The following is a 288,358-nucleotide window of genomic DNA, read 5'->3' as shown; positions in this document are numbered from 1 at the left end:
CTTATAAAACTTTGGTCAAAGATAATACTTAGATATAAGTGTTGGTATATAAAATATACCATAGTTAAAAAAACAATAAACTTTGAATAATGTATGACCTTAAAATAATATATTAGAAAAATAAGAAATTTGGGAATAAATGAACTTTTAATTTAAAAAGTTAGAATAGAACAATTCAGTGATTTTTAAAAGCATAAATAATCAATTAATAAAGATAATAGCTAAAAATAATAACATAAAAAGTTAAAACAAAGTTAAACAAAAAAGGCAGAGGTATTTATATTAATATTAATAACATTAATACATAATATTTGTAAAATTTATACCACTGTGTTTGAATTATGAAATCAATTTGAGGTTACTTCTTAGTGTCCTGACACTCAGGAAAGTGACTGGGTTGCATAATCCTTGGCATGAATTGAGTGCCTTACAGCAAATAATTGATCAATCATCTGATTGATCAATCTTACTTTCTATAGGTCCAACACATTGAACTGCCCTCCTCCTTACAGAGAAAAGCAGAGAAAGTGAGGAGCTCCATTCACTTGCTGAAAATGCCAGATGATCAGACACAAAACTAGACTAGTTGGGGTGCAGTGAGCAGGGTGATGAATTGCATTTCATACAACCCAAAATAATCTATGCCCATTTACCAACTTGAAGGGCCCTCGTCAGGTCCAGGGAGCTCTGCCAGGAAGCAGACACTAAAACGGTGACCTTGAATCTTGGCTGGCTGATAATGGACCACAAAGAATTGACAAAATCCAACAGCTCATGGGAAGATACATGGCTTCCCTCAGCAAACGGTGAAACATGAAATAGATTGGCTTGAAAAAAACACCAAAGAGCTTTGGGCTTTATTGATTTTTATAAACAAAACCCTTTGGGTGCCCTATGAATAGAAAGACACTACGACAATTCGTCTTCCTGGAATGAAAGTAGAGATGTATAAATTAAATATGCTTTACCCCTGAAATATATGCTAAGGTAGAAGTAGAGCTAACTCCTACTGGGCCTTTTCCTTCCATTTTTTGTTAAATCAAAAAGAAGCTTGTTTACCTCTTTCTAATGAAGTGGAGGGCAAGGCAGAGAGGTCTCCCCAGATCCTTGGTTTTCAAAGACACCAAGAGTTGGATTGAAGCTGGATCTTTCAGACAAGAGTCCCATCTTCATCCGCCCTCATTCTTCACTGGGCAGACTCTTATACATTCTGTTTTCATTTACATGGACACTTTTGTAGAATCTTGAGTGGTTAAAATGTCCTTCATTTCTGGAATTGTTCATTTCTCCAGTGTATAATTTGCTAGATGCTATTGTCTGTCAACCTACCCCCAACAGCACACAGGCCCCTCCTTGAGGAAGCAAACTAAGTCACTGCGTGCACCAGAGGTTAAAAAAAAAAAATCTTATCTTTTTAAAAGATTTATTTATTTATATGAGAGGGAGAATGAGAGAGAGAGAGGGAGAGAGAGCGCACAAGCAGGGGAGAAGGGCAGAGGGAGAGGGAGAAGCAGCCTTCCTGATGAGCAAGGAGCCCAATGAGGACCCTGGGATCATGACCGGAGCTGAAGGCAGACCCTTAACCAACCAACTGAGCCAGCCACCCAGGTGCCCAAAACCAAATCTTACATCTGTTTCTAAGACCAGGGAAGAAGAGACCAAAGAAAGGAGGGAGTGCAGTCATGAAGCTAAATTCTGTGAGTGATTACTCTGTACAAGACATTATCCAGGTCATTTCACATTATATTACATTTAGTCTGCACACCAACCTTGCTAGATTGACACTGATCTCTTCAGATCACATATAAAGCTTACAAAATTTAAGGGCTTTAGCCCAGGTCACAGAGTTGGTTAACATTATACCTTTCATCTCATCCCAAAGCGTGTGCTCTCTTTGCTACTACATAATTGTGCTGAATTTAAAAGCAAAATAAATTCGCTTCAATATTGTCAATCCCTACAGGAGATGAGTCTAAAATGTACAGTGGACCTTTCAATTGCCAGCGATCATGAGAAAAATCAGAGCAGGTGATATGGCACCTCCTGATGATGATGTTTATTTAAGTGGACCAAGCCTGACTTTAAAACATAGCTGAGAAAAGATAGAGAATGCTTTGTTAGCGATGAATGGAATTGCCAAAGAAAATGCACAATTTAACTGTTTGTCATTCAACAAGACATGGAATACAAATCCATTTAAGGCCTTTTAGATCTGATTTAATATTCAAAGTTACAGCAAGATCATCCTCTTTGATAGGATATTAAATTAATAAAATAAAAAAATATAAAGATTAATCTATAAAATTAATTTGCTAATTCCATAGCCTTCAAATATTGATAAAGCTGAATGCACACATAATTTTTTTCTGGCCACAGAAAGATTTTGACTACTTGATTTTAATTATAAATCTTTTAACCTATTATTAAATATATATACATATTGTACACATACACATATGTAATATATACACATATGTTATATATACATACATACATGCATTTAGTATACTACATGTATAAAAGTGTATATATATGATATATATGTGTATGTATGCATACATATACATATTTATGTACATATATATAGATTATTTTGTTTCAAATGACATGAAGCAATTATAACTAGTGTAAGCATAAATGGGAAATTTGGAATTATACTCTGCTGTCTCATGGAATCAAAGAAAGTAGTGAATCAAACATTATTATGGAGGAAACAAGAGCTTATCTAACCCAATGTATTTGATATCAGAAATACACCACATTTTTGCTTAATTGTTAACATAAATAGATTCAGCTCAAAATTTGATCAACCTATCTTAAGCACAGTCCAATTCTGGACCTGCCAGAACTACCTCCTGATGCAAAATCATTTACTATGGACATGGCTGATGGGGGTGGGAGAGAGTCCCCATTGTTTCAGGGGTGGTTACTGGAGGAAAGGGAATCATAAACTTGAATGTATATCCCGTAATGAGAATTTGGATGAAAGGTTTCTCCAAACTTTGTTTTTATGTTTCCAATATGTCATACATTCTAAGTTAAACATTCAGTAAGCATTTTGACCGAACTAGAATTTTGATTCTTCTTAGTTGGGACCCCTTAGCTTGGCGATTGTTGCAACAATGACACAGTCTGTGAAAAAACCAAAATGATGTATTCAGAACAACTATATCCATAATAACTGTCTAGATTGCAGTCCTTAATCTTTGGTCATTTCTATCTTTTTTTTTTTTTTTCAAGCCATGCCCACCATGCTTGGCTTCTTTACCCTTTGCATTGCAACCTGCTGACTTCCCACTTCTCCTGTTCATGACTAGATAAAGGTGTGACTCTCTGTCCCCTTAAAGTAAGAGCTCTGTCTCTGTGTGGTCTCTGGTGTCATCAGCATTCTGCTGTAGCTTTGGAATAGAAGTAGTGCTTTACGGTCACGTCAGCAGGGAGAAGCTGGTATGAGAACAGATGCCCACTGTGCAGAACACTGATACCGTTTGCATGCCGCCTTGAAACAATCCTCCAGAAGCCACAGCTCAAGGGCATCATTGCTTGTTTTATACCCAGGGTCATGGTCGGTTTCATCTGCAAATATCTTTGCTTTAATCAAAGTGTTCATTCTATTTTCCACCTTTTTTTCCCCAGCTAAAATTAGTGTATGTCAATTTCCTACATGATTTTTGAAAACATAATTTTAACAATCGTACATAGCATTTGATTTACTGGATCAACTGTAGCTTACTCAACCGTTCCACTCTTGTTGAAACAGTAGATTAGGTCCTTTCACCACTGTGAATCCTACATGCATGCAAACCTGTATAACATAAGAGTTCCTTCCCAAATAGTGGACAATTTATTTAATCCTGTCAAAAGCTAAAAATCTATTTATGCTTCCTAACATTTACTGTCATTTTTTATTCCTTGACATTTTCTGTTCTCATTTTCATTGTCAACTTCATTATGCAAGAAAAAAAAATTCTTATTCTTCCTAGGATCACCTATTTACTTTATTTGCATTCTGCCAGTTTCATAAATGAAAAAAAGTACTGGTTGCCTTTTTTTTTATTATTAGCAAAGGTGAACTTTTTTTTCATGTCCTTGTTTAAAATTTTTACTAGTTCCCATTTCTTCTGTGAATTGTCTGATTTTTTTTTTGTTGTTGTTCATTGGCCTTCGCCAAAAGTCAATGGAATGACTTGCCTGCAAATTCCAGATTACAACCCAGGATTGTAAGAACTTGGGTAAGTCATATTATGTCTTTTCTGACCTATGTACCTCAGGGACATATGGCATTTTAATGAGATAATAGACATCAGACTTAAACTTGAAAATAGGGGATATTCAAGAAATAATTCTTGATAATAATATCATTATTTTTGTTGTTTTTAATTACATGAGTGACTTGATTATCCAGAGAGTCATAAAGAGCAGTGATTGCACAGTTGTTATTTGATTGCTCATGTTTATGGAAATTCCTTTATTGCTTCACACTGGCAATTATCATCTTGAATCTTGGCTCTTAGTATATACCACTTATTAGAAAGAATTTAATAATTTAACAAGGCTTTTGGGTTTCTATTGAGATTAATTTTGTTTTGCTTTGTGTTTGATTTGACCGATTGATTTGGTGTTTGTTACAATAAAGTTCTTGATATTTAACCATTTTTGTGTTTGAAAGATTAAACCTTATTTGGTCATGGTGGAATTGTTTTAGTGAGACACTAGCTGCTATTAAGAAAGAACTGAGGGTTTCCAAATCTATATTCATTGATCTGTTTTTGACTTGTATTATTCTGGTATTTTTTTAATATCAGGACCATATTTCCTTTATGAATCAAATTGGTCTGCTTTATTTCTTCTGGGTGTTAGATCATTGTCTGTATTGTGAAAATTTTCTGCTGCTGAATATTTAGAGGATCTAGCTTTTATAACCAAAAAGATCTGAGGTTTTACTTGGATCAATCTTCAACACATTTCTGAGCCACTTTTCATGTTATGTATTTATACTGTTTTTCTACTTCATTTGGTCATCATTTAGGTATTTTGAATTTTTAACATTCTGTGAAAATTATCTGTTACATAAAATTTCAGTTCAATCAGTATACACCATTGTATTTTATTATAAATTAAACATTTCTTCTGAAATCACTGTCCCATCTCCTTTGTTCTTATTTTATTTGAATATTTTCCCTTTTTAAAATGTTGTTTTATTGGCTGTTTATTTTATTTATTTATTTTTAAGATTTATTTATTTATTTATTTGACAGAGAGAGATCACAAGTAGGCAGAGAGGCAGGCAGAGAGAGAGAGAGAGGAGGAAGCAGGCTCCCTGCCGAGCAGAGAGCCCGATGCGGGACTCGATCCCAAGACCCTGAGATCATGACCTGAGCCGAAGGCAGTGGCTTAACCCACTGAGCCACCCAGGCGCCCGTTGGCTGTTTATTTTTCAAAACACAAATTATTGTTGCTGTCACTTCAACCTTTTTAATATTCATTTTTATAAGCTTTTTTATTTTTTAAACATCCAGTGCCTAACATTATTACTGTATATTGTTGTTATTATTATTATATATTATTATTATTTTATCATTATCGTTATTGATAAAAATGTTAATCTGTAAATTCACCTTTTCTTGCACCTTTGTTGTAAGATGTAACTCTAGAGAAGGTGCTTTTATAAATTGCATTTATTACTGACTCTGTACTAGGCCATTACTAGGAATTTATAGTATAATTATGACTATGATGTTTATCTTACCATTTGGAGATTACACAGGAGAAAAAAGAGATTACTAAGTAGGGATGCCTAAAACACCATGGTAAGTATTAAAATAATAATCACATGGTCCCATGGAAACACAGAAAAGGAAGCACATTTGAGCAGAACCATAAAATGCTGAACAAATATTAAATATTGCTTTTGCTTTGCTCATGTCATCCTTAAGGCATTACACAAAATACTTAACTCCGTGTTTCTCCTCTGCCACCCCTCTCTTGCTCCTCATTTGATAGGATGCTAATGAAATATGTCCAAACAGTAGCTCTTAACCATCCATCTACTCTCCCCGCCTCCTCTCTACCTACCTACCTATCATTTATCTGTATATCGAATCTGTCTATTTGCACAGGCGCAGGCTCAGAAAGCTTTCATGCATGGACTGGCCACCGTGAGCTATAACCCAGTGCAGAACAGCAAGATTCTAGTTTGTCCCTGTGGGTGTACTCTTTTTCTTATAGCACAATGTTTTCCAAATTGGCTTCCACAACCGATAGGTATTATATGAAAAAATAAGCTGGGAATCTCTAGGTCAAATAATTATATTTCCTATTAGATTGTTAAGGGCTTGAATGTGTTTGAAACTCCCATAAAAGAATATAATATGTGGAGTTTTTATATTAATTTCATCATGGGTTTCTTTGATTTGGGACCTTCTTGCAAGAATAAGGTTCCTTGTGACAGACTTTGTGAAGAGCTCTTTTACATTACTGTGGGTATATTGGGTTTGGAATTCTGCCAGCCTCAGAAAAGGAGACATAGAAGGGCCACTGAATGTATCTACATGTATTAGGAAATGTTAATTATAGGATAAATCACAAGTAAAACAGAAGACATAAACACAATAAAATATACAATATAAAATGTAAACATGCATACTATTTATAATACAAATCCTATAGTGCCTTGCAGTACCATACAACAAAATTTTTTTTTAATGAGACATAGCATGTGTGTGATGCATTGCCTAGAGAATGTCTATTAGACCATTTAGGAGAAAAAAAAAAGTAGCTATTTCAGGGAAGAGTCAGTAAAATGGCCCAGCCATTGTAAAATGATTTTTATTTTTAAATTGGTGAGACTTATGATTCACGTTTACAGGAACAAAACTACATCCAGCTGGGTAACAGGTGTAACAAATTGAATCTATTCCTACTTGGATGACACCAAAGAGAAATTCATAGTGAGAAGAGAATTTCTATACTCTTAGGAGGTAGAAACCACTAGGATTGTCTAAAGTTTGGTGATAATTCAAAACAGGACAACTAAGCAGAACACCAACTCAGGGGATCTTTATTTCAAGGTGGAATGTTACTAGACTCTGTATCACTTTTTTCTTTAATTTTTTTGAAATTTCTTTTTCTTTAATTTTTTTGATTTTGGACATAGAGAGGAGTTGCAAGATGGTTTCTGTATACCATGCAAACAGCTTCTCCTGATTACACCTTACATAACCATGGTTCAATTACTAAAACTAAGAAATTAACATGACAATAATACTAATAACAAAAAGTACAGACTTTATTTAGATTTCCTCACTTTCCCCAGTATTTTTCCCAGAATTATTATTTTTTTAAATTCTAGGATCCTATCCTGCATTGTACATTGCATTTAGTAGCTAGATAGCCTCAGTCTAATCTATGATAATGCCTCAATTGTTCCTTGTTTAGTGACCCTGACACTTCTGATGTGTATTGTAAAAAATGTTTCCTGATTTATGTTTGTATATTTCTCATGGTTAGATTGAGGTTCTACATTTTGAGAAAGAACATCTGAAAGGTGATGGCCTCTTGCTACGGCATCATTATCAGACCCAGGTGTTACCAATATGACAGGTGATGTTTGCTTGATTACTTAGTTACGGTGTCTGCCAGGTTTCTCTATTGTAAAGTTATTATTTTTTCCTTTCCTTACTCTATTTGTAACTTACTAAATCTAACCTATGTCTAGTGGTGAGGAATTAACCACCACTACTTGGAGGGAGTATCAGAGAGCAGGTGGACATATGTTAAAATCACCATACTAGTTAATAATAAATATTTCAGGAGACATACTTTGCAGATATGAAAATATCCTAATTCTCTTTAACATTGCTTCTGCTAAATTTAGGATAGTGGATTTTGTTTACAGCAATTATTATTGTGGCATTTCAATAGCCATTTTACATGTCTCTCGTTCTTCTATATTTATCAATTAGGATTCTTCTGTATGGACATATGGCCCTTTATACCTGATTTATTTATTCAGTTGTGTACTTATATATTTATTCTTTGCATTGAAACCCAAAACTACCATTTTTCATTTTGTTGTTCACATGATTCCAATTTTGGTCACTGGGAGCTCTTTAAGATTGGTTCCTGAGACCTTGGAACATGTTTTGTGTTCCTTCTTTTTAAATCATTCCCTTAATTCTGGCACCAAAAAATGCTCTGGGTATATCCTGTACTCATCCTTTCCCAGCCCTGGAAATGTCCATTTCCCCATGGAACCTAGAATGGTAGTTAGAAACCAATGTCTCTGTCTGTTGTCCCTCATTTTCATTCTGTTTCCAGAAATATATATACTCTTACTTATGCATCTCCATATTTGTGCATACTTTAAGAGTGTTGTGCTCTACTAACTGAGCTAGGCAGGCAGCCTAAGTACACATATTAATAAAATATAAATTAACACTGATCCTATCCAGCATCATGGGTTCATTCTAACATTACCTCATTACTTATTTGTTACATCTTCCTCTGACACTGAAAAACCTGGCTTTCACTGTCTAAATAGATATTGTTTTGTCCAAATTTGGTGTATATGTAACATAGTTTCAGCATGACTGTGTACCCCTGCAAGAAACAAATTTACCAGTTAGAATACAGTCTTTACATAGAGTTCTGGTGTTTTAAAAGATTTTATTTATTTATTTTAGAGAGAGAGCGAGAGCTCCCACAAGCAGGAGCCATGGGAGGGGCAAAGGGAGAGAGAGAAGGACAGGCTCATAAGCAGATTCTGTGCTGAGCCCAGACTCTGATGTGGGGCTCCATTCCAGGACCCTGAGATCATGACCGGAGCTAAAACCAAGAGTCAAACACTTAACCTGCTGAGCCACTCAGGGGCCCCCAAAAAGAAAAAATTATTTTTGTTTTCAGCCTCATAATATAGCTGGTTGAGCTCATTGTTTCTCAGAGATAATTAGGTCAGATCCTTTCTTCCTACACCCTTCAGTGTGGTTATGTTATACATTTGTAATACAGTTAGAGTCATTTGTTAAAGTCTAGATTGCACTTTGGTTTGCTACGATCTACTGATTTTCTGCCTATTTGTCCTATAAAAAGAGAAGTGTTGAAGCCTCTGATCCCAGGCACGGATTTGTCTATTTCTCGATACAGTTCTACCAATTTCTCCTCAAGTGTTTTGAAGCTTTGTTATTAGATGTACATACTTTTAGAATTAATACGTCTTCTTGGGGGCCCTGGGTGGCTCAGTCAGTTAAGTGTCTGTCTTCAGCTCAGGTCATTAATCTGAGGTCCTGGGATCGAACTCTTGAGTCGGACTCCCTGCTCAGCGGGGAGTCTGCTTTTTCTCTCTCTCTCTTTGCATCTCTCCCTGCTTGTGCTTTCTCTCACTCTCTCTCAAATAAATATATAATGTATTTTTAAAAAATATATGTCCTCTTGGAATAAATAAATAAAATGTCTTTAAAAATATATCTCTTCTTGGACAACTAAACTCTTTTATCATTAATTAATGTCCATCTTTGTTCCTGAAAATATTCCTTATTTTGAAGTCTAGTTTGTGTGAAACTATTAAACCTCTGTAGCTTTCTTTCAGTTAGTCTTTGGATGGTATATTCTTTTGTTTTTTACTTTTAACTCATCTATATTTTAATTTAATGTGACTTCTTATAGCTAGCAATAGCCAGGTCTCACTTTGTATCCACTTTGACAATTTCAATCTTTTAAATAATTTGTTTATAGCATTCATCTTCAATGTGAGTATAAATAGAATTAGATTGATATCTACCACCTTGTTCGTTGTTCTGTCTCTTCTTTTTATCCTCTTTTTCTGACTTCTGTTGGGTTGAGAGTTTTATCTCCTTTATTGATTTATTATTTATGGCATTTAAAACATTTTTGGGGTAGACCAAGGGTTTACAGTGTATATTTTTAATTAATCTGAGTCTACCTTGAAATAACAGTACACTACAGGAATATATTTTAACCCCCATCCTTTGTGATATTGATGTCATATATTTTGTTTTTACATTTGTTTTGAATAATACAATGTTTATATTAAAATTACCTTAGAGAGTTGATTTTCTGTAGAAATTAGAAATTTAAAATGTGACTTTTATTTTACCACTATGTATTTTATTTCCAGTGAAATCTTCATTTCTTTTTCTAGATCCAAATTTCCAAACAATATTTCATTCTTTTTGCTTCAAGATCTTCCATTAATATTTCCTGTTGAATAGATCTACTAGCAATGAATTATCTCCGGGTTTGTTTTTGAAAGAATGTTTTATTTCCTTTCCCTTTAAAAAAAAAAACTACTGTGCAACCAAACTGACCTTCTTTTGGTGTCTATTTCAATGTATAGATTTATGTAACCACTTACACAATAAGGAAACAGAATAATTTTGTTTCCCAACAGTCCTTCATCCCTTTGGGGTGATTCCTTGGGTTTAGGTTGTGGTCTGGTTTTCCAGAGGTGATTTCTCAATGTCTGCTTCCTTCTTGGCTTTGTATCTTCCCTTCTGCTCTTGCTTAAGGAGGAATTTGTCTCCTACAGTTAGCTTGCATTACATTGTTATTTTCTACTCCACACTTATTAGCCTCTTGGAGGGCAGCAAGTGAGGCGCTCTTCTCTAATGTTCTGATTAAGCATCAATCTTAGGTAGGCATTATATCCCTACCTTTCTAGGATGGAGCCTTTCTCGTGATCTTGTACCTCCTCAGTTTTTGTGCTGTGTCTAACATATATTCCTGCCCCGCACACCGAGTTAGTTTCTTTTTTTTTGTTTTTCATTTTTTTTTCTCTGTCTTCTTTACCCAACTGTCATGAATGCCTGTTAATGCCTCCAGGCAACACTGAATGATCGCCTCTCACTGCAGACAAGGTTTTTAATCTGCATAGGCAGTAGGGGAGATGCAAAACCTAGAACTTAAACAATTGAATTTTAAAATTTCCATTTTGGTTGGTCAACAAGTTGGTCTCAAGTGAAGAAAGAATTAGTCAATGAAACATCAGAAGGAGATATTCATGCTGGAAAATGGGAAGGTTAAAGCAAACACAAAAAATAGACTAAAAGGCATATGGAGTACAGTGAAAAGCTGTGACATATGTATAATTCAACTCCCAGGAACAGAAGAGAAAGAGAAAATGTGGACGATTAGTATTTTAGAATATATGGCTTCAAATTTTCCATAAGCTGACAAGTAATAAAAAGCCACATATTCAAGAAGCTGAATCTCAAACAGAAAAAGTACTTTGGAAACCATACAAATGCACATAATAATAAAACTATGATCCAAAGACAAGGAAAAAATATCAAAATCAGCCTGGAGAGGATATTCATTTAAAGCTTCAATGAGACCAGCTGATGATTTTTTAACATAATCAATGGAAAAGGGAAGATAACTGTATTATATATTCAAAGTGCTGAAAGAAAACAAAAATCTGTCAATTTAGAATTCTAGACCCAATACAAATAGCTGTCAGATACAAAGCAAATATAGAGATATTTTCAAATTTAAATAAACATAAAAATCTGAGAAGGTTTATCACCAGCAGGCACACCCTAAACCAGATGCTAATGCCAGTTTTTGAGGAAGAAGGGAAAAGTGATTCCAGAGAGAAGTTTAAGAGAACATAAAGGAATAAAAGGCACTGCAAAAGGGGAATGTAGATAAATTTAAATGAATATTACAGTTATTAAAATAGTAATAATGTATTATGGGAATTCATATGCAGAATCCAAATAATTTTAAAAAGAGCATGTGTGGTAGGAAAAGATCAGATATAGATACGGGGTTATGATCCTCTTGCCTTGTCTAATAAATGCTAGAAGTACATCGGACTTTAATTAGTCAAGGATACATGCTAGATTTTTAGGGTAACAAGATAATAAAAGTGAATGTAGGAAATGGTAAATGATAATAATAATTCCTTAAAAAGGGAAGAAGAGAGAGGGGAAAAAAAACAGTTGGGGAATGGTAGAGTAGCAAATAAGAAAACGCTATGCTTAAACCCAAAATTTAACATTGGATGTAAGAAAACTAAGTAATTCAATTAAATGTCAAAGATTATTGGACTTATTTTTAAATCTTATGAGACAAATGTATATATCAAGTTTGAAAATGAAAAGATGCAGAAAGTATTGAAAAGAAAGATGGAGTATTGAAAAGAAAGTATTGAAAAGAAAAATGGAGTAATAATAATATCAAGGTCAACTTTAAGGTAAAAAGCATGAGTACACAGGAATATATAATCATGATAGAAGTTTCAGTTCACCAGATACAAACCTTGAATTTCTATATATCTAGTAACATACCCCATCCACTGGTTTCCAGGGGCAGCTATTTAACAAAGTGATTGACTTAAAACAACAGAAATTCATGTCTCATGGTTCCGGAGGCTGGCAGTCTGAAATCAAGGAGTCTGCAGGGCCAATGCTGCCTCTGAGATTCTGGGTGGAAGCCTTCCTTGCCTTTTTCTAGCATCTGGTGGTGACAGTCAAGCCTTGGGATTCCTAGGTTGGTAGCCCTGTTACTTCAGTCTCTGCCTGCGCTATCCCATGACACATGCTCTGTGCACCTCTCTGCCTTCACATGCTCTCTCCTCCCTGTGTCTCTGTTTTCTCAGAAGGACCATCATTTTGGGTTAGGGCCTGCTCTAATCCAGCATGACTTCACCTTAATTTATATCTGCAAAGACCCTATTTCCAAATAAGTTCATATGCACAGGGCCCAGGGGTTAGGGCTTCAACAAATCTCTGGGAGGACTCAGTTTAACCCATGATAGCTTCAAAACATGTAAAGCAAATATTGATGGAACTAAAACATATAAACAAAAGAACAAAACCAATGATGAAACCAAGATTAAGTGAGTGATAACTTACTCTTCTATTACTATAAGAATAAGAATCCAACAAATCAGCAAGAATCTTGATTAAGATAATGATTAAAGGCATGCATACAACAGCAATACAATATATATTCATTTTTAGGAGCACATGGGTTATTAACCAAAATTGACCAATTGCTGGTATAAATTAAGATTCTAAATAGTTGAACTTTTCAAAGCCCTTAATGGAAAGGACGTTTAGAAACTAACATTCACTGAAATGCCTTTGGAAACAATGATTTGAAAGATACAAATACAAAATTTTAAAAAAAGAGAGAGAGAGAGACAGAGAGAGAGAATATAAAACATTTTCTCTGGCCAGACGGGAGTTATGACAGAAATCAGTAGCAAAAGGACAATTAAAATTTCCTTTATGTTTGGAAATTAAGTACAGTTCTAAATAATCACTAGATAAAAGAAGACATGAAAATGGAAATTGGAACAAAAACAAACCAGGGGCGCCTGGGTATCTGAGTCAGTTAAGCATCTGACTCTTGATTTCTGCTCAGGTCATAATCTCAGGGTTGTGAGATGGAGCCTCGTGTCAGGCTTGGCATTCCGTGGGGAGTCAGCTTGGGGTTCTCTCCCTCTCCCTCTGCCCCTCCCTTGCTCTAAAAAATAAGAAAGCAAAAACAAAAACAAAAAAACCCAGCCAACCAAACAAAACAAAAATAATGAACTGAAAGATAATATAAATAATAGAAATATGTATTTAAATTTGTGATACATGAGGAGAGCTGTGATTATGGGTACATTTATAAGCTGAAAAGGTAGAATATAGGGTAAGGACTTTACTTCAAGAAGTTCAAAAGAAACCATCACATTAAACTCAAAGAAAGTAAAAGGAGGTTACAGTGAGGACTAGAACAAATGTACTAGAATCAAAAATAAATCCATCATCCAGAGACTAAGCATAGGCAAAGCTATTTGCAAAGACATAATTGGTAAACTTCTAGAAGCAATGAACACAACACACAAGTATGGACAGCATAAATGACTCCACTGTTGGAAAAGAAAACTGTCCCAACAGCATCCAGAGTCCTATTTATTTATTTATTTATTTATTTTAAAGATTTTATTTATTTGGGAGAGACAGAGCATAAGCAGAGGGAGCAGCAGGCAGAGGGAAAAGCAAGTTCCCCACAGAGCAGGGAGCCTGATGTGGGACTTGATCCCAGGACCCTGGGATCATGAGCTGAACCGAGGGCAGATGCTTAACCAAGTGAGCCACCCAGGCATCCCTCATAGCCACTTTTAAAAGATAACAAGAGGGCTCTCTGAAGCATTTTCTGCCTATAATTTTGAAAAATTTGGTGAGATAAGTTCTAGAGAATGCAACTTGACCAAACCTGACACGGAGATCGTAAGTAATCTGCCAAAAATAAATTTAATTAAAGAAATTAAATCTCCAGGAGATACACTTCTCAGCAAACGACACAACCATCACACAGAGGGCTGACAAGCAGTGGCTAGTGAAATCCAGCAGATGTGTATGAAAGCAATGACCCAGATGTTAAACAAGGTTGTCTAGGTCATAGAATAAGAGGGGCTCCTTCCCTACTCATTTATATCTCTTGATATCAAAAGCTAACAAGGGGGTTTGCAAGGAAGGGCAACTTCTTGAGGAACGTAGATGCAAAATTCTTAAACATTCAGTATTAAACCAAATCCAGAGTTACAGAAAAGCAAAGGTACTCTTTCCATGAAGTTAAGATTTTTATTCCAAGAATTAAAGCTTGGTTTAACATTGTAAAATCAATCACTATAATTTATCACATTAATAAAGGACAGAAACCACATGATCACATTAAAAAGATCAGTTAAGGTAGCAAAAAGATTTAATTAGTACATTATAAAATAGGCATGTTCACGAGTGCTCGTGCACACGCACACACATACACATTCGACTCATCAATCCTTTATTTCCTGTGTGAATTTTCAAAGTTTTAGGAAAAAGAAAATCTGGACCCTAAAATTTGTATCCACTTGCCAGAACAGAGTGGATGTTGGTGGCAAGGTATTTAGTTAAACTTTTGGAAAAACTGCCACTTTTGATATGATCAAAAAGAAAATTCCAAGTGAAATGATGCCTGTTTCCTCAGATAAATCTCAGGAAAGTGATCAAATCCAGAACAGAAATGGCAGCAGGCACGTGTGTGCAGGCGGCTGTGAAAGAGTCTCAGAGTTTTTCTACCAAAGGAAACTTCCAGTGAAGGAAAACATCCCTCTGCCCCGGGAGTCACATGACTATGGTCAAAGGCCAGTTTTTCAAAGCTGGTGTGGTGTGGTCACAGGTGCCGTTTCTCCTGTACCATGAAAGGCAGCACAGCCAGCTGAGGGAGAGCTGCACAGTGAGGACAGAAAACCAGAAACGGTAGTCCTCTGTGTGGACTGACAACCAAAAACCAACACAGTTACTAAGTCTGAGCATGGGCACCACAGGATACAATTAACTTGGACAAGTCATTCGCCATCCCCCCCTAAAATCTTTGGAAACCTAGACAGAACTTTGAGCTAGGGTGGTGGGCATCCCTGAATTGACTGTTATCTCTTCAACTCCAAACCTGTTATGTCTCCAACTCCAACCACGCCTCACTAGAGAAAAAAACAATTAAAGGGAAAGCTGTGTATTTCATCTACCTAAGTTGGTGAACTGCTAAGTGAGAATTCTGAGACCAAGAATTTTGATAGGGTAAGGGGCTTGAGTTATGGAAGTCCCTATAGAACTTCAGTCTTCAGTCTTAATTGGACCTCCTACATCAAAGGTTGGTCAAGGTGAGGAACAGGGATACAGCTTGAATACAGAGAAGGGCTAGAGTCTGGGGTCTTGGGACAGAGACTTGCTAGTAGCACCATGTAACAAGGACTGTGAGAAATAGCCAACTTTCATTCATGGGAAAGATAGAGAGGATTTTTTCCTTTTGACTTTTCAAGTGTGTTTCCAGCTAGCCTACCAATAGGAATGGCCCAATGGTCTGGGGAGTCCAAAGTTTGGTTCATACAGAACACTGTTCCCCCTGCTGGGGCCCAGGTGCCATGTCCCCATCACTAGTCTTCAGCAACATCTGTCCTTCAGTCCAGCACTTGCAAGCACTCTTCTATCAACCTGGGAACTTGGTAGGTTTCATCTTAGGGATACGCCAAGTTGTTAAAAGGTGATCCCAGCAAATGAGATTCATCAAGAGAGGTAAGTACCCTGGCCCAGATTCTCATCTGTACTTTGCTTTTAAATAGCTAGGTGACCTTGGGCAAGGCCCCTTGATTTCTTCAAATCTAATCTGAGAAATGGGCACATGGCCTCCACACCACTGATGGCAGGATAGGCCACCGAGACCTTCTAACGTAGCTTGGCTTCTCTTTTTTTATCATTAATTATCATCATATGGAAGTCAGTATTTGTCATCCTAAAATAGGAATGGCCCATATGTTGGGATTTAAACATAGAATAAAGTTTGCCTGTCTCGCTCCCCTCTTCCCTCCAAATCCATCCCCTCTGGGCTGACATATTTTTTGTTTGCTCTGAACTTGGAAATAGAATGTTTGTGACTCTGACACGCCTCTTGTTTCCTTCTTTTACAGGAACAGTGTAACATACACTTCTATTTTGGAGGGAGGCCTTCTGTTTTGAAAGTTTTGGGGAGAGAAAGGCCTGCGGCCCTTTGTCGGTACAGCATATGTCTGTGCGAAGCAGAATTAACTTTCTGAGAAAGAGAACGCGTTTGTCTTCAGCGTCTTAAGGAGCCATAGCCGAAGACCAATGGTGGTTTCAGGAATTATAGGAAAGCTGGTTCTGGGGATGAGTAAGGAAGAGAGAGGCACGGGGGAAATCCAGGTTGAGGTTTTTTTGGAGGGGGTCTGGGTGTGAAGTGGAAATTGGCTGCCTCTGCAGCACACCTGCTAATGAAGGCAGCTACACAGCTGATGGGCTCCCATGTCCAGAATGCGGGACGCTCAAAGATGGGCAGATGGCTTCCACCGCCAAAAACTGTGCCACCATCTTGACAGGTCTACATTACCTAAGAAAAGGAGCTTCTTTGGAAATTATGAGAATGAATCATGTTTTAACTCTTTGGATTCTGGTCTCTGTGATTATCTTTGTGCAGGGGGCACAGTGATAAGTGCATTAGAATCAGGGCCTTAGAATCAGGCGGGGGGCTTTGGGTATGCAACCCATCTTCACTGAGCTCCTTTTCTTGTTCTGTGTAACAGGAATGGTCATTAATAATAAAAGCAACTTGCTTTGCAGATTAGATAGGGGAAGCCTACAGCATACCCTTCGAAAACAGAAGGTACAGAATACACGAAATAGATGTTGGCTGTTATAAGATGGGCATCCTCTGAGAAATACTTTGGCTACCCGGCTGAGAACATCATTGCTGATTGTCATTTCTGATCCATCTAAGTAGGAAAACCATGCTCTTCTCTCCCACTGGTTTTATTAATCAACCAATCACGGGTCAGGAAATACCATCCATCTCTCCGTTCTCTGATGACTGTGGTTAGCTTGCTGAGTGCAGCTGTGTCATGTGGTGTCTGCGCGAAGTGGACTGCAATGTAAGTTTCATTTACGGTCTCTCTCTCTCGCACACACACTCAGATCTATGAAATCTGAAGCACTTGTATAGTCTCGGGAAACAGCAGCACTGAGCGTTCACATACAGAGCTGGCACTCCCCTTAGCTGGAAATGACCCCAAGAGAAGCGGTATCTGCTTGTAGGTTGCAGTCCTTCTATGTCATCCTTGACAAGTCTTCTCCTTCCCTATGCTAAGTCAGTTGCAGAAACAGACTACTCCAGAGGCCGGTCCACTGTCTGAGAGTGCCACTGGCCCAGTCGTTTCCTGTGGGTGTCAAATGAAAGTTGATCCTTGAAGCTCTCACTCTCATCCTAGCTCCAGGTTCCCTGAAGCACGAGGGTGACCCTCTCCCCCATTCTGGTGCCTCAGTGATTTCTTGGTGGCACTGAGCCCTGCTGTGTCTTTCCTTCATCAGGGTCTTTCTCTGTCACCTTCCCCAGGCCCTCAGAACTGGCCCAGTTTGTGAGAAACAGAAGTAAGCAGTGGGGATTTCGCCTCCGACAGAAACCGTGAACTCGGATTTCTGATTTGTGAAACGGCATGAAGAGTTACCACCTCACATGTTGGCATGTTGTGGGAAAATGCAGCAAACTCGTGCCTTTCTTTGCCTCCTCCCTTGTCTGAACCCATAGGATGTAACCAGAAATGTATTATTAACTGAACTATGGAGGAATGACTGGTGGAAATTCAGGAGTTAGCTTTTCTTCCACGCTTAAGGGTAAAGCCCCAAATTAAGAAAATAAGAGAGAAAGAGAGAGATCCTTTGTGTTGCCTTCATTTTTTTCCCAAAACTGTTGTATAATTACATTGCTTCAAAGCTATATAATTAGAGCTTATAATTCTTATCCCATTATAGTAGTTTTGAGCTTTAGTGAATTTTAAATTTAAGCAATATTTATATGGCCTATTATGTTTATAAAAATAAAAAAAATAAAAATACGACAAAGCTGCAATTTAAGTAATGACTGTTTTTATTGATCCCCTCTCTCCCCCCACCCATATAAGATAACTTCTGGATACCCTCCCCCATAAGGCAGAATGTTAGGATTGTAGGTGCTCTCCATAGTTTGGCTGTATGGTTCCTTTTTTTCAGAAAGTCACAAAAAACAAGGCTTTAGCAAATGATATGAAATTTAATTTTTTTTTTTTTTTTTTTTTTTTGTAGAGAGAGAGAATGGCAGGGAGGGCCATAGGGAGAGAGAGAAACGTAAGCAGTCTCCCTGCTGATGCAGGACTCCGTCTCACTACCTTGAGGTCATGGCCCGAGCCAAAATCAAGAATCAGACACCTAATCGACTGAGCCACTCAGGTGACCCTGAAATTTAATTTTTTAATCAAACGTTATTGAGGGTCTATCAAGCTCCAAACACAGTGATGATTGTGCTGAATTCTTTGTCTTTTCTTTTTCTTTCCTTTTCTTTTTTTTTTTATTTCTTTTCCCCCTTCCCTTCCTTTTCCTTCCTCCCTCTTCCTTCCTTCCTTCCTTTCTTTCTCTTTTTCTCTCTTTCTTTTCTTTTCCCTCCCTCCCACCCCTTTTTGTCTTCCCTCCCTGCCTGTCTTCCTTCCTTCTTTCCTTCTTTCTTTCATAACACTAATGTGGTTGTGACATCTGGGAACAAGAGGGGCCTCTGCAGCCACGAGGCAGTATCCAGGACAAAGAGCAGAGAAGCAGGATACATTCTCCTTCTGCCTGAGACCGGAGTCCCGGTCTGGGCCAAAGGCTCCTGCTTCAGCTGGGATAGTCCGGAGCGCAGCACACTGGGAGCTCTAAGCCAGAAGCCGAGCAGGCTGAGGAAAGAATGAGGACTGGGCAGAAGATGTGTCCCCCCCCAGAGGGCAAGGCAACACTCCTGTTGCTTGGGAGGAGAGAGAGCAAAAAACCAGGAAAGGAAGAGGTAGAGCTGAGCAAATGAACATCAACCCAAGAAGTGGGGGGACATTAACAGAGGGAAGGCCCCCAGTGGGGCTCAGCTGATGACTGTTCCTTGCTCCAGCAGGGTACCTCGGGGGTCCTTCTCTCGGGGCCCTCCTGGGCCTCATTCCCTGTGGGAGGAGGAGTTCCAGCTACACAGCCAGCCAGATGGCTGCAGTTCACAGGTCCCACGTCTCACTGCCTCCCAGGTCCCACGTCCCACAGGTCCCATGTCTCACTGCAGTTCCTGGGCCAGCCCAAGTGGGCAGATTCTCCACAGGCTCCCACGTCCTGAAGCCCAGGGACTGGACACAGGAAGCAGCTTCTGCTTCAACGATAAGGAGTGTGGTTTCAGCACCTCACCCACCTGACCCCCTGCCCCTCTCCAACCTCATGGTACTCTCCTTGCTCAGATAAGATGCTCACACAGGGGTGCCAAAGATAAATTATTTAGCGTCAGGAGAGGGTGGTATTTCTGATGATGAAGAGTTTCATGTAACTGCTAAGTATTATTATAATTAGGGAACTAAGCAGATACATTTATCCTGCATCTACTAATTAGGCAGGGAAGTAAATTAATTCTTCCCTATCCATGCTCATTTTGCTTGTTGGTTATTTTTATATCTAGTACAAGAAGAAACCCTTATCTCTTTCAGTATGGATTATATACGCTGTGCTCCTCTGTCCAACCAATTTAGATAAAGTTGGATCCACCCCAGAGAAATTTCATTTGAGGAGGGGTAGGAGGAGGAGATAAGACCTTCTTGTCTGAGTGAGTTATAAATAGCAGACAAATAAATAGAAAGTCCCAGCTGCTGCTAGGAAAAAAAAAGTGTATTTTTTTTCTTCTGTTACTGTATAATTAGCATGAGTCACTGTCCTCTCACTGGGAGTGTGCAAGGGGGAGAGAGAAGAGGTGTGCAGGAAGACAGCCATGCCTGGGACTGGGGACAGCGCTAGTCTTCATTGAGTTTTCTGGAGACGGGAGTCCAGAAGTGACAGGGCTGAGCAACATTCTGGTTCCCAGGAGAGACGCTGGGGATGTATCTACGAGATGTAGGACGTCTGCCTTTCATTTTCTCATTCCCCAGGAGGTTCAGTTGCCACCAATCTGTGGTCTGTCCATCCCCCTTGCCTGTCACACGTACCTCCCAGATGTTTTTCGTCTTGTCCTTGGAGGAGTCCATGCAGGCAAGCTCTGAGAGTGTCTCGTTTCCCGCCTGGCCTGGGATCTTATTCCCAGACAGAAGCAAGGCCTCTTTGTCCAGGTGAAACCTGTTCTACTCTGGGGTATAACTAGAGTAAGGTGTTACTACTTGTGCTCAGGGGGCATTGTTCTGCGGCTTCCTTGATCTTCTTCCTTGTCTGTTACTCTATGTCCTGCTCTGCGTGTGTGTGCTTGCACACACACACACACACACACATGCGTGCACCCCGCACACACATGCAAAAGCTTCCCAGCTTCTGGAAACAACAGGAGCTCTACTGGTCTAGCCTTACTGCCTAGACATCTGGCCACCTGCATATGTCTCCATTTCTGCTTTGCCATGCCGCAGCACTGAAGCAGTCCAGGATTGGACCTGGACTAGGGTGAGGGGAGCAAGGCACACAGTGCATAAAACTTAAGGAGCTGCCCATTTTCAGGAGCTGACTGCTCACTCAGGAGGGCCTGAAAGCAGGAGCCTCCTTAAGCCATGTGCCCTGAGTACCTAGCCCGCCTCACCCTAGTTCAGCTCTGCTCCAGGGCTCTGGGTGCTCTACTCATTGAAGGAGCCCTGGTGGGCTGCCTACTCACTTTGAAAGATGTCCTGGTTCTAATACCCATAATGTGTGAATATGTTACCTTAAATGGAAGAAGCCTCAGTGCCCGTTAACAGATGAATGAATAAAGAAGATATAGCATATACAAGATAGATAGATAGATAGATAGATAGATAGATAGATATGGTGGAATATTACTCAGCCATAAAAAAGAATAAAAATTAAGAAAAGAAAAAAAGAATAAAAAAGAAAAACTTCTTGCCATTGTGATAACAAGGATGAACCTACAAGTTTGAAGTTAAGTGAAATAAGTTAGACAGAAAAAGACAGATACCATGTGATTTTACTTAAATGTTGAATCCAAACACAAAACAAATAAAAAAAAATAACAAAGATAGACCCATAACTACAGAGAACAAGCTGCTGGTTGCTAGAAGGGAGGGGAGTGGGGGAGGGGTGAAATAAAGGATTAAGAGGCACAAAATTCCAGATATTAGGAAAAAAAGTCATAGGGATGAAAGGTACAACATAGGGAATATAGCCAATAAAACAGTAATAACTTTGTATGGTGACAGCTTACCATGGTGAGCACTGAGTAACATATATAATTGTCAAATCACTACGTTGTACACCTAGAAATGAATATAATATTGTATGTCTACTATACTTTGATTAAAAATGAAAAACAAACAAGAAAACAAACGATAAACACAAAGGTCTTTATAGATGTTGATTAACGTAAGGTTCTTGAGATGAGGAAGATTATTTGGACCCACTTGGACCCTAAATGTGATCATGGTGTCCTTATAAGAGGGGAGCAGAGGGACATTTGAGGACTAGACAGAAGGGAGGATACAATGCCATGAACCTGGCCGAGAGAGCGGGACTTGAAGATGCTATTCTGTGGGCTTTGAAGGTGGAGGAGGCACGGGCTAAGGAATGGAGAGAGCTTCCAGAACATGTGCAGGAAACACCATCCCCTAGAGCTCTCAGAGGGAGCACAGCCCCTTTGGTTATGATCTACCAAGAGTTGTAAGAGAATAAACATTTTCTTTTAAGCACTGACTCTGTGGCAATTTATTACAGGAGCCAGAGGAAATGAATCAGGAGCATGGGTCCCTCTACCCTTGACTTCCCCAAAACTACCTAGGAAGCTGATCACCATGTTTCCAGAGCAGGGGACAGGTAGAAGGACACAGCTATCTCAGCCACACTAGAGCCCAACACTGGCCTCCCTTTACACACTGACTCCTGAACTTCAGCCTGTTGCTAGAGATGTGACTTCTGTGCCTCCAAACCTTGGAACTGACGCAGGTGGCGGAGGTGGAAGCCCCGGAAAGGGGACAGCGATGAGGGAATCTGGGTAAATATCACAGCGTGCTTTATCTCCACGAAGGCAGCGAGCAAGGCATTTTATACACTGAGATATTTACCTATCAAGGCAGCTCAGTTCACCCTCAGTATGCAAATAAGTAAACAGAGTATGAGAGAGTTAATTTACTTGTTCTGGTCTCCCAGTTAATAAATAGCAGGGCAGGGATTCTCTTTTCTCTTAACTCTTCTTTCCTCCTTCAGACCAGGAATTTAGAGCCCCCTTCTGGAGCTTGCAGGATTGGGAATTTCACACCCACCACCCATCAGGAGCCCTGGGCCAGGGAAAATACAGATCTGACAGCCACTACCAGCAAGGCTCGTATTGCCTACCCTGTAAGTGAGCAGGAGGGAAAGAGAAGCCCTTAGCACTGCTCACAGTGTTCTTTGCGGTGTGGGCCCAGTCTGTTGCTTCACTGGGCATGATCGGTCCCCCATGATTGTTGTGCTGCTTCCCCATAACCTCCCTGTGGTTTTTGGCATCAGGCTCTGTCAGCACGAGAATCATGCTTTGCCAAGTCCCCTGGTTCCGAAAGACACATTCACTTTTGTACATGCTCCCTCTAATTTATTCTGCAAGTACTAAATCCAAAGTGTGTTCTCTGGCTAAATGTCTTCCAGTAGCCTCTGGGCAGAGGGTGGGTGCCCTCTAGTCTAGGCACTCTGGAGTTTTCACCTGAAGCCCTATCTCACCCCCCTATGATTGTTTACTTTCCTTCTTCCTACAACCGACAGAATCTCTATCTTACAAGTTCTGTATCTTTTCCCTTCAGTGACTTGCACGGTGCCCCATACATAAAGGTCGCTCCATAAATGTTTGCTCAGTGAGTGAATGAATTAAGACACAGATATAATAGAGTAGAATGTTATTATTGATGGAAAATTAATTCTGGCATCTCCAAACAGCACCATCAAAGGCATGCCCCTGGGGTGAGATAAAGCCTAAGAGAATACTTCGTAGGATAAATTCCAGGCTGACCCTTTGAAAATGGGGTGAGAGAGCATGGCAGTGATTTTTCCTTCTTGGTTTTTACATTTCATTTCAGTAACTACATCCCATCTCGCCCACAGTGGAGCTGTACATCTTGTAGAGCACATCGACATAGAATGAGTGTGCCTGGGAGATTATGTGGGCAATTGGAGATGAACATCAATTTACTTGGGCTTGAAAATAAAAGTTTCATGGTAAGAAAAATCAGTAATGTGAATCTTTCCTTGAACTCAGAGGGAGATGAATGGAGGAGTCGAAGAAGTGGTACTTGGGGGAAAAAAAAAACATTCAGCAGAATCTGGGGGAATGGAAGACTCATTTTGACCAATCACAGTGGAAGTCGGGTGGGGTGGGGAGGTCTCCACGCAGAACGACGATCCGAAGGCTCTTGCTTCTTTCCCTTTCTCCTTTACTTCTCTTGCCTTCACCACGAGTGTGCCTTAAAGGCGGACGTATCTCAGGAAACTCATCTGTGGAGAGCCTCGTCCCTTCAGCCTTTCATCTTCATGATTATATATCTTCGTTTCAAAATTCTGCAATTTTAAAAGCTACGAAGTTAGAGGGATAATGACAAGCTGAGTGAGGAATAGGATTCCATCCTTGATCATAGAAAAACAAGCCCTACAAAACATGTTTGGCTTAAGGATAAGACAGAAAAGACCATGTGTACAGAAGCATTTTCTGTTTTCAGATTTAGTGCCAATAGAACACATGTAAGTCAGAGGGAAGAAGGGAAGGTGCATGGCCCCTGGGATGCCTCCAGGCTCATAGTCCCGCTCTATAGCTTGCTAACAGAGAGACTGCTTGCTACCCTGGTAACATTGCTTCAGTTGCTCTCAGAGGGGGAAGAATGCCCGTCCCTATCACAAAGAACTGCTGTGCCTATAATCCATAGAGGACACACGCACCAACATGGACGCACGGAAGGCACACTGAGGAATCATCACCAGTAAGTTCTCGCTTCCCTGTGATCACCTGTCTGCTAATTCAGAGGCAGAAATACAATTGTGCAGCACATGAATGGTTTATTACAGGTTTCATTGTTTTAACAATGTGACATCACCCTCCCTGACTTTTTTTTTCCCCCAGGAAGCTAATTTTAAATTTCTCTGCGTTAAGTTATAGATTGGTAACAGAATTCTTTTACGCTATCCAGAGGTGGGTAATAGATTTGCTTTTCATGTCCTTCTCTCTTTGGGTTTCAGGACCTGGAAGGACAGCATCAAGTCCTACCTGTAGGTAACCAGCATTGGCCTTCAAATCTTTGTTGGGTCTTTCCATCAGAAAACTAGCTATCAGTGTGTATGTATATGTAAATATACATACATATGTATGTATATGTAAATATATATGCACACCTACATGTGCATAGATGCATGTTATAACAACATATGTGTATGTTATAACAAAAATATATAGATGTAGATGCTACGTATATACATAAACACACACATATGTAAGTGTGTGTGTGTTTATACATAGAGACTGAATAAGTTGCTCTCAAGTTGTTGCAAGCCCCCAAAACGTCGTCCTATATCCATTACATTTGGCTTCTCTGGAAGCTCTGGAGAAATTGGAAATAGTTATATATAAAATGCTGTCCCTTTTGGCACTGGCTTGTGCTTTGTCAGGGATTTTCTGTTGCAAGGAGCAGAAACTTAGAGAAGCTTAAGGAAGAGGGGAACATGAGGCCAGACCTCATGGGGAGTGCAAATCCTCCAGGCTGACATGATTTTCTGTCTCGGGCTCTCCTTGCCTCTGGGGCCACATGACCTCTTGTCGGGGTGCAAACCAGCTTCCGCAAGTTTCCTACTTTTCTCCTGTGTTTTCTGTGTCCTCGTCCCCCATGTCTTTGGCTTGCATGTGCTGTGATTCCAGCCAATCCTGGTACCACTACGCCTACTGCAGAGCAGAAGTCTACTGTGTTTTAGGTTTCTTAGAGCAAAATATAATGCAAAAAAAAAAAACAAAAAAAGAGAGAGATTTTTCTTGGGTTGGTTCAAGTGCCATCTGTTGTGGACAGGGGTAAGTTTGAAGTCAGGGTGATGGCATATGTTCCATGAGAGACTCAGGCTTGAGGAATTTATTTGCATTTCTATTACAGGAGGTAAAAGCACATGGTCAAAATTTTTTGAAAAAAGAAAAACTAGAAGTTTGAGAAAGGAGTTTTTAATTTCCTCATCTTTGACCCATACATTCTACTGGTGGGACTAAAGAGTCAGAACATTATCCTGAATTCAGAAACCAATAGTCACAAAAAAGTTCAATGGAACATTAGTGAAAGTGCAAAAGGAAACTAATTTTAAATTCTCAACAATAAGGAAAAGCTCACTTAAATTATAATCTGCTCCTGATGCATTACTTAATCATTAAATGTATAAGGATGAGGACTACATCTTGAGTTAGTCTTTAAAAATTGCAAAATTGTACATGTAGGAACATCTAAAATATGCTAGGAATAAGCATAAATGAAATAAAACAAAATACATCAAGATATTTGTGTATGATGGCTTTGGTATATGGACTTACGTTTCTCCCCCTTTGTCCCTCTACATTTTCATGTTTTACAAATTCTGTGTTATGAGTATGTATATTGTACACTACGAATTTACCCTAAGTTCAGTGACTGTTGAAGAGAGGCTTCTAGCTTCCTCTTTCATTTTAGCTCCTACGTTGGGATTGGAAACATAACCAGACGTGTGAAGAGAGGAGGTAATGAGCAGACTCATTTTGATACGAGGTTCAAGGACTACATCTCTAATTTGTGGTAAGAAAAGTATACTAAACAGGGCTTTCATTTTGCCAAATATCAATTAACCTTAGGCCCTTTTTAGATACGTTAACGCTATTTTTGTCAGCTAAATGATGATTACCCAGTCTGTGTGTCTCCAAATCCTCATTAAGTCTTGTATTGAGGCCCTCACAAATTATAGCATTTGAGAGTCACATTCTGCTACACAGTCACAAGAAACTTAAGAAAATGTCATTGATCACTTGTTTCTCCCCCAGGGAGGAGAAAACTTAATTATAGTTATTGGAGATCTATCAATATTAGTCTAAAATAGCATCTGAACTGACACAATTTTTAAGACAGTCTCTAAAAAAAGTGCGGTGATTAGTTTGCATGACAAAAATGCCTTCCCTCCCCTTCTGCTCCCCCGCCCCCTACACGCATTCCCCTAGAAAGTCAGGCTCCTTCATGAATGAATGAATCCCTCGCACTTGCATACCCCATTGGGAATCTGATGGTCAATAAGATAAATTTTAATACCATTGGGAAGAAAGAAATGTCAACATAGTACTGTTAGAGACCAAATAGAACTTCTGTCTCTCTCCAAAGAACACCTAGTACCAGTGCCACTGTGATTTGCAAAGTTTCACTTTAATTTATGCGTCGATGTATCCACTCATTTACTCAACAAACATTTGTAGAAACACCTAGGAAAGCTACGGCAAACACCTAGAAAACTATTAGAAAGAACTATTTGATGAAGTATCAAGAATATCCTGCACACTTGGGCTAAGCAGTCCTTTAGGTCCTGGGCATGTCCTAATTAACAAGGCAAGATCGCTGCCCTCGGGGAGCTTGCATTCCATGGAGGAGATGCAACCAAGAAGCATATACATATAATACATACAAGGCATATAATATTACACATTCTCTATATAGTAACATATACATATGCAGTTGACGTATCTGTAAGCATGAATGTACTTATGTTGAACCTCACATCATGGAGACTATGTTCTACTAGAATGAATGAGTTTGAGAGTCACAAAGTTATGTTGAAACCCTGGGTCAGTTAAGTACTCAACCCATAGGCTTCTGCATGAGTAATAATGAGCTTGAAGCAGGAAAGGAACAGAGGACACCCAAAGCAGTGTTCTCAGCATCAGAGGACAGGTGAGATCCAAAGTGGCACGCCAGAGTTCTGATAAGGCTGATACAATCCTCACCTGAGCCATCATGCTATCCCTGAACAGTGCCCGCTATTCTTTGAACACTTCATTTAATAACAATCATCTATTATGAAGGTGTTGTGTATTCATGTAAGCCTCATTCTGAGGCTCAGAGGGTTGAATTTCCCAAAGGCCAAGAAGTTGGTTGTAGTAACACATACTTTTGTCCACTTCAAATTCTACACTGAAATATTAATTGCACTTCATTGATTCAAACAGATTCCCAGACACTTGCCCAAGGTACAAAAGAACCAGAGACATCGTTTAAGGATGTTGGAGATTAAGCCACAAAATGAAAGAAACAAGCCAAATGAGCAGAATTCTCAAGTAGTGCAATGTTATTGATGCTGAAGTGTCTGGCCTGTCTTTCTTTTTCTGATACCCCATCTGTTGGTCTAGGTACCTTTGGGCACCTAGTGGGACAGAGCAACCCCAGATTTTCAGTAAGATCCCCAACACTCTCCCTCTCTCCATAGCCTGTGTGGTACATTCTCTCAAATGGAGAAATTAATTGTAATTATTAGTTTTTAAGACTGTGCATCTTGGTAACTCTTTTTACTCATCATGGAAACCAGAGAGCCTCTCTGAAAGATTGACATGTCGATTGAATGGGGGAATGGAAGTGTTTCAGCTTTTAAGCTGTTCTTGAAAAACACTGCAAGCCATCTGCCAAAAGAGGCTTTAGTTTGGAAAACCAGGTGGTCAATATCATCATAAGAGATGTGATAAAGAAGAGGATTTAGTGAAAGGTTAAGGAGGAGAAAGCTTCTTTGGTTTCCATGATAATAACTACCAGGATATTGCACATCATTGAGGAGGACTCACAAGCACTTTGTAGATTTTAACCTGTGTACAAGTCCTTGTAGGTGGGAAGGACTTTTCAAGAACACTCCCAACACTGATACACCGTGTTTCCATCTCTCCATATTTACAGTGCTGAGATTTCTGATACTCACTATTTTTATAATCAGTGTTTCTGGTATTCTGTACTTCCATTTGTGGGAATTCTCCTATTTTCTATAGTAAATGTTTTAATAGTAATATTTTAATAGTAAATGTTTCTCTTATTTGAGATTGATAGTTCTGAGACTAGGAATTTTTTCTTTAGTAATTTTTTTAAGGTCTCTGCATCTTTGTGTAATACTCAGGTCAGATGTATTTTAATTTGGGGGTCCTCTAGGTCACTAGCTTAGATGTGTCACCTTTGTGGGAATATTTCTTTCTCAGAACTCCTAGAAATATCTATAAACTGGCACAAATGTAAGTTTCATTAACATTGTTGGTAGTGGGTACTGAGTACCAAGTATTTGAAGAAAATATCAGTAGACAAAATATTATTTGAAGAAAATTGAATATTTGAAGAAAATATCAATAGACAAAATATAATCAGATTACGTGATAGGTGTAAAATCCTCACTAAATCTCTATTCTTGTCTGACCACCGTTACAGAAGAACGGGTCAATGTCTTGGGTCCCAGCGTCTCTCAGCTTCACGGTGGAGTCTCCCTCTGTCCTCAGGATGGCATACACCTCCGTAAGGAGTCCCTTTATGAGGACGGATCACCAAAGATAAAGCGTGTTTCAGTAGGGTTGCTAAGTTGAGCTGTAGAGTGCAGTATTTTGAATTTATTGTATTTTATTCTTGGTATGGTGCTAGGGGTCTGCACAGATCTGGATATTCCTGCTTGCTCTCTGACCTGGCTTCTAGATCTGTAGGCTGACTTGTAGTTTGTGACTTGTGCTTGAGCTTGTGGTTCACTTAGAAGAGTTTGAGCCCTTCTTAAGCACCAGAGTGGGTAGTTTTATATCCAGCACAGACCATACAGCCATGGAGCAGAATCAAATTGCAGCCCCATTTTCCACTGTCTGGTAACTGTGCAATTATGCTGGAGTGTGTCATATTTCCACTTTTTTAAAATGGAAGTTCAGGACATGATTGTTCCTTATATGGCCTCCATCTTTCTTTATTTTGCATTACTCTTTTAAGGTAATATATTAGGCATGTCATTTAGAAATTCTCTTTCTGGGGAGACCCCTGTTGTCTTTATTCCAAATTATTGATCTTGGACTTCTCAGCCTCCAGAACTATGAAAAATAAATGTTTTTTTCTTTAAGCTTTTTAAACGGACTAAGAGACTAAGTATTCTCATTTCCTTGATACCAATTTATTAGATACTTTAGATATTTTTACTGAAGCCTTGATACAAGACCAATCAGAACTTTTTCTTCATGCATGATAGCAGCGTTCATATCCTTTGGTGTGTTGACTTCTTTGTGGTGTTTTGCTGGTAGTAAACGTACCTTTTGACTTTGCGCTCTTATGAAAGTTATTTATTTTCTCATTAGAAAATGTGGTTGCCAGGGGTGCCTGGGTGGCTCAGTTGGTTAAGTGTCCAACTCTTGATTGCAGCTCAAGTCATGATCTGAGGGTGGTGACATCGAACACCATGTTGGGCTCAGCAACTGCATGTGGAGCCTGCTTACGTTTCCGTCTCTCACTCTCTCTCGCCCTCTGTCCCTACCCCACCAACCTCTCTTTTCCTCTCTTTAAAAAAAACAAAAACAAAAACAAAAAAAGTGTGGTTACCAGAAATCTTCCCTTGCTTCCCATTGTTCCCTTGTGAGAGGGTCTATGGTCAAACTTGTCGGCTAATATTTAATATCCACATCCCTATGAATCATTAGTGCATAGATAAACTTATTCTAGCACTTGATGTTTCAAGCTTATGCCATATTTTTTTCTCTATAATTCTATGGCTGGATTTAGGACCCTCATGAGTTGTGATGTGCAAAGTATGTCTGATCCTTGTTTTGTAAGTTAGCTCCACAGAACTCATCTCATTATTATTGGTGATTATATTTCTGGTAATCAGAGTTTTCATTAACCCTGCTTTAAAAACTCTGTATGAGCATCATAATTAATAGAAAAACTTGAAGCTTTCTCACTAAGATTAGGTACAAAACAAGGATGTCCTTTCTCACCACTCCTTTTCAACATTATACTGCAAGTTCTGGCTAATGCAATAAGTCAAGAAAAGAAAAGAAAATGTATGCAGATTGAAAAAGAAGAAATAAACTGGTTTTGTTCACAGACAACATGATCATCTCTAAAATCTCAAAGAATTGACAAAAACACCTACACCTAATAGATGATTAGGGTATGCTTGTAGGATACAGTGTTAATATACAAAAGTCAATCAATCACCTTTCTGTATACCAGCAGTGGACAAGTGGAATTGGGAATTAAAAATACAATAATATTTACATTAGCGCTCCCCAAAATGAAATACTTAGGTATAAACCTAACAAAATATATACAAGATCTATATGAGGAAACCCAAAAAACTCTGATGAATATAATAAAAGAACCAAATAAGTGCAGAGATAGTTCATGTTCATGATAAGAAGACCCAACATTGTCAGGATGTCTGTTCTTCCCAAACTCATCTATAGATTCAGTGCAATCTCAATCATAATCCTAGGAAGTTATTTTGTAGATATTGACAAAATGTGTCTACAATTTATATGGAGGGACAAATGCCCCAGAATGGCAAACACAATATTGAAAGAGAAGAACAAAGTGGAAACCCAATAGTACCCAACTTGAAATTTACTATATAGCTATAATAATCTGGACAGTTTGATATTGGCAAAAACATAGACATATATCAATAGAGCAGAATAGAGAGCCCAGTGATAGTCTCAAAAAATTTCATTAACTGATCTTTGATAAAGGACCAAAGACAAAACTTTGGAGCAAAGATAGTCCAACAAGCAGTGCTGGAACAACTGGATATCCACATACCAAAAATGAATCTAGACACAGATTTTACACCCTCCATAGAAAGCCAATTAAAATTAGGTCACAGATCTAAACGTAAAACACAAAATGATAAAACTCCCAGAAGGTAACATAAGAGAAAACCTAGATAACTTTGGGTTTGGTGATGACTTTCTGGTACAACACAAAAGCTATGATCTGGGAAATAGATAATTGATAAACTGGACTTCTTTAAAATTAAAAACTCTATATACTGTGAAAGACAATGTCAAGAGAATGAAAGACAAGCCAAAGATTAGGAAAACATATATATATTTTTTTAAGATTTCATTTATTTGAGAAAGAGAGAATGATTGAGTAAGCAGGAGCAGGGGGGTGGGCAGAAGGAGAAGCAGACTTCTGCCTAAGTAGGGAACCCAAGACAGGGGAGACGGGGGGCACAGCTCAATGTCAGGATCCCAGGACCACAACCTGAGCCAAAGGCAGATGCTCAGCCAACTGAACCACCCAGGCGTCACCAAAAAATATGTTTTCAAAAGACACATCTGATAATGAACTGCTATTCAAAATTACTAAACTTTTAAACTCAAGAATAAGTAAACAAACATCGTAATAAATGAGCCAAAGACCTCAACAGACAACCTTACCAAAGATGATATACAGACAGCAAATATGGATATGAAAAGAGGCTCCACATCATCTGTCATCAGGGAAATGCAAATTAAAACAAGATACTACTACATACCTGTTTGAATGGACAAGACTGAAACCACTGACATCAAATGCTGGTGAGGAATGACCCTTTACTGCTGGAGGGAATGCAAAAAAACTAAATACACTCTTGCCATACGATCCAGCCGTTGTGCTCTTTGGTTTCTACCCTAAGGAGATAAAAGTTTATGTCCACACAAAAACACATACATGGTCATTTATAGCAGATTTATTCATAATTGCCAAAACTTAGAAGAAGCCAAGATGTCCTTTGGAACCTAAATGGACAAAAAAACTCTGGTACATCCTGACAAGAGAATACAATTCAGTGCTAAAAGGAAATGAACTATTAGAACGGCCAGGAAAAGTATGTGGGAACCTTAAATGCATATTGCTAAGTGAAATAAGCCAATCTAAAAAGGCCACATACTTTATGATTCTAACTACATGACATCCTGGAAAAGCACAGTTTGGAAGCAGTGAAAACCTCAGGGGTTGCCAGGGGTTTGGGGGGAGAAGAGGATGAAGATACAAAGCACATAGGATGTTTAGGGCAGTGAATTTCTCCTGTGTGATACCATAATGATATATACATATCATTATACTTTTGTCCAAACTAGTATAATATACACCAAGAATGAACTATAGCATAAACTATGAACTTTGGGTGATAATAATGTGTTCATGCAGGTTTGCAAATTGTAATAAATATGTCACTGTGGTCAGAGAGGTTGGTCATAGGGAAGGCTGTGTAACTATGCAGGAGAGTTAGGTAAGAAATCTCTGTACCTTCCCCTCAATTTTTGCTGTGGATCTAAAAGTTCTCTACAAAATTGTTTTGAAGAAGTATGGTGTTGACTGGTCCTTTGGTATAATTTTTGGAGGAGAATATTGCCATCCTCACTCCCCACATTCCTAAGCAAATTTGCACTCAGTGGATATAATCAAACCTTAGAAAAGCATGGTTAAATATAAGCTGTTTGCCTATTTCTCCCCTTTGGCCATACCTACATCATTAGACCCCTATTTCTCTGCAGAAAACTCAATTTAGAAAATAGAACGAATTGCCATACCTTAAAGATAATATAGTTTGTCATTAATTCAGTCATCTGACAATCTTATATGTATACTATATGTCAGGTCCCTTGCTATAATGGGGGGGGTTCTACGTAGAATAAACCATCATCACTTTTCTCAAAGAGGATAAAAAAGAGAAATATTAGAACTAGAATTTGGAAATAAAATACAAAAACAATGGAGAAGATTAAAAAAAGACCAACATTTGTTATTTGAAAAGATTAACAAAACAGACCTCAGGCAAGACTAAACAAGAAAAATTAAAAAATACAAATAAATAACAAATGAAATGGGGCAATAATTTAGAGACATTAGAGATTTAAATACATTAAAACCACAATTAGAGAGAGGAAACCAGATAGCATGTGCATGACAAGCTGCTCCAACTCATTAGTAATATGAAAAATGCAAATGAAAATAACAGCGACCTCTCTTTAAACTTGTAGACTGGCAAGATTAGAAAGTGGGGTGACACCAAGTGTTAGCAGGGATTAAGAACCCTGATTTACTGTGAGTAGGAGAAGCCTAAGTCTACCAATCAGGAGAGTACATTGACAGTACCTGATCAAAATAAGGGTACACACGCTTCATGACTCAGCATGAATACTTCTGGTTTTATGCACTGTGATAGTCAATTTTATGTATCAACTTGACTAGCTTATGGGATGCTCAAATATTCAGTCAAGTGTTATTCTCGATGTATTTATGAAGGTGGTTTTGGAGGAGATTAACATTTGAATTGATAGACTGAGTAAGCAGATTACCCTCCACAATGTGGGTGGATCTCATCCAATCAGTTGAAGGCTTGCATAGAACAAAAAGACTGCTCTTTTCTATCTGATTTTTCCCCATGTGATAGCCTTCAAACTGGGATATCATTTTTTTCTTGCCTTTGGACTAGAATTGAAACATATCAATTCTTCCTGAGTCTTGAGCCTGATGCGTTTCAGTTTAGAGCTACACCATCAGGCCTCCTGAGTCTCCAGCTGGTGACTCACCTTGCAGATCTTGGGACTTACCAGCCTCCCTGATCATGTGAATCAATTCCTTATAGTAAATATCTACACACACATTGATACACAAACACAGAGATGCACACAGATACACACACACACACACACACACACACACACATATCATTGGTTCTGTTTTTCAGAAGAAACTTGACTAATACACATGCCAACATCTTCATTTCCCAGTTCACAGGAGGACACAGGTAAGGCTGTCTTCATTTTATTTGTGTAGGTAGTGAGTACATTGGTCACATTCATACCAGGGAGGGCTATACCATAGTTGGAAGCAATGGACCAAATATAGCAAAATGGATGGATAGTGAAGAAAGAGTACTTAATGAGAAAAGTTGGAATGAGATTATAGTACACAATATCATTAGTGCAAATTGAAAATGCATGCATGTAAAACAACAGTATACATTTTGTAAAATGAATGCCTATTTTGCAAGGATACAGTTTTTTATATAAATAGGAAGATATATATTAAATATATTAAAATTTTGTCTAATGTGGGAGAAGGAAATGGGAATAGATTGTGTAGAAATAAGAGGGAATAACTAAATGATTGAATTAATAAACAAGAGGAGAGTTTTGCATAGACCAGAGAAAATAGTGTACCAAGAACTAAGTAGTATGATCAACTCAACTCCCTGCCCTTTAAAGGGGGACAAGAAAAATCTGATATAAGCTAGTATTTAATTAGATTACTTTAGACAAGGCAACTAAAAAAAGAAAAAAAAATCAAGCACTTCAGGTTGGAAGACTCACTGATTCTGAGTTAGAGAGGTCCCTTGAGGCCACAATTCAATGTGCTACGATTCCAACTTGCCTCTCAAACCTTTCTGGGAGCGGCTGTGCCACCTGCAACGAGCAGTCTGGTGAAGAGATCACAGCCACCCACAGCAGGGGCAGTTTTGTCTTTGGATGTATCTTCTAGAAAGATCTCCTTCAAATGTGATTGAAAATCTATCTCCTTAAGGTTCCTGGCTGGTTCTAGGCTTTGGCCTGTAACTTCTTGGTTTTCTTTTTTTCCTTATAGTCTCAGCATAACACCACAGACGTGAAAAATTGTCTTTGTTCTTAAGTCTTCACTGTCATGATGCTAACTGTCTTAGGAACGCTTGGTTAAAGGATTTTCCCCCAATCTCCCGACCTCACTGTTCAACATGAAAACATATTTCTGTAGCTTACAAAAGCCCTGGGAGGCATAGAATTACTTTTAATTCTTTCCTAATTAGATTAGAAGTGTAATGAAAACAACATAGAAGAATAGAATTGGAGATCAGTACAGAAATAATAATTAAAGGGGCTCTTGGGTGGCTTAGTTCATTAAACATCTGAATCTTGATTTTAGCTCAGGTCATGATCTCAGAGTCATGAGATAGAGCCCCACCTTGGGCTCTGCACTCAGCAGGGAGTCTGCTTCAAGATTCTCTTTCTCCTTCTGTGCCTGTACCTCCGACTCACTCGTGCCCTCTTTCTCTCTCTCTCTCTCAAATAAATAAATAAATCTTAAAATATACAGTAAATTTACCGAAGTCTAATCTCAAATTTATATCTGTGATTTATTAACTATTTTTTATTCTGATGGGTCATGGTATCTAGTCAGGAATGAAACATCAGTTAGAAATGAAGATGGATAAGGAGAGGGTCGTGGGGTTATGGACATTGAGGAGGGTATGTGCTATGGTGAGTGCTGTGAAATGTGTAAACCTGGCGATTCACAGACCTGTATCCCTGGGGCTAATAATACATTAAATTTTTATAAAAAATTAAAAAATTATTTTAAAAAATGAAGATGGGTAAGTATCTGGAACTGGATCAGCAATTATGAGTTGTAATCAATCATGGAGGGAATCAATAATTCCCTATTATTGCTATCCATTCATTTAAGAGTACGAATGGCACAGTTTTGCTCTTAAAAAAAGTTAATTTAGATAAAATAGTATCCAGTAACTATAGTAAAATACCAGGTAACTGAAACACCACTAAAGCATAGCTATGCTGTGTCATACCGTGTGTTTCAAACTAATAGTTTGACAAATAACAAATAAAAAGGGTGGAAATATTCAGTAAATTTTATCTTAACAGCATCAAAGGACAAGCAAGATACTGAAGATTACTGGACCAAGTCCCAGGCTGAAAATAAGAGCACAAAATACAGAGCAAAATGCTCTGCCCACGGGCATCTCAGGAATTCGGAGGGAGACGACCAACAGGTGGCGCTATGGAGCACACAAGAGGCAGGACAATGTTGAGCCAAGGAGGCAACAAGATAGTGATGAGAGAGTCCTCTCTCTGTCTCTCTGTCTCTGTCTCTCTCTCTCTCTCTCTCACACACACACACACACACACACACACACAGTGATCCTGTCTCCTATCTGTGCATCCCTGAAAAACAGCTGAGAGGTGAGTAAGCTCTAAGTTGACACTTGCTGTTGACAGGATAGAAGCTCATATCCACCAAAGGCAGAGGCCAGGGCAGTACCCCACATTGAAGACATTCTTCATCTTTTTTTATTTTGTTTTTCTCATGGACCCCTTTAAAAGTCGATCAAAGCTGATGGATCCCTTCTCAGAATAATTTTTTTTAGATGCAAGTAATAGTTGCAAATACAAAGAAACCAATTATGCTGAAAAAGTTATTGAAGTGTGTTTTACAGTAAAATGTATTCTTGCTAGTGTATAATTCTACGGTTTTTGACAAGTACATATAGTTCACAAACCACCATGACAAACAAGATACAAAACAGGTCTGTCACTTCAAAAAATTCCCCACATGTCTTTTTTCTCAGGACCTCCTCTGAACCCCAATCTTGACAACCACTTTTCTCTTTCTCCCTCTATAATTTTGCTTTTTCCACAATGTCGTATAAATGTCAATGGAATAGGTATATAGTCTTTTCAGCCAGTCTTCCTTCATTCAGGACAATGCATTTGAGATCCATCTAAGTTTATTTCTCTGCAGTACTCCATTGTGTTGAGGTCCCATAATTTATTGATCCATTCACCCTTTGAAGGGCATTTTGTTTTTTTGCCAAACTTTTTGTAATTAGGAAAAGGAGATACTATAAAAACTTGAGATCATAAATTTTCAGTTCTCTTAGGTAATAAGGATTCCTCGGTCTATTTATATGTTTCATTGAAAACCCTAAGTTTTAGAGTATTCTTAAAGAAATGCAGAACTATTTCTTCCAAGTCTTAAATAAGTATTAAAAAGTCAAACTACTTTTTTCCTTGAATTTTCTATGTTTCAATCATTAGACAAGGGGAATGGTTTAGAAATCAGCAAAGTCACTGTCTGCTTACAATAGCTCTATTCATAGTAATTTAATTAGCACTTAAAGTTCCTTGGTCTTCATTATGAAGGATAAACATTTTCCTTGTTTGCCTATTGATTCAACTTGTAAACACTTCTCCATGTCAACAGTGTGATTATTTTGTTGTGGATGAGGTCTTACTGGCTCTTATTGGTCGTCATGTCATGATCAAATTGGGGCTCAAGGTCTTATCCAGGCTCAGGGGCTGACCACTCTGTCTTGAGAGAATTTCCCTGGAGCAGTGCCAAGGGTGAAGGCAATCTGATACAGAAGGCAAGATCCCAGATCTGCGTTAGAGAATCTCTATTAGTTTCAGCTCTCTCACCAACTAGCCACATGAACTAACCAAACACTTCGTATTCCCAGGCATCAGTTTCAAAGCTCAAACTAAGGGGAGGTGATAAGGTGCTTAGGGCACAAAAATTCAGAAGGCAGTCATCGTCAGGACCAGCCCCTTATGTATCTATCCCGTATGTAAGCAAGTGCCTCTCAAATGTTGCTCCCCAGGTGCCTTACTTGCCCAATCCCAGGCCAGGCTGTGCCCATCTTACTCAGCCCAGTAAGAAGTGCTAACATCTCATGTCCCAACAAAAAGCTTAGGCCAACATATAAAACTAGTCAGATTAAGACTTAGGGAATTATTCAGTTGAGTTTGGTCAACAGCCAAGCTCAATAATTCAGACCAAAATACTGTCTCTTCCTGTAACAGGAGGATGGATTTTCTTTCCTCTCCATTTCAGAAAGACTGAATGTATGAAGGTTGCTCAAACACCTTATGACTTAATTATATCCATACTCCTCTGCTTACAGGCTCCAATACTTTTCTTTGATGTTTAGCCCAAGCCATACCTTCTCTCACCCCATGATGATGTATATTTACCTGTGCAGTCTAAAAGAATTCCCCAAATGTGTCTGTGTACATATGTATGGGTGTTGGTGGGAGAAAGAGAGCTTAAGAGGTTATGATAGCTGCCCCCCTCAAGAGTGAGACCTATTTGATTTTGAATTTCAAATAACGGGAAAGAAGGATATCAAAATATTTTAAAAATCTAACTTGTGATATGATAGTTTATTTGCTTTTAATTTAGGTATTCAATGATAAGGTAAAATGCTAAGTCTTGAAACTATAAAAATTTCAAAGCAGTGATAAGATACATGATATTTTAGAAATTTGTAATCACTATATTTATTTTCAGGAGAAATTCTAGAGGATGAATTGCTGGGTCTCAGTGTCAATGTGCATATGTAATATTCCTAGGTATTGTCAAATTCCTCTACAAAGAGATCATACCCTTTTGCATTCCCATCAGCAATATATAAGAGTGCACAGTTTCATTGTGCAGTATATTGCCAGACTTTGAGGGTTTTGTCATTCTGATGGATGAGGAATAATATATCATTTTAATTTCAATTTATATCTCTCTTATTGTATAAACAAGTTTAAACATCTTTTCATTGGTATGCAAGTCATTTTCATTCCTTTTTCTGTAAATTTTCTGTTTATTTCCTTTGTCTCCCTTTCTGTGAAGTTGCTGGCTTTCTTCTTCCCTATGTCTGAAAGCTCTATGGTAAGAAGACCCAAAATTTGTTTATCTCATTAGTACTAGTCTTTTTTCCCCTCAGGATGTAATTTTCCCTTTTATTTTGAATAAGCATTTTTTGTCACAGAAAGTCTTCATATAATCAAAGTTGTTTGTATTTATTCCTATCTGTTGCTTCTGGAATTTGAATAATAGATTTAAAAGATTTCCTGCGGTGCCTGGGTGGCTCAGTCAGTTAAGAGTCCCACTGCTGGTTTCAGTTCAAGTCTGATCTTGGGGTGGTGAGATCAAGCTCAATGTGTGGCTCCACACTCAATGGGGAGTCTGCTTGGGTTTCTCTCTCTCCTTCTTCCTCTGCCCATCCCCCCTACCCATGCTCGCGCTCGCTCTCTCTCTCTCTCACTGAAATAAATAAAGATTTCCCAATTCACAGGTTATAGAAAGATTTACTAATATTTTCTTCTGGTACTTTCATGATTTCATTAAAATTTTCTGATCCATTTCTATTGGTCTGGGATTTTTTTTTTTTAATATCCTACACCAAATTTTTTGAGTTCACATTTTATTTTATTTTTAATTTTATTTTACTATTAAGCTCAATTAGCCCACACATACTACATCATTAGTTTTTGATGTAGTGTTCAATGATTCATTACTTCTGTTTAACACCCTGTGCTCATCAGATCTCATATACCAAATTTCAACATGCAGTAAGTTCTACTTACAGATTTTCTATTAAATTCTAATGGTATAACTGCCAATACATCACTATTTTAACTATAGAAAGTTTGGAGTATGTTTAAATGTCTGATAAGACTGAGCCTACTCATATCCTTCTCTCTCTCTTTCTCTCTCTCTCTCTCTCTCTCTTTTTTAAAGAAAGGAGAGAGAGAAAGGAGAGGAAGGGGCAGAAGGAAAGGGAGCAAGAGAATCTTAAGCAGACTCCATGTCCAGCATGGAGCCCTATGTGGGGCTTCATCTTCCAACCCTGAGAACATGACCTGAGCTGAAATCAAGAGTCTCTTGTTTAACTTACTGAGCCACCCACGTGTCCCTCATTGCTCTTTATGAAAAAGAATAAACTGGGAGGAAATCAGTCCACCTGATTTTAATATTTACTACATACCTACAATAATCCAGGCAGAGGCAGTGTGGAATTAGCAGAGGGAGAGATACAAAGATGAATGAAGGAAACAAAGATCCAAGACATAGTCCCATGCAAGTACGTGTAACTAATTTTTGATGAAGGAACAGCACTTCAATTGAAGAAAGCTACCCTTTCAACAAATGGTACTAGAAAAATTGAACATCTGTGGAGAAAGAAAACGAACCTCAACCTAAACTCATTTGATACACAGATTAACTCAAAATGGATCACATCCTTAAATATAAAATGCACACACACAAAATCCTTTAGGAAAAAACATAGGAGGATTCTTCAGGACACATGGCCAGATGAAGATGTCTTAGACGTGATGTTCAAAGAGTGATCCTAAGAGAAAATATTGATAAAGCAGGCTTCATCAAAATTAAAGCTTTAGCTCTCTGAAAAAGAGACTGTTAAGAGAATGAGAAGACAGGCTACAGACTAGAAGGAAATGTTTGTAAATTATATACATGGCCAAGCACTCGTATTTAGAATATATAAAGGTTTCACAACTGAACAGAAAAAATAATCAGAAAATAGTAAAATACACGAAGAGACATATCACTAGAGAGGATATATGGATGGCAGCTAAGCCCATGAAAAGAGGCTGAACTTCATTAGTCATTAAGGAAATGCGTTAAAATCATGATGAGATATCACTATACATCTATCTCAACAACGGGGAAGAAATTGTGACAGTATCAAATGCTGATAAGGAGGTATAGAAACTAGATCTATCACACACCACTATTGAGGCTATAAAATGGCATAGCCACTCTGGAAAATAAACTGTCTGTGTCGGCAGAATAATGGTCCCCAAACATGTTCCCACCCTGATCCCTAAATCTGTGAATATGTCCCATTACTTAACAAAAGGGACTTTGCCAATGTGATTAAGGTTAAGGACCTTGAGAAGGGATTATTACCCTGGATAATCTGGATGGGCTCAATCTAATCATGGATCCCTTAAAAGCAAAGAACTTCTCCCAGCTTTATTCAGAGGTAAAGTTGGAGGGCAGAATAAGAGTTGGAGGGATGTGACATTTTTGTCTCTGAATCTTGAGGATTAGAGCTATGAGCCAAGGAGTACAGGCAACCTCTAGGAGCCCAAAGAGGCAAGGCAATGGATTCCCTCTTGGCACCTTCAGAAAGAAACACAGTGCTGGCACTTGCTTGACCTGAGTCTAGAAAGACCCACTTTGGACCTCTGGCCTCCAGAACTATAAGATGAGAAATCTGAGGTATTTAAGCCCCTAAACTTGTGGTAATTTGTTAAAGCAGCAACCAAAAAATAACAAACCTAACAGTTTTTTTCAGTGTTTTTTGAACACTAAATATAGTGTTCAATATAAATAAATATAAATTTATATAGTACATGTGCTGCCAAAGTGAGCACAGTATAAATTTATATATTTATACATAATATGTATATACATAAATAAATATAAATTTACTATACAACTCAGCAATCACACTCTTGTGCCTATATATCTCAGAGAAAAGAAAATTTATGTCCACACAACAACCTTTATGTGAAAGGTCATAGCAGCTTTATTTGTAATAGCCAGATATTGACAACAACTTCAATGCTCTTCAGTGGGCGAATCCTTGAACTGTACTACATCCAAACCATGGAATACTATTCAGCAATAAAGCAGGGACAAACTATTGATAGTAACAACTTGGATGGATCCCAATGGCAGTTTGCTGAATGAAAAGGCCAATCTCAAAACATCATATACGGTAGGGTTCAGGTTATATAACATTCTTGAAATGACAATACTGTAGAGTTAGAAAAAATGGACCTGTGGTTATCAGCAGTTAGGGACAAGGTGTCAGGAGAAGGGGATGAGTGTGTCTATAAAGAGGAAGTTTACATAGGATATTTGAGGCGATGAAACAACTTTATATCCTGAATGTGTTGGTGGTGATGAAATTGCATATAATTACACACACACAAATGAATGCATATAAAACTAATGACATCTAAATATGGTGTGGATTGTACTAATGTTAATTTCATTATTTGGATATTGTACTATAATTATGTAAGATGCAGTCATCAGGGGAATCTGGGTGAAGGGCATGTGGGACCTTTTTGATTAATTATGCAATCTTTTTGAGGATCTACAATTATTTCAAAATAAAAATTGAAAATATAATAGAAGAATATTTGGGGGGAGTTTCCTTGTCATTTGGAACTGTGAACAACCTTTCTAACTTTTAATCAAATTCTAGAGGGCCTGAGTGAAGTGATAGATGAACGTAGTACTACAAAAATAAAAACTTCTGCCTGGTCACAAAAAAAAAAGCCAAAGAAAATAAAACAAAATTTGGCAAACTGGAAAAGTATTCGCAACTTAAAGCTCAAAAGCTCAAAATTTTTAATATATAAAGGGCTCATAAAAATAGAGAAAAATGAGAATATCTTTAAGAATGATGAATTAACAAATGAACTTTAAGCTCATAGAAAATTTATATAAGAGAGCCATTTGAAAATATGCTTACATCCTCTCACAATGAGAGAGATGAAAGTTAAAATTGTAATAAGACACCGTTTCTCACCTGATAGATGGGCAGCATAAGATGCGTTTGGCAACACACTCTGCTGTCAGAGCTGTGGGGGAAATCAGTCATCTCAGGTGTCCCTGGTAGAAATGCAGATTAATAAACACCTGTAGGCATAGGTGGTAATTTCTAGGAAAATTACATATCCATTTACCCTTTGACCCAGCAATTACCCTTTTAGGAGTTGATGCTAAAAAACACACAGGTGAAAATATGAAAAGTCATATGCTCTAGGCATTCTTTGCAGGCATATTCGAGATATCAGTAGAATTGAAACAATTCAGATGGCCAGCAGTCTCCAAATAGGAGCTAGAATGAAGAAATCTGCTCTACTCCACAGTGGAGTGCTATCTAGTCACGGAAAGCAGTGAGGGATATCTCTATAGCTTTGTTTGGAGAGTTCTTGAGAGTATCTTATTGTTTTAAAATAATGAGTAGAAAAGGGTATAGCTTGTTACTCCTTATCTAAAGAAAAGTGAGGGGTGTGTGTGTGTGTATGTGTGTGTGTGTGTGAGCTTAACTGTAGTTGAGGGATGAAATAAGAATCTGATAAGAGGGACTGAGTTAGAAAGCTACAAAATTGATTTTGGAATCAGTCCTTGAAAACTTGAAAAGTGACATTGAACAAATAATCCTAAATATTTCCCTGTTTGGTGACTAATCACTCCAAGTGAAACTGATTCTCAAATCTTCTTCCCTGGACTGAACATGTCCTAGTGGGACAACAACACAAAACATATCAAGTAAGCATATTGTTAGTAGTAGTGCTATTATTTATTTGTTATTTGTCTGTTTTTGAGACTGTTGGGTGTGTGTATTTGGGGATTCATCAAATGGCTAAGTATATGGTATTCTATCATTCCTGTGTCCTGGAGTCCTGGGATTCAAACTAAAATGTCCAATCAATTGATCAATCAATCAATGGATAGCCATAGATAGAGGTAAATACATATTCATACACACATGTATATATAAAAATACATACATATATAAATATATGTAAATGTATATGTATGTTTATTTTTAATCAAGTTTCCCCGAAAATGCCTTGAAAACATATCATAATACACCAGTAGTAAGGAACCCCATAGGTCACAGATTGTAGTCTTAAAATACTATTCTCATCAAAGGAAGCAGAACTCCTTTCAGAATGACCGATTCGAAGCAGGGGCAAAAAATGTACAAGGGGATCTTGGAATATATTGTTATATGGGATAATAAGAACCCTATCAAGATGAGTAATGTTTTATCTAAACAAATTTGAAGTCAATTCAAGGAAGTCTTTATTGGCCCAAAATGTTACAATTTCAGAATTACTAAAATTAATTTCTGCTATGAATTTAAGGACATGAAATATGTATAAAACTATAGAAAGCAATATGATACTGAAAGAAAAAATAACCTTGGTTACCATTGGAAACTTGAAGATAAAAGGAAAGAATTCAGCATTTTATCATGTCTTCCCACACTACTAGGTCACCAAAAAGTAGATGAAGCAAAGTTTCTCTTTATAGAAGTATTCTAGCAAATGAATAAAGAAGAAATGAAAGAATTGGAACATCATCATTGTGTAACACATAATGAATTCTTGCGCTAAGCACTGGTCTTTAACTACTGCTAACACTAGAAAAAGTGTCAAGTAAACACTTCATGTACCCCAATGGAAAGCAAACAAACAAACAGTTTAAACCAGTCTTCCAAATCAATCCTGAATCTGATCAAGCCCCCAGATTCAATCTAGGAAAGAAGAGAGGAGGACAATATGTTAAACAATATATTTTATGTTGAACAACTGATGCCAAAAACAACCACAGGTTGTAATTAACAAGATTCAAGTTACGGGAAGCTTTACAGGACAAAATGATTTGGATTCTTCAACAAATAACATTGCAAGGTGGATAGGGAAGATGAAAAGGAACTTAAGGCCTAACAAGAGTCTTAAGAAACACAACAGCAGGGGCACCTGGGTGGCTCAGTGGGTTAAAGCCTCTGCCTTCGGCTCCGGTCATGATCCCAGCGTCCTGGGATCAAGCCCCACATCAGGCTGTCTGCTCAGCAGGGAGCCTGCCCCCGCCCCCTGCCTGCCTCTCTGCCTGCTTGTGATCTCTGTCAAATAAATTAAAAAGAAAGAAAGAAAGAAACACAACAGCAAGCTCCAACATACAGAACTTATCAGTATATCTGAATGCTGATCCAAAGAAACTTTTTAAATGACTCTTATGGAACAATTGGAAATGTGAACACTGCCCATTATATTTTGGCTTGTGATGGTGGTTACATGACTCTATTTGTCAATACTCAAAGAACTCTATACCTAGTAGAGTGAATCTTCCTATATGTAAATTTTTAAAGCTCTAAACTAATGAGAGAAAAACAGATCTAGCAATATGCAAGACAGATAAAACTTAATTAAACTCAAATTAAACTTATAATGTGAAAACAGGGGTTTATTTTTTACCATTAGAAAAACCAAACAATTTAATATAGACATTAATAAATTAATAGAAAAAATAAACACCTCAATAATGTTTCATAGGATTTAACATTTGTGTTAAGACTCTTACTAAAAGATGAATAAGACTTCCTTCACTGGACAAGTAAATCTACGAAAGTCATACAACAAATATCACATTTAGTGGTGAAATTTTGAAAGCTCTTTGAGATCTAGAGCAAGACAAGAATACCCACTGTCACAGATTGGGTCTTCTGAAAAGCAGACACTGAGATAAAATCACAACCAGTATCTAAAACATGAAATAGAGTAAAAAAATAATAAGAACTTGGATGCTTAATGAGGTTAAAAGTATTTCGTGAAAATTTTGTTTCAATTCTATGTATGTCTAGCAGATCCTGATGTAAAACCTGTTTTTTGTTGTGCTTCACATCTCAGAAGTATGAGGAAAACTGCAGAGAATAGAGCCGAAACTACCCATGTAAATTTGGGAAGATTCCCCACCCCCACATTCCCTCCACCCCCCCATTTCTGTACCTCCTTTAGCTTTCTTTCCAACATTATTTAACTACTTGCAGTTCCTTTTAAGTTGTTATTTAGATACCAGTTAGTTAACATACGTGTAATACTAGTTTCAAGTGTACAATGTAGTGATTCACCACTTTCATACAATACCCTGCGGTCATGAGGACAAGTGTGCTCCTTAATCCCCATCACCTATTTCACCCATCCCCCCACCCGCCTCCCCTCTAGTAACCATCGGTGTGTTCTCTAGAGTTAAGAGTCTGTTTGATGACTTGCCTCTCTTTTTTTTACCCCTACGGTCGTTTGTTTTGTTTCTTAAATTCCACATATGAGTGTGATCATATGGTGTTTGTCTTTCTCTCACTGACTTATTTCACTTAGTGTAATACACTCTAGCTCCAACCACATTGTTGCATATGGCAAGATTCCCTTCTTTATTATGGCTGAGTAGTATTCCATTGTATATACCATTCAGCAGTCATTGGACATTGGGGCTCTTTCCATAATTTGGTTATTGTTGATAATGCTGCTATAAACATTAGGATACATGTATCCCCTTGAATTAGTTGTTTTGTATTCTTTGGGTAAATACCTAGTAGTGTGATTGCTGGATTGTGGGGTAGTTCTATTTTTAACTTTTGGGGGGAAACTCCATGTTGTTTTCCAGAGTGGCTGGACTGGTCTGCATTCCCACTAAGAGTATGAGAGTGTCCCCTTTCTCCACATCCTCGCCAACACCTGCTGTTTCTTGTTTGTTAATTCTGGAAATTCTGACCCATGTGAGGGGATATCTCATTGTGGTTTTGCAGTTTTTAGAGAGCACAGTATAACTTCAGGTCCTGCGTGTTTGCAAATGCGAATCCTTCCCCTAGTCACCCACCTAGTGCATTTCTCCAGGTGGTTTAATTCCCAGTGTTAGTGCATTCCCTGCCAAGCCGACTCACTTCTACCTCTGTGTGCCCTTGAATAACCCCCCACTCTACTTGGCTCAGGATGTTTCAATTATTTGCGACAAGCTTCTTTATGTCTGCACCAGGTGCTTTTTGAAGCGTTTTGAAGTATTGTACCTCAACTGTCTTTTTCATTAGGATAATAGATAATTGATGAAAGTGGGAAAGGGAGAGAGGGAGGGAAGAAGGAACTGAGCCCAGAGTAGCAGAAGAACATTTCCAGTAATGTCTTTTTTTAGGCTTGAGCAGAGGGTGTGGGCTTGAAGAGAGCCTGAGAACGGGGATTCCTCCCAACACCGCCTGTCACTCACTGCCTGCCAAGCCCAGCAGCAAACACGCTGAGCTGTACTTTCCCACATGGAACCCTGTCACCTAGACAATGACATGCCCTCACGGGGCTACTTTCTGTAATAAGAAATGAGCCACAGAGGTATTTTGGCAAACAGGCAGGGTAGAACTGTCAAATTATCCTCTGCTCTGGGGTAGCCGGAGAAGCTCAGCTTCTGTAGTCATCGGTGTCTCATTACTTTGTTAACTTTATTAGCTCTGTGAATGCTGTGTCGACCCTGATGGTGACAACCTACAGGGAACTACTTGAACATGAACTCTAGTATTTTCCCCACCAAAGTTCCAGAGGTGTTTCACTAGTGAATTGGAAAAAGAAGCCCTTCATGGGAGATCGTAGAAACCACTCTTTCTCTAATAATTCTGAAAACATTTTCTAAGATGAGAGCTCAGAACTTTTCCTTTGGAAAGGAGCTATGAACCATAATGACCCAAGTTCTAGTGACTTTATGAAATCTTATTTGTAAATAGGAAATGGAGGAAAAAGAATTAAAATCAGTTCTGTTAGTAAAATTATTCTTGAAATCCATTTAGGGAGGTGGTGGTAAAAGGCAAAAGGTAGCTTTTAACCAAGACTGAGTAAATACCAGATTGACCCTCTTTGCATAAACAAATAGAAAAGTGGACAAAATAGGTGAAAGAATTGTTTCATGTGGGCAGGAAAAGACTGTGATCTTTGAGTGAGGAGAAAGAAATGAGGTGAGCTGTACAATCATGCTAGATTTCTGAGCCACTTTCCAGAGAAGGGCTTTCTTGTGGAAGGATAGGAGAGTCCAAGCATGGAACCGTAGTCTCACTGAGTTGAGGACAGATACTAGAGTTCATGGAGGCTGAGACAGCTACAATTTCCAGGGCAGGTATCACAGAGGAAGAAGCCAGAGAGAAAAAGCAACAGACCTTTTTATAGGTTTCCCTTTGAATCTTTGTGCGTATAGAGGGGGATTCCCCACAAAGCCAGGCAAAGAATGACTAAGGACTTGTGAGCTGAGGAATTGTGACTAAGGACTTGTACACTGAGCAAATGTCCACACTCACGCAGGGAGAAGAAACTTCTTAGCTCCCACCAGCCAGAGTAGAGGGGCCTCCCTGCTCGTCAGGGATGTCCAGAAAGCATCCCAGGAGGAAATCTTACTAGTAGGGCTAAACTCTTTAAAAACAAACCTAGAGGGGCACCTGGGTGGCTCAGTCAGTTAAGCCGCTGGCTTCCGCCCAGGTCATGATCCCAAGGGTCTTGGGATTGAGCCTGGAGTCGGGCTCCTTGCTCAGCAGGGAGCCCGCTTCACCCTCTCCTCCCTAACTCATGTTCTCTCTCTCTCTATCTCTGAATGTCTTTCTCTCTCTCTCAAATAAATACATAAAATCTTTGAAAAAAAAAACTAGAGAGAAAAATATTCAACATCTTAAAAGCTTTACTGAGATATAGTTCCTCAATTAAGATTACATAGTTTGGCAGTTCCTTTAAATGCTAAACATAAGGATGCCAGAGTCCCAACAATTCCACTGGTAAGTATCTACCCCAAAGAAAAGAAAAGCACAATTCCACACAAAAACTTGAACATAAATGTTCATAGCAGCATTAGTCATAAATACCTAAAAACTGGAAACAATCCAATGAACATCAGCCGATGAATAACTAGATAGAAGGTGTTCTAGCTATCCAGGGAGATATTATTTGACAATAGAAAGGAACAAATGCTGAGATATCCTCCATTGTGGGCAGCCCTTGGAAACGTGATGCTAAGGGATGGAAGTCAAACACAAAAGCTACATACATTGTATGGTTTCACTTATATGAAATGTCAGTATAGGCAAATGTACAGAGATGGAGAAAAACCTAGGGCTGGGGAGGGGCAGGTGGGGAATTGGAAGTGACTGGTAATTTAGGGAGTGATGAAATATGCTCAAGTTAGATTATAATGGCTGCACAGTTCTATGAATATACCAAAAAACATTGAATTATACACTCTAAACAGGTGATTATATGCTATGTAAATTATGTCTCAGTAAAGCTAAGGGTTTGGGGTTTTTTTGCCCCATGAGTTTTAAAGGGTATAAAAACTAGATACAGTACCTGGTCCTGCATTGGATGTTCTCAAACAAATGATGAATTATTAAGAATGGCTGGGGACATTTGAATATCGGATGGGCATTATTGAAACAAAAAATCCTAAATATTGGCATGGCAACCAGAGAGGTAAATGTTATTCCTCCCAAATAATAAAATAAATGCAGTAACCATAACAGAAAAATCCCAGGTAATTTTCTTAAACACATACTTGAAACAATTGGTTAAATTAAAGACGAAACATAACAATTGTGTGTGTGTGTGTGTGTGTGTGTGTCTGTGTATACGCATGTATGAAAGTTTGGAAGGACACATAGAAATATACATTTAACTGTGGTAAACTCGAGGTAGCAGGAATATCATGTTTCAATTTTCTCATCATTTCTTTCCTTTCTTCTTCAATTCTTTACCCTGTACACATTACTAATGTTATAATACTATGACACTTTATTTTTATGTTTTATATATTTCCAACATATGCACTGTAGAGGACAGAGTGACAAACTTCCACGAACCCCCAGGCTGCTTTGACATTTATCAACACAGCCTACTCTCTTTTATCTGAAACCCACCCACCGTCTCTTCTCATGACTCCTTGTGTTATTTGGAAGCAAATTAAAATGTTATTTTTAATTCAAAGATTATTATCGACTTGATACTTAATTAACTTCACATAAATGCATGGGCGAAGGTCTATTAAGGTACATATCAAACCATGACTGAGAATGGAATAGGAGGACAGTGGAAGGAGCAGGTCTTTACGATGAGAAAGCATTTGGGTAGAATTTTTTAAATCACGAAGCATGGAAAAATAATTTAAAAAAAGAAACATCCCTCCCTTATACACAGGAGGCAGGAGATAAATTAATGGAAGGTGCCCTGAACTAGAACTCAAGGCATGAGCGTTTTACTTCTATCTCGGTCACCGTAGCCATTGTGTCTCTGAGTCATTGCCTGTAATTGCTCCGGAGGTTCAAGTAGATTATTCGTGCATTCCAATAATATCCTTGAGCATCTACTCTATGCCCCACGTTGTCCTCTTCCCAGGAGAGCCAGCGTGACTTCATTTCCATATTAGGCAGGACTCTTTTGGTTGTAAGTAAAAATAATTCAAACCCAAACTAAGCAAAAACCACAGAGGAGATGCAGGGGCTTGCACAAGCACAGAATCCAGGGATGACCTGACTTCACACGCATCTGGACTGAGGCTAACAGCGTTTCATCGCGATCCTGTCCCTGAGCCCTCCACCTTTCTCCGCAGCTCTGCTTTTCCTTGTGTGATCTTCCGTTTTATGCAGGCTCTTTCACTATAAGGACCCCTGCTGGCTCCAGGATTACATCCTCATTGCTTCAAGACCTAGTGCTCTGGGGAATGTCCTTCCTCCTCTAGGTTTATCGTGATCCTGTCTCATCAATATCCTCTTGTATCAAGTCCGATTGGCATGCACCAAACACAGTGTCTGGCACCTTAGCTGCTATGTAAATGTTACCGCCTTCCACCTTCTGTCTCCAAGGATGCATTCCTCATGTTTGCCAGCCACATTGTTTCTTTGTTTGATTTTTCTTTTATTTTTAAAAAATAAATGTTGGTATTTTTATTTTTATCTATGATCTGTTTTCTGAGGCCACCATTTGGGAAAGATCCATGGCCCACTTTCTCATGAAAATATTCCAGGCTAATTTCCAATTGGATGCTTCTGCTTTGAACCATCAGAGATCCCACACGAGGCTACTTTGCAAAACGTCCCATGTTATGCACGCTCAGCACTGACGAGAGAAGCTGAGCCTGTGTTCTCACAGCGATCATTTCAGGCTGTACGTGCCCATGGTTCCCATCCCTCTTTACCAGAATTGCTATAGTTTCCCTATTATCCAATGGAAAGGTATGGCAGTAGAACAGTTTTTTTTTTCCTCCCCTAGGGCCCATATAAACATCTTTTAGAGTCAATGAGGTTTTCCAGAAAGGGTAGAACTTAAGAGGCAGACAATGTAAAATCCCTTTCATCATTTACTAGTTGGGGCTTTTTAGAAAGCCCTATGGTTCTTCTGAGCCTTGAGTTCTTGCAGCGATCAATGGGGACAATAATGGACCTATCCCACAGCATAGTTGGGAGGGTTCCATGAAAAAGAAAGCTTGCAAGCTTCTAGCGTAGTGCCTGGGACAGAGTAGCCACTCAGCACACGGAGGCCTCGGTCCTCTACAGCACTTTCAAATTTCTTTCTATAGATCTCACTTTACTTCTTGTCTAACTATTATTTTTCTGATCTCTGCTGCTCATTCACAAATCCCTAGAGCTTGTGAATCAGGTTTTGTTTCTTTTTCTTGCCCATGGAGCTGAGTACCATGTCTTTTCGTGAAAGGGGCCGCCCTAACAAATGATATGTAGGTATATAAAATATGGTAAGTTTGATACTCTTATTCTTAAACTAAAGGTATGAGGGCATAAGCATCTAATAATCCTACTATTTGTGAGACTGTATTATGTGATTTCTACTTACTTTCTCATTTAATCTAATGTGAACCTAGGTGTGGTTCCCTTCCCATTTTACAAATGAGGAAACTGAGGTTTGAACATACTAAGGACTTGCTCCGAAGCGTCTAGCAGGTGTGTGGAGGGCCTTGTCCTGAAGCTCAGGTCTGGTCACTCTGGACACTCAGCTCCTTTCACCCAGCTGGACTGCAGCACATCACCCATCTTCCAGGTAGGCCTGTGTCTAGGACATCGACATCTTAGCCAGCTACAGTCCTAGCGGGATGAAAAGATAAGACTAAGCCATGAAGAGACTTTTAGACCTTTACTCCATGGTACAGATGTATAACAACGTGGAAGCAAAGATGTGACTTACTCACAAAGGCGGTCTGGGGAAAAACAGAGGCGACAAGAATTCCTCTCCAGCCCAGAAGCCCACTCAAAAATGCACATATAACCTCTTGTTCCAAGGCTCAGGCACAGGATCCATTCCCTGCTTTGTTCCCTCCTCCAAAGAACCTTTCCACATTAGCATCTCAGGCCTAGCCTGGATTCTCCGTGGCTATTTTGAGGCTTAGGTCTGTGCTCCACAATGACACCCCTCCTTGCCCTCCTGCTACAATCTGATGGCTCAGCTCCTTTCCAAATTTTGCCTTCCCTAGTGATCTAGTTACACTCTAGATTGTTGTGTGAACCTGTTTTCCCCACCTCTTTTCCATAAAGTAGCATCATGCCTCATTCCCAAGACCTAAAACTTAACAGCAGGCATATTCCTAACAGCAGGAAAACATTTTAACTCACTTTCCACTGGGTTTTTGCTACTTTAAACCTCCGAGCTTTCTCTTCTTGGTATCAAATTGGGTCACTGCAAGCCCAGCCCGGTGGCAGGGTGGATAGAGTGTGATCTAGGTTTCTTATCTCCTTACAAATACTATTTCTTTTCATCTTGCAAACAGGTCTTTGATATACATTCTGATGAAAAATTTGAGATTCGGGGAAGTTAGGTAATTTGTCCAACATTTTAATAGATTGGTCTGATTCCAGAACTCAGGCTGACATTCTGGAGACATTCAGAGGGCTGCACTTTGGCCTTCTGGAAGCGAAGATGGGTTCCGAATCTGATGAACCGGTGGGGCAGGAATTTACTGCTGTGTCGCCTGGTTAGATCTCTTTGCCATGGTGCTACTCAGATAACTGAGATCACGTATGGCCAGAGGAGACAGGACTGGAACCTGCGGAAGCTCCTACACAGGGATAAAGGGGGAGCACTAGAGGCCTTGACCTGGGCAGAGACATCCCACTTAGGGTCCCTGGTATCTGGCAAATAGCTTCACCCTCCTTATTCCCCCACTCTTTGACATTTCACTCCCCTTGCAAGCTTTCCCTTTCATGCCCCCATAACATGTCTGCAGTGATTTAGGAAGGTTCATGTGCCTTCCCGTGTCCCTCCAAGCTTGTAATTCCACAGGGCATGTTCTAAAAATAAAATGAATCTATTCTGAAGTAGGAACATTCATTTGCTCAGAGCTAAGCTTCTGGGAAGCTCCAGGCAGTCACCGACATATTTGCAGAACCTGGCCCATCTCTTATCAGCACTATACCTACGCCCCTAACCTAGAAACATTGCAGCTGGGACTTGTAGCTCTGCATGATGGGTGCAAACTCTCCCTCCATTTTATGAAAGATAAAATACAGATTTAGTAAGGATCAAAGCAGATACCACTCTAAGCATCTTTAGAGCAGTGGCAGTAACTTGGAAGCCCCCGGTGCATAATTTGGGGAAGGGGAGATTGTAGGGAAGGGAAGCCAAATGGGCCTGCAGAGCCAGGAGCTATGGGCAGATGCCACAAAGAAGCAGACTGTGATCATATGCAGACACTCGAACAGCCAGCTCTGTTCCAATATGAAACCACTTAGGAAGGTGGTGAGTTTCTTGTGGCTGGGAGTGGAGCTGGGGCAGCTGGAGTATAGCTGCTGTTGGGGAAGTGTTCTCCCAGTGAAAACCTGGTCCATAGGCAGGCTGAGTTTTCCATGCTGGGGTTGGCCCAGGGACTTAAGTTGCCAGGCAAATGTGGATGGGTCTAGCAATTAGCCCAATCTTGCCATCTTGAGAGGGCCATTCTGGACTGGTGTAAGGAAAGGACAATAGTTTTCAGCATCAGGAATCTGGCAGGTGATACTGACCTACCTTAGCAGGGAGCAGAAGAATGAATGAAGCAAAGCAGGACATTTGCCAGAATCTGAAAGAGTAGGATCAGCTTCTCATTCTGAGCGGAGTACTAGGTCAAGTCTTAGACCCAGCCAAGGGCAACCAGAATGTTGTGCCCTCCACAAAAATGGTGTGGAGGAAGGTGAAGGAGAATGGAAGGGGGTGTTGGAGGCAGAGATGTCTTCCTTTGCTCAGGCCCTTTGGCAGTGGGCGTGAGGTTCTTCCAGAAGGATGGCGGGCATGACATTGCACCAGGAAGAGCATTTGTGTCTGTGCCGAGTGAGGCGGGAAAGCGGGAGCCAACTCTGCTGGCCGCACTCAGTGACTGCAGCTGACCTTGCCTTCAGCTCTGAGACCACAGCATCTTATGGCCTGAGGAATTTGGGATTTAGCCTAATCTGTGTTAGATTCACTCAGTGGTGGCAGTCCTGGATCTAAAACAGTGATTCTTAAAGCTTAGTGTGTGTCAACCTCACTTGGAGGGCTTTTTAACCCCAGATGGCTGGCTTCACCCCTGCATTTCCAATTCAGCAGGTATGGAAGGGCTTGAGAAACTTCCTAAGAAGTTCCCAGGGATGCTCATCTTGCTGGTCCAGTGAACACTTTTTGAGTAGCTCTGGTCTGAAGGAACGCTAAGCCGAAGAGTACCCAGAAAACTGAAGCTTACTTTCTTCCAAACCTTATTCAACAAATGTAACACTTTCTTGATTTCAGTTACCATGCCAAGAACTAGAGATATTACAGGATGCAGAATCCCTGATGTCAGGTGCCTTAGAGTCTATCAACACATAAATGGGCAGAGACAAAGCAGGTAATTGCCAAGAGGGGTAATTACTGGGGGCAGTAAAACAGTGAGCATTTGTACACATGGGTACAGAGACATACAGTCCTGGGGATGCTAGAGACAATTTCTAGAACATGTGACCTTGAACCTAGGAAATTGCTTTTAGGGACAAGAAACACCACATCAACTCCTGGCTCTGGTTGACCTTAGGCCAGTTAATTTTCTTTCAGTCTCAGATTCCTCATCAACTAAGCAGTCCTGAGTCATTCAACACCATGACCATGGGCATGTTCTAAGCACAGGGCCACAAAGTGAACAGGCCTGACAATCTCTCCCTGCTCGCAAGAAGCTCATGCTCTGCTAGCAACAGCAAGACCTGAGACAGAGCATTACCTGCAGATGCATAAATGAGCTGTGACAAAATGCAGTCAGGATGGGAAGGACAGGGAACAAGAAGGAAGACCAGATGATTTTAGGGGGATTGTCATGGAGGGCCTTTTGAGGAGGGAAGCTCTGAACTGAGACCTGGAGGAGAATGAGGCTGTATTTGCCATGTGAGCTGTGCTATGGGGGTGGACATGCAAGTAGATATGACTTTAAGAACTCTGGCAGTTGGGTTGCCTGGGTAGCACATTTGGTTGGCTATCTGACTCTTGGTTTCAGCTTGGGTCTTGATCTCAGGATCTGGGATTGAACCCCATGTCGGGCTCCACACTTGGTGTGGACTCTGCTTGGGATTTTCTCTCCTTCTCCCACTCTCCCTCTCTCTTCTTTCCATTCTCCCTCTCTTCTCTCTCTCTCTCTCTCTCAAATAAATAAATCTTAAAAAAAAAAAGAACTCTGATGTTCAACTGTCAATAAAATATGCTTATATTCATCACCATCATCCTTATTCTTCATGACCATAACTGTTGCTATTACATCACAATTTTTACAGTTACTGTAAGACCACGATGGCAAGTGCATGAGCAAAGGCCCAGGGGCACGTGGTCTCCCAGGCACATATGGAAAGGTCAAAGTTCAGTAGCACTAAAGCACACAGAATTCATGGGGTGGTAAACAGCAACACTTGAGAGCCCAGTAACACTTCTGTGGACCAGACCAGACCCTAGACTTTCTCTTCAGAAACCACTGGAGAAATCTAGTAGCAAGGTGACATGTTCATATTTGTGTAGGAAAAGTCCCTGTAGGCTCTCTCTGTTCTGCCTGCAGCGTGGGGAGTAGGAGAAGGTGAACAAGACTGTGGGCGATGGGGAGAGGTCAACAGTGTGCATCAGGGTGCAGAGGTGGGGCACAGAGTGACAGATATTTCTGAGGAGTCAAGAGCAGAGTACAGTTGTCCATTGGCTTGGAGAGTGAAGAGGCATGGCCAATGGAGAAATCACCATCTGAACAGGACATGCCTCTCCCCCACCCCACAGCAAGCTACAACCGAAGGAAGACAGACCCTGGAGGCAGGACTTTGGGGACCCTGCTGCGGGATGTCGGGCAGGTGATTTTGCCATGCAGTGCTCCTTTCTGTCAAATAGGATATTCTCCTGCTTCACGGGAAAGGGTATTGTGAGGACTGAGTCAGATGACAGGTATGAAAAGCACTTTGGCAATTGTAAAACACTTTTCAAATGCAAGGTGCTATTTTTATTACCCTCGGTTTCCCTGTATAGAATGTGACCCAATAACTGGAGGACGGTGTCTGTCTGCTCCTGAGGGAGCGACAAAGGAGGAGATGGAAGGCCCCCAGCTGCAGCTGCTGGGGCCTCTGGACCAGGCCTGAGCTAGCCCCCCAGGGGCCCACCCTTTCCCACACGGCCCTTAATGTGTCTCTCGTTTAAAATGATTTGCTAGGCAAAGCTGTGTACATCATCAGAGAAAGGCGGCAGCCTTGGATGATTCAATGGCTGCAAGGAAATAATCCCTATGGTCTCTAATGGGAGCTAAGAAGGCAATGACATGATTACCATGCATCCTGCCCCTATGAAGCCACGCAGGGCAGCTGGCGCCCGGTGCAGACAGGCGCTCTCAGCGGGGGCATTCCCTGCGCAAAGCATTGACGAGAACTTAAGATGAATTCCTCTTTGTTGGGCTTTGGAAATGGAAACCTATTTAGGACTAGGCTGAGCACGTGGAGCTGTGGAAGTCCTTTTGCTCCTCAATGAGTTCCCCCCACCCCTGCCCCTCCTTTCCTTTCCTTTCCTTTGTTCTCCGCCCCCCCCCCCCCCCAAACCAGCTTCTACTTCCCTTTCTGGTCTGTCCATCTCCTACTGGGACAGCGCAAAGTAATCCCACAGGCACGTTCCCTAATGGGTTCGGAGCCCAGCCATTTAGCGACTTGGGCGTCCCCTGGAGCGCCGAGCCCCAGCCTGCCAGGGGTTCGCGGTGCAGGTGCCGCGGATGGGTAAGAAGCGTGGGAGGCCTGTCTTCACACTCACGCCTGCTTCTGTCCCGTGGAATGGGATCGCACATATTGACATGTGGCTCTGCCTGTCCTTGTAGATGTGTTTACGGGTGTGTGCCTTGTGGCTCAGCATGGCCTTCTGTCCCGTCCTTCACCCCAGCCAAGCCTTCTGAGGACTTGTTCCGAGTGCAGCAATGTTTGTACTGTGAGTCTCCTGAGGTTCCACGGGAATCTGCAAACATTGGCAAACTCATTTGCTATGAAGGATTTTACATCAAGACTCCTCCAAGGGCCACAACAAAATAGCTCAATCCCAAATTGCAAAAGGAGCTGTGGGTCTGCTCCAGGTTCTCTCCTTCCCTTCCCAAGGGCTGAGCTGTCTTGCCTAGCCCAGCCCAGCTCCTCAGAGCTCCGCTCCCACTGTCTCTCAAATTGGAAACTTGAACCCTAGAGGAAGTCCTGGATCTGGGCAAGCAGTCCCTGTGCTGGCTCCGCTCCTATGGTTGCCTTGCCTTCTCCCAGGGCCTCAGTTGGAATAGATTATGGCCTTTCCCCCCCAGAGCTCATCCCCTTCCTAAGCTAAGCCATTGTCCATTCAAGGCTGCCCTGTTTCCTGCAGTAGGGACCACTGTCCTTGTTTGAGCCTCTGTACACAGCTGACATTTGCATTAATTCAACAAATATTTACTTCTTAGCAATTACTGGGGATACAAATGAAAATAAGACATAGCTCCTGCCTGTAACAAACCTACAATCTAGAGGAGTGAACAAGCGACTGAGAGATGTAAACAAATAAGGACAGTCTATTATTTTAGGATTGCTTTGTAATTTGAAAATGTTTGCATTTACTGAAATTTATCTTTGAAGAATTGGAATGAAATAGAGCATCTGATTCAGAATTCCCAGGGATCTCCTGTTATTACTGAGAGTTGCAATAATATCACAAGCCTTACCACCATCTCACCATATCTGGAGCTCTAGCTCCATTATATAGTGGGGAAACTGAGGCACAAATCTTTTAAATGACTTGCCAAAGACCAGACATGGAGAAAGCAGCAGAGCTATACATCACATACTTGCTGATTTGATGCTAATAGCCTCCCTCTTTACCCTGCTCTAACCTGTCTTCCTCTGATACTCTCCTTTTCCCAATGGGACTTGTCACCAGCCTGCCAAATGGTGGAGAGTGACCCTTTTTAGGTCATCGACATGCAAGACTTTAAGTTCTGAAGTCAGGCCAGCCTCAGACATGTGACATGACAGGAACATTTTCCCATTCAGAGGATCATTAAAGGAAATGAAAGCCGGCAGATCATTGTTATGCATGAGGAAACAACATAAATGGGAAAATCTATGAACATCATATCCATAAGTCTCTGGGAAATTTGCAGCGGAAACAAATGGGCCACAGTATGAATGGGTAATGCTTCACCGATGGGAATCTGGGAACCTTGGGGGCCAACCTCACAGCAGAATGATCTATTTGTTCAGCATGAAATGAATAGTCTGCCAAAACAGAGGAAAGGCAGTATAACCACCTGCTCCTTGACCATAAGATCTGTGCATCTGGGTTTTGACTTCTGGAAGATGAAGGAATGCTTAAGCATATTCCTCTGGGCATATAGGAGATATATGGTAGATTCTTCCACAGGTGGATGAAAGCCCTTGGACCATGTCCCTGAGATCCTGGCAGAGTTTGGAGATTAGTGTTTGTTCCATGCTCCTCAGGTTCTTCCTAAAGATAGGAATTAGGAGATAAGGCTACTTTAGGAAGTTGGACATGGCATCCAGCACAATGCCTCAGAGGACAGGGATTATTCAGCAAGCCCCAGTCCTTTCTGATAAAAGGACAGTTCCTGGTCAATCGGTGGGATATTTGATTGTCAAGATTTCCATTCTGACCCTACTTAAGCATATTCTGAATTTTCTCCAAATCCTTATCTACTTGGGAATACAGTCCCACTTCTACTAAAAAAGTATCTTCCTCATGCGGATCTGATTGATTCATTATTGGCAAGCCCACAGTCCCTCCCCTTGGGCGTCCTTAGTTCTCCTCTGGGAAGCGTGAATCACACGCAAAACACACTGGAATGAGTTTGTCCTTGCCCAGCATGTACTGCTTCAGGATTTTCCAACAGGAATCCTCTGGACGGTTACATATTCTCTTCTTTGGATTCCATAATTTTACAGAGGAGAGGCTCAGGGAAACTTCTATAATATAGTATAATCTCATCTCTTTTTTTTTAAAAAGAAGAATCATGAGTTAACCTTTAGTGAATGTTTAAGTGCACAAACTATAGGAAGTACTTATCGTATATTATCTCATCTAATCCTCACACATACATTCATACCAGAAACACTACAATTTCCATTTTGTAAGTGCAGAGACTAAGAGTCAAAGAGCTGATAGTACAGAACCAGGCATTTGCACCCAGGTGCCTCTGACTTCAAAGTCTGTACCCTTGGCCACCCGGCTGATTCAGAACTCTTTTTTACAAATTAGAGGATTAAATGCGCTGAGATACACTCAGTAAAAAACCCTATTTAATGTTGCTTGGCATGAAACAACATTGACAGCTTTGCTAAGCTCTGCCAGGGACCATTACTATAGTCAGCAGGTACATCCCTTCCTGACCTATGTGCTCAGAACAGGACAATTGTGTAGACATTGTAATAGTCGTATTGCTGGTGGTAATGGTGATGTTGATGGCAGAATTTACTGAGGGACTAGTAGGTGCTAGGTGCTTTGCATGCTGTAGCTCATCTAATCTTCCCAATTACAATAAAGAATGAGTCCTATTATTATCCTGTTCAGTAGATGGGGACACTGGAACAATCGAGACCTATGTTGCCCAAGGTTATACCACTAGGAAATGGTAGAACAGGGATTTGTACCCAGACTTGTCTGAATTCTCAGCCCCTTGGATGGTGTCTGCTTTTGTCCTTCGCTTGGAGGGTGGCCAGTCCAGCCTAGTGGAGCTCCACCCACCCTGATAGCTCAGACTCTCAAACGACCTGATGAATTTCTTTCAAGGTCTTGAGCACATCAGAAAAGGCAGGCCCCCTTGTCCATCTGTCCATCTGCCTTCTAGAATGCAAAGCATGAGAGCCTGTGTGGGCTCTGCTGTCAGCCAGAGAGCTCTTCTGTGGAGCCTGTGAGGGAAAGAAAGTCCCACAAGCCCCATTGCAGCAGCGTGGGCATTGCTTGTGTGGAGCCCTATAGACCAGGAGTAGATTAAAGCTCCAAGATACACGAATTTCAAAATTGAAGCAATAAAGCACATTTTTTTTTCTCGGCTTGCAATTGCCCCTTAATTGGACCATGAATAGCAATTACACTATAAAGCCTAACAGGAATGTGTGGGTAATTAGAGTATGTCTTGGGCGGTGGGTTTTAATGGAGGAACCCGGGTAATCATTGAGTGACTTTCACCCTCTACCAAGTGATAAAATCATCATGAAACGCCTATCAATCACTCAGAAAAATTGCAAGTGTGATTTTAATTCCTGCTAGAATAGGTCTAAGAAGACTGGAAAGCCACTGTGCCCAGAAGGCTCTGTGTCCTTGAAGAAGTGGGACAAGCAGAAGCAGAGGTGTCCCCACGTTTTGGGAACCTACAATGTCCTGTCTGCAGCTGCTTGCACACATCACTTGTTTCAGTCCTCAGTATGGCTTTGTGGGGAGGATATCTTTATGCCCATTGCCTGGATAGAGACAGTGAGACTCATAGTAATTTAAACTCCTACAGCTAGGGAGGGACTGATCAGAATTTAGATCCAAGTGTTTCACTTAGGTCAAACTTAACATTCATGACCTTTCAACGCGACAGTTGCTCAAGACTTACTGAGCACTTATGATGGGCAGCGCTTTCTATAAATCATGTGATTTTGTACTTTCAACAGCTCAATGAGGTAGGTTTTTCCAAAAAATCACATTTATGAGCAAAAAAGTAGATATTTGATAGGAATGGTAATTCTTATCTTGGACTATCAGCTTCCTCTACCCTTCTCATCACACTCACACAGAAACATACACTCACACACACACCCTATTTCTTCTGTCCCCCATCTCTACTTTCCAGTAACTGAAGCCCCATTTTACAGATAATACAAGAGATAACTTCAAGGATTGGAGAAATGGCATGAGAAATGGAAGGCTCCCCCCAAAAAAATAAGCCAGTGAAGGAGCTACCAATGTCAGAAGCTGAGTCACCTCCCAGGGACTAGAAAACAGGGTAGACTGCACACACCAGCATAATCTCAACCGAGGAGCAACAGAGCGGGTATTTACCTATCAACTATTTATCTGCCAACTTCGCAAGTCATAGTTGGGGTTCCTGGAGGATCCATGCTTCTAGCTCACAGTGAACATAGCAAAATGGGTTCCCTAGGAGAAGCCCCTCAGCAAACCAGGTTAGGCACTTACAGGTGGTAAGTCAGGAGCAGGGCACCAGTCCAACAGCAAAGGAACAAGCTGGTCTTCAATGGACCAAGAGCAATAGAGAGGCAATAGAAAGCAGATTTTGGAACCAGATAGACCTGGCTAGGTAGGTTTGCTATGTTGTCCTCTGTCAGAGATTGACCTAAGCTATGGGTTCGCTATTTTTCATTCAGTTCAGTTCAACTCAACTCACATGGGAGCCAGGGGATGGATGCCCACATCACAGGGTAGAGTAGAAAATTCCAAGGGGTAAAACTTACCAGATCTTGACTCTGCACTTACCTGGCATACAGGTCAAGATAGTAATTCACCCCATGCCTTGGAAACTGCCTTAAGACCTAACAATAAGAGGCAGTTTCTGGTCTAGTCAAAATATCAAATCAATCATTTAGGTTTTCTAAAGTAGGAATGCGTAATTTGCAACTTCTCTATCTAGGGGGTCATAGAGGCCTTAGATAGTTTACTGAAATCTCTTAGCTCCCATCCCAGAAATACACACAGAAGCTACAAAAAGACATCTACAGAAAGCAGATGGGACATTTCCACAATCATCTGGGGGAATCAGTACATAAGTCCAAGGACATTTATTGAATTTGCTGGGTTTTTGCCTGCTGTGTACATTCTCAAGTCCTAATCCTGGTCTTGATGTAAGTCCACCACGTGGGATTCTTGGAAAAAAAGCATCCTGAATGGTGTCTATGAGTGGCTGAGGGCCAAAGAGGACCCTTATTATTTCTTCCAGTTCCCAGCAGCATCAGGACCATATGCTTCAGTAGGGACAAAAGCATTTCGTGAATCATTTGCTCAGTTGGGCTTTGGGCCATTGGTTTCTCTTCATGTCAGCGTCCTCCCAGAAAATGATTTAGGTCAAACTCAAGGATAAATGCTGACTGGTTTATTCCAAGCTTTCAAGTATAAGAAAAGCAGTGATGGAAAATAGAAACCAAGATTGGAGTTACTTAACCTAAGAGATGTCAGTTTTCCATGGGAAAAACAAACAAACAAACAAACAAACACCAATCTGTAAACATCTTGGCTCTAATATTGGCTTGTTCCTTTTGGGAAAGGAAACCTCCACATGGGGGTGATATAATATTTCACTACCTTTTTATAATTGAATTCCTAAATTTTGCTTGCTAAGATTCCTCTTCCTTATGAAGCAGAATAGGTCAGAACTACGCAGCAGCGAGACCCATAACTTGACATTGCCCTGTGTCCTCATTTTCTTCTCCCTTTATTCCCTCCTACAATATTTCAGGATGGAGAGACCCATTCAAAGCTTCAGAGGAGGAGTCCTACTATTTCTACTCTGTCCCAAGGGGCTCTTCAATGTAAGAAAAGACTCTGTCCCACTGGGACTACGGGGGACTGAGGAGGATCACTTAACCCCAGGTTTACTGCAGAGCAACTTCCTCCCCACCCCCACCACCAAGCTCTCTTTCTGTGGAAGAGAAATCTGCTACCATCTGTATGTGACAAGAACAAGTGGCTAGGGGACTGTTTGAGTCACTGGTAAGGATTTATTTCTCCTTTAGAGATTAAAATAGAGGCATATTTTATGTCTTTTTCCCATCTTCCCTGTTTCTCTCTTACCTTCATTTGTCCTCCATAAAGTATATAGTTATCAACAGGACTCTCAAATGTCATACAACCAGGGAACACATTGGAGACCCAAGGGTGACAGAAAAATAACAAGAATATTACCTGTCCTCCTACCCCCAATCTCCGGATAGACATCCCTATAGATCAGCATGTTGTGTAGTTATGGACACAAGGACTTGGGAACCAGGTAATCCTGGTCAGAGAGCTGAGCTTCATGCTACCTGGGTGACCCTGGGCAAGGCTTTCTCTGAGTGTCTGTTTCCTCAGAGCAAACTGGTGACACTCATATCTGTTGGGGTTCTTGAGAGGATCATATGAAATGACATATGTGAAATACTGGATTTTACGTGCCCGATAAATGTGAGGGCTCCTCCCTACTGCTCCGGGTTCCTGGAAATCTCTGTCACCTTTCCGTGCCATGTGTTAAAGTATAACCACATCACAGTGGATCCCACAAAAGTAGAAAAAGGGACACGTTTTTAAAAAGGATGTATAACCAGAGGAAACATACGTGACTTTGGAGATCTTACTGAGATGTCAGATAGGGTTTCCAGGTAAACAGCCAGTTAACCAGGTTTTTAGTTTGAATATGCCCAAACAGTGCAGAGGAATATATTTGCACTAAAAAAAAAAAAAAAAAAAAAAAAAAATCTATTGTTTATTCAAACTTCAAATTTAGCTGGATGTCTTGTATTTTTCCTTCCTAATTCTGGCAACCTCCTTGTGCATGCATTTCACTGCTCTGAGCTGCCCTACCTGCCTGATGAGTGCAAGAGCTCTAGAGCATCATTTAAATTAGGTAGCTTTAATTTGGATCCTGAGCCATGGTGACTGTCCTGCATAATCTTACTCATGTTTTAGGCAACTGCAGAAAGGTATTAACAAGCTTCAGGCAAGTAGAAACAAATATCTTCTTATGATATGTAGATTTGCCAAAAGCAATACAATAGCAAAATGAAAACAGAGCAGCCAGAACCAGATAAACACGTTACCTCTTCATTCAGTGCCATCAATCTATAAAGGGAATTTAAAATTTTTGTCATAGGAGTATGGTGATACACTCTTAGAATATGTAGATTTGCCAGTAGCAATAGACAAGCAAAATGAAAACAGAGTGGCTGGAACCCACAGAATGTTTTTTACTTCTCTATCCAGGAGCATCAGTCTCCAAAGGAGATTTCAATATTTTATTTTGTTTTAAGAGAGTTTCTTTGTCTGTGCTAACACAAGAAGTTGGAGAAGGACAAAGAAGATTTGTCTAGCAGAGAGAAGGTGCAGCGTGGCTATCCAGATGCTGGATTTGTGGTTGCCCCTCCGTAGGGGAAAGTGGTTCTTTGGAGAGTAGAGACAGGTAGACTCTTAGAAGTATGTGCAGTAGGAAAATCTGAGCTCAGAGGGTAAATCCTATAATCTTGCCTTTAGATTGATATTTTTGAGCCATTTCCGTGTTTGCTGTTTTTTTGGTATTCCATCTATCTCTTGCTATGTAACAACTCTCCCTTCCTTTTGTTTAAAAACAATAACCACTGTTTATTATCTCTCAAAATTGTAGAGCCCACCTGGGGTTAGCTGGGGTGCCTTTGCTCCTCATTCAGTTGGCGAGGATTACAATTATTTGCAGGCTTGACTAGGCTGGACTCACTGAAATGATTAACGTTTGGGAGCACTGTTGGCTGGGAACTCAGTGGGGTGGTCAGCGGGAGAGCAGCCTGATCCTCTACCCAGCCTCTTCACACTGCCTGATCTACTCGCAGTGCAGCAACTGTGTTCCTAGGGCACACAAGCTGTATATCTCTTCAGGTCTAGATTTGCAAGTTATGCAGGGTCACTTCCACCACATTCTAACGGTCAAAGCAGATCCAAAGGCCAGCCCATGTTCAAGGGAAGGGGATTTGTCTTCACCTCTAGATGCAGAGAGTGGCAAAATAATAATAATAATAATAATAATTCACCACCATCTTTAATTATTCAGAGTTCATCCTGTGGACACAAATTATTTACATTCCTCTCACATGCAAAATACACTTCTCCACAACCCAGTGACCATAAAAATCTTATTTAATTATAGCATCAGACTTGGGCTTGAAGACCAGGATCTTATCATTTAATCATGTCCAAAAGTGTATGAAAAACACCCTGATGGATATGCCATTCTTTAAGGGTAGGTCTTTTGTGTGGTTCTTCTTGATTGGATGGCCTATGAATTAAAGAGAGCCCAGCATGCAGTGGTAATAGACATAGAACAACAACTATAGAAACTCAACGTTCACAGGGGGAGGAAATGCCAGGCATATAAATATCATCATTTCAGAGCAATTCTGAATTCTGACTTGGCAAATGTCACAACTCCCCCTGCTCTGGGGGTAAGGGAGGTATACTGATCAGGACCTGGGTTTGCCCCCTCAGATCTTAGTTGTGTTAGATCTGTTTCTCCTAAGATCTTAGCTTTGTTGTCTGGGCCATTGGTTTCACCCTGAGTCATCTCTTCTGTATTGACTGTATTTTCTTATTTTCTGTATTCTCGATGCCCTGGCAATTGGAGCCTTTAGACTGGAGAGATTGCCCCTTCTGGGGCTAGCTAACTCTTAGAGATAGGAAACTCCCTCCTCTTCTACTATACCTCTGACATCAACCAATTTAGAGCCGATACACGCAACCATGTATTTTTCCGAACTCTTACACACCCATACCACTTTTGCCCGAAATCACACCAGGGCCAACTAGGGACTACTTGAATACACCAGAGTCCACCTGAAATTATATAAACTACCTAATCCTGGGCTTACTCAGCTTATCTACCCTACCTCACCCATTCCTTCCTCCAAAAATCCTCATAAAGTCTCTCTGGATCATTCTTTCCCTTCTAGCCCTTCTCTGCTTCCTGACCATCTCGGGTCTATCTCCATGGTCCCGCATGGTTTGGCATGCCTCCTCTTGCTTTTTGCTTTAGGGATCTGTGAATATAAGCTATGCCCTTCATGGCAGTTATTTCCATGTCTGCTATCTTACCATACTTAATTTAAAATAAAATGCTGGGTACATTTTATTACATCTCCTTTCACCTAAAAAAATGATCCATGTTTACAGTGGAATAGCTTTCTCAGGCTCTTTGCTATCTAAAAAAGACTGGGTTATAGAGGTGTTCTCATTACGTGTTAGTCAGCATTTGATCATGAAGGAGATCTATGGCAAGTACTGTAGAATGTGGGATTTATTATAGTAACTAACCTCCACAGTTGTGGAGGAATTGTGTCAGTGAAGATCTAACAGGGAAAGTTGGATGAACAGAGGAAAGGCACAGACTGAGTCTCCTGGACATATGAAGCAAGTGGACAAGATGAAGTTGCTGAAAAACTTTACCAAAGTGGACTGTGGAGAGGATATGGGGGAGACTTCCAAGGAAAGCTATCACTTTTATGTGGCTGCTGCCTTTGAGGGACCATAGAGCAGTGTCTGATGGGACCACTGGGACAACTGTTAACTCTCAGAGCCAGGATCCAGAAGATAAGGACACAGAGCAGATGAGACCTAGGATCAGTTGGAAGCCATCTGTGTTTGACCTCCATCTAGTCTTTGGCATACTTGTCTTTACTCCAGACATTCAATTTTGTTCTCCTTTCCAGAGGACAGGCCCTCCTGCACCTGTAACAGAAGAATGTTTCTCCTTCTCAGAGTCTTTGTGGACAGAGTTGGTTTGTAGTGCCTGAGTTACTCTCCCTGTCTCAGCATTATCTAGCCCACCCCTTCACCCTATGGTCCAAGACAGAACAGGCAATTGACAGACTATAATAGAGGACACCCTGCAGCTCATTCCTCCATTTCCTCCTTCCCTTTCTTCTGGCTTTCTGTGCTTTCTTTATGCTGGGCTCATGCACTCAGGACCTGCGATGCACCTAATGCTGGGCTGGGTGCTGGGGCAGATCACACCGGGGGGACTGAGTGAAGATGCAGCTTCATGTATCTGTGGCTGCTTGCCTTATTTATTCACCCAACCGTTGTAATTTGAGATAGTGTTTGTGGGACTTTGTGTGGGGGTGAGAGAGGCACCCCTCTCCTTCTCTAGCAGCGGACAGGAGACACAGACACTTGCAAAGAGGCACAGCAGATATTGCAAAGACCACAGGGGAGTTGAGGACAAAGTGCTGGAAGGCATTAAGGTTGAAAGGATACATTAAAGTTAGATTATGGGAGTCCTTTAATGCTTGTCTAAGGATTTGGACCTGTTTCTGTGCCTAATGGGAAGTCATTAAAGATTTTTGAGATGCAGACGCCTATGGTAAGAGCTGGATTTTAGGGAAGTGCTATGCCATGGAAGGATTCAGAGCTGGAGACAGTGAGTTAGGCTTATCAGCTAGGGGCTGAGGGAGGGGAGCTGTCATTGAGTCATATGAGTGCTGGAGCTGGAGTCCCTGTGGTGTGCATACTCTTGGGCTGATTGCCAGTAACTCTAAGGTCTCACAGTTGAGGGAGTGGGAGGTACTGAGAAAAGGTCGTACCGTCCTGTTGGTGGCGACAGGTCTCAAGCTGGTGGGTTGAGGATGCTGGGATGTAAGGCCTGCTGGAAGACAGGGTGTATGCAGGACTCAAGAGATGGTATCACACAAGACAAATTCACTTGGTCACACAAGGCCAGTAAACTGTTCTTTTGGCCATGTCCACTCTGACAAATGAACCTTTTCTTGCTACCAGATCAATAGTCACTGAACTAAAGAATTGTTGGAGATAATTTTTAACTCAGTGGAGCCTATTTCCTATAAATCATGTTTATTTATACATCCATTCATTCACAAATATTGGTTAAGCATATGCTGTAGCATCATGATAGGTAGTACATTAAAGGTGGGGGTGGGAGTGTGTGCCTGTCCTTTCCCCCATGAAATAATGGTGATGGTAGGTGGCAGTATATTCTTTCCTTTCCTTTTTTTTTTTTTTAAATAAATAATGCCTTTGTTTGGCGAAATAAAATATTGACAACCTTATGTTAATATCCCACATCCCTCCCTAGTCCATGATTCTCTGGATAGAAATCATTGCTTTGAGACAAAGGCTGCACATAGTTTTTATCCTGTTCAAATGTTTATTATGGACTTATAAAGGCAATGATGATATTCCTATCAAGTTTCTGCATGACCAGAATAGGAAAGTGTTCTAATATGCAAGTATCCAATATGCTGGGCCATGGTCCAAAGCTTTCTGGAAAAAATGGCCCATGCCGTCAGGAGATGGATTAGGGAAGCAGCTGCCCACACAGAGGAAGGTTCTGGTGAAAGTAGAGACACCATAGTTCAGAGGACAGCAGGACTAGGGATCTGGAGCTGGCCAGCATGCTCTGAAGAGTAACACTGACAGACCTGGGGAGTATAGGAAAGAGTGGTTGGTATGGGGAAGCCATTCTTTTGTAATAGAAACAAATGAAAGACAGGTGTTTCATTAAAAATAAAAAAAAGTGATGGCTGAGACAAAAGGTGAAAAGTAGCCCAAGAGTACTTATAAAAACAACAACAACAACAACAAAAGCCCACAAAGTCACACTATTGTATTATAGAGACTTCTGGATGGTTTGTGTATCCCACCAGGATGCAGAACTAGGGATAGTGGGAGGAGAAACTCAGAAACTCAGCTGGTCTTACTGTCAGAAGAAAAAAAATATGCCAACTCTTGGCATTTACCCCACATGGAATATACTGCTGTTTCTTCTACTTGCTCGTTCAGTGTATAGCTCCTCAACGAACAGTCCCCATGTTGGAGCATTTGGTGCATCTCCAAACCACTAACATACCTGGCTCCTAGTGGGGGACAGGCAAGCACATTGAATGTAATTGAATGATTTACTGCTCAGGTGTTGATTGGCATCCACCACGGCAAGTTCTTGCACAATTCTTTCTAGGCCCACTCCGTTTTGTTGATCCATAAGTAGGGATCACCCAGCATACTAAAATCTTAACTTGTATTCCCTCCAGTACAGGACTTCTTGAGATTAAAAAAATAGCACTCTGCCTCAGTTTCTCCATATGTACAAAAGAAATTCCTGGGAGTCCATAGCCTAAATGGTGACTAATTGAAGATACACAAAGATATGCCTCTTGTGGCATGACTGACATGACAATGATTGATTGACGATGAGTGAGGCTCAACAGAGTGGGGCAGAAATGGCAGGGAGGAAGGACGCAGCTCCTGTGGGATCAGATAAGATTCCCAGGGGAGATGGTATTTGTGCTGAATTTGCTAGCAGGGAGAGGGGTAGAGGGGTGAGGTAGGAGGTGAGACAGGAGAAGACAGTTACACCCAACCTGAAAGTATAGAAACAAGAAGGCTTGGGGAAGCTAAAGACATGATTTGACATGAGGGGAACACAAGGTTTGAGAGGGAGGGTTGAAGTGACAAAAGACAAAGCTGTACAAATACATAAAGGGTCATGATGATGGTCTTCTGGGGCAGACTAAGGGGCTAGTGACATCCTATAGCCAACTGGGCTTCTTCTCAGGGTGGCCTATTCTGTGGGCCATAAAGCCTTCTAATGATGTGAGTTTCCCATCTTTAACACACATCTACTTAGATAATCCATATACAAAGGTACTGGCTTACAACAACTCAGATTTTTGGTGTGTTGTCTGCCATCAGAGAGATAGGACATTGGTTATCATGTTAGAAAGAGATCTTTATTTTCCCCTTCAAAATAAATGTTTTCTCTCCTCTCTTTTCTGCCTGTTTCTCTCATTTTGTTGGCAGTAAAAATCATGGCTTTGACAAATGATCAGGTGAGCTGCCTTCAGACTAAACAACAAAGGCGGTTTTTAAAAAATTATCATTTTATATTTAAAAATAAGCTTGGCTTCTTCCAGTGTTCCTGTTTTCTAGACTGATGACATTTCAGGTGGGCCTCTGTTGTAAGAGTAAACACTCCAAATTGCTCCTTCTCCTTGTCAGCTTCTTAAATTGAGATTGTTTGCTTGGAGAATCGTATTTTGATAAATATATGTTTTAAAGTGAAGTTCCCTTCACCTCATACGCAACAGCAGGTATTAAAAGTCACCGAAAATTGACATCAGAAAGTAGGAGGATTGTCTTAGGGCCATGGGCATAAAAGGCTGAAGGACTCCAGATAGTTTTAATAAGATAATTAGACGCCATTGCCTGAGTCGAGGATTAGACTTCTCTCTCTCTCTCTCTCTTTTTTTTTTTCCCCAGGAGAAAGCACAGGAGAAATAATGATTCTTAAAACCATCAGAGCAAAAAGAGATGGGAGAGGGGAATGAAAGAGAGGGAGGAGGAGGAGGGATGCCAAGCAGAAAATTTGCAACCATTTGCATGATAAACAAACACAACCAGGAAGCTTGTCCTTATACAAAGGCTGGAGTTGAGGGCTGGCTGGCCTGAAAGGAGGTGGTTTAGAATCTTGATAAAGCAGAAGGGAAGATGAGTCCCTCAGTCAGGTCACCCCCAGCCAGGCCTAAACCCTGCCAAGAGGTGGGCTTCCAACACTTTTCCTGAGAAAACGACCTTGCAGATAAGGTCCTTTACCCATTGCTTCTGTCCCAGGTGGTCTGGATGCTCACCACATCACTCCTGGGATCCTACTGTCTCCTGGAAGAGCAATCTTGGCTGCCAGCAGCCCCCTGGACTAAGGTGGTCCCACACATGGTAATGGGGTCCCACTCACTTTCTCAAGCATCACCCACCGGCTTCCCTGTCCTTAGTCTCCTGTCCCTTTTCTTTCCTTCTCATCTCCAATGCTAAATAATTCCAAATAAATATGATGACTCTGCAAAGCAAAGTGCTCCCAAGTGAAATGACTATGGTTAAAAGTACTAGTTAGTCAACAAGCAGCACTACTGCCAGGACCTCCCAGCACACCACACGTACAGGACTCAATGTGATAAGGCAGTGTCTCCTGTTATCCTCATACAAAACCTGTGAGGGGCAAGTTCTTTATACCCAAGACAGTTCGAGGCTGAGAAACACAAAGACCATACATGTGGTCACACAGCTAGTGACTGGCAGAGCCAGGTGTTGGGGCCCCCTGCACGTGGTCACTCTCTAGAACACTGAAGAGTAAGGGGCTGACCATCCATCCTCCTCATTGTTCACTTACCTGTGTGAGCATGAAACCCAGGATGCCTCTTTGGTATTTTCTGACCTCAGCAATTCTGACAAGTCTGATTTTCTGAATTTAATTTCTGCGACTCTTGATGAAAAGGATCAAAGAGTTGCCTTTCTGACCTTGCCCAAACCAACAGAACTCTCCAGGGCTCAAGCAACAGTGAACATGGAATTTGGAAACAGGCTTCTTCGGGACTGTGCCTACCTCTCCCAGAAGCCATTGACAGGTTCTAGATAAACACTCCGCGCTTCAGTTTCCTCATGGAAATAACGTCTTTCTCGTGGAGCTCTGATGAGGGCTAAATGAAATCTTGTACATAAAAGACCGAAGACAAAACCTGTCATAAAAATGTGCCAGGAAAATACAAGTCACTGCCCTTACTCTCTCACCTCCTCGGTAATCCCAGGCTTGTGCCAGGCGCTGCTGGGAATGGCAGCAGCCTAGTACCACTGATTAGTGTGTAATGTTCCCGGTGGCACCACCAGAGAGAGGCACAGGCTGACTCTCCCTTGCTGAGAGCCCATACTGCAGGCAGCGAGGTGAACTGGGTGATCATTGTTGAGGGGTGACCTTAGAGTACAGGGACCTGGACAGGACCTTTTTCAGTTCGTGCACCTAGTCACCTTCTAGCCCTGGCCTCTGACATGGGAAGTATTTGGTATGATGCCTGACGGAGAGGAAATGGTTAATGCACGTGGGTTCTTCTCTCCCTTTTATTTCCTTCCATGTTCAGATTTCAGGCCTCTACAAGGAATTGCGCTCTGGCCTGAAGGATTGGGAAGATGAACAAAGCGAGCTCTGACCGTCTTCGGATCCTGGGACTCTGTCCAGAGGAAGGATGGCCACCGCCCTGAGGTGAGAGCCTCAGAAGAAGGGGCATGAAGGATGAGCCGTCTCCCTCCTCAGCGCTGGGTCAGGGAGGCAGAAAATCACAATCACCAGGAGCCGTTCTTCATTTTCTACAATGAAATTTGGGAGGATCATCTTCAATCAGTGTCATTGCCGGGAAGGGAAGGAGCCACTTTATATGTTAACTCTGATTTCCCACAAAAAGAAAACCTTGATGAGGCCATCCTTCGGCATCTGCCATCGGCCCTTCATACCTGCCCCACCTGAGTCCCCTCCTCCCCGCCATACATGAAGAGCAGCTCATCCACTGGGCTGTCACTCTCTGTCAACCTCATCTCCACCTTGATTCCTGGGGGTGCTCCTTTCCTGATACCCTCTGTCAGCGGGTGCAGCTCCCTGAGGTTTCTTGTTTTTCTTTCCTCCTACACATATGCCTCTAAGGGGCTCCCGTAACACTCCTCCACACATGGGTCATCACGGTTGGCCTCGTTCCTGAGCCATGATGCCTCTCATATCCTTTATTTCCTTTTTGCCTCATTTAAATTTTTTTTTTTTTTTTATTAACATATAATTTATTAGCCCGAGGGGTACAGGTCTGTGAATTGTCAGGCTTACACACTTCACAGCTCTCACCACAGCACATACCTTCTGCAATGTCCATAACCCAACCACCCTCTCCATAACCCTCCCCCAGGCAACCCTCAGTTTGTTTTGTGAGATTAAGAGTCTCTTATGGCTGGTTTCCCTCCCAATCCCATCTTGTTTCATTATTTCCTTTCCTACCCTCCAAACGCCCCACTTTGCCTCTCAAATTCCTCATATCAGAGAGATCGTATGATAATTGTCTTTCTCTGATTGACTTATTTTGCTAAGCATAATACCCTCCAGTTCCATCCACGTCATCGCAAATTTGCCTCATTTTTAAAGTTTGAGAAATTACACATTTGTCCTTTAGGCTATGGTTCCAACATGGAGCTTTGCTAAACTGCCTTGAGGTGCTCGACCTGAGATCCTGCCAATTTTATTCAAGTCATTAGAACTTCTCTTCCAGAGCTTTTCTAGTGGGATGAACACATGTTTTACCCTAGTCCATAGGTGAAGCCTGAGTACAATCTAAAACATTCTGTAAGGATGAACCATCCCTCACCCTCTCCACAGCTGCCATTCCAGTCGGTGTAAGCCGATTTCATGGGTCATCTGCATTGTTGTAATAACTACTTGCCCAGTCTGTCTGCTCATGTCTTGCTTATCCTCCACATGCACCTCCACAGTCTGTTCTCAGAGCAGCAGCAACAGAGGGCTCATTAAGCCTCTGTGAGAACTGCTCAAAGCCCACTGATGGCTCCCTCCCCTCGGGAGCAGAAAGCTTTTGGCTTTCAACCCCATCCCACTTCACCCCACGCTGCCTGTCCTCTGACCTGGCCTCCTACCCTCCTACTCCACCTCTTGATTCCTTCTGGCTGTTTCCAGCATTTGAGGTAGACCTTTACTTCAGAGAAATGCTCTTCTCCCAGAAATCCACACAGGTTGGTTTTTTTTTTTTTTTTGGTTTTTGTTTGTTTGTTTATTTGTTTTTTTCCTTTTTGTTCACTCCCTTTATTTGTTTCCCCACCAAAAAAAAAAAAAAAAAAAAAAATTCATTGAGGTCTTCAGTAAACACTCTTTTAAATTGCAACCTTTACTTCCTGGACACTGGTATCTATCATTCTTACTCCTCTTCCTGGCTTTATTGTTTTCTTCGCAGAGCTTATCATCTTCTAACACAAGATATATTTTACTTATGTTTTGTCTGTCTCCTCCCAATCTATTTTACACTCTATGAGGATGCAAGTGTTTTCTGAACCCCAGCACCTAGACCCCTTTCTGGTGCAGAGTGAGTCCTCAGTAAATGTGTATGGAATAAATGCAGTCCAGCCAAGACCAGGACCTGGGCCTCTCTCCATCCATCCCCTTACGGTTTGATTCCTCCCAACAACGCACATAGCCCTTGACCGGCCCCCTAAGTTGCCCTTTGCAGGACAACGATAAAGTCATAGTCCCTTCTTTCAGGAAAGAAATCTATTCTAACTTTTTTCAGGTCATTATTTATATCCTAACTCAAACTAGATTTTTCATTACCATGTGTCACTGACTTTAAGCAACTTTTTCGAGTGCTGACAACCTTGGACACACCTGTTCCCCATTTAAGGGCCAGGATGGAGATGAAGGATGGCCCTGTTATTATTACAACTTGTCAAGAAACCTCATTGGTTTGATCAATCCAGACAACCTTCACTCAGAGGGAAGAGACAAATCAGTCATACTATTATTTAACAAGATGTCAAAGGCACAATCGGTTATTTGGCTGAAATAAAATAGCCTATCAGGTGAGTTGGTTTTGTTTAGAAACATGGCTTCCTTCTAAGACTCTACAAAGTCTACATATATACCCAGTTATTCAAATCCTTAGACAATAAGCCCAAGCTTGTCTTGTTTACTTGTCCTAAAATCAAGAACCTCTATTTCTGAGTGGACATGGAGGGGAATTCCTCGCCACTGTCCTATAATAGTATTTGTGAGTTTCAATAGCCAGATCAGCTGCATCTGAGACAGGGTAGGGAGCTAATAGTATTCATGGAGTGGCCATACTGGTTGAGCATTCTGCATGCATACTGTTACTTATTTCTCAGAATAGCCCTCTAAAATATGCTCTATCATCCCATTTTGCTGATGAGAAAACTGAGGTGCAGAGAGGTTCGGTAATTTTCCAGTTATTTGGTATGTGGCATCAGAGCTGAGATTCATATCTAGCACTATCTGATTCTAAGCCCAGTTCCTTTAGTGTTTCAATCCCTATTCTCATTCTTTCTCTTGTAGGCTAGTTCTGTGGCCTGTTGGGTAAGAGTCGTCTCTTGGATATATTCCTTTTCTGACATACTGTGTCATCAATTGGAACTCCCTGAAGTAGCCAAAGAATTCAGAAGGAAGAGTAGATTGAATACCCAATGCATTCTCCTTGCATGATTTTTGGGATGTATCTGCTTTCCAGCTACGTACACGAGCATTGAGGGATCAGCCATTCTTCGCTTAACATCCAAGGTCAGCATTACTTACTTAATTCTATATTAAGATTTAGCCAGTTGCTAGAAAGAGAAATCCACATTAAATGTCTTAAGGAATAAAGCAAATGTATTATATTGACCTCCTAAAAAGTCCCACGGGTAGCACCAATTTCAGCAATGGGGGAATACAGATGCTTAGATGATGGCCCCAGGAATATGTCTCTCTTTTATCATGTTTCCATTTTCTTTCATGTCAGCATTTTGTCATTGAACTCTCCCCATCAGGTAGCAACTTGGTTACAATTAGCTACACGTATCTCACCTGAGCAATGCCAGAAGAAAGAGGCATTTTCTTTTTTATCATTTCCAGGAAAACTCGGGAACTGGGTCTTACTGGTCTGGCTAGGGTCATGTGGCCATCCTGAACTCATAAAATGCCCAGGATAATGGAACAATTTGGTTAACTAGACATAGAACAGAATGGGGTCAGCCCCCCTCAGTCAACATGGATGAAAAGTTGGGAAAAGGCATTTTCAAAGGCAACTCAGAGTGTTATGTCTTCAATAGTGGCAAGTAGATACTGGACATCCAAAGAAAGTAATGCAAAACAGTACAAAACATCCAGTCAAAATGACAAATAGCTGCCAAACCTACTGTGTGATATAGGGTAGCTTGCATACGCTTTGTCCATCAGTTTGCTCTTCTATAAAGCAAACGTATAGTGTATCTATCACAGCATTAGTTAAGGATCCAATGACACCAAATTTGAAATTGGTTAATTTCACAATTACTGATGCTTTGTAAATCCTCCAAATAGCCTTTTATTATTTTGCATTATAATGCCCCAGGCCTCATGAGTCTTCTTACACCTTCCTATAGGCAACTTGATTGCCTTATTTTCCTTATGCCGCTGGCTCCTTATTTGAATGGCCTAGAATTTCGCAGACAATTTTGATGATTTTTTGATGGCTACATGTCCATAGGAAGCTGGAACTTTCAGAAAGGCTGTTACAAAAGCTGTTGGCAGTATCGTTTTTCAGGGAGGGCTGCCTGTGTATGATTTGTGTGGACCCAGTGTGAGGCAGAGGTACACAGCTCATTATCCTGTTAATCCTCTCACATGTTGCTATTTCTCCATAATCTCCTTTCCCCAAAGACAAGGAGGAAGAGGGAGACAACAGTAACATACATAACAGATTGTGCTTTGATATACATGAAAGATCTGGGGTGGGGAAGAGCATCTTCGGTAGAAAATACTCCATAAAATGTGGCCCCGGTAGCAATTATCTGGTCGAGGACTATCTTTTGGGGGAAGTCATGTTAAATTAGCTATGGAGATAAGCTTCTGGGGACAGCTTCTTCTTTCTCTTTCTTCAAATCCGTTCTGTAAATATTTCAGGAAAATTGCTGAAAGCTGCCTCCCTGGTGGGGGATAGCATTGTTTTAGAAAACAGTTTATAAGCAATGCTCTTTGGAATGTTTAAAAAAAAAAAAAGTCAGCCAACTTTCTACTGATGGAACATGAAAATTGCACAGAAAACAAAGGAACTCCAGGGAGCAGGTGACCATGACACAGAGGATTCAGTCTTCTCCTTTTGTTTTTGACACGTTCTTTGTCTGAATGTAAACATTTTCCCATGTCAGAAGAAGGCAAGTGCATGGCAATTAATATTCACTCGTTGAACCAGGATTTGTTCTAGAGTCAGGAGATAAATCCAAAACTGACAAGGTTGTTGCTCTCAAAATCCAATATTCTAGTCAGGGAGACAGAAAATCAACAAATAATGAAGCAAGAAAAATACTGGAGAATAAACGTAAGCCACAGAGTTGAACCAGGTGTAGGTGATGGAGCGTGTATGTGGCAGTGCTGGACCAGGTGGTTGTAGCAGGTGAGCTGATGCACTGCTAGAGCCTATTTACAAGCCTGTACACACATCTTCCAGCTGCAGGAGGGTAATTCTGTGGCCAGTGGCTTAAACCTGCAACCTCTTCCTGAGAATTGTTCTTGGCTGGTAGGAGATGCCTGTGAGGCAGCCAATGACTGACTGATTCTATGGTACAAAAGCTTGGCTCTTTACTTCAAGGCAGGACACTTATGAGCAATGATTTATGCACCAGGTCTTTACCCCGATACAACCCATATATCAGCCCAAGCCTAGACATTACCCAAGACAACATCTGAGATTCTATCCTTGTTCTCTTTTTCTCTTCCCCTCTCTGCTTCCCTCACTCCATCGCAGGCTTATCCTGAGCACACCTTTAAATAAACCATGGGTTCCCAAATCTCTCTCTTAAGCTCTTTTCTAGGAAACTCAACTTAGACGGTGGGCAAGGAAGGTCTCTTTTGAGTTACTATATTCAAATTGGGAAATGAGTAATGAGAAAACACTTAGTGTTTGCCTTCCTGGACACGCTTAAAGAACCAAAAGAGAATCTTGGGTGGAGGGCACTAGAAAGAGGGAAATGGAGAAGAGGAGGTTAGAGAGTCCTAAGAGCTGAGCCTAGATCTTACAGGATAAGAATCCTGGACTTTAATCCAGGTGTAATGTGAAGCTATTTGAAAGTTTTGAGCAGTTCTCTGTTCTGAATTATGTTTTTAAAAATTCCCTCTGGAGAACAGATAATCCTGGGATCAGAATGGAAGCAGGGAGACCAGGTGGGATACTGCAAACTCTGAACTTGGTTTGAACTAGAAACTAATTGTGGACCAGTTACATGCTAGACAATTGACTTACACTTTCTAAATTGTACTAACAACTCCATGAGGTCTTATTCTAGCCATTTTAGAGATAAGGAAACAGATGGCTTAAAGATCTAATGTGAAATCACCCAGCAGTTAAGTAGTCAAAACCAGTCTATTTGGTTCCAAAACCCATGTTTTTTCTTACTGTACTGTCCTCCTCATCTGATTTCCGTTTGTATCATTCTCTCTGAAAATAGCTCAGTCTCTTTGGCTTGCCATGTTTGGGTTATCAGAGGTGTTGGAGCATCTCCGTGCAACAGGGGAGAGAAGTCCTTGCTGAAGCATCAGTGTGTCGGGCCCCCTGAAAGGCCGGTTGCTATTATTCAAACACATCTGTTTATAATTATGAGGTGCCCTTACACTTCCCCTCTTTGTCAACATAATTACTCTCAATTACATGAACACTCTGCCCTGACCAGCCCAGGGATCCACTCCCCTGCCAACTACAATGGTTGATTTCCAAAGCCCCTGACATCCAGCCCAAACATATGCATCCTTTTCTCAGCTCCAAGCACAAGAGGGTTCAGGTCCAAAAACAGTGTGAATAGAAGCTACTTCTTGTTTTGTCTGGATCAGTGGGGCAATGTAAGAGGTGGTTAAATTACCTAGGGCCAGGTTTGCATTTATCATGACTTTGTCAACTAGAGGGAAATGTTTAATGGGTATTTAATTTGAAAGTGGTTCTCTTGCCATGAAAAGCCATGACAATCCCTAAACTCCTCCTCCCAACATGATGCAGATAGAAAAAGGGAAGCCGAAGCTGTTTCCGGGAATCGTTTTAGAATTAGGACAGAGGAGATCTCCCAAAGTTTAAGGAAGGCACAGGTCTGATGAAAAGCAATAGTTAGAGCTTTTTGCCTGGTTGTTGAAGATTCCAGATCGATACCCAAACTTTCAGAAAGGGCAGGTTGAAAAGTTCTCTGTAGCTAGTATGTAACTTTGAAGTACATAGAAGATAAGTCCAATGTGCCCTAGAATATGGAAGGAGTAAAAATGAAAACCTAGGTTTCCTTTTGCCAGCCATGTTTTCAGGTGATTGACCTCTATGAAGACATGTAATCCCTACAGCAATCCTCTGGGGGTGGGGTGGGGTGGGGACTATCATTCTGGTTTTCTAGTGGAGGAAATGGACTCAGAGTTTCACAGGTTTTGCCAAAGGTTATTCACTTAGTAACTTCTGTTGTTTCAAAGGCTACCATAACTTTCCAATCTGCAATGGTGAAAATGGAAAAGTATTCCGGCAAGCGAGAAGTCCAGAAGAGGAAGAAAACATGACTAGGGAAGAGAGGTTGTCTTTGGAGATATCTGACCAACAGGGTCAAGCAGCTTTTTAATTTGATGTTTAGAGAATGGTTAGGACAAATACATAGTCGCAATAATACAGCCTGATGACAGAGAGAGAGAGAGAGAGAGAGAGAGTGTGTGTGTGTGTATGTGTGCATGTGTGTGTGTTCCAGTAAACACACCACAGAAATAACTGTAAATAATTGCCTATCATTCATTTCACAGTGTATGGTTTAGTTCCTCTCAAATATTCCTCTTTGACTTTATTAATACAGAAAAACCATCCAAGTCTTTGTAATCCATGTTCCATGCAGCTTACAGAGTAAATTATCACCTCCCAACACAAAACGGGGCCTAAACAGGGGCGCCTGGATGGCTCAGTCTGTCAAGCATCTGCCTACAGCTTAAGTCATGATCCCTGGATCCTGGGATCGAGCCCTCCATCAGGCTCCCTGCTCAGTGGGGAGTCTGCTTCTACCTCTCCCTCAGCCTATCCTCCACTGTTTGTCCCTGCTACTTCTCTCTTTCTCTCTGTTGCTCTCATAAATAAATAAATAAATAAATAAATAAATAAATAAATAAGAAAGACAGGGCCTAAACAATTCCATGTCCCCTGGAGTAAGGCAGAGCTTAATCCTGTACTACTCAAAGGAAGTCATTAATTGTCCCAGGTCAAATTCCAGACCTGAGTGATCGATTACCTGGAGTTAAATTCACATGCAGAGGTGTTCATGGATCTCTAACTTTCCAAAGAATTTCCAGGAATCTACTTGGCTTCTGTCTGTTCTACCTTATAATTTTTGTCAGAATTTCTTTAAGCAATTCCCCCTCATTCCAGCAGATAGAGAGGCATGAGTCTTCCTGGCAGGTTGATGGTGCAGGCTCTCTGTCTGAGAATAAGGGAATGCTGGCGGGCTCCCAGCCCTTTCTTTGTAATGTCCTATTTGGAGAAAGGTGTTGAGAGAATCTTGACTTTAGCACAGAATCCTCCCTAATTCTAGCCATTAAGGTGGTCCTGCCTCTATTCGGGAACTCAGATACAGTCTCTCCCTGATGGCGAAAAGTATATGTTTCCCTTTAATTCTTTTTTCTTTCTCTTTCTTTCTTTCTTTTTTCCTTTCTTCCTTCCTTCCTTCCTTCCTTCCTTCCTTTCTCTCTTTCTTTCTTTCTTTCCATTTCTTTTTTTCTTTCTTTTTTCTACTTTCTTTGTTCATCTGTTTGGCTCATCCTTTGCAATTTTTTCCTTGTCCACCTAGAACTCAAGCTGGTCTCCTATGAACTCTTTTTTGAGTAATACAGAGCCAACTACAGTGGATAGAATTTTCCTTTATCCTCTGGTGTCCTTTGAGAATTGAGAAATGCAATTGCCAATCTTAGCAGGGTTCAAAGAGCTGTATTCAGAAAGAATAAGTGGGAATATGATCAAGCAAGCATTTTCAAGTCTCAGTAAAATGCATTTTGCTGAATAGACAAGGCTGAGAAGCCAACTTACAAAAGGCAGTCCTCTAACCAAAACAGCATGGTGATGGTCCCCTGGCTTTGAAGGACCTCTTGTCTGGCCAGAGAGAGAGCCATCTAGTTGACTGAACTATATGGAGTTCTAACACAATGTCTGGTTCACGACAAACTCTGGACCAGTTTTCATAATTCCTCTCCCATGAGTTTCTAATTAGGTCCCAGCGATAGAGATAAATATAATAACAGCAAACACTAATTCCAAACCACCACATGTCAGGGGATTGTTCTAAGCACTGTTCCACGTGTGATAAATGACAACTCTGTGAGATAAGTATTATTAATATCCTCACTTAACAGGTGAGAAAGTGAGGCTTAAGTGAGAAAAAGTGTTATCATGGCCACACCACAGGTCAATCTGACATTAAAGTCAACGTTGCTGGTGCCCTGTGTCTCTGTTAAGGTTCACTCCAGATTAGAGCCCCATGCAGTGGGAGGAAAGTATGGGGCGCCACCATGGGCCAGGTACCATGGGAGAAAATTTATAAGTGATGTATGATTTACTTGTTACCCCATCCCTCTGGCAGGCTACTTTCATTATCTTCTTTCTGTACTGCATATATTGAAATATATAGGCTCTGTGCTGTTAGTGTGGTCCCCAAGGGTGTTAACTGACCCAATAGCTATTTGCAGGAATTCTGCGAGGTAGCAAGCCCTGTGCTAGATGCTAGAGTGAATGGAATAAGCGAAGTTATAGCTCAGAGAAGGAGCTGGACCCTAAACGAGTAGTCACACAAAGGAGTATATGATTACAACGGTCACAGGTACGGGCCAGAGTGAGAGCATCTCAGAGTGAGAACATCATCAGTCCATAGAAGAGACATCGCCAAGGAAGTAATGAATGAACTGCAATCTGAAGGATGCCTAGGCATGTGGGGAGGAGAGGGAGGATCCTATCAGGCAGACAGAAGAGCAAGACTAAGACCCTGTGGGAGGAGGGAGTGTGACCCATGTGAAGAGCTGAAAGGGAGTTCGAGGGTGAGGAACTGTTCGGGAGCCATGCAACCAAGAGGGGCCCGAGAGGTACAAGGCTTGGCTGAGCCAAGTAAAACCAGACTACCACACCTAGCCCTTGTTGTTTACTCAGTCATTTTCCATGGGGCTTCAGGCTTTGCAGAACGGTCTACAGTCTACTCCAGAGGTCACAAGGAGGTTAAGGAGCAAGCACAGTGTAGACAGAGGCCAGCTTAGTGGAGGAGGGGGAGAGGGGAGACTGAAACATGCCTGGCAGGAAAGGTGGGCTGTGGCTAAGAAGAACAAAAGAAGTAGAGTTCCTGTAAGGGAGAACAGTGCCAGCTGTGCGACAGAGAGCACTTTCCCAAAGGTGCAGAAAGTGTGTGTGGATAGAAGAGCATGGTGAGGAAGATTCCTGCTTTGATGTCCTTCATTATCAAATATGGCAACATTGGAAAAATAAAAAAAAAATCAGAGAATCCCTTAGGACTGAGGCTTGGATCAACCACCCTCACATCGGCGTTGTCTAGAACTCTGTGCTGTGCTGGGTGGAGTGCCACATGACTTTGAAAAACTGGGCGGGGGTCTCTATGAAAGCCTCTTGGTGTGTAAGGTGTGTGAAGGTGTGTAGTAGCCTTCCATTGGTTTGGGTCCATGCCTCTCTGTGCAGGCAGGGCCTTGGGCAGTGTGGAGAACAGGGGCACAGGGAATTAGAACTTTAAATAATCATATTATCCATCGGATTCAACGCTGTAGCCTGTCTGACCTGCCCACAGGGTTGAGACTTCACAGTCAAGTCTATGTAGCACTTATTTGGGAATCCTTTGTTCACTAACCTGCCATCTGGTCCTTCTCCATCCTTCCCGTTTCAGGATAATCTACTCCACAAAACCCAATCTCCTTAAGACTGGGCCCCTGATACCAGAAATCCTACCCATCCCACTCTATTCCAGACTAGGGTTTGGATAACAGAGAATTTGGATAATGAGACATACATATACTGATTGATAGGCTCCCACAGTGCTATCTGAATGCATGGCCATTCGTGGTGCCATGTCTCTATTCACTGGTGCCTCTGCTGATCTCTGACCTCATCAGTGAGTTTCCTGGGCCCCTTGTAGACCATAGTCACTTGTTGCCAACTGTCTTTTTACCTGTACCTTTGGTAATCAACAGGTACCATCTGGCTGCCCACCTGTAGGTTTTCTGAATACCTGATGTCACCCATCTGCCAATTGTCTGTTCATCCTCTGCTTGAATGCCACTCTGGATACTGGATTCCATCTCAGCCGTTTGCCAGAACCATTTGCCTGACAACTATTTTCCCTTCCCTTGGACAGACAGCTTACCTTCTTGCTTTCCCATGCATACTTGCGTTGGGTTCTGCCCTCAGCAGTCATGCTCTTTCTGTGTCCTTGAGACCAGGAACCTTCACATGGAGGCCATCCAGACCCTGAGCAAAACTGGCTGAATGTCAGCAGGCCAGGCCATTGGCAGACAGTGACTGAATTTGTCTTGCTACCCTAACCTTGGATCATAACTTATTTGTGGTAGATTGTAGGCTTTCATTAAGCCCCACCACATGTTCCCAAGGCAATCTGTCTTTCATTTCTTGTTTTGCTTTATGGCTTTCCACACTTTTCTAGCATCCTAACTTTTTTCTAAAATATCCTAGTTCTCTAACACCTGTCTCTTACAGGGGAAGGTCTTTGTTCCCTGAAATCCAATCTCTAGCAAGGGTCTTCTACCAAACTGAATGGATTGCCTTGAGCCACAAACCACATCCCACCTGACTGAAAGTCATTCATTTCCTGGGAATTCCAGTGTCCACATTCTTCCTCAAGGACAGCCTCCATCTGGTTATGGTATTCAGACTGTGGTTACTGCTATCAGTGTCAGTCCTAGCACAGGGTCTTTGAGCAACTTACTTAATTTTTCTGAGCTTCAGTTTTCTCATCTCTTCATGGGGTTAGTAATTGTGTCTATAACACAGAGGTGCCGTGAGGACTAAAAGGTTAAGCATGAGGTACATTTGAAAGACGGCCTGGGAGACAGTGTGCTCTGGACCAGTCTTGGTTATTATCCCTGCTTCCTGTCTTTCCACACTAGTATTTCTGGGCATGGGAACCTGGCTAGGGTAGGTTGATATACTGTAGACCTACTGTCAGCTCTGGGGTGGTTGGCCATCTTAGCAGGATCCCTTAGAATCCTTGCTTGGTCTCAAATGCATAGAACCTACAGGAATCAGAATGAGTAAAAGGAATAAATTTGCATCTATCCATCCACTCATTCTTTAAATCATCCAAGAAATATATACTAAGCCTCTGCTCTATTCAAGGCATTGGGCTCACTGGTTCGCATGTCTCATCTCCTTGGGTTAGGCATTTCCCAGGAACTGGAATCCCTGTATGTGGAAAATTGAATTCACATATCCTTTCCTAATAAGATCTGATTTGTGACCCAATGAATGCCCTGTCAGATAGTGGGGTCTGTCCAGGCTGAGGGAGCTGAAATGCTCCATACGTGCCACGTGCTCTCCATCCTTCCTGATGTCTCCACATCCAGAGTTGGAGTGGAAGGGACATTTAAACCAAATCCTTTCCAGAGCTCCCTTCCCCTTTGGTTTCTAGCATCCATGAATTTCTGACCCATTTCTACTCTTTCTTCCTGAAAGATTGCTCCCTGAACTATACTGGGCTGTCCTCTGGTCCTGCTTGTCTGAAGCCATGCCTATGTCTCTTTGCACCTGTAGGGCCCTTCTAGGCAGGGTCCCCATCTGTCTGAATTACCCATGTCCTTCACCAGTTCAATGCCCTTGATGGTCATTATGCTAAATAAGCACTCTGGGCAAATGGAAAGTGACATTTTCCCTCCTGGAGTAAAACATAAAGCCACAGTTGAATATATGTTGGATACGCTAATCAAATTTGGAAATATGTCCCTAATTAAAACTGCCAAATTGAACACTAGTTCTAAAAATTGGTTTCATTGGTAAGGGGAAAACTATTTTAATTCATCAGATTATAGATAGTTTTGCTGCTCTTTAAAAAGAAATTAATTTTTAAAAGAAAGAATAGAATAAGAAGCTAGAAAATAACATATCCAGGCAATGAGTTAGAAAGTTCCACTGAAGTTTCTCATGCCTGCCTCTTCATGCTTCTCTTTAAAAAACAGGCACAAATGTTCTGCAGGCATGGAGGTGCTAAAAGAAATGACTGGAAGACAAGGATGTCCTTCAGAAAATTTTGTCTTACTAATTGACAAAGTTGCTTAATTGATTGATGGAAGGGTGGACAGTATTTAGGAAGAGTGAAGAAGTTTTCAGAGTGGTCTTCCAGCGGATCTGGGTTGGTGAACATCCATCTGGTGCTTAAGTGGGTATTAATCTAGACCATATCTAAGAGCAGCTGGAAGGCTCAGGGACATAGTGGCTGTTGTGAGGAACTCTGGTTGGAGAGGGGTGAGTTCTCTTCTAAATGCAGACTCAGTCACAGGCTCACTGGGGATCAAGGTCAAATTGCTTCACCTCACTTGATCTTGTTAACTCAAATGGAAAATTGGGTTAGAAGCAGATCACACACATAGAGGACAGTGGCAACTACCCAGGGCAGCTTTCATAGGGTAGCGTGGTCTCTGAGGAAGGAAGGATAGTTTAGGTGGACGGATAGACAGGAATGAGAAAATGGTGCAACCTCTCTAGGGAGCACGAATCTCCATTACCACCAGGAGCATCATGCTGGAAAATCTTTTACGTTTCCCACTGTGAGTTGTTGCCCAGAGTCTCTGCCTCTTCTTAGACCCAGAGTCTCTGCCTCTTCTTAGACCTACTGCCCAGACTTGGGTTGAGCTCCTGTGGGCTGCAGGAAAGGGAGGACATCTGGGGAAGGAGCAGTGCTCTTGGGAGGAAAGGTACTCGATATATGTCTGGCCAAGGAAAGCAAAAGGAACAGATTTACTTCTCCCTCCCCCGTCTCACAAATTAGCTTCAGTATGAAGTTCTGGTTCCCTGGCTCTTGCTGGGTGGCTCTGAAGTTCTCAGGTGAAATTTTTCACAGCTCTGATTCTGTCCCACAGATCTCAGAGCATGACAGGCGACTGTGTGCTCTGGCTTTATCTTCGCATCCTTTCCTATTCCTACCACACTCATTTCTGCCCAAGGGATCTGGGGCCCACGTCAGAGGGGAATACCATCACGACCTCCCGTGTGAAGCTAATGCACTGCTGGATATTTTCCTAAAGTGGATTTATCGAATCCCTTTCTATGAAGATAGTGATGGCAGAGCCTAAGTTAGGTGTGCTCACTCTCTGCACCTCTTGTCATGCGTAACCTCTGAAAGAAAGATAAATTGGTGTCCTCCACTCACCATAGAAAATGAAAATTTTCTGCCGAGTACCTAGAGCCGGACAGGAAACCATTGATCATCCTGAACAAACATCCTTCAATAAATCTTTACCTCTTCCGAAGATAATTGGGAGGACGGTGGCTTTTGAGTTTACTCTCGGCAATTGCCTCCCTTTCACTCTTCCGGGTATATTTGTTTTCAAAGCCAAAATGTACTACACGGCCCCATCCATCAAGGCGGAGGAACCCCAAATGATTTCCTGTTTCAGCTCCAGTGTGTCAAGCTTGAAAATTCTCTTAATCCACTGGCTTTGTGAGATGCCTGGCATTTTCTATTACAGGTAAGCACGTCATGTTGCCTCATCCCTTGTGAAGGAGGTATCCGCACCACTAACCCCATTTCTCTGTTTGGATTCAGAATTTCCACTCCTTCTCTTCTTTGAATTCACTTACTCCTGTACTCATTTCACATGTAATGCATCCCATGCCCAGCACTGTGCCAGGATACCCAGTTGCTAAAGTGGACCTGGTCACAGATGAGAATGTGCATGATGTCTAGGCAAAGAAATGTCCCTGGGGTCTTGGCTTCCTTGTTAGTACTCCCCAAGGTGTGCAACTAAAGCAAAGAAAATCATTTTGGTGGGCCACATTCTTAACCAAACCTGTACCTTTTCAGTTCTAAAAATCATTCAAAACATTCAACGTCTTAATTTTGGTATTTTTTTTTTAATTTTCCAAGCTATCAATTAGGCACGTAGCTGGCACATCAATATGCTAAGATCCATATTCATGGTTTTTTTTTTTAAATCTAGGTTATTATAATGTATAAGTTTTAATAAAACCATCCTTACTATAGTAATGCAAATCATAGCAGCCCTGAAAGGTCTATGAATCAAAGCCACCTCACACCCAGCGGTGGTAGCTATTTGGTATTCACACAATAACCTTTAAATAGAAGAGTGTGTTCTTAAACATACTGGGTCTCTGCAAGCCCCACTCCCCCCACGATTAAAAGGCCCAGGCTTTGTATCACACTGTATGTGCAAATGTAATGGAAAGTTTTTCATGTGACAGAAACAAATGTTGACTCTTACAGGAAAATTCCACAAGCATCTCTTTAGTTCACGGTCACCAATACAATGCAGCTGGTTCCTTTTTTGTACTTGTATAAAATGCAGGTAATGGTGGCTCCTATGAACGGAGGAAGATGTCAGATTTCAAGACAAAGGCTCTTCCAGTAAATTAGAAAATAATAAATGAAGAATGCTGAAGCAAGTTACCTTTAGAGCGGATAAATCTAGAAAACCCCACAGTTACCAAGCAATCAATGCTAACGTCACCAATCATGGAATAAATTGGCATCATGTGCCTCCTGATGGGATGTGCTGAGTGAGACAAAATATCGCTTTGATAGTAGTTCTACCAAAAATCACAGCGTGAATCTAAGCCCAAAACAAATACAGATTGAGGGACAGGTTACTGAAAAAGCCTACCTTGATTCTTCGAAAATAGTAAAATCATGAAAGGGAGAGAAAAGAAGAGAAGCCATTCTCTGTTAAACAAGATGGAATGAGAACATGACCTTGGGTCAGAGTCTGGATCAGAAAAAGAAAGTGATACAGATCAGATAAAGATCTATCTATCTATCTGTCTACTTCTCCATACATAACATTCTCTCCGTATCTCGTTTACGTGTGTGTGTGTCTCCTTCTCGCTCTCCTACATAACCATCACATAGTTATCAATTTTAGGAAGGTTAGCACTGACAAAACAAAATAAAAATATTATCTGATCCTCTATTCATATTGAAATTTTACTAACTGTCCCAACGCCCTTTAGAGGTAGGATCTGCACGCTGCAGCCCCCCTGCCATCTGTTTCCAGAAGTAAAGTTTTATTGGAATAAAATCCTGCCCATTTGTTTACATGTTGTCGATGGCAGCTTTTGCATGACAACCACAGAGTTGAGTAGTTGCAACAGAGACCATATGGTCCATACAGCCAAAAAGATTTATTATCAGGCTTTTCACAGAAACAGTTTGCCAGCTCTGTTTAGAACTCGTTTACTCCAGCTCCCTCCAGATGAATGCACTGCACTCAGTTCTCAGGTCCTTAACAACTCCTTTAACCAGGATTCGTTCCTCACCCTCTCTTTGTTTCTTAACTTGGACATTTTTAAAGAGTGTGAGCCAGTTATATTGTAGAATTTTGTTTAACTTGGGTTTGTCTGGTGTTTCCTCATAATCAGGTTCAGGTTATGCATTTTTGGCAGGAACACAACTGAAGTGACATTGTATTCTTTACAGTGCATCATATCAAGAGGCTCGTGATATGATTTTGTCCCAGTATGGTGATGTTACCTTTGATCAGTTGGCTAAGGTTTTGTCTACCAGAAGAAAAATAGTATTTTGCTCTAAAGCACATTATTAACATTAGTAACATGCACATACAGGCTATAGAATGGGTGATAACAATCTACTGATACTACATTTTCATTGTTTGCCAATTACACCGTATGCCCCTATTCTTAGGAAATGTGTACTAAGGTATTTAGAGATGTAGGTCATTATAATTACCCTGTATCAAATGATGCGGGACATACACACACATGCACATTCACACTGTAAATGTGGAAGATGTTACCATGTGGCCATTTTAGGTAAAGAGTATGTGGATATCCACTGTACTATTCTTATAGCTTTTGTATAGGTTTAATTTTTTAATTTTAATTTTAAATAATTAAATTAACTAAATTAACTAAATTAAATAACTAATTAATTGATTTAGGAGAGAGAGTGTACAAACTGGTGGGGGCAAAAAGAAAGAGAGAATCTTTTATTTATTTATTTATTTATTTATTTATTTATTTATTTCCAGCATAACAGTATTCATTATTTTTGCACCACACCCCGTGCTCCATGCAATCCGTGCCCTCTATAATACCCACCAACTGGTACCCCAACCTCCCACCCCCCGTCCCTTCAAAACCCTCAGATTGTTTTTCAGAGTCCATAGTCTCTCATGGTTCACCTCCCCTTCCAATTTCCCCCAACTCCCTTCTCCACTCTAAGTCCCCATGTCCTCCATGCTATTTGTTATGCTCCACAAATAAGTGAAACCATATGATAATTGACGAGAGAGAGAATCTTAAGCAGACTCTGTACTGAGAGAAGAGCCTGACATAGGGCTTGAGGTGAGGACTATGAAATTCTGACCTGAGCTGAAATTAAGAGTCCAAGTCTTATTTGACTAAGCCATCAGGCACCCCAGTTTAATATTTTTTAAAATAAGACATTAAAATAATAACAAAGTTATACTACCTGGCACACAGGACAGAATGGAGTGGCAGAAGACCGTTAAGAACTGAGGTTGAACCTGAAGAACACCCCCTTAGTCCTATAAGGAGCACTTGGGGTGACAATGGTGGACGGTAAGGAGAGAGCCCTGGCCATTGTCACATTTCCATCCACGGCATCCACCCACTGCCTGGATAAAGTAGATTTTTATCAAATTGAATAGAATGCTCAGTGCAGTTCTGATGTACCCACAAAACCTACAACTTCAAAAAAAAAAATCAAGAAGGAAAAGAAAAAGAAAAAAGAAAAGTGATAGTAAGGAATTATGACAGTTTAAGCCAAAACATATCTAACATAAAAATGATGCAAATTAGGAAAGAGTGATGCCGCAGGCAGGGTTCAACACAAACAAACTAGAGTATAAAGTATTTGCAAACAGATAAACCTGATACATGAACTACAGGAGGGACAGAGAGTAGTAATGTGGTTGCCAGGGGCTAGGGGGCAGGATGGGGAAGTGGGGAAAGGTTGGTAGGGGGTATGAACTTTCAGCTATAGGATGAATAAGTTCTGAGAATCTAATGTATAACACGGTGACTAAGCATGATAACACTGTTTTGTATAACTAAACTTGCTGAGAGAGTAAAGCTGAAATGTTATTACCCAAAAAAAGGTAAGTATGTCAGACGATGGATGTGTTAATTACTGTGATGGAGGAATCCTTGCACAACGCATATGTATATCAAATCATCATGTTGCACGCATCAAATATTTTACAATTTTATTTGCCAATTACACCTCAATAAAGCTGAGGGAAAATTACAGAAGGGAAGAACAGCAATAGATCAGGCAAGTGCAAATGTAGAAAACGGGTGTAGCAAAATTAATAACAGGCAAAAGAGAATGGAAGAGTCAAAGTATAAAAAGATACCAAGAATGTTATTTTATATTTAAAATAAATAATTCACAACAAAGACATAGTATTCACAGAATGAATAATAAAACACCCCAAAATGTGAAGAAAAAACTGTTAGAAATCTAAGGAAAAATTGACAACACCATAGTTATAGTAAAAGTCAAAAATGCAAATTTTAGTGTTTGACACACTCAGATGACAAATTTTTTTTAAAGATTTATTTGAGAAAGAGAGAATATGCATGTGTGTGGTGGGAGGGACAGAGGAAGAGAATCTTTAAGCAGACTCCCTTTGAGCATGGAGCCCAACATAGGCTGGATTTCATGACCCATGAGATCACGACCTGACCTGAAACCAAGAATTGGCCGCTTAACCCAACTGAGCCAACCTGGCACCCTGACAAAATTTTTAAAAGTTAGATAGAACTTCTTTAATCACTATTTCATTATATATCAAGTGTGTATATATCAAATATGTAACTACAGGAAACATCTACAAAAAATCCATTTTTTGATGTCCCTATAGTATATACATAGGAAGATCAGACCAATACTAAAAAGAAAGAGAACCTCACTGAGTCCAAGAGCAGAAATTCTACAAATCATAATTGACTTACTATAGTGCAAACAAAACACTTAGCATTAAATAACAATCTTTGACAAAATACCCACTTAATAATTATAATTATAAAAACAATCAATACATTTCAAACTAAACAACAGAGGAATAAGCAAACATCTCCATTTAATTTTTAATTTTGATTGAAGAATTAAAGATTCTGTCAAAATCAGTGTGAAGTTATCATTATAGTTCAGATTATCTCAAACAAAGCTAGCTCAAGAAAATTCATATGCTTATTCAGTGTACTAAGTATGAAAAAAACCTGTAAAATAAACTTTCATTCAATTCTAGAGGCAAAGAAAAATGAAATTTCTACAAAAGTCATAAAAACCATTTAATAAAACCAAACATAAATAAACTAGACTATGATCCAATAAAATTGAGAAATCAAAGACCTGTTTCTTATAAAAGAAAAATAATATGGGTGTATCTCTGGCAATACAAAAAATAGCAAAATAAAACACAAAAATGTATAACATCATGCATTCAAAGTAGGATATACACATGAAAATGAACAAAATAATTACAATAGTGTGCAATATGTTATTACAAGTTTAGTAATATACAGCTCATTGATAAATGCATGACTTTCATCTTGAAATATGTAAATTACCAAAATTTATTCAAGAAGAGTTAGAAGAGGGAAATAGGCTGTTAACTGTGGTAGAAAATAAAAGTTATCAATGAACTTTCTTCAAAATGAATGTTCAAGCCAAATCATTCTTTGAAAGAACTTTAATTCAATGTCATTTAAAGCGTCATAGTATAAGAAACTAATGCAAAACTTCTCAATTAGCTATACAAAACTAGCCTGAAACTGGTGCAAAACTTTACAAGAAGATAGCACCAAAAGAAAACCTGAAATCAGTCTCACTATGAATATACATATGTGTGTATTCATAAATAAAATATTCAAAACTGTAAAAATGACATAGACTTGCAAGCGTAAATCTAAATAAAACATCAAGGCAAAGGAATTTGGAGTTTTGGAAATTCTCCAGTAGGAAAAAAATGTCCAATATGACGATCAGAAAGATAAGTGGAAAGGGAGGTGGGTGGAGGGATGGGGTGATGGAAATTAAGGAGGGCGTGTGATATGATGAGCACTGCGTGCTATATCTAAGAAATGAATCATTGAACATCATAGCAAAAACTAATGATGTACTTACAATACCTTGGTTAATTGAATTTAAAGAAAAAAAAGAAAGATCTGCAGAAAAGGTATTTGATAAAAACTTGCATCTGATATATTATTTTACTATAGACCACCAGAAAGATACGAAAAAGTCTTCAGCTTGAAATCAATAGCCATCATTATGCTTAAGTGATGTACTAGTACCACTGCCACTAGCGCCCCAAAGGGTCTCAGGTGTGCTGCTGTTATCATTGCTACAGCCAGTGCAGAAAGCCAGGAAAAATAAATATGACGTGCATACAGGAAAAATGGAAAGGGAATAGGTAATTTGCTATCTGGCAAATAAAACAGTTCATTCAACAAATTTAGGCATTGTGAAGTTATCTAAGAAAGCTACTTTGCATATAATTACGTATAGAAATGTATCCTTTGATTCAGAAGTAACCATTTGGAAAAGACAACAGAAGTCCCTTTTCTCTATCCAGTATATATGATATCCAGTATGTGGTATATATAGAATATGTATCTGTACATATCTGTACATAAAAATTTGGTAAGTAGCCTTCAGAATTCTTTTGCATGACACTGTAAATTTTTACTGAAGAAAATGAACACATTACATGCATTATATAATGTTATCCTTCTAAGGAGACTGTGAGATAGATACGATTATCTTCATTTCACAAAAAAAATACTGAGATTCAGAGTGATTCAGGAACCTGCTCTAAGTCACAGGATTGAATCATCATATTATAGGTTTACTTGAGATCAGTAAATAATAAAAATAGGTAGTAACCCATATAGGAAAAGACAATAATGAGCAATAAAAGGAAATTCAAAGGCATTCAGCAAAGTATTTAGATAATGTAATTATGATAAAGAGGTTTTGGCTGTTGTTACACAGGAATAGATTGCTTATTGTTAAAATTAAGCGATCGGTACTCCCCTAGAGAAAAGTATCATCTAGATGCTCACTCCATAATATACACCAAAAATTTTCTGTTAGGTTATGGGTTGGGTGATAAATGCAAGCATGAATACAATTAAATAATGGCAAATATATGTTAAATGTCAGACTGAGAAAACCTTCTAGGAATAACATCAAAGGCAGAATCCATGAAGAAAGACATTAATAGATTTTACTAAATAAAAATGGAAAAGTCATACAGGAAGAAACTCACTATCACTCAGTTACAGAATAAGGAGAGAACTGAAATAGCATTGCAAGACAGGCAGAGAGTCTATGTCTTTAATCTTAATTTTTTTTAAATATTGCAAGTTAATTAGCAGGGGGCCAATATAAAAATAATCCAGCTAACCTACTTTTTTTGGTAACTAGGCTAGATAAATATCTTTGCCATTTGCAATCAAACTATAATGTGCCCCACAGCCTTCCCCTCGGCCTCTGGACATGACACTGTGGAAACTATGACAGAGTTCTTATCAAGGTAGACACTCTCCTTGTCCTTGCAGGACTTCCATTTCAGTGGGGATGTAGCCAGCAAGCAACAAACGAAGAAGTTAGTAAGGCAATTAATTACAAATGTGTACAAGACCTATGGAGGTATAGGTAGGAAGTAACCGGGTATTCCTTCAGATAACATAGTCAGGGTGGATATGCTTCTCTGAGGAGGCAATTGCAGAAATGAAGATGAGGTGGAATCTTCATGGAAGATAAGTTTAAATCACCTATAGAGGATGTTCAGGGAAAAGTATGGGGGCCAAGGGAACATTAGGTATCAGGCCTTGGGGAGACAGTGGTTTGATGTGTTGCAAGAAGGGAATAGAGAAAATGGTAGCTGGGTGGTACACAGTGTGGTAGGAGACTACAGCCAGGGCAGAGTTTAGTTTATATTCCAACTTGACAGGAAACCTTTCGGAGTAACATGGAATTTGGCTCACCCTGGAGACTGTGTGGAGAAAACTCAGTGGTAGAGGGACAAGAGTGGCCATGTTGGCTAGGAGGCTATGGCAGTGGTCCCGTGTGAGGTCTGTGGTCAACATGGTGCAGAGGGTCAGGCAGCAATGGAAATAAGATGCAATTATAGGGAATGTGATTCCTGACTTCAGGAAAAAAGAGTAAAGATTATAGCATGAGAGGTGAGTCTTTCTAGAATTCCCTTTTCAACTCTACCTGGTAGCTTTTGATCACCCTAAATGCCAATTTTAAAGGGAATACAGACAAACCAGACATATCCGGGGGGGAAGAAGCTGAGGTGAGCAAAGGGCTGAGAGGGGATGACAGGACTGAGGATGGTCGGCCTGGTCTGAAGGGAAACCACATGAGGGACATCATCATTGACAAGGGACCATGGCTTAGAGGACTTCCATGGCTGGACTTGAATTGGGGCCAGTGGTTAGAAGCTCCAAGAGCCTATCTGAGCTGTAGATAATGAATAAGCTCATAGGTAGAGTAGCCCAAAGAGGGGGCAGTGGTGAGGGAAAGCCTGCAGGTGAAGAATGGATCTGACCACTCAACAGCACTTGAGAAGAGAGCAGAGCTCCCCCCTCACTAGCCCGTGAGTATTCACCATCTCTGGGACTGGCCATTCCATCATTGCTATTATCTGGGCCAAGATTTTGGAACCACCCTTCCTTATTTCCCAAACCCTTCTCTTTCTCTATGCCACTCATTCAATCTATAGGCAAGTCCAGTTAGCCTTACCTTCACAATATACCCCAAATCCAATTACCATCTGTGCAAGGGCCAAGCTCATCTTGAAGTCTCTCATTTCCTCCCTTCTCCCTTCCTAGGCTTTCATATACCAGCCTGCACAGTCCTTGGAAAACCTAAGTCAGGCCCTGTTACTTCTTTGTTTAAAATCCTCCAATAGTATTTTGTCTTATTGAGAATAAATCCAAACTCTTTGTATTTGTCCACATTTCTCCTCTACTCCCCTCTGGAGGACTTTATCATGCCCCCTTCCCTCCACAGTCATCTCCTCAGCCACACCTGTCCCTTACTCTTCCTGGAACCCCACAAGCCTGGCTTCACTTCAGGGAAGGAACTAGATCTCCTCCTGGGGTGCTCTTTCACCAAAGGTTTGGAACAAACCTCACCATTCCTCACCATTACCAGGTATCTGCCCAATGTGGAGGCCTTCCTGGATACCTTACCTGGCATTGCCCTCCCTTAGTTCCTAGGAGAGCTCTGTGAGGGCCATGAGCTCTCTTTGGTTCATGGTTGTATTTTCAGTGCCTAGGACATTAACTGACCTAAAGCAGTTCTCCTCAAGTAATGGTGAGATAGAAGAATTCATGGCAAATATTTCCTAAGTACATATTAGGAGCCAGAAACAGAGAGGGACTGGGAACAGCCATCCACTGGTGGCCGGCTCATGGACCCTTGCCTCACCACGGCATCTCCTTAACCCTCATGGCTCCATAACACGGGCACATGGTCTTCATCCTGAAGAGAAACCTGGGGACCATGCTAGGGTTTCCTTCAGGGGAAGTTTTGTATTTTATTTTTAAAAAACATTTTTTAAGATTTATTTATTTTAGAGCGGGAAGGAGAGAGTAAGAGGAGGGGTACAGGAGAGAGAATCTCAGGCAGACTCCCCCTAAGCACAGAGCCCAAAGCGGGGGTCCATCTCTCTACCCATGAGGTCATGACCTAAGCCAAAATCAAAAGTTGGACACTTAAGCTCCTGAGCCCCCCAGGTGCCCTGGGTCAGTTCTGTAGTTTAGAAAGAGTGTTCTAAGAACACCACGGAGCTGTGAGAGCAGTAGGTGAAGCAGCAGGCAGCTGTGATGGTCCCTATGAGGAAAGCCCCTTGTGTACACTAAAACAACGTGTCAGTGGAGATGGAGAGAAAGAAAAGAAATGACTTTTAGAGACAAGTGGAGGTGGAACTGTGGCATTCAGTCACACAAAACCATAAATCAAGCATAATCCTGGGAGGCAGATACTATTCCCAGAAGCCATCTCACTGTATCTGCTGGAGTTGTTTCTTTTTATCCCTTTCAATAAAAGCAATTAGAAATACTTTTAGAATGTCTTCTTCATCAACACGGAGGCTGTCATTCGGCACACTCTAGAGAAATGAATGTGAATTTAACAACCCAACCTCACATTCCCAGACCAGCTCATCCTGCTTGGCAAGCAGTAAAAATAAATAAATAAATAAATACAGGGAGAACCCTGCATCTCCCAGCCCAAGGCCTGAACCACAGAACAAGAAATACAGACGTTGGGGGAAGGAGATACGTTTGCAGATGTGGTGTGTATTGTATCCCAGCAAAAATCGAAATATGTTGTCAGACTGAATGGAGATGCCCCTTTCTTCTCCTGCAGCACCTGGTGCAGCCAGAGCCCCGCTTGCCACCCATCCTGATCGACTCCAGATCCCAGGCCACTTGCCTTGGCTTCTCTGCCAAAGTGTCTTAAGTCAGAAGGGCTTGGGCTGTCACATGGAATGCTAGTCTGGTCAAATCAGGTGCCAGAGCAGCAGCCAGAGGAAGAACCATTGCAAAGCTGGAGAGGATTTTTCTTTGAACACACGGATGGCAATAAATCCTGGGGAATTTGGTTAAAAACAAAATATAACCAAAAAGATAAGCCTGGGTACAGATGAACTCAGCAGTGAAGAAATAGACAAACAAGCAAATATCAGGGGAGCAGAGAGACACAAAATCGGTGGAGAAGGAGGGAAAGTGCTACATGCTTTGCAGACGTGATCCCACTTTCTTGGCCCCACCTGGGCTCCTGGTGGACAAGTCTGGGCTGAGCTGGGCGGGAGGTCCACGGCCTTGATATCCTTATTGTACATTTCCCCGGAAGGAGGTCTAGACTCTGAAACCAGGTCTTTGGCTAGCTGGGAGAGAGGCAGAACAGAGGAGACCCAAGACTAGACAACTCCCTCGGTAAGGTGGACTCTACGTGACGGAACCCCTGGCAGGTAGGCAACTCACAGTCAGAATCCAGAGTACAAAAGTTGGGGGTATAGCTCCGTGGTAGAGCATTTGACTGCAGAATACAAAAGTTGTCACCAGCATGCATTTATTCATACAACAAAGCCCTCATATGCACTCACTTGTGGGCAAAAAATGTGTCAGAGAATCATCCTGTTCCTGTTTCAGCTTCCCTTCTAGAAGTGGGTGTGACACAGCTATCCAAGCATCCCCCTGGAAGATGCCATCACCTGTACCAAAGGCCATGGGGAGCTCTTTCCTGAGTCCTCCTGGGCCCTGTCTGCAGAAGTGCTTTCTTTGTTTGAGATGTAAGAGACAACACGATCCGTGACAGCAGTACAGGGCTGCACGGATTTGATGGGAGAAGTTCAGCGCACTGCTTATCTACACTTTATTTTCTTGCTTTTGAATTTGCAGGTCATAATAAAGCATCGCATGTCCACAGTCCAGCAAGAAGAATTAATTAAGGGGAGACTTTTAATGTAGAAAGCAGCTTACTGAGATAATGGAAAAGGCTTTGGTAAGACTTGGCTTAATTGGAATTTCAAGCAATTCTTCGCTTGTTGTACCAGGGATTTTTACTGTTATAGACAGGATGAGCAAGCTGTTTAAAGAGCTTATGGGCAAAACTGGACTCCGAGGTTTGGGGAGAGATGGATTTGGCTCAGACAATCGGGGCAGCCTCAGAAAACAGCAAGTAGGGAGCATGGACTTGTTCTCTTGTCACTGAATGGACATGGATTGGTTTAAGCCTCTACTGTCCCAGATAACCCAGAAACCAAGAGATGAGCTAGAGGGTCAAGTTCCAGTGCATCAAACTTGCTGCCCATTTTTAGGTATGAATAGGGGATGAGGCAAAGAGGGACCAAAGGCAGAACTTGGGCTTTGGAGTTTGAAATGCATGGGTTTATGTCCTAATCCTACCTCGTGGATTCTGATTAAATTCCAGGTAGTAATGCCTCCTTTCACAGGAGCAGCATGGATATTAACTGTTAATAAAGTGTGTTAAATGCATAGCACTCTGTTGCAATTTGTGGCACTCTCTGGGTAGGACACAGACACTTCCTTAAAGAAGTTTATAGCGAAATACAGATGGCAGACAAATTATATTAGCTGAGATGAGATCTTTTCCATTTGAATCACTAACTGATCATTACCTTAACTGAATGAGTGGGGGGAAAAAAAAAAGCCTATTGAAATTACTGCCTTTCAAGGACTTGACAGGGCTTCAGGGAAGAAGATAGTGGATCTGTCTTTTTGTGGGCTCACTAAGGTAGGAGGGACACCAGAAGATAACTGAAGATTTCGTATGGCTTCCCAGTTCGCTGCCCCATGGTGCAGGTCTTTGCTTTTAGCCTGGGTCTAAATGCTGTTCATCATAAATACCCGTGCCTGCAGTTCAACGTGACCTTCAAAAGGGCTGTTTGGCTGGAAATCCACATCTGAACTACCAATGATTACCAATGATTAGTTGATTATGTCTTGACTTGAGCTCCAATTGCCATAAAGGGCTTTATGTCACCCCAAAATACATTCCATTAAAGGCTGATTCTATTTCCTCCTTGTTGTCTCACTGGGGCTGAGCTTTTGAAAATTCTCTTAGCACACTCATGGGGCAGCTTTGGGGAACAAGTGTATGTTCACATCTTGTGACATTCAGTCCATTTACTAGGTTAAGGAGTGCAAACAACAATTCCTTAGTTCCAGGAGAGGGATGAGAATTCTTTCAGGGGTGGCAATTTCCCCAGTAAAAATACTATTTCTGTTCTTGTGATAACAAAGAGGATGAAACTGAATCCAGGGCATTGTCCTGAAGCTTTTTACAAGTAGCAGATACTTTTGACTTTGAAAATAAGCAGTCTTAAATAAGTAAGACCCCAAGGCAAGAAAGAATCCAGAAGAATATTCATGTGCTGGAATAATAACCTTCTAAATATAGCAGCAAGAGCTTCCCCAATGCAACAGAAAATTCCAGAACAAGCCTCTTAGAAGGTGCTCGATTGTAGCAGTTTATGTGAAGGAGAAATGGACCCACATCTATCATTCTCCTCGGTGTATATGTACCAGGCCCTGATTTGACCCCATTACTGTAAACAGCTTCCATGCTTGTCCTCTAATTGTATGTGCACAGCAATGTTGAGAAGTACATAATTTTATTCCCATTTACTATCCAGGGCTGAGAAAGGCAAATAATATTCCCAGATTCACACAGTCACCAACAGTGGTGGTCCAGATGTGGAACATGGGCTTTTCCCTCCAATTACTGAGAACTTTTACTCCATGGTTTCCTCAGGACTCTTTTGCTTCCACTCTGTGATTCCCCAGGGCAGTTTCCTGTGGTTTCTATCCTAAAACTCCCAGCAGAACCCCAATCCCAGCAGTAGGCAGCTCTCAAGACCCTCCCAGTCTAGACTGGGGATTTTCAAATGTGAGTGCCCTTCGTAGTTGCCCAGAGAGCTTGTTAACCACATTCTTGGGCTCTACTCCAGTCTTTAACTAAGTAGGTTGGGGAGGCAGGTGGTGCCCAGGGAACTTGCATTTCTTTTTTTCTGTTTTAACAGCTTTATTGCGATAGACTTTACATACATGAAATTCAACCACTGTAAGTGTACAATTCAATGATTTTAAGAACTTGACCTCCTTATACAACCATTACCACAGTCTCACTTTAGAACATCTCCATCACCCCAGGAAGATCCTTTAGGCCAGGTCGCTGTCATTGCCAGATCCTATCCTCTGCCCCCAGCAAACACGAATCTACTTTCTGGCCCTACTGATTTGCCAACTCTGGAATCATTCAGTTTGTGGTCTTTTGCATCTACTTTCTTTATTAGTGCAATATTTTTGAGATCCATCCATGTTGAAGCACACATCAGTACTTTGTTCCATTTTCATTGCTGAGTAATATTTAGTTCATTGGATATACCTCAACTGTTTATCTATTCACTGAAATTTTGCATTGCTAACGAGTCCCCAGATGATGCTGATGCTGCTGTTCTGGTGACACCTTGAGAACCACTGATTTAGGCCAACATTCCCAACCTTAGCTGCCCACTGAAATCTCCGGGACACATCTCACAAAATACCATTCCCAGGCTTCATCCAGATTCTGATTTAAATGGCCTGAGGTGTGGGGTTCAGGAACTTGTACTTTTATAAAACTTTCCAGGTGATTTGACTGCACAACTGAAGCTGAAAATTACATAATGAAATCCTTGCTACTCAAAGTGTTGACTAGACACTGCAGTACTTAACCTGGAAGCTCCCTGGAGTTTCCAAATCTCAGAAACCATTCTAAAACTCCTGAATCAGAGTCAGCATTTTGGCAATATGCTAAGTAGGTCATTCACTTTTATATGTATAATGTCCATTTATTTCTTAAATATTTTTCTTTTTTAGGTTTCCATTTGAATTCAGTTAGTTAATATGCAGTTTAATACTACTGTCAGGTAAACAATATAGTGTTTCAACATATCCATACAATGCCAGGTGCTCATTGCAACACGTGCCCTCCTTAATTCCCATCACCTATTTCAACTAGGCCCCCATCCACCTCCCTTCTGGTAACCATCAGTTAATTTACTATACTTAAGGCTCTGTTTCTCAGTTTGCTTCTCTTTTTTTTCCTTTGCTCATTTGTTTTGTTTTGTTCTGTTTTTTAATTTCACATATGAGTGAAATCATATGGTATCTGTCTTTCTCTGACTTATTTCACTTAGCATGATACTCTCAAGCTCTATTCATGTCATTGCAAATGACAAGATTTCATTCTTTTTTATGGCTGAGTAATATTCCAGTGTATATATACCATATATTTTTCAAATATTTCATTTATTTATTTGAGAGAGAAAGAGAGCATAAATGCAGAGGAGCGGGGGGCAGAGGGAGAGGAAGAAGCAGGTTCCCTGCTGAGCAGGGAGCCCAACACAGGGCTTGAGCCTAGGACTCCAGGATCATGACCTGAGCTGAAGGCAGCTGCTTAACTGACTGAGCCACCCAGGCACCCCTATACTACATCTTTATCCATTCATCAGTTGAGGGACACTTGAGCTGTTTCCATATTTTGGCTATTGTAGGTAATGCTGCTGTAAACAGTGGGGTGCATGTACCCCTTTGAATTAGTGTTTTGTATTCTTTGGGTAAATACCCAGTACTGCAATTGCTGGATCATAGGGAAGATCTATTTTTTGACTTTTTGAGGAACCTCCATATTGTTTCCCAGAGTAGCTGCACCAGTTTCCATTCACACCAACAGTGTAAGAGGGTTCCCCATTCTCGGCATCCTCACCCACCCCTCTTGTTTCTTGTAGATTTTAGCCGTTCTGACAAGTATGAGGCGATAGCTCATTGTGGTTTTTGATTTGCATTTCCCTGACGTTCAGTGATGTTGAGTATCTTCTCACATGTCTGTATGTCTTTGTTGGAAAAAATGTCTATTCACGTCTTCTACCTATTTTAATTGGATTGAATAAGTGATTCTTAGACCTATGGGAGTTTAAGAGATTCTTACTCTACAGCACAACAAAATGTCAAAGAGCAGAAGACACGAACAAGGGGGAGATTTCGCTTTCAGAATGCATGGTAACAAGATGCAAACAAAAGGCCACTAATGAACAGGTGGTTTTTTAAGCATGCCTTGCCAAGATTAGTTCTCACATTGATTAAACTGTGGGACAATTGCTGGCCTTGCTGTTTGATTCATGTGGCTACCAAGGAATCCTTCTTTAGTGAAGGAAGTTGGGTTAAACTGCCTGCCCTAAATAGATCTTATTCTTTTTCAAGAGAGCACATTATCTAAAATATTTATTTATTTATTTTAGATGTGGAAGGGACAGAGTGAAAGGGCGAGAGAATCCTCAAGCAGTCTCCTCACTGAGTGCAGAGCCCCAGGTGGGGCTCGATTTCATAACCCTGAGATCATGACCTGAGGTGAAATTAAGAGTCAGGTGCTTAACCGACTCAGCCACCCAGGTGCCCCTTAAAAGAGCACATGTTGATGAGTTCCATCTGTGTCTATCCTAATGCGTATGGCCAGGATTCCAACAACTTCTTGTCTGAACTGTTGAGGGCATGTTTAAATTCCATGGAATCTCAACATCTTGATCACATTGATTGTGACAACTTTTCCGAAGAACCTGTTTAGTTCTGGGCATGGGTAAGTAGGTATTAGGGCACAGAGACCAAGATACAGTGTCTACATGGAGGTATTTGGTATATGGAGGGGTGCACAGGCTGCAAGAGACAGGTGATGCTCGGCCCCAGAAGGGAAGATGGCTCTCCTATGGAACCAGGTACTGAGGGGAAAGCATAGTAGTCAGGGAAAGCACCCAAGGAGGTAATTATTGGTATAATTATTGAATAACTAAAAATAATTGTGTTAGGATGATGAGAAGGTACAAGGGGCACTAGTGAAGCATAGGGAAGAAGTAGGGCAAAGACCTAGAAACTTGAACACTTTGAAATCCTGCTTCATTTTTAGGACACAGATACAGAATCTCAAATTAATCTTGTTTGTGGAGCATCTCGAGAGGGATTTATGCTAAGTTTTGAGCTTGAAACCAGAAGTGTTTTCAATACAAAGATAGAGATCCTACTATATTTCTAAGGAGCCAGCGTGCTGTAAGATGATACAGGTGTGGGGGATCTTGCACAGCATGGTCTATGCAGGGTCACCTCCCATCTTCTCACCCAGGGTGACAGCCTGACTATTTCTTTTTTGGAGCCTCATGACTTGTGGACACCCAAGAGCATGTTGTGGGCTGGTGGAGCAGAGAGCCGAATGGACAGTCTGTTCTGAGGACATGAACAGCCCCAACAGGCAAAGGGAAGCTGAAGATCCTGACTACCAGGATTCTAAAATCAGAGATTGAGACGCAGGTTCACATTAGAGCCTTGTACTCAGCAACTGTGTGAAAGGGTGTGAGTTAAACATCAGACCATGGGTCGAGTTTGATATAGATAATCAATCGGCAATAATTTCCTTCTCTGTCATGGCTTTTTTCATGACAATATTCTGGAAATCATATGCAGATTCCCAAGGTCACTTGCACTATTCACCCTCCTTGTAGTGTCCTGTACATGTATAGCCTGACCTTTATCCATACAACCAGAGTCTCTTCACGTTGGTGACCATAGACCCAGGCAGCACTCAAGAATTTTAAGTTCGTTTTCCTTCCTTCCCTCCATCCCTCCCTGTCAAGTTAAATTTTCCTGCGGCAGCTGCCTGAGTACCAAGGGCTTAAAAAACATTCCAAATGATTGGAAGGGAATTAACAGTCAAGGGATTATTTCATTTCAATCTTCCAAAATAACTCCATGAAGTATATAATAATATATGATCTCCATTTTGTAAGTTTAGAAACACTGAGGCATATTAGCTTGCCCAAGACCACCCAGATACTAAGTGGTAGAAACAACCAGTCCAAGGTTTTCCCTAGATCTGACCACCCCTCAAAGGGGCTGCTTTATGTGTCAGTGACGCAGCAGACACTAGAGGGACATGTGTCTCAGATGCCCTAATTGCTGTACTGGTTGGGCCACTACCCTCGGAGACAGACTGAGATAGTCTTGGAAACAGTCCTGGGCATGTGAACTGTTGCCATGAGTCTGAGCAAATAGGAGAGTCTCCCCCGTTTGCTAAGACTGTGGCCCTGGGCCAGGCAGCTGTGGTGCTGGCTGGTGAGTGTGCTCACTCCCTTTCATGTTTTCATGTGTTCCATTTAGAATCTCTATTGTGGGGTCAGTGCAGGACTCAGATCCAGGGAAAGGCCCATGAATCACAGCTGCAAAACAATTCCATTTTGTTGGATACTAGCAGGTGAGTTAGCTTGAAAACAAATTATGTATGTGAAGGGGTTGGATGAGTCCATCGTGGAAGGCCTGTAATATAGCAGGTTATTTCTTGTCCTTAATTACACTGTCCTCTGGTGGGGACAGAAAATAAAGTAAATCTATTATGTTCTGTCCTGAGTACCGAGACCCCCCCCCTTGATTATTTCAACTTTTAAAATACTTATTTTGTTCTCATGAATGTGATTGTTGTTTTAAATTTGTAAATTAATATAATTAACGAAGAAATCCTAACTGAAGTGTGGGATTACATTTATTTGGCAACTACTCCATTAATGTCTAGCATCTAAAAAGCATTGTTAATCGTGTGCACACTGTTAATTATCTCAACATGTTTAATTGCTGTTTTCTTAAATAACTAGTAGGCCATATGTAAATGATCTTTCAAGCATTAACATTTCATTTTGTGAAAAACTAAAACACTGATTGTGTGATACATTAGACTGAACATGATCTTGGGGCCATTCATGATGTATTATGAAAACAGGAAACCAAGCGAATGATTCCCCTTACTACCCCAACCAAAGACCCCAATGGCCCAGAGGGACAAACATAACAACATTTAAAAGTACTACAGAATTGTCAAAAGAACAGTATATCTGCAGCATAAATTGTGAAACGTATGTTAGAATTATAGTTTTCCTGTTAACTCTGCAACTTTTTGTCAAGCTATGAAACAAAAGTAATAATTTTTGTTACTTAATTACACTGTAATTAAGTAATAGAGATCTCTAATATTCAGAGATATTATTCAGCATTTGCTATATTCCAAGTCTTGTGCACAAGCTGAGTGCATTTTCTTTTCTTTTTTTTTAATTTATTTTTTATTTTCAGCACAACAGTATTATTTTTGCACCACACCCAGTGCTCCATGCAATCCGTGCCCTCTCTAATACCCACCACCTGGTACCCCCAACCTCCCACCCCCGCCCCTTCAAAACCCTCAGATTGTTTTTCAGAATCCATAGTCTCTCATGGTTCACCTCCCCTTCCAATTTCCCCCAACTCCCTTCTCCTCTCTATCTCCCCATGTCCTGCATTTTCTTTTTAAGATTGATTTATCTAAGAGAGAGGAGAGAGCGAGAGAGCATGAGCAGGGAGAGCAGCAGAGGGACAGAATCTCAGGCAGACTCCCACTGAGACGGAGCCCAACTCGGAGCTCCATCTGGCCACTCTGAGTTCAGGACCTAAGCTGAGACCAAGAGTCAGACACTTAACCAACTGCGCCACCTAGCCACCCCAAGCTTAATGCATTTTCACTTTTCCATTTCATTGTCTCGAGAGACCTATTATGAAGATAATGTGATTATCCCTCCATTTTATAAACCCAGGCAGGGACAGTTAGGTAGCTTGCCCACGGTCACATGCTGGTGTGGTGGCCATTTGGGATGCTTGTCTAATACTTCCTAGTGTCCTCCTTTCACGTGGGATGGCCCAGTAGCCTCTTGGATCCGGCGTAAAGACTCACAAACACAGGTTTTAGGAAGCCAAGAAGGACCCTACCAGGCTCTAGGCTCTAATCCTGCCCTATTAAAAATAAGTCAGTGTTCTCCACCAACTTCTAAGCATAATATGGATCATGCCCTATTTGACTGCTTCACAGGGCGACTGGCTCAGGGGGTGCAGTCGTGCCTTGGGTGAGACTATCTGAAACCCTGTACTGTTTTTCAACCCTCTGATTCTCTCTGTGCACTTCACTCCACCTTGGAGAGAGTTTCTCTGCACACCCTTATCATCCCTGTCAGCCCATTCCGCCCTGCTTGGAAGGCTCCCAACTATTCTTCAAAGCGCGGGTCACAAGTTCCATACTCTGTGAAACTTTTCCTAATTGCCCCAGATTGTGTTACTTGATTCTTGTGCTGAATGTTTCTCCGACAATAAACTTGTTGACCGTACCTACCATACCGTATCTCTCCATGTAAGCCTGCGACCTAGTAAGAGATCCATAAAATGTCTTGAATACATGAGGAAGGACAGTTAGGGAAGGAAAAGGAAAGTAAAGGAGAGGAGGGAGACATGGGAAAGGAGATAGGAGAGAGAAAAGAAGGAAAGAAAAGAAACTTAGGTTCCAGCCATACCCACTTTGTAGTACTGACTGGGGCATGGAGCTGTAGGCCAGACAGCCTCAAGAGGCTGTCCCCGGTGTGCAGAGCTGCTTTCTCTGTGACTGTCCTCTGACTACTGCCCGGAGGCTGGCAGTATCTGGAGAAAGACGTTTCTCTCAAGATCCCTGAAAGACTGTGGCAATCTCTGGAGTTCTCATTGACAACAAAAATGGCTTATGACAGTCATTACTTTGTGCATCAAGAACTCAGAGCAGTCATGAAATCCAACCCTCTCTAATCAGAGCACCCTGCAGTATCTGAGATGGGCTTGCCTTGAAACCTGAAAGCAGCCTCCCGCTGAATATCGGTAGAAGGAAAATCTCGTGGTGTTCCTCAGACAGCTCTGGAACTCCTGGCTTGTGTTCTAGGAGCCAGGGGTGTCAACTCTCCAGAGCACTGAAATCTTTATTCTAGAATCCTGGATTTGCTGTCAAGGTGAGTCCTCCTCTAAGTGATTAAAAGGGCTGAACTATAAATTACAGATGGTCTGACTGACATCTCTTTGTCAGAGAATCTTTGAGAAGGAGAAGTCTTTCAAGCCTAAGACCAGGCTCACTTCCTGGGGCCAAAGCCTTGGAAACTAGCCCTCCCAAGCAGCCAAATGCTGACAGAAATTGGAGGGAGGCAGAATGGAGCTCTTTACTTAGAGGAGATAACATAATGTGGACCTTTCCAGTCTTTACTACACTGACGACATAGCAGGGGTGCTGCTGTGCTAAGTGTTTTTTTGTTTGTTTGTTTGTTTTTAAGATTTATTTATTTGAGAGAGCATGTGGGGGAGGAGGACCAGAGGGAGAGGGAAAGAATCTCAGGCAGTCTCCCAGCTGAGCACAGAGCTAGGTGTGAGGCTTCCTCCCACGACCCCAGGATCACAATCTGAGCCAAAGGCAAAAGTTGGATGCTTAACCAACTGTACTACCCAGGTGCCCTATCCCCTGCTAAAGGTTTTAAACAATTATCTTGTTCATTCCCATAACAACAACAAATTAGTTTTCAAATTAATTATGCCCAATGTACAACTGAGAAAACTGAGGCACAGGACCATGACACTGATAGGGCTCTGGGAAGCAGATGTTGAGATGGAGTTAGGAGTAGACATTAACTGTGGAGTCACACGTGGGAAAGAACCAGGAAGGCAGCAGGGCTGGTTAAGGGGAGTCATTGGGCAACTGTGTGGACTACAGAGACTAGTGTTAGTTCAACAGGGAGCAGAGCCAAGACTGCCCAGCAGAGGAGGCCCCATGTTGAAGGAATGACTAGGCCCCTGCACACCATTGTGCTTGGTCACGGGAAGGGACTGTTTCTGCAGTAGCATGATCTTGGCCTGAAAGGCAAGGTGGATCCCGATAACAGCTAGAGAGTGTCAGCTCTCCACAGTCCTCCCACTTGAGCAGGGGACCCCAGTTGAAGAGGAAGCTGAGAGGCATATCTCCATGTCTGCCACAGGCAGTGAACATTTCCAGTCTAATAAATGGTAGGGAGTGGTGGGGCCAGCACGTGAACCCAGCCAGAGGACTTGAGCCCCAGCCCCCGTAGCCATGGCTTTACTCTTGTCCCTGGTGCAGTTGCCAGTACAGAAACTGTAGGTGCTTCCACCTCACTTCTCGGCTGAGCTCTCTTGCACCCACTCAACCCATGGAGAGGACATTTGGGTCTCTCCGATGAACCAGGACAGCTCTGCTGCTGGCCACCAATGGAAAGTGCTGATGTGGCCTTTTGGCCACTTAAACTTTGTAGCTGCAAAAGATGGGACCTGAGTTCTTTGCAATGGTTCCCTGCTTTGTTGGCAGCTTTCTAGCCTTCCTTCCCTTCTAGGTCTGGATCACCCCACTTTCCAGCCTAAATTTGTCCAGGCAACAGCAAAGAAAAGCTTTATCTTAGCCTTTGTCAGTATCTTGACACAGGGAACTCTGTCTTCATTTTTGCAGCAGTTCTATTGGAATTGCGAGCCTGCTTTTTCATACCATCCCTTCTCTCAAAAAAAACCAAGAACTGGTCTGAAAAGAACACTTGTGCCCACCCCACCTCATTCAAAGTCAACCCTTCTGGCAGCCCTGAGTCCCAGCACATTCCTTCTTCTGCTAAGGGGCCACATTTACATCAGAATCTTACTGATCATGAATTAAACTCTAAATTGCCCAGTGGCTGCTCTTTCGCTCCCAAAATGTCTGTAGAGCCCTTCTTACAAATAAAATCCTGGTAGCCAGCCCCGATCCAGTACAACATGGCAGGGTCTCTATTCGGAAGGAGTCACAGAAGAGAAATACCCCGGGGAACCCTTGCTACATTGTCAATGAACTGACCAAGGAGCCATTAGAGAAAGAGATGGAGAGGCATGTAGGGGAGATTTCCCCCACCCTGACTGGGTATTGACTATTTTCCAGCCAGGGATGACTTTCTACCCAGTGGTTCTCCTACCGAGTCAGCTGTCAGTGTATTAATGTGATCCCTGAGCAGCCCCGAGTGAATAATGATAACCTGGCACAGACAAAATTACGCATTGACAATTTCAGGGCTGTTTCCGCCGGCTCCATCCGCCCCAGCCACTCACAGCTTTCAAGCCTCAGTCCTATGTGGTTTCTCAATCATTCATGACCTAAAGAGGGGACAGCCACCTAACAGGGGTTGTGGATCTAGCTTCTGTAAGGTCAACCTGAGCATGATGAGGCTGTGTCCCTTGAATATCCTATCACCTTCCCCACATGGCAGCAAGGCACCACGGAGCCTGTCCACAGCATGATGTTTTTCCCAATTGTTCTGACATTGAGGCTAGGCCTACAGCAATAACCCAATGGAAAATGTAGCTAAAGAGATGGTAACGTGCCACCCGGGGAATGAAGCAGCATCAAAAAATCTAATTTCCATGAACAAATTTTCAGAGCACTCACTGATGGGACAATCATATTCGCCTAAATCTTTAACTGAGCATTTACAAACTATAATTCCATTAGATTTTAAAAACCAGACAATACTTGCAAATGGGTTTTCATAGAAATCTAATTAAAATAACCTGATACCTTATCATGTGAGAATTAAAAAAAAAAAAGACTATAAGCTACAGAACAAGAATAAGTTGTAGTTCTATTTTTCCTGGTGAATATTGAACCAAAGAGATCTTAAAGCCGTATTGGAAATTAGGATAAAACCTGAAAAAATTTTGTGTGCCAGTTTTCATCTTCTGGTTATAGTCCATATGCTACTCCTTTCACACAAGGGCATTGTCTTCATGGCTTTTGTGAAGGGCACACTCGGGGCCCAGGTCTCCTCAGGGACCTTTGCTTCGATCTCTGAACGGGGCCTCAGGGCCCAGTGGGGAGATCAATCACTCAGGCATCTCCCGAGACACCAGGTCATGTGGCAAAAGTTCACCCTCCAGGATTCCTGGTTCTTAAGACCTCTGTGGCATCGATTGTCAACTTGACAAAGCAGCTGACTTTCTGTGTGCAATCCACAGACAACATAATGCAGAGCAAATCATGAGAGGCCAACACAAAATCTCAGGCTTTCTCAAGAGGAAGAAGAATGGGCCTCATTTGAGGTAGGAAAAACGCCAATATCAGGCACCATTTAATAACCGCATGAACGTGAAGCAGTTGGATAACACTTTGGGCCTCTGTTTGCTCATCTGTGGATGGGGTGGTTGCCCCATCTGGCAGTGGGTGAGCTGCCTCTGCAGAGCTCTAGCCCAGGATCTTGGGGCCCTGCTGTATCGTCCCCAGGGAGCACTGTGAGGGGCTCTGTCATTGGCAGTCCCCTTCACCCCACATCCTCTGATCATTCAGTAACATAGACAAAGATCACATCTTTATATGATAATAATGGAATATGGTGGAAGATCAATTAGACATAGGAGGAGGGTCTTTGAATAACATCCTCAACCCATCATTGCTCTAGGAAGAAAAGTATCCATTGCCAAAATCCAAACATGTCCTATGAAATGATAAATGCAGGAAGGCGATAGTGGAGCATGGTCACTTGGGCAAAGATTCTCAGATTATCAGGCCATCCTGGAAAAGAGCTACTAGGGGACCCCCAAAGAGAGTTCACAATATTTTGACATCTTCCAGAGGTTGGCTGGCCTGAGGCAAAGGAATTGTAATGTCCCAACCTAAGGTTCTGTATCATATTCATACAGGAAGAAATCACACTGAGCGAGAAATGGGGATCAGCAGATATGGACAGCTGGGGTTTTCCTAAGTATTTCTGGTCATATTAATAGCAGTTCGATAAGAGAGAGAGAAAACCAAAGAGAGCTCTGTAGTCAGAATTCTTTAATTCCACACAGTCAACTCCATAATGCTGGATCAAGGAAAATGCTAGACTTTTGACATATATCATTAATTCCTCATCCCAGCATTTCAAAGTCCATGTTATATCATATCTTTTTCTCTACATGGGGAAATAGAAGCATGACTTGTCCAAGGTCATGGTTACTCGGATTTTATCTCAAGTCTGCCTCACTCTCACACTGACAATTTTCTCTAAGATTATATTCCTTAAAGAAAAGAAAGAACAAGGAGGGTTTTTTTTGGGTGGGGGGGAAGTGGTGGTGTTTCAAGAATTAAAAAGAAAACTTGCCCAGAAAAGCTATAGAAATCACAAGGCCTGCATGTGTATGGGCAGTGTTAATCTGATGGTGCTCCCATGCTTCCAAACCTGGGCAAAATTAACATTTCAAGGACCAGTGTAAGTCTAGGACAGAGCCAGAGCAAGTTATATAATCACTCTATATTGCGCACAGAGGCCTCACCCAACTAGGAAGTGTCATTAGAGAATTTTTGCCCTGCCTTGTGGCCAATCCCAGGGTAAGCTCCGTCCCAGCTGAGCACCATGATTAGTCAGGTGGCCACAGAAAGGACCACCCCTTTCCAAACCCAGAGCTAACAAGCCTGTCAGGCCTCAGGGGCTTGCATCTAAAGGATGTAGAGCCTCCCACATTCAGAGGGGCAGCCCAGGCTTATCTCTCCCTCTGGTTCTTTGAAATCTGGAGAAACTTATGCCCTGCCATTCTCCCTTCCTGGGAAACTCACCCTGCTCTTTCTAGCCAAGATTTTGTTTTTCACCATCCTTGCTGAATCTCCAATGGGCATCCCCAGACACAACTTAGCTTTGCATGACTGGACACCCTCCTCTCTTAGAATTACATCCCTCACCCCACTTCCACAACAAATGGGTGTGCCAATAAATGGGCTCAAGCTTTTTGATGCCCAGTGATCTTCTTTTGCTGTGATTGGGGTCTCCCTGGACCTGAAGGGCTACAAGTCTCATCTTTCCTTCTTAGTCTGTACCCCTCCTTTCTGATGGTACACACAGGTGGAGCAATCCTCTCCTGCATGCAGATGCTTCTGGGAATTCAGAGACCACAAATGGTCAGTCCCTTTCCCCTGGACATGAGATCTCATAACTGGCTGAAGTTTTTCAAAGCAAATTTTAGTGTCCACACAGAAGTTTTTTAAGAGTTTGAGCCATGTGGCGGTAAATGTGTTTATGTGAGAAACCCACTATGTCTGAAGCCTCCAGAGGATAGTATTCCTGTCATTCAGGTGATGCATCAGTCATATGGAGGATGTTTGGAAATGCTCCTGTCTGAGGGGGCGGCAAAGACTCCCTGAGTCTGGGGTTCTCAGAGGTGAGAGCAAGAAGGAAGCAGGGCACCTGGCCGGTATTGCTCCTGAGGGATGGGGTAGCTCAGGAGGCTCCACAGTCCACAAGTTACTAGAGGAAACAGGTCTCTGTCTCTGCCTCCACACTGGGGGGAGATAATGGCACAAGCATTAGGTGGCAGGGGGGCAAAGCCATTGGCCAACTGCTCATTATTCAGAAATCAAGTGCAATTTTCTAATATGGAGAAATTGCAGGTTGATGTGATTCCAATGGAAACAAAATATAGTGGCTGATCCCTTCCATCACTCAAAGCCTGGTGTCAGCAGGAAATCCCTTTGCTGTGGGTTAAAATATGATGGTTTGAAAGGGTAGACTTTAAAACATAAATATCAGGTATTTGTGTTTTACTTTATGGAAATTCTTGACCATTTAGCTGTTTGGTAATTGCTATGCACAGCTGAGTAAATATATAGTGAGTTCCAAATCATTCAATACTGAGAAAATGGATATCTCCCTCTTTACCCTTGTTCTCTCTCTGTGTGTGTGTGTGTGTGTGTGTGTGTGTGTGTGTGATTTTTCCTTAGAACAACTTCTTTTGATACTGGTTTTCCATTCTCTCTAGCTATGACTGGAGGTCAGCTAGAATGTTGTGAAATGTCAGAACTGCCAAATAGTCTTCTTAATTTCCAATTCAGAAACACTGACCAAAGTGATGAGAAATAGGAAGAAGACTAGATTTCCTGAGCACTAGTTGATTTTTACCATTACTCCAGCCCTTTCTTCTGAGCACATCGGACATCTCTCCAACTAAATACTTGCATTCTCTTCCTTTCTCCCCTTTGGCGGCTGTCTCCAGGGCCAGGCAGTGATTGGGACGAACCTACTCGGGGGAGGTTTACCCAGGACACATAGAACCAGCTGCCTTGCTATATTGTGACTCAGGATCTTTGCACCGGCCATGCCTTCAGAGTGGGAAACTTTCCCTACCTTGCCACCCTTCTGGCCAAATTCTCTCTCATCCTTCAGATCTCTTGTTAAATGCCACACCGGCTTTATCTGACCCCTACAGATCAGGCCCTATTCCTTGTGATTGGTTCGCACTGTACTCTAGACTTCTCTTTACAACTTACCATGAGGGGCAGCAAAGAAAGTGAATGGCTGGCAAGAGCCAGAGAGCAAGAACATGGGGGTCTTAGAAGGCCAAGGGAAACAACTGGGATCCAAACAACATGCATACAATGGTTCAGCCTCTTCTACAACATCAGGATGAAAGCAAGACATATGGGGGCAATTTCCAAATAAAGATAGCTGGGATAGATCTTTGGGGAAACATTTCTGTCTTTTTGCTCTGTGGAAATTTTTATTCTCCAAGCATCCCATCACTGCCCTAAACCCATTTTTATACTTATGCTGTATTTCAATGGAATTCTGCTGGATATATATATATATTTATTCTGCTGGCTTTAAGATAATTTTCTGGCATGGATGTATTTCAAATTCCTGACTCATCTTCTTTACCTTTGTTCTCAGAACCTACATCCTCTTACAAGTTAACTCAGCTCCTGAGTTAATGTGTACTCCTTGATGTTAAGATGTGCTCCTTGATGGCCCTGCACACACCCTTCATAGCCATAGCTGGGATCTGGCCCACCACCAGCCATTCTCAGCTAGACCTTAGGAAAAAGTGGTCAGGCCTTACTCAGTTTGTGTTCCGGGCTTCAGCGGAGAATAAAAATCTAAGAGAATTAAAAACAAGACAAGGTCTCAGTCTTCGAGAGGACTGATCTTTAGAACAAGTAGTTTTCTTTCTCTACTATGAGGCAGACACTCACTTCTTGAATTAAATAACCAGAGCTCCAAACTACCTAGAGCAAGAATCTTATAGACAGGTTCTGAGGGTAGGAAAGGAACTCCTGAGTCTAGAATTAACCCTGAGTCTGGCTTCCAAAGTCAGACCTCTTCATCTGTGCGTAGGCGTGGATGGTATGGTCTCATGATGCCTCCATCTTTGTATCTTGCCAAGTCGGCTCTCCCTCCAATGTCCAAGTCACCCCTAGGGATTACTGACAACGTCAAAAGACCAGAAGGCTCAGCCGGTGTCATTTCTTTCTAAGGGAAGTTTTGGCAGCTAATACGAGTGATTTTATCGCTACATACCAGGAATTACTGTGCGTGTGGAAATGTGCCTTCCTCACCTGATAAGGAGTGCTACCCAACAGTTCCTTTGGGCTTTCACAGCTCATTATCACCTCGTTAGAGAGGATTGCAGGTTAAACTCTGGCACCAAAAATCCACTGTAGATAGGTCCTTAGTGACATGATTATTTGTGTTCTCCTCTTCAGAATTCAATTTACATGCTAATTACCTTTTGTGCATCTAAGCACATTTAACATATTTATTTACCTGTATATAGTAGTGATTCTCTTCTTCCTCTTGAACTTCAATTTTGTTACGTTACCATCTCACTGAGAGGCAAGCATACTCCTTGGGCCTTTTAAGCACAAAACTGGAAGTACTCCTCTTTCAAAATTCAGGAAGTCCTGTTCATTAATTTGGCTTCCAGAAATGAGGAGCAAGGACAGAACTGTCCATTCGTCAACACGAGGGGGCCTTTCTCCTGTCTGAGTCATTTCACAAGGCAATATGGAAATTGGTTGTCTAACATTCAGTCCTGGAGATCAAGTGACTTCTCTCTATCCAAATGTGGCTCCAAAGTCTTCAAACAGTTACTAAGGGAACCATTTTGGCCTCTTTAGTGTGTTTGTGTGCAAGTGTTCTGAAGCACGAAATGCCAAACTGTGTGCATTAACCAAGGTCTGGTCCATTGCAGATTTTACTCTACAGTTTTAATTCAAATGTAATTGACCATGACAATGCTGAAGGCGCTAAAACTCGTCCTTTATTGGAATTAACTGCAAAACATTTCACCCATTTGTGAGATATGTTGCATAGGAAAAGCTTATGCAAACATCCTGTTGAAAATTCATAGATAGGAAAATTTCCTGGAAGAGCGTATAAATGGAACTCAGAGGATAGTGGCACAAAAGTGAGGCCCGAAGACCATGTGAGTCAGCTCTTACTCCTGTTTGATTTTCATCCTACATTTTTATGGACATTTAATAAGACGGGCTCGCTGTGACAAGAGGAGCCGCTCTTGTGATGCTGATGCCTCCCAATTGCCTTTATGCTGCTTTTCCCTGAATGATTTATAGATTCCGCCTACACCGGGCATTCTACTAGGGACCTCAGTGTGGGAGTGAGAAGAAGGATGACATATTTGGGATTCTATGAAACCACTTTCAGCATTTCTCCTAAATTGGATCCTGCGAGTCTTTCTCGGAAAATGTAATTGAAATTGGAGTCTGTATCTCCGGTTGAATGAGACATTATATGAGAAACCTATCAGGACCCCAAAAGGCCAAATGGTGTCTGGATGTGTGTTTTAGCAGGGTAAGAAAGCCCTGATGTTGAACATGGGGTCTTGGAGACACCTCTTAAAGCATGCAAGTGCAACAAATCACTATTGGTGACCTCAGAGGATGCCCTGACCAGAAGGCATTTCTTGATCACCACCATCCTCACCACCACACTCTGCCCCAAATGATCTCCCTGAACATGCCACTCCTCAGATTTCTATCACAACAGCTACGAACTAACCTGCACTTAGCTTTTTATACAAGGATCTCTCTAGAAATAGAGCTCTTTGATATCCTAATTGTGTTTCTTTTGTCTTTATCTTCCCACAGCTTAGAACTTAGAAGGTGCTCAATCAATGCTTGAGCTGAATAATAAAACACCCTCTATACTTCCTATGATTTATGGAAATAGGCTCTTGTTATAATCCTTGCTTAGGTTTACTTTCCTGCTCCCCCATTTCCCAGGCAGGTTAGAATTGAGGGAAAATCGCTTACAAACTTTATGTGACACTTGGTTCTCTGGCCCTTACACCAGTGAGAACCATCACAGATTCGTGAGTCCAACTGATGGTGATGGTATAGTGTCTGCTATTGTGAAAGGAAGCTGGGGCATTCCACTTAGCAATCCACCCAGTTTCCAGTTCCAGAGTTGTCTGGAAGAGGGTTACACAATCTAAGGCAGGTATCTGTCTGCCATAGAAGGAATGGAAGAACCACAGGTCTGGACAGTTAAGAAAGGAGAAATAATAATTAGCACTAGTTGATGCCCAGGGACCATCAATGCCCAAAATTCTAGGAAAGGAGTCTTTGAGTTTTTGTAAATGGTGTTGAGCAATCCCTTCATCAGATACCTGGATTCCACCTGAATCTGGGAAACCTCACACTCTTATTACCATCTCTCATGTAAAGAGATGAAGCTGGTAAAATCAGAGTAAATGAAGTAGGAGCAGGTGGGAAGTTGGGAGTTGGGTGGAGTAACAGGAAGGGTAGTGGTGTTTTGAGGGTCAGAGACCAGTGTAGAATACCTCTCATCTTATCCTCCACTCTCTGCTGCTGGGAAGTTACTGGGTACTTCACAGATTGGCTTCAGGCAAGTAGGGCTTGATGGCTTGTCAAGCCTGAGACCCCCAGAAAAAACTCTGCCTAGTAGCGAACCTGGGTGGGAGGTGAGCTGTGAGGGAAAAGGGACCTATTATTTCCTGAGCTCCTACTGTTGCTGAGCATTTTACATGCATTATTTCATTTAATAACCACAAAATCTTAGCAGCTAACTATTCTTGTCTCCATTTTACAGAAGAGAAAACTGTGGCTTCTAAACAATCTATGTAATTTAAAATTTATTAAGTAGTAGAACTGACTGTACTGTCTCATTCCGAAGTCTATGGTCCATTCATTTTAAAAAAGTAAAAAAAAAAAAAAAAAAAAAAGAGAGAGAGAGAGACAGAGACAGAGAAAAGACAAGGGACAAGGAGGAGAGAAAATACAGAAAAGAATAAAAGAAGAGGCATCTGGACTAGCGAGCCCCTTCCCCTGAGTATGCGTCAGAAAGAGGTCTCAGGATAAATAACAATGAGCAGATCTACTGGCCTTCTGATTCTTCCTGCCTTAAACTAAGTTTTCATCTACATTTGCTTCTTCGTTTCCTTCAGGAGGTCACCTGAATTTTGGTGAATTTCTGTACAAATATGATTGACAAATTAGGCATAATGACTGCAAAAAAAACCCACATTAATTTTAGGTCATTTGAGTAAATACACTTATAGTTTCATAATTCCTTATGAGAGAATGGTTGTTTCATAACAACCATAACACTTTTGTCTTGAGTCAAGGGTCATGACATAGGGTGACCTCCAGCAGTGTGGACTTGTTCATGGTCAATTCACACTGTCTAATCTATCTCTGGACTTGGAAGTTTGAGTCCTGGTTCTCACACTCATCACTGGTTAAATAAGTTCGTTTAGGAAAGAACATTGAGATCCCATTGTTTGACATATTTACTGAAACATCATTCCCAGATTGATTTTGCCTTTTTAAACTTGAATATATTCTGATTATGTTAATTTTTAATTTTAATTTAGCCACATCTGTCCATTTTTTTGAGAACTCTTTTAATGAACTGAAGATTAGAAAATTCTACTTTATGCATAAACTTTCTAAACATTTATTTCTATTTTAATCAATTTTTGTGCAATTTTTAAACTAAGTCCATAAAATTCATTTTGCAGTATTATATGAAGTGGGAATCTCATTCATTTCAGCAATAGTTGTCAAATAATCAACTTGTCCCTATTGATTTATGATGCTTCTTTTAGGCTGAAGTACTCTTTTTCAGCTCAAATATCTTGTCTATTATAATGTTATTCTCCAACCGTTCTGGTTCATTTTATAGAGGGAGATCTTCTATAGGAATGCCATAATTTATAAGTGGTTTCCATTATTTGCCTCTTCCATCTCTCTCTCCCTTTTTCTTTCTCTCTATTTTTCTTTTTTGTCTGTTCCTCCCCCATCTCAGACACTTCTAGCCCACACTACAAATCTTTGTCTTCCTGCTATCATCTTTGGTCCATTCCCCTGATTTCTGGAATAATTTCTCAAACATTTCCATCAACATTAATTCCATTTGCTACACTGTCAATTGTATTCCTTTTTGAAACCAATGCCAATTTTAAACATGAGTATTAAACAAACAAACAAACAAACAAATTTGACATATAGGTTTAGGGGGGCATGGCTGTGGCAAACTTTAAAATTTTTAGCTTATATTTTATCTTAAAATTTTGCCTTTTTATCTCACTTATTCTTTCCTTATATGTCATTTTCTTGTTTCATGATTCTTCTATCTCACGGAGAATACAAATCAGGTATTTTTTAAAACCTGATCTATTTTCACAGCAACTGTCCAAGATGTGATTTTCCTCTGAGTCCACCACATCTGTTATGCTGCAGAATTTTCTCATAAGGCACAATATTACATACAACAAGGCAGCAAAATAGTTGGCAGAGATCCAAATTTCCTCAGCAGTTTCTCTGTAGCTTGTGGCCTCTGAAAGTTCTCAGAGAAAGAATGCAGAGAACACATTCATATCTAATTTGTCACTAGTCTCTACTTGGCCCATCTAGGTCTAAAGCACTCTCAAGTAAGAGGTCAGCCCAGGTCTCTGGCCCCAAAGATGCTTAAGAAATTTGAAGTTTTATACATGACTCTTCTGCCCTCCTCCCACCCCTAAACAGAAGCCAAAATTTTAACCTGTTTTCTTTCCACAATCAAAGCCCCATCCCCAAATCTATATGTGAGGTTATTATCAGCCTGTGAATAGGAAGCCACCTTCAGTGAGTACTCCTCACCCATGGGTGGGGTATGTGGACACCCCTGGATGGTCACAGACCCATTTGTATCCTAATAGGAAATCCCCCTTTAAGATAGAGCTGGAGGGAGGGTACCCATCCCCTGGCCCACATTCCATTGCAGGTGATTCCACTAGCCTGAAATGCAACTGAACTGTGCTGTCAACACCTAATTCTCCCAGGAGAGAATGAAAATTAGGCCATGGAGAATATGCGGTGATATGGAATCATTTTTCTGTTTCCCTTTTTAAAATAATTGTGCACCCAAAAGACTATCTCTGTGCTCCTCCTTATAGATCTCACCATCCCCACCCAGTCTAATATACTGACCATGGGAGGACTCTATCCCATAATGGCCCATCCCACCTTCTCTTGTGGTAGAGATGCTGAGTATGGAGGGCTACTTCCATGGGGATTTAGAAGGCCAGAAACAGTTGAGCAGCAGGGATTAAACATGGTAGGTAGATCTAAGGCTTCTGCTCAGTATGCCACTAACCTGCTCTACTCCACACTCCAGTATAGTGTGGGGCAAATTCAATGTATATAACCATCATAAGGAATCTAGTTAAAATGAAGATTCAGATTCATAGATCTGGGTGAAGCACGAGATCTGGGTGTTTCTGAGAAGTCCCCAGCTGATCTTGGTGCTGTTGGTTCATGAAGCATACTCTGAGTTATAAGACTGTGAGTTCCTTCCCGGCAGGAACCGTATTATGTGAGTTCAGCTCAGTGCCAAGATTACGATAGACACTTTTTAAGTTTCTTCCACTGAACTGAAATAGTGTTCTGGATATGAAAGAACACATGGAAAACACAAAATGTGTTTTTTATTCTGGCCATGCTGTTATCACACTTACATCTCTTAAAAGCCGACCTTCAGGCACTTTCAGATCTTAATGGCTGTGAGTAATGGATTTAGGGGAGAATTTATGTGGATATGCTAAATTGATTTGATCTCAAGACCAATTTTTCTTTCTAGTGTATTGAGTCCTCAGTCACTCTCTGGCCCATGTGGCCCTAGACTGGTGATCACTCTACTGAGCACAGGCATGTTCATAAACACATGTAACCAATCGGCATGTTCACACAGATACACACTGACCAGTCACAACACATCACCAACCTCACGGTCCTACTGACAAAGGGTGCTGTCCATCGTGGCTTTCACACAACACTAGTCCTGGGAGAACTTGAATCAATTTTGATCCAGTAAGGAGATTGAAATCATACTGGTAACTTTAATAGACAATATTTAATATACAGAATCACATGCCAGGTATAAAGAAATCAACTAGATATCACAGAGGCAGCAAATGCAAGAAGCAGCTCCTACCCTGGAGTTGGGCATCAGAAGGAAGAGGTTGAAGCTATTCAAGCTTAGAAGCTTCAGAGGGGACCTGGAAACCGAAACTCTGACACCCAGCTCTGGTGTCTGAGCACCGAGGAGATCATCCATGAACTTGGGCCCGCCTGTCTAAGGAGATAGTGCCTGGTCAGTGCTGGGGTCTCTGGGAGGGATGTAACAAAGTTGGCTCCCCAAGTGTTGGGAAAACTACAAACTGACAAGATTTGCTGTTACAGGAGGAAATCCCTGTGCTTAGGAGGGCAGTGTGGCTGGGATGACACAGGAAATGGAAGCAGACAAGAAAGTGAAAGGAAACCAACAGGAAAGAGCACACCTGCCTTTCCCTCCTCCAGAACTGGGTCTTCCTCTAGGGTCCCCTACTTGAAGAGCCTCACAAGGAGCAGTTAGTAAAACAGAACCATGGCTTGCAGAGACCCTCCCTCAACAGCACAAAATACAGAAAAGTACAGAAAGGGTTTGGAGACATACCATAACTAGGATTTCAACAACCGAGGCACACATGGAAGGTATATAAATACATAGATTTGGGGAAAGTTGGGTTAAGTAAATGTGAAAAATCAAACTAAAACTATAAACTATCCTATTTATTAAATCATGACACCTTACAGATTTTTACCAGCTGAACAAAGCTTTTTATTGCTGTAGAGAAAAAGGGATAGCCATCCAAGAATGCAGAAGCCCACTGGAGGGAAGAAGGGGAATAGGACTTAGAGACATTCTCATTTTCCACCAAAAGAGAAGGGGAGATAAAAATTTCCACCTCACAGATGAGGTGGAAATGAGAGCATGATAGTGAAAGAAGTCAAGAGATCAGATACGAGAATCTTGGTTGCTAAAGCTCTCGAAGATCAAAGAGTGACAGATCTCAAGGAGGTTGAGGGGAAGCTATGTTTGAAATTCCTGGAGAGGACCACCTTACCACAGGTAAGGGAACGGGCACGAGAGTAGCCTTCTGTGTGTTAAGGAAGAGGGACATCCAGAGACAATATCTTGCTTTCTGTCTGCACTCATGTGGCATGGAAGAAACCCAAGATTCACTGTGCTTCCAGGATGCAGGAGGAAGGTGGTCTAGAACTAAGATTCATGGGCTTTCTCTGGATCAGTGTGTATAGAAAAGGAGTTTTTGTGGCAGAAAAGGAGTTTCTTGTATTGACCTACATACGGGGATTTTGAAGGGCCAGCAGGAGCCATAGTGAGGCTAGTTATCAACAGACCATCAGGGAGCTATGATATAAAAATAGGTCATGAATTGCAACAGCCATGAACTTAAGTAGCTGATGCTAGCTCGATGCCAAGTGTCCAGGCAAAATAATAGATGTCACCAGAGAGGTGTCATGAATCCAGAGGATGGGTTAAGCAAGAACTCTCTGAAGCAGTGGATTCAGCCTCCCTGAGGACCTAAGGAAATCTTCACCAAAAGAAACATCAACCCTGGCAAGGAGTTTGAACTTTGAATTTAACTGAATATTTATTAGTTTGTCAAATAACATTCAACTGAAAGTGATTTTTTTTGAATGGGGAAAAATGAGATAACAGATGACATGATTTGTCACCACCCCTTACATACTCACACAATCTAGGTGTTTATGGAGAACTGGGAATAAGAGGTAAAAAATAAAATTAATCATTTAGAAAGAGTTCTCCCTTTTTCTACCCCTGAGCATAGCATGCAAGTTTCAATACCTTTACCACACAATCAGTCAGATGTCTGCATCACCCAACTTTTCTAAACCTTTAATATAACAGTGAGCATGGGACTTTCCAAGAGAGGAAGAACACTGTTCCCCCAGGAAATGTCCTCAGACAAGTGTACCGTTGACCACCATTTGAAGTCTAGATCATAATGAATGATAATTCCCACCACTGGCCGAACACCTACTGTATTCGAATCACTGCGGAGTTTGCTAACATGAATCATCACTAATCTTCAAAGAGGGGAGGTTGTGTTATATCCATGCTATGGCTGAGGAAAATGAGTCTCAGAGAGGGTAATTCTTAGCCAAGATCACATACCTTTATTTCAGTGAAACTAGAATTTGAGTTCAGATCTGTCTAGTCTCAAACCCACTCTATAAGCCAAGAGACCTCCAAAATAACCACAGGTGCCCAAAACCAAACCCAAACCCAAATATGCACTCTGTGAATGGTCAGCCAATATTATCTCCATCCTTAAGACAAATACAAGAAAATAATTATAATACAGAGGTCTAAGAGAATGCATTTACCACTTCGTCCTAGATCATCTGCAGAAAAATAGTTTGCATTCTTATCTACCCAATTTTTCCTTCACAATTGTCAAGTATTATCTCTAGATCTAAATTAATTAAAGTTGGCCAGAGGGGACAAAGACAAGGAAACACATTTCGTGAGAACATATTAGATGCTGTTACCCACCGGTGCTGCTCTCAATCATTGAGGGAGTCGCAGAGGGCACCATCAAGCTGATTTTTATTCTCTGTCTTCCCCAGTAGTTCATATTCCTATTATCTCCAGCATCTCACATTCTTTCAACTCTTCCATTTTAAACTGGCACATCCAGCTATCCGCCTCTCTCCATCCCTTCCACGATATTTTAGGTTGCTGAGACAGGATTCCCTGCTTTTAATTTGTTGCCTCCATTCATTCCCCATGGCACCCTGACTCCTGAGCTCCCCTCCCTATTAAACAGCACAGGCAAAAGCCATCTATGACTGACTAATAATCAAATGCAGTGGACTCTGTTCAGTTCCTGTCTTATTTGGTTTCTCTGTAGAAGCTGACCCTGGTGCCGACCCCATCATTTCTGAAAACTTCTCTTTCCTTCCTCGATGCCTTTGATGTGATTCTCCCCTGCTTCTCATACCTCTGACAGCTCTTTTTTTCTGTTTATCAAGGCTTCTTCCTTTTACTTCTCTAAAATGATTCTCAGTATGTCTCTACCTACTTAAAACTAACTTTATAAATACCAATCTTTCCCCAACTCTCAGCTCCTGAATCAATGAAATCTCTAGTTACCTACTGAACATCTGCATTTTGCTATCTTCCAGCTGTGCTGACACTAATAGCTTTAAAGTCAGTTTCATATTCTACCCCTCAAACCTGGAGTTCATCCTTTGCCCAGTTTTGCGAAAGCAGTCGTATGAGACAGCTGGAGTCCTCAAACCAGGTAATCAGAGTGCTGCTCTGAGCTACTCTTTTTCGGTTATCCCCCCTTTCTGCTTAGACCCAAGGCTAGCAAACCCATCTCAATGGCCTCTGTCCTCCTCCAGCTGAGAATCACCTTTCAACAGCACTCTCCCAATTGCTCACCAAATATGTCTCCACCTCTACTCTTCCTCCCTCCCATATTTCCTACAGTGTACTGATAAGATGACCTTTCTAAAACACAAATACTTTCATAAAACTCCTTGATAATTAGGAATCTGATAGCTTCCTGCTACCTCGTTATTATGTTGTAAATTTCCATGGCACAAGGGATTCTTAATATACTAGCTTCAGGTTGCTTTTGCAAATTCACCTTTCTCCTCTTCCGAGCCCTCCTCTCTATACGTATCATAATTCTCCTTGTTGCCTGTAACATGCCGTGAAACTTCAAAACTGCATGTCTTTGCTCATATTGCTTTCTTTATGATTCAACTCTGTTAAGACCCATTTCAAATGTCACATCCTTTCTGCTGTTCTCCGGGATCCTCAAACAAAATCGATCTTCTCTGTGTAGAGTGTCAGCATAGTGCCCAAACACAAACTGTCGTATATAGTTAGAGAAAGGACTGTTTTTCACTCTTGTATCTCAGTATTGGTTAAACTCCATGACTAGCTGTTTTACTCTTAGGTAATAATAGTTTCTCTTGTTTCTTTAGTTTGCAAACATAGCCTCAATTCAGAAATTAGAAATGTCAAGTTCCAAAACCGTGATAATCTTTAAAGATATTATTGGCTACTTGTGGTGGAAGAAAGAAGTCACAGTTCTTCTCTTTTTATTAATCTTTTGAGGGACACCAAAGAAGAAAACTTGACAGGGAAGCTCTTACTAGAACTGGTACTTCCACCAAAAGTCTTAGCAGTCATGGGCCCCCAGCAAACTGCTCCACAACTTTGGAGGCCCCCACTTTTCCCCAGTGCACTGTCATCAGAGGTCTACTTTCGATCGTGTTACTGGAATTCCACCACCTTTTTACATAGTATTCTGAGAAGGCCATCAAATAGCTCCGGGCAGGTTCTCTCTTCTGTGAAGTACGCATCTAGTTCCCAGAAAAATGCCTATTCCTCTTTGAATTGCCAACAGAGGTGAATTACGTTGCTTCCCAGAAGCACCAGCAACCACCCTTCTTTGTTCCTAGGGGAGGGTTTGTTTTTCCTGCCCTTCACACACCCTGACAGGATTCAATCCCCTTTCAGCCTCTCTCACTTTTCAAGCCCTGTGTGAAGTTCCTGTGAAAGTCCCATCTCCAGCTTGGAAGGGAAAGATGCAGCATCTTCACCCCCCTATGCCACCCACTCCCACCCGTGGTGGGTACCAAGGAGATCAGGTACCACATCAATTCTTGCCAAAAATATTATCATGAAATCTTAACTTTTTCTCCAGTTTCTCAATTTTTATAGTCTAGATCTGTGTCTGGATTTGCTCTTTAAGATGACCCTGAGTCATGAAATCAATTATCAGCTGTTTATTGTGAAATCCTGCCTTTTAGCATGGTATAATTCAGTTTTTAATTAGCATCTTTGGTACTCTGGTTTCTTGGTTAAAATGTTTATTTTAATATCCCGTTACATGGAAATCTACACACAGGCTTATAACACAGCTGGGAGCACACAAATGCTTCTTCTAAGTAATCTCAAATCTGGATTACTCTACTTCCTGAGACTGACAAGAAATCTAGTGTCAACGAATCAGTTATGGCATGAAGAGTGCGTAAAGTTTTGCTCCTGGGCTGTGACAGTTCAAAAAGTCTGGGATTGGCCTCCAGTAAGGAGGAATGAGTTCTTTTTTTTTTTTTTTTAAGATTTTATTTATTATTTGACAGAGAGAGCACAAGTAGGCAGAGCAGCAGGCAGAGGAAGAAGAAGGCTCCCTGCTCAGGAAGCCAGATGTGGGGCTTGATCCCAGGACCTCGGGATCATGACCTGAGCCAAAGGTAGCCACTTAACTGACTGAGCTACCCAGGTACCCTAGGAATCAGTTCTTAATAAACTGATGTACCCCAAAGTATTAACTATGAACTCTGAATTAGCCTAAAACCAAAACAAAATGAGAGAAAACCACAATACTCTCTTTTGACTATACCGCTGAATTTGATTCACTATCATTATGTTTAGGATTCTTGCATTGAAACTATTTTATAGATGTCCAGCATAATAATACAAGCTTGTCCATTAATATAAAGATATGTTAAATGATGTAATTTTATCATGTAGGTACCCTTTTTCTCTTTCAAAACTGTCTTAATGTGAGTGATAACTTATAGGGTGACTCTAACAGTAAATAAAAAAGAAAAACACACACACACACAACAAAGGCATCTAACAAAATACCACAGAGTGAAACAGGAAGAACACAGCCCAAAGACTCAGAGAAGGAGCAACATTCTGGGCACAATAAGGAAATTATCAATAGTGAGTTGAGAATTAAATATCAAGAGCATTTTGGCATCTTCAATAAAAGAGAAGAAGACATGTATCCTCAGTGAAACAAGGGTAGAACATGCTAAGACAATGAGAAATAGAGACAGAAATTCAACTGAATGAGAGGGAATGAAGATTGAGGTTTATGGGGAAGTGGATAATTGGAGAAGGACTTGCAAAGCATCTAAACAAACAATAGAATTAAAATTCATGTTAGAGAGTAAAAAATAGCAGAACTGAAGTGACCGAACATAACATCAGTAGGGCTTGCATATCCAAGGGCAATTTAATACCACACATTTAACTTGCCTCCCTGATCACCTCACGAGAATGCATCATGAGATATAAAATTGAGAGAAACCTGTATCACCAATTGGAACTAAGGAAACATGGCACTCAAAGGCAAAACAAAAATTCAAAGACTCTGTGAATCAGGGTGCAAAATCTCTGGATAAAACAAAGGGCCAACTGGTTCTTGCAGAGCTCCCTGTGCTTGGGGGTGGATGGAGTTCTCCAGCAAATTCCCATCATCAATTCCAGGTTTCAAGAAGCAGGGCCTGAGGGCAAGTTTTGGCCATTACATACCAAGCACAGTTCAAACGCTGCCCTGCAAAGGCCCATGGTAACCAGCACTTGTTGACATGGCACCAAAGAAAGGAGAAGAATTTGCTCCAACTGGCTCCTAATTGGGGAAGATTGATCTCCTCACAAAACATGTATTCTCATCCAGGTATCTCTGAACTATCACCATCCGTAGCAACAATAAAAGCAATGACAAGGAATGAGAGATAGAGAGAGGGAAGAGAGAGAGCGAGCAGAAAGACAGACAAGGACTTCACCAGAGCATGCACATACATTTACCTCTTTGTCACTCTCTCGTCTACTCGGACCACTCTACTCCATGCACAAAAAAAAAAAGAGTCAGCTCCCCTCACTTACTCATCTAGCCCTAGAAACCTGAATGATGGTCTGTGTGGTCTCTAACTATACCCATCTTGATTTCCAATCTCAGACATAGAGATACCTCTTGAATGAGAATGAACAGAAAACCAAACAACACATGATTTCTAAAGAAATTAAGAAATGACATGAAAGGTTATTTTCTAAAACAAAGCATTCTAAGGACCAAAAAAAAAAAAAAAAAAAAAAAACCTTCAAGAAATATTTTGCTTCCTATATTTATCAAGACCTGAGTTCAAAATAAATGTGTGAAAGGAAAAGAAATGAACCATCAGTAAATACTGTGTTCAGAAGATGATCTGAAAGTGTAAAGTCAATGAAGGTCAGAAATATCAGGTTAGAAACTGTGGAAAACAAATAGTCAATCTAGTTTGTAAAATATCAAATAGAGCTCAGGCAGAAATGGTATAAAGACGAATATAAGTTCAAGAAGAGAATCTACAGGGCACCTGGGTGGCTCAGTCTGTTAAGCATCTCAGGTAATGATCCCAGGGTTCTGGGCTCAAACTCCACATTGGGCTCCCTGCTCCGTGCAGAATCTGCTTTTCCTTCTCCTCCCCTCTTGTGCTCGCTCTGCGATCTCTGTCTCTGTCTTTCTCTCTCTCTCAAATAAATAAATAAAATCTTTTAAAAAAAGAGAATCTATGAAGACAGTATTTCTGTGGAAAGACACACACATATAAGAAGACTACTACACACGTGAATTAGCAATAAATAAAACAATTCTACTGAGTTGAGGATTGAAGCGTAACATTGAAAATATTATAAAAGAGGTCTACCCAGATTGGTGACGTGAACTTTTTGAACCTAAAAAAATGAAAGGAAAAAAATGAATCTGACTTCTCATTTAAATGACTCACAATGCATAAATATTTTCCTCTTCCTTCTCTCAGAACTTTATGAAAATGACAAAATTATTCTGAGATGGGAGAAAATGGTAATGATAAAATATGAAGATGAATGCCTTCAAAATCAAAAAAATATAGAGTATTTTAAGAAGATATTTTGCTTTTGGAATTACACTGATACCTAAACTTAATGTAGCCGAGGATCCTTGAAATCTATCAAATAGAGGAAGGAATCTCTGAAAAATTGAGTTTAAAAAAAAAAAAAAAGTCCCTCAAAAACAAGAGCACAGAGATCAAGACCCTGGAGCTGAAACAATGTGAGCGACCTTCCTGTGTAATTTTAAGATTACAAAGTATTTGCAGCCATCCTCTGCTCTCAGTTCTGCTGTCCAGGTGGATAAAGCCTGCAGGACCACTTTTTACAGACAGTGGGAATTCTGCAAAGGGGCCTATAAGATGGTGACTCTGGGCTCTTGGGGTTGGGGGCAGGCCTCTTACATCATCCAGATAGTCTTCTTCTGCACCTCTAAGTAAAGCGAGTCGGCTTTTACCTTCCCATCCAGTAGGTGCAGTTGGTTTCAGCATTCATTACTGTGGCAGTAATAACTGTCACACGTGCCCAGGAAACTCCCATGAACAATGATCACAGATGAATCTATAAGCTCATTAATACATGGAAATGAAGAAGAAAATAAAAATCAGACATTGGAGAAAAAAAAGCAATTTAAAAAACTTAATACCATGAAAGGAAGGAATCAAATAAATTAGGGTAACTAATATCAACAGGATCAGAGTGTTACAGCATTGAGCACGGAAAGATTTTAACTATTTTATATTCATATTTTCATAGAGATGAAAGGATGCTCAGAAAAACAGAAAGTAATTATTTCTTTAAAAACATGATTACTAAGATTAAAAATTACAACAACAATACAAATATTGGATAGCAGAATTGTTAGGGATAAAGATTATTTTGGTGATTGGGAAGATAAAACTGAAAAATTATTCCAAGGGACAGTTAAAAAAGTCAAACCAATAAGAATTAAAAGTCACAAAGCAGAAGACATGGTGGTTATATCTATAATAACCAATATCCTTTTAAGATTCCTACTGACATCCTACTTTTTACCTAAAATCCTGGAGTCTAGGGGCGCCTGGGTGGCTCAGTGGGTTAAAGCCTCTGCCTTTGGCTCAGGTCATGATCTCAGGGTCTTGGGATCAAGCCCCGCATCCGCATCGGGCTCGCTGCTCAGCGGGGAGACTGCTTCCCCCTTTCTTTCTGCCTGCCTCTCTGTCTACTTGTGATCTGTCTGTCAAATAAATGAATTAAATCTTAAAAAAATCAAATCAAATCAAATCCTGGAGTCTAGAAAATAGCAAACAAGAATAAAGAAGTTTGAATGGAAAAAGTCTTATTCCTATCAAACTTTGATATGACTATGGGGTGTGTGTATGTGGACATTTTAGACGTCAATGAAAAGAAACTACATATTGCTTACACTTACTTTTTTGTCAAATGTATTCACTAATATATGAACTGAGAAATGAATCTTTATATGTAGAGGATATATAATGACAAAAGTAACTAACTTTAAATAGTTACAGATAATGAAACTTTGGAACTTAAGTGAGTGTTCTCTTTCTGAAAAACAAGAGTCCAGGAGGAAGAGAAAAATTCAAAACATACTAGAATTCTTGCCTTGTCACAGGAGCCTAGGGATAGGCTATAGTTAGCAACCTACTTTTGACATTGGTGGGAAATTCCAAGTTTAAAAGCACTTCCTTCAAAGTCAATGTAACAACTAGTAGAACAGATATGTGGAGCCCAGTCCACGAAAACAATAGCAGAAAAATCAACCTGATAAAATTCAGGTGGAGGAACAAGAATCCATTGTAACTTAATGAAACAAAACCTGATAAAGAAGAAACATATCCTGCATCCAAAAATATTGTTGATTGTATTTGATGAAAGTACACTGGAAATATCAGATAAAAATGCAATAAAATTTCTTTTATTTGCTTAGCTGAATTCTCAAAGACAGTAGAGAACTATTCATAGCCTAACATCTAAGAGGAAAACTATGAAGGGAATCGTAAGCTACAGCTGAAGACCTGGCTGTTGTTCTAAGGACATATTTCAGTAATAACAAACCCAGGTTTGACCCTTAACCTCAGGAGAAAATGTCTTTGGTGCATATAGGTCAAGGTTAGACTGAATCTAACATATGAATCCCTCAGAGGGTTAACAGCTTCAAAGAATTACCTGTTTTGAAAGACAAATAATAATAAATTTTGATTGCCCGGATCACGATGCTGAGTAAATAAAACAGTCCCTTCCAAAAAGTCATAATTGCCAGTATTTTGCCCCTACACAGGTAAGGGGTTAAAATTTACTTGAATGTTCCAGAAAGTACAAATTCTGGATATGAACCTAAAATGATTCTAGGTCCTTGAAATCCTTTTCAGGAGAAAAAAGAAGTCAGCTTTCTCAACTTAGTCAGAAATAAAAACTTGGTAAAAATGAGCTACCACATAGAAAGTCACTGTGAGCTGAAGTGAGCCGAAACAATAATCAAGAGAATTAAATCTTCAAGGAGTTCAGACACAGGAATTATTAGATACAGAACATAAAACCTTTACTTAAATGGTTTAAGGAAATAAAAGGGAATCTAAAATATGCAAAAGAAGATTCTATTTATGAAGAGCAAGAGTATTTGAAAAGTAAGCCCCAAATTGAACTTCTGGAAATTAAAACTTATATTCCCTTAAATAAAAATTCAGTGAAGAGGTTAAAAAGCAAAATAGATAACTGGATAGAAAAATAGTCAAGTTAGAGAGCGATCTCAAGAAATTACCCAGGAGGCAGCACAGAAATGAAATGAATGAAAGACAGGTTGAGAGACAATGGTGAATAGACTGATAAGGACCAACTATATGCAACTGGGGTCTAGAATAAAGACTATAGAGAGTGAAGCAAAAAAACAATATTATTAAGAGTTAATTCTAGAATCAATCACATACCTTGCTTTTCAGATCTTAGAAGTGAAACAAATCCTAATCAGGAAAAATAAAAAGAAAATGATAGCTGAGTGTTAGCTCCTGTAACAAACCCTAAAATTTTTAATGACTCAAACCTGATAAAAGTTTATTTCTTGCTCATATAAAATCCAAAATGAGAATGGCAATTGTTAAGCACCACTTATCATTTCTTCTCATATTCTTTTAGCTAGAAAACACACAACAATTTTCCAAAGAAGGATGGGAAAGGCAGTGTAGCTTTGCAGCCAGGAAAAGTAAGAAAAGGACAGTGATGAATGCATAGCTCTTTATCTGATACATCTTACCTTTCTCATCATGAAATATTCATTTTATCCTTCCTCTGTGCACAGAGATAACCCAAATGCCTATCCAGTCCTTGAATCTGGTTCAATGTTGAGTATTTCCAGATGATTCTCATTCCTCCCACCAGGTTTGTTTGTAGCTCCCTATAGGCCAGTGATCTATGAATAAAAATAATATGTTATCTGCCCTCTCTTATACGCAAAGGTGGAGAAGGCACAGAGTATCCGTAATAAACACTTTCATTGTGAAAAGGTGAGTCACTTGTTCATAAGACCAATAAAATCTGACTGCACAGGCTTTGTGAAAACCACCTCCTTGTCTGTGGGCAAAGTTCCTTAGAGTGATTTTCATTCTTCTCTCTGGCCATGTGTGAAATGGGTGAAGGCACACAGGTTTGAGCAGATATTAGGAGTTATTATAAAGTTATGTAGTAACCAAACGGGACTACTAATACTTCACTCCTAAGGGTGCCAAGGTTTTGATGGTGGCACTTGATGATGGAACAAGTGTTTTTGTGTTATTTAAGGTGCTTCGGAGCATCAGAAAGAATTCTAATTTATTTGTAACATAAAAGGTACAAAAATGCATAGAAATAGATGAATAAATAGGTCATTGAAACAGAGCAAGAGCGCGTAAGTATGTATGTCAATTAAACACATGCAGAAAGGGCTTTTTTCAAATCCGTGAGAAAGGAATAGATTATTCAATTATTCAGTAAATGGCACTGGAACAACTCATGATTCATTTGGGAACAAGATATAAATACTTCACACCATTCACAGAAACAAATTCTAGGTAAATGATTTTCCTTTTTTAATGCTATAAAATACACTATAAAATGCATCAGAGAATATTCTCATATTCTTATATAGGGTAAGATCTTTCTTAATCAATATAAAAAAAGCCCAGCAACTACAAAGTAAATGATTGGCCAATTTGATTATAAACCCTTTTAATAATTTTTTCTTTTCTTTTCTTTTCTTTTAAAAGATGATTTAATAAGCAAAACCAGCAGGCAAGGAAGCCTGGAAAATATAGTCCTCTGAAATACAGAGCAGGGGGAATAAGAGGAATGGATTTGATAACAGACAAATAGAGTGGGCAGAGCTCATTCTAGACTGAAGAATGGAGTTCATTAAATGAGCCCGTCAATTCACACAAAAGGCAACTCTTAACGGACATTCCACCAAAGGGAAAAGCTAACCAGGCTACTAGATCTGTATCAGTGTTCTCAGTTATGGAAAAAGATAAGATTAAAAACAATGACCTCAGGTTTAGTGCTTGAGATCATCCATGTTTCAAATGTGCAACATTTTGCTTACATGAAAGACAATGGTTGTGTCTATTTCAGGCCGAGAAACACACCAGGTGTTGTTGAAAACTGTGTGATCACAACGGGCCACTTAAATCTGAATGGTGCTTTGATACCTGCACAGAGCTTTCTGTTGTGTTATCTCATTTAATCCTCTCAAAACTACTAGTCTGATAATATCGACCATCTTTATCTAAGAGAAATGAAATCTGAGAGAGAGTTAGACAACATCCAGAATGTCAGGCAGTGAGCAGTCAGGATTCAAATCCAGATCTTCCTCTGACATGACATTAAAACATTACCATTTCTACCCTGTCACAGTGACCTCTCATTGTTTATTCAAGGGAGTTTGAAAGAGTCTTTAAACAAGCTTAAAAGACATCACAGTTTGAAATAAATGATTTGCAACACATGCAATCCACAAAGCATTTCTGAGCACATTATACACTCTATAATGTGCACCTTTGTACCAATGTGGAGACCGAGCAAAATTAAGGCCATCCCACTTAAGGTTTAGCCTTAGCATAAATACAGCCATCTTAACTCTGGCAGCCATCTCAGACCCCTGTGCCCAAGGGCTGAACTTTCCCCTACTTTACTTTAGTTCTAAGGACCCCCACCCTGCTTTGGTTCCAGAGACCCCAACCCTGCTTTAGTAACAGGAACCCATAAATACCCCTGCCTTAGCTAAGGTCGGGGTCCGAGTCCCTACTCTGCTGTGTCGGGTATACTTGGGCCCAAGCTTAAGCTTGTTAAATAAACCCTTGTGTGATCGCATCGATGTTGGCTTCTTGTTGGTCTCTCGGACACAAAAACCAGGTACAACACCAAGATAAAAGACAGACAGAAAAATAGGTAAATGACAGAAACAGACAACTTGAAGATAAAATATAAAGGCACACAGAAATACATTAAATTCTGTTCTCCCATACTGATAATTTAAAAATGCAAATTGAAAATTTGTATTTCATGCCTATCTCTTTGGTGAAGACCAGGAGGTCTGGTTCTATTCTGTGTTGGGTATTCACATATTTGAATTTTATAATGTCTCATTTTCGTAATCAGAATACAAGAGAAGTACTACCGATTGATTGGCAATCGATCAGAAAGCAGCTTATGTTGTATTTTCTACTAACCAAGACCAAGAACTTGCCAGAGAAGAAAGTAAGGCTTTGGCTTCCATTCCCATTTCTACTAGAAAAGATCTGAGTAGATATTAAGTCTCCGGATAAGAGTTCATGAAAAACACAACAATTTTCCTGTCAAGGAGGAAGAGAAGGTGAGAGAGGAGGAAGAAGAGGAAGGAGGAGGAAAGGAAAAGAAAACAGTGATGAAGGAAAGACAGGGGCCTTGGAGCATCCCTGTTGTGTTGGAGGCACAAGAAGTGTGGAAACAGCTCCAGTCTGAAAGCTCTTCCACCTCCAATTATCAATGTGGACATGCATCCTTTGTATAATGTGTATGGCTCCCAATCTATTCATCTACACTGGTATTACGGGATTCCTGTGAAAGCTTAAAAAAAAAAGTCTGAGTGCGGCCCCTGTGTGGTGTGTAGGAGACGACTCCTTTTCCCATTGTGTAGGGTTCCTTCGGCCTTTTCTGCAGAAGGAACTTGCCTTCAAGGGTCTCCTCCCCCGATCCTTAGGTAATATGGCTGTAGGGACCCTAGGCTCCCTTCCCCTTCCCTCACCCCCATTGCCCAAACAGCCAATCATTTTCTGTCTCTTCTCTGTCCTGTGCCTGGGTCTGCTCTGTCTTTCACGGTCTTACTGAGGACGCGTTTCCGCAGGGCACGTGAGAAACGGGCTGTGGGTCCTGCAGTTTGTATCTGTCAATTCAGATATCGAGTGAGAGACGTTTTATCAGAGCCACCTCCAGAACTGCTTCCTCGGCGCCTGTGCTTCCAATGCCAAAGACAATGACTGTCCGCTTGGGTCAGACTCCTGCTGTGGGGCCAGCCTGCTGGAACTGCAGTTGCTCCCTAACATCAGGGCTCCCGCCATAACTGTGCTCGTGGCGTTTGGAAAGGAAGGTCTATTCCCGGGAAAAGAGGGCACTGGAAGAACGCTTCAGGTAGGTGCCAGCCACAGAGAGAAGCCTGGAAATACAGTGCCACGAAAGACAAAGGAAGGAAAACCGCAGGATCCTTTCAGGAAGGATGGAAATTGGTAATGGTGACAAAGCCTGCAGGGTAGGCAGGGTTGACAGCAGTCCCTGGATTTAACGGGGAGGCGGTCACAAGTGACCTTGGCAAGATTTAGGCGACCCATGGGGAAGAAGTGAGAACGCAGTGGGCTGAGCCCGGTGTGAGGGAGACTGAGCTGACCAGGTCCGAGGGGGCGAAAATGCTATTAACCCAGACAGAAAGAGCTACGAAGGTTTGACAAGAATGCTATCAAGTGCATTTGTTTTCTTGCTGAAGAATGACCACGGTCAGAGGCTAATAATCTCCTGACTTTACAATCCCTCATCTTCTACTGTCTGAAACTGGAAATAGAAGAGGCCCTGAGCTGATCTCAGGGAGAGGACCACACTCCTGTGTTTCGGGGATTCAGGAATTCCCACACGCTCTTAGGAAAGCACGCCCCTTCGCAATCCAAAGAACATACACAGGGACCACAAGAAATAAGGAACCCTTGCGACAAAACTTCTCACAGTATCCATACCAATAAGTTCATTTATACTAACAACACCATGTTTGTTCAATTCCCTGAGCAAGGCATATTCCTTTACAGTCACAAAAACTTTTTCTTTTCTCCGTAGCCTCTTTCTCTATTAGTCTGACAAAAACAAAACAAAAAACAACCAAAACAAAAAAAAACCCCAAACAAAAAAACGGCTCTCTCTCCCTTAACACTTGTTTTTGTGGAGGTTTTCTGGAGTTACCAGAGCGTTAATACTTCTTTTTCTTCCTAATTCGGCGTCTCCAGTTGCCCCTGATTCAACAGAGGCGCTGTACTAGGATGGTTGGTGCTGTCGCCTGAGGGGCACCCCAGCTGTTACTCTGAGCAGGTCAGCAAGCAGCACAGCCATTATAGGAAGCTTGGTGTGAGGTGTGGGCTGGGGGGTGGGGAGCAAGGAGGGGAGCAGGCAGGGTTCAGGGATAGCACTGCACTTCTTCCCTAACCGGCTGCCGTACAGTGTTAGCCCACCTATAGGAAATACCTGTGGCATGAATACTCCTAAATAAGATGCCTTGGTCCTAACCCCCTGCCAGGAACCATCTCATATTCTGTCTGCCATGCTGAGCTTTCCCTCAACACCCCGTGGATTCTCCAGCTTGCTTTGATTACTGGAGGAGAGAGGTCAGGACTCAGCCCCACCCACGGTGGTCCATTCCACTGAAGAAAGGTGACCAAGATGACGCGCCTGGGTAGCTCAGTCAGTTAAGCATCTGACTTGAGCTCAGGTCATGATCTGAGGGTCATGGGGTAGAGCCCTATGTTGGGCTCCATGCGCAGTGCAGAGTCTGCTCATCCCTCTCCTTCTCCCTCTGCCCCTGTCCTCACTTGTGCGTTCCCTTTCAGAGAAATAGATAAAATCTTAAATTAAAAAAAAAAAAGAAGGTGACTAAGAGCTACAAGAACAGGTGGGATTTCCTGGCATTTTTGCTCAGTTCAGGGGAATGTTATGCATGCAACCAGGACACTTGAGGAGAAATGCCTGAGCCTCCACTGGGAAGGCTACAGACCACAATTAGGCTTCTGCAGAGGAGAGGGTGGGCCAGATCTTTCTAGAAATGGTGGGATGGAGGAAAGAAAAGCAAAAGGCAGGTTAGCAATAGTCTGTGCTTCTATGTGACAAAACGCTGACTATCTGGAGAGTAAGCTGGCATTTACCTAAGAATCAGTGACAATAGTCCCCATTAGGAAGGGGTGAGCTCCAGAAGCCTGGCAAAAAAACACCTTATCACCTCTGTTCAGGGGATTTGCCCTGACAGCTTAGATCTCTCAATGGGAGAAGCAGGGTGTGATGGTTAAAGGCACAAGCTACAGAGTTCAGTTCCACCTCTTACCACCTATGATCTTGAACAAGCTATTTAAATTATTCACATTTGGTTTTATCATGTAAAATTCAAGAATTAAATATCCTGGGGCACCTGGGTGGCTCAGTGGCATAAGCCTCTGTCTTTGGCTTAGCTCATGATCTCAGGGTCCTGGGATCAAGCCCCACATCAGGCTCTCTGGTCAGCCGGGAGACTCCTTCCCCCCTCTCTCTCTGCCTACTTGTGATCTTTGTCTGTCAAATAAATAAATAAAACCTTAAAGAATTAAAAGTCCTAGCTGATAGGGTCACTGACATTATAAAGCATATGAAACACTGAGCATAGAAGTGGTTCACTAGTACCTACCTAGTAGGTGTTCAATGGACAGTTACTATGTGGAGGGTTTGCAGATTTCAGCATTTCCAGAAATTTGTGCTTTCAATTTTAGGTAACTTTTGTATTTGTTTGCTATGTTTTGTTTTCTTATGTCATCTGTTGTGATTTGGGAGGGACACTGGGAGAAGCTGACCTACAGAATATCTTACTAGATATACTATCTAGTTATCTAGTAAGTAGAGAGTATATAGATAGATAGTAAGTAGATAGTATATCTAGATATACTATGCTTCTATGTGCTTCTATGTATAGTATAGATATACTATCTAGTAAGTAGATAGTATATAGACATATATATATCTAGATATACTATCTACTTTCTAGTAAGATGCTGTACTTAACTGGAGCCTCAGAGAAACTATGTCGGTTCTAATTTTTTACGTATTTAATTATATTTTAATTATTTGCAATTTGATCATCCAAAATGGCATAGCTCATATACCCAATATATTTAAATATATTTAATAATCTACAAATTACATTTTCTCTTCGGTGTTCAGAGCACACAATTTCCAACATGGGTAGGGGGTTCCCGCCACACCACCAAAAAGCACTTCTCAGAATGCCAGTCTGAGAAATAAGCTCATCTGACACTATTTACCTGGAGACCGCATTAGACTCCACAGGTCAAGGGCTCAGTCCTATAACACGGGGTGTGTGTGCATGCATACACACACATGCACGCACACCACTACACACTTATGTGGCCCAGGCTGTTACCTGCACTTTAGGCTCCTGACAATTGGCTATCAATCAGAGGACTCCATAACTTCCTCAGGTTCAATGAATTTGCTACAGCAGCAGCTCACAGAACTCAGAGAAACATGTTATGTGCTAGATCACTGGATTAATGTAAAAGGATATAACTCAGGAAAGATCTAGAGGGAAGAGCTGCACAGGGCAAGGCAGGTGCAGAAAGGTTCTGGAGGTTCCACGCCCTCTTAAGGCCCACCACTCTCCCCACATCTCCAGGTGTTCACCAACCTGAGAGTTTCCCAACCTGGGAGTTCTTCAGACCTCTTGGGTTTTTATGGAAGCTTCATTACAGAAGCGCTCTTGGTTAGAACATTGGCCATTGTAATGATTCAGCCTCCAGGCCTTCTCCCCTCCCAGAAGGTCTGGAGGGGGACTGAAAGTTCCAACACTCCAGTCACTTGGTTGGGGGCCTCCTGTTGATTTCCAAAAGACACCTCATCAGTGGAACAAAACATAGCTTTATAACCCTCATCACTTAGGAATTTCCAAGGATTTTGGGAACTGTGAGCCAGCCAAGAACTGTGGCCAAAGACCAAATATATTTGAGATATTCATATATTTTGGTCATCTGAACGACCAACTACATATTTCTTATAAATCACAATATCACACATTTCTTTACTCAATATGCTGGGAAATCTGACTTAATTGATTTTCTGACTACTGATGACATTTGAGTACTTTATTCTGCTAAACATGTATATGAAAGAATATAAAGGACTAGTGCTATGTAAAATGACTTGTCACAGAGTTAAGGTACTCTCAGTGCCTATGTTTATAAAGTTGTCTAAAAAAACAAACCAGTTGGGATGCCTGGGTGACTCACTCGGGTAAGCTGCTGCCTTTGGCTCAGGTCATGATGCTAGGGTCCTGGGATTGAGTCCCACATTGGACTCCTTGCTCAGCCAGGAGTCTGCTTCTTTCTCTGCCTCTGCCTGCCACTCTGCCTGCTTGTGCTCTCTCTCTGATAAATAAATAAATAAATAAATAAATAAATAAATAAATAAATAAAATCTTTAAAAAAACAAACAAACCAGGGGCATCTGGGGGGCCTAGTCTGTTATGGATCTAACTCTCGGTTTTGTCTCACGTCATGACCTTAGTGTCCTGACATGGAGCCCCATGTCAGGCTCCATGCTCAGCATGGAGTCTGCTTGACACTCTCTCCCTATCCCTTTCTCCCTCCCCCCGTGCTTGCTCTCTCTCTCAAATGAATAAATAAATCCTAAATACACACACACACACACACACACACACACACCCTAACAAACAAACCAGAGCCCTCAGCACCTTTCAACCTTCTAGAATCTTCCAGACACATGGTCTAGAACCTGTCTGAGTTTTTCTCTATCTGCATGGATTATGGAATCTTCGTGAGTGCAGCTTGACTGCTTATCCACATCCTCTCTTACCTCTCTGCCTGGCTCTCCATGATCTAGTGACATCGGCTTTCCTTACTCCTGGTTTCTGGATCTCTGCCTGGCACAATCTTTCCCCTTCTTTTGAAGCTGATGTCTACCTGAGTTTAAGTCCCCCTTTGAGTGCCTCTGATACCATATTCCCCTCCTAAATCTTGTTATAACACCCGGTGCTGTTCATCATAGCTCTTATCACAAATGCATTTACAGTTGGCCCTTGAACAACGTGAGGGGAGAGGAGCACAATCCTCTCTGGACAGTTGAAAACCTGCCTATAATTTTTGCCTCCCGAGAAACTTAATTACTGATAACCTCCTGTTGATGGGAAGCTCTACCAATAACATAAATAGTCGATTAACCCCTATTTTGTATGTTATATGTATTATATACTGTATTCTTACAATAAAGCAAGCTAGATAAAAGAAAATTTTAAGAAAATCATAAGGAAGAGAAAATATATTTACAGTACCATACCGTGAAAAAGCCACAAACAAGTGAACCCTCGCAGTGCAAACCCATGCTGTTCAGGTCAGCTGTAAGTGGTTATTTATGTAACTTTAACTTAATTGCAGCCGTCCCTATTAACATGTACATTTCATATTGAGGGACGCCATAACTTTTGGTTTACAGCTATATTATTCTCAGCATTTAGCCCAGTACCTCTTCAAAAAATATTTATAGGGGCACCTGGGTGGCTCAGTGGGTTAAGCCTCTGCCTTCAGCTCAGGTCATGATCCCGGGGTCCTGGGATCGAGCCCCGCATCAGGTTCTCTGCTCAGCAGGGAGCTTGCTTCCTCCTCTCTCTGCCTGCTTCTCTGCCTACTTGTGATCTCTGTCTGTCCAATGAATAAATAAAATATTTAAAAAAAAATTTATAAACTGAGTAAATAAGTGAGGAAGCAGGTATGAGAAGTCAAAGCTGATTCACCTTGAGGCCAGGTCTCAGGCTTGGGATACAAACACATTTTTGCTATTTTCCTTGTCCTGTGGCTCTGAGCAAGAAACTGAACATCCTTTTGACTTGATGTTTTCTCTTCTGTAATATAGAGATAGTATATTATCCTCTCCCAAGTTAATTGTAAGATATAAATTAGGTTGCACCATGTTCACAAAAACATATCATCCCTGGCACATAGCAAGCACTCAAAAAGTTGTCAGTGCTCAAGGGTCACCACTATTCCAAGTGCAGTAAGAGAGAAGTCTAACTATGTCCGTGATCTATGCCTGGGTCACTAACCCAAACAGCTGATGTTAAGGCAGAGTCAACAGCAATGGCAGTTTAAGTCTTTCTCAAAGCAGATCAAGAGCGTGCTGATCCCCCTGTAGCACTGGAAGAGCTTCTGCCACCGCCTCACTTAGTCTGAGAGACAACTTATCATTCGAGTTGTGGCATCACACAGCATCTCTCAGGAGAGCTGCTGGCTTTGCAAACAGAGCCAAAATCTGATCCTCAATTACATTGTTTAAAATAACGGATAGTGTCTCTCGTTCGGGGAGGGCTCAGCAGGATCTGATAATCATCACCTTAGCAACTTCTAGTTACCAGCCAGCATTACAAAGGAAAGAGAATATTCCAGTAACATGTGGTCTGGGCAGACACTTAGACTTCACATCTAAATTTACAATACATCGCGGTCTGCCACCCCCAGGAGTCCACTCACTCTAGTAGCACATGTGCATATGCCTAGCTCCTTAGAACCCAGCCTTTCCAACGTTTCTGTTTCAGATGTGCTTTGTCCTCCACAAAGATTTGCAAAACAAAATCTTTTCTAAAAGTCTATGTAATCACTTTTCATTTCTGATTAAACCTTGTTGAAGATTATGTTGTACCAGGAAGAGTACTGTTCTTCTTAGAATACAATCTCTGAAAAACTTTGTAGGAAAAAGCAAGTTCAAAATGAAATGTTCAAGGAGTCAACTATTATCACTACATGAATTCATTTTATAATAAAATTTCAAGCAGTACATCAGAAAGAAAACCATGGCTAAATAGCTAGGAAGGCAAGGCAAGATTCATTCAGACAAGAGATGGCTTTGGAGAAGGAGCCTCTTGGCCGATTTCCATCATTACTGAGAACAAATACATTATATGCATAAAAAAAGGAATTTCACATTGAAGCTAGTCTCAAGATTTGGAACTACCTAACATGGAGTTATTAAAAACAAAACAAAACAAAACAAAAAAAACCAGCTTTGCCATAGAGTTGATGTTAGAAAATGATTCCTATCAGGGAATACAGCTGCTGACTCTCTGGACTCTTGAATCTAGATGAGGTCATGTGATGACCAAGCCTTACCAAGAATAAATGAGCAGAAATGCTCCTTGTTACTTCAGGGCAGAAACATTTAAGAAGTGGGGATGTTGTCTTCATCCTCTATTCCCCATCTGTTGGCTATTCTGTGAGGAACCCAACGGAAGGGGGAAATCACAAGTGGGAAGGAGTCTGGATTCTATAATCAGTGTCTAGATAAAAGCTACTTGCTGACCACCAACAACAACATCCACACGTTACTGTTTCCTTATGAGAAACATATTTCTCTTCTCTAAAGGCATTGGAATTTTAGGAGTAATTATCACAGCAGTTAACATTGTCTCAATTAATAACTTCGTTTAAAAGAAAAGAAAATCATACATTTTTCAAAGGTTCTTGAGAACTTGAAGTCATGCAAGGAGCCTGACAGGGTGAGTGGGATCCGAATCCTATAAAGTGGCAGCTCTGTGTTTAATATATGATTATCACTATTAATATCACTGGTGCATGTTTGCTCTACTCACGTAATTTCTCTGGTGTTTTCGACTTTGCCACACTTTGGAATTCTAATAACTATTTCTGTAATATTACCAGTTACTAATTTGCGACACTTCCTTATTTTTGACATTTGGCTCCTTGGCTTCATGCCCCTGTAATGGACATTAGGGACCAGAGAGTCATCATGTGTGAGCTCATTATTTCTTCCCAAGTGCATAGAAGGTATGATATGGGCAACAGTCAGCACTTTTGCTGAGACACAGGCCAAAAAGCCATACCTCTAATCATCCAAATTATATGAAGCAAATGAACAGCAGGCAGGCAGATAAAACCCTTAGCAACTCTCAGAAGCAGCAAGAACTTGGAGAATCTGATCCTCGTCCACTCACAGGATGTGCTCGGTTCCAGGACTGAAGGTAGGGTTCAAGTTGATTAAGATAGTGATGATCATCAGAATCCGAATTATTATTGTTATTATTATTATTTTTTTTACATCATCTGGGGTTAGTTTGGAGCTGGGATTGGGCTAATTGCACATTAGACCAATTTCTTGTGTGCCTATCATATACATTATCACTGCAGAACCACTATACTAAGCTGTAAGTTAGAATACATAAGCAGCCATGAGAAGGTAGTATAAAGGCTGATACAGAAACGTAGATGGAGGTATTCTGTTCTAAAATTAAATAGGAAATGGAAAGCTATAGCTTTTTAAAGGGGGAGAAACACATATCCTATCATCTTCTAGAAGCTACCTGAATTACAGGTCCTGTCCTGTACCACACAGGTACCTCAGCCCCATGGAAACAGCACACTCCACTGTAGGCTCTTAAATGGGTATGAATTTCTGTAAGGGAGAGACTAAACTCTGAAACAGTATCAGGATCCATGATGGCACTGGCATAAGGAAAGAGGATATCCAGGGAAGGATGGAGTGCCATAGGGTTGACCATTCTTTATGGACACATTTCAACCCGATGCTAAATTGGTTTCATAAACTCTCTACTTAAAAACCCTAGTGTATGAGGCGCCTGGGTGTCTCAGTGGGTTAAAGCCTCTGCCTTCAGCTCAGATCATGATCGCAGGGTTCTGGGATTGAGCCCTGCATCAGGCTCAGGGAGCCTGCTTCCCTTCCTCTCTCTCTGCCCACCTCTCTGCCTACTTGTGATCTCTGTCTGTCACATAAGTAAATAAAATATTTAAAACAAACAAAGAAAAAAACCAAAACCCTAGCATAGGGACACCTAAGTGGCTCAGTTGGTTAAGCATCTGTCTTCAGCTCAGGTCATGATCCCAGCCAGGGTCCTGGGATCGAGTCCTGCATTCTCCCTCTCCCTGCCATTCTCCTGCTTGTGCTTGCTCTCTCTCTGACAAATAAATAAATAAAATCTAAAAAACAAAACAAAACAAAACCTTGTGTAGTGGAGCAATAGAGTCATTAAGAGTACAGATGTGGAACTAAAGGTCTAAATCACAAGCTTCCATGCCCACTATAGAGAGTTGGTCTAAAGGAAAAGGTGGGATAATAATTACCTCGTTCTAGGGGCACCCACGTGGCTCAGTTGGTTAAGCGTCTGCCTTTGGCTCAGGTCCTGATCCCAGAGTCCTGGGATAGAGCCCCCCATCTGGCTTTCTGCTCAGCAGGGAGTCTGCTTCTCCCTCTGCCTGTTGCTCTCCCTGCTTGTGTGCGCACGCTCTCTCTCTGTCAAATAAATAAATAAAATCTTAAAAGATACCACCTTATTCTATGCATTATGCTGAATAATCCAAACACAACGTAAGATGTTACCTTCCAAAAGTAAGTACTATATGTAATTTAACATACATATTTATACTATATATACAGATATATATTCTGAACATCTGGGATATTAGCCCTATCCTTCCATAGATGAATTAAATCAATATTTTACAAAAGTTCTTTCCTAGTCCCAGAAGTTCATTGACATGCAGCATCCTGTCCATTCTCTTTGCCAACACCCTAAAAGCAACATAATATCAAAGGGCATATGTAGTAGAGAATAAACAACAGTATGCAGAGTACGCATGTAGACTCAAAGCCTCATTTTTTCTTTTTACTGCTCCTATTAGGCTCACAAAACCACTGCCTTTGAATGTGAGGTTTCACTTCTAACACTCGTAGGTGATGTCAAGATTCCTAAACTATGTGGATTAGTGGCTTTCTGACTCAAAATCCAGAAATCAAGGCCTTTCTCTGTTGCAGAGACAACCAATGGTAAATATTTATTGCTGAGGGGTCCATCTTTTGTGTGCAATTTCAGTGGATTATTTATCATTTTCTCCTGATCCACTATTCCCTTTTTCTACCCTCTCTTTCCGATTCATTCTGTCTGGAAATTGCAGCCCCACAGCAAAAATGTGGCCCGGAAGTTGCCATCACTCATTCCACTGAGTGCCTTGCTGGCTCTGGCTCCTCCCTACACACACCCAACCATTACCCTGTTTATCTATAGGGGTATCTGCATTACAGGTGCTTATGTATAAGCATATCTACATATTTTCTACAACCTCGTGGAGGCCCAGGCAAGCTCTTCTACATGATGATATATTCAGAGGAACAGCGCCTGTTGCCGTGGTCGGGCGCAGGGTGGGTGCCACTTGGAAGAACACCACGTTCTTTTCGGGTGAACTGCCGTGTCAAAAAGCCGTGAACGTGGCTGAGGGTTGCTCACCAGGGCCAGTGAAAGGCAGCATCAAAGGAATGATCTGAAATGTGAAAAAGAATCAATAATCATTCTTCAAAATAAGGCCTTTTCAAACATGGCAAATGTCACTGGCTCTTGGCAACACTATTGGGATTTATTCTCTCAGAAAGGGCACCACCACAGGGCTGAAAGAAAAAGCCCCGGTATGTTATTCTTTGAAATGGCAAAACGACAGAAAAGCAGGCACTGGAGTTCAGAGGCAGATGCAAATTAAATGCACATAATTCCTTGGGGTGCTTTGATCCATCTTCTCTTAAGGGTTGTGCTGCTAAGGGTGGGTCATGGGAGGTGTCACTCGGGTGCAGGGAGGGTGAGGACGGGAGGTGTCCCGGCAGAACCTGGATGCCCTCACTCACACCCCAGTTTCAAACGAACGTCAAGAGTAGGAGCTAATTTCTTGTTTCCTCAGCAGCTTCTGTCTCACATGCCAGAGCTCAGCATTTGACTCCTTCCTTACCCTCCTTCCCACCTCTGAACAGTTCCATCTGCCTCAGATTATTCCCCATCTCTCCTTCCCTTGACCCCAAATCAAGCCCACTGGCTTCCTCTGATGGCCTCTCCTCTAGTTCCCTAATGCTAGTTTCTCGTTGTTTCCATGCATTCATCATGTTTACATCAGAATAATGGGTCCAACACAGGCCGAATCATACCACTCCTCCTGCTTACCTCCAAATCTGTTGGGGTAATCTACAAAAACAGTACATTCTGCATCCTTCCTGAGGTAGCTCGGGTCTTTTTTTTAGTACTAACTCCTCTATGAAGCCCCAAATCCCTATAACATCATGACAGCTACCCTCCAAATATACCACGCTTAAAGTATGCCATGCCTCCTCCCATCAGTCCACCACGGAGTAACTTGTACCCAACCTTCATATAGCAATGTTTATAATGAAAGGCTTCATAGTGGTAAAAGGAGCCACAGGTACACACTGTACATGGAGGGATCACACAGACAAATGCTGAGCTAAAGAAAAGTGTTACAAAAGAGAACATATCACATAAAATCCACTTCTATGAAACTCAAAACCAGGCAAAAGTCCATAGTGAGAAAATCATAGTTTCCTCTTGGAGGTGCAGAGAGTTAAGAGTTAACTCAGAAAAAGCCCCGGTATGTTATTCTTTGAAATGGCAAAAAGGGGCACAAAGAAGACTGCTTGGGAGATATAAATGCCTCATGCAAGACTTTGATTTGGGTGGTAATCACATGGGCACATATCTACATAAATCCGGGTGGTAATTACACGGGCGTATACATATGTAAAAATGCACTGAGCTGGCCAGTGAAGATGGGTCTGGTATGCCTCCCTTTAAAAGGAAACAAACACCAACAGATAAGTGACATCTGGGGGGAAATGTTTCTTATGTTCAACCGGTCACCACATCCCAACCTCTGCCCATAAGACAAATAACTCTCTTCTTCATGTTCCTACTTCCTATTACAGCGACAGATAAACAGATGGTTCTTGCTGGTGTCTCTTTTTGCTCTTAGCTTGTGGCATCTTTATAAAAAGGGACTGAGTGGCATTTTCTTTTCATCCCCAGCACTTAACACAGAGTTCGGTCAAATGTTGCTGAATGAATGTAATAAGAATCACAAATAGAATTGAGTGGGCCCCGTATGCGTGTGGGGCCATTCCTGCCGCAAATGTCCCCTAGCTCAGCTGTGTGCTTCTCCACAGGCAGAACTCTAAGCCATCATCCTCTTATCGCTCCCATGTCTGTTCATAACTGCACTGTCTTCCCCATTAAGAAACCGAGTGAAGCCAAAATGATTTGCACCCCAGACCATGCTGCACTGGGCCAAGAGAGCACACACACTGGGCTCACACACAGTCAACTGCACAAACATTAGGCTGGTTCGTTGTGGAAAGAAAGCAAAATTAATTTGTAGCTGTCAGTCAGTTGGGTGAGATTTGCTCCACTTCTGAAATTTATTGACAGGCTCTAATAACTGGCACTTAAATTGTCTTTTCTGGAAGCAAGCGACAAAAGGCAGGAACTGGAAATAGGATGTTCACCTCCGGTTCCCAAGCAAGACAGAAAGAGGCCATTGTGGTCATATAGTTTTTATACCATTTTCAAATCCTAATAGACATTTTTGCTATTGGAAGTTTCCCAGATTAGCTTGCTGTTTTTCTTTATTACTGCAGGGTTAATGTAGTCTGAGTGTTTTGGCAAGGTTTACAGCACAGAGAGTGAAGGGGAAAAAAAGAATCGTGATTTCCTGTAATAAAGAGGGTGGCGAAGACTTGGAATCAACAGCCGTTTTATTGAGGGACTTCTGGTGATCGGCACTTGGACGTATTTTAATTCAAATACTCTTCACAATAATGCTGTGAAGAGGGATTTATGAGGCCAAATTTACAGATGAGAAGAATTGAGAATGCAGAGGTAAAATAATTGCCCAATACCTGTAGTAATGCTATAGTCAAAATTTAAATTAATATTTCTCAGGCTAACTCCTATGAAGTCTGATGAGGTAATAACTTGCAATTTTATAGATGCAGCTTTTAGGAAGGAAAAGGTCCTTCCTAACTTCCCTCAGAACTCATCACCGATGTTTACTTTACTTCAATAAACCCAGCCTCCTAGACCAAGCTATGTAGATAGGTCTACCATATCAATCAACTCAAGGCAATATTTACAGACAGCTACTAAGAAATAATTATACATCTGTTTATTTTTATACATGATAGGGAGTCATAAGAGGAAGAGAGAACAGCCTTTGCCCTCAAGGAGCCCTGCAGCCTAAAATTAAGAGATTTGGCCAATTCTCCACTATGTACAGAAAGTCGGGAAGGGCATTAGCATGATGATCCCTGCACTTGTTTCTCAAGCCAGCAAAAAGCAGCAGCCTCCTCAGCAATCTCTCCTGTCTGTGCCCAACACTAGTTGCTGCTATTGTAGATCATGAGTCCTCAAGAGATGGTCATGGGCTGCATGATCTTGGGTGCCAAGGGAGCCATCTATGTCTCCTGGGCTTCATGTTGGAAGGGAGAACAACATTCTAAAAGCAGAGAATTGCTGAGGTCGTAATGCTTGAATGTCAGTGACCCAGTGGGGAGGGTGCAGGACTTGATTTCTTTTTGAGGGCTTGATTATGTCTACTGCATACAGGAAGGATTAAATGGGGGAGAAGTGACTTGTACTTTAAAGATACACCATTCCACAAAGATTGGCTGAGGACCCGCTGGGTGCTAGTGTTGTGAACTCCCGTGAGAAGGGCAGATGTAAGTAATTATCACTCCATGTGGGAACTCTCCATATAAAATAGGGACCAGATGTTACGGGAGCAGAGAGGTCACATTTAAATCTATCCAGAGTAACTGAGAAAAGTCAGGCAAAGAAAAATGGAAGAGATTTCCAAGAAGAGACACCAGCATGTACTCTGGCACAAAGATGTTAAAAAATATCTCATGTATCTAGAATGATGGGGGCTTTGATATGGTTATAACACAGGTTTGTGTTTTTGAATTGTTTTTCCATACGTTGGTTTTTGGCTTGGCTATTTTTATTCGATTGTTTATCTTAAGAAGAGACACCAGCATGTACTCTGGCACAAAGATGTTAAAAAATATCTCATGTATCTAGAATGATGGGGGCTTTGATATGGTTATAACACAGGTTTGTGTTTTTGAATTGTTTTTCCATACGTTGGTTTTTGGCTTGGCTATTTTTATTCGATTGTTTATCTTATTGATTTCTCCTTTCTTCAATAAATATTCAAAATGTGAATGAACCCATTTAAGGGTAATGGATCAGATACTGTATTAGGGTTCTCCAGAGAAACAGAACTGAGAGACAGAGAGAGAGAGAATGAGAGGCAGGAATGGGGGGAGGGGAGATTTATTTTAAGGAATTGGCTAATACAATTGTGAAGGGTTGTAAATCCAAAATCTGCAGGGTGTGTTGGCAATCTGAAGACCAGAGAAAAACCCAGCCAAGACCCAAGACCCAAGGCTATCTACTGGCAGAATTCCTTCTTGCTCAGGAGAGGTCAGTTTTTGTTCTAATTAGGCCTTCAATTTATTAGATAATACCCACCCACACTATAAAGAATAATCTGCTTTACTCAAATCCCATCAATTCCAACGTGAATCTCATCCAAAAAACACCTTCACAGAAATAATCAGAATAATGTTTCACCCAATGTCTAGGCACCGTGGCCAGTCAAGCTGATGAACAAAGTTAACTATCAGAGGACCATGAAGAAAAGAGACGTGTTCGAAGTTTTAAGGATTTTGTTTTTATCTTTTGGGTAATACAGAACCCTTGAAAAGTTTTAATCAACTTATGATAAAACCTCTGATACAACTGCAGATGATGCTGAAATTTTTAATTGAGCAGATGCTAATGATATTAATGGAGACAAATATAGAAAGAAAAATAGGATTGGGTCTTGTAGAGTTTGAAATAGCAGCATGACAGCCAGGTATAAATATGCACGAGGCACTAGAAACACAGGGGTGTGTGTGTGTGTGTGTGTGTGTGTGCAGCTTAAGTTAGAAGATATAAATTTTGAGAGATGCCTGGGTCGCTCAGTCAGTTAAGCTTCCCCCTTAGCTTGGTTCATGATCCCGGGTCCTGGGATGGAGTCCCACACTGGACTCCCTGCTCAGCATGGAGCCTGCTTCTCCCTCTGCCTGCCACTCCCCCTGCCTATGCTCTCTCCCCTTCTCTCTTTGACAAATAAATAAATAAAATCTTGAAAAAAAGATACAAATTTAAAATTGCTATTATGTAGTGACTGCTAAAATCATGCATTTACAAGGGATAGAGAATGAGAAAGAGCTGAGGGCAGAATTCTGGAGAGTACCAGTATTTTATATAGTGAGAAGGAGCAGGAAGAGGCTAAAGGAAGAAGAATTATGACAAAATACCTAGAATAAATGGTAAATAGACAATAAAGAAAAGGTCCCTTAGAACATGGAGGGAGGAATGGGTATGGACTCAAAGGAAGTGTAATAAATTATGAGCAAAACAAAGTCACGAGGGTCTTCTTAGTAAGTTTTCCTAAATATTTATGGGTACAGAAGTATTTCAGCCTGAAGGCTAATGGTGGAAGACAGGGGGTAATGGGGGAAGCAATATATGGAAATATGAGAACTTGGAACGCCTAAGAAAGCTGCTACTGTATCAGTATCCATGACCAGTGCAAAGGGTAGGAAGAAAGAATATGCGATACGCTGAACAGCCGAGGTGATATGAAAAAGTTGACACACTATCAGAGGAATCATTTAAAACCAAATGGTAGAGGAAGTGAAGGTACAACATTTTAGGGGTCTCAAGGGAATTCTCTATAACAGAGAGAAGCCAGCATTTATTCCCCAACCCTTTTCTTTCTTCCTTGTGGAAGGTCATTGTTAACAGAACTCTCCTGGCCTCTCTCTGCAACCTTCACTTACTCTTCCCCCATGGTGTATGGAGTAAAAAAAAACAAAATACACACACACACACACACACACACACACACACACACACATATATATACAAACATATACATATATATTTATACATATGATTTTATTTATTTATTTGAGAGAGAGAGAGAGCGGGGGGCAAGAGGGATACTGAAGGGAGGCACAGAGGGAAAGGAAAAAGCAGACTCCCTTCTGAGCAGGGAGCCCAATGTGCGGCTCGATTTTGATCCCAATGTGGGATCATTTTTGAGCGGAAGGCAGATGCTTAACCAAATGAGCCACCCAGGTGCTCCTGGAGTAACTTATTTTATTGGTAAAGACAAAAAGAATAAAGTCTATGCTTATGACTCAGAGCCTCCCTCTTTCTCTTAGGAGCTGGTCCTGCCAGCTCAGGGCTCAGGCTCTCCACGGCGCTCTGCCATGTGTCCAGCCTCACAATGAATGGGTTGACCTATCTTATCCAGTCCTGGGGGTCAGTATTAGGGCCCTGATCTATGAATATCCGCCTTCCTCTCCAGCACCACTATTATAGGCAAGAGAAGGGCAGTTTTGATATCCCTTCTGCTGTTTGTCTTACTGTTCAATAGATTCGGTTAATTGTGCATGAAAGGTGAGATGCGTTTTTAGGCACTTACTTCCTAATCAGGGTTACAGTAAAGGAAATGGGGGCATGTTTTGTCACCCACATCTAGACTGAGCCACCTGAGGACAGGGAGGGGCTCTCCTCTTACCACATTTCCCACAGTACTTACATGGCCCATAGGAGGCACCCAAATAAATCAGGTTTAATTAATGATGAATTAAATGTTTCCTTATATATATAAGGAAACATTTAATATATATATTAATATATATTAATATATATATAAATATATATATATATATATATAAAACCTTCAATTTCTTCAACCTTCAATTTCTTCTCTCTTTCTTAAATGGTTAGGTAGCAGGAAAAGTAGGCAAACAGGGCTCTCACATACTCAATAAAAAAAAATCATAGATAAGAGGAGTTTCTATATCATTAAAGAAAAAAAGCAAGAATCAGAAAGAAAATGGAATAAGAACACCAATAAAACATTTCACAAAAAAAGAAATAAAGTGGCTGATTCACAGCCAAAGTGATACTCAACCTTATTCATATCAGAGAATGAAACTTAAACAATAATTTCATTGGTTCACAAGATTAAAAAGATTGATGATATCTAATGTTAGTGAAGGTTCAGAGAATCAGTCACTGTCCATTACACTTTCAATGGGTGTGTAAATTAAGGAAGCCTTTTTTGGTAAGTGATTTGGCAGTGGCATTTAAACATTAACTGTGCATATCCTTTGTCTAAGCAATTCCATGCACAAAAATTTATTTTAATATATCAATACATAATCTCAAATATATATAAGTAATGGTGGTCTTTTCAGCAATTTAGGAACAATCTTAGTGTTGATTAGTAGGGGTTTTTTAAACAAATTATGGTGCAACTATATTATGGAATGATCCTTAGCAAGGGCTCTCAAGCTCAGCATTGACACTGAAGTCTGAAATGCCTTTGGACTGGAAAATTCTTTCTTGTGGGAGACGGTCCTGTGCATTATAGGATATTTAGCAGCATCTCTGGCTTCTATCCTTCCTGGCTCCCCCTTCCCCACAGTTGTGACAACCAAACATGCTTCCTGACATTGCCAAATGACAGCACGTCTCCAGGCATTGCCAAATTACAACATGCTTCTAGACGTGGAAGCCAAAAGACAGCCTGTGGAACTGGGGCAAAATTATCCCCATTTAAAAATCATAGTTCCACAAGAGACAAAGGAGAGCACCTAGTAAATATCAAAGTGTTTTAAATACTAGGGTTCCAAATAATAATTTCACACAAGTGAAAACAGCATGTTACAGAAAAATAGATCACATCATCCATGTACTAAAAAGACAGAGATGAGGCGCCTGGGTGGCTCAGTGGGTTAAGGCCTCTGCCTTTGGCTCAGGTCATAGTCCCAGGGTCCTGGGAACGAGCCCCACATCGGGCTCTCTTCTCAGTGGGGAGTCTGTTTCCCTCTCACTTTCTGCCTGCCTCTCTGCCTACTTGTGACCTCTCTGTCAAATAAATAAATAAAATCTTAAGAAAAATTAAAAAATAAAAAGATAGATGAACATATATATATTTGCAAAGGAAGAAAGCATAAAGTGAGTGTAGGAAGATGTATTATCAGTCTCCAATTGGCAGTGGTTTCCTCTGAGTGCAGAATAGGAGTTTGGGAGCTTTTCCTTTTTTTTTTTTTTTTTTTTAATGCTTTGTGCATCTAACTAAAGAAAATTAGAAATTACTTTCTACTACATGTAACAAAGCCTTGAAGTTGGTGATTAGAGCAAGTCCAAAGACAGTCCAGGGCTAGGATCACAGGTCCACTATGTCTTCTAAGACCAAGGTCATGTATTTGATCTCAGGTAATCATATATGCCCATCACCTAGGACTCATGGGATGGCTGTTCTACTTAGAGCATCAAGTTTTCCTTCTAAGAAAGGGAAGCAAAGCCAGATTCCAGCTAAGCTGAGCTCATCCTCTCCAATTACATGTCATTGACCAGAACTATGTCACATAGCCACAACCATCTACAAAGAATCTATTTTTAATTTTTTTTTTATTTCAAGTCAATTTAGTGAACATATACTGTATTACTAGTTTCAGAGAGAGAATTTAGTGACTCATCAGTTGCATATAACACTCAGTGCTCATTCCATCAAGTTCCCTCCTTAATGCCCATCACCCAGTTGCCCTATCCCCCCACCCTCCTCCCCTTCAACAACTCAGCTTTTTTTTTTTTTAATTAGAGTTGAGAGTCTCTTATGGTTTGTCTCCCTTTCTGTTTTCATCTTATTTTAATTTTCTTTCCCTTGCCCCATGTTCATCTGTTCTGTTTCTTAAATTCCACATATGAGTGAAATCATATGGTATTTGTCTTTCTCTAACTGACTTATTTCTCTCAACATAACCCTCTAGTTCCATTCACGTCACTGAAAATGGCAAGATTTCACTCTTTTTGATGGCTGAGTAATATTCCATTGTATATGTATACCACATCTTCTTTATCCATTCAGCTGTTGGTGGACGTTTGGGCTTTTTCCACAGTTTGGTTGCTCTGTGGACACTGCTGCTATGAACATTGGGGTTCAGGGCCCCCAGAACACCGATATTTCTTTTAAGCTGCCATCTTACCAACTTGAATACAAACAACATAGACAGCTAACAACAATGCCTTATGTGAAATACCTTCAAAATAAAGAAAAAGGAAAGGTAAGAAGTAGAGGACTGGAAAGAAGGGAGGGGGAAAAGGATTAGTACAGAAGAAACGATGGAATGGACACAGAGCTTGAAGACAACAGGCTTGGGTCTGAATCCTGCTGTCATCACTTCCATACTTTTCAGTGGAAAGCAAATTAGTTTCTTTAAGGCTGCTTTTCCAAATATAGAATGCCTATCTTACAAAATGGCTATAGGACTAACTGAGATCATTTCGGTTATGTTCTTAGGTGATTGCATACAGTAGGTGTTAAGTAAAGTGGATTTTCTTCTTCTTCTTAGAATGCCCACAGCTTATTGAATATGAAAACATTCAAGTGCACATAAATAGCTCTTTAGTTGTCCCATGGATATTGTGTTGTACCCTAAGGAGAGCTTCTGTTCTTCAAGGGCAGGGACTTTGGGTTGCTGTGGGATTTCATAAAAAGTATGGGTATCTTTTATACCACATACACACTCATTGGACATCACATATCTTCTGCCCTGGACACTTGGCAAGCCTGATGACACAGTGATGCTACACAGAAATGAGGATGGACTTTTGAAGTGAGGTCCAAGAATTACTATTGTGTAAGTGAGTCCCTCAAAACATAAATAGTCCTAGTCTGCAGTAGCTGGATAGGTTGTGAGACACTCAACAGGGGAAATGAAAGGCAAAGGGGAGCTCAAAAAGGAACAGAGAGAACTCTGTAGTCTTTGCAGGGTGGTAATTTTGATGAGTGGAGGTTGCATTTATGTGTCATGGGGAATTATGGAGGGGACCAGAAAACCCTGGAACATGTATGCACACACACAAACACACACACACACACACCACTGCACAAATACCAAGGCTGGAGGACTCCCACTGATTACTCTTTTCCCCTTAGACTGTCCACTTTAATCCCAGCCCAAACACAGCCCACATCACCACACCCTCCCCTCACAAATCTCACTTTCCTCCTTAACTTCCCAGTCTCTGTGAAGGCCATCTCCATTTTTTCCTACTCATAAGCTTTTTTTTTTTTTTTAAACAATTTTATTTATTTATTTATTTATTTATTTAGAGAAAGAGAGCAAGAGCAAAGGAAGAGAGAAAATCTCCAGCAGACCCCACACAGAGCATGGAGCCCAACACGGAGCTTGATCCCAGAACCCTGAGATCATGACCTGAGCCAAAATCAGGAGTCAGAAACTAAACTGACTGCACCACTCAAGCACCTCACAATCTCTTGAGTCTCCTTCAATTCTCCAGTCATAAAATCACCTCCCAATCTTGCCTTTCACATGTGTCCCTCTCTTTGCCTTTCCACCACCACGGCCTCAAGGTCGGTAGGTTACTTACCCAATCCCTCTACGGGTCACATTCCATCTGTGCCTCCATGTTGCCATGCAAAACTCTGTTCAACAACTTCTGAAGCACAAGTCTCTCATCACAGAGTGCAGCGTTGCCCTTGTTTTCTAGGTAAGTAAACTGAGGTACAGAGAAGAGAAGAGAAAGACCTTGACGAAGATCACGTGGCTTGTAAATTTCAAACACAGGAATTAGTCTCTCCAGCTCCAGAGCCACATTTTTCTCACGATATCACACGGCCTGTTTCAGGCATCAGGGAACTCTCCCCATGCTCCTGGAAGGGGGTCTACTTCCTGCCTTTCTCAGCAGCCTGTGTTCCAGCTGCTTCCGCACTGCTGACAAGCAGGCCCAGTACTGAGATCCCTGCTGGAAGCTGTCGTGAAGCCAGCATCAGGTCAGGATGCTATTTACTGGGCAGTGGAATTGAGGAGGGATGAGTGCCAGTGCCTGTGACTTCTGTGTTTTAATATTCACTTAACTTTGTGGAGAGTAATTATATTCCACTCATTCTACACCAGCTGGTATTTACTTCATCCTCCATCAGGCATCAACAGAGCATGGGGCTGCAAGACAGAAATATTACTCTGGCGAGCATAAATATTTCATTTTTCACACCACAAATGCGTTGATGATTTATTAATTAGCCTAAAGGCTGCTGCCTCTGTAGAGCTGAAAGCGAAGCTTTTCTGCTGTGTGGATTGGGCTTGTCTGGGGCACAGAGCCCGTGGGTGATGCTCAGCTGGGAACATGGCCCAAGTTTGGCAAACGGCCTCTGGAATGTCCAATCCAAACTTCACAGGCCCAGCCTTGCCTTTTGACTGCTCACAGAAGCCTCACAGAGTACTTCTCTCGCCTCAAAAAATATTTTATCTCCACTTTTCCAGAAAATATAGCTGGGACCAGAGCCAACTAGTCTACCTATCAGTTGGCTACTGAGATGAGGTTGCTAACCTGCTAAAAGTTCAGTACCTGCCATTGACCCAGATTTTGAAGCTATGTGATCCATGAGAGTTGGATATTCAGGAAAACCAACAGAGCCTCCCCTTGAACTTTAGCTACAAATTTTGGGCCAATGGTAGGGTTCAGGGCCCTTTCTATTTATAACTGATCAAACACTGTCTTTGAGAGGAATAATTATCCTAGGGATGAAGCACTCATGGGACAGAAGTCCACTCTGACTGGGATCTGTGTACCCATCCTAAGGAACTCCCTGTGATCTCTGAAGAGACCTTCAGCTTGGTTCTGAATAAGTTGTGAATTGTTTAAAGGAAGAACAAAAATGGAACCCAAAATATAAGTTTTGTTGTTGATGAAGCTATATTAGAGGATACAATTTGGTGTGGGGTCCAGTAGTCTGCCAATCTTCCACCCTTTTCTAGAGCACTGATTCTTAAGGAGGGAAGGATGTAATTTTGCAATGTCTAGAGATGTTTTAGGTTAGTCTAACTGTGGGGGTGCTATAGGCATGAAGTGGGCAGAAGGGTAGGGATGCTGTTAAATATCCTACAGGCGGTTGTCTGTAGACACAGACTGTCCTCTGCCCCCAACAAAGGATCATCCGGCCTAACGCATCAATAGTGCCGAGGTTGAGAAACCTTGGTCTACTCTTGCATGCAGCATATCTGAGGTAAACATGGGTCTGTAAAGTAGACACATTTGCACAGGTCACTGTTTCCCACTTCTCCTGGGGAAGAAGGAAGAACAAAAATCCATAGCTCATGCTTAGGATCTCTGATAGATTATCAATTGAGTAGAATATCTATGAGAAAGTGGACTGGTGGTTGTTATCTCCTTCCTAAATAATCATTCCATTTTAATAGGTATGAGTAAAAGGTGTGACAGTAGGTCAAGAATACCCTTGGGGGAAAATTCCCTCAAAGATACCAAGAAGGAAGGAAAGTCTCTCTCTTCTAACAGTATCTGTTCTCAAGACTCTAGTCAGATATACAGATGAACCTCAAATGCTAGCAAGTGATCAAGGTAAAAATTAGGAATATTTTCTGCCCCATCCCTTAACTTGATCTCAACATACTTTCCTTTGGTGCCAGACCTCAAGTCCCTGGCTTCCTGATCTGACTTAAATATCTGTCTTTGGTCCCACTGAATTGCCCCAAACGCTACTCTGGACCTCTGTCTGATGACCTACTCCTTTCTCTTTCTGGGATTTATCTTCACTTGTCTGACTACTCAGGTATGACTGAGCCCAGACTCTGGCCCCTGGCTAGGGACAACCTGGTAAAAGGTTAGAAAGCCCACACATAGAAGTTCCCTGGGTTACACCTTTGCATATTTCCTACTGACTTTTCTCAAACATCTTTCAAGGTAGGAACTACCATGATAATTTTATTTAAGAGCAAGTTGATATTAAGAGCAAGAGTCAGTTGATATTCAGATGGATAGGGCGCCTAGGTAGCTCAGTCATTTAAGTGTCCAGCTCTTGGTTTTCGCTCAGGTCATGACTTCATGGGTCATGGGATCGAGCCCTGAGTGGTGCCCTGAGTGGAGCCCTATATGGTGTCCAGATCAAGCTTGCCTCTTGCTCCCTGCTCAGTAGGAAGTCTGCTTGAGATTCTCTTCTCTCTTTCCCTCCCCTGATTCACGTATTTCCTCCCTCTCTCTCTAAAATAAAGAAATACTATTTTTTGAAAGAAGGAAAGAGCAGTTCCTGGAACACACCAGGAACATAACAAACATAGACTAGATATGGATCAGCTATTGACTGAATGAGCCAGCTAACAGTTGGCAGAAGGCAAGTGAGAAAGATGATCTGCCTTATCCCTAGGTTTGGCTTCCCTACACAATGTGACTCCTGACTCTCCTGTTACCTTTTCCGGGGCATATGACCCTTCTCCAGGAACATTATAATGCATATCTTTCTATCTATCATATCCCCAAGCCATCACTCCACGTCCATGACTATGACATTTTTGGTATCCAACACAAAGAGTTTCAGAAATCGCAAAGTTCTAATGATCTTTTGGGTCAGGACATTTCTGTAATCTCTCACACTATAAATATCTAGATCTATATAATCTAGAGAGAAGCAATCTACATATCATTTTTAAAATTCATTAATTCAAGAAACATACATTGGGGAAGAAACATAGTGCTCTGGGGGAGGGTTTGGAATAGTGATTAAGAGTGAAAGCTCTGGAGTCAACTGCTCAGAATCAAATCCCCCTACACCATGGATTTGTCTTATGACTTGGAACATTTGTATTAACTTTTTTGTAGGTCTCATTTCTTCACATGTAAATGGGAACAACAATAATAGTAGCACTTCCCTCACGATTCTGCTATGACAATTAACGGGATAAATTTTTACATTCTCTGCCACAGTGGCTTTGTTCAGTCATGTGCTAGAGATTTCTATCGTCTTACACAAAATGTGTATCTTATTCATTCAATGACGTTCTTGATATTAACAAAAGATAACAACTATTGAATGTTTACTCTGTTTCAAAGCTCTGCAGTACTGATCTTCTTTCTAATTAAAGAGCAGGTGATGTCCCTGAGTTGCATGCATCACTATCCCTGTTGTACAGATGAGGAAGGTGAGGCAAAGGCTGAGAGCATACAACCTGCTCAGGATGGCATGGCCAGAACACAGCACAGTGAGGATGAGAATTCAGGCTGGCTCTAAATCTCCCTTTGCTAACCACTACCCAACACCATGCCAGGGGATGGGCAAAGGCAAGGAAAAACAACATTGGCAGATGCATAACTAAGGCACATACAGGTCACTGAACAGAGAAAAAGGCCATCTTGGGCAAAAGAGGGGGTTTCCTAAAAGACACAATGTTTGTTTGGGGTTTGATAAATGAGAGTCACTGGAGAGAGGAGCTGGTGGGACTCCTTCACAAAAGTACGAGAACATCAGAAAATAGGGACAATTTGGTCATGCTAGCTGGAGCATGGGTTATGAAAACAAGCAGGAAAGAAGAGGAGCTGGTGAGGAAGGCATTGTCTAGGTCGCAGGAGATGTGGACACTATGTAGGCATCTGACTTCTTACAGAAGGCAGTAGCAGAAGGCCACAGGCACATTTTTGACTTAGAGAAAGTCATTCAAGTCTGAGTGGGGTAAACATGTCATGGATGAGACCAGTAAACTAGAGTCCAAAGAAATAAGTTCCTGTGAAAACGCCTAAACCAAGACAGAAGTGATCAGCATGGATGACAATAGACAGACAAGAGAGCTATTTAGGGGGTGAAAACTCCTTCATGTTTGAGTAAAGAAAGTTAAAAAACAAAATCTCTGTGTAGAAAAAGGAGTTTCCTAATGAACCTGGAGCCACGTGATAGCAAAGCCCTAGCACAAGGGCCCAGCCACCAGTGGGCCAGGCCATATGAGGCGGGAAGAAAAGATGTCCTCCCTGGTGGCAGCAGCACCCATTCCCCAGGTATCAGACAGGCTTTCCTGCAACCAGTGATCCTGTCCACAGAGTTGTCAGGCTAGAGCCACAGGTGTCAAGGCTAATAACCAGAGCCTTAGCATCAGCCTACGTAGCTGGAGAGGTGTGGACTAAATTGAACTAAATGAGCAATTCCTAATTCTCATTTTAGTAAATAAAGAAAATCAAATCATAAATTTAGGCAATATTTAAAATGATTAACACTAGCAACTTTCCATGAAATAATTTAACCTACTTTGATTTAGGGTATCTGGAAACTTTTCATAAAACTATGATCAACATATGTATAGTTTTCATTATTATTAATAGGAATCTGTTAGGCAACTTGGATTTGAAAATGCCCCATGGATCAAATACTCATATAGGGTTCTCAGAGGTGGCTGCGGAAGACTGGACACACAGGTATAGCATTAACGCAGACCGTGGGATGACCAGCTTCCTACCCAGAAGACAAACCCTTTGTAGGCCACAGGGATTTTAATGGGAAATAATAAATGGAGATCAGATTTAGCAAAAACCATTTCCTGAGGGAAAAGTCAAAGAGTATTTGTGGACCCTGGGAGTCGCTGAGAATTCAAGCTCTAGGTCAATTTGTCTATACGAGCTATACTAAATTCTAATAATAGTTTGTTAAATGAGATTTTTATTTGAGATGCCTGTGCATCAAATTTATTTCTTATATGATAGGCTGATTTTAGAACAGCTAATGAGAATCTCCTTTTTTATAGTCTTTTACGTGTATTTTTTTCCATCGAGCCTATTTTTAAACATTTCAAACCAAAAGCAAATTTCAATGTAATAATCAAGAGTGTAGGTATTTAGAAGAAGTAAAGTAAATGTACGAGAAGTGGCATTATCTTTCAATAATGAGCAAAACAACAATTATCTCAGAAAGCACATTTGTCTTACTTTCTGTTGAACCTTGAGGAGAATGAATAATCAGGACACGAAGAGGAAAGAAATGGGTTGAATCACTATAGCTCCTTCCTCAGGAGACTGTAAACAGGGATTTGCTCTGAGACTGACCTAACACAAAAAGATGAATTCCTGATAGCTGAGTAGTTAAATGTTTAAAAAATAAAACCATAGCTCTCTAAAAAAATGGAAGTGTATATTTCTTTAACTTCTGTAGGAAGGACCTTTGAAATCACAATTCAATAGAAGAGATGACATAGGAAGAAAAGACAATTTTGATTATCCCAAAATAAATATCACATGTACAATAAAAACTTAAAGGACCAATAATGATTTAGAAAATACAAGTATTAAATTATTGCTATATTTATCATGAAAAAAATCTCTGAGTTATTATTTACTGGGTTTTCAGCAAAATGAGTGAGAACATAAGACATCTAGTGAAGAGAGAGGCTTAAATATGTGCCTATTCAGTGAGGTTTTAACTATGTCATTGCATCCTTGGCACATGAGTCATCAGACAAACTGCTATATAAAAAACAAAAGCCTAGATGCTTCTATTTTGGATGATCTAAGAAGTAGATGGCTTAACAAACTTAATTGCTGAAACTGGTAAAAGTTCTTGATGAATACAGCAAAAATTCTTCTAACATGTATCAATGATATTGGTTTAAAAAATTAAAAATAAATGGGGAGCCTAGGTGGCTCAGTTGGCTAAGTGTCTGCTTTCAGCTCATGTCATGATCTTGGGGGCCTGGCATGTAGCCCCACATTGGGCTCCCTGCTTGGCCAGAACTTGCTTCTCCCTTCACCTCAGCCACTCTCTGCTTATGCTCTCCCTCTCTCTCTCTGTCAAAAAAATTAATAAAATCTTTTTTAAAACTTTTTTTTTAATTTAAAAAATGAGAATAAAAACAGGAAACCTCGTTTGATAGAAAAAATGGCAAATCTGCCCTGAAACAAAGAAAATTCAAAATAAATGTAAAAGAATTTCATTATATAAAGAACTAGATTTCCTGGTTAAAGATGAAAACAAAAGACATCTTGCCATTTGTGACAACATGGAGGGACCTAGAGGGTGTTATGCTAATTGAAGTAAATCAGACTGAGAAAGACAAATATCATATGATTTCACTTATATGAGGAATCTAAGAAACAAAACAAATGAAAAAAACAAACAAATAAAAAGCAGAATCGGACCCATAAATACAGAGAACTGATGGTCACCAGAGGGAAGGAGGTAGGGTGTTGGGCAAAATGGGGGCGAAGGGGAGTGGGAGTCTCAGGCTTCCAGTTATGGAATGAATAATTCATGGGAATAAAAGGCACAGCGTGGGGAATATAGTCAATGATACTGTAATAGCATTGTATGGTGACAGATGGTGACTATACTTGTGATGAATGTAGCATAACATATAGAGATGTTAATTCACTATGTTGCACACCTGAAACTAATATAACATTATGTCAACTATATTCAAATTTTAAAAATGAATAAATAATGATAGCTAATCTTAAAAGAAAATGGAAAAGAAAAAAAAATCATGATTAAAGAATAGAAGAAATAAGATAGCCAAATCAGATATACAAAATGCCCAATATTATAATTACCAATTCAAAATATAAGCTTTAAAAGGAAAAAAAATGAACAAGAAAATATGACTAAAATAGATTTTTTGAATTGTCAAATTGAAATTTGAGAAGTGGAACAAAATTAGTAATTAAAGTTAAAAATGCTATATCTCAGTCCAACAGTTAATTCAACAAACCTGAAGTGTCAGATAATTAAAGGGTGGGATCAAATAAAATGAGAAGGAATGAAGAACAGTAACAAAGACATTTGATAAACATACAAAATTAAAAGCTCTTACATAAGATCCGTTGGAGTTCCAGAGAAAATGAGAGATATTGATAGAATCGATTTGAGAGGAAAGCTATAGCAGTCAAGCCTGTGTGAGATTGTTATAAAGACAGACAAAACTAAGAGTCAAGGAACAGACCCACATAAATATGGACAATTGATTTTTGACAACAATACAAAGACAATTTAATAGAGAAAGGATAGTCTTGTCAAAAAGTGCTGGTAGAACAATTGGATAATCATACAAAAAAAATAAGAACTTTAGTGCATACCTCACAACCACACACAAAGATCAAATAGATCATGAATGTATAATTTAACGCATAAAGCTGTAAAACTTCTAGAAAATAATATTAGAATAAATCTTTGTGATGTAGGGTAAGTGAAAGTATCTTTTCTTATTTATTTATTTATTATTTTTTTAAGTATTAGGCTCCACACCCAGCATGGAGCTCAGTGTGGACTCAAACTCACAACCATGAGAAGAAGACCTGTGCCAGAATCAAAGAGTCAGACACTCAACTGAGCCCAGGTGAAAGTATCTTATATACAGTTATTGTTTTTACTGTAAATACTGTTAGAGATTTAACTGTTCCTCTCCCCACCACCAATAAAAAGATATGTTGAAATCCCAATTCCCAATACATGACCTTATGTAGAAATAAGGTCTTTACAGTGTGAGTTGAGCTAAATGAGATCATTAAGGTAGGCCTGACTACAATGTGACTGGTGTCTTTGTAAAAGGGAGAAATGTGGACACAGACAGACATGCAAAGAGGGAAGCCTTGGAGAAGAGACACAGGGAAAATGCCATGTGAAAGCAGAGCACTGAAGTGACAGAGCTACAAGGTAAAGATGGCCAAAAACTGCCAGAAAACCCCCAGAAGCTCAGAGAGACACATGGAAGGGATTCTCCCTAACAGTTGTACAAAGGAAGAAACCCCAATGAAAATTTGATTGCAGTCTTCAAGGCTTCAGAGGGCTAGGATGATAAATGTCTATTATTTGAAGTCAACCAGTTTCTGGCATATAAATACCATAAATGTAGTCCACGAAATGTTTAAAAATCATGATAAATTTGGAGACATATCTTGAAAGAAGTTGCTGTGGCTGATATCAAAGAGATTACTGCCTATGTTCTCCTCTAGGATTCTGATGGATTCCTGTCTCACATTGAGGTCTTTTATCCATTTTGAGTTTATCTTTGTGTACAGTGTAAGAGAATGGTCGAGTTTCATTCTTCTACATATAGCTGGCCAGTTTTCCCAGCACCATTTATTGAAGAGAGTGTCTTTTTTCAACAGTATATTTTTCCTGTTTTGTCGAAGATTATTTGACCATAGAGTTGAGGGTCCATATCTGGGCTCTCTACTCTGTTCCACTGGTCTATGTGTCTGTTTTTATGCCAGTACCATGCTGTCTTGGTGATCACAGCTTTGTAGTAAAGCTTGAAATCAGGTAACACGATGCCCCCAGTTTTATTTTTGTTTTTCAACATTTCCTTAGCGATTCGGGGTCTCTTCTGATTCCATTTTTGGATTATTTGCTCCAGCTCCTTGAAGAATACTGATATGTCTCCAAAAGCAAAGGAAACAAAAGCGAAAATAAACTTTTGGGACTTCATCAAAATCAAAAGCTTCTGCACAGCAAAGGAAACAGTCAAGAAAACAAAGAGGCAACCCACGGAATGGAAGAAGATATTTGCAAGTGACAGTACAGACAAAAGATTGATATCCAGGATCTATAAAGAACTCCTCAAACTCGGCACACACAAAACAGATAATCATATCAAAAAATGGGCAGAAGATATGAACAGACACTTCTCCAATGAAGACATACAAATGGCAAACAGACACATGAAAAAATGTTCGTCATCACTAGCCATCAGGGAGATTCAAATTAAAACCACATTGAGATATCACCTTATACCAGTTAGAATGGCCAAAATTAGCAAGACAGGAAAGAATATGTGTTGGAGGGGATATGGAGAAAGGGGAACCCTCTTCCACTGTTGGTGGGAATGCAAGTTGGTGCAGCCTCTTTGGAAAACAGTGTGAAGATTCCTCAAGAAATTAAAAATAGAACTTTCCTATGACCCTGCCATTGCACTCCTGGGTATTTACCCCAAAGATACAGATGTAGTGAAAAGAAGGGCCATCTGTACCCCAATGTTTATAGCAGCAATGGCCACACTCGCCAAACTGTGGAAAGAACCAACATGTCCTTCAACGGACAAATGGATAAGGAAGATGTGGTCCATATACACTATGGAGTATTATGCCTCCATCAGAAAGGATGAATACCCAACTTTTGTAGCAACATGGATGGGACTGGAAGAGATGATGCTGAGTGAAATAAGTAAAGCAGAGAGAGTCAATTATCATATCGTTTCACTTATTTGTGGAGCATAACAAATAGGATGGAGGACATGGGGAGTTAGAGAGGAGAAGGGAGTTGGGGGAAATTGGAAAGGGAGGTGAACCATGAGAGACTATGGACTCTGAAAAACAATCTGAGGGGTTTGAAGTGGCGGGGGGGTGGGAGGTTGGGGGAACCTTGGTGGGAGGTTGGTGGATATTAGAGAGGGCATGGATTTCATGGAGCACTGGGTGTGGTGCAAAAATAATGAATACTGTTATGCTGAAAATAAATAAAAAATAAATTTTAAAAAAACATGATAAATTGAATGTCATCAAAATTAAGAACTTCTGCTCTTCAAATGTGTTTTTTAATAGAATGAAGTAGCAAGCACAGATTGGGAGAAGATATTTGCAAACCACATAGATGATAAGTGAATCATATCCAGAATATATAAAGAAGTCCCAAAATTCAATGTCAATTAGAAAATGGGCAAATGTCTCAGGAAAGAAAAATTGCACGATGGCAAGTAAGCAACTGAAAAAGGTTCAACATCATTAGCCTCTAGGAATTGCAAATTAAAACTACAATGAGATACCACTTCACATCTGTTAGAGTAGGCAAAATTTGGAAGACTGATCATACCATGTGTTGGCAAGGATGTGGAGCAACTGGAACAATTATACACAGCTGGTAGTAATGTAGAATGTCATATTTTTGAAAACGTTTTTACATTATCCTAAAAAGTTGACATACACCAATTTATAGTTCAGTCATCCCATCTCTGGGTGTTTATCCAAGATAAATGAAAGCATACAAACACACTAGAATTTGTATCTGAATGCACATACACTTACTTGAAATAACAAAATATGGAAAGAATCTAAATGTACATCACCAGATAAATGGGTAATATATACGGTCATATATCCAAACAATGGTATACTATTCAGTAGTAAAAAGCAATAGACAATTTTTGCAAACAAAAGCAATTTTTAAATAATTGTGTTGAAGAAAGCTAGATATAAAACTTATATACTGTATGATTCCATTTATATATAGCTCTAGAAAATCCATGCCAATCAATAATGACAGAAACTCAATCTGTGATTGCCTGGGGATGAGGAGGAAAGGTCTGGAGGAGTATCATGGAGGGATTAGGGCCAAGAAAAAATGTTTTTTCAGGGGGCAATGATGGATGTTTATTCTGTTGTTTCTTTTGATAATTTCATGGGTGTATATACGTCCCTAAAACTTATCAAATTATATACTTATGTGCAATTTATCACGTCATTATACATATCATACAAAATCATTATCAAATTATATACTTACATGCAGTTTATTACATGTCAATTATCCAAAAATATAATACACAAAGTGTTCAATTGGAACACTTTGGAAAACATTATGTGTAGTTTCTTCTACATCAATTGTATAAAATATAATGTCAATTATACAAAATTATAATCAAATTGGACTTAACTAAAAAAATATATATAAATGTTGAAAAGTTGCAGAACCCCCAGTGTATTTATATACTTGTGGAATGCTATATCATTTAGAAAAAAGTCTTACATCGACTGACAAAATTGGAAAAAAGCATGCCCTCTGACCCATGCATTTGCAAATAAGTCTATCTTCTGATCCTTCTCATTATATGTGTATATATATTGATAATATATATCAATATAACATATGGATAATATATATTATATATGTCTATATTAGATAATGTATTATTAGAGGTGTATATATAATATATAACTAAGTACTACCTACACATTAAATAAACATTAATATTCCTAGAATAAATCTTTCTCTTAGCAAAAAATAATATTAATCAATGGTAGAACATAACTAAATTTCTTTAGTTACAAAATGGAATACTGTTTGGCAGGAATGTAAATGAACTAAAACTACATGATGAAACTCAAGGGGAAATATACATATTACATAGTTTATAAATGCTTGTATCAATATAATATTAAATAATTACAATTTCCATGTAAACTAGAAATGATATTAGTCCTGGGATCGAGTCCCGCATCGGGCTCCCTGCTCAGCGGGGAGCCTGCTTCCCTCTCTCTCTCTCTGCCTGCCTCTCCATCTACTTGTGATTTCTCTCTGTCAAATAAATAAATAAAATCTTTAAAAAAAAAAAAGAAAAAAAAGAAAAAAAAAGAAATTAAATAACATAACAAATAGTAAATGATAAAATATTAAATAATATTTGCACCAATGATCATAGAAAAATTGGAAGAAAATTAATTTTGATAGTATGGATTTTTTCGGGGCACCTGTGTAGCTCAGTGGGTTAAGCCTCTGCCTTCGGCTCAGGTCATGATCCCAGGGTCCTGGGATGGAGCCCCTCATTGGGCTCTCTGCTCAGCAGGGAACCTGCTCGTCCCCCTCTCTCTGCCTGCCTCTCTGCCTACTTCTGATCTCTGTCTGTCAAATAAATAAATAAATTTAAAAAGCTAGAATGGACTTTTTCAAATGATAACAAAGGAAATTTTTCTTTTTCTTACTTCTGTCACCCTTCCCAACTTTTATTTAATGAGAATACCCTGTGTTGATAGTGAAAGCAGTAGCCAACAAATTTCAAAGTGTTAGGTTAAATTCTTGCCCCTGTTTGTTGACCCAGTATTACTTTATGACGTAGACTGCTGAATAAAATAGAAAAATGGAGCCAAATGATCTTTAGTCTTAGTGTCAAAGTGTGAGGCTCTGGTAAAATGGCCAGCGGGTTTCAGCTGATTTGCTTCATAGGTCCATAAGGTGCACAAATTCTCTTAAAATAGTCCTTAAATAGCAAAATGTAGGCCAGGACACCAAGAGGGACGCATTTGACGAATTGCATATGACATAATGTAAAATTCATAAATGGAAGATTCTGAATCTGAAAATACTTGAAATACTCAGAACTAGACAAATGGATCACAGTATTTCCAAAAGGATGCAAGCAAGCGTTCATTCGAACAATCGTAAAACGGCATACGTTCCAGAAAGTGCTTTGTGTAAATATGGATTTAAGGTGAATGCTCTTAGGAAAGTTTCCATTAACTAAATTAATTTTACTCAGATGAGCTCTAGGCAAATGCCAGGAGGCTGATGGGACACATTGGCAGAGCTCAGATCCTCGGAAGAAAACAAGCAGATGCCTGAGTGGAAAAGGAAGAGCCACCAGACCTGCCTGGCCCAGTAGGGAAGGGGATGGGAGGAAACACCATCGGAAATATGCCGTTGGACATTCGGTGTGTACTAGTATGTGCCAGAAGCCACGACAGATGCAGGGGATAAGAGATCACTGAGAACCCCCAGCTAAGAGAGACCAACAGGAATAAGTAATACTTTACTGTCACAAGTTCACTATCCAGGTCCATACAACGAGCTGACAGAGCATAGAAGAGCCAATGGGATATCTCCCTTGGGCATCGCGGGATGGAGCTGGCCGGGAAGCTTCCCTGAAAGAGACATATTTATTCTGGACCTTAAATCCGAGTAAGACTTTTTGTCAAAGAAAAGGGAAAAACAATAATCAAGAGAGGTGAAAGGGCGTGACTTGTCTGTAAATCACAAATCTTTTTTTTTTTTTTTTTCCTGTCAGTCCCAGGGATTTGGGTATTTCAGCTGAAAAGTGGTAAATGTGAGTTCAGACATGTGAGGGGCAGTTTTAGGGGCTGAGAAGATGGTGTTGCACTGCTGTCCCTGGAGACCAGGAAGGCACTCCTGCTGTTGCTGTTGTTTTAGTTGTTTACTTTCTTTTTTAAGAAGAGGAATGGAACACGATCAGTGTTTAAAAAAAAAAAAAAAAAGAATGGAGTACCTGGGTGGCTCAGTGTGTTGAACTTCTGCCTTTGGCTCAGGTCATGATCCCAAGGTCCTGGAATCGAGCCCCACATCGGGCTCTCTGCTCCGCGGGGAGCCTGCTTCCTCCTCTCTCTCTGCCTGCCTCTATGCCTACTTGTGATCTCTGTCTGTCAAATAAATAAATAAAATCTTAAAAAAAAAAGAAAAATATTTGAAGAAAGGAGTAAGAATAGAGAGAGGAACTTACTGTAATAGTCCAAGTAAGAGATAGTAAGGGACCAAACTGCAGCTTTGATGCTTAAAGAAGGATTATGAAAAAACGTAAGAAATATTTTGAAAGATGACTAGTCAAGGCTTGGTTCACAATTGACGATGGAAGGTGAGAGAGGAGTGAGAGATAAGGACTCCGAAAATTCTAATTATGACGAGCCAGCGGATGGCAGCATCATTAACCCAGATATGGAATGCAGGCAAAAGAGCTGGTTTTATTTAAGAAGGAGATAATGAGTTTCGCTTTGGACATGATGCTGATTTGTACGTTCCTCTGGTACATCCGGGAATGCAGAAAATGGAAATAGGAGTCTAGGGCTTAGAGGTGAGTTTTAAGTTCCTGAAATAGATTTGAGACTCAAGAGTATAGAGCTGGGAGTTCAAGCTCGTAGAAAGAAGGAGAAACCAGTAATCAAAACAGAATACATGGACTGGGTGCTCCCCTGTGACCACTTTACATGTAACTATTTATTACAACACTCCTGTAAGTTAGGTCCTGTGATTGTTTCTCTGCTGTGCGGGAAACTGGCTCATAAAGAGGTTAAAAACTTGTCCAGGAATGGAATCTGGGATTCACACCAAGCAGATTGGCATCAGAGTACGGATACTTAACCAAGGTTTATACTTACCTTCAGCCAGCGACTGACAAGAAAGAAACCTGGGGGATGTGGATGTTTGAGATGCAGGTGGAGGAAGAGAGACCAGTGGGGGCCACAGAGGAACCGTTCCCCTGGAGAGCGTAAGGTTAAGAAAAGGAAATGATGAGAGGGTTTCACTGGGGGAGCAGACCACTGTGTCAAGCACAGTTGAGAAGTCTCAGATACTTGTAGACGGGGTCAGGGGCCAGAGAGCTGTCTGGGAGGTGTTGGGAAAGGAAGCCAGACTGCAGTGGACTATGGAGGCAATGGGAGGGAAGGGACTAGAGTAGTCGGTGCAGATAGCTCTTCTAGAAAGGAGAGAAAGGAGCAACACACTGATTGCTAACCAAATGGAAGAGAGATTTATGCTATTTTCGAACACATGGGTTGCTCTTTCCCAGAGGTCTGCCTACGCTCACATGTAAAAGCAGAGGTCTGTGAAATGGATTATAGTCCTACCACCAATCATGGCTGAATATGCTTCAACTGAGCACAACAGGTCACAGGGAAAGAATGAGTACTTAGGGTCACAGTCTAGCACAGACACTCCATAAGGTTGATGAAGCCTAAAGTCTCCACTGGAGACAGTGCCTGCCAGAGTAGAGATCTTGAATGTCCTAGCCAGAAGGAAGCATGAACGCAGGGCCCCAGAGACCATGAAGCAGTTGCCTAAACAGTGGGGTCTGAGAATCTAGGTTGAGGAATGGCCCAAGGACCACAAGGTTTGCAGGGGTACTAGGAACCTCTAGGAGAGAACATGGTTCTTACCATGAGTAACACATCATTTTAAGCCTCGTTTCATCCCATTCTTAGGAGTTTTTGTGGTTTTTTCCTCTTCACTGAATTAATATCCAAAGGGATCTGTCTGTGTTCAGCCCCAAGAATACTGAAGATTATGGGCACTTGGGGGCCAGTGTCACAGTGGCAGCAGCCAAGCTAGATGGACAAATAGACAGACAAACACACAAATTGTATCTCTAAATATAAATAACTGGGAGATCAGAGGTTGTCACAGACTGATAGAAACTTTACTTTCTTTTCCAGTGAAGTTGGTTTTTGTGTGTAATTATTGGGTTTCCTCCCAGTAGCCTTAATTTCCTCCTAGAAAATGACAGCTAAAACCTGCATTGGACACCATGGGGTAAGGAAGACAGGGGCCTTTAATAGTGGGAAAGAAGGACCTTTCTGGCACAGTCCTTTGAATTGAACAAAAAAAGGTCCTACAAACCCGCGCAATCACCAATTAGCCAGGTACATGGGAACTTTAACAATGGAATTTCCGTGACCACCTTTTATTTACCTACCCTAAATCCATTTCCCTTACTATTAACATTCTTGGTTCTCTAAGATCCCCTTTCCTCCTACTAGGTTTCCAATATTTTTCCAAGAATACCACTTTCATGCTATCCCCACCCCCTTGCCAGACGGCCGTGTTTAGAATTGCCTGTCTGGATTAAACCCCACCACCTTCAAACAACATAAATTTAGTATTTGCTTTCTGGTCCTTGAAAGATATGTCATTTTCTGTATGACTCCAGGGCCCAACTGGCCAAACCCACCTCTTGTCTGGCTTTCCACCGAGGTGATGATGGACAGACAAGAAAATGAATGGCAGAAGCTTGGGGATGGGGTTTGTATTCCTCCCTGTCAGCTGTCCTAAATGATTCTCTTTTCTCTTCCCCAGCAGAACCACAGGGAAGCCTTCTGTTGTCACTCATCATCTTTGGTTTAGGAAAAAAACCCAGAACCATTTTGCATAATGCATGGATGTCCCTAAATTATAAATATGCTGTGACTGCAGATTTTCCCACTGCCTTTGTCTATACCTTAATATCAGCTTAAAAATCCTCTTCCCAGAATTAGGAAGATGAAAGGTAAATTCAATGCAGCAAGATCAGAAGTCAGAACAAGGAAGTAACCATGTGTCTCCTGGACAGCTTCCAAGGTGTAGGATGATAACTTACCTAACTAGAAGCTGCCACGGTTCATATAGGTCTATGTCTTCCCTTGTGTATCCTGTCTCCCAGACTCCTGCCCAGGCAGAATTCTGAGCCATGCACTTAACCTGGTAAGATGTTTAAATGTGATTCTTATTTGACTTTAGTGGTTTGCTTTCCTGGAAGCCCACTTTTTATATGGCTATTTGATGAGTATGCTTATTTGTTTGAAGTAAAAAGTTTCATAGGATCTGCTCATATCTGGGTTCAAATAGAAAACAAACATTTTTAATACTCTTTGCCTTTAGTTGTTAGGTCAAAATAAACTAAAGCAAGGATAGATTTAGAAAAAAATAAAGAACTCATGGAAATAGCTGGAAAATATAACTGTAGCTCTGATCTCCTTCAGTCTGGCAGTTTCCCCAAAGGTCCTGACATCCACTTCTGTTCAGTGCACTGATGCTGGCAGAGCCTCTGCTCGTGGCTTTTCTCACATCACATGTTGCATATCTCCTATCCTTGTTGATAGGTCAGGTTGAAATTCTGCTATACCTGGTTGTCTGGATTTTGTTGGTTCAGAATTTGAGAGCTAGTCTCAAAATAAGATCAAATAGCAGACAGACAGGTAGAAGAGTCCCTGAGAGATTAGGTGGTTGAGTAAGGAAGAGCTATTGTCCTTAATCTAAGAGTAGCAAAGACCGTATCCAGACACTCTGTCCCCAGGGACTCCTATAGTATCTCAACAGCTCACTCTTGGCAGTAACATGATGTTTTCATGCCCACTGATTTGCTTTGTCAATGGGAGAGACCATTTGAGGCAAAGAAACTGAGGCATACAGAGTTTAAAAATGTGTTTTGGAACACTTATCCTCACTAACCTCCATGGAGAGAGCCCCATTCTGTTATAAGATCGTGTTCCCTACTTGCTGATGGAGCTTATTATGATCATGAACTTCCCAGGCATTTACCGTTTGTGTACACACTTTGCAATTTAATAGTAAACTTCCAGGGTACAGGCACTTATTTTCTTTATTTTATATTCTACAGTACTTTGTAGGCATTTCGTGCTAAAACTTGGTTCTCAAGTTCAATGGAATTGAAACTAGCACCATGTTTTACATGCCTTTTAATATAATATTCTAATTGTAATGTGCAAGTCTCCACTCATCAGTCAGATTCCAGCTTTCCCAAGGCAGAAAAGTCTATCTTTTCCTTTATCCTGTGTAGTTCTAGGCATATACTGGGTATGTGAGAATTTCTGGGTGAATAACAATAAACAGAATCTTTATGAATATATTTGACTTCTTTTACAGAAATTTGAAGTTTGGTGGTGGTGGTGGTGGTGTGTGTGCGTGTTGTTTTTGTCTTTGATTTCTTTCTTTCTTTCTTTCTTTCTTTCTTTCTTTCTTTCTTTCTTTCTTCCTTTTTCTTCTTCTTCTTCTTCTCCTTCTTTTTCTCTTTCTCCTTCTCCTCCTCCTTCTTCTTCTTTTACTTTAATAGGAAGAAAATGTGTACTGGTATTCCAACAATTTTCACTTTCCTGATCCATTGATGATTCCCCTCAACCCTTTGAGACTGAGTGTGGTATATGTGATATGAAAAGATTAATCAGAATCTTTTCCACTTTAAAAAGCTTCCTTGTCTAAAGGCATGCATCCCTAGAAATTCATGTTTTTCTTCCTGTCTCATGGGGCCCACATAATTTTGGGGTTCAGCAAATTATTTGGGCTGGGGGAGAAGAAGGCTGGGCTCATTGGCTATGAGTCCTCCAGAGTGAGAACTAGCATTAAGAAGATCCAGTATCCAGCTCAGTGCTTTAAAAATGACAACATAGGTATCCTTTTAAATTCCAAGCATCTGTAGTAGTCATGGTTCTCCTTCTATTAGTGCCAAGGTGTTCCATGTCTTTGGACAGAAGATAATATAATTCTGGCATTCCTAAGAATGTTGGAATGAGGCTGAGATTATCTTTAAAGATGGTTTGAGTTTTTCCATGGAAGAAGATGTAGTTTGACATTTGTTTGTATTATAGTCTTTCTTAGTAGTTTGGGTGGTTAACATAAAAGAATTATACATATGTTGTGACTACTATATTATATTAAGGTTAAATCACCCTCTGAAAAATCTTCCCTCTGTATGAAGGGACTGTCTCACTTGAAGGAACCAATGTACTAATAAGTGCCAGAGGCCACAGATGATCAGCTAAGCCCCAAAGAAATAACACTGAATATCTCATTTAACGATCAAGTCCTTGCTAACAGAACAAAGCTGACATATGCATGGAAACCTGCATTTCATCACTGGAGACCATTCCTTGGGCAATCATCATTTTCTATCAATAAGATGGAGGGGAGAAGTGCTCCCATCAGTAAGAAGTCCATAAATGATCTAAGAAGTGCTCACCCAGGAAAGACTGGAGTTCTACCAAGGAGAAACTGTCCTGGTCTATGGATGGAAAAAGACATACTCAGGCTCTGGTGGACAAGGAAGTTAATAGTGGTCCATAAGTCACTGCCAAAAGGCTGCAAGTTAAGCAGGGTCTTTGCATTCCATGGTGTGGTGTATCTATTCATCCCTTTAACACATATTTTTTGAGTCCGCACCCTGGGCCAAGAACTGTGTGAATTGATAGAAAACAACCATGTGAAAAATAAACGTGGTTTCTGTCTCAAAAAAATTTTGCAACACATATAACAGACAAATTCCTTATCCACTACATGCAAAACATTCTTGCAAATAGAAAAAGCACCAATGTCAATTCAGTAAAGAAAAGGGTAAGCAATTTTATTAAAAGTTTGGTAAAAAGATATATCAAGAATTAATAAATTATGAAAAATAATTTATTAAAAAATAAACACAATTTTATTTAATTTATTACAAAATTAATTTATTAAAAATAATAATTTATTTTATTAAATTTATTAAAAATAAACAAAATATTTAGATAGTGATTGTCAGATATCAGATAAGCAAAACTATGAAAGAATTATAATGCCTGCTTTTGGTGAGTCAATGAAGGTCTTTCATGCACTGACTGAAGAGAGTTTAAATTGCTATAAAATTTCCAGGTCATAACTTCGCAATATCTACTTTAATTAAAAATGTCACGGGATGCCTGGGTGGCTCAGCCGGTTTGGCATCTGCCTTCGGCTCATGTCATGATCCCGGGGCCCAAGTCCCACATTGGGCTCCTTGTTCAGTGGGGAGCCTGCTTCTCCCTTCCCCTCTGCTGGGCCCCGTGCTTGTACTCTCTCTCCTCTTTCTCTCTGACAAATAAATAAATAAAATCTTTTTAAAAAATGCCTTCTCTGATGACCTGATGATTCAAATTCTAGAAATCTGTGCTAAGAAATAATAGTACAAGTTGTAATGCTAGATGCATATGGGAGCACTGTTTCTAATAACAACAAAGGGTAAGAGTCTAAATGCCCATGAATAAGGGAGGAGAACAGTGCTGCAAAGTATAATCGCACAATAGAATGCTGTATATCTGTATAAAATACTGAGAACTGTATAAGGCAAAGCATGCAAAAACTATGCTCCATAAAAACAGACCAGAGTGACCAGTAGGACTCTTTGCTGAACAGCTTGGACCTTGCCTCTGTATTCCCGATACTCTGAAGTCCTCCTGTATTTGGTTACACCCCTCAGCAGCATGCTTTGACATTCTGACATGCTTTGACATTCAGGTTGTCCATGCCCCCTGGTGACTATGTCTTGCCATCCATCTCTCTTTCCATCAATACTGTGTCTCACACAAGCAAGTAGACATGTGGCATGTTCCTGGCAAATATCCTACTCTCTCAGGCCCTGGCTTCTGCCCCATCCCAGTCCATATTGTGCCAAGAAATAAAGAGAGGGCCAGCTTGGTGGGGGCTAGTGAATGGTTATCGTAGGAAGACGAACCCAACATCCAGAAGAGTCCTTCTTTATCTTGGACACTGAGATCTTCAGGATCCTTTTCTTTTTAAGTGACACTTTTTCACTGTTACCATTTTTGTACTTCTTACTTAAACTATTGCCGAGGGAGAAGAGGGATGAAGGTGGAAATATGGGGTCACGGGCTGAGGCTTGCTTTCAGCCTAACCCCTGTTGGGTCAGGGCTGGGGTCCAAATCTGAGCATCTCAGGAGGTGGGACAAACTCAAATTCAGGCCTGGCATTAGATCATGTGTGGACATCTAATATTTTGGGTACAGCTTAGCCAGGGAGCACACAAGTGTTCATTCAAACAGATGGAACTACAGTGATCTTGATGATTTTCTCTGCCTCCTTCAATTCAACACACCTAACTCTGGCAGGATCCCTTCAGAGGGTACAGAAGCGAGCATAGTAAACATGACGCCTGTCATCACAGAGCTTGCTGTCTTCCAAGGGCAATGCAGAATTCTGCTTTGGAACAGGACACTGGAAAGGATCAGGGCATGTAGCAGAATAAACACACACATTACACACACATACACATCAGACACACACCCGCAAACAGCCTGTCCTCTTCTGACCACTCATTTAAACATTTTGTATTTTTTCCTAGAAAATGGGTCCCGTAACCATGGAAATGGCTGTTGTTTTGAGCCCAAGGGGATAGAGGATTGTGTGTTTAAGGAGATACTAAATAAGCTTTGATTGCCGCGTATAGAACCTCCAGCTTCATCTCTTCACCACCGTCAGTGTGCCCGGGGGACAGACGCAGCTGTGGCAGATCTTGCCCCTCCACATCCTTAAGTCCAGTTGAAAGCTGACTTCTGCCCTCTGTGCCTTTGTAGCTCACAGAAGGCGTGGAGGTAACCAGCCGCCCACACCCCTGACCAGACCAATCACACAACACAGGTGGGAGAAGGCAGAAACCGTTTCAGATCACAGCCCCTTTCCCACAGAGGCTCAAAGTCAACTTTGGCCACAGAAAGAGGCACCTTGGGAGCCTGGGATTCCTTTTCCTGGATGCTCTCTGGGGGTCGAGGCTGGGCCCAGAAAGACATAAGCAGGGCCCATATGATTGCCTGGGGAGGCCTGACTGGACAGGAGTTGAGACCGCTTGGCCTGAAGTTAACCTTGTATTTTTATCTTTCTCACACTCAGTGCTTTCAGATAAACCTAATAAATCTCCTCTTGTTTAAGTGACAGGCAGTTGAGATTTTTTTTTTTCTTTTGGCAAATCCTCAAAGAGGAAAATAAACCCACTTGTCCCAGAGCAGAGGAGAAATGGGTTAAAACAGAAACAAAGTCTAATTCCTTAGCAGTGGACAGGGCATGGGGGTGGGGGGGGGGGGCGGTCCATACTTTTGTTGAGAAACCCCTCTATGGACCCAGGCAGACATGAGGACCCAGAAAAGGATGATGTGTGGGCTCCTGGGTGGCTCCTGGCACAGGAAGAGAGAGTTGAGGGCACATACAAATCTTACCAGAGTAAGCAGGCATATGCAATGGATAATTGTGCACCCTTTTCCCGACTCTTTTACCCTTTAAGGAGATTTCGATGTTTGCCTGCCAAATCTCCGGCCTTTGCTTTATTGATCTGGGCAATGATAGAGGAGAAAACTGAAAGTCCACCAGGAAGGCTAAGTTAATCTACACTGGACAGGGCAGAAAGCTATGCATGATAGGAAAACAAAGAAATAAAATTGACCATAGACGCAAAGAGGCAGGAGAGGGGAGTGGGTAAAAAACCAGCCTCCATCGTGTTAACCAAGGGTTTCTTATGGGAGTTTGTAACTGTGAGAGGAGAGTTGAACAGGCTTCGGCAGCCCTTTATACATGAAAGGTAAGAGAGAGACTGAGGAAAGGGATTTCAGAATTTTGGATTTGGGTTAGCAAGTAATCCCCATTTAGTGCTTCTTAAAGAGCTGTCAATAAAGAATTCAGTTGCTTCTCAGGGCTCTTTGGATGTCATACTAACTTTACTTCTGAATGCAACTCCCTGTATTTGGGCCAGTTTTATGTGGATTATGTGATTAAGCAAACACTGCTCAGAGTGTTAGTGAGAGCCTGAGACTAGCCATCCAAAAGGGCCTCCGGACTCCACATGCAGAGTCTCTGACTGCTGATAGCCTGCATTTTGGGGCCAACATTGGCTTGGATGTGGTCGCTCTGAGAATCCTCAGGGCCTGTAGCTGAGAGTGTGGAGAAAGGCAGGGACCTTCTGCTACTCTTACCCCTAGGGACCCTCTGCACAGGGCACCTTCCTCTGCCAACTTTGGCTTCATGCAGTGGCCATACTCTGTTTCCGCCAGCCTCAAAACCAATCCGTCAAACAAATTCATTGTTGGGATGGCTGGGTGGTGGCACAGTTGGTTGAGCATCTGCCTCTGGCTCAGGTCACGATCCCAGAGCCCTGGGATTGAGTCCAGCATCAGGCTCCTTGATCGGGGGGGATTCTGCTTCCCTCCCTCTCCCTCTGCCTGCTGCTCCCCCTACTTGTGCTCTCCCTCTCTCTGGAAAATCAATAAATAAAATGGTTAAAAAATAATTTTAAAAAATTGTGTTTTCAAAATGTACTCAGTACGTGACTACTCCTTACACCCTCCTCACCATCACCACCACCTTGATCCAACCACTGCCAACACTAGCCTGAATTCTTGCAAAAGCCCTCAGCCTGATCTCCAACCTCTATCTCTGCCCTCCAGCAGCATTAGCTTTCAAAACGTCACTAGGATCATGCTGTGCTGCTGCTTAAAGCCAGCCAACAGCTTCCCAGCCCTAAATAAAACATCACAGATGCACATACACATATGCCAGAACTTTCTTTCCCTCTTACTTTTGTTGTATTATTTTCCATTGCACCGATGAAAAATATACTATATATTCATTTTCTTTGTTTTTTGTCTCCTCCTTAGAATATAAGAGTAGGAATTTGTCCTATTTTGTCCGACCCCTGATGCCTAGACTGGATATAGGTCTGATATATGGTACAGGGTCAATAGATACTGGTTAAATTAATAAATAGATTATTTTCTGAGGTTGATGCTTCCTTCTCACAAGGCAGGATATACCTGGCAATAAATATGGGTATGAAATAGTGCTATCCTTCTCAAGCAGTCACTATTCCTGTAGGCAAGACTATTGTGTTTCTTTTCCCCAGTTTTGTGCTGTAAGCCACTGAGATGGGGGACCTGTTCCACAGCAGCATAAGGGGGGCCTCCACTTGGCTGACAGGGATAGAAGAGAGGGGAATGTTTACTGGCCTGTGGCCGTTTCTGTGATGTGTTCTTGCCTCGGAGAGTGTGTGCTCTCTGGAATGAGTGTGCTTGTTCTAGTTAGGAATCCTCTGGGGAGAATCTGCTATTTCTCCAATCTGAAGGGGACAGGTCAAGGGGCTACTCTGGGACCTCAGCGATCTCATACAGGTATAGTGTGGCCCCTTCACTTTTCCAATCCCTGGGTCAGGGATTGGACACACATTCACAATGCACCAGCATTACACACACCCAATGAATCATTGAACACTACATCAAAAAACAATATGCGGGCTAGTTGAAAATAATAATAATAATAAACAAATAAATAATAGAAAAACACGATATACATTGCCTAGAATTTCCAAACTTGCTGCTAGCCCTTTCTCATTCTGAGAAAAACTGAGAGAAGGAAAGAGTCAGTAGATAGCTCCTTGCCCTCTGTCTGGGCCTAGGGGCTCTGCTGGTGACTCAGAGCAGAATGGGAGATGCACCCATCAACCTCTGAGCTGCACGAGAAAGGAGAGATAACTAGAGCTGATGCCAGGTGGCATGGCAGTCATGGATCTCCTCTGTCTGCTAGTTCATGAGTGAGAGATATATCCATGGACACTGAACCAAGCACAACCTCCCAGAGGCAGTACTCCAAATCTTGGGATCTGGCTCTGTGTGTGTGTGTGTGTGTGTGTGTGTGTGTGTATCCCTCTTGCCTGGGCTTCCTCAAAATGCAAACTTCTAGGGTTTAGACTTGAGATTTCTGCAGCTCCAATTCAAACTCCATGGGATATCAGAGATCTCTGTCTTAGAGGATGCTCAGCCATCCTCCCAAGTCCTCTTGGACCACAGCAGCTGAGCCACAATGCCACCGGCTGGACTAGTGCAGCCTGAACTCTCTTTTGCCATTCCCTGAGGTCTGGCTGGCCTCAGACAGATGCTGGGATGATACTCTGCATTCCATTCTCGACACACAACAATGCCTCTTCTTCTTTTCCAACAAAGGAATTTTCCATCGAGTGAAACCAAGTACATTTTGTGCATTAATGAGACAAGGAAGAAGGACTTGAGCTTCCTGTGGAGGCTCTGAGAGGGGCCGAGCTGCCCATGAAATATTTAGAGGCATTTTCCCAAGGTAGTAGGCCATAATGAATGGGTAAAATCAAGAGCTTTTTCCAGAGCCCACAGAGACTGAAATCCACAGCAGGGGCCTAGGTGTGGTATTTAACCTTTGCTTCTTATGCTGCCCTCCCTGCGTGGAGCTTCAGCTCCGTCCTCTCCAGGCTGTGAAATCTCTTGCCTTTACAGGTGGATCACATGTCTGTTCGAATTACATCCCCAGCCTGTGGATGTGAGGGATTTGATCAGATCACGCTGAGATGACAGAGAACATACTAGATTGTGCTCATCATACATACATGGCTATTTTGTAAATTTGGAAGCAAAGACCCTATGCACGCTCAGATCTTGCAAGATGGGTTGGTCCCGGGTGCCCCAGGGTTGAGACACCTTAGTCACATAGAACTACCTCCAGGGATGAGAATCTGTCACATTATTCTAGTATCTAAGGAGCTTAGAGCCAGGTCATGTATTCACAATCTCATTTGCTGTGCATAAAACTCACTTTGTGGCTATTCTTACCAGCCGACCTAGAGTCCCACAGAGAATTAGATTGGATTAGAGTGAGCAGGAAAACCAGGACACATAACCATTATCTTTGCACAGCTCCGAGTTACAAATGATAGCCCCCAGGACAGGTAGACCACTGCAGATGTGTTAGGTTCTGTCCATGCCATGTTTTCAACAAAATTACACAATAATTTTTAAAAAACAGAATATGCATCTTAAATTCTAGATACATAGATTTGTTGTTGTTGTTGTTGTTGTTGTTTTTCAGAGTGAGAGAGAGAGAGAGGGAGCACACAAGCAGGGATGGGAGGTGTCGGGGGAGAGATAAAATCAAGAGAGAATCTTAAGCAAGCTCCATGCCCAGCATGAAGCCAAATGTGGAATTTGATCTCATAACCCTGAGATCATGACCTGAGTCAAAATCAAGAGTTGGATGCTTAACCAACTGAGCCACACAGGCGCCCTGCACAGCTATTCTTAAACCTTGAAATATCCAGTAATACTGGCCCTGCATTTTAAACATGGCCACAGCTTGCCAGAACTGCTCATGGCTGGGCTTCAAACTAACATGTCCTCCTCAGTTGAGCAAAGTTCCCAGCACTCCCTAGTATATTATTCTCATCCCATCTCTTACAGTCATTTGAGTCTGTGACCTTGAAAACTCGTTTTGTGATACAATGGCTAGCTGAAGATACTCAGGAATAAGCTCTATTTAATATCTAAGATTTCTCCCATCAGGTGGGATGCAGGCATGCTGAGTTGTGGTCAGGACGCAGTCACCGTCTTCCCCCTCTGTGCCATCATCAACCCAGAAATCAGCACTGCAGATCAGATTATCTTTTTGTTACCCCAGTGAAGACTTTGATTGCTACAGATCTCTTTCCTATGGTACTTATGACTAGAGGTCTTCTCTGGACTCCTGTCCCATCCTCTTTCTTTGAGTAGTGGACAGTCCTGTCTGCAACATTTCAAGAAGGAAATACAGCAGTCTGGTCGATTATTTCAGTGGTTGTCCCATGTAATATCATTTCCCGCCTGTGAATGACTTGTTCTCTTCTCTTGAGCTGGAAGATCCCTGATGGGGAATTGGGGTGTCCCAGTGACACCTCAGCACTGCTGTCCATTTCAGACCCTTTACCCCAGGCATAGAGAGCAGCACCATCTATATGCACCTTATGGCAAAAAGCAACAGCTGGAAATAGTCTACCAGATAGCCACACTTTGCTGAACATACCCAGGATTATTATTTCACCCCCTACGCTGACCCCTGCACCATTATGTGAAAAATGGAGGGAAAAAACTAAAACAAAAACAAAACTGTGCTCACTCTCTTGCACTCTGAGACATTTTGACCTGACACTTTGAAATGTATTAGATAAACAAAAGCAAGCACTGGATCTCCTCCCAAGGTCAAAGCGGAAAGCATCAGTGCTATCCTATTGCTAGAAGTCACTTGGCCCCACAACTTGAAGATTCTAGCCCAGGTTAACTGCTCACATTTACAACTTACCAAGGACCTGTCCAAAGACAATGAGTCTCAGCAAACCACAGGACAACTAACCCTGGATCCGTAGCATTTCCTAATCCTGCCCACAACTTGATCACTACCCCAGATCTTAACTGGTCTCTAACTCAAAACCTAACTGAACTTTAACCTAGAGGAAACCTCAATTCTGACTTCAGATGCAGTCCTACAGACTTCCTGCAGATCCTGGGGCTTTATCTAGCTGGCAAGTGCAAGATGGCTCTCTGAGCCAATGGTAAACTCTGCTCCTACGAGCCATCTTTAGCTTAATATTTTCTCTTAAAAATTCATTTTTAACATTGACTAAAAAAATTAACAGCATAAATTCTCCAAATAAATAGCATATATATCTATATAATGAATCATCTTTTGTTACCCTCATTTATTTGGGACAAGGAGGAAGGAGTAAAGGAGGGGGAGAGAGGGGAAGATGGGTAGGGGAGTAAAAATAGAATGGAGGAAAGAAGAAAGAAGGAGAGGAAAGGAGGGAGAAGAGAGGAGGAGAAGGAAAAGGAGAAGAATGAGGATCATTATCTCCTAAAGAAGATTATTTCAGAAAGACAAAGGTTGAAGACCACTCCCAACTCCTGCCCAGCCCTACCCAGCTGCCAGCAGGCTGACCTCACTATATACAGGCTCAGTCTGGACACAAACTTGATCCAAGCAGACCCTGGGTTAGAAGTAACTACAGGGTTATCTCCCCACCCCTCAGTGGGACAGAAAGTAGTCTTCAACCTCTGCATCCATGACTGGTCCAGGGAGCCAAATGTCCACTTGGACTTGATGCTGTTGCCTCCTCAAAACCAAAACCATGACAGGCGGGATTCACCCACTAGAACATCCCCCTGCCCTGCTCCTCTGCTCACAGCAGCACTCATTGGGCTAAAAGTCTTGACCTAACACTCATCTAGCCAGTGGCAGGCTTGATTTTGCCAGCTACTGCCACCTGGAGTGGGTTTCACATCTGACCCCAATGCATCAATGTAGACAGTTCTCTATGGTCTTGGGACTCTATCCAACACTACAATCTGCTCCTATATTGAGCAAGTGACTGCCCCTATAGATGATATCTTCTGATATATCAACTCAGATTTCACTGAACCCGAGTTGGGATTTGGATGTTCCCTTCTCTCCAACTCTTTTGTTTCTTTCTTTCAGTCTCTACCTTCCTACCTCTCTGAGCCCAGCTCACTACCTTCTGTTTCGAGGAGATTCAATCATGCCATCTGGGTGGGCTAGTCCTGGTAACAGCAGGACTATGTTTCAGAATTTGAGTGGACTGGTTCCCAAGAATTCCTTTTCCTGTTACCTCGCTCATCAAAGATTCCAGTAAATGTAGAAAAAAGAAATGTCGAAGAAAGAAATAAGTAACAGTCCATTATTGGAATAGTAGGTGATTATACTATTACTGGCTCCCTGGGAAAGGGTCCCTGTACATTTCATTATTATTTAAGCCATCCCAGAAAGGTCCTGAGGATCAAACACCCACCTTATCCACAAATGACTATTTAAATGTAAATCAGATTTTATCACTCTTTTTCAAGGAGCCTGTATCAGCTACCTGCTGCACTGAGAGTATGAAAATTTGCACATGGCCCACAGATACTGCACGTTCTGGGCCTGATTTATCTCCTCCAGCCTATTCTTGCCACAACTGCTCCTCAATCCAATACGATCACTCTCTTCTAGCTCTTAAAAGGCAATACATATTTTCCCTCTTCTAGCCTTTCCATCCCCACAGATCTTGTATCTCTGCCTAGATCATTATTCTCATTGCTCCTTGTATTACTCAGTTCTCAACCTCATAGCAAGATATTTTTCTGCTGATCCTCTTGGAATAAGTTATACTAATCCCCCTCATTGCACTCTATGAGCTTTTCTGTTACTGGAATTGGTACCTTCACAGCAATTTTTTCTTCAGTTGTGTATTTTATGTTTTCCCAACTAGACTATCCATGAAGACAGATCACACCTTCTTTGTGTACCAATATATCTTCATTACTTGGCACTTAGATAGTAGAATCTCCATACACATTTTTGGATATATGAACAAATTAGTGTATTAATAAAACAGTAGAGCTAAATCAAAATTAATTTTCTAATATATAATTTTATAGATACCATAAATTGATACATGAGTATAGATGCAGAGAATCCTAGAAGGTTTTCTTTTCATTCTCTGCTATTTTCAGGCCTGAAATTATTTTGTCCACTGAGCTTTGTATTAGTCCCATTTGTCATGTGTTGTCACTTGTTTTCATCTACACGGGAGTAATGTCTGTAAAGGAGAAGGCCTCAGGCCCTTCTCTTTTGTCTCTCAGCTGGAGCCTTAGAAGTACAACTGTAGCACTATCTCATTCAAACTGTCTTAAGACACTTTTGACTACAGGGATTGGCTGCTAAGCTTTATTTCAGAACGACTACAAGATGAAATGTCCATAGCTTCCCCCAAGCCATAGGCTTGGTTTTTCTTTGTGTTGACATTTCTTCTGTAGGTTGGAGAAAATAAAAATAGCACTTTAGAGAAGACCAAGAATAACAAAAATATTAATGACCAATAATTTCCTCTGAATTTCACTGGGATCTGAAAAAAAGCACTGATGAGCAGTATGGAGACCAGAGATTTGGCATTTGACACACCTTTTTAAAAGTATGACTCAGTGTACTAACTGTGAGAAGCTTACTCAAAATTTATCCTTTAAAGATGAGTATATACTCATCTGTCAAGGTAGAATAATACTGTTAATATTTAGAATTGTTTTGAAGATAAAAAGAGATAGTAGGACAGCCGAAACAGTGTCTCGCTCAAGAAGACATTAATTTCCCTCCTTCTATGGTCTTTAAAACTCACGCTTCATCTCCAGTTGTAGAAGGAGTAGAAGTCTTCAGGAAGTTTCTATTCCTGCCTGTGCAGTAATCCAATGGAGGAGGGTCTCTAGGGCATTACAGAGAATATTCTTTCCCATTGAGAAATTGAGAGTCTGAAAGACTACTTAGAGAGTGTCTACATACTACTTAGTAAGACAACTTCTGAAAATAAAATACAATGAAACCATATCACCCCACGACTGGACAGCTTTGTTACAAGACTTATCCTGCCTCTTGCTACTCACAGTGTTTCTGGCCACTTGAGGAAGGATCTACCCAGTTCTCTCCATTAATTTTTCCAGAATATTCCGGGAAACACAATCTTTGCTCTAGTCTGTAGGTAACAACCTTCGTCAATGTTTTCTATTAATCTACTGGTGATAAAATGAGTGCTTTTTTCCCTTTGTTTTGATATTCAATATATAGCCCTCTTGGTTAGATCCTCAAGGGCAACTGGAGACAAAGAGAACTTCTTGACCTGCTGGTGCTCATGTACTTTCTGAAAGAGAAAACACCCATACAGAAACATTAGTCATTCTGTTTCCATGTCCAGCTTCCACTTTGCCTCTGTGATGTTTTCTGGAGTTCCAGGGGACTTCTTCAGTTATACTTTCAGCAGTGGCTTTTATGGTACTTCCTAGCTTGCCTGGAGATTCCAATCTTGTGTTATCTTTCAGGTAGATTATATTTCCTGAAGTTGATTGGAACACTCCCATCCCACATCTTTTCTCTGACCTTGCTTTTCACCATCAAGAGGTAGATTCTAATTCCCCTCCCTTTCTGTATGGGCAAGAATGTGGCTCACACAGAAGCAATAGATCATGGAAGAAGTGATTTTGTGTGACTTCTAAATTATAAAAGCTGATGTAGCCTCCATCTCATGAGCTGGGACACTCACCTTTGGAGCCTGAATCTTTGTGTAAAGTGTCCACCTATGCTGAGATAAACATAGTGGAAAGGCCATGTGAACACACTCTAGTTCAATGATCTCCTAGCAGAAAACCAACAAAAACCTACAATAACCTGTGAGTGAGCTATTTTGTAGGCCAAGCAAATTCCATAGCACCAGTCAACATTTGAATGCACCTACAAGAAAGAACCTAATATGAGCCCTTTCCAGATATCTGGATATCCGATTCACAGGATTGTGAGAAAAATAAAAAGGTAGTCTTAAGCCACTAAATTTTAGGGCAATTTGTATTAACTAGAATAATTCTAGATGGGCCACAGTAAAATCAGATTTCCTGGCACATCTGTTTACCTGGATTAACTCTACTTCCATTGTCCTATACTCCAAGGAAAACTAGACTTCAGTAGAATTCTCATTTGAAGCTCTCATCTTGTATGCCTGGAATTAAATTTTCATATCTGAGCTATCATTGGAGATATGAAGCATGTATAGCCATGGTAAAATTATACTGAATAGTAGATTAGACAAGCTAGTTAGGAACATTACCATCCACTTTTTATATTAGATCCTTTATCCTTTATTGGGAAGATTATTTGGCTTTCTCACTTCAGAAGGTTTCGTGCCATAGTCCTTGGAGGTTGGGGAAGGTGGTTTTGAAGACATACATCTCTAGACTTTGCAGAGTTTTAACAAGAAGAGGTTAGCAGAAGCTTATTTAGCTAAGTAGAATGTCACCAAAGAGAGGCTTCTGGATGAAAAAGGAAGAAGCCCAGCTTTTTGATTCATTATATGTTCAGGCTAGGACAGACAGATCCCACAAGCCTCTCTCACATCTGAATACAGACCACTATCTGGCACTGGAAAAGACATAAAAGTAAGAGATTGGGAGCAAACATTTCTGCACATTTAATGTCCATCTGAGTACTGTAATCACCATATCATCTTAACTCTAAGGACCAAAGTAAATGGACTAGGAGTCTGAAATAGAAAATAGGAATGTGTCCTACTGTTCCAATAAAATTAAGTACTCAATGCAATCAGTGAGAATATGGCCTAGGGCATACATGGATGGCAACAACAAACTCAAATTACATTTCTAATTAGCTCACAATAAAAGAATAATTCTATAAAAATAAACAGAGGTAGGCCAGAGTAAAGATTTATATTTTACATTCAAGGCATTTGAAAAATGTTTCTTAGTGAGAAAGTTTAGTAGTGCTGAGTCTTCTTAATTGTGGAAAAGTGAGACAATACCATTTAAGAAAGCAATCAGAACTCATGGATTTAAAACATGTCCTGGAATATCTTCCCCTTAAATCCCATTGAAACATGTATAAAATATTCTGAAGCAAAGAAACAAGCAAAATACTCTTGATTTTCACAGATTATTAACAAAATATCTGGCCTGACTCATATTTAGATATGACTCTCCAAATCCTATTCTCTTGCTGGCAAATGTTTTCACATGGTATCTTCATCTAAGAAGTTCTTGAGTCACAATCACATTAAGGACACTCTACTATCAACTAAATAACAGGAACTGTATTTAAAAGTATAAAAAATTAATGAAATCTCTGTATTAATTATACATAAAGATATAAAACAAGACTTGAAAATATTGTCAAGCCCAGTTTGATTATTAATGAAATGTTAATCATTTTTCTTTCCTCCAAGTAATTCACTTTTTCCTCCCCTCTTCATTTATGCAGATAGACTATGTGTTCATTGTGTCAAGAAGAGAATGGGATGAGATGACCCAGTGGGAATGAGTTAGGGCCAAATTCTTGGCTTTGGTTGCAATAGCATTAGTCTCAGGTGGTGTAGCAGTGTCTGGGCATAAGCATCGTATACGAAGGAAGCATGATGGGAGACAGAAGTCTCCTACTAGATGCCTCATAGGCCAAAGGATGGTTTGGAATTAGAGAGGAATGAAAGGGATATTATGAGAGCAGAGGGGTTAGTGGATCTGCAAAAGAGAAATAGTAACTGAAATGGGCCAGTATTTCCCTATTCCATTATACTTTATTTTACCCTAGACATATATTGCTCTACTCAACACTTGACTCTGATATGAAAAAATCTTCATTTTCTAAATATAATAGTCTCTCCATGCAACTGAATAGGTTTTTGACTTTCTTGTTACCTATAGAAAGTTGAGGGCCCAGAATCCTTTTAGCAATATGAACGATCACAGTCCATTTTAATTCAAACTGTCAGTGCTTGAGGCATTATAATGATTTTGACAACTTTGTGGGTTTCCTATGTATCTGACTACATTCAGTGAAACCACACCCAGAATTTTTTTTGAGATAAGCTTCTCTCTTCTTTGGCTTGTCAGAGTACTATATAAGAACACTGTAGCAAATCTGGGGAGCTCTTTGGTGTAGCTGAGAGGGTCACTGGACACCATTTTACCTATCTACAATCTTTACAAAGGGTCTTAACATCATTTATTTGATCTTTACAGTGAGATCATTCCTCACCTTACTTTGCTGCCTGAATAGACTAGAAATCAGAAACAGTTTTATTTTAAAACCCAGCAAGAGCTCCCTATTTCTTCTAAATTCTAGTAGATTTCTTTTTAGCTCATCTCTCTTCCTATATATTTACCTATGCAGCTAAAATAAGCTAATTGACACTTTTTATATTCTCCCTGGCCAAGAGCGCCTACCTAAATTTCATTAAGTATACTTTCTATCCTCTAATTACCAAAAATAATAGTTTGCCTATTTTTATGTTGTTACATGACACATACTACCTCACTCCACCTTGTGAGAGCCTCCTGTCATTAAATTTCCTGTTCTTGGGACTGCCTGGGTGGCTCAGTGGGTTGGGCCTCTGCCTTCAGCTCAGGTCATGATCTCAGGGTCCTGGTATTGAGTCCCACATTGGGCTCTCTGCTAGGCAGGGAGCCTGCTTCCTCCTCCCTCTCTCTCTCTGCTTGCCTCTCTGCCTACTTGTGATCTCTCTCTGTCAAATAAAAAAAAAATTTTTTTCCTGTTCTCCACTAATGGTTTGTTCACAACTTGTCAGCCTTCTCCGCCTGGTCTTAGGTCACTTGTTGAGTTTTTACCAATCACCCAGCCCCAAAAGCAATACTAAATGTTTTATGTTTGCATTATGGTAGCCACATACTTCTAGGTACCAATTATTTTAAAACTTAGCTTTTGTTACATAATAAACCACAATGAAACTCGAGAGTCTAAAGCAACAAATAAGGTTTTTTTTTTTCATGTTTCAAAATATATGAAAGATATCAAGCGATAGATTTAAAAAGCATGACAAATACAACCAGACTAAACATAAACAAAATCATACTGAAACACATGATAGCAGAGCTACTGAAAACAGAGAAAAACAGGATTGAAATCAGACAGAAAAGAAGGACTTTCGATAGAATGAAATATGAAGGACAGTGACTTCACATATATAGTAATACTCTTTTAGATAAACCAAGGGCAAAAGAAGGAATCAGAGGAGAAATTTTTAAAAATATTTTAAACTCAGTGATAATAAAAGTAGGTATATTAACATTTATGGTTTTTAAAACCTGCAATTATAGGACCATGTATAGCTATAAATGCATGAAATAAGTGCTTTCAGTGTATTCTAATACATACATTTATGAATATTTATATTTTTAAAGAAGCTTTGTGTTCACATTTTAACATGTGCATTTCAATGAATGACACCTACGGTTTTCAATATATGTATCCAAAATGAGTCTTGTAGCGCCTGGGTGGCTGAGTCGGTTAAGCAAGCAAATTCTTGATTTTAACTCAGGTCATGACCTCAGTGATGTAAGATCAAACACTGTGTGACCTCTGTGTGTTCAATATGGAGTCTGCATGAGATTCTCTCTTCCTCTCCCTCTGCGCCTTCCCCCAATCACATACATGCTAAATAAGTAAATATATAAATATCTTTAAAAATAAATAAAAATAAAAATGAATCTTAACCCCATTTCACGCACTTTACAATAATTAATTTCACACAGACTGTAGACCAAAATATAAAAGGAACAAATCTATAAAATTTAAAGGAAATAAATCTTCCGTAAGAACATAAGAAAATATTTTCATGACTCTGGAGAGGCCAATATTTTTTAAACAGGACACAAAAAGCATTACCTAATGAGGAAATTATTGATAATTTGGGCAAATAAAGATTAAAAATCCACTCACCCAAAGATAGCATTATAGGTGTCAATAGGCAAGCCACACAATTAGAAAAAGTAGCAACAAAGATAAATTTACTATGAAACTAAAGTTTAGCTACACTTTTACAAGACTTTCCAAGGATTTAGGAAAGGTTCTGGCAAGGCTTGCATGAAAAAAATGTTCCTGTAAAATTCATAAGACCAAGTATTCTGTTGTTGATCCCAGTGACGTTCATTTTCAGATCAGGTGATATTGAAGATGTCTTATATCTCTTTGAGATTTCCCCTCAAAAGACATCAAATTAGGGATACATTTAATTTGAGTTCATTCAGAAATATTTACATTGTTCACAGTCCCTTCTTTGTAAAATTCTACTGTTCACCGCCATGTGTTGAAATGACTTCCAGGAGTACTCCCATGACCCACTATAATGATTCACCCAGAAGCCTGAAACAAAGGAGCATGGTTGAGGACCTACCCTGACTTCTCCCCTTACTTATCTGTAACTTTCCACTCCAACAGTCAGAAACCATGTTTCCACCATCTGTCAACCATTTACTTAATTATTCTATTCCAGTATACATGTGGGGCACTTTTGTGTTAGCTATTTCCCAGTGGGGATATATTTTTACCAACTAGGGTGCAAGGCTGATATAGAATTCCCTTTACCTTTGGTGTTACAGATTCTACTCATTTCCAAAATTACTTATGTCAGGAACTTCCCCACCCTGTTTGTTACAATGATTTTTTTTTTTACATGCATTTATAGTACAGATTATTTTGTCACAGTCTGAATGCTCCTCTGGGACCCCTTGACCTCCTAAATAATTTTGTAACTGTGCATGCATTAAGACTCATACTTTTTGCTGCAAAGTTCTGTGAATTTTAACAAATGTCACATATCCTATAGACTAGAATAGTACTATATTATCATACAGAATAGTTACACCATCCTATAAGTTACCCTATACTTCACCCCCAAAATATTACCAGCTAGTGGTTCGTTAGCCATCTCTAGAGTTTTGCCTTTGCTAGAATGTCATACAAATGGTATTGTATGGTATGTAGCCTTTTCAAATTTCCTTCTTTTCCTTGGTCACAGGAATTTAAGACTCATTCATGGCATTGCATGGCTTGATAGCTCATTTATTTTTATCACTGAGTACTATTCCATTGCATGAATGTACCACAGTCTGTTTATCCATTCACCTATTGAAGAACATCTTGGTTGCTTCCAGTTTTGGATGATTATGAATCAAGCTGTTAAAAATATTTGTGTGCTGGGGCGCCTGGATGGCTCAATGGGTTAAAGCCTCTGCCTTTGGCTCAGGTCATGATTCCAGGGTCCTGGGATCCCTGCATTGGGAGCCTGCTTCCTCCTCTCTCTCTGCCTACCTCTCTGCCTACTTGGAATCTCTGTCTGTCAAATAAATAAGTAAAATCTTTAAAAAAAAATTGTGTGCAGATCTTTTGTGTGTGTGCACATAAGGTCTTAGCACATTTGAGTAATATCTAAGAACATGATCGCTGGATTATATAATAATAATATACTTATCTTTATAAGAAATTGCCCAGCTGTCTTCCAAAATTGTTACAGCATTTTGCACTCCCATGATCAACATTGAGCATTTTTTATATGCTAAATTACCACCTACATATCTTGTCTGATTAGTGTCTGTTCAGATCTTTTTTTGTTTTCATATTATTGAGGTTAAGAGTTATTTGTATACTTCGGACACACATTCTTTATCAGATCTGTTTTGCAAATATTTTCTTCCAGTCTAGTTTGTCTTTTCATTCTCTTAAGAAAGATTTTCACAGAGCAGGAAATCTGAATTTTAATAAAGTCCAACCTATTAATATTTTTTCTTTCAAGGATAGTACTTTTGGAGTTGTACCTAAAAACTAATCAGCAAACCCAAGGTCACCTAGATTTTCTCAGCACTTTTTAATGAAGAGTTTTATTGAAATATAATATACAGCTTTAAGATACAACAATCTTAAATTTTCAGCTTAATGAATTAGTAGAGAGTGAACATATCCACTTATGTACAAACTAGATTTTAAAAACAGACTACAACCTGGGATCAGATCTGGTCTGCTACTTATTATACAGCTTGAAATTTAAGAAATTTTTTAATGTTTGGGAACATTTTTAAGTGGTTGGAACATCAGGAAGAGAATTATATTTCACAAAATTTACATGAAAATTATATGCAATTCAAATTCTGATGTTCATAAATATTCATACTTGTTATACATTTATGGCCTATAGCTACTATTACTCTAAAGGGAAGAGTTGAGTTGTTGCAACAGAAATCATACAACCCACAAAGCCCAAAATATTTACTATCTGGTCCTTTACAGAAAAATATATAGAATATTACCAGCACCTCTAAAATCCACCCCCAAGGCCACTCATGTCATTATACTTCCAAAAATAATGACTATTTTGACTTTGATCACCATGGATTATTTTTGTACATTGTATGAATAAGAAGTGTATGGCATTTACTCTTGTGTCTGACCTCTTTTCCTCAATGTCTATCAGCTACATTATGTAACTGGAATTTGTTTATATAAATATGGATATATAAAATCTTTTAAATATATACTACATTCTTCATTTATTCCACCATTAATGGACATTTGTATTTTATCATTTAAGACTACTGTGATTAATGTTGCTAGGAACATTCGTTCATGTCTTGTTCATCATCTACATGTATACTGGTACTACACATTTTTGTTGGCTACAAAGCTAGATGTAGAATAGCTATGTCAAAGGGTATACAAAAACTTAGCCTTAGTAGATTTTATCAAAGATTTTCCTAAAGTATTTTGCAGGTATCTATACCCACCAGGAATGCATTCACATACCAGTTACTTAATATTTTACTAACTTGTACTATGAGTTCATTTTCCTATTATTGATTCACAAGTATCACATCCAATATACAAATCTGCCCATTAAGGTGGGTGCCTAAAATTATATTTCCCTGATGACTACTGATATTGACCACTTTTTCCTATACTTACTGGTGTTTGGAAGCCTTCTATTCCAACATGCTGTTTTCAAGCTTATAGAATTCAACCCTTTAAAGATATCTATCTATCTGCACATATATATGCATTTATATAAACTCTATCATTTATCTATCTATCCCTTTTTAAAAGATATTATTTATTTACTTGACAGAGAGAGTCACAAGTAGGCAGAGAGAGAGAGAGAGAGAGAGAGAAGCAGGCTCCCCGCTGAGCAAAGAGCCCGATGCAGGACTCAATCCCAGGACCCTGGGATCATGACCTGAGCCAAAGTTGGAGGCCTAACCCACTGAGCCACCCAGGTGCACTCTATCTTTTCCTTTTGAAAGATATCTATTTATCATCTATCTATCTATCTGTCCAGCTATCTCAAACATGTGGAAGATATATTAAAAAACAAATGTATTTTGGTATCCTGCTTTTTTCACTCTTCTTTTTTTTTATTAATTTTTTATTTTTTATAAACATATGTTTTTATCCCCAGGGGTACAGGTCTGTGAATCACCAGGTTTACACACTTCACAGCACTCACCAAAGCACATACCCTCCCCAGTGTCCATAATCCCACCCCCTTCTCCCAAACCCCCTCCCCCCAGCAACCCTCAGTTTGTTTTGTGAGATTAAGAGTCACTTATGGTTTGTCTCCCTCCCAATCCCATCTAGCATCTTTTGTAAACTAGAGTTCCTAATTAAATGAATCTACTCCAATATTTTCCTTCTTGGTTAGTGCTTTCTAAATACTGTTTAAGAAATCCTGGCTTTCTTAATGGTCCTGGAGACATCTCTAAGTTATCTTCCAAAGGATTTCTTGTTTTACCTTTCATATTTAACTATAAGCCATCCATAATTATTTTTATATGGGTTTAATAGAGGTTAAATATTTTTCAGTTAGATCTTGATTTGTTTCATCATCTTTTAGAAAATACAGTCATATATCTGAATTCTCTATTCTGTCCCCTTGGTACATTTCTCTATCCTTGTGCAATACTACAGTTTTTCATTATTGTAGTTTTAGAATTATACTTGGTTTCTGGGAATACAAAGGTCTCAGCTTTACATTTCTTTTGAAAAACTTTTGTTGTTTTAATTCTTTTATGTTCCTATATGAGTGATAAAATCAACCTGTCAGTTTCCACTAAAACAATTGGTGATTTTGATTGGTGATTTTGATGATTTTAAGTGATTGCTTAGTGGTGATATATTTGGGGGAAATTACATTCTTCCATTCCATAACCATAGGAATATTCCATGGTATACTCTTCTCTCATTTGTTTTATTTAATTTCTATATGCTGGCTAACTGAACATAATAAAAAATAAATAAATTCATTCTCATACATAAAAAAATAATTTCTCTCAACAGTTTTTTTTTTTTGTATAGTGATTTTGGATATAGTTTGTAACATTTGTAGGAATAGAAACACCTATTTCTAGGCATTTGATATTTTTCACACTAAAGGACTTTTTACATTTTTTGCTTTGAAATAATTTTTATTAGTGCATAGAAATTGACTGTTTGTATATGCCCTTTATGTCCAACAACTGGATGATAAATTTCTACACTTCAATAATTTATCTATAGATTATTTTGAATTTTCCATATGTACAAAAATGTCAATCCACTTCTTTTTCTACTCATATATATGTTGGTTTTTCTTTTACCTTATTGCACTGGCTAGGAACTTCAATACAATGATGAACACAAGTGAAGTTAGCAGACATCCTTGGAAAAACTTTCCAGTGTGTTTCTTATTATCATTTTAATAACTGTGGAATCTACAGTAATACACTGTTTTTCATTCCTGATGTTGGTAATATTATCCTTCTCTACTCTTACGTTTGTGGTCTTCCTAGGAAAATGTATGTCTAAATGATGTTTTTGAGGGAATAATATTTGACTTTATTGATTTTTATTCAAGTATTACAAATAAAATACTCATATTTTATATATTTTTTTCCTGACTTCTTGGGATACATGCTTAGAAAATCTATTTTCAGTCTTATTTTATAACATACCCATTCAAGATTTAAGTTTTCCTCTAAGCATAGCTTTAACTATACTCCAAAAATTTTTTGTGTTTTTTTTTTAATTTTTTATTTTTTTAATTACTTTTCAGTGTACTAGAATTCATTGTTTATGCACCACATCCAGTGCTCCATGCCATATATGCCCTCCATAATACCCACTACCAGGCTGGCCCAACTTTTCACCCCCCACCCCTTCAAAACCCTCAGATTGTTTTTCAGAGTCCATAGTCTCTCATGGTTCATCTCCTCCTCCAATTTCCCTGAACTCCCTTCTCCTCTCCAAATCCCCATGTCCTCCATGTTATTTCTTATGCTCCACAAATAAGTGAAACCATATGATAATTGACTCTCTCTGTTTCACTTATTTCACTCAGCATAATCTCTTCCAATCCCATCCCTGTTGATACAAAAGTTGGATATTCACTCTTTCTGATGGAGGCATAACACCCCAGAGTGTATATGGACCACATCTTCCTTATCCATTTGTCTGTTGAAGGGCATCTCGGTTCTTTCCACAGTTTGGCGAGTGTGGCCATTGCTGCTATGAACATTGGGATACAGATGGTCCTTTTTTTCACTACATCTGTATCTTTGGGGTAAATACCCAGGAGTGCAATTGCAAGGTCATAGGGAAGCTCTATTTTTAATTTCTTGAGGAATCTCCACACTGTTCTCCAAAGTGGCTGCACCAACTTGCATTCCCACCAGCAGTGTAAGAGGGTTCCTCTTTCTCCACATCCTCTCCAACACAGGTTGTTTCCTGTCTTGTTAATTTTGGCCATTCTAACTGATGTAAGATGGTATCTCAATGTGGTTTTAATTTGAATCTCCTTGATGGCTAGTGATGATGAACATTTTTTCATGTGTCTGATAGCCATTTGTATGTCTTCATTGGAGAAATGTCTGTTCATGCCTTCTGCCTTTTTTTTTTGACATGATTATCTGTTTTGCTTGTGTTGAGTTTGAGGAGTTCTTTATAGATCTTGGATATCAATCTTTTGTCTGTACTGTCATTTGCAAATATCTCCTCCTATTCTGTGGGTTGCCTCTTTGTTTTGTTGACTGTTTCCTTATGATATATTTTCATCATTACTGGAATAAATAAATTTTCTAATTTCCATTGGGATTTATTTTGGGGGTCATGGTTTATTTAGATATGTTTTGTGATATACTCAAGTATTCAGAGATTTATTTATTTTTTAAGATTTTATTTATTTATTTGAGAGAGAGAGTAAAAGCATGGGCAGCAGCAGAGGGAGAGGGAGAAGTAGGCTCCTTACTAAACAAAGACCCCAAGGTGGGACTCGATCCCATGACCTGAGCCAAAGGCAGACGTTTAACCTACTGAGCCACCCAGGTGCCCTGGAGATTAATTTTTAGATGGATTCCACTTTGGTCAGAGAATACACCCTGTATGATTTCAAATATGAAATTTGTAGGTACAGCTTTAAAACCATCAGAAAGTCTATTTTGGTAAAAATTCCATTTGTACTTTAAAAGATAATATATTAATAACATGTTCTGGAGATTTTTGGTATAGTTGAATGCATACACACACACACACACACACACACACACACACACACACGATTGCATTTGCTTATGTTGTTATGAAAGTCTTCTACAGCTCCACTGCTTTACTATCTTCTTCTTAGTTACTGTGAAAGAGATGCTAAAATCTCCAACTATGATTTTGGATTTGTTGATATCCTTTTACACATTTCATTTTGCTTTATGTATGTATTTAAGCTTATATTATTAATCGAAATGTGTTTTACCATCATTTTTAAAATATAGAACTTTAGGTTAACAAATGTTTCTTTCAGAATGTGTTCTTGCCTTACCTGTTGTGTGTGTATCTGTCTTACTTTTGCTCCTTTTAGGCTAAAGAGACGTTTCCCCCTCATCAGGTTGCTTTCAAGATTTTCATTTGGACCTTGGTTATAACATTTTTACTGCAATGTGTTCAAGTATAGGTTTCTTTTTACTCCTTTTGTTTATGGTTTGCAGAATCTCTTGAACTTGGTCTTGAGGTCTTTTATTAGATTTTGAAAAATTCTTAGCTTATAATTCCTCTAACTTCTCTTCTGCTTTTTTTCTCTGTTTCTCTCTCTCTCTCCCCTTCCCTCCTGAGACATTGATTACACACATTCAGACTTTTTGGCATGCCCCAATATTTTCCCATACATAATTCCATCTGCATATTTTCTTTTTCTTTTTTTTTTTTAAAGATTTTATTTATTTATTTGACAGAGAGAAATTACAAGTACACTGAGAGGCAGGCAGAGAGAGAGAGAGAAGGAAGCAGGCTCCCTGCTGAGCAGAGAGCCCGATGCGGGACTCGATCCCAGGACCCTGAGATCATGACCCGAGCGGAAGGCAGCGGCTTAACCCACTGAGCCACCCAGGCGCCCCACCATCTGCATATTTTCTACTACATGTTTTAGTTCACTATCACTCAGTTCTGTTGCAACCAAACTTCTGTTAAACCCTACTATGGGAATTATTTTGGTTCTAAAATTTCTATTTTACTCTTTTTATAGGAAGATTCAACTTCTCCATTGAAATTTTTTATCTATTTTCTTGAAAAAGTGAACTATGCTTTCTTTAAAGTATCTGGCTGATAACACTAAGTTCTGGAGTTACATTGTATATCTGGAGTTTTATTACATTATAGCTCTGTTCCTTGTCTCTCTCTCTCTCTTTTTTTTTTTTCCTCTTGATTTTCAGCCACACGGTCACTTTTTCTGTCATGTTTAGTTAGTTTTATTTTATATTTTTTAAAATGTAGAGTTTTGGGTGATTTATATGCCTCCAGATAGAATTTAATTTTCTTGACAGGCTACGTTGGGAAGATTGCCTTCATTTAATTAGGAATTAAGATGGCTTGAGGTTTTGTTTCAGGCTTTGTAAGGTTTGGCTTGCTTCTTTGTGAGAGTTGGTTTGCTCTTATTCCTCGACTAAATCTCTGTGTTGCTTCCAAGATTCCTCGTTGATGGCAGAACTCAAAATTCTTCTCTCTCTCTCTCTTTCAAGCACCCTGAGATTACATAAATCTCGTAGCTTTTTAATATCTTAATATCTGCTTGGCAGATATTGGGAATTGACAAATGCCTCAAGAGTCAATTTTATGCAGAATGTTGGTCTCACTTTTCTGATACTCCTTTCTCCAGGATTTTGGATCCTCAAATCTACCCATTCCCAGAACTACAATTCAAGGTGAGGAACAAATTAATAGCAGTGTAACTCAATCCTGATATAGTGAATTTTTTTCACTTAAAAAAAAAGTGAATATCCAATAGTGCTAGGGAAGATATTTAGTTTGAGAGAGTTGACAAAGCTTTTGGAAACCTCATAAAGCCAAATAGGGGTTGGGGAAGCAATCCAGGGATAAGCAACAACAAAAAGCTGCTTCTAGTCCTAACACAGGAGAACAATATGAGGAGATATTTGCAGGGGCCAGGAGCCAAGTCTAGCAGGTAGACACCAGAATCAGAACACAGGTTTCTAACAAGAATTGGGATCACATGGGAGATGCAGCCAAAGCCAAGAAGAAAGAAACAAATGTGACTTTCTGCCTGCCGTGGTAATGCAGCCTTCTAGATAAAACTAACTGGCAGTTGAGAAAAGAGTCAGAGAAATGTAGAACCAGTCTTCTTTGTGTAGAGCAGAAGGATAGTAAATGCATCTAAGTGCAAAAGGAAAAGACTGGAAAAATCCCTTTACAGCCAGGTGCAGGGAAACTGATTGAACTCGCACGACACTCAGGTCCCGTTACCTTCGTACACTGGTTGGAAATATTCTTAGGTTAAAAGTAATATTAAGGAAGTTAACAAAAAAAATGATTTTTCTGAGTCAAAGATTTTCCTAAACAAATATCAAACAACTCTGGAAGAGAGAAGTTATTTCAGTATTAGCCAATTTAGTGGGTCTTGACCAAGACATTTTAAAATAGAATGGAATGGAATAGGATAGAACAGAACATCACAACATGTAGGGACTTTGAGAGAAAGTATTTGTTCAAAAAGTTTTAAAACTCAGCTGTCTAGGTGAGTTATTTAAAGTTGGTTTCATTTCACTGAAGAGGAAGCAGACAAGGATAATTTCATTTAAGAATAGCAAGTCAAGACCTTTTAAAGAACAGAAAAAGAAGAAAGAAGATTAAATGCTCTTGGAAAAAAATTCTAAAGTGGCAAGTGAAATGCAAATTTTAAATATTCCCCAGCTAGTCAATAAATCCTTACAAATGGGTGGATTGCTCATCAGAATTGAAATAAGCCCTTGAACTTTGATTTTCATTAGTCTGGGTACATGCTGTTTAAAAAATCTTTAAATTTAGACCATCACCTGTGTTGTGAAACATCTGACAGAAGAAACAAATTACCTCCTCATGGACTCATCTCCTTTTCCTTCAGTTTTCTCAGATTTTCAAAGTGAGGATAACAATGACCCCCCTCACTGGGTTTTCATCAAGTGTTTTTGGCTGGCGTAAGTGTCTCTAGTCAAAAGAAGGGTTTAATTTCTGGGAAGGCAATTTTAGTTGTTTTGATTAGGCAATTCTGTGACAAAAGGACGAGGTATTAGATCTGAGTGGAGCCAGCTGTGTTTCCTTCATTAGCTGCTGAAGGGGTTAGGAAAGGCTTTCAGGGGAAATGATGACCTGGCAGGTGGGAGATAGGTAAGCATGGACGGCACAGTGTTCTCCCTTCAGCCAGAATTGTGATTGCTTGTATTGCTAAGAGGAGGGTTCATCTTCATATTTCCTTAGTAATGAAAGACTTATCAGTTAGGATCATTTTGGTTGCAAGAAAGGAAAAAGTCAAATCATATTCATAAGGTGGGTGTATTAACCTTCAGTTATGAAGAGCTCAGAGGAGGGGCTGGTGTCGAACAGCTTGACTAGAGGGTCTGATATATCATCCGGGACCTAGTGGCTCCCACTCTGTTTATTCACTTAGATTTCCTCCTCACAGCCTTGATCCTCAGACTAGCTGGAGAGACTTCTAGTCACAAAGAGGCTTAGGCAGCTTTGGAGTTTACATTCTTTCTCTGTCTCAGCTAGTGGAAGAGGAAAAAACAAGAGGCCCTTTCTAGTGACTCCCCTCAAAGTTTTCTGAAGGTCATTGATTTTGATGAGACCATATATCCTTGAATCAGTAACTGTAGCCTGGTGACCAGCTTTGACTTAGGTCATATCCTCCGCACAAGTCTATGCAAACACGTGGCTTGTGATTGGGGGAGGAAGAGACCTTCCAAGGGAAACTTTTTTTCACTTAAATTTAGTGAAAAGGTATTTTCACTAAATACCTTTATTAAGGTATTTAGTAAAAAGTTTAAAGTAGAAGGGAGTTGAGGGAAATTGGAAGGGGAGATGAACCATGAGAGACTATGGACTCTGAAAAACAATCTGAGGGTTTTGAAGGGCAGGGGGTGGGAGGTTGGGGAAGCCAGGTGGTGGGTATTATGGGGGGCACGTATTCCATGGAACACTGGGTGTGGTGCATAAACAATGAATTCTGTTACACTGAAAAGAAATTTTAAAAAATTTAATATAAAAACGTTTAAACACACATGACAAAAACAAATGTCCTCTTTATAAGATGGTTAGGGGCCCTTACTTGTGGCCTAGCGTCTTCCCAGTGTGAAATGGTTTTTTTATTTGTTGTTTGTTCTTCCAGTTCTCTTTTCTTGTTGTATCTTTGGATTCTGTAGTTTTGGGAAAACTGTGGAGGATGTTCCTGAAAGCAATCTTTTGCTCTAAAGGAAAGGGAAAAAGAGCCTTACCATTTATGTGCCATTAACTACCCTGACTTCTTCTTAAAGCTAATTTGCTATATTTAATATATATAAATAGATATTAAATTTACACATTGAAGATCTATGCACTCACATCCTTAATAAGGCACAAAACATTGTCAGAAGAACAAAATACCCCTTTGGATCTCTCCCCCACTCTTTTCTTTCCTAGAAATACACTATTCTGAATTTAGTGGGTTTTTTACTATGCCTATATTCATATTTTAACTAAAATTTTTATGAATCTCCAAGCAATGTGTATATGGTTTTATATATTTTTCATGTACATAAATGTGTATTTCTTATGTGAAATATATATTTCTTACACATTTAGTTGTTTGTTTATTACAATTTTCTTTCTCAATTATGTTTGATATATGTAGCTCTAGTTCTTTCATTTTACTAGTGTTATATTTCCTTGTGGATTTTTTTTTTATGTCTGAATACCTAATAATTGAATCATCTACTCTCTCCCAGGTGATAGACATTTGATTTGTTCTAGATGTTGCTACTAGGACCAATGTAGTTTTGAGTTCTTTTCTACATACACATTCTAGGATATCTTAATGGTGTCTACCAAGAATTGGAATTAACAGCTTGGGAAATCTGGATGCCTTCAACTTCACCAGTTATTGTCAAATTGTTTTTCCAAGAAGTTGTACCAATGTACATGTCCACGAGCAAAGTATAAGCATCCTTGTGGCTCCACATCATTGCCAACATGGTATTGTCAGATTTTTTAATTTTTGCCAGCCTGATTAGTGTGAAATTTGTGGTTTTAATGAGAATTTTCGTACCTGCTAATGACCTCGAGTATCCCGTCCTTTATCTACTGGCTACTCAGATTTCTTCTGGGAATTTTCTGTTTGCCTATTTGCTGCTCCCCTGCACTGCCCAGCTTATTTGATTTCATAGTGCTTTGTAGACTTTAGTATTATTCTGTATATGATTTGTTTGGAGGATAAGGGGTTCATAAGTGTTGTGAATATCCTTCTTCTAGTTCTTGAACTGTCTCTGTGCATGTGTGGATTTCTTAATAAACTGTAATTATAATATTATCAAAATTATCACTTTATTTTTATGTTTTGTGTTCTTTGTACCCTAGCTAAGGAATGTTTCCTTACCATAAATTTTGAAAGATGTTTTTCTGCATGGCTGCTAAGCTTTCCCCATTACTGGGGACGGCCTCAGGATGGTGTTTCCACAGAAGAAGAAAACCTATCTTGGAGAGATGGCTGGAAACCTTTGCTAAACTAATTGCCTTTCAGTCTCTTCCAGGCAAATCCCCAACTCCAAGAAGGAAAGGTCTTAGAAAGATATTTTACCCTCTAGAGGAAGCCTGCAGATCTTGTACAACAGTCCAGAAAGAGTGTCTCATCCCAGCTGCCCAGAATGTGACAACTGCAGGGGAGCTGGAACACAGGCTTGGAAACCCACAGGCCCGTGCCTGAAACGTTGATGCATCTCTTCTTTCTGCCTCACACTCATGTGTGTGCGCGCGCATACACACACACAGACACACACACACACACACACACACACACACACACACACACCATGTCCAAGTAGGCTGCCTGGTCTGTGCAGCTGAGGGACCCACATCTGAGTAGCTGATAACTCCTCCACTATATGATTTCACTTTTGACACCAAAGCACCGGTGTTTGCTAACCCCAATTAAAATCAGCAACTCCTTTCACTTGCTCTATCTCTCTCACCTACTCAAGAACAGATTCATTTCTGTATTTGATGATTTTTCTCTCTCTCTGCTGTGAGACTTGTGACATGAAGAAAACAGTGAAGAAAATAAGAGCAAAGGTACTAGAAAGTAAAGCTTTCAAAACTAAAAAATATTTCCATCTGCCAGCCAGAGAAGTGTTCTGTGATGCTTCTGGGGTGGCCACATACATCCCCAGAAGAACTTATAGAATCACATGACCTTAGGAATGTTTCTCCAGCATCAGTACTTACAGGTAGTTTGCTGTGGGCATTTGAGAGGCATTGTGGTAATTAAGTAAAGAAAGAGGTCATCTGGACTATCAGGAACTAGGGTATCTTGTCACCTTTAAACCTATCAACATGAGAAAGCAAGCTCAGGGGTGTGCCAGGCTTAGATGAGAGAGTGGGAAGTAGGCTCTCTGTCAAAACGCAACAAAATCTCTATTCTCCTCCCAATTCTCTCCCCCTACCATCACTGTAACAACTCCTATCTCATAATAAGCAATCAGCTCCTGCGTGGTCTCAATCTACTTACTACACCACCAATCAGTCTGTGAATGACCCAGGTGCCTCTGGAGGTTTCCTAATCTGCAAAGACTCTGAGTGGAAAGGGAGAGGGAGGGGCTAAAGTGTTTGCCGTGGGGCCAAGGGAGAACCTAATCTGGTGTGACTGGTGTGATACTCAGTATTTCTTCCTTTGATTCAGTTTCTATTTCTCCCTGAGTATTATTTAAAAGTTGCTTTCACTAAATTGAGCGATATAACAGTGATTTGTTTCATGATTCAAAAATTGACTTCATAAACTATTGTATTTCAAGCAGTTAACATATTTCTCCCTCTTGAACAACAGGATAAAGAAATTATGTTGGGATATTTTCAGGGGGATCATGCCCCTCTTTGTCCCTTTTTCTTTGCCCATGCTATGTTCCTCCCCTTAAGTTAATGAATTCTGAAGGCCTCTATTGAAATAAGCAACGGGGGTGTTGTCACTCAAAGCTCAAAGTGAGATCATGGTGTCTCTTAGACCTTGAAGAAAGTCTTACTTATTTTCAGGGCTGTTATCCTTTTCAAAAAAGAAAGCCCCGAAAAATCTTTCAAAAATCCTTTACCTTTCATTCTAGCTACCCAAGGCGATTCATTTTAATTCTGATTGTGCATTTTCTTCTGCTCTCCCTTAACAAATTTTAGAAAGGTGAATGTTCGGCTCCCTTGGAGAGTCTTTGTCTGACTCTACAGAGCTTTGCACCATTAGCCTGACTTCTCGCCTTCTTATAAAAAGCAGCATGCCTGGGTTGCTGAGGGAGAGCTGGGTATAAGTAGAAAGGGCACACCAGCTACTCTTCCTACCAGAGGGAGTCAGTGAGTATTTGTCCATAAAAAAGTGTGGCAATTCTCCCAAAAAGATGAACTGTAACCACAAAGTCTTCTGACTGCAAAGGATACACCGTTCACAGTATTTTCATCTCTGCCATTGGACAAGAATATGATTTTCCCCATGGACACAAGTCTGGACTCAATCAGAACGAGGGGACCATATCATGGGGTAGCAATGGGTGAGGGTGAGACACAGAAGAACAATGAGTAGATGAAGGTGGTGAAGGAGACTCTTGGCAAACTGATTCTTGCTGTGCCGGCTCAATCCTTCAGCAAACCGCACCCTTCAGATGAGGTTGTGTGTCACAACGAATGAAGAGTCCTTGAGGTCTGAAAGTGAGGATCTGAGATTCCAGATAGAATCTGCATGACCAGGTCCAGGATCTGTCTTTTTGCCTAGAATGAGGGCTTATGACACATGGGTTTTCATGAATCAAGTCAATACTCAGATCACAAACTCATAAAATAAACTTTTTTTTTTTTTTTGATAAAGTAGTCCATTTAGATTTAAGGCAACTCTCCCTCATTCTTTTCTGTGGTGGTTTTTTTTTTTTTTTCAGTGTTATTTACTGAGTCCTGGGGGGCCAACCCTTTGCAAACATAGTTTTAAAACTCGGAAAACAATGTTTTCTGGAGTCAGACTGATCTAGTGCAGGGTTAGCAAGTTGAAAAGAGGTCCCAGTGTGGTTCTTCCTGAGGTGGTTTCCCTCTCCTCACATGAAACTTTCTGACCTTTCACCTTTTATCAGCCTCAGATTCCAGGCAGCTTACTTTTCAACAATTTTCACTCTGCCTCTGATTTTTTACTTAAAGAAACAAAGACACTTTTCCAGAATGTCCTGTATATAAAGGAATCAGCATCCTATTTAAGAGAAGGACTAAAATGCCCAACATGAAGCAACCTAGATCCCTGGATTGGAGCTCCTGGGGACCTCTTTGTCTTTCTTCCATTCACACTTCCGTCCCACCTCAGTCTCCTTAATGGCTCCAGTGACATGTCACTTCCATACATTACTTTTAACCTCTGGCCAACCATTGATGCAAGTGTTCTTGGTTAGGTTACTCAGCCCCTAAGCATATGAGACAGTACAGAATTTTGAAAAAGACTTGGCAAAAACTAAGAAGGAAAAGGAAAATAAATAATCATAGAGAAGATACAAAGCAAAAAAGATTATTCAACTTTCATGCATTGTTCAATTCTTTATTCAGCAAGCATTTATTGAGCCCTCACTAAGTGCCAGGAGCTAGAGACACGATGGTGGATGGCACAGAACTCCTGCCTTCATGGAACTAATGGTCCAGCAGCAGCCTGGGTTTATACTGCAGAGATTTGAGGCTCTCTCATCGGTCCTTGCTTCCAGGGATCCAAATACCTCTTTACTTCCATACTCTTCCAAGAAAAACAAAGTCCAGGAGGAAAATACTAGCCCATGACTTGGCATCTAATCCCAAATACCTAAAAGCTTCCAACTCTGATTTTCCTTTAGCTTCCTCCCATTCAGTCTTCATCACTTTTTATTGTAAACTGCAGAGTTGCTAAATGCTGGAGCTTTGCACCTTGGACTGGGCTGGGGTAGGGGGTCAGGGGAACAACTGTTCTACCTTGTCACTACAAACCTGGAACTCAGTCATCTACTTAATGGACACTTAGGGACAGGGCCTCTAGCAGTGAGTAAAGATATGAAAATTCACAAAAGGAGAAACAGAGTTTAGAAATAATAGGAGATCATTCAGCCTGGATAGGAAATAAGCAAAGCTCGACTTCAAAACCCAACCTTCCTCAGTGTTCTTTCTCATGTTCATGTGCATGTGTGTGCATTTGGGTAGTGAAGGCACAAATAGAGACCATATACAATTTCCTATTATAAATTCCTATTATATATTTCTTATTATATACATTTAGGGCTGTATAAACCATGCTCTGGGGATGAAATCTGGAAAATTTCTTCTGCATTTGGGAGTGCCCATCCTCCATGACCATATAGGCTACCTAAGCTTTCCTTTCTAAATGTCCACGATATTCTGGGTAATCAAAGTTATGAAAAGACTTGGATCCGGGAGCTAGGAGATGACTGAACCTGGAACTTTAAGCACTGGGACAAGTACAGGAATAATGAATACAGTTCACACTTCAACAAGATAATTCCTGGGATACAAAAAAAAAAAAAAAAACCCACAAAAACAAACAAACAAAAAACCCTAACTTCTAGAGGGAAGATAATCATGACACCTGGAAGAACTGACCTCATAGAACAGGCTATGGTATTTCTACCACTCAAGATTTGGGGAGTAGATGTTGTTCTTGGCCATATTATAGATTCCATCTAATACCTTGAAGCCAGAAAATCTCCCTTTGTACAAATATGATGAAAGTACAACAAATTTGCAATTTGAGATAATGGTAGTACCAAATGAGACAGATTAATGAGGTATCTGCATCTTCTACAGGGTTCAGCATTGCTTTCTTCATCCATTTCTCCATTATCTCTAATGAGAAACTTAAGAAGATTTATATTTTGTCAACTAATTTCAGTCCAGGAGAGCTATTGTATCAAGATGGTACCAGCGGCATGTGCCAGATGACTCATGATAGCAAAATGAAGATCCCCAGGGTAGACTGTGAAAGAGCAAATACTGTCTTAGAAGTCATTATTTTCATTTTATTAAGTCTGTATGTTTTCCCTTTTTTAAAATTGTGAACTTTTGTTTCTTGGGAAATAAGAAAAATTGAAAAGAGAAATTGACAAATGCCACTAACTGAGAAGTCTGGTGAAAGTATCCATAGGCCTCATGCTGAAGAGATGGCTGAAGTAACTGCAAATGTTTATTTTGGAAAGAAAAAACTTAAGAGGCCATAATGTAAGAATTTCAGTAATGTGAAATAGGGATTGGACATAGTCTATGTCAACTCAGAGAACTGACCTTACACAAGCATTTCATTATAAAAAGCCAAGTCTAATAAAAGGGTTGTTTTGTCATGGACTAGAAGAACTTCCAGGAAAGTGATGAGGTTACTATTACTTGAGGTAGTCAAGATAATGGATGACCTTTTGAAAGGAAATATAAGAAAAGAAGAGAAAACTAGGAATAGTTATAAATTAGAATCTATTTATGCTTAGACTTTTCATATCCTAATATGATTTAACACATTCCTCAATGAGGTAGATATTCTTTTCCCAGTTTATAGATGAGGACACCGAGGCTGAGAGAGATGAAGTCACTTGCCTAAAATGACATGGCTAGAAAGTCATAAGCCAGGAGTAGAAATCCAGCTCTGTTGATCTTTATGTAGTACTCGTTTTGATATAGCAGCAACAGATGAGGAGTCAATCTTGAACATCAGAGCTGACAAAATTGACTCACATTGCTGGCCTGCCAACTCTATGTTCTCCCATTCCAGCTATTAGGGCTAGCCATCATGCCCCTTGCGCTCAGCTCCAGAAAAAAAAAAAATACTAGCAGGGGGAACAGCTATGCTTTAACCACACTGTTAAAGCCCATTACTCCCTGGGCCTGCTGAGATGGCCTGCTGTCCTCAGCTTCCCCATCCACTCAGCTTTCTGCAACTGAGCTGTTTCAGAGTTCCAATCTCATTTAAGCCCTATTACTCTTTCCGTAGATTGGACCTATCCTCTATGCTACTCAATTTGAACTAAGAAGCCTCTAAGGCAGGTTGACTACCCATGACCATGAAGTGGCCCCTGCCTGACGCTGAGCAGCTGAGGTGGGTGGAATAGTGTGACCAGCATCTAGCCCATGCTTACTTGATGCTGAGCTAATCATTCCACCAAAGGGATCTTATTCAATGGCTCACGACAGTACTTCAAGATAAATACTGAGAGTGTCCCCAGTTATTGACGAGAAAATTCAGGTTCAGGGAGGCAAAGTAACTAGGAGTATAACTACTACATGACACAGAGAGTATTTGAGTGTAACTCTTTCTGGCTCTAAAGTTCAAGCTTTAGGCCACCATGTGGTAACTGTTCTTAATCAACATAACAGCTTAGAGTCAGGGTGGGCAACTTTTGGGCACAAGGGCCATTCAGGGGGAAAAAAGGAGGGTCTTATGAGAAGCATTACTTAATTATTCAAAATAAAGAAAACTTTATTGAATTTCACTAGTGAAACACATATGTTTAGCATCATGAACACATTTTTATGTGTGAATGGGAGAGGCTTATTTCCGGTCTGTTGTCCTGAAAGTAGATGGACTCTGGAAGCAGTTCTTACTTCCTTGCATATCAATTCCAGCCTGGGTCATGCTCAGGTTCACCACAGACTTCTGGACACTATGATTTGGATTCCTCCCATTACAGTCCCAGGAGACCATTCACCTTAGTCATCTCAGCTTCCTCTCTATTCCCTTACATACTGCTGAGCTCTTGCAATGCTTTGTGGCTAAACATCTCAAGTTGTAACATCATCATCCCAGTCAATAAAAATGATTTTCCCGAGAAGTTAAGTGCATGTAAATTGACTTACAGAGAATAAGAAAGAATAGAAATCGGACTTAGTGATGCATTTTGTATCAGTCATTTCCTCTGTATACAACAAATAGTATATTCAGGCTACTTTGAAGATTTATGAACAATAATCTTGGAATAATGAACTATTCTCAAATGTGTCTGCTGGGTTTCAAGGAACTACAAGACATAGTGCCATGACCTGGGCTTAGTAGCAGAGACTCTGTAGTCACAAAAGGATGAGGGGAGAAAGTAGTTCTTAGACTCAAGATGGAGAGAATCATCTAGAATAAGTTTCTTTGAGAAGAGCAGGACCTTACAATTGAGGATTACAACCTTAGTAAACCTTGCAGCAAGGGAGTACAAGGATTAATACCCTGGCCTTATTCCTCTACCTTTTTTCCAGTATGGCTTCCAAAGCATAGGAAGGCAAGAGAATTAACCTGATAACTTTCCAAGGCAGAAAATAGTATTAAAAGAAAAGAATAGATCTGCAAAATAACAAAAAGAAAGAGAAAACCACATTTATAAAAACAATTATGAATATAATTATACATCACAAATGCCTAGCTTATTAAGGCTTATAAAAAGTGCTGTAAGAGGTTTGAATAAAATGTTATTGGAGCAGAAGCATACTTGTAACTTTATTCAGATACTTCTTAGAATGTCTTCTTCAGAGAGAATTGATTCTCTTGCAGTGCAGGAGAATTAGAGTAAGACCAGTTTCCAACATGCCCAACTGAAAATTGAGTGATAGGCAGGAAAGCCAGTGGTACATGGTTTATGGACTGGATTGTATTACCTCAAATTCATATGTTAAAGCCTTAGGCATTAAAGTGACTGTAACTGAAGACAGACTCTTTAGGAGGTAATTATCATGAATGAGGTCATAAAGGTGAGACCTTACTCTAATAGGTCTGTTGTCCTCATAAGAAGGGAAACTAAAGGTCTCTCTCTCTCTCTCTCTCTCTCTCTCACTGTTGGTGTGTGTGTGTGTGTGTGTGTGTCCATGAGAGCACAGAGAGAAGACCATATGAGGACACAGCAAGAAAGTAGCCAACCACAAATCAGGAGGAGAGGTCTCACTAGAACCCAAACCTGTGAAACCTTCATCTTGGACTTCCAGCCTCCAAAACTGTGAGAAAATAAGTGTCTGCTGTTTAAGCCTACCAGCTTAGGGTATCTTGCCACAGCAGCCCAAGAAGAATAATACACATGGCTTCTGAGATTTGTCACTAGCATTTCTGTCAGCCCTTGCCCCTTCCACCCAACCTGGCCCTATAAAACTCCGTGAATTCATCACAGAGGTGGTGTTTCAATCCAAACAAGTCCTCTCTTGGACTAGCAAGTAATTTCATCCTTGATGCTCATCCTAATTGCTTCTCTACTTTCATCTACAAACCAGAAATTGTAGAGGGCAATACCTTCCAATCCTTGAGCACTGTACTGCCATGCTAGTCAAGCAGTAGGCCATTAGAAAAATAGATTTTGCTAGTCACGATTTAAGACATTTTAATGTGCAGTTTCTGGGTATGTTCATGATGATCACAATATGGTCTTTTGGCTTCTACCTTCTGAAATGATCATCTGACTCCCTTAAACATACCCTATAGATTGTAATGTTATTAAGATCATAACTTTAGATTTTATAGTCTTGTGATCTACTCTCCTTATGCTGCCATGACAGTATAAACTGGCAATTGGCCTCTGACTGCAGCTTTGAACATGAAAATGAGGTCTCAAGACCATACTCCTTTAGACATTATTATGCGGCCTCTAGACCAATGTCTTAGGATATTATGTTATGGTTTTCTGGTCACCAATTTGGACATTTTAATTCAGTCAACTGGCCACCATCCCTGGAATTTAATTTTAATAAGCAGATGAATACCTGGGGTGTAACTTTGCCCATTTCTGGCTTGCTCTCCTCTCTCTATGTTCTCCCTTCTTGTAATTCCAGCAGACCTCGTGACATAGCCTGTGTGAATTATGATAAGCTGCAAAATCTAAGACTTGAGAATGCTGGCAAGTTTGGTTATATTTTCTACAATTCTAACAAATGAGTGGAATAATAGAGTTATCTATCTACAGGATACAGTTGGGAAATGCATTTCCTTAAAAAAAAAATCAAAATGTCAGCATAAGATAAAGCATCTAGACTTTGTTCAATTCTTCAAAATTCTCTCTTATGCTTTTAATTTAGAGGAAGGAAATGTCAGTTGTGACCAGTGCCTCCTAGATCAATATTACACTCAGAGCTCTGTGAAGGGACTTACAGAGGTAAAATGTGACAATCCATGGCCTCTCCTTACTTTTGCACAGGGGTCTCTGGTCCTGATGATGTGCAATGGTCAAGAAGGAGAAGTCCATGGTGTCGCCATAAGAAGGGTCCCCTCCCAGGCTACCAGGATCTCTCCAGCCTTCACAACTTCCAGGGGATGGGGAGAAAGCAGACATGGCTGATCACGACTGTTCTATACCTTCAATTATAATTTCAGGCTTGACTGAAAAGTCTTAAACATAATTTGAAGCTTTGAATATAATAATAATTTGACCTTGAAGCTTAAATAAATGTAATACCAGTAAATGTAAAACCAGTAAAATGGTTTTTACTTTTCTAAGTCCTCCTTCCAAGCATTAATGCAGATGTCCTTGTTGAGATGCATTTGATGTCACAGGAAACGAGTGAACCTACATGCCTACTTCAAACTCAGGTGTGCCTGCACATCCCACATCGTGCTCTGCTTGGTTGCTGGGACTGGTGTGTATCATGGTATTTACCTTCCTTATAATGAAGAGATAAAAGAGCAATTGAAGCTGAAGATCTGTTTTCATTCTGGGGCTCTTGGGCAAAGGGAATGAGAATAAACACCTTTCTCTTAACTGCAAACATTAAAGTCAACAAGAAACTGCTCTCTGACCCAACTTCCTTCCCTAGGCAACAAGTCTTATAAAACCACTTTTGCCCATAATCACTAATTTGGAGCATTCGCCAGGGCACCTTCTCTCATAGTATCCTCAGTCTTTTTTTTTTTTTTTTTAAGATTTATTCATTTATTTGAAACAGAGAGAGAGCACAGGAGAGGCAGAAAGAAACATAAGCAGACTGAGTGCAGAGCCTGACTTTGGGCTCGATCTCACAAGCTTGAGATCACTACCTGAGCCGAAGCCAAGAGTTAGCCGCCCAAACTGACTGCACCACCCAGGTGCCCCCATAGTGTCTTCAGTCTTAAAGGAAGAGATTACAGTTTCCCAAGGATAAACTGAAAGGCAGAATCAGACTCAATAATAATTTCTGGCTTTTTACACTAAAATCGGGGTGTAAAGCTTATCTTGTGGCCCAGCGACAGAGGTGTATTCCTGATGGAAGAGAGTGTTACTGGCCATCTCAGAAGGACAGCAGAATAACCCTTGGTAATAGAGAGAAACAAAAGAGAGGGGGAGAGCAAGAGAGTTTGCAGAGAGTAGGTTGCAGAAGAAGGGCAATAAAAAAATCTCTCCGAGATAGCAGTCTGACTCAGCACCAAGTATGTGGAATCGCCCACTAGAGCAAGGGGGTCTTTTCTTCTTGAACTTCAACTCAATTAAAAATGTAATATCAGATCAGATTGATTTATTAATGATAGAGTATCTATTAAAGCTCTATATCAAATAATTCTAGATATTAAATGATCTTGTACTAAAACACTTATAGGACTACCAGGAGAGATGGAAGATATTAATTACCCCAAATGAGAAAACATGACTGGGCTAGATCACCTGTTAGAGACTCTACTCACTCCTACATCATAAGGGCTACAAGTCTTGGGCTGCATTTCCTAACCAGCCAGCTTCTGGTTCAGATTCTGTCAGTGAGAGGCACTCACAGGAGAGACGGAAGGTAGAAGAGAAGCTGAAGTCATACCGTTTTTGTGGCAGATACAGGCAGACACCTGACTTTCAGTAGATGTGCCAGGGCTTTGGAACACATTTTGGCAAATCACCCGTGTTGATGCTACATGCATGGGAGGTCATTGTTAGTGGCCTGTGGTTATTCTATCCTGTATTGATTTCCTAGAACCCATTAGAAGCTTTCCCTATCACTCCCCAACTCCATCTAACAGTATAATCATTTTCTATATGAAATACTTCCCTGCTTAGAATCTGGCAATGGTTTCTATTTTCCTGGACAAAATCCCATTTGGGGAAAGGATACTACTGGGCTGAGAGTGAGGTCAATGGTTTACGAAGAAGAAGCTGTTGGGAGGAGGAGAAAACGCAGGTGGGGACTTCATCTACTCTTCTGGGGACATAGATCTGGAATCTTCTTGATACCCTACTCTTTCCACATATGACTTTGCGTCTGGGGAAACTAATATTGTATTCTGGTAAACATAATTGGTTCAACTGGTGTACATCTTTCCTCCCACCCCCATCCCTACCTTGTTCTTTCTTAATGAGAGAGAGAGAGAAATGGAGGAAGGGGAGAAGGAAAGGAAGGAGGAATGGAGGGTGGAAGGAAGGAAGGAAAGGAGGAAGGAGGAGAGAAAGAGAGGATGGGAGGAAGGATGGAAGGAAAAGAAAAAGAAAGGGGAAGAAATCTATTAAGGATTCATTGTTCTTTATTATAGGTTTGTCCCTGCTCCTCCTTCCACCTTCACTTTTCTAAGGAATTATAATTACTTATATATTCTATCTTCCTTTGGTTGTTTCCAGTGATTATAGTAGGTAGTTTTTTTCTGAAATTTTCCAACTCTCTGAATCTCTATAAATTATAGTAAACAGACCTGTATCATCCCAGCAAGAAGGCACATAACAGGTATTCAATTAATGATTCGCTATATTTAGTTTTAACAACAGAAGTTGTTTACAATCCCTCTCTTGACAATATCTCACATTTTACTTGCCTTTATGTTTAAATCAGCACTTCAAAATTAATGTTGCCACTAAGTACCCTCTAATTCCAAGTTCCACGTTTCACTCTTGATTAAAACTAAGAACCATGATTTCATTGTTTAATGCAGTTTAATCTAGGCTGTTGTGAGACACAAAACCTTTTACTCATCCACAGTGAAGATTATTTCCCCCTCTTCTCCAGCCAGAAGAGTCTCTAGAGAAGATAACATGTCCTGAAAACTTCACAACTTCACTGAGGTCTCCATTCTCCAGAACACGTATGACAGAGTCCAACTGGCCCAACTCAATGGACGCTCCTGATACACCCACTGTAAGATACACCCACTTCTGTGAAGATGGAAGGAGAGTGTATCAGTGAGTGGTGAATAAAGCCCGATGCCAAACATAATCCAATGTCCCAAAACATCATAAAGAGGCCATATTTTCCATTTGAGGAATATGAATTTACTCAACTATGAAACTTGACTTTTGTGATATTTTATGAAAGAAATGATTAAAGTAATCTCTCTCACATCATTTTACAATACAATGACAGATAGAGTGGTGGACTAACAAGAATCATGGTTCATTGACATTGGAATATTTCATCTTCTCATGGTCATAATTTCCTAGAGCAATATGTTCATAATGCTTTCCATCAGTACAAGTCTTTGAACATTTTTCAACATCTATATGTGTGTGTATACATATACATATATATAAATATATATAATGTATGTCTCTACTAGTATGTTATGACTTATAAACTATACACAAAAATGTAAATTTTAAAAGGTTAAGATGATTCATTTATTCTTCTCCTACCCAGACAAACCATAAGTGACTCTTAATCTCTCAAAACAAACTGAGGGTTGCTGGGGGGAGGGGGATTGGGAGAAGGGGGTGGGATTATGGACATTGGGGAGGGTATGTGCTTTGGTGAGTGCTGTGAAGTGTGTAAACCTGGTGATTCACAGACCTGTACCCCTGGGGATAAAAACATATGTTTATAAAAAATAAAAAATTAAAAAAAAAGGTTAAGATGAAATAAACCATATTTTTAAATATTTTGCTTATCATGTGAGCTTTGTGCTGTCATTAGCTAACATGTAGTCAAAGCACAGGGCAAAGTTTCTCTAGATCATATTGTTTTTAAAAACATTTAAAATAACCTCCTGAGTAATTTTTTGTTATTTTTGTCTGATTCCTTTTCAGATCCTATAGTATCACCACTGCTTTTACCTCTTTTTTTTTTTTAAAGATTTTATTTATTTATTGACAGACAAAGATCACAGGAAGGCAGAGAGGCAGGCAGAAAGAGAGGAGGGGAAGCAGGCTCCCTGCTGAGCAGAGAGCCTGATGTGGGGTTCAATCCCAGGACCCTGGGATCACGACCCAAGCCAATGGCAGAGGCTTTAACTCAATGAGCCACCCAGGCGCCTCTTACCTCATTTTTTAAAAAGATTTTATTTATTTACCAGAGAGAGAGCACAAGCAGGGGGAGCAGCAAGCAGAGGGAGAACCAGGCTCCACACTGAGCAAGTGGCCCGATGTGGGGCTCGATCCCAGGACCCAGATAATATGACCTGAGCTAAATGTAGATGCTTAACTAACTGAGACACCCAGGCATCCCATTTTTGCCTCATTTTTAAAAGATTTTATTTATTTATTTAGAGAGCAAGCAGGTATGAGTAGGGGGAGGGGAAGTGGGAGAGGGAAGTAGGAAGTGGGAGAGAATGTGGAGCCCCATGCAGGGCTCAGTCTTATGACCCTGACTGAGATCATGACCTGAGCTGAACTCTTAACTGGATGACCCATCCAGGCACCCCACTGTTCCTACCTCTTAATTTTGATAACCAAGAGCTCATTCTATGAGTGGCAATATCCACACTATCATATCATCATTCTCCTTTGCTTGCTTCCTAAGTAGTACCTTCATCTTTATTCAATCTGCAGTTTCTTTGCAGGAATTTTTAAAGTCATTTGTTGTTTATAGAAAGCTAGTTTGGTCAAAGCTAGATGGGTAGCAAATCTACTTAATTAGGCACACAGAAACTGCAAAACATCACCATACACCAAAAGTGAGCAAAGTGTAAAGTGCCATTGTCAACTCTCTCCTATTTTGGAAGCCTGATAGTTCATTAGCTAACCTTGAAGTGGGATCATCTGACATGTGGACCTAGGAAAGACAACCACGTTGGCCCATATACTAAATACTATCAAAACTTCATTTTCTGGGCGCCTGGGTGGCTCAGTGGGTTAAGCCGCTGCCTTCGGCTCAGGTCATGATCTCAGGGTCCTGGGATCGAGTCCCGCATCGGGCTCTCTGCTCAGCAGGGAGCCCGCTTCCCTCTCTCTCTCTCTGCCTGCCTCTCCATCTACTTGTGATTTCTCTCTGTCAAATAAATAAATAAAATCTTTAAAAAAAAAAAAAAGTGGTTTAAAAAAAAAAAAATTTCATTTTCTTCTTTGGTGAAATATAGAAGTCCTAATGTTTTCTATCCACATCATAATGGATGATCTTGAGCTTGTGTATCCCGGAGTGTGTACAACCCCTTTTAGAAACCGCTGGTCAAGAACACTGCTTCTTACCAGGTGGTTTCTAGACTGAGAAGACAATACTGTTTTGTCTTTCACCTATTCCTAACTTGGTCCACTGCCCCTTTCTGGCTTTTAAACAATGGCTGTAATTCCTGCATTCTTCCATGATATCCATTGTGAAATGTGTTTTGGGCTGAAAAACATGTTTATAATGCACTTATGAGCCAGCATTCTACCCAGAAAATATGTCTTTTTTTTCCCAGGTAGTATCTTCGAAAAACCAGAATCTAAAGGACTGTTTTGACTTCCATACTCAGAGTTCATTGTGATGCGTCTCAGCACAGTATGAGAAAGAGAAGATGAAGATGTGTCTTTTGGGTCAGTTGACCAGCAGTTAGGAAACAGAGAACTGAACACAAGTAGGATGACCAGCCTGTTCTCAGAGAAGGGCCTGAGTGAGTAATGCACATGCCTGATTCCAGGTTCCCTGGGGCCCACAAACCCTTCAGCTAAATGCTACAGAGGATCTGCAAATCCTCACAGGCCACTCTAATGAACCAACCACAAGGACAGGCTGCCAGATAACTAACACTCTGCTTCAGAACACTCTCTTCAATTCACCATGCATCCCTTTCCAACTATGCTCCCAATATGGGAGCAGCCAATTACTTAAGAAAAATGTTAATCAAGATAAAGAGTCATATTGATATGAATACACTAATTGTAGGAGATCTTAACACACCTCTCTCAGAAATAGACAGATCATCGAAGCAGAAAATCAATAAAGAAACAAGAGCATTGAATGACATATTGGACCAGATGGACCTCATAGATATATACAGAACATTCCACCCTAAAACAACAGAATACTCATTCTTCTCAAGTGCACACGGAACCTTCTCAAGAATAGACCACATACTGGGTCACAAATCAGGACTCAACTGATACCAAAAGACTGAGATGATTCCCTGCATATTCTCAGATCACAATGCTTTGAAACTGGAGCTCAATCACAAGGAAAAGTTCAGAAGGAACTCAAACACCTGGAAGCTAAAGGCCACCTTGCTTAAGAATGCTTGGATCAACCAGGAGATCAAGGAACTGAAACAATTCATGGAAACCAATGAGAATGAAGTCCAAATCCTATGGGATACAGCAAAGGCGGTCCTAAGGGGGAAACACATAGCCATCCAAGCCTCCCTCAAAAAAATTGAAAAATCCAGAATACACCACCTGTCTCTACACCTTAAAGAACTGGAGAATCAACAACAAATCAAACCAACTCCACACATAAGAAGGGAAATCATCAAGATTAGAGCCCAGATCAATGAGGTGGAAACCAGAGATACAGTAGAACGTATCAATGAAACTAGAAGCTGGTTTTTTGGAAGAATCAATAAGACCAATAAACCATTGGCCACACTAATCCAAAAGAAAAGAGAGAAAGCCCAAATTCATACAATTATGAATGAAAAGGGAGAGATCACAACTAACACCAAGAAAGTAGAAACAATCATCAGAAGTTATTTTCAACAGTCATATGCCAATAAGCTTAGCAACCTACATGAAATGGATGCATTCCAACTTCAGCTCTACACAGAGATCTTAAGGACCCAGAGAAGGTTAAGGGGAAGACAAGATGGGTCCTTAACACCTACGCCTAGTGTACGCGGAATTAACTCTGAACGCATGAGTTTCACCAGCATAAAAAAAGATATAAAACTTTATACTAAAGTCAATGAGTGGTTAAAGAAGGTTTGTGCAAATGAGCATGACATAATCAGACTTGTGCTCTAGACGTAGTTCTGGCAGGGGCTTTCTTGAGAGAATGCCAAATGGTTAAGGTTCATTCTCTTGAAACACCCATATTTCTGGAGTTTCTCACATCCCTGTTTTTAATTAAGTGCCCCTTTGAAAGTATAAGCTCCCTGGTCAGCAGTTTCAGTCTTTCATATAGCATCTGGTTTTATCACACAGTAGGCCTGGGAGAATCACAGTCCCACACCTACACCATGGGGCCACACAGAGACCCCAAAGAAAATAAAAACTCAAGTCAAGATTCTGTGAATACATATTGAATTCCTAGGCTTTTGGAGATTTTCCTACCACATGTCTCCTTTTATTTCAAAAGGAAAGAGTCTGTCCCCATTTTCCTACCTTGGCATCAGTTCCCCTAGTAATAGACTTGGAAATAGGCTCTCACAGCAAATAATGGCCTCCATGTGTGACAAGGAGGGGAAATGTGGTCAGGAAACATATTGCAGTTCCAGGGGTTTACTGTCAACAATCACAAAGGTGAAAATGAGCTGAAAAAAATTTAAAAGAGCCTGTCACACTTATTTCAATGCATGAGTTTTGGTAGATACAAATTCAACAGCTTGCTTGTGAAAACCCCTATCTAGATGGATATCTCCCTTCACCATCAAAATAATAAAGGAAAGAAGAATCAAAAAGGAAGAAAGTAAGAGGTAAGGGGGTAAAAAAGGAAGCAATTTCCTCATTCTATATTATGCACTAGATCCTGTGATGGGCACTTTCTCATATGTAATTTACTTATTCCCTGCAATGGCCCAGTGAAGTCAATATTCATACCTTACCAATTTTAGATAAATGCGATTACATTAATCAAAATTGGAGAAGCTGAACAGGTTCTGTTGGAATTGTGCCTTAGTATAGTTCTCACTTTAACATAATCCAGAAAGATAAAATTCCATTTTCCCTTTTTAGTCTTCATAGAAAAACCCTCTCATAGCCTTCTAATAGTCCAGATGGTATACTCCTTCTATTTGGAAGTTCTTTTTGTTGTCTACTTCAAAATATACCTTGGTCCACTTAACATTATTGTTCTGAAAACTGCAATTCAGAACCACTTCTCTCGATAAAGGCAAGGCTTCTCACTCCAGTGGCAGACTCTTCAGCTACACCAGGCTCTCTGGGGATACTCTCTTCTCCATTTCCCATATCTGTCTACCTTTGATTCATGGTAAGATGTGTGTTTTGCTCCAAGGAGTAGGGACAAAGTAACCAAAGCTGAAGAATGAAACACAGAAGGCTTTCTGATAGGCCATAGTTCCTCTGTGCCCCCCACACTATTCAGGCCTTACTTCCTGCTCTCTCTACATACAAATCCTGACTTCCAACTGCCCTGATAACACCTCTTCCCGTGATACTCCTTCCAGTTGAGATCCCTTACCTCACTTTTCCCTCTGCCATCATGACAGCTCAGACATGACTTCCCCTGGAAGCTCTCCCTAATACCCCAGGATAGTCACACATGGTACACTCAGGGTGTGTTATTTCACTGCAATTTTGTCACTTTGCTTGGTAATTATTTATGTCCATGTTCATGGAGCTACCAGAGGCCAAGGTACTTAGCATATTTGTCTCCAAATCTTGGGGTGACAGTACTCTGTAAATACCCTCTCACTGTCGGAGGCAGTGGATGAAAAGCACCACAGGTAACTCCACAGAAGGTATAGTACTGTGTACATGGAACTGTACCCCAGAGTCCAGCTCTTTTGGACACTCTCAGAGGAAGACTTGCATTTGGTGACCTGGCTGTTGCTAAGGGAACTTCGAGCTCTCTGTTATTATTCTCTGGGTAGCAATGGAAAACAGACATAAAATCCATTTTGTGGAACAGCAAACTGCAATAGGTACCTTGAGGGTCTGGTACCTCAGACCCAAGACATAAATCTGACATTTTACACAACTATGTCAGTGTCAAAAACACTTGTCTTTGAAACTCCCTTTCTATTCCAAATTGTTCTCCACAATTAGGGACATGTAGGTTTGAGTTCCAGTAAATGGTCTTAAGTGGAGAAAAGCCAGTAAGACTTAAAGCATTTAATTTAAGAAAAAACAAAAGCAAATAGCCCTTTAGACTAATGACCTTCTAACAACTATGGGAAAGAGAGTTAGGGGTACAAAGAGAGTTACTGGTACAGAGCAGGTGGCCAGTAAGTATTTATTACTCTTCTCTTGTCTCCAGGAGTTTCTGAATGGTAGAACCCAAACCTTGCTGTCCAAACAGGTGTCAATTCCGTTACCTGAGTGACAGCAAAAAACAGTTGAGGCAATATTAGGAGTTCCAGAAATCTCCAGTGTACTCTTGAAGATGAATAATTTGACTCCAGAGTAAGTGATCCAATTATTAAAAGAAATGGGAAGTCAATGTCATTCACTTTATGATTTCCAGCTAGTTTCACCATAAGCACTCCCATAGGTGGAAGCAAACCCTTCTCAGAAAGACAAGAATCCCAAAAGAACTGCTTTCTAGGAGGTTTTGATGGACAGTGATATCAGCCATTGGGGTCTTTGTCTTATTCAGAAGTCTTGCTGAGGGCCAATGTGCATCCTGACTACCCTTGATTAGACCATTAGGAAGGGAGAGCAGCTAGCATTGCTTCTTCCACAGCTTGTATTGGGCCAAGTGTTCCAGATTTTTTTTTTTTTCCCCTCAACCAATGACTCCCAGCTATGGAACTAGAAGCCCCAAAACCATGTCAGTTTCTCTCTGGCCATTCCACTGGCTCCAGCTTAAAGAGATTTTCCCTCCTTGTGAGCACTCCAAAGATCTGTCTGTGGTTCTTGTTTTGCAGGAGAAGCCTTTCTCTGCTTTGAACTTCTCTGTGTAATGATGGGTTGACCTGCTCTTGCCTATGCCTGACAGACTAAAGATCTCTGTGGTTATTCCTGGCTCTTTGTAGCCCTGCTGTCTGCCTATAATGGTGAGAAAGTCCTCTTGGAGGAGCTATTTGCACAGCCTCCATCTTTAACTAGCCTAGAAGCCACCATTCACACTAAAACTGGTATGAATGGTGTCCCTCACCATCTACAGGGCTGTCACAACAGTTCCATGTTTGGGTCCCCTCTAGTGATGCCTGATATTTGGACACCACAGAGAAAAAGATATTCTTGCTCCTTCTGAAATATATCCTCCTTTAATTGTGAATAAGAATCAGGAACCAAGATTCAGTAAAGACAACTCTCCTAGAGTAAGGTCTCCCCAAAATGGTCTTCACCTTCCTGTACCCATGTGCTTTAGAACTATGTCTTCAGGGTGCCTGGGTGGCTGAGTGGGTTAAGCCTCTGCCTTTGGCCCAGGTCATGATCTCAGGGTCCTGGGATCGAGTCCTGCATCAGGCTTTCTGCTCAGAAGGGAGCCTGCTTCCCCCCTCTCTCTGCCTGCCTTTCTGCCTGCTTATGATCTCTTGCTGTCAAATAAATAAATAAAATCTTAAAAAAAAAAGAACTATGTCTTCAACAAAGTCAGTATTTCCTTATTGTCATATCATGTCATGTCATGTCATATATAAATGAGGAAGAAGGCAGCAAGCAGTCCGGGGAGAGGTACATGGATGGATCTCAGGCATTATCAAGCCTATGGATGTTATACCAAATCTTTAACAACAGGAATCTAAAGACTGTTCATCTCTCATAAACACATTTGGTTATGAGAGCTCATCACTCTTGGGCAGTTTATAGGGTTTACTAGTTAATATTGTCCTCAGGAGCACCAACTGTTTTTTTTTTAATCTTTCTTTTACTATACTTGAATTTCTCTTTTCCCATTTTTAGTGTCCCTCTCTAGGCTTTCTATTTATCTATGTACAAACACAGCTGCTGGCCCAAATTATCACACAAAAGAAACATTTCATTTCTCATTCTGGGAGCATTAATGGCAATAGAGTCTGTATGCTTATCTTGTTTGTGTCCAAGAACATGAGAGGCCTCCAACAAGGCAAGTTTTCTTTTTAAATAAAGCAAACTCACCCTTGTCATATTCTTCCCTGACAGAAGAGTTTATCTTCCCAAGCTTGTGTGCCCCTCATCTCCGGAAGACATTTGCAGCCAGGAGAAGATGCCCACAGCAGGATCAGCCACTTGAGTCCATGCTTCACACTGGTCCCTTTGTCACCCTTAGTAATTTACAGCAGTTCTCTGAGCAGAAGAAATGTTGAAATGGGAAGGCAAAGCTTTTACCAGATCCCCTCACAAATGTGCATAGAATACTCTGCTGTAATAAACTCCCCAGCCCAGAGCACAAAAGAGTAGTATCTATAGGTGGTTTTCCTTTTTAAATTTTTTCTGTAGTCTAATCTTTTCTCCAGGGTCTACTGGAGGATCAAGTAGCTATGAGCTACCAGTACAGACCTTTCCCTACTAGTGCAGCAAAACCCACAAGTGATTAATTATGTAAAATGGTTGATTATATAAAAATAACTAACTCAACACTGTGGCATTGCTGCATATTTTTTAGGTTTGCATAAGTATTTTCAGTTGTTGTTGATCTTCACAACAACCCAGAGAATTGGGTTGGCAATAGGTTGGCAGAGAATGGGAAATTAGTATTATATTATGTAGGCAAAGACAAGAGGTAAAAGTTATCTTATACATTAATAGCTAAGAAAGATCAGACCTTGCAGGATTTTCTTAAATAAAATTCCAGTGCTTATTCCATTAACACGTTGTCAAGAAGTCTCAATTTTGTCCGTAGGTTTCAAATATAAGAAGGTAGAATTTTCTAGGGGTCTTGGAAGGTATAACTTTAGGATAGTTATAAAATCTTAATAAATATAAGATTCCTATAAGATCTGTCCTTTTTTGAAGTCATGAGTAATCAAAGCAGTTACAAAAGTGAATCTATATTCTCTTTTGTATCTCTCTAAAGAACACAAAGAGGGATCCAGGTAATACTTCACAGCAGTTCCTCTGATAACAATAGGGTCCTCTGCCCCAGAAATCCCAGAACCTACTACAGAGCAGCATCTGTGTCAAGCTCCTAACACCCTTTCTTGAACTCAAGGGATATATATTTAGCCATTTTTACTTCCCTCCTTTAAACACCCACCTTCCCATTTCTTGTTGTGTTTACTGACATAGACTTTCTGGCTAAATACTTCTGACTTCTTTCCTAAATATCAACCCAAAGGCAACATAGAAGCAAAAGGAGTGAGAAAAATAAAGAAGAGAATTCTGCATTCTTTCTGGTGTCTTACGTAATTATCCTGCAGATACAGGTACATTGCAGAGACACTAAAACAAGAACAAAAAATATCCTTGCATGAAGTTAAAGCATTCCACTTCTCCCTCTTGTTAGCTCCAAATAGCCCTCAGTTTTCTCTTACATATTTTATGAAATCATCTGATTCAGATGATGCTATTTAGATTGTAGTAGGAAAGAACTGTTTATTGAAACTAAAGTCAATGGTCACCTGTCCCTTATCTATTCTAATACAAACAGCAGCACTGGTCAGTCCTCAGTTCCCTTGTCTTTCTCACCTTCCCAATTCTTCTGCTAATGAATATAACAGAAACTTCAACTGCCAGAGCCAAGACTCTGCTGCTGTCAAAGAGACAGGAATAAAGTAAATTTCTGAGTATGGATAGGCTTTAGGCTTCTGTGCAAATACAGATGGAGAGGGAACTTGAGGGCACAGAGAGGGACAAAGAGTTACTATTCTTAGCAATTTTCAGAAAAGAAAATTGAAATGGCCAAGAAACATACAAAAGATGCCCAATCTCGCTGGTAATTAGAGAAATTACAATTTGAGCCACATGCCATATTATTCCACACCAGCAAATCAGCAAAAATTTAAAAACATGACCAATTCCAAGTAATGAAGGTGTAAAGACATGGAGACAAAGATTACACCATGGATGGGAAAGTGAACAGGTGTCACCACTTTAGAAACTATTGGGAAATACCTAATAAAGTTGAAAAGTTAGATACCCCACCACCTAGCAATGCAACCAGAGTATATAGTCTATAGATCACCTTAAAATGGTGTCATAAGGAGCTGTATATAAAAATTTTCACAGCATAATAGATAAGTAAATTGTAATATATCCATATAATAAAATAACATATAGTACTGAACATTAATAGACAGAACTAGAAAAAATCAACATGAATAAATAAATAAGTCTTAAAAGCAAGGTGTTGAGGGAAAAAAGGCAATTCATAAAAGAATACTTTCAGCATAAAACAATTCACATAAATTTGATACCACATATTATTACCAATTACAAATTAATACCACATATTATTTATGGATACCTAGATGGATAGTAACAACATAAAGAAATGTTATATGTGTGATAACAGCAAATGTATACTGAGCACATTTTGGAGGGAGGACCTCTGTATATTGCAACTGCTAAGTGGTATACAGGGGCCTCAACTAATTCTCTGCTTCTTGGATGTGCTGTGCATTGGTGTTTATTATATTTTCCCTTACAGTTTTATATGTATAAAGTTTCTCATTATTTGATATTTTTAAAAATCTCAGTGCTTTGACTGTGTGTTGGACCTTACCACACTAACCACAGCTTGATTCCTGTCACTCAGTTTGGTTCTAAAACTTGGGATGGTGTTCTTGCCCCTTGTAGGAGGGGGGTTGGAGGGGTCACTGGTCAGTGCTAGAGGAAGCCAGGTGAAGATGTTGTTAAGATGGATGAGTTCCATTTGTCTTCCAAAGAGAAGGTCAGCAGTTCCTCTTAGAATGAGAAGGTCATGAGTGGAAAAGGAAAAGAAGACAGGAAAAGACAGGACACGATGAATGTGGTTTAATGCCATCTCTGAAAGCTTAGTTGCAATTCCTGTTAAAGGGGAATTTATTCTGACACGGAAACTAGTTTTCTGTGCAGACGTTTGGTTTTAATGCACCACTTAGGTGGCCATAAGGGAGGCCACATCTAGAAAACACAGCTGGATCCTCTTGGCTAATAGGTCCTACTCTCCATGTGAGGGGACCACAGAGTAGGAAGGGCTGTGACACTAGTTTCCCACTCAACAATTTAACAGTGCTTATTTCTCCACCCTACCTTTAGTAAAGAGAACTGCAAATTGTCTTTCTGGGGCCTCAGTGGCCCTGGAACACAGGTACATGTGGGCCCAGGACAAGAGTCTCTTGTCTTAAACAAGCTGTTCTTCTGCCAAGTGTGAGATCCTCATTTAGAAATGACCTACTAGATCTATAATCCAAGCAAAAGCTAGATGAAGAAAATGAACAGGGGATTGTGCCAGGGGATTAGGGTGAAGGCAGAAAGGTGGGGGAAGTTTGGGAAAACTGTAGAGTAAAAGATACCCATCTGGTTGGTGAAACACTTGTAGAGAAGTGTGATCAGCAAGTGGTACAAGTTGAAACGATGGCAACAGATAGTGGGAGGAAAAGACAAGGAATCCAAGGTTTGACTTACGGACAGTGGCAGGTATGGGGTATGGAGCTGTGATTAAAAGGCACTATGATGAAATAATATGGTATTTGTCTTTCTATGTCACTTAGTATTATATGCTGTAGGTCCATCCAAGTAGCTGCAAATGCCAAGATCTCATTTCTTTGTGACTGAGTAATATTCCCGTGTATGTGTGTGTGTGTGACATCTTCTTTACCCATTCACCTTTCAAGGAGTATACTTGGGTTGCTCCTTCCATACCTTGGCTTCTGTGGATAATGCTGTAGTTAACTTAGAGGTGCATGTATTTCTCCTTTTAGCATAAAATCAAAACAAATGAACAAACAAAAACAGACTCTTAAATATAGAGAACAACATCATGGTTGACAGAGAGGAGGTGGATAGAGGGATGGATTAAATAAATAAAGGGATTAAGAGGTACAAACTACCAATTATAAAATAAATAAGTCATGAGGATGAAAAGTACAGCATAGGGAATAGAGCCAATAATTTGGTAATAACATTGTATAGTGACTACACTTATCACGGTGAGCACTAAATAATGTATAGAACTGTTGAGTCAATACGTTGTACACTTGAAATGAAAACAACACTGTATGTCAACTTAAAAAGTAAGAAGGTACTACAATGAGTCAGAACTTATATCTTCCTATGCTACATCTTTTGTTGTATTTTCTTATGCAATTCATTTTCCCTACTTTGCTTAACACACCTCATTAAACATCAGCATGGAACAAGTGAGCAGGGGCTAGGACTCTGCAGGGACAGCAGTCACTTAACAAGTGAGCAGGTCAAGGAACCAGTCATCAGGGTGGAAAGCAAAGTCACTTCCCTACAGAGGAAAACATCCATCTCCTCAGCCAATGAGTTGGGTAAGCTTTGGACAAATGTCTTCTGACCACAGGCAGTTGTTGATCTGAAATGAAATGAACCACCAAATCATTGGGCTTTCATGATCGTGGCTAATCGGCTCAACTCTCTGTAAAGGCTTTGCAAGATGCCAAGTGAAGAAGCGAAGTAGTCTTCTGCTTTGTCATTCTTTGAAAGAACAAAGCCCCTTCCAGCTATTTAGAGTTGCTCCCTGCTATACCAAACCATGCCATGGGATCCTAGAGAGGTGGTACATTTCCTTCCCTAGGATGAAAGAGAAATCCAAGAGAAAAAGAAGACACAAAAACTGAGTCTTCTAAATAGTTATCCAAAGCCTTATTATAAATATTCTCAAGGAGACTTTGGACATCTTCTCATCTCATTTTTGGTTTGAAATAGGAATAGGGCCCCTCTTCATTTGAATGCTGAGAAAAGATAGAGAAATCTTCAAATTCTTTACTTTAGGTTTGATATGACTGGTTTCCCATGGAAATTCTGGCTTTGAATCTCCCCAGTCAAAGGTGACTTTAACAAAGAAGAGTAGAGAGTTTGGCACAAACTGCATAGGTTTTCAACATGGTTCTGCCATGTTCCAATTCTATAATCCTGGACATATAACCTCCATATGACTCAGTTTCCTCATCTGTGAAATAGGAAAATTAATGATCCCTACCTCCTTAGGACTGAAGCAAGTGTCTCCAAACAAACCCATGAAAATCATCAGTGATCTGTACATGAGTGTTCAAGGTGAAGATAAATGGGTTCCATCTCACACCACAAAACAAGTAAATTAATAATACCTAACAGCAGATATATTTGCTCTCCCTCAAATCCTTCTTTGGCTGCTAGGGTTTGGAACTCCAGTGACTGGAAGTTCTCATCTCAGACCTAATTCTCTTGCAGCTTGGGCCTCATGCTGTGGTCTTCACCATTCCTCCTCAACCCTTTCTTACTGTGGGAAACTAAATTCTGTCCTAGCCGCCCAGTCCCAAGAGTCCAAACCCATGGCTTCTATTAACCTCCACAGAAGTGAAGGGAAATTAAAATAACACATTCTTTGTCTTGTTATTTTCCTACTAGGAAGCTGTTAGAATTTGGACATTGCCCAGCTGCTTCATTTAATGTTTTGCTCTCAACCACCTGTCGTCTATTTATTTTTAAGCACTTACTGTTTACCATTATCTGATTTTTTGTAAATTAGCTTGTTTTTCATGTTACCGTCATTATCTCATTTCCTTCATAATTTAATATTTTTACCTCTCATATACTTCAACCATGCTATTGATTTATTTTTTTATTGTTTTTATTATTTTTTAAGATTTTTATTTATTTATTTGGCAGAGATCACAGGCAGACAGAGAGGCAGGCAGAGAGAGAGGAGGAAGCAGGCTCCCCGCCGAGCAGAGAGCCCAATGTGGGACTCGATCCCAGGACCCCGGAACCACGACCTGAGCCGGAAGGCAGAGGCCTTAACCCACTGAGCCACCCAGGTGCCCCCATGCTATTGATTTTTAAAATACTGTTTTATTTTTCTTATGCGTGTTTCCTTCTTTCCTCCTCTGGTGAGAGTGTTGATTATAACCTGAATCCAGACTTCCAGAATTAGCAGAGAAACAGGCATTGATTTTTGCTGTTGATTCAGTTTTAATTTGAAAATTGTTCTCCCAGGTGCCTGAGTGGCTCAGTTGACTAAGGGTCTACCTTTGGCTCAGGTCATGATTTGGGGTCCTGGACTCAAACCCCACATCTGGCTCCCCACTCAGTGGGGAATCTGCTTGTCTCTCTGCCCCTCCCCACCTGGTCATGCACGCTCGTGCTCTCTCTCTCTCAGATAAATAAGTAAAAATCTTAAAAAGAAAAGAAGTGTTCTCCCTTATATGCATTTCTTGTTTGTTTATATTTTGGAATAACTGACGGGGAAGAAAGTGTCTAGATTGAATTCATCTTCCTTTATTATCAGTATGAGACACAAATTGTTAGCACATGTATTATCCAAATCTGGGCATTTGGGGGGCTGCTCCCTTTTGTTTAACTTTAACAATCAATTTTTTAAAAAATGTAATCCTGGATTATTTTTCTTTTATATTTTCCTTTTATAAATTTTATCTAATCATTCTCCCTCCTTTTTTTAAAGATTGCATTTATTTATTTGACAGAGAGAGAGAGAGCACAAGTAGGCAGAGAGACAGGCAGAGACAGACGGGGAAGCAGGCTTCCTGATGAGCAGAGAGCCCTATAAGGGGCTTAATCCCAGGACCCTGAGACCATGACCTGAGCTGAAGGGAGAGGCTTAACCCACTGAGCCATCAAGGTGCCCCAAATCATTCCCTTTTATGCCATCTCATAATTTTAGTATTTTTCACATTTTCTCAGCATATTCCATATTGATCTAGCTTTTTCTTTAAATTTACTAGTAATTTTTCATACTTTAAAAATTTTCTATTTAGGTAAATTTAATTTTCTCTTGTGTAAATATATACTGTATTCTTTGGGTAAATATTTTCTTTTTATTTGTTTTAGCTTATCACAACTCTTTAATCTTTTAAATCTCATAATCCTTAGAGTTTCTGTCTTGTTTTGTCTTATTTGCTTTTATGCTCTTTTGAATTTTAATATATTTTAATTATACATCTGCCTTCACCTGTTATTTTTACATTATATGTTTCTGCAGTTAGGGCATTTTATCCATTTGTAGAGGAGTAACTTAAAAGGGATTTAATATTCCTACATAAGGAAAATATTGAATGCTCAAAAATATTAGTTTTCCACTCATTCTCTCTAACCATTTTAGATCTGCATCTCTGTGTCTACTTTTTGTTTTAAATCTATGACTACTTGTATTGTTTAAGTGTAGTTTTCTCACTTTATTTTTATCACATTCTGTATTTACATATATTTCTTTTTTAGAGTATCCACATCTAAATGTGAGCTATTATGTGCAAATATGCCAAATTGTACAAAGAATAACACATAGGCTATGAGCTCTCTACTCAGATAACCTCTATTGACAAATATTCATGCATTATGAATATTAGAATATTCAAAGTTTAGAAAACTAGAGAATAAAAAGTAAAACTACCTTCTGACCATTTGCATTTCTTTTGCAAGGGCTCACCACACTTATATCCACTAAAACTTTATTAATAGTAGGTTCCTACCACTCCAGATATTTATTTGCACAAATGTAGCAATAAAGACAATGAGAGAATTTCTCTCTTACTTGAATTTAATAGGAAAAAATATGCTAATGTGAAATGAAAAGACTTGTCAAACTTGAAATAAATATTTCTTCACTAAATGAATATTACCTTATTAAATGTTCATTTTTAGTTTAAGAAACAATATTATGGAAAAAAAAAACAAAGAATCTGAAGTCATTGCTCATTTGTTAATATCAGGTTTAAGTTTGAGACAGTTTGCAACCCTACCATGAAAGAGAAGGAAATTCTCTTTCATACTTTTCCCCAAGATTTTCCCAAATTCCATGCATTAGATTATTAATCTTATAATTATTTATAACACTTATTTCTCCTTTTGTTCCCACTTTATTGAGATATAACTCAAATGGAAATTGTTTATATTTAAGTTATACAATGTGATGCTTTGATATACATACACATAGTGAAATATAGCACAAATGAGCTAACATTTCCATCACCTTAAAGTTAGCTTTGTGTGTGTGGTGAAACTATTTAGGATCTACTCTCTTCTTACCCCTCTCCAGCAACATTCCCACAGACAGCTGGCTCTGGACTTCTATTGTCTTTGAGTTAATGCCCTTAATGCTTTTTTCTGCCACAGTTCCCTTGTCTGTTCACTTTGTTTCATCTAATAACTTATCAGAACCCAAGTTTTGTCTTGATTATTTTTTTAATATTTATTTATTTTAGAAAGAGTGTGCAAGTGAGCAGTGGGGAGGGGCAGGGAAAGAGGAAGAGAGAGAATCCAAGCAGACTCCCTGCCAAGTGCAGAGCCCAACACGGCGCTTGATCCCAGGACCCTGAGATCATGACCTGAGCTGAAATCGAGAGTCAAATGCTTAATGGACTGAACCACCCAGATGCTCCTTAGATACCCTTCTTTAAAAATTAGCTCTATTTAAGTTTTTCAAGAAAGTTTTCTTTTCCGCTTGTCTTTAATTTCTTAGCTGATTAATACCTTGAAAGAGTTAGCAGAATATGAATAGGTATAGGAATGTTCCATATTCCTGGAAAAGCTGGGCAGTTTTTCTGGCTGTTAAAGCATTGCCATTCCAACCATATGTGACAATAAATGATGTGAGCACCCTGGGAGGCAAAACATTAATGGCATGAGTAAAGTTTTTTCCCTTGGACCACCACACGTCATAGTTTAAATCAACTCCTAGAATGTTAGCATAATTTCCCAAAAGAGTCTCTTCAATGTCTAAGTCCTCTCAATTCCTCTGTTTAGTTGTAAGAGCCTAGAAGAATTACCTAGTACTAAGATCGTCCTGTGAAAGACATTGAGAGTGATGATAGTGACTCTTCCTAAGATCATTCTCATAGAAAAAGCAGAACTCTCAGGGCATGTAGGTGGCTCAGTGGGTTAAAGGCTCTGTCTTAGGCTCAGGGCATGATCCCAGAGTCCTGTGATCGAGTCCCGCATTGAGCCCCTCATCGGGCTCTCTGCTCAGCAGGGAGCCTGCTTCCTCCTTTCTCTCTGCCTGCTTCTCTGCCTACTTGTGATCTCCATCTGTCAAATAAATAAATAAAATCTTAAAAAAAAAAAAAAAAGCAGAACTCTCCTTAGGAAAAATCTGCTTGCTTAGAATACCATTTAACCCTAGGAATCAGATGCCAACCCCATCCCTGACTCTGGGTCTCCATGTCACACTAAGCACTACCTGTTCACGAGAACGACAGATTCTTAATGACGGATTTTTGGGTTCCATTTAAATGCCCACATCCCAAAGGGTGAATTTGATACCATTTGGGGCCATAGTGGAGACCTTTAAAATAAGCATGACAGCAAAAAAAAAAAAAAAAAAAAAAAAAAAAAAAACCAAACAAAAAACGAAAAAAAACACAAAATCTCTTCTGATCAGTATTTGTTTAATTCGCTTCTACTACAGGCAAGGTATTATACTACATACTTAAATGCTATTTGTCATCACTAAATAATTATACTATTACAATCATATACACCACTACAATAGATTCAGGATACTCAAAATTAACTGCTTGGTATTTGTCTGGGGTTTCAATAAATGCTTCCCCTTCGACAGTATTGATTTGAAAGCTGAAGAATAATTAAGGCATTGTTAGCAAAGGGTATGGGGGTGGTGAAGGCGTGTATAGAGAAAGCACTTATACACAGGGCCCAAGACACAAAGAACTGTAGCCCTCTCAAATACTTGATTGCTAAAGCTAATTAGATTGGATCACAGAAAAAAAATTAAAAAGGACTTAGAATAATGCTAGGGAGATAAATGGATTTGATACTCTGGGCTCAATCACTTATGTTAATAATCTTGCACTGCAACCCGAGAGCACCAGGAAGGCACTGAAAGGCCACAAGCGTGGGACTCACCTAATCTGTAACACGTACCATGCTGGCTGGGATTGAGTGCCTGGAGTGGAAGGGGCAGGAGCAGACACGAAAACTGTGCTAAGGACACTTAATGCAGGAAAAGAGATGACAGTAGCTGGCAGGTAAGGTCGTAAAGGACAGAGGAAGAGCAGCAAAGTGCATTGAAAACTGTTTGAGGTATAGAATCACAAAGATTGGGAACTGATATCTGTGAGGACTGAGATTTTAAGACTGACAAGTTTCCTGTTCCAATCCCCAGATCAACTAGATGAACAACTAGGTAGAAAATTCACCGAGAAGAAGGAACTTCAGCACTAGGAAGAAAATCATCTGTTCGGTTGTGAACTGTCATGCTGGTTAACCACAGATTAATGCTGATCTCATTATCTAGACATTAGACATCCCACTCATCTCATCTGGGAGACCACCGGGATTGTTCACCACCATCTGAATCTTCTCAGTTGACAGCTCCTCAGTTGACTTCTATTCAGATTCAAGGTTATTTCCTGGATATAATTAAAACTAAAAATGTAGATTTAGAGGTAATTAGTACAGCTTAAGTTCAAGATTCTTAGTAGTACTAGAGAGGCATATTCAGCTCAGAGTTATATTCCCAGGAAAAAAGGACCCTCCACCTTTAAATTAGTAAACTCCTCAACCATAAATTCTCAGGTCAAACACTTTCAATCAAATAAACCTTTGGATCATTTTCTTCCCTCACTGCTGTTTGTTTGTTTATTTATTTATTTATATTTCAGCTTTACTGAGGTATAATGAACTAGTAGAACTGTAAGATAAATTGTACACTGTGGTGATCTGACGCATGTACACATTATGAAAAGAGTCCCTCCATCTAGTTAATTTGCCCCTCTATCACCTTATGTATTTGTCTTCTTGGATTTAGTTGAGAATATTTAAGTTCTATTATCTTAGCAAATTTCAATTATGATATACAGCATTATCAACCATAATTACCATGCCTTATATTAGAACCTTAGCCTTTATTCATCTTATAGTTGGATGTTTGTACCCTTTTATCCCCACCCCAGTCCCTGGAAACCCCTTTTCTCTACTGCATCTATGAGTTTGCCTTTTATCTTATCTCATCTCATTTGATCTTATCTTGATTTCAAATATAAGTGATAGTATGTAGTATTTGTTTTTCTCTGCCTAGCTTATTACACTTAACAAAATGCCCTCAAGTTCCACCCTCATTGTCACAAATGGCAGTAGGTCCTTCTTTCACATTATTGAATAATATTCATATATATATATATGAATTCATATAAATACTTAAGTTGCTTCCATTTCTTGGTTATTGTGAATAATATTGCAATAAGTATGGAGTGCAGAGATCTCTTTGATATCCCGTTTTAATTTCCTTTAAATATATCCCTAGAAATGGATGTATCATATGGTAGTTCTATTTTTCATTTTTTGAGGAACCTCCATGCTGTTTTCTGTAGAGGCTGAATGAATTTACACTCCCACCAGCATTACACAAGTGCTCTCTTTTCTCCACATCCACACCAACACTCATCATCTTTTGTTTTGCTTTTTATGATAGTCATTCTAACTGTTATAAGGTGATAGTTCATTGAGGCTTTTATTTGCATTTCCCTGGTGATTAGTGATAGTTCCTGATGATTAGTGATAGTTTATTGAGGCTTTTATTTGCATTTTCCTGATGATTAGTGATATTGAGCACATTTCATATACCTGCTGGCCATTTGTATATCTTCTTTGGAGAAATGTCTATTCAGTCTATTTATTTTTAAATGAGATTTTTTTTTGGTTTGTTATTTGTTTTCTTTTCTTTTCTTTTCTTTTCTTTTTTTGCTATTGACTTACCCAAGTCCTTTATATAATTTTGATATTAACTTCTTAGCATTTATATAAAAACAGTACAGATTTGGCTTAAAAATAGACACACAGACCAGTAGACTAGAATAGAGAGCACAGAAATGAGTTCATATATATATGCTCAATTAATTTACAACAAAAGTGCCAAGAACATTGGGGAAATGGTAGTCTTTTCAACAAATGGCATTGGGAAAACTGGATATTCAGAAAGCAAGAGAATAAAACTAGATCACTATCTTACACTATAAATATACACAAAAAATCAACTAAAAATGGATTAAAAACTTGAATGTAAGACCTGAAACCAGAAAACTCCTAGAAGATAACATTATGAAGTAAGCTCCTTAACGTGGTCTTGGCAATGATTTTTTTTGGATTTGACATCAAAAACAAAGGCAACAAAAGCAAAAATAAACAAGTGAGACTGCATCAAACTAAAAAGTTTCTGCATAACAAAGGAAACCATCAACAAAATGAAAAGGTAGTCTACAGAATGGAAGAAAATATTTGCAAATCATATATTTGAAAAGGAGTTAACTTTCACTACCATTTAAAAGCCTTTCGTGATTTAAATTGCTCTAATCCTTGCAAAAGTATTTACTTTTACTTACTTTTAATATATGCTGCATTGTGAAAAGATTCAAAGGCATATATTTTTTCCAAAGGAAGCCTTCTACTCTCTCAAACTACATATCTGTCAAGTTATGGGATATGTTCGCAATGATTTTTCTTTTAGAAAGAGACGTTTCTACATATAATTTTGCACATAGGAAGCTGCCAACTACCAAACAAAGAGATTTTGCTATTGCTCACTTTTATACCATTTATCAATTATCTGATATTTGTAAAGAATATGTAAGACTCTTTGATGCTTTTGTTGACCTCTCAATGGTTATTCATGAACAGGGAGTAGTCAGGGGCAAAATAGTCTTAAGTTCAAGACACTTGAGCTGTTGTCAGCTCAATGAGGGAAGAGTAAAATTCTTCAAGGGCTACTGTAGGGTTACAGGGGTGTATTCCTTTAAGAAGATTAATGTATAAAAAAAGACTAATTTACATCATAAATTAGATTAATAGTTGCTCAAATAATCAAAATCCAGGTATGAGTGTGTTTTCTAAGACAGCTCAGGCTACCCTATTATTAGTATTAGTCAGCTCAGGCTACCCTAACAAAACACTATAGGCTAGGTAGCAAAAACAATAGAAATTATTTTCCAAAACCAGTATTATAGGTGTGCATGCATGTAGTAGAAATTGTCACATTCTCTTATCATTTACATTGGATTTAATAACACTTGTAAATGTTAGGCCCACATCAAGAACTGACCAATTCCAGTATGGAGTGTTGTAAGCCTCCAAAAGAGGCAACAACATTTGATTACTAAGGTGGTTTTTTGAAGTGGAAGTAAGAGTAAATTACTATCATAATTGAAATAATTTATTCATCAGAATCTAAAGAATTTAAGTTATGTGTAAGAAACTCTACATAGGGTAAAGATAGGGTGGTAGTGATATAGAGGTACATACTTGGGTCTTTCTCAAAAAAATTTTTTTTCTGCTAAACAATCTACACTCAGGAAGTCATAGATGGAGTCTATATCTAAAGTTGATATTCCTATAGAAACATTTTTTTTTCAGGTGGGGAAACTAATAATGACTTGACAGGGACGACTTCATCCCTGCCCTAATTCAATTCCAAGTCTAACTCAGAAGTGACTTAAACCCTATATTTGTAAAGAGTGTTTGGCTGTGTGTTTTCCCTTCCACACCAGAAGACTCTTACCTCTGAGATCACAAAATATTCTATGCATGTCCCCACCAAAGTACTTCTATTTATTTAACTGCCTGACACCTCCTGCCAGATAATGTCTTTGATGATAAAAACTGTATCTTATTGTTCTTTGCTATGGTGATAGGGGTCAAGATGTTGAGATAGTCCTTGGATTAGTCCCAACATATGTGATTTTCTGAAGTTATACAGTGGAGTTCAAAATTGGCATGCATTTGATGCCATGATATCAAGGTTAAAGGAGATAGAGATGCAAAGGACTGACTTCATTGAGACAAGGGTTTAACACTAGCTAATTCAGCACCCTGGATAGTGCCATGGCGGCTTCTAATAATATTTGACATAAGCTTTCATCTGTAAAAAAGCCCACAATGAATGATCTTCTGAAGTTCCATGATTGGCAAGCATATGTTTATAATGAACTTTTTTCTAATGGTTCTTTGGATCTGTCTTCACCACTCTCCCCACCATGTTACATTACCAGCTTTTAGTAATATCTTAGTCAGAAACAAAGTTCACCTCTTATTGCCCACTCCATTAGGATAGCCACACCCTTGAAAAGATACAACTAATTGACAGAATGGTCTTTTATCTTTCATAGAACCTTTTTGCCCCCTTTATGAGCTTAGATATTGCTAATTTAGGAGTATAGACTTCATTCCTTAAAAGATATGAAATGGATAGGAAAAGACTATTTGGCAGAATTTCCATAATGGAGTTAGTCCATGAATGATCCCTTCTATATGTTTCACAGCAATGATAGTAATTGTTATTTTAATCCTTTGTGCTGTTACACTTCTTTGGGGTTTCTGAATTTTTAAAGGAAATAACCCCAGTTTTTTTTTTCTCACTTCAAAACATCTACTGTCTTTATAGATATTCCTCCCAATTCCTTTCAGCTTTATAATACAGCTTTATTTCTGGTAAATCATAACTGAGACATAGTAAATACATCATTAGGTAAGCAACTTGAGCTGAAAATTGGCTATATTTGAAAAATGCTGATGTATGGGATTTGGAGGTCTTACCTTACCTGACAGATGGCAAAAGAAAATTAAAGAAAATAGTCACAGCAGATCCCTTCCTCCACACTTCAGTGCTTTGTTAAATAAGAATAAACCTATTTAATTAATATTGATTTAACACTGACTGTCCTTGAGATATATTACCCTTTGACACATTTTTACCTTCAAAACTGCCAAAATTGCAAAATGCATAATAACAAAATTCAAATACATTTTTAAGCTCAGAGTTATTGTGGTTTGTTATCACCAATTCCCAGCTACTCCAGGAAGGAGCTACGTGTCTTAGCAAGTGGCAATGTCTTTATTTATGACCTCCAGTGATTAGTTAGGTTTGCCACACATTTCTCAGAACATGGCCTAGGTCACCCAGGAGTAGGACTCTAGGGCAGGATAAAAGGTTCTGCTAAATTTGGCTTATGATCTTGGCATTTGTTAGAACATGACAACCTCACTTTGATAGAAATATTAGGTAGTTATTTCTTTCTAAGTAAATAATACAAAGGAGACATTTGTTTATCAGCTAGAAGAAGTGGAAACATTTATTACTCTTGACACCTTCTATCTGGTCATTTGAATAATGGGTAAATAACCAGAAACCCTTGTTTACCTATGGCTTTTTTACGTGAAAATTTGATTACTCAATTCTCACTCTTTTATTTCATCCAAACTTCAGAATAGGCCTGAGTATGGTCCCTTCCAATAAAGCCCTATCTTCTGTGAGGGGAGATAGATACATCATTAGATTTGGAAGTTCCTCTGAGATTCCCATCCCACTTACAGTCTCAGGGCAATAGGTCAATCATTCTACATATAAGTTATACTCAACTATCTTAAGTAACCATGACCCTCCTTTGTGTCATGGTGCATATCACAATATTTTTCCTAATGCTGACTCAACCCCCCCCCCATAAGTGAATGACAAGAAAGGAGGCCAAATATCCATTGAACTTTTCAAGTAGACAATGATTGGAAAAGGAGATTGATCATTTTTGCTCTCATCACCATGGAAGTCATTTCCCCTTGGAAGTCCTCTGTCCAGATATGAGGAAAAGCATTTGCAGTTTTCAGAATAGCATGATCAGAGGCTCTCTTCCTGGGGCAATGTGAAGCCAAAAGTTAGAGCCTTAGAAGTGAAAAATCTCAGCTACCTTCTCTTTGAATTTTCTGCTACTTTTATCTCTGGTAATAATGGAATGGATTTGTAAATAATGACAGAAAACAGAAAAGCCTGGGACTAGGGCAAGCCATCATTCCATCTAGCTTAAAGGAAAATGCGTGGTCACTCAGACTGGTGTGATATTCTTGGTAGGGTTGAGGCTAAATGGTTGGACATGAAAAGGGGTCAAGATAAAATCAGTTGACAGAACAAAATGATTCTGAGTTGAAGTACAAAAGTCAGGGCTGGTAAAAATGAAAAGGCCCTCTCTGGAGCAACTTGCACTAAAAGCATCAGGGATAATTCCACTAATTGTTACTGCTGTGAGAATGGGATTTTATAGAAACTGGTGCCTTATTTTCCTTTTTGGTAGTTTTGCTCCTCTTCTCTGCTTTGTTCATAGAGTGAGCCATAGACCCTTTCTCTTGATCATAACCCTATTCTCCCTCTAGACTTAGCATGTGTGGCTACATCTTATTTCCACACTCCCATGAAGTAAATTGTCACAAAGAATCAATGGTTTTGTTGTGTTGAGGGCAGAAAAATAATGTTAAATATGCCTCTTTCTGAAAAAACTGTAAATTACTCTAGCATCTGAAAATTCATACTCCCATTCCATTCTCTATGACAGCTCACCTGTTTGGCACCCTCCTCTAGGAACACAGGGAGCCACACCTCAGAAAAGGCTTCTTCTAATGCAGAGATCACAATGAAGGTTTTAGTGGAGTCTCCCACATGTGCATTGTCATTGTCTTCAATCCTAAAAAAAGGTAATTGTTATAATTCCATATGTGGGTATCTTTGAGGAGTCCCTTGGGCACATACACCATCCATTCTGAAACCTCTGACTCTCCCCAAATCTTTCCAATAAAAAAAAGAAAAATTATGTTTGGGGAAAAATAGAAATAATAAATTATGACTGTTAACTATCATTATCAAGTAAATCACCTCAAGATATATGTGCTTCCTTTTTTCTAGAAGATGTTTGATATTATTTCTACAAATATAACATGTCACACTTGCAAAATTCACATTTGAAACATCTGCATAAAGGTGTGACAACACCTTGTTTAATATTTCTATAAAAGAGCAGAAAGAAGGAGCTACATCTTGACTCTGCCTCAAGTGAATCTTGGAGTTTTGACTTTACATCATTGCTGCCAATCATTTCTACTCCAGAGGAAACTATTAAAGGAGTTAGAAAAATCCCACTGTTAAAACTTTCCATGGTTATAGTCAAATTTTTCATTTGACTGCTCCTAAACAATAAATACTTGAAACAAAAGAACCTTGCAAAATACAGGGAGAACTGAAACTGATGGGGGTTTTCAGAAATGGTAGTAATATTGGTTGGATTGGAAAATGCAAAGGCAATCATATGAATTCTTAACTAAACTCTAACCTCTTGCTCTCTTAGGACCACCTCTTTGGTCATTGCATACAAAGAAAAATTAGACCAACACTAAAAATTGGAGCCATCCTGATTTTGGCAAATACCTAAAACAAGAAATCAGTTCTAAGCCTGAAAGAACCATGGGCTTGGCATTCTGGAACCCAAAGATAAACTTCACATTTCTCCACCTATTTGCCAATCTGCAAATATCTTAGCCTTCTGGTACTTTCTACATACACATTGTCATAATTTCCCCTTGTGTAACAAAAAAATAATGGTCCAGTAAGAGACACCTATATGTGAACAATGCTCAGATGAGCTCAAGCATCTCCTGAGCATTCTGTTAACCATCCCTGTATTCAGATTGATTTATGGGCCTCGGGTCCATCATTTCCTCACCATTAGCCATCATTAGACCATTATGACTCCCCATAGTCCCTCAGCTTACTGCTTCCAGGGAGGTGGTGTAATCTTACCCAGCTGTGTTGAGCTCGTTTTCAATACCACTAATTTTCTGACAGAATCTATGAGTAATATTACATTTCATGCTGTTCCAATAAAAACGTTTGCTCCTTGACAGGGCTACTAAAGAGCTTGTTGGAGAAACTGTCGCAAGTCCCTAAGGGGGCAAAGGTGACTGAGGGACTTTGTCATGAGAAAAATTGAATACCTGCCTAGGCTGACACAGCAGATCAAAACAAAGAAAAAAGGAATGAGGTAATCAGGTCATGACCCAAAGACTTTTAGACATTTATTCATTTACCCAACAATATATTTTGAGCACCTACAATGTGCCAGACACTGTGCAAATAGAATTGTCATGTCTGTTGGATACAATCCCTTGGAGCCAGAAGGTCTGGGATCTGCTCCATGTTTCCACTTTACTGAGCTGTGCAACCTAATAAAAATTGCTTAACTTTGTGAGGTCCCTGGCTTCTAATCTTCTAATCTACCTAACAGACATTTGTTTCCTAATATCTCTTTGTAATAATTTATGCAATATAATCTACATAATAATCATGTAGGTCTTAATTTTTTTATAGAAATTCATGGAGAATGGCATTATAATTGGAGGCATTTGGAAAAACATTTTTTATATATGTATTGTGTGTGTGTGTATATATATGTATCCATATCTATAGAGAGAGAAGAAAAGGAATGGACTCTTAAGAGGAGGATATTTTCCTATGCACACACTCATCTATTCACTGTAGCAGAAAGGCAGGCCCTCACAGCATTCAGCTAACACATAAGTGTCACCTCCACATTGCCATACTCATAAACCAAACACAAAAGTCAGCTGGACACCAGGCAGAATAATGGAAGCACCCAGTTCTCTAGGGCATAATTTTAAGACTTATGCTCAGGTGATATTGAGACATCAGGAAATGTGCCTGAATTATTGCCTTCAGAGGAAGGCACTGTCAATCACAGAAATCTCAGACCATCCCATCAGTTTCTATTTACATCACTGAGAAAATATGAATATGCTGATGCTTCACTGAAGTAACATTCCCCATCTCTGCATTAGCCTCCAATATGTTGTTATTGCTGCTCTGAGGCTTTGAACTCCATTTATATGAAAATTGCTGGAACCTTAGATAAAGTAACCATGGTGGTTACTTAGTATATTCCATACAGGTTGCCCTGCATTCCTTTTTAGACCCCATTAGCTGTGTCTCAAGGTAGAAATGGGATGTCTAGACCTCTAATTCCTCAATCCTCAAATGACCACCATGAGGGAATCTACTCTCAGTAACTACCTAGAATATGCACCATGAAATGCCCTCTGACCAGGGCTCTGTTTCCAAGTGCCCAATCTGTTCTACCATCATGATTCTAGAACTATATGACCTTCACTGCCTCTAGTTCATGTCCTGGCCAAAAAGCTCTCCAAGGAGCTTGCTTAATGCTCCCTTTTCCCTGAACCCCACTCTGGTTATTTCTTGAAGTTGGTTGTGGGTTCCTCTTGAGAGGGAGGCATTCCCAGGCCCATTTCTTAGGACCAAAGAATATCCTTGATAAAGAGTAAATCAAAAACATTTGCAGAATGAGTTGATCTAAAAATTAAGAGAGGAATAGTGGAGCCATCTTCCACCAAAGCCCCTCTGTGGACTCATGAACTCCATCCTGTTCCTGAGACCATGTTAGAACTCTCTTAAGAACGAAGGCTAAAAGATGGATGAAATACAATGAAGACTGAAAGGCAAAATGGGTGAAGGTGGTCAAATGTACGAATTCCAGTTATAACATAAACAAGTCCTAGGTATGTTAGTACGGTGTGGTGGCTACAGTTAACAATACTTCATTGTATATTGGAAAGTTGTTAAAAGAGTAGATCATCAAAGTTCTCATCATAAGAAAAAAATGTTTGTCACTATGTGTGGTGATGGATGTTAACTAAACTTATGAGGTAATCATTTTGCAATATATACATATATCAAATTACTATGTTGTATACCAAAAACATACAATGTCATATGTCAGCTATACCTCAGTTTGAAAAAAAAAAAAAACAAAAACAGAACAAAAATTGCAGGTGATGGTATTTTGAGTATCCGCTTAAAATCTCCTACTATTATCCATCTACCTGTGTCTCACCTCAGTCTCACACTCTTGCAAAGGAGCGGACTAATGAGCTAATGATCCTTTCTCGCCAGGGGATAATTAGAATTTAAAACTAAGACAATTCAGATTGCTTTGGAACACTCCTTGTAGGGCAGGAGGTCTGTGAGCAGTATTTTTGGTAACAGGCCCACCTGCTGGGCCATCGCAGCTGGTATGGCTAGAGGGGTCCATCTCAACTGCTGAGGGCAAGTAAAGCCAAGGTAGAATTGCTTACATATTATCTTGTTCTGCCCAATACTCCTGCCACCCTGTTCTGTACTTCCAATACACACATCCCTGTTCTCCTGACAAGATTCACATGGTTTTAAAAATAATTTACAGAGAGGGGAGTCTGGGTGGCTCAGTGGGTTAAAGCCTCTGCCTTCAGCTCAGGTCATGATCCTGGGGTCCTGGGATCCAGCCCCACATCAGGCTCTGCTCAGCAGGGAGCCTACTTCCCCATCTCTCTCTGCCCTCCTCTCTGCCTACTTGTGATCTCTGTCTGTCAAATAAATTTAAAAAAGAAAAAATCTACAAAGATTTTATGAAGTTCAGGAATGTTCCCTCTATCCCTATACTTTGAAGCGTTTTAATCAAGAACGGAGGCTGGATTTTGTCAAATGTTTTTTTTTGCATCAATTTAGAGGACCATGTGGTTCTTCTCTCTTCTCTTATTGATTTGTTCTGATTGATTTGTGAATGTTGAACCATCCTTGTAACCAGGGATGAATCCCACCTGGTCACAGTGGATAATCTTTTTAATGTGCTGTTGGATTCTGTTTGCTAGGATCTTGTTGAGAATCTTAGCATCCATATTTATCAGGGATATGGTCTGAAATTCTCTTTACTGGTGGGGTCTTTGCCTGGTTTGGGGATCAGGGTAATGCTGGCTTCATAAAAAGAGTTTGGAAGTTTTCCTTCTGCTTCAATTTTTTGAAACAGCTTCAGGAGAATAGGCGTTATTTCTTTTTTGAAAGTTTGGTAGAATTCCCCAGGGAATCTACCACGTCCTGGGATCTTGTTTTTTGGGAGGTTTTTGATCACTGCTTCAATATTGTTACTAGATATCGGTCTATTCAGATTGTCAATTTCTTCCTAGTTCAATTTTGGGAGTTCATAGATTTCCAGGAATGCATCCGTTTCATCTAGGTTGCTTAACTTATTGGCATATAACTGTTGATAATAACTCCTGATGATTGTTTTTACTTCCTTGGTGTTAGTTGTGATCTCTCCCTTTTCATTAATAATTTTATTAATTTGAGCTTTCTCTCCTTTCTTTTGAATTAGTGTGGCCAATGGTTTATTGATCTTATTGATTCTTTCAAAAAACCAGCATCTGGTTTCATTGATACATTCTACTGTATCTCTGGTTTCTACTTCATTGATCTGAGCTCTAATCTTGATTATTTCCCTTCCTATGTGTGGAGTTGGTTTAATTGGTTGTAGATTCTCCAGTTCTTTAAGGTGTAGAGACAGCTGGTGTATTCTGGATTTTCCAATTTTTTTGAGGGAGGCTTGGATGGCTATGTGCTTCCCCCTTAGGACCGCCTTTGCTGTATCCCATAGGTTTTGGACCAAAGTGTCTTCATTCTCATTGGTTTCCATGAATTGTTTAAGTTCTTCTTTGATCTCCTGGTTGATCCAAGCTTTCTTAAGCAAGGTGGTCTTTAGATTCCAGGTGTTTGAGTTCCTCCAAAACTTTTCCTCGTGATTGAGCTCCAGTTTCAAAGCATTGTGATCTGAGAATATGCAGGGAATAATCTCAGCTTCAAAGTATACTCCTGAACTTCATAAAATCTAACTATGAAAGACCCACATCAAATATCATCCTCAATGGGAAGGAGCTCACAGTCTTCCCATTGAGATCAGGAACACTACAAGGATGCCCATTCTCACCACTCTTGTTCAACATAGTATTAGAAGTCCTAGCAACAGCAATCAGACAACAAAGAGAAATGAAAGGTATCCAAATTGGCAATAAAGAAGTCAAACTCTCTCTCTTCGCAGATGACATGATACTGTATATGGAAAACCCAAAAAGACTCCATCCCTAAACTCCAAGAACTCATACAGCAATTCAGTACGTGGCAGGATACAAAGTCAATGTACAGAAATCAGTGGCTTTCTTCTACACTAACAATGAAAATACAGAAAGGGAAATTAGAGAATTGATTCCATTTACTATAGCACCAAGAACCATAAAATACCCGGGAATAAACCTAACCAAAGAGGTAAAGGATCTGTACTCGAGGAACTACAGAACACTCATGAAAGAAATTGAAGAAGACACAAAAAGATGGAAGACCATTCCATGCTCTTGGATTGGAAGAATAAATATTGTTAAAATGTCTATACTGCCTAGAGCAATCTATACTTTTAATGCCATTCCGATCAAAATTCCACTGGTATTTTTCAAACAGCTGGAGCAAATTATCCTAAAATTTGTATGGAATCAGAAGAGACCCCAAATTGCTAAGGAAAGGTTGAAAAACAAAAATAAAACTGGTGGCATCATGTTACCTGATTTCAAGCTTTACTACAAAGCTGTGGTCACCAAGACAGCATGGTACTGGCATAAAAACAGACACATAGACCAGTGGAACAGAGTAGAGAGCCCGGATATGGACCCTCAATTCTATAGTCAAATAATCTTCAACAAAGCAGGAAAAAACATACAGTGGAAAAAAGACAGTCTCTTCAATAAATGGTGCTGGGAAAACTGGGCAGCTATATGTAGAAGAATGAAGCTCAACCATTCTCTTACACCATACTCAAAGATAAACTCAAAATGGAGAAAAGACCTCAACGTGAGACAGGAATCCATCAGAATCCTAGAGGAGAACATAGGCAGTAACCTCTTCGATATCAGCCACAGCAACTTCTTTCAAGATATGTCTCCAAAGGCAAAGGAAACAAAAGAGAAAATGAACTTTTGGGACTTCATCAAAATCAAAAGCTTCTGCACAGCAAAGGAAACAGTCAACGGAGCAAAGAGGCAACCCACGGAATGGGAGAAGATATTTGCAAATGACAGTACAGACAGAAGGTTGGTATCCAGAATCTATAAAGAACTTCTCAAACTCAACACACACAAAACAGATCATCATATCAAAAAATGGGCAGAAGATATGAACAGACACTTCTCCAGTGAAGACATACAAATGGCTATCAGACACATGAAAAAATGTTCATCCTCACTAGCCATCAGGGAGATTCAAATTAAAACCACATCTGAGGGTTTTGAAGGGGCCGGGGGTGGGAGGTCGGGGTACCAGGTGGTGGGTATTATAGAGGGCACGGATTGCATGGAGCACTGGGTGTGGTGCAAAAATAATGAATACTGTTATGCTGAAAATGAAAAAATAAAAAAATTTAAAAATTAAAAAAAATTTAAAAAAACATATTGAGATACCACCTTATGCCAATTAGAATGGCTAAAATTAGCAAGACAGGAAACAATGTGTGTTGGAGAGGATGTGGAGAAAGGGGAACCCTCTTACATTGTTGGTGGGAATGCAAGTTGGTGCAGCCACTTTGGAGAACAGTATGGAGATTACTCAAGAAATTAAAAATAGAGCTTCCCTATGACCCTGCAATTGCACTACTGGGTATTTAGATGTAGTGAAAAGAAGGGCCATCTATACCCCAATGTTTATAGCAGCAATGGTCATGGTCATCAAACTGTGGAAAGAACCAAGATGCCCTTCAACAGACGAATGGATAAGGAAGATGTAGTCCATATACACTATAAAGTATTATGCTTCCATCAGAAAGGATGAATATCGAACTTTTGTAGCAACATGGATGGGACTGGAAGAGATTATGATGAGCGAAATAAGTCAAGCAGAGAGAGTCAATTATCATATGGTTTCACTTATTTGTGGAGCATAAGAAATAACATGGAGGACATTGGGAGATGGAGAGGAGAATGGAGTTGAGGGAAATTGGAAGGGGAGGTGAACCATGAGAGACTATGGACTCTGAAAAACAATCTGAGGGTTTGGTGGAAGGTTGGGGGAGCCAGGTGGTGGGTATTAAGGAGGGCACATATTGCATGGAGCACTGGGTGTGGTACAAAAACAATGAATTCTGTTACACTGAAAAGAAATTTTTAAAAAATCTACAAAGAAATAGTCTGAATTTGCTGAGTTCTTGCTTGATCATGTTTTGCCGTTATTAACTTCTTCCCATGACTAAGCACTGTACACTCACCTCTCAGCCCTCCAGCACTCCCACTAGCATCCCAGCACCCCCAGATCTACCAGTTCCTTCCATTTCTCCAGGCCTACAGTGACCTCAACAGCATATACAACGTGTGCCAGTCTTTCCTGGGAACCAGTAATGATGTGGATTCTCAATTTCCTTGATTCCATGACCTCATGATGCCAGTCTGATGTTCTTCATGGTCATAATATTGACCGAGAGAGTGTTTATGAAAGAAATAATAAGTTTAAACCTCCATGTTATGCTCATTCTCCACATGTTGGTGAGGACAAAAGAATAAGCTAATTACAATCTTGTCAGGAATGGAACTCCATAGACAAAGAGCAAAGCTTTAGTTAGCCAATAGACTGCTTGCCATCATTGATTTATGTCAATGCCTCTCTAACTTTTAGTTTGAATAAAAATTATCTGGGGAGGGGTACTGGGGTGGCTCAGTCGGTTGAATATCCAACTCTTAGTATCGGCTCAGGTCATGATCTCAGGGTCATCAGATCAAGCCCTGCATCCTACTTTGTGCTGGGCTTAGAACTTGCTTGGGATTCTCTCTTTCTCTCCTTCTTCCCCAACCCCATGCTAGCTCTCTCTTTCTCTCTGTCTCTCTCTATCTCAAAAAAAAAAATTTAATCTGGGGATTTTCTTACAAATGATGAGTCTATACTCTCAGAACTTCTGAGCCTTGATGGTCCCCGAACAGGGGTATATCAGAAATTTCTGAAGGACACGCTCTGTGGACAACACTTTATAAAATATTGGATTACAGTTAGGGGGAAAGTTTGACTTTATGATTTTCCTATTCAACTGATACTGGTTTGGGGTTCTCTTCTTTTGTACTGCCTTTATGTGGTATTGGTATCAGAATAATATTACCTTCATAAAATATATGGGGAAGTATTCTTTCTTTTTCTATTTTATGGGATAGAGTATGTAGTATTGGTGTTAATGATCTTTTAAATATTTTCCAGTGAAGATATCTAGCACTACAGATTTCTTTTGGGGGAACTTAAAATTCAATTCCGTTGGGGTGTCTGGGTGGCTCAGTCAGTTAAACATCAAATTCTTGGTTTCAGCTCAGGTCATGATATTGTGGTGATGGGATCAAGCCCTGAATTAGGTGTCTGGGCTTGGTGATGATTGCAGAGTCTGCTTCAGCTTCTTTCTCCCTTCCCCTCTGTTTTTCCCACATCCCTGCTTATTCATGCACTCTCTCCTGCTCAAATAAATAAATACTTCAAAAAAAATTCAATTCCCTTAATAGTCATAAGATTATTCAAATTATCTATTTCATATTGGGTGAAATGTGGACATTTGTGTTTTCCTAAGAATTGGTCTATTTCATTTTAAGTTAGCACATAATGCATGTAAGTTGTTCATGGTATGCCTGTATATGTTAGTTTTCTATGACTCTGTGGCAACTGACCACAAACTTGTTTGCTTGAAACAACAGAGATTGATTTTTTTCATACTTCTGGAGAAAATTAATTCAACACCAGTTTCACTTGACCAAAATAAATTCTCACCTGGCCCATGTTCTGACAGTTCTAGGGAACAATCCATTCCTTATCTTCTATCTTCTGATGACATTCCCTGACATGAAGCCGCATCACTCCCTCCCCACCTGTGGTCACATTGTCTACTCCTCTTCTATGTGTATCCAATCCCCCTCTGCTCCTCTCTTTAATAAAATACATGCAACAGCATTTAGAGCCCATCTGGATAATCCAAGATAATTCTCCTTCTCAGTCATTAATTTAATCACATCTGCAAAGAACTTTTCCCCAAATAAGGTAATATTTACAGATCCCAAGGATGAGGACATGATATTTTTGAGGCTACCATTCATCCCACCACACCTTATTATCCTTTTGATACCTCCATGGTCTGTAATAATATCCCTCGTTTCATCCTTGATATTGGTAATTTGTGTCCTTTTTCTCTCAATTGTTCAATCTGTCTCTGTCAGTCTTATACATGTTTGTCAATTGTATTCAGTTTTTCAAAGAACCAGCTCTGTTTTATCTACTATTTTCAGTTTCATTGATTTATCCCTCTACACTATTTTTCCTTCTTATTACTTGCTTTAGGTTTATTTTCCTACTCAAGAACTCTAGGTTCTTGAGATGAGAATTTCAATTATTAATTAGAGATTTCCTATTTTCTTATATGAGCATCCAGTGTTATAAAGTTCACTCTCATTATTGCTTTATCTGTATTTTGTAAGTTTTGTACTTTTGTTTTTATAGTTCGATATATTTTTTAATTTTCTTTGAGATGTCTTCTTTGATCCATTGAGTATTTAAAAGTTTGTTTTTTAGTTTCCAAATACTTGGTAATGTTCCCTTTATCTTTCTGACATTGATTTCTAGTTTGATTCTATTGTAGTCAAGGAGCACACTCTGTATGATTTCAGTTCTTTTCAATTCGCTAAGGTTTGTTTGATGGCCAATGACAATTCTTTTTTTTTTTTAAAGATTTTATTTATTTATTTGTCAGGGATAGAGGGAGAGAGAGCGAGCAAGCACAGGCAGACAGAGAGGCAGGCTGAGGCAGAGGGAGAAGCAGGCTCCCTGCCAAGCAAGGAGCCCGATGTGGGACTCAATCCCAGGACACTGGGATCATGACCTGAGCTGAAGGCAGCTGCTTAACCAACTGAGCCACCCAGGCGTCCCTGGCCAATGACAATTCTACCTTGTATGTATTCCAGGAACTCTTGGAAGAATGTACAATCGGTTGTTGTTGGGTGTAGTGTTCAATGACTGTCAGTTAGATCTATTGTTAACAATGTCATTGAGTTCTTCTAAGCCCTTGCTGATATTCTGTTTTATCAATTGTTGAGAGAAGGAAACTGAAGTCTCCAACTGTAACTGTGGATTTGCTTGTTTCTACTTTCAGTTCTACCTTGCTTCACAGAATTTGCTATTCTATAGCTTGGTGTATAATATTTAAGACTATTATGTCTCTTGGTATATTGGCACATTATTTTATTTATTTTTTTCAGTTTTATACCTTTATTTGACAATCACCAATTAGTTCTGATCCACAGTAGCTGTCTGTAGATTTTTTAAAGTGGTGACAGAAACATAGGTAACCAGTGTACAGGGCTTGTTTGGTGAATCCTCATCCTCAGTACCTTTCCTGGACAACTGCACACAGAGATGGTATGGAACGTTCCTTATTCCTTTGGCCCAGGCAGCTTTGTTCAGCCTGGCATCAATGCACATATCTGAAGTTCCCATCTCCTTCATGACAAATTTCTAGATCTCTTTGAGAACTCAAGGGGCACACTTCTAGAAACTCACCCCATGCATGTACTTGCAAATATTAACAGTGTGTTCTCTTTTAACTACCTCATTGGTGGCAGAATGGCCCTTCTCACCATGCTTCTTTTTTTTTAATTTATTTTTGGCATAACAGTATTCATTATTTTTGCACCACACCCAGTGCTCCATGCAATCCATGCCCTCTATAATACCCACCACCTGATACCCCAACCTCCCACCCACCCATCAATTCAAACCATTCAGATTGTTTTTTAGAGTCCATAGTCTCTCATGGTTCTTTATGGAAGCCATTCTGCCAGGCCCTGGTTGGAAAGAAAGAGGGCACATCATTTTAGAACACCCTTCGCAGTCTCTGGTAATATTTTTTTGCCTTGAACTGTACTTTATCTGGTATAATATAGCCACTCCTGCTTTCTTTTGATTTGTTTGTATGATATATCCTTTTCCATCTTCCTATTTTCAACCTGCCTATATCACAGTATTTGAAGTGAGCTTCTTGTAGACAGTATATGGTTGAGTCATGTTTTTAATCCACTGTAAAAAATTATATTTTAATTGGTGTATTCAAATAATTTGCATTTAATGTAATTATTGCTTTATTGGAACTTAAGTCTACTATTTTATTTTTGTTTTATATTGTCTCTACTTTTTATGTCTGTTTTCTCCTGTGGTCACCTGAACATTTTTAGAGTTCTATTGTGATTTGTCTGTAGTGGGTTTGAGTGTATATTCTGTTCAGTTTCTTTTAGTGATATTCTAGGTAATACTAGTATTACTAATATTACTCTAGTACATATATATGTGGAGATATATACATATATGGGTGTATGTATATATACATAGATGTATATATATATATATTTGGATGAGTGGCTATTGAACCCAAGTTCTAACTCCTCAGTCTCCTTCCTGGGTTGCCTTCCCTTCTTATGTGTTGGCTCAATGGATCTTGTCATTGGAGTTTTAGCTAAGCTGTGATAGTCCTCCCACGCATTCCCCTCACACACACCATTGAACAACCATTCTTTACTGAGGATTGTACACATCTCTCCCTTAGATGTTCCACTTCTTTAAAAGTAAAATTTGAAGCATTTTTAAAAAATTTATTTCTTTATTTGAGAGAGAGAGAGGAAGACGCAGGCTCCCTGTTGAGCAGGGAGCCAATGTGGGGCTTGATCCCAGGAGCCTAGAATCATGACCTGAGCCAAAGGCAGATCCTTAACCAACTAAGCCACCCAGGTACCCTCAATTTGAAGCATTTTAATTTTAGTTCCTTCATGAATCTGATTCCATCAGATTTGACATTTTCATAGGAACCAGTCTCACTCCCCAGTGAAAGGAAAGTCTCCTTATTTTGAGGTTGCAGTAAACTTGCTGTCTCCTTAGGAGTCCTCTCAGCTCTTTGCTTCTGCATTTGCCTCTGACTTACCAAACTGAAAAGAACTACAAGTAAGCCACAATTGCATACATATTAACTTGGTTAACCTTGAAGTAAAAATAGAACCAAAATGCATGACTAATTCTGGCGAGTCAATAAATGGAAAGCCAGGTAGGAAGTAGAGTGGGAGAATATGAGAGCTGGTGGTTTAGAGGGAAAAGAGTTTTCAGGTGACATATGAATTCTAGAAATGCAACTCAGTGTACAGAGGGATTGCTTCAAATCATGTTAGAGGTCATTTCATTTTTAAACCAATACCTTTTCACAATTTGACTATTCATCTTGACTTGAGCATAGACAATATTTGGAAAGGCAAATTTCAGAGGAATGTGATTTAATTGTTCGTCAGATTAGGCCAGTCTCCAAAATGTCATTTGCTGCTTTCTCCTGCCAACTAGAGCTAGATACATACTCAGAAGACTTCAACGTCAGGGCCCAGGAAGATTGGCACCTCCCAAGATCTGAAGTGGCTCAAAGGGGATTTTCTCCTGGACACCTAAACTTCATTAGGTAACCTGCCTCTCAGTAGTCTCAAATACAGATACCATGTGGGGTGTTTGCCTTTCTGCTTCTTTTCACCTTGGCCTCAATGACAATCAAAGCTATAAATAAATAAAGGTTTGCGTCGAATTTCAACAACATTTCTAGAGAAATCTTTGAGAGTTTATTTGACACTGGCTGTATTTATAAAATAGGCTGTTTGGGTTTTAATTTTTTTCTTCGTCTTCTCCTGGTTAGTTTCCAGGTAATCTTAGATTTAAGCGTTGGTCTAGGGACCTAACACCACCTCTGCTCTTCATGTATAAATCGCAGCCATAGGATCCCTCACCCTTCTGTTTCTCCTGCCTTGTAATGAGCTAAGAACGGGAAACAGATGTAATTTTGAGACTCTTTCATGCTGTGACACTTCAGCTGAAAATGACATCCAGAAAAAGGTTGTGTTCTGATCATAATAAATGTGTTACAAAAGGAAGATGAAGCTACAGTCTCATGTATTGTCTGTTAAGTATATGACATAACTTTTCTCTACAATTATTTGCCTTCATTTTAATGTTTCTCTTTCATTAGCTCTCCTGGGCAAAGAAAGCTGGAACACTTAAAGCCAAGTTAATGCAAAATGTTTAAGCAATGTTGCTAGGAGCCAGTGTCCTGAGGATATTGATGGAGTCATTCCCACCGAGTATTCCTCTGGCTCTGATGCAGCAGATTTGACTTTGAGCATTTATAAGAAGCAAGTTTTGGATATGACCCCTTCCACCTGATAGGCTAGAGGCCAAGAGTTATAGTAGCCTTGTAATAAAGTAAACTAGAGTAAATGTAAATATGTTAACATATGAATAAAAGAGGAAGAGAAATGATAGATAGATAGACAGACAGGCTGAAGTTAGATCCAATATATTCAAGTAGCAAGTATCTTGTCAGTAGGCTCAAATCTTGCAGAGTATGCAAAATACAGGGCCATACTGATAAATAAATAATGAAAGATTGAGCTAAATTTGCAGACCTAAAAACAGGTAAGTTTTCATGCTTATCTCGACCAGTTTAGCAAGAACCCATAGAAGAAATTGTTTCAGGATTTGCTTGCAAGCATTGTAATAACAGGGAGGACATGTTTGGGATAAGCTGTCAAGTCAGAGGAACATTACATAAATTCATTTATGAGATGTCAAAGGGTTGGGTTGAATTGTGGTTTAAGAGACATGCGGGATTAGGTAAAGATCAAACTATGGATTGTGAAGGTACAGGACTCAATAGTTATCCAAACAATATGGTTTAAAATTTTGAAAAACAAACAAACAAAGAGGTTACTTTATGTCAGAAGATGCTTTTGAGACAGAGCTTATCTAGCTCATGCCAATTAGTATGACTAAGTCTGGCTATGTCCAGAGCCCATCCTTCACGGAATGAAGGCACAGAAAGCCTAGGCTCTGGTTTACTGAGTTATTTGTGTTCTGACAAACCTAGCTGGACTTGTTTAGAAGACCAGGATCAGAATCGAGGACTCCCCAAATGCAGGAAATAAGCATTTGTGTATCATTCAAGTCATTCATGGCCAGTTCGGAATCTTTTAGAAGCACAATGGTGAAGACAAAGGACTTTGGGTCCAAAGTCTAGATTCTAATCTCATTTCTGTGATTATCAGATGTGTGCCCTTGGACAAATCATTCCATATGTATGTCTCAATATCTGAACCTAGGAAATGTTGAGTTTGTTCTATATTAGGATTTCATACAGTCTTCCAAAACCCATTTGTTCAGTGGCCCATGATAGATCACACTCAAAGATAGCCACAATTCCTTCCTCCATTCCATTTGCCCTTTTGTGGTGTGAGTGTCTGTTCTTCCATCAAGTGTGGACATTAATTCATGTGTCCCTTGAATATTGCCTGGCTTTGTGACTTGCTTTGTTTAATATGATACATCAGATGTAATGTTGTTTGACTCAAAGTCTAGGCCTTTAGAAGCCTTGTAGTTTCTGTTGTTTGTTCTATTAGAACACTTCCCTGAGTCCACTTTGTAGGGAAGACTTGAGGGGGATAAAAAACCATGTGGAGGGCCAGGCCATCTTGTACCTGCCAACACGGAAATCCACAGAACTGTGAAAGATAATCCATCATTTTAATGAAGCCGCTAAATTTTGGGGGGACTCACGATGCAGCAGTAGATAACTGAAGCGGTAGTCAACAGAAATGTGATTTTTACTATCAAATAAATTTGGGTGAAGAGCAACTTAACAATGTCAATAGGTTTCTCAAACTGGAATGTCAGAGCTTTGAATATGCTAACATTGATTTAAAATGCCAAATTGTGAAAGAGATTTGTATGCTGTATCTTCCAGACTTATTTAATCACAGAATATTGTTTTTCCTAGAAAACTGTTTAATCACTTGTGAATCAGTTTGAGAAACGCTGATGTAGTTGAATTCCAAAGGCCGTGCCAGCTGTAGCATTCAAAAAATCTGCAAATGAAGCAAGGAGTGTTTTGGTCACTATTTCTTCTTGATTATCTTGATGACAAGAAAACTCATTCTCTAGTTGGTTGCTACCAAATTTCATTATTCACTTCCACTGAAACCATTTTTTAATCAATTAACAGAAGAAAGCAGTATCGGAATTATTAATGAGCAATTAAATAGAGATTAAAGAGCTATTAACCTGCAGCTCAGTGGTGGAGACTCGGCTGTCAGGTGGTGTGGGAGCCTGATGGATGTAGACCCATGAGAGACTGTCACAATGATGAAACAAGCAAAGAACGGGCTAATAGATTTATCTATTTCTTCTTGGCAGATTGTAATAGGATATGAAATTGTCCTGCTGATCTACGGATCTATAGAAAGCCCTTCATAAAAAGAATGTGAATAGAACAAGATGAAGTATACTCTCTATACTCCATGTGCTCACAGACTAGTCACATGATCAAAGTGTGTGCACGGGATGCTTGTGTGACATCCGAGATTTGTGTGACAGCGGGTATGGGTGAGTGTGTTTGAAAGGACTGTCTTTCATGCTGATTATATGTGGCCTGTCTGTGTATATTTATGTTGATCTGAGTGTTCCTGACTTAGTCTATGCATATTTGTGTGGATATTTTTCTATGTATTTTCTTGCATATTCATGTGGTTTTATCTGTGGAGGCAAACATACATGCACACACAAATGACAGGACAGGATGTGATTGATAATGATCCACGGTTCTCTGTGTACCTAAAGGACATAATCCAAGGTGATGGCAATAAATCAGAGGGCAGGAAAGGGGGCCATCATGGTACAGCGATTTATTAAGGCTAGTATACTGCTTAAGTGGCTCCACTGAAGGGAAGCTTTGCCTTTGTCTGGAGGCGAGTGAACTGGCTCCCTGTCTTGGCCAGTTCATCCCCCGTCACGGTGAGGAAGATCACATACAACAGATAGAAATGGACCAATAAGAAAACACAAGCCTAGGAATCAAATCAGCAAATTCAATCAATTTCTGGCCCTGACTGTTCCAATATCTCCTTTGAAATAGAAAGTTGAGAAGTATAAATAAAGCTTTTTAAAAATGGCTTAAATGGGAAAGGGAAATTCCTCAATTTTCTCCATACTTAGTATTTGCCCCACGCAAATTATCACTCATTTGTGGTTTCTTGTTTTATTTTGTTTTTGATAAATCAACCCAATCCAAACTCATTTGGGTTCCTATCACTCAGTAATTTCTAAACTCTGGAATTGATAGTATGGCAAGGAGGCTCTCACTCTTAAGTAGTTTGTGGCATTTATTGAGTAATGTCAAGCCCTCCATTTGCATTTTACATGCATTGCCTCATTTAATCTTCATAACAGCTGAATTAGTAGTGTTATTATGCCCACTACACAGAGGAAGTACATAGGGTATAGTGAAGCTTAGAACCTGGGCCATGCAGCCACATATCCAAGCAGATTTCAACTCACAGCTATTGTGGATTGACCCCAAAACCCCTGTTTGTGATAACTGTACCATATTGGTTCCTTTAAAGGGAAAATTGCCCAAGCTCTTTATCTACCATCTCTGACCTATTGGGCTTGGAACATGAGCATGGAAGAACCTTAGTTTGGTTGCCTGGAGCTGATGAAAAATCTCCAGGCTTCCTTCCATTATTCCTGTTCGCCAAGAACAATTTTGCCCAAGACACACACGTGGACACAAGGAGAGGTGGTCTTCCTGGCTTGAATGGTTCCCTGAACTCTGTTTCAAGGCCCTCTACCAGAGAAGGAAGATATATTTTGCTTTGGGAACAATGACTGGATAGGTCTGGAAAAGAGCACCTGGGAGCAGGTCTAGGTTCTATGACCCCAAAACAAAAGTGTGAGTCCTCTGGTAGTTAGGAAAGTCAGTCACGACAATGATAATGATTGCATTTTAACAATAACAACAACAAAAAAATCCCAGAATATATTCCTTATGGATCAACAATGTCCATGACTTCCAGTGTGGGAAAAGATCAGCTGCTATGATCTGAGGAACTTGGAACAAGTATTACCATATTTACCTGAGAACTTTTACCTTGTCAAGTAGACAGGTAAATAGGCTAGGAAGGCTCCAAGAACACCATGGGATTATTAAAAATTCATTTCTGCAGAAAGTTTAGAATTAATCCTTGACTTCCCTCTTCCTTTTGATTACAAATAGTGATGCGGGGTGCTGGCTGGCTCTCTTTTTTTTTTTTTTTTTTTATAGCAAGTTTTTTTTTTTTTTTTTTATTTCCAGCATAACAGTATTCATTATTTTTGCACCACACCCCGTGCTCCATGCAATCCGTGCCCTCTATAATACCCACCACCTGGTACCCCAACCTCCCACCCCCCGTCCCTTCAAAACCTTCAGATTGTTTTTCAGAGTCCATAGTCTCGCTGGCTCTCTTGATAGAACATGTGACTCTTGTTCTCAGGATCATGAGATTAAGCACCACATGTGGCATAGAGTTGACTTCAAATAAAATTTAGAAGTTTTTTTTTAAGTGATTATATAATAAAATTTTCATGATTTTGTGGTCCTGAGTTCTCAAATTTCCTTCACATGAAACTGACAGTCTGTAGCCAAATGGTGGAAGTACACTACTGAGCTAACTTTCAAGAGAGAAAAGAAAGGTGACAGCATGTTATCAAACACCTATTTCATGCCAATTACTATGATGCCATCTCTGCACATGTTACCTTACTTAATGCTCATAAAAGACCTAGGTGGTAGATATGAACATGTCTATTTTTTTTTTTCAGTAGGCTCCACACCCAGCATGAAGCCCAATGCAGGGCTTGAACTCACAACCCTAAGATCAAGACCTGAGATGAGATCAAGAGTCTGATGCTTAACTGAGCCACCTAGGCACCCCTGATCTTCTCTATTTTATAATTGAAGTTGAAAGATATTAAGAAAACTTCCTAATGTCTTGTGGTTGCTAAGAGGCAAAACCTGACACCAACATCAGTGTATTCCTCCTTTTCCTCAGTCTACATTTGCCTAAACTAGGTCATTGTTATTATTTAAATAAATGGTTTATAAAGAGGAGATTTCCCCCAAACATGTACATGTCCACTACCTCACTACCAAGGGGAAGCTTTGAAACTGATAGAAGAAAACATGACATGCTCAGGAACATAGAGTTAGTCTATGTTCAGTGGGGTAGGAATTTTTGTGGGAAAAGTGAAGTATCCAAAACAGAACCAGACTGCAGAAAATCCTCCCTTCATTGTAAGGATAGGTCTTGTCTTCTGCATCTAGCTAGTAAGATGAGATTCATGACTACCTTCAGCTGTTGTCTTCGTATAAACAAGAGGGGAGGCAGGAAGGAGCTTCAGAGAAAGTCTGAAGTCTATGCAGCAAGACTCTGAAGCATGCCTTCAACTGTGGGTCTTGGACTGAGACAACAGCTACCTCCTGTTTAACCACATGATGGCTGATCAGGTCATGAAAGTAGAAGCCATGGGGTACTGGGAATTAGAGCTCCTGCTGGAAATCAAAACTGTTTCTGACATTTCCCCATACATACATCCTGCCACGCATGGTGGGGAAGAGTCAGGACAGTGATCAAGTATTCAGACATCTAGAATGTATAAAGAAGATGTGGTATATATATACAATGGAATACTATACAGCCATCAAAAAACACAAAATCTTGCCATTTGCAACGACATGGATGGAACTAGAGGGTATAATGCTGAGTGAAACAAGTCAATCAGAGAAAGACAATTATTGTAAGATCTCTCTGATATGAGGAATTTGAGAGGCAGGGTGGGGTGTCATGGGGAGAAGGGAGAGAAAAAATGAAACAAGATAGGATCAGGAGGGAGACAAACCATAAGAGACTCTTAATCTCAGGAAACAAACTGAGGATTGCTAGAAGGGGAGGAGGACTTGAGGGATAGGGCGTCTGGGTGATGGACATTGGGAAGGGTGTGTGTTACAAGGAATGCTATGAATTATGTAAGACTGATGCATCACAGACCTGTACCACTGAAGCAAATAATACATTAAATGTTAATAAAATTTTTTTAAAAGTATTCAGACATCTAGATTCTGGCATTCTTTCTCATCACAGATTTATAATCTTGCTTTATATGGGAGGAAATTGAGGGTTCTGAGAGATAAGTCACATGAAACCAGGAAGTGATTGCACCAGCATTGCACCCAGTCTGAAGCTAAAGTTCATTTTCTTTCTTCGTACCCCCTCCATTTCAGTCTAGGAAGCTATTTGAGAAGGGTCAGGCAATAGGTTACCATTACTATTCCAAGACATGAATTGAGTCATTATGTTCTAGGCTGACACTGTGTTTGCATGGCAGGATACAAAATTAAGTCTTGTCCCTGCCCTCCAGTAGCTCCTGATCTAGTGGGAAAGACTTACTAGAGTAAAAAGCAAACCACAGAAGAGGTATAACAAAGGCTATTATAGCAGAGATTCACAAGCATGAAAAACATTGAGTTTATATTCTCCTGGGAAGCTTAAAAGAACACTTTATTGTGAAAGCCGTTCTCTGAAGGAAGGGCCATTTCAAGAAACAGCACTGTGTAGGACCTTTCAAGCAGTGAGAATAATATGAACAATGACAAGGGTCTGGAAGCCTGGAGGACATACTCAGGAATAAGCAAGCTTTGTTGGGGTGGGAGGGTCACTGTAGCAGAGGGGAGCTGAAGCAAAAAATATCACTGAATTTGAAATCCATATTAACTGAAAATAGACATGCTTACATTCCAAGTAGTCCTGGAGTACATACCTTTCTTAGGACTATACTATTTGCATAATAGGGAGACCCAGAAATTCCCTGAAAAAGGACCTATAGGAACCTCTCTGGTAGCCACATAAACAGTAAAGAGGGCAGGTAGAGACCCAGAGCCTGGGAGTTCAGGCAGAAGTGTCCACTTCCGTGAGGGTGAGAATGATGGGTCTGCTGCTCATTATCTTGCTCTGATCTTTGTTTTTCTGCCACTTTGTGAGACACAGGCCCCAAGCCCCAGTGTGTGCCTTTCACAGGCAATGGTCCACAGCTGGGAGGTAGTGATTTTGCTAAACATCCAGATTAAATATTTAGGGCAGGATTACCAGAGAATGTGTCAGAGTTTAAAATATAGAGTTGCACAAAGAAATCTCTATGTACTCCAAGTCACAGTGAGGAATCAAAGAGATCTGCCAAGATAATAGCTGTAACAAAGCAGAGGGGGATGATTCTCCCCTCCCTCTGAATCTAAAGAGAGAATCCAGATCACAGAATTCATTTTGCAGAAAGGAAACCCAACCATTGGGACAGTGGCCAACTAGGGACATAACCTGGAAAGAGTTCACATAAGTTCAGGTACTGGCACTCGTGGTCTACTGCCATCTATTCCAATGCCAGGATGACAGTTTTGTGCTTCAGATCTAACTGGTTCTAGTTAGTTCCTAAGCAGGCCTGGTTGTTGGTTCAGAGACTCATTCCTACTAGGAATGGATCTTCTTTGGATCCCAGCAGACAGGCTGTCTTCAAATCAGACACCCCAAGTGTCTCCCAGTCTTGTCTGTGCCTATGTATTGGCTGAGTCTGGACTCCTGCCATGAACATTTGTCCAAATCCCCTTGTCCTGTTGGTGCTCACTCTTCTCACCATCCCTCCACCCCACAGGAAGGGCAGGTCTGGGTCCATCTGCCCCTGACAGAGGCAGATTTAGTGGAGGCATGTCTCTACAACTTCTTACCTATTACCCCATACTCCAGGGTCCTGATATTTTGCCATACCTACCAGGTTAGACTCCTCGCTCACCCTACAACTTATGCCAGCCCAGCGGATTTTAAGTTTTAAAAAATAATGTATGTTAGCCTATAGTCTTTCCTACTACATTTTGATATACCTTAGGATTTCATCCTACTCCTGACCCCACTTGACTTTGTATCATCCCACCCTACCCTTCTTCAACCTGAAGTCATTTGGAGGCAGTGTGATCTTGGGTAAGTTAACAAACTGTTCTCTGTCCCAGTTTCTTATCTGTAAGTGTGGATAAATGATGACTCCTTCAGAGCACTGTCAGCACAATAATATCAAGCCTATGAAAGGGCTGGATACAATGGCTGACCTAACACGGACCCTCATCAGATAATGGGGAGTACCATGGAGAACAGCGCTTCTGGGGGAGGGGATCAGAATGTTTGGATGAGAGTGGAAAATACCGGGGCTTTTTTTTTTTTTTTTTTCAGGATTGATCTCCCTGCAAAATACTTAGCTTCAAAACTCTGGGGCATCACCCACTTTAGAGACTGTGTAGCCCAAGGTGGCCCAAGCCAGCTTTGAAGCTCACCCAACTCTGGATGGAGGGTGATGGTCTCTTCTCCAGTTGCCTTTCACCCTTCTTGATGCTACCTAATTCTGGAGTGGAAAAATGCTAAAAGGAAGGATAGGAACGTGCTCCCAAACACAAGCATCTAAATAATTTAGGCTGTCATGTGTTAAGTGTCACCTGCCCCTTCTATCTGCTCCCAGGATGCCCTGCACTTGCTTCCTCATGGGATTTTCTTTTTTCTTTTTTCTTTTTTTTAAGATTTTATTTATTTATTTGACAGAGAGAGAGAGATATACAACAAGAGAGGAAACACAAGTAGGGAGAGTGGGAGAAGGAGAAGCAGGCTTCCCGTGGAGCAGGGAACCCGATGCGGGGCTCAATCCCAGGACCCGGGATCATGACCTGAGCCAAAGGCAGACGCTTAACAACTGAGCCACCCAGTCATCCTATCCTCATGGGATTTTCACTGTTGCAATATTTTCTGCATCCCTGCAGCACTATGATCTCCAAACAAGCCAGGTGCCTGTTGTTTTCCTCTCTCGCACCATATGGGAGAAAGTCTGGCACAAAGTAGGGCTCCCTGATCCCTTGCAGATATGAATGCATGACTGAATTAAAGCAAATGGTCCAAGGGACTCCAGAGGCAGGAGACTCAAAAAAGATGTAAGGCAGAATAACTACAAAGGCAGTCTATACTTCCTGCTATCTTACCTCCAAGTTTCCAGAGAGCTGGTTAAGGTTTAGAGTAGACAAGTTTTTTTCAGCGTTTCCACAAGAAAACTCCAAGATCTTATTCTTGCCCTTCCACAGTACCTGGGGAGCAACTCTGGTCTTGTCCAAATATCTCAGCTCTCCGTCCAACTCCATTCCTCTGCTCTGTGTGAGTCTTAGCAAGATAATTTAACCTCAGCCTCATTCCTATGAAATCCAGCTAAGAGCACTCCTGTGAGTGGCCCTATAGCCCTTGGGGGATGAAATTGCATGAGGCCTACTCTGCAGATGAAGATAGGGACAGATAACAAGGAATACTAAGAGGACAGCACACACTGTATTATTCTCCATCTGCCTGAATTAATTTTTAATAAGGCAAACAATGAATGTTTGAGTTTCCTCCTAAAATATTTTGACTAGCAATTCCATGAGTGGGAAGGTTTTAACCAGGCTGTCTCCAAAATAGTAAGTAAAGAAAACAAAGTGAAACATTCTAATTTTGGAGAAAATTAAATCACAACATGGCTTATATCAAGCAATGTTAAAAAAATAACATGTAAGAAGAGAGGTAAATTTGATTCCCACCCTTGTACTGTGAGGATCCTACTCTACAACCCTAGGATTTGGCCCCATGTGACAATCTGGGGTGCTAGATTGTACCCTGTTAGAGGAAGCAATATCTTTCATCAATATCTTCCCATAGCAAGACCAAGTATCTAAAACCAGAAGGTTCTGAATACATTGGGTCTTAGCCTGACTTTCTCCCTCACCAGCTGACCTGCACTGAAGTTCTTCATTCCAAAAAAGTCCTCAAATTCATCAACAGTCCTGTTTCTTCTTCTCTGCTCATTTCTGTCTTTTCCTTTTGCTTCACTGCATAAGGTATAAGACATAGCCTTTTCTTTACCTCAAGCCTAGGGCTTAGAGAATCTGAGGACCCCTGAGGGTTCTGACGACTGGACAGAACACACTGCTTTTGATGGTCATGTTTCCTTTCCTGGAGCTTGAAGGGCCCTGCTTGTGCTACATGGGGCTCAATGCATTCCATGCTCTTCCTAAGCAAAGCAGGATATTGTCCTTTAAAGTTCTTTTGTTCTATGTTTGAAGGTTTCAGTTCACATATCTATATAGAGGCAAAGAGGCTGATCTTACAGTTAATCTTTTGTTCTCAACTATTCTATGAGAATTAAAATATTAAAATGCCAACTCTTAGAGCAGTCTGTATAAAAACACCACATAACTGTAAGCTTCTGCTCCCCCAACAAATTTTGTGTTTCCATGAGCAATCTGGGAACCCTGACACTGCCAAGTAGACAGTCCCAGGCCAGCATGCTGAAAAACAACAGATATGTGACCCAATGGTCCCCACACTCACCCAATAAACAGCTAACCACCGGAAATGAGCATGAGAGCATCCTAGACCAGCCAATCTTCTGCAACCTAAGCAAACCCAATAAACATCTGGGAAGCCCAACGGAGACCAACAGAAGTGTTCATTCATAGATCTGTGATCAGTAAAAACATGTTGTTTGAAGCCACTAAGTGCTTGGGTTGCAGGATTGTTATGCAGTAACAGGTAACCAATGCACTAAAATCTGTGATCATGTCATCTCCTCTCCTGCATCTTTGCCTCGGTTAATGAGAGAATTTGTGAGTACGTTAACTCCAGCCCAGTAGAGTCTGGGAGAGTGGATCAGCAAGTTCAGAGAGAACAGCTTTGCAGCACAGATGGTACTATCACACAGATTTGTTTTTGTTTTTTGTTTTTTTGGTCACTATCTCTGCCTCCAATACTTTTTGAGGTTGTTATGAATACAACACAATCTTTTTTTTTTCAATTTTCTGAATAAACATGATTGTTTATAATGTTTTTTTTTCAACTATAATTTCAGCATCGGGAAATATAATAGCCAGGCTGCACAAGAATAATCACAAAGGCTACTTGGAGGATATAGAGAAGTACCTAAGTTCTGAAAATGGGTTAGACATAGATATTGAAAGGAAATTTCCTGTCTAGGGAAGGAAGAATTGGGGAGGAAAAGGCATTGATTGATTCACCCAACATGATTGATCACTGCCCAGGGTCAAGTCCTATTCTAAGATGAATATAGATAAATCAGTGAACAAAACAGACAAAAGTCCTATAGCCAGGGAGGTAGGGAGTAAATAAGTAAAAATTGTCAGATGGTGATAGGAGCTGAAGTAAAAGAAAAAGAGGGATTTCTAGGGTTTGGAGATGGGGTCACAATTTTAAATAGGCTGGTTAGAGAAGGTCCCACTCAGATGACATTTGATTTATGTTCTAAAGGAGACAAGATTATAAGTTTTGCAGGTATACGGAGATATAGCATCCCAGCCAGAGGAAAGAGCAAGTGCACAGGTCCTGAGGGATGAGCACATCTAAGGTTTTCAGGGGAAAATAAGGAAGTGAGTGCAGCTCAAAGAGGCTGATCAGGGTTGGCAGGGTAGAAGGCTGCTAGTTGCAACCCCTGATACAGATAATCATACAGTCCTTGCTTTCCGGGAGCTCTAATTCAAGTTCCCAGACCTGCAGCCCAGGTCCCTCAGGGCATCCTGCTTTTCCTTACCTTTCCTTTTCCATTAGTCCCCCTCAAAGGATTAACTGTTGGCCGATTCATGGGCCAACATCCTTGGAACTTCGATAAGATAGTATGGTCCTGGGTCCAATGACACTACCAGATCTTCTTCTTCTCTTCCTGTCATGATTAGAGCTCCTGGCAATAAGGTTGGTAGTTTTCTATAGACCCTCTGCACACACTATCTCCTCTAGCAAGCACGATACTAAGACTCCCTCTGCATGCAAGAGGACATGGCTAGATGCCTGGGGAATCTAAACCCCTGGAAGAGCCCTGTACCCATGACAAAGGGACTTGGCATACATACATGCCAGCTTCCTTGCTTTGTGTATAGGACAGGTTAGAGGCACATTCTACACTGTCCCCAGCAGTCCCAGCAAGACTGAGCCCTAACTGCCAACAGTGGTAACCTACTTATGAACATACCCTCCACTGACTTCCTGCTCTTCCTTATCTCATTTTTTCACTCCCTTCCTGGTGTGTCCTGGCACAAATATTCACACTCAAGTCCTTGTCCCAAGCATCACAGACTCCCCTTCACTGAGTGGCCGGAGCAAGAGTGCTATTAGGATGAGTACCAACATTTGCAGGCCCCTCAGCAGGGGCTGGATCCTTAAGCATGCAGGGACTCTGTGACAAACAAGCTGATTTTTGCCCTTTCCAAGCCTGGATTTATTGACAAATGCCTAAAACTCTGCTTGAAACAAAATGTTTTTTAACTCGGTTGTAAACAAACTAATCCTCAAACAAAGCATTCCCTCTGTTTCCTCTCCCCTCAACCCCCAACACAATTTGTTCAGGATCCTTGGTTGACCTTTTAATTGTATTTCAGTGGTGGATGGAGGGGAAAATAAATAAATAAATAAAAACCCTCCCATCTGCATTCATACAAGCAAATGGTTACAGCTTAGGACAGCGTCTGTGATCAAGACAGGGACAGGGCTCTACCAGCTGCCTAGATAAGCCAGTGACCTTTCCAACCCAGCAGACGCCCAACCTCTGCTCCCCAAGCACAGAGCTTTTAGGGAATCCCTTTGGCTGGCTTAATTGGGGGGTTACTCGCATCTGTTCATCCGGCTTAAGACAGGAGAAAGACAGCTTAGACAAGCAATGGACTCAGCATAGTCCCTGTCCTGATTTCTGGAACCTTGGGAGTGGCTCCCTATAGAATCACATTTCTTCTTCATCCTTGTCTCTCTGTACTCTTTCCCTGGTGTTAACGCTGAGTTTCTCCTTATATTGTAGCATGTACAGTCAAAATAAAGGTAGATCATAATGACTGTGCTGGCAAAGAATGTGTGTCCTGTTTTCTAATGTATCCTGGGTGCCTTGCACGAGATCTGCACACAGTAGGCATTTAAACACTAAGTACAGAATAACTGAACAAGCAAACACATAGTCTCAGGGAAGGAGTTTCAGTACAAAAAATGTATACATTTGTAGTGACAAAACAAATTGTGGTTATAATGTCATCTGTTATTAGAGTTAAACGAACAGCAGACACACGTGCACATGGCATGCACGCACACACACCAGTTCCTGGTGCATGAAACACATAGTGATGTTCCAGATTCTGAAAGAAGGTATAGGCAGTATGTCACAGGGATATTGTTGCTCAGCCTCCTTTTTCAGCTGATTTTCCAAAGCTGTAAACAAGTTCCCAGCACTTAAAACCTATGTTAAAATCATTTTTCCTTTTTGCTAACTTGTTAAGCCCCATTTGTCTCCGATTTGCCGACTCAGTGATTGCTCCAGCCCTCTCTCACACAGTTTTCTCACCTATAAAAGTAGTTATAATACCCGCCTGAAGAGGTTCTTCTAAGACGGTTAAGTGAATTATTTCAGGAAAAATACAGAGAACAGTATGTGGTGCATGGTAAACTCTAAAAACCGTTAGCGACTGAGTTTATCTGACTCCCGAGCAATGGTAGCGTGAACGAGATGACAGGAACCTTTGTCCACTCTAAATCCCATCAAATTCTTTACACCTTCCCAAAAATGTCATTTCTCAGTCGTAGGTGTGAGTAAAACTGGTGACAACTTCACACATTTCAGAGAAACCAAACTAATAAGCATCTCTCCTCCTCTCTCTGGCCTATCCTCATGTTACCAGCACCACCTTGCCAGTTCCTGGCTCAGAAATAAACTCTCCAAGAGTAAGACAGAAGGAAAAGCCGGCCCTGGCAGCAGCCTCCTTTGCTGTCCCTTGTGGGTCTGACAGACCCCCGCCCTCATGCCTGCAGCAGAAAGCTGCTCCAAGGGCCAGCCCCTCAGACTTACCCTTGGGCGTCAGAGGTCCTCAGAGGGCAGGCTCCAACCTCCAAACCTTGGGCTGGGAGGGCAGATCTCTGTGAAGGAAGAGAGCTATAGGTGAATAGACGTAAGGAAGGAGGCCCAAGCGCCAGGACTCCCGCATACCCATTCTTGAGGGTGCATCTCCTTCAGGTTCAACACGAACCAGAAGAGCCCACTCAGCCCCTCCCAGAAGATATGAATACTTTAGTCCTGGCTTTGGGGAAACAGGTAGATGGACGGGAAATGGAGAGATGGAATGAAGAGTGTTTTAACTCTGGAACTCACCTTTTGTGACCTGATTATCTGATGGGCTATGCTCTAACCGAAGCTTCACTCACAACCCATACCAGTAGAGTGTGGTTAAAAGCAATCTTTTCTCTGCCATGATCTCCTGTGACTTTCTGTGACAGTTCCCCTAGAGAGAGTTGGAGAGAGAGGAAAAATGTCAGGGAGAAAGACGGATAGACAGAGACACATAGAGAAAGACAGAGAAAGAGAAACATAATCAGACATGTTAGCAAGGCAGCTTGCCAAATTAAACATAGAATTAGCTACTTTGGAATTCATGAATTTAAGATTTAAATATAAACAAAATCCAAACAGAACAAAATTTGATTAAAACCAATTCCAGAGGGCAGTCTTGGCATTAGCCTCTTGGACTGATAATTAGGAGGACTAGAGAGTGTAGCGGCCCATGATACAGTTTGGTAGAAAACTGTGATGGACAAATCCTCACTAATGTCTGTGTATCCATTTCCCTGGGCTGCCGAAACCACGCCATGAACTGGGGGGCTTCATCAACAGAAGGGCATTGTCAAAGTTCTGAAGGCTGGAAATCATAGATCAAAGTGTCAACAGAGCTGATTCCTTCGAAGGACTGTGAGGGAAAACCTGTTGCCTGCCTCTCTTCCTGCTTCTGGGGCTTTGCTGGCAAGTGTTGGTATTCCTTGGCTCCTGGGGCATCACCACGACCTCTGCCTCCACCTTCACGTGCATTTTCCCCATGTGCATGTCCATGTCTGTGTCCAAATTTCCCCTTCTAATGAGGATACCAGTGATACTGGATTAGAACCTGCCTTCATGACCTCATTATTTTTTTTAAGATTTTTTTTTTTATTTGTTTATTTGACAGAGATCACAGGTAGGCAGAAAGGCAGGCAGAAAGAGAGGAGGAAGCAGGCTCCCGAGCAGAGAGCCTGACGTGGGACTCAATCCCAGGACCCTGGGATCATGACCCGAGCTGAAGGCAGAGGCTTTAACCCACTGAGCCACCCAGGTGCCCCTTCATGACCTCATTTTAGCCTGACCATCTGCAATGACCTTATTTCCAAATATGGTCCCATTCACAGGTCCCGAGACTTAGGACTTCAGCATCTTTTTGGTGGTCACAGTTCAACCCATAAGAAGCTGAAGGCCTTCCATTCCTATCTTTCAAGACAAACAACTTCCTCAAGTGTGTAGAACTTTAGTTCCTGTAGTTTTTGTCTCCTTTAAGTCAGGCACATTTAGTGCTGACAGTAATTTATTTTATGATGGAGTATTGCACATCGAGCAAAATTTTGGGATGATTTTTTTGCAGAACAGAGTGCTCCAGTCTGTGGGTCAACTTGGAAACTTAATAAACTTTTCTGGTACCATTGATACTAGATTCCTATGGCCACTGTAACAAATTACCATGAATTTGGTGGCTTAAAACAACATAAACTTATTCTCTTACAGTTCTGAAGACCAGAAGTGTGAAAGGGATTTCACTGGGCTGAAATCAGAGTGCTGGCAAGACCATGTGCCCTCTAGACCATCTAGGGGAGAATCTGTTTCCTCGCCTTCCATAGCTTCTGTTGGTCGCCCATATTCCTTGGCTAACCTTCCTCCATCTGCAAATTTCTTTGCTCCAGACCCTGCTCCCATCATCACAGTGCCTCCTCTTCTGTAGTAAGTAATTACATATCCACTTTTGCCTCCCTTTCCTAAGGACACTTAGAATTACATTTAGGACACACCCAGATAATCCAGGACAACTTCCCATTTTAAAAGCCTTAATTTAATCACAGCTCTAAAGTCCTTTTGCCAAATGAGATAACATCCACAGGTTCCTGGGATAAGGATCTAAATATATATGGGGGATACTCTTTAGTTTACCACACCAATCATCCTAGATCAACTCATCCTAGCCCACCTCATTTCCACAACCATAAACCTTTCCCATAAAAGAACATTAGTTTTCCTGGGAATTTCCTCAAACTTCAGTTTTCTTCTTAGATGCAGTTCCCTCTATTCAACACCATATCAAAGCAGAGTCTTATTTCCAGCACAGGGACGCCCCACTGATCAGAGCATGGAGAGATCTGAACTGTAAGAATATTTGTAACTGTTATTAACCTTCAATTCTGCAGACACACTGTAATTTCTCATGCATTATCATTTTTATGAAATCTGCACTACAAGTTTTCTGTAGGATGCTAAGAAAGAAGCAGAATCTTTTTGGCAAATCAAATAATTTCAAGTATTGTAAATTAGGGATGTTTAGTACCTCTTCTTTTAAATTTACTCAATAATTTTAAGCGATTTTTTTACATGAACTCGGAGTATCCTCTGTCAAAGTGAATATAAGGATAAATGTGTCACATCTGCCACTTGTAGAGATAAGATTATTGTTCAGCAAATATTCTCTCTTACATCCCCTATTCCAGCTTCTGTGGGGAAAGTCTACTTTCTACCACTGATGTAAGACTTAACCATGTTGTCTATTTCCAGTAAAGATATGGGCAGAAATGACAGAGTATCCATTCTGAGTTTAACTCTTTAAATGCTTGTTCCAAATTCCCGAGGATGTGGTGGCACAGCATTTTATAGCAGTAGTGGGCAAACATGGCCACTGTTTCTTGTAATCACTATAAACAAACAGAAGCTTTCAAAAGCAATTGACCCAGGAATGCCTCGGTGGCTCAGTAAGTTAATCCCAGGGTCCGCATGGAGCCCAGCATTGCATCTGGGCTCCTAGCTCAGCAAGAAGCCTGCTTCTCTCTCTGCCTGCCACTCCCCGGCTTGTGCTCTCTTATTCTTTCTGACAAACAAATAAAATCTTAACAAATAAAAAAAGCAATTGACCCTGGTAGTTGACCTTTAATTAATGTATGGGTAAGAAATATAATATCAAAACATCTACTTTAATTTCAATCAGCGTATTTATTATTTCTCAAATTATGTTTATTTTTATTAATATGAGTTATTCTTAAGCTATCAAAGAAACAGCAGGATGTGAAATTATACATACAATGTGATCTCAATTATGTAAAAATATCCATAGAAAAAATAATAGGGAATTATTTGGGGTAAAGTTTATTATCTGAGTACTCTGTTATTCATCAAATATGATTTATACTACAGAGCTTGTATAGTTATTATGTATTACTTGATATCATGTTTGTGATGTAGCTGAAATAACATTAACAATTCTTGTGCTTGAGAAAAAGAATCCAGATATTCATTTAGGAAACTGAACCACGGATAAAATTGTGAAGTTATGATAAGGATTATGATGAGGAGCAAAGAGATATGTGACCATGACGGATATTAATTTTGAATGAGTATTTGAGGTTAAGTTTTTCATGTCTTTCTCTGCAAAATGTTAGTTAAGTAGGAACATTGTGGTTTTATTTTTTTTAATCAAGTGTTATATTTTTTCCTTTTCAGCTGAAAGATGATGGTGTGTGATATGTTTTCAAATAATAGAAATAAGAGCTTCAGACATATTGTCCTCACAAAATGTCCTATGACTTGGCTCATATTTTTAAATAACTGAGTTTTTTTTTAACATTTATTATGTTACACCTACAGAAAGTAAAAGAGCTGATTTTTCAATTGTGATTAATTACATGAGTTTTACCTTTTCCTACTTAAAAGCAAGGAGAGAAATATTCCCACTTATTCATACAGAGAAGATCAAGGCTCTGAAGTGGTCATGGCATGTATTTTTCAAATTCAGAAAAGAGGGTTTATATTTTCTAAATCTTTAGGAGCAGGGGACCATTAAGAGAGTAGGGAGATAAATTGTGTCAAGCTACAACTTCCTAAAATTATCTTGGAATATGATAATTTTCATTTATTAAGGCATCTAGGTACTCATTCAGCAAGACTGAGTTATACCACACATTGTTTTAAATAGGGAAGTCCAATAGATTAAGAAGATGTGGTATGTGTATATATACATATATACACATACACACAATGGAATACCATGCAGCCATCTAAAGAAATGAAATCTTGCCACTTGCAACAACATGGATGGAACTAGAGGGTATAATGCTGAGTAAAATAAGTCAATCAAAGAAAGACAATTATTATATGATCTCTCTGATATAAAGAATCTGAGAGGCAGGGCAGGGGGTCTGGGGGGTAGAGAGAGAAAAAAAAAAAGAAACAAGATGGGATCAGGAAGGAGACAAACCACTTTTAATCTCACAAAACAAGCTGAGAGTTGCTGGGTGAAGGGGGGTATAGAGAGGGTGGTTGGCTTATGGACATTGGGGAGGGTATGTGCTATGGTGACTGCTGTGAAGGGTATAAGCCTGATGATTCACAGACCTGTACCCCTGGGGCAAATAATACATTATATGTTACTAGAAATAATTTAAAATAAATAAATAAATAAATAAGGAAGTCTAGAGGTAAACAAGAGATTAGGATCCGAACTTTGTAAAGCTTAATTTTTTAGTGATTTAAAAGCTGTTTGGCTTTTTGAAGAATGAGAAGAGGGAAATTGTGATTCTAATGCTGCTACAGGTTTTTTTTCCTATTTAAAAGAAAAGAACAACAGAAAACACACACACATACACACACAGCCAGAGTTAGAATATTTGGAAATCATTTAAAAGTAAAATTTTTCTAAGTGTGGACAATCATTTAGTTAAAATCCAAATTTTCTGTCATTTTATTAAAGCTGTAGATTCCTAGGTTCCACGTGGGGCAACTCAACACAAATCTCAGGGAGGAGAGGCCAGGAATTTCCATTCTTGGCTACGATACTGCCACTGCGCAAAGCTTGAGAATTTTCAAATGTAAAACTTAGAAGGCATTCTACTAAAAGTTTAAATCTGAATTCATAAATTACAGATTGATTTTGGTGAATCTTAAAAACATAAATGTTTAAAATTAACATCCTTTTTGGTTTCAAGAAAGAAAAAATATTTAGGAACTATAAGAACAAATCTGCACAAGCACACTAAAAGGACAGTAAGAGGACAAACACGTAGTGACACATTCCTCAATGGAAACATTCCATACTGTAAAAAATGCAGTTCTGCCCTGATTAATCTGTATTAATGTAGTTCTAGCCCAACCACAATGTTCTTTGAATCCTTTTTATATGTGCATTGAGTTTCCTAGATCTATCCCACATCTTGCACCCTTTATCTTTATACTTCTGCCTCTCTCTCTTATTCTGAATTCTAAGATAATTATCCCACTGGCAGAATAAGTGTGCTTAGGCTTCCTTATAACCAGATAACAATCCCAACACTTCAGAGTTTATTTCAAGAAAGGATTTTTTTTTTTTTTCTCATGCTACTTGGGCATTGCAGTTTAGCACAGACTCTCTAATTCCATGTTATCTTTGGGAAGAGACCAGGACTGAAGGAGCAGCCCCATCAAGGATATCTCCAACTTGAGATGGGGAATTGTGTTACACTCTGGAAGCTCTGGTTCACATGTAGCAATTCTGCTCACATTTCACTACCCAAAGCAAATCACATGTCCAAACCTGATGACAGAGGAGTGAAGAATAATCTAGTTTGTGGGCAATATCATCTTCAAGGGGCCCACAGAAAGGGAAAGTTTTTTTGTTTGTTTGTTTGTTTTGGTGGAACAGTAATAACATATCATATTAGACTTGGAACTATCTGATTTGTTTTTTGTTTTTTGTTTTGTTTTGTTATGCAATATCTACTACCTCTGCTGAAATTTCAGTTTAATTCAATGATTTTTTTAAATCTACAAGATATTATTCTCTTGTTCTCAGATTTTTTAGGGTGCTCTGTCTGATCTTTAAAACTTTCTAACAATGCCATTTTTTAAAAAAATTTCTATTTTCTCAAGGGTTACTCATGGCACAAACTTATAATAGATGTATCTATTGAGAGCTTAAATAGATTCATTCAGAAAACAGTTATGTCATGGTTTAATTGATTTGCTCTATGACCTATATTAGTGGAGGTGAGGTGGGAGAGGGTAGAATCCTTCCTCTTACTCCTTACTGAACTCTTCTTCCCACTTACTCCCCACCCCCAAGTAATCTCTCCACCATAATATACTCCATTTATTGCTGAATTTTTAAAATATTTTTGGTGTGTTAAGTATTATACTTTTTGTATTTTATGTGTTATGTATTTTATATAATCTTATCTACTGTTTAGATTTTTCCTTGTTACATTGATAGGGTCATTTCAGCAGGACATTGGAAGTGGGAGAGAGACAAAGTGTGAGCTGTGGTCATACTATTGACCATCATCTTAGAGAATCAATGAAATGAACATTCAATCAAAGAAGCCAAAAAATGTAAAGCCTTAAAAGTGAAACAAAGGGTATAGGAGGAAACATTACAGTTGATACATAATATTGGTTTTTAATTTGACAAGACCAACAAAATACATGAAGGCAAACAAGTCTGATCAAGGAAAAATAAAAGGAAATAGAAGTATGTATTTTTTGGAATAATAAAATAGGTATTTTCTCAGATATGGAGAAAAGATTAATTCCATGCTATTTAAAATATTTAATAACATTTTTAAAAATTGGAAAACATTTCCATTTATTAAACTAGCATAACCCTGATAACAAAATTTGTCAAATAAATCACTTAGAAATTATCTACAGACCAATCATTCCATTAAATTTACAGACACATAAGATGATTAAAATTGTAGGCTTGGGAGATAAATAGACGTATAGGCAAATACTTGCTGTATTTTAAAGAAATATTTTGTGACTTTGATACTTAACTATTCTATACCCTTTCTGTAAAGTAGGATTACAACACCTATCTTAAGAATAACTGTGAGGTTTGTACAATTTAACTATTTTAGAATTTTATTTGCCAATTACATCCCCAATAAATCTGAAAAAAATCAAAGAAAAGAGTAACCATTAGTATTAAGAAGTGATGTAAATAAGTTAAAAAATACAGTATACATTCAGTTTATGGCTGATAATACCTGCTAATGCATGGTGATGATAATGATAGTTGTGGTGGTGGTAGAGTTGCTGAGACATCAAAAATAAAGTAGAGGAAACTGAATCCTGGCATGTGTTATAAAATAAATTCCAAGAAACATACATGGTTTATTCTGGGAATGTAAAAGGAGTTCAAAATTAGAAATATATTTATTTAATTCACCATATTATAGGTAAAAGCAGAAAAAACGGCATGAACATTTCAATAAATGTTAGAAAACATTTGATATATTTCAGCATTCCCTTCTAATTTTAAAATCTAAAAAAAAAATTCAGAATAGAAAGCTACTTATTTAGTATGATATAAAAATAGCTATCTGAAGTCAAGAGAAAATATTGCCTATATCTTGAAACATATTCATTAAAATCAGAAAAAAAGGAAGAAACCTAGCATCACCGTAATTATTTTGTATTTTCTAGAACTTCTACTTAACATCACAAAGAAAAATAATCTACTAGTAAAATGAAAGGGTCAAAATCATCATGGTTTTCAAATATGATGGCTTGTCTAGAAGAAACTAAAAATAGCAGATTGAGAGGTATTGGAATAAATAAGGATATTACATTAGTACATATTTAGATATATGCACAAAGATATATGTTCAAGAGACTCATTGTAAAATTTAACAAGTAGCAAAATTAGATATTCAACCTAAAAGCTTATTAATAAAGGACTGGCTAAATAAAACACAGCCATACCATTAAGGTTAGCATGCCTTAAAAATAACGGTGCAGAACTAATATTGTCAAAATAAATTGCTTTTTCAGAATTTCTAGATGATTTTCCAAAAGGATGTATATATTACTTTTAGAATCAGAAAATCAAAACTTAGCTATTTATTTTTTACTAATTTTGGCAAAAACAAAGGAAAGCGTATCGTCTCATTAAAGGGTAAATTTATTAAATCATTCTGAGGGCAGCTTCGTCTACATTTACTAAAAGTCTTTAAAATGTCCACACTTAAAAAGATAATTGAATCTCTAAGAAATTTTCTTAAGAAAACAATAAGAGATATCTAAAAATGCACTTCAGAGATGTTGAGTATCTACTGAGTGAAAAATTCGAAGTCCTGAGACTAGCTCACGTTCACCGAGCTCTTACCCCTAGGGGGCGCTGTGCCAGACACAGCTGGGCAGGGTCTCATCGCTTGGGGAGCGTGATAGGTAGAAGTAGAGGCCTTGGGGGGATCATGAGGGTTCTTGTCCGCCAAACAGACTCTTGTTCACACTGGTGGATTTCAGGGCAGGAGGGCTAATGAGGGGGCAGTCTCAGACTCAGTGAGTCACTACTAGAAAGATGGCTTGTGGGTGCGTTGCCTTATACCATCTATCCCTTATCCTCACTTTACAACAATGCAGAAGAAAAGTGGTCCCTGAGGCTACTCTGCAGAGTGGGCCGGAAATGCCAGGACAGTCAGATGGCCCCTCCTCCTTGTTAGACTCACCCAGTTTGGAGGCAGGAGCATTTAATTTACAAGTACATATACAGATTGTCTTTCTTTTACTTAGACTGGGAATACTGGAACTTTAATTTACAAGCATTTGCTGTTTTTGTTTTTGTGGTTCCTTGGTGAGCGAAGCTATGGATCACTCTGACGTGGGAGGGGTCACGGTGGAATGACAGCCAAGACACTTGATGAGGGTGGAGGGCAGGATAGAGGGTAGGCATATGATTATGACTTGAAATATTATCCTGCGGCACAACCATCATTTTATCTTCACAAAAACCCTAGAGAGACAGTAGATAGTTTTCTTTTCTTAAAAACAGTATTTAGATAGGGCAGACTTCATTTCCGTTTTGTAGACCGGGAAAATGAAGCTTAAGGAAGTCAAGACCCTTGTCTGGAGTCACACACTTAGTAAGTAATAGACCCAGGATTTCAAACTCAGACTGACAAATCTCAAGGATTTTTTTTTTTTAAGATTTTATTTACGTATTTATGTATTTATTTGGAAAGCATGTACACAAGTCGGGGGAGGGACAGAAGGAGAAGGAGAGAACCCTAAGCAGACTCCAGGCGGCAGAGGCCGGCTGGATCTCAGGACCTGGAGATAAGCACTCCATGTGACCTGGAGATCACCACCCAAGCCAGACTCAAGAGTGGGTTGCTCAACCAATCAAGCCCCCAGATGCTGCTCAAAACCCACGAATTTAACTGCTAATCCATACTGAAAGAACATAAAGGTCAAAAAATAGGTAGTTGGACATATACTTTATAATAAATTTATTTAGATAATTAAATCTCACCTAGCCATCACAGATAACTGCTTGGAAGATAATTTAATTGCATAGGGATATGTCATAATGAATAAAATTAAAAATTAGATCTATATTTTTAAAAAATAAATTGCAACATATAGACACTGAAAAATATTGGAAACACACTGTGAAATTTAATACTAGTGGGATTATAGGTGATTTTTATTTTTTCTACTATATTTATTAAATTTCTACAATACACATTAATATTTGTATAACTGGAAGACAATAACAAAAGAACTACCCACATTACTTCTGTGCTAGCCACTATAAAAATGTCAGTTCGAGGCAGAGTAAAGAATTCGACCTTTCACTTCAGAGCATGCATCTTCAAATGCTAAATAACAGAGCTGCAGAAATAGTATCAGAATGACTATAAGTGAGATCCTAAAGAAACTTTAGAGACCACTGCATTCAGCCTCTTCATTGTGCAGATGAGGACACACAGGCAAGTGTGGAAGAAAGTCAGCATCGAAGAATAGACATTAATTCCTTAAAAGATTTTCTATATCTCACCCTCTGAAAAAAATCAATGCCTTATAAAAATGTTATCTTTAGCCTCTGCCCTGAGTGCAAAATTTAACTAGCACAGAAGAAATGGGTGTTTTGCAGCATTCACTTTCCCTTTAAAAGCTACAGAGATTAAAAACAAAAACAAAATTATCTCCCAGCCCCTCTGTCAATGCTGTGCTGTTCTTGTTTGCACAAGTGGAGAAGAAAAAGACTCCTCAGAGGACATTTCCCTTCTTTCATGCATGTGTGTGCATGTTGTTTCTGATTATGAAAACGTTAGTTATCCATTGTAGAAAACATGGAAAATGCTGAAAATTATACAGAAAATCCTAGTCATGTATTTTGTATTGCCTCTCCAAAACAATATAGTTCCAGATTTCTCTCTTCTCTTTCCCCTTTTCTCTTTCTCTTCTCTTTTCTCTTTCAATAGTCTGGTTTTTGTTTTGGTGTTGGTTTTTACTCAGTTGTTAGCCTGCTGAAAAAGAAACCAGTCTCTGAACATGTGCCCAAGTCTGACAGCTCTGGTTAGCATCCTGCTCATCCAGACAGGATTTCATAGGAACAGAGGTGATACCACTTGTTCAGAAACATTCACTCCCTCACCCCAACCACAACCACTAGAGGAGTAAGAACTTCCAGTCCCTGATATGCAGCTGAGCACGTGACTGGCTTTGACCAATGAGGTGTTAGTAGAAGTGATGCAAACAGAAACTAGAAAGGTGCCCGCTGTGGATAGGCTTGTCCTCTCCCACAAAGAACAGAGACACAGAATTGCCCCCAACAGAAACACACCTGAGAGAGTCAAGGATGGTTGCTTTAAGTCACTAAACACTGGTATTCAGGAACCACACACAGAAAGGCACCACAAGGCAGAGTGCCCGCTCCAGATGCTAACCAATGTCCCTAATGGTGGACAACTTCCTGTCAGGAAGAAAATGTTCCTCTCTTAGAGTCACCTTGACTTCTCTTGAATGGGTGGTACTCATCTCAATAAACAAAACACCCCCTGCCAGAGTGGACTAAGAGCTAACTTCTTTCACCAGTCATATTCCTCTTTACCCTGGGGCACCATGGTGGGTCTAAGAAAGTTTAATTCTTCATAGATATATCTTTTTTCAATCTGACTTTCCTTGGGTCATTTATCCCTTTTACTGAGACAGTTTATAATGCATCTTCAGCTGTCTACTCTTCTTTGATATATAACTGTCTCGTGTGTCCACTTAAAGAAGTGCACCTGAATTCCAACAAGCAAAACTGGTGTGAAGGAAAAGTTGGGGCAGTGCCTGCGGGCCCTGAAGGAAAAGGAGTCTGGTGAACAGACATGGAGGAGAGGAAAGCAGGCTGAGCCCCTAGTGCCCTTGGGAAGGAAGGGACAGTCCAATGGACACAACCTTAGCAGTGGGTGTTACGTCAGAGGGTCCAGGCTCTGGTGGACTCTCAGCCTCTATGAGCCTGTGCATGGACATTTGGTGTTCATTTGTTTTAAACTTTCCAGACTGTCTACCCATTTCTTTTGGTTAATGCACCCCAATCTCTCTTAGAAAATGATCCGCCTGCCCTATTGCATTTAATCTTGGTGGGATTGAACAAAGTCTGACCAAGTGTTGAGCCAGTGATCCCAACTTGGACAGTTGGCCATTCCTGCTTAAGATGTCGAATCTTGTCCACAGTGACCCCAAGAAAGAAAACTCTAAGACATGATTCATCTTGAAGTACTGGGACATTGTTCATTAATTCCCATTTCCTAGACTTTGGGAGCTATGTATGCCATTATCCTTCCAAAAGGCTAAGGTAGAGCTTTTTCTCCTTCAACTCAGAATATTCTAATCAATTCCCTGTTTTTTGTCATTAGTCCTCCAGTTTCTGGTGTTTCCCATCAAAGACATTTAACCAACATAGCACAGATTTGCAAAAGGCCCAGGCTGATACCTGCACTGGAATGACCCTATTGCATTTTGCTTTATTTTTTTTTTCCAATTTCCATTATGGAAAAAAAAAATATCCTGTGTTTTTATGATCATATATTCTTGTCATAAACATTGTGAATAATTCACAAGAGGTAAAAATAAGAATGTAATCTTTGGAAAATCCCCCCTGACATCATGAGTACCACTAACAGGGCTTTGGCCGCCTCTTCACATGTCTCTTTATGCAGCTCTGTGTAAGTGACCGTGAATGGGACCATGTCGTATGTGCTGTTTCTATGGTGAAAAACATCTGAAAGCAGTCTTTTTGTTTGTTTTTGCTTATCTCTCCTTTTTCTCTCATCTACCACTGCCAATATAACCCAGCTGATATCTTTTATAGCTTTCCCTCTATTTAGATAATCATGTCCATATATATTATATGGACCACCACATACAGATAGGTTTTCTGTTGTTTTAGAAAATAGGATCACACTACTGCGTTCTGCTTTTCTCACTTCACCCTTCAGAGTTGAAATCTCTCCAAGTTAAGTTATTTCCACAGTCAGTGAACATTCAATTTTGTGAACCAGCCAACATTTATTCAACCATTCCCATACTGATAGGCACTATTTTTTTGTAGTTTTTGTTTGGTTACTAGATTAATGAAGCAATATACATTGCTTTGAAAATTAGGAGAAAAGGGTGAAATTATTTTTTATCATTTATAAAATCATTTTAATAGTAGAAGAAAAGGATAAAAATTGTGTCTGCTGATACCACGATTATATGCTTGGAAAATTCAGAAGACTTCAGCAAAAAGAAAAGGAAAAAAATGAAATTACTAAGGGTAATTAATCAGGTGACTAAGTATAAGCCTGATATGCAGTCAATAGTGTCTTTCTATGTTAGGCATATATGAAGGAAAGTAATTCAAAATAGCCACCAAATGAAATAGGTTTCTTAGGAAAAATTTGACAATAAAAAGCATTTTATCTATAATACAAAAACTATTAGATCATAAAGGACAAAAAGTACTATAGGAATAAATGAAAATTTATATTTTGGATGTAAGACCTAATATGATTTAAAACATGGTTTATCCCATAATTAACATAAAATATATAATAACTGTATTTGGTTCAATTCCAATTAAAATTCCAATTTTTGTTGTTGTTTTTTTGAAACATGATAAAATGATATTTGAGATAACATGGGGAGAAAAGCCTAATACTATTTAAGAAATGCGTAAAGAGGACTAATGAGAGGGACCTTGCTTTGAAGATGTCAGAAGGCATTATAAAGTTGATGTACACAAAGCAAGACACTGACATATGTTCCTAATCCTCTTGCTAAGCATAGCTAAAAATTGTGGACATTATATACAAAACAAACATAAGATGAATCTGAAAGTTGGGGAAAAGAAGCCAGATAGATTAGGGATCTCAGGATCCAATGAGTAATGGAGTGGAGTTCTCTACATTCTCTTTTTGTTTCACATACTTCAGACTTCAAGTTGAAGGAACCAGCAACCTCAAAATTCCTAGAAGTCCCAAAAGGCACAGACAATCCCCACCAAGCCTGCATTTTCTAGCCAAAGGATCAGGAAAGGGGAAGTCTGGCAAAGGAAGAAGGTATCAGACAACTACTGCTCAACTCCCACCAAACGGTAAAGAGGAAAAAAAACAAACAAACAAACAAACCTAGCCCTCACCAAGGAAGGTAGAGAGTCTAGATTTCCCCACTTGCCGGATTATACAGGAGATGCCCTTACCCCCACATGACCACCACCACCACCACCACAGTTATTAGAAAAGGCTAAGTAGAAAACTAGCAGCAATCCCCCAAATCCCACCTGTGGTGTCAGTGTAGATATTGTGGGTAGCCTGGACTTGGACCCCTCAACTGGCAATAAAGAAAAATCATTTTCACTTCCAGGGGAGGCCAAGTGGAGGGTCAAGACTCTTACCACTTTTGCCTGTGATGTCTGTGAAGGACATGTAGGGAGCATTCAGGAGGCATGCCTATCCTTGCAGCCAGGATGAAATGATCCAAGGCTAATGAGAAACCAGAACCTAAGCCTCACATGGCAGTCATGCAGCATCCCACCACCCCCACCTTGGGTGCTGAAAAAGGCTGAGTGGAAAACTTGGACTTCTACCCCAACCTGGCAGCAACTATGCAACGCACTCCCTTCCACTACTGGAGCAAAGTCAGACAAACCCAACCTAAAGCAGTAAGTTCAACTAAGATGAAGGGTCTCAACATAATACTCAGTATGTCCAGGTTTCATCTGAAAATCATGTGTCATATCAAGAACCAGAACATTCCAAAGCGAATGAAAAAAGACAATCAACACCAAGAGGGCAGAGGTATTAAAATTATACAAAGATAGTGAAACAGCCATCATAAAATGCTTCAGAGAGAGGTGCCTGGGTGTCTTAGTCAGCTGAGCATCTGACGCTTGATTTTGGCTCAGGGCATGATCTCGGGGTCATGGGACTAAGCCCCATGTCTGGCTCTGCTCTCAGTGTAGAGTCTGCTTAAGATTCTTTCTCTTGTTCTGCCTCTTTCCCCACTCATGCTCACTCTCACTCTCTCTCTCTCTCAGATAAACAAATATCTCTCAGATAAATAAATATTAAAAAAAAATAAAATGCTTCAGTGAGCAATTATGAACAAGCTTCAGAGAAAATGAAGGAAACAAAAAGTCTTAGAGAAGAAATAGAAGATATAAAGAATCACTAACTAGAAATCTGGAACAGAAAAATACAGTAACTGAAATTAAAAACTCAATGATGGGCTCAACAGAATAGAGTGATCAGGGCCAACAATTGGTGAACTGCAATGGAAGATAGAACAGTAAAGCTTACCCAGTCTGAACAAAGAGAGAAAATGACCAAAATTTAAAAAACAAGCAGAACCACAGGGACCTGTGGGACTATTAAAAAAAAAAAAAATCTAACATTCCTGTTATCTTAATCCCTGAAGGAAAGAGGAGGGCAGTCCTGAAAAAAATACTAGAAAAAATAATGGCTGAAAAACTCCTAAATTTGGTAAGAGACATAGAACTACAGATTCTGGAACCTGAGAAAACCCCAAATAGAATAAACTTAAAAATCCACAGCAAGACACATCATAGTCAAATGCCTGAAAACTGAAGATGAAAAAAACAACTTGAAAGCAGCAAGAGATACGACACCTTACCTATAGGGACACATCAACTCCAGTGACAGTGGATCTATCAACAGAAACTCTGGAGGCTACAGAAAGTGGCACACTTATTCAAGTGCAGAGATAAAGGAAGAATCACAAGCTCCTATACCCACTGAAAATATCTTTCTGGAATGCAGAGAAAATCATGATATTCACCAATGAAGGAAAATTAGGAGAATTTGTTACCAGCAGACCTAATAAGAGAATGGCTAAAGGAATTCTCTGAACGGAAATGAAATGATAAAATAAGGAATATTGATGATAAAGAAAAAATAGGACATGGTAAGCAAAAAATGCAGATAAATTCATGATGCTTAACCATCGAAGCAAAAATTATTACACTCTCTGACATGGCTCTAAATGTGAATAGAAAAAATGTTTAAAGACAATTTACATTATAAAGAAGGGAAGAATAAAAAGTCATAAAAAAGATAAAGTGTTTCAATTTTATTCCAATTGGTAAAATGATGAAACAAGTGAATTATGATGGATAGATAGATAGATATAACTAGAGCAACCACGGAAGGAGATATACAAAGACATATACTCAGAATACTATAGAATTTCTATAAATGAAAATAGAATGCTAAAATCTATTAATGAAATCCACAAGAAGTCAAACACATGAGAGGTTGTCCAACATTGTCAGCCATTAGAGAAATGCAAATTAAACTCATGGTATGTCATTAGACACTAACAGAAGGACTAAAATAGAGGGAGAGGCAAGATGGTGGAGAAATAGACATTAGATCCCAGAAGTTCAGATAGATAGGTATCAAACCATTCCAAACTCAACAGGAGATACAAACTCAACAGGAGCTAAAAAAGAAGAAGAGCAGCAATTCTAGGAGCAGAAAATTGACCACTTTCTGGAAGGTAGGACATGTGGAGAAGTGAATCCAAAGTGACAGGAAGACAGACCATGGGGGGAGGGGCCAGCTCCCAGCAAGTGGCAGAGCAGTCTGGCAAAAAAATTACAATGTTTAGAAGTCTGCTCCACTGAGGGACATTGCTCCAGAAGCTAAGCAGGGGTGGAACCCTCACGGGGACAGTGTGGTCTCGGGTCCTGTGGGGTCACAGAAACATTGGGGGTGTCTGAGTATGGCAGGGCTACCAGGTATCAGAGCAGGGAAGCCGAATACTGACACAGAGCCAAAGAGTGAGCTTTCAGATCTGGGTTACCTTAAACCATGATCCAAGGCACAGTCACACCACTGCTGTCCACTGCAGGGACCCCACAAGTGGCAGATCCAGGGAGATTCACCTTCCTCCTGTGGGTCGAGTGGCACAGCAAGAATCTGCTGGGTTTGGAGATTCCAAATGGGGCCATGTGCCAGAGAAACACTCGGTCCCAGGATGGGTGAGCACAGAGTGTGGCCGGAGACTAGGGAGATAGGAGCGATTGACTGCTTATCTATGAGGGCAGACTGAGGAGTGGGTCCCTGAACTCTTGGATCCTCCAGGCTGGAGATTAGGAAGCCACCATTTTCATTTCTGTCCCCCAAAGCAGAACAGAAAGCATTCAGGGAACAAAAGCTCCAAGAGCAAACCTGACCAGATTACTTAGTCTGGTCCCTGGCAAGGATGGTGCAATTCCGCCTTAGGCAAAAACATTTGAAAATTAAGGCAACAGGCCTCTCCTGCAGAAGAGCAGCAAGAACATCCAGCCAAGACCAGGCTCACTGATAAAGGAGAACAGCAGAATTCCAGAGATAGGGGAAAGCAACACATAAACTTCATGGCTTTTCCCCCATGATCCTTAAGTCTTGCAAAGTTAATTTTTTTTTATTTTATTTTTTTTCTTATTCTATTTTTTAAATTTTTCCTTTCCTCTTTTAAAGTTTTTTAAACTAGTTTATCTTAATACCTTTCTTAAAAAAACTTTTTAAACCTCCATTGTTATAGTCATATTTTATCCCTTCATTGTATTTAACCTTATTTTTTGTATACATACAGTTTTTTTTTTTCTAAAAAATTTTGGGATACAATTTCTTCTAATAGATCAAAATATATCCTAATCTAGCACATGGCTTTATTCTAGTCTCCAGCCTGAGCACATTCCCTACTCTTTTTTTTTTTTTCTAACCAACTTATCTTATCAATTCCTTTTTTAGATTTTTTAAAAAAAAATTTTCTTTACAGTCATATTCCATCCCTTCATTGTGTTTACTCTTACTTTTGTATATATCTAAGATTATCATTCTTTAAAATTTTAGGAGGTAGTTTCTTCTAAGAGACCAAAATATACCCCAAATCAAGTGGGTGGCTCTGTTCTATTCACCAGTATATATAGATACATATAATTAAATATAATTTTTTTTTACTTATTTTTCCCCCTTTTTTCTCCCCCCAGTTTTGGATCTCTTCTGATTTGGTTAGTGTACATTTTTCTGGGGTCTTTGCCACCCTTTTAGTATTTTATTCTCTCGTTCATATATTCTTATCTGGATAAAATGACAAGGCAGAAAAACTCACCACAAAAAAAAAAAAATAAGAACCAGAGGCAGTACCGACAGCTAGGGACCTAATCAATGCAGACACTGGCAATATGTCAGAACTAGAGTTCAGAATAACAACTCTCAAGGTGTTAGCTAGGTTCAAAAAAGGCATGGAATATAGAGAAACCCTTTCTGGAGAAATAAAAGAACTAAAATCTAACCAAGCTGAAATTTTAAAAAGCTATTAATGATGTGCAATAAAAAATGGAGGGTCTTACTGCCAGGATTAATGAGGCAGAAGAGAAAATTAGTGATTTAGAAGACCAAATGATGGAGAATAAAGAAACTGAGGAAAAGAGAGACAAATAACTACTGGACCACGAGGGGAGTGTTCAAGAGATAAGGGATACCATAAGATGAAAAAGTATTAGAATAGTGATTCCAGAAGAAGAAGAAAGGGGGCGGGGCAGAAGATATATGGGAATGAATTATAATAGGGAATTTCCTTAATATGGCAAAAGGAACAAGCATCAAAATCCAGGAGGCACAGAGAATCCCCCTCAAGATCAATAAAAATAGGTCCACACCACATCATCTGATAGTAAAACTTACAAGTCTCAGTGACAAAATGAGATACCTGAAAGCAGCTTGGGATAAGAAGTCTGTAACATATAATGATAGAAATATTAGATTGCAGCAGACTTATCACAGAGACCCGGCAGCCCAGAAAGAACTGGCATGATATATTCAGAGTACTAAATGAGAAAAATATTTAGCCAAGAATGCTATATCCAGTTAGGCTATCATTGAAAATAGAAGGAGAGGTAAAAAGTTTCCAGGACAAACAGAAATTAAAAGAATTTGCAAACACCAAACCAGCCCTACAGAAAATATTGAAAGGGGTCCTCTAAGCAAAGAGAGAGCCTAAAAGTGGTAGAACAGAAAGGAACAGAGACAATATACAGTAACAGTCACCTTACAGGCAATACAATGGCACTAAATTCATATCTTTCAATAGTTACCCTGAATGTAAATGGGCTTAATGCCCCAATCAAAAGGCACAGGGTATCAGAATGGATTAAAAAAAATCGTTACGCTTAGTGAAATAAGTCAATCAGAGAAAAACAATTATCATATGATCTCCCTGATATGAGGAAGTTGAGAGGCAATGTGGGGGTTTCGGGGCTAGGAAAAGAATAAATGAAACAAGATGGGATAGGGAGGGAGACAAACCAAAAGAGACTCTTAATCTCACAAAACAAACTGAGGGTTGCTTGGGGAGGGGTCTAGGGAGAGGGTGGCGAGGTTATGGACACTGGGGAAGGTATGTGCTATGGTGAGTGCTGTGAAGTGTATAAACCTGGTGATTCACAGACATGTACCCCTGGGGCTAATAATATATTATATGTTAATTTTAAAAAAATTGAAAAACAAAAAAACAAAACCCATTGATATGCTGTCTACAAGAAACTCATTTTAGACCCCCAAAGACCTCCAAATTTAAAGTGAGGGGGCGGAAAACAATTTACCATGCCAATGGACATCAAAAGAAAGCTGGGGTGGGAATCCTTATATCAGATAAATTAGATTTTAAGCCAAAGACTATAAGATAAGAGGAAGGACAGAATATCATACTTAAAGGGTCTGCCCAACAAGAAGATCTAACAATTTTAAATGTCTATGCCCCTAATATGGGAACAGCCAATGTTATAAACCGATTAATAACAAAATCAAAGAAACACATCAACAATAATAAATAATAGCAGGGGATTTAATACCCATCTCACTGAAATGGACAGATAATCCAAACAAAAGATCATCAAGGATAAAAAGGCCTTAAATGACACACTGGACCAGATGGACATCACAGATATATTCAGAACATTCCATCCCAAAGCAACAAAATACACATTCTTCTCTAATGCACACGGAACATTCTTCAGAATAGATCACATCCTGGGTCACAAATCAGGTCTCAACTGGTACCAAAAGATTGGGATTGGTCCTTGCATATTTTCAGACCACAATGCTTTGAAACTAGAACTCAACCACAAGAGGAAATTTGGAAAGAACCCAAATACATAGAGGCTAAAGAGCATCCTACTAAAGAATGAATGGGTCAACCAGGGAATTAAAGAAGAATTGAAAAAATTCATGGAAACAAATGATAATGAAAATACAACTGTTCAAAATCACTGGGACACAGCAAAGGCAGTCCTGAGAAGAAAGTATATAGTGATACAAGTTTTTCTCAAGAAACAAGAGAGGTCTCAAGTACACAACCTAATCCTACCCCTAAAGAAGCTGGAGAAAGAACAGCAAAGAATGCCTAAACCCATCAGGAGAAGAGAAATCTTAAAAAGCAGAGCAGACATCAATGAAACAGAAGCCAAAAGAAGAGTAAAGCAGATCAATGAAACTAGGAGATGATTCTCTGAAAGAATTAACAAAGTTGATATACCTCTGGCCAGACTTATCAAAAGAAAAGAGAAAGAACCCAAATAAATAAAATAATGAATGAAAGAGGAGATATCACAACCAACACCAAAGAAATACAAACAATTATAAGAACATATTATGAGCAACTGTATGCCAACAAATTTGATGATCTGGAAGAAATGGATGCATTCCTAGAGACTTATAAATTACCAAAACTGAACCAGGAAGAAATAGAAAACCTGAACAGACCCATAACCAGTAAGGAGATTGAAGCAGTCATCAAAAATCTCCCAAAAAACAAGAGCCCAGTACCACATGGCTTCCCAGGGGAATTCTACCAAACACTTAAAGAAGAATTAATACGTATTCTCCTGAAAGTGTTCCAAAAAATAGGAATGGAAGGAAAATTTTCAAGTTCATTTTATGAGGCCAGCATTACCTTGATCCCCAAACCAGACAAAGAACCCATCAAAAAGGAGAATTACAGACCAATATCCTAGATGAACACAGATATGAAAATTCTCACCAAAATACTAGCCAAATGATCCAACAGTACATAGAAAGGATTATTCACCACGACCAAGTGGGATTTATTCCCTAGGCTGCAAGGTTAGTTCAACATCCACAAAACAATCAATATGATAGAATACGTTAATAAAAGAAAGAACAAGACCATATGACACTCTCAATAGATGCTGAAAAAACATTTAACAAAGTACAGCATCCTTTCCTGATAAAAACTCTTCAAAGTTTAGGGATAAAAGATACATACCTCAATATCATCAAAGCCATCTATGAAAAACCTGCAGTGAATATCATTCTCAATGGGGAAAAACTGAGAGCTTTCCCCCTAAGTTCAGGAACAAGGCAGGGATGTCCACGATGAGCACTGCTATTCAACATAGTACTGGACCTCCTAGCCTCAGCATCAGACAACAAAAAGAAATTAAAGGCATCCAACTCAGCAAAGGAGAAGTCAAAATCTCACTCTTTGCAGATGATATGATACTTTCTGTGGAAAACCCAAAAGACTCCACTCCAAATCTCCTAGAACTTGTACAGGAATTCAGTAAAGTGTCAGGATATAAAATCAATGCACAGAAATCAGTTGCATTTCTATACACCAACAGCAAGACAGAAGAAAGAGAAATTAAGGAGTCAATCCCATTTACAATTACACCCTAAACCATAAGAGACCTAGGAATAAACCTAACCAAAGAGGCAAAGAATCTGTACTCAGAAAACTGTAAAGTACTCATGAAAGAAATTGAGGAACACACAAAGAAATGGAAAAAAGTTCCATGCTCATGGTTTGGAAGAACAAATATTGTGAAAATGTCTATGCTACCTAAAGCAATCCTCATATTTAATACAATCCCTATCAAAATACTATCAATTTTTTTCAAAGAAATGGAACAAATAATCCTAAAATTATTATGGAACCAGAAAAGACCCCAAATAGCCAGATGAATGTTGAGAAAGAAAGCCAAAGTTGGTGGCATCACAATTCCAGATTTCAAGCTCTATTACAAAGCTGTCATCATCAAAACAGTATCATACTGGCACAAAAACAGACACATAGATCAATGGAACAGAATAGAGAGCCCAGAAACAGACCTTCACCTTTATGGTCAACTAATCTTCAACAAAGCATAAAAGAAAATCCAGTGGAAAAAAGACAGTCTCTTCAACAAATGGTGCTGGGAAAATTAGACAGCCACATGCAGAAGAATGAAACTGGACCATTTCTTTATACCACACACAAAAATAGACTCAAAATGGATGAAAGACCTCAATGTGAGACAAGAATCCATCAAAATTCTTGAGGAGAACACAGGCAGCAACCTCTTTGACTTCAGCCACAGCAACTTCTTCCTAGAAATATTGCCAAAGACAAGGGAAACGAGGGCAAAAATGAACTATTGGGATTTCATCAAGATCAAAAGCTTTTGCACAGCACAGGAAACAGTCAACAAAATGAAAATACCCCTGCAGAATGGGAGAAGATATTTGCAAATGACATATCAGATAAAGGGCTACTATCCAAAACCTATAAAGAACCTATCAAACTCAACACCCAAAGAACTTATAATCCAATCAAGAAATGGGCAGAGGAAAGGAACAGACCTTTCTCCAAAGAAGACATCCAGATGGCCAACAGACACATGAAAAAGTTCTCCACATCACTTGCCATCAGGGAAATACAAATCAAAACCACAATGAGATACCACCTCACACCAATCAGAATGGCTAAAATTAACAAGTCAGGAAATGACAGATGTTGGAGAGGGTGCAACCTCCTACACTGTTGGTGGGAATGCAAGCTGGTTCATCCGCTCTTTAAAACAGTATGGAGGTTCCTCAAAAAGTTGAAAATAGAGCTACCCTATGACCCAGCAATCATACTACTGAGTATTTACCCTAAAGATACAAATGTAGTGATCCAAAGGGGCATGTGCACCTGAATGTTTATAGCAGCAATGTCTACAATAGCCAAACTATGTAAAGAACCTAGATGTCCGTCAACAGATGAATGGATAAAAAAGATGTGATACACACACACACACACACACACACACACACACACACACACACAATGGAATACTATGCAGCCATTAAAAGAAATGAAGTCTTGCCATTTGAAACAATGTGGAGGGAACTAGAGGGTATTACACTGAGTGAAATAAGTCAATCAGAGAAAGTCAATTATCATATGATCTCCCTAATATGAGGAATTTGAGAAGCAAGTGGGGGGTTTGGGGGGTACAGAAGGAAAAAAATGAAACAAGATGGGACTGGGGAGACAAACCATAAGAAACTCTTAATCTCAAGAAACATACTGAGGGTTGCTGTGGGGAGGGGAGGTGTGGAGAGGGTGGTTGGGTTATGGACATTGGGGAGGGTACGTGATATGGTGAGTGCTGTGAACTGTGTAAGCCTCATGATTCACAAACCTGTACTCCTGAGGCAAATTATACAATATATATTAATGAAAATAATTAATTTTAAAAACGGGCTAAAATTAAAAAAAAAAACCAGTTGACAACACCAAATGCTGATGAGGATATGAAAAAACCGGACAACTCATGTAAGAATGTTAAAAATGGTACACACACTCAGGAATACAGTTTGGGAGTTTAAAAAATAAATAAAGACACAGCTACTGTACAACTTGGCAGTCATGCTTTTGGGCATTTATCCCAAAGAAAATGAAAACCCAAAGAAAACAAAGCCTATGCAAGAATGTTTATGGCAGGGGTGCCTGGGTGGCTCAGTGGGTTAAAGCCCCTGCTTTTGACTCAGGTCATGATTCCGGGGTTGTGAGATCGAGCCCCACATCAGGCTCTCTGCTCAGCAGGGAGCCTGCTTCCCTTCCTCTCTCTCTGCCTGCCTCTCTGCCTACTTGTGATCTCTGTTGAATGGATAAATAAAATATTTAAAAAACAAAAACAAAAACAAACAAAAAAACAAACAAACAAAAAAACAAAGAATGTTTATGGCAGCTTTATTTGTTAGAGCCCCAGACTGAAACCACTCTAGTTCCTCAAAGGGTGAACTGTTAAAATATAGTACATCCATACCACCAATGCTACACAGCAACAAAAATGAATAAACTCCTATTAGGCAAGAACCTGGATAAGTCTCCAGGGAAGTATGCTGAATTAAAAAACAATCCCTAAAGTTTCAATACTGCATGATTCCACCCATGAAACAATCTCGAAATAACACAGTTAAACAAATGGAGAACAGATTAGTGGTGGCCATGGGTTAAAGAAGAGGTTGGATTGAGAAGAAGGGGGTGTGGTTATAAAAGAACCACAGTGGGGCACCTGGGTGGCCCCCTTGGTTGAACATCTGACTCTTGGTTAGGACTCAGAGTCCTGAGATCAGTCCTTGTCCTGCTCCACAGTCAGGGTGGCGTCTGCTTGAGATGTTCTTTCTCCCTCTACCCCTCCCACTCATGTGCTCTCCCTCTCTCAAAGAAATAAATAAATCTAAGAAAGAAAAAAAAACTAAAAGGCCATATGGTTTTATGGTCTTCCCCTATAAATTTACCTGTTCTCTAGGATTGACAAGGCCCTATGAAAACATGATGATCCCAGGGGCTTGAATGCAGAGGAGGGCAATTTCCCAAACAAAGTGAGTACAGGATAGATAATAAAACAAATCTCTTCCCTTTTACTAATGACCTTTGCTCTAAAAAATATATATTTTTGGATATCTTTTATTTCTCTTTGTTGTCTGATTGCTGTTGCTAGGACTTCTAATACTATGTTGAACAAGAGTGGTGAAAGTGGGCATCCTTGTCTTGTTCCTGATCTCAACGGAAAGGTTGCAAGCTTTTTCCCATTGAGGATGATATTTGCTGTGGGTCTTTTATAGATAGATTTGATGAAGTTCAGGAAGAAGTCAAACTCTCTCTCTTTGCAGATGACATGATTCTTTATATAGAAAACCCAAGAGACTCCACCTCCAAACTACTAGAACTCATACAGCAATTCAGCAACGTGGCAGGATACAAAGTCAATGTACAGAAATCAGTGGCTTTCTTATGCACTAACAATGAAAATACAGAAAGGGAAATTAGAGCATTGATTCCATTTACTATAGCACCAAGAACCATAAGATACCTGGGAATAAACCTAACCAAAGAGGTAAAGGATCTGTACTTGAGGAACTACAGAACACTCATGAAAGAAATTGAAGAAGACACAAGAAGATGGAAGACCATTCTATGCTCTTGGATCAGAAGAATAAACATTGTTAAAATGTCTATAATGTCTAGAGCAATCTATACTTTTAATGCCATTCCAATCAAAATTCCACCGGCATTCTTCAAAGAGCTGGAGCAAATAATCCAAATATTTGTATGGAATCAGAAGAGACCCCGAATCGCTAAGGAAATGTTGAAAAAACAAAAATAAAACTGGGGGCATCACGTTACCTGATTTCAAGCTTTATTACAAAGCTGTGATCACCAAGACAGCATGGTACTGGCATAAAAACAGACACATAGACCAGTGGAACAGAGTAGAGAGCCCAGATATGGACCCTCAACTCTATGGTCAAATAATCTTCAACAAAACAGGAAAAAATATACTGTTGAAATAAGACACTCCCTTCAATAAATGGTGCTGGGAAAACTGGACAGCTATATGTAGAAGAATGAAACTCGACCATTCTCTTACACCATACACAAAGATAAACTCAAAATGGATAAAAGACCTCAATGTGAGAAAGGAATCCATCAGAATCCTAGACGAGAACATAGGCAGTAACCTCTTCGATATCAGCCACAGCAACTTCTTTCAAGATATGTCTCCAAAGGCAAAAGAAACAAAAGCGAAAATAAACTTTTGGGACTTCATCAAAATCAAAAGCTTCTGCACAGCAAAGGAAACAGTCAAGAAAACAAAGAG

At 40.0% G+C, this 288,358-nt stretch overlaps 3 long non-coding RNA genes and 1 pseudogene across 4 annotated transcripts; 1 reads left to right on the top strand and 3 right to left on the bottom strand.

The window, feature by feature from the left end:
• Window positions 1-55,204: 55,204 nt before the first annotated feature.
• LOC116573490 lies at window positions 55,205-87,269 on the bottom strand. Of its 2 annotated transcripts, none has more exons than XR_004278834.1 (3): window positions 86,771-87,269; window positions 70,940-71,907; window positions 55,205-57,036 (listed from the first exon to the last, which is right to left on the bottom strand). It is a non-coding gene; the product is annotated as an uncharacterized LOC116573490 (long non-coding RNA). The 2 variants fall into 2 exon arrangements; XR_004278833.1 differs by lacking the exon at window positions 55,205-57,036 and having other exon boundaries at window positions 68,882-71,907; window positions 86,771-86,867; window positions 86,957-87,269.
• A 55,007-nt stretch (window positions 87,270-142,276) lies between these two features.
• On the bottom strand, window positions 142,277-237,252 carry LOC116573489. Its single transcript, XR_004278832.1, has 4 exons — window positions 235,774-237,252; window positions 153,375-153,946; window positions 143,140-143,337; window positions 142,277-142,312 (listed from the first exon to the last, which is right to left on the bottom strand). It is a non-coding gene; the product is annotated as an uncharacterized LOC116573489 (long non-coding RNA).
• LOC116573491 lies at window positions 207,240-211,820 on the top strand. Its single transcript, XR_004278835.1, has 3 exons — window positions 207,240-207,404; window positions 208,590-209,028; window positions 211,345-211,820. It is a non-coding gene; the product is annotated as an uncharacterized LOC116573491 (long non-coding RNA).
• Window positions 237,253-245,979: 8,727 nt separating the features above from the next.
• LOC116572816 lies at window positions 245,980-275,126 on the bottom strand (annotated as a pseudogene).
• Window positions 275,127-288,358: the final 13,232 nt, after the last annotated feature.

The sequence above is a fragment of the Mustela erminea genome, chromosome 14 (genome assembly GCF_009829155.1).
Source record: "Mustela erminea isolate mMusErm1 chromosome 14, mMusErm1.Pri, whole genome shotgun sequence".
In the NCBI taxonomy this organism is placed as follows: Eukaryota; Metazoa; Chordata; class Mammalia; order Carnivora; family Mustelidae; genus Mustela; species Mustela erminea.
This window is presented reverse-complemented; position numbering and strand designations above follow the sequence as displayed.